The sequence below is a fragment of the Camelus dromedarius genome, chromosome 12, assembly GCF_036321535.1.
Source record: "Camelus dromedarius isolate mCamDro1 chromosome 12, mCamDro1.pat, whole genome shotgun sequence".
Lineage (NCBI taxonomy): Eukaryota > Metazoa > Chordata > Mammalia > Artiodactyla > Camelidae > Camelus > Camelus dromedarius.
The window spans coordinates 8,516,104-8,766,894 of record NC_087447.1 but is presented as its reverse complement, the minus strand read 5'-3'; the positions used below and the strand labels follow the sequence as shown (position 1 = coordinate 8,766,894).

General features: G+C 48.3%; 28 protein-coding genes, 2 long non-coding RNA genes, 11 other non-coding genes and 1 pseudogene across 73 annotated transcripts; 12 read left to right on the top strand and 30 right to left on the bottom strand.

Moving 5' to 3' along the window:
- Positions 1-8,711: 8,711 nt before the first annotated feature.
- Positions 8,712-17,851, bottom strand: EEF1G (eukaryotic translation elongation factor 1 gamma). Its single transcript, XM_010982992.3, has 10 exons — positions 17,696-17,851; positions 16,436-16,594; positions 15,736-15,799; positions 15,435-15,577; positions 14,760-14,903; positions 12,836-12,965; positions 12,249-12,453; positions 9,408-9,580; positions 9,188-9,312; positions 8,712-8,949 (listed from the first exon to the last, which is right to left on the bottom strand). The coding sequence occupies exons 1-10, from the start codon at positions 17,705-17,707 to the stop codon at positions 8,791-8,793; spliced, it is 1,314 nt and encodes a 437-aa protein (XP_010981294.1). The 5' UTR covers positions 17,708-17,851; the 3' UTR covers positions 8,712-8,790.
- Positions 17,852-18,835: 984 nt separating this feature from the next.
- Positions 18,836-32,067, bottom strand: TUT1 (terminal uridylyl transferase 1, U6 snRNA-specific). Its single transcript, XM_010982994.3, has 9 exons — positions 31,897-32,067; positions 30,275-30,465; positions 23,666-23,981; positions 23,383-23,483; positions 21,695-22,164; positions 20,997-21,106; positions 20,722-20,832; positions 20,452-20,544; positions 18,836-20,048 (listed from the first exon to the last, which is right to left on the bottom strand). The coding sequence occupies exons 1-9, from the start codon at positions 31,976-31,978 to the stop codon at positions 18,898-18,900; spliced, it is 2,625 nt and encodes an 874-aa protein (XP_010981296.2). The 5' UTR covers positions 31,979-32,067; the 3' UTR covers positions 18,836-18,897.
- A 1,594-nt stretch (positions 32,068-33,661) lies between these two features.
- MTA2 (metastasis associated 1 family member 2) lies at positions 33,662-42,051 on the bottom strand. 2 transcript variants are annotated; one of them, XM_031459451.2, is made up of 18 exons: positions 41,574-42,051; positions 40,760-40,827; positions 40,302-40,395; positions 38,618-38,735; positions 38,429-38,492; positions 38,126-38,243; positions 37,733-37,835; positions 37,432-37,531; positions 37,087-37,275; positions 36,914-36,988; positions 36,737-36,795; positions 36,468-36,565; positions 36,207-36,346; positions 35,716-35,944; positions 35,431-35,520; positions 34,952-35,070; positions 34,717-34,859; positions 33,662-34,499 (listed from the first exon to the last, which is right to left on the bottom strand). In XM_031459451.2, exons 1-18 carry the CDS (start codon positions 41,599-41,601, stop codon positions 34,334-34,336), a joined length of 2,001 nt encoding a protein of 666 aa, XP_031315311.1. In that variant the 5' UTR covers positions 41,602-42,051; the 3' UTR covers positions 33,662-34,333. The 2 variants fall into 2 exon arrangements, with proteins under 2 accessions (XP_031315311.1, XP_031315312.1); XM_031459452.2 differs by lacking the exon at positions 41,574-42,051 and adding an exon at positions 41,180-41,229.
- Positions 42,052-42,371: 320 nt separating this feature from the next.
- On the bottom strand, positions 42,372-51,806 carry EML3 (EMAP like 3). 4 transcript variants are annotated; one of them, XM_031459449.2, is made up of 22 exons: positions 51,465-51,806; positions 50,471-50,642; positions 50,132-50,392; positions 49,927-50,037; positions 48,798-48,865; positions 48,503-48,626; positions 48,110-48,280; positions 47,848-47,917; positions 47,651-47,761; positions 47,309-47,404; positions 46,782-46,937; positions 46,472-46,613; positions 45,884-46,035; positions 45,671-45,796; positions 45,451-45,582; positions 44,929-44,996; positions 44,305-44,393; positions 44,136-44,233; positions 43,929-44,016; positions 43,317-43,415; positions 42,909-43,039; positions 42,372-42,822 (listed from the first exon to the last, which is right to left on the bottom strand). In XM_031459449.2, the coding sequence occupies exons 1-22, from the start codon at positions 51,484-51,486 to the stop codon at positions 42,619-42,621; spliced, it is 2,691 nt and encodes an 896-aa protein (XP_031315309.1). In that variant the 5' UTR covers positions 51,487-51,806; the 3' UTR covers positions 42,372-42,618. The 4 variants fall into 4 exon arrangements, with proteins under 4 accessions (XP_031315309.1, XP_031315307.1, XP_031315310.1 ...); XM_031459447.2 differs by having other exon boundaries at positions 48,798-48,868; positions 51,465-51,805; XM_031459450.2 differs by having other exon boundaries at positions 50,132-50,389; positions 51,465-51,804.
- Positions 50,819-54,155, top strand: ROM1 (retinal outer segment membrane protein 1). Of its 3 annotated transcripts, none has more exons than XM_010982998.3 (4): positions 50,819-50,967; positions 52,301-52,899; positions 53,274-53,520; positions 53,627-54,155. In XM_010982998.3, exons 2-4 carry the CDS (start codon positions 52,310-52,312, stop codon positions 53,843-53,845), a joined length of 1,056 nt encoding a protein of 351 aa, XP_010981300.2. In that variant the 5' UTR covers positions 50,819-50,967; positions 52,301-52,309; the 3' UTR covers positions 53,846-54,155. The 3 variants fall into 3 exon arrangements, with proteins under 3 accessions (XP_010981300.2, XP_031315313.1, XP_010981301.2); XM_031459453.2 differs by lacking the exon at positions 50,819-50,967 and adding an exon at positions 51,840-52,122; XM_010982999.3 differs by lacking the exon at positions 50,819-50,967 and adding an exon at positions 51,849-51,994.
- A 144-nt stretch (positions 54,156-54,299) lies between these two features.
- B3GAT3 (beta-1,3-glucuronyltransferase 3) lies at positions 54,300-58,816 on the bottom strand. The gene is made up of 5 exons (XM_031459455.2): positions 58,660-58,816; positions 57,347-57,521; positions 55,667-56,027; positions 55,212-55,502; positions 54,300-54,808 (listed from the first exon to the last, which is right to left on the bottom strand). Exons 1-5 carry the CDS (start codon positions 58,739-58,741, stop codon positions 54,710-54,712), a joined length of 1,008 nt encoding a protein of 335 aa, XP_031315315.1. The 5' UTR covers positions 58,742-58,816; the 3' UTR covers positions 54,300-54,709.
- A 1,263-nt stretch (positions 58,817-60,079) lies between these two features.
- On the bottom strand, positions 60,080-74,921 carry GANAB (glucosidase II alpha subunit). 3 transcript variants are annotated; one of them, XM_064492252.1, is made up of 25 exons: positions 74,827-74,921; positions 72,096-72,200; positions 71,839-71,947; positions 71,480-71,607; positions 68,771-68,950; positions 68,197-68,262; positions 67,321-67,394; positions 67,063-67,146; positions 66,880-66,976; positions 66,449-66,629; positions 65,704-65,857; positions 65,261-65,496; positions 65,052-65,178; positions 64,869-64,948; positions 64,474-64,617; positions 64,277-64,373; positions 63,903-64,004; positions 63,484-63,727; positions 62,537-62,601; positions 62,259-62,335; positions 62,074-62,148; positions 61,784-61,897; positions 61,549-61,661; positions 61,285-61,385; positions 60,080-61,168 (listed from the first exon to the last, which is right to left on the bottom strand). In XM_064492252.1, the coding sequence occupies exons 1-25, from the start codon at positions 74,862-74,864 to the stop codon at positions 61,062-61,064; spliced, it is 2,898 nt and encodes a 965-aa protein (XP_064348322.1). In that variant the 5' UTR covers positions 74,865-74,921; the 3' UTR covers positions 60,080-61,061. The 3 variants fall into 3 exon arrangements, with proteins under 3 accessions (XP_064348322.1, XP_064348323.1, XP_064348324.1); XM_064492253.1 differs by lacking the exon at positions 68,197-68,262; XM_064492254.1 differs by lacking the exons at positions 71,839-71,947; positions 74,827-74,921.
- A 191-nt stretch (positions 74,922-75,112) lies between these two features.
- On the bottom strand, positions 75,113-79,772 carry INTS5 (integrator complex subunit 5). The gene is made up of 2 exons (XM_010983004.3): positions 79,624-79,772; positions 75,113-78,261 (listed from the first exon to the last, which is right to left on the bottom strand). The coding sequence occupies exons 1-2, from the start codon at positions 79,755-79,757 to the stop codon at positions 75,282-75,284; spliced, it is 3,114 nt and encodes a 1,037-aa protein (XP_010981306.2). The 5' UTR covers positions 79,758-79,772; the 3' UTR covers positions 75,113-75,281.
- A 4,034-nt stretch (positions 79,773-83,806) lies between these two features.
- Positions 83,807-86,465, bottom strand: C12H11orf98 (chromosome 12 C11orf98 homolog). The gene is made up of 4 exons (XM_010983008.3): positions 86,375-86,465; positions 86,094-86,218; positions 84,575-84,672; positions 83,807-84,491 (listed from the first exon to the last, which is right to left on the bottom strand). The coding sequence occupies exons 1-4, from the start codon at positions 86,411-86,413 to the stop codon at positions 84,382-84,384; spliced, it is 372 nt and encodes a 123-aa protein (XP_010981310.1). The 5' UTR covers positions 86,414-86,465; the 3' UTR covers positions 83,807-84,381.
- Positions 86,466-86,572: 107 nt separating this feature from the next.
- Positions 86,573-87,990, top strand: CSKMT (citrate synthase lysine methyltransferase). Its single transcript, XM_064492251.1, has 2 exons — positions 86,573-87,147; positions 87,318-87,990. The coding sequence occupies exons 1-2, from the start codon at positions 87,081-87,083 to the stop codon at positions 87,971-87,973; spliced, it is 723 nt and encodes a 240-aa protein (XP_064348321.1). The 5' UTR covers positions 86,573-87,080; the 3' UTR covers positions 87,974-87,990.
- On the top strand, positions 86,646-86,796 carry LOC116155559 (small nucleolar RNA SNORA57). Its single transcript, XR_004139443.1, has one exon. It is a non-coding gene; the product is annotated as a small nucleolar RNA SNORA57 (small nucleolar RNA).
- Positions 87,991-88,254: 264 nt separating the features above from the next.
- LBHD1 (LBH domain containing 1) lies at positions 88,255-90,769 on the bottom strand. Its single transcript, XM_064491854.1, is given in 2 exon segments — positions 88,255-88,637; positions 89,244-90,769. Coding segments are annotated over 2 exon segments (774 nt in total). The 5' UTR covers positions 89,635-90,769.
- On the top strand, positions 90,761-91,484 carry LOC105091497 (ubiquinol-cytochrome-c reductase complex assembly factor 3). The gene is made up of 2 exons (XM_010983009.3): positions 90,761-90,956; positions 91,047-91,484. Exons 1-2 carry the CDS (start codon positions 90,837-90,839, stop codon positions 91,194-91,196), a joined length of 270 nt encoding a protein of 89 aa, XP_010981311.1. The 5' UTR covers positions 90,761-90,836; the 3' UTR covers positions 91,197-91,484.
- Positions 91,485-93,283: 1,799 nt separating this feature from the next.
- Positions 93,284-95,976, bottom strand: UBXN1 (UBX domain protein 1). 2 transcript variants are annotated; one of them, XM_031459443.2, is made up of 10 exons: positions 95,850-95,976; positions 95,662-95,749; positions 95,482-95,535; positions 95,299-95,393; positions 95,131-95,200; positions 94,700-94,891; positions 94,554-94,605; positions 94,320-94,436; positions 93,605-93,797; positions 93,284-93,423 (listed from the first exon to the last, which is right to left on the bottom strand). In XM_031459443.2, the coding sequence occupies exons 2-10, from the start codon at positions 95,718-95,720 to the stop codon at positions 93,374-93,376; spliced, it is 882 nt and encodes a 293-aa protein (XP_031315303.1). In that variant the 5' UTR covers positions 95,721-95,749; positions 95,850-95,976; the 3' UTR covers positions 93,284-93,373. The 2 variants fall into 2 exon arrangements, with proteins under 2 accessions (XP_031315303.1, XP_031315302.1); XM_031459442.2 differs by having other exon boundaries at positions 95,287-95,393; positions 95,850-95,974.
- Positions 95,977-97,891: 1,915 nt separating this feature from the next.
- LRRN4CL (LRRN4 C-terminal like) lies at positions 97,892-100,515 on the bottom strand. The gene is made up of 2 exons (XM_010983011.3): positions 99,836-100,515; positions 97,892-99,306 (listed from the first exon to the last, which is right to left on the bottom strand). Exon 2 carries the CDS (start codon positions 99,299-99,301, stop codon positions 98,600-98,602), a length of 702 nt encoding a protein of 233 aa, XP_010981313.3. The 5' UTR covers positions 99,302-99,306; positions 99,836-100,515; the 3' UTR covers positions 97,892-98,599.
- Positions 100,516-100,657: 142 nt separating this feature from the next.
- On the bottom strand, positions 100,658-112,576 carry BSCL2 (BSCL2 lipid droplet biogenesis associated, seipin). Of its 7 annotated transcripts, none has more exons than XM_064492248.1 (12): positions 112,455-112,576; positions 109,719-109,938; positions 107,929-108,245; positions 106,694-106,775; positions 103,690-103,833; positions 102,547-102,681; positions 102,251-102,348; positions 101,682-101,823; positions 101,471-101,536; positions 101,209-101,299; positions 101,028-101,108; positions 100,658-100,891 (listed from the first exon to the last, which is right to left on the bottom strand). In XM_064492248.1, the coding sequence occupies exons 2-12, from the start codon at positions 109,809-109,811 to the stop codon at positions 100,749-100,751; spliced, it is 1,392 nt and encodes a 463-aa protein (XP_064348318.1). In that variant the 5' UTR covers positions 109,812-109,938; positions 112,455-112,576; the 3' UTR covers positions 100,658-100,748. The 7 variants fall into 7 exon arrangements, with proteins under 7 accessions (XP_064348318.1, XP_064348317.1, XP_031315295.1 ...); XM_064492247.1 differs by lacking the exon at positions 112,455-112,576 and adding an exon at positions 111,767-111,906 and having other exon boundaries at positions 109,719-110,180; XM_031459435.2 differs by lacking the exon at positions 112,455-112,576 and adding an exon at positions 111,767-111,906 and having other exon boundaries at positions 101,209-101,295; positions 101,470-101,536.
- On the top strand, positions 109,038-115,168 carry GNG3 (G protein subunit gamma 3). The gene is made up of 4 exons (XM_010983013.3): positions 109,038-109,309; positions 110,327-110,547; positions 110,936-111,035; positions 111,313-115,168. Exons 3-4 carry the CDS (start codon positions 110,937-110,939, stop codon positions 111,439-111,441), a joined length of 228 nt encoding a protein of 75 aa, XP_010981315.1. The 5' UTR covers positions 109,038-109,309; positions 110,327-110,547; position 110,936; the 3' UTR covers positions 111,442-115,168.
- On the bottom strand, positions 113,853-113,954 carry LOC116155543 (U6 spliceosomal RNA). Its single transcript, XR_004139427.1, has one exon. It is a non-coding gene; the product is annotated as a U6 spliceosomal RNA (small nuclear RNA).
- A 1,662-nt stretch (positions 115,169-116,830) lies between the features above and the next one.
- Positions 116,831-126,742, bottom strand: HNRNPUL2 (heterogeneous nuclear ribonucleoprotein U like 2). Of its 2 annotated transcripts, XM_010983016.3 has the most exons (14): positions 126,012-126,742; positions 123,969-124,104; positions 123,595-123,671; positions 123,265-123,404; positions 122,868-122,958; positions 122,669-122,781; positions 122,179-122,442; positions 121,890-122,012; positions 121,388-121,516; positions 120,689-120,857; positions 119,068-119,268; positions 117,936-118,009; positions 117,564-117,671; positions 116,831-117,450 (listed from the first exon to the last, which is right to left on the bottom strand). In XM_010983016.3, the coding sequence occupies exons 1-14, from the start codon at positions 126,550-126,552 to the stop codon at positions 117,370-117,372; spliced, it is 2,247 nt and encodes a 748-aa protein (XP_010981318.3). In that variant the 5' UTR covers positions 126,553-126,742; the 3' UTR covers positions 116,831-117,369. The 2 variants fall into 2 exon arrangements, with proteins under 2 accessions (XP_010981318.3, XP_064348315.1); XM_064492245.1 differs by lacking the exons at positions 116,831-117,450; positions 117,936-118,009 and having other exon boundaries at positions 117,597-117,671.
- Positions 126,743-127,852: 1,110 nt separating this feature from the next.
- Positions 127,853-134,629, top strand: TTC9C (tetratricopeptide repeat domain 9C). Its single transcript, XM_010983019.3, has 4 exons — positions 127,853-128,192; positions 128,280-128,545; positions 131,595-131,777; positions 132,740-134,629. Exons 2-4 carry the CDS (start codon positions 128,308-128,310, stop codon positions 132,832-132,834), a joined length of 516 nt encoding a protein of 171 aa, XP_010981321.1. The 5' UTR covers positions 127,853-128,192; positions 128,280-128,307; the 3' UTR covers positions 132,835-134,629.
- Positions 134,630-138,112: 3,483 nt separating this feature from the next.
- Positions 138,113-140,477, bottom strand: ZBTB3 (zinc finger and BTB domain containing 3). 4 transcript variants are annotated; one of them, XM_031459430.2, is made up of 2 exons: positions 140,432-140,477; positions 138,113-139,999 (listed from the first exon to the last, which is right to left on the bottom strand). In XM_031459430.2, the coding sequence occupies exon 2, from the start codon at positions 139,946-139,948 to the stop codon at positions 138,380-138,382; it is 1,569 nt and encodes a 522-aa protein (XP_031315290.2). In that variant the 5' UTR covers positions 139,949-139,999; positions 140,432-140,477; the 3' UTR covers positions 138,113-138,379. The 4 variants fall into 4 exon arrangements, with proteins under 4 accessions (XP_031315290.2, XP_031315293.2, XP_010981350.3 ...); XM_031459433.2 differs by having other exon boundaries at positions 140,436-140,448; XM_010983048.3 differs by lacking the exon at positions 140,432-140,477 and adding an exon at positions 140,335-140,416.
- Positions 140,478-148,207: 7,730 nt separating this feature from the next.
- POLR2G (RNA polymerase II subunit G) lies at positions 148,208-151,500 on the top strand. Its single transcript, XM_010983020.3, has 8 exons — positions 148,208-148,334; positions 148,467-148,576; positions 149,510-149,669; positions 150,447-150,497; positions 150,601-150,666; positions 150,771-150,842; positions 151,033-151,066; positions 151,284-151,500. The coding sequence occupies exons 1-8, from the start codon at positions 148,323-148,325 to the stop codon at positions 151,295-151,297; spliced, it is 519 nt and encodes a 172-aa protein (XP_010981322.2). The 5' UTR covers positions 148,208-148,322; the 3' UTR covers positions 151,298-151,500.
- A 3,354-nt stretch (positions 151,501-154,854) lies between these two features.
- On the top strand, positions 154,855-165,088 carry TAF6L (TATA-box binding protein associated factor 6 like). Of its 8 annotated transcripts, none has more exons than XM_064492239.1 (12): positions 154,855-154,958; positions 155,664-155,777; positions 157,270-157,429; positions 157,779-157,865; positions 158,511-158,661; positions 158,816-158,866; positions 159,417-159,511; positions 160,771-160,845; positions 160,988-161,208; positions 161,569-161,701; positions 164,014-164,142; positions 164,272-165,088. In XM_064492239.1, exons 3-12 carry the CDS (start codon positions 157,283-157,285, stop codon positions 165,037-165,039), a joined length of 1,857 nt encoding a protein of 618 aa, XP_064348309.1. In that variant the 5' UTR covers positions 154,855-154,958; positions 155,664-155,777; positions 157,270-157,282; the 3' UTR covers positions 165,040-165,088. The 8 variants fall into 8 exon arrangements, with proteins under 8 accessions (XP_064348309.1, XP_031315277.1, XP_064348312.1 ...); XM_031459417.2 differs by having other exon boundaries at positions 154,861-154,958; positions 155,664-155,723; XM_064492237.1 differs by lacking the exon at positions 154,855-154,958 and adding an exon at positions 154,989-155,159 and having other exon boundaries at positions 155,664-155,723.
- Positions 165,089-165,119: 31 nt separating this feature from the next.
- Positions 165,120-167,371, top strand: TMEM179B (transmembrane protein 179B). Its single transcript, XM_010983023.3, has 5 exons — positions 165,120-165,269; positions 166,113-166,300; positions 166,384-166,518; positions 166,690-166,768; positions 167,017-167,371. The coding sequence occupies exons 1-5, from the start codon at positions 165,174-165,176 to the stop codon at positions 167,176-167,178; spliced, it is 660 nt and encodes a 219-aa protein (XP_010981325.1). The 5' UTR covers positions 165,120-165,173; the 3' UTR covers positions 167,179-167,371.
- Positions 167,372-167,456: 85 nt separating this feature from the next.
- TMEM223 (transmembrane protein 223) lies at positions 167,457-168,674 on the bottom strand. Its single transcript, XM_010983022.3, has 2 exons — positions 168,326-168,674; positions 167,457-167,913 (listed from the first exon to the last, which is right to left on the bottom strand). The coding sequence occupies exons 1-2, from the start codon at positions 168,639-168,641 to the stop codon at positions 167,621-167,623; spliced, it is 609 nt and encodes a 202-aa protein (XP_010981324.1). The 5' UTR covers positions 168,642-168,674; the 3' UTR covers positions 167,457-167,620.
- A 117-nt stretch (positions 168,675-168,791) lies between these two features.
- Positions 168,792-179,927, bottom strand: NXF1 (nuclear RNA export factor 1). 2 transcript variants are annotated; one of them, XM_031459418.2, is made up of 21 exons: positions 179,771-179,927; positions 177,207-177,390; positions 176,831-176,984; positions 175,626-175,709; positions 175,414-175,518; positions 175,210-175,290; positions 175,025-175,094; positions 174,806-174,894; positions 174,576-174,683; positions 174,283-174,392; positions 172,444-172,480; positions 172,078-172,146; positions 171,934-171,989; positions 171,695-171,802; positions 171,519-171,577; positions 171,294-171,409; positions 171,138-171,180; positions 170,500-170,572; positions 169,825-170,007; positions 169,261-169,321; positions 168,792-169,145 (listed from the first exon to the last, which is right to left on the bottom strand). In XM_031459418.2, exons 1-21 carry the CDS (start codon positions 179,796-179,798, stop codon positions 169,107-169,109), a joined length of 1,857 nt encoding a protein of 618 aa, XP_031315278.1. In that variant the 5' UTR covers positions 179,799-179,927; the 3' UTR covers positions 168,792-169,106. The 2 variants fall into 2 exon arrangements, 1 of the variants encoding a protein (XP_031315278.1); XR_010383318.1 differs by lacking the exons at positions 168,792-169,145; positions 169,261-169,321; positions 169,825-170,007; ... (5 more) ...; positions 171,934-171,989; positions 172,078-172,146 and having other exon boundaries at positions 172,459-172,480; positions 172,798-174,392.
- A 1,419-nt stretch (positions 179,928-181,346) lies between these two features.
- Positions 181,347-204,383, bottom strand: STX5 (syntaxin 5). Of its 4 annotated transcripts, none has more exons than XM_031459425.2 (11): positions 204,236-204,383; positions 203,314-203,472; positions 202,125-202,195; positions 201,903-201,958; positions 201,714-201,784; positions 197,609-197,725; positions 197,476-197,532; positions 197,212-197,293; positions 196,619-196,725; positions 196,327-196,448; positions 181,347-182,099 (listed from the first exon to the last, which is right to left on the bottom strand). In XM_031459425.2, exons 2-11 carry the CDS (start codon positions 203,374-203,376, stop codon positions 181,940-181,942), a joined length of 906 nt encoding a protein of 301 aa, XP_031315285.1. In that variant the 5' UTR covers positions 203,377-203,472; positions 204,236-204,383; the 3' UTR covers positions 181,347-181,939. The 4 variants fall into 4 exon arrangements, with proteins under 4 accessions (XP_031315285.1, XP_010981327.1, XP_064348313.1 ...); XM_010983025.3 differs by having other exon boundaries at positions 203,314-203,557; positions 204,236-204,382; XM_064492243.1 differs by lacking the exon at positions 204,236-204,383 and having other exon boundaries at positions 203,314-203,999.
- On the top strand, positions 187,365-196,949 carry LOC135322638 (uncharacterized). The gene is made up of 2 exons (XR_010383320.1): positions 187,365-187,441; positions 196,235-196,949. It is a non-coding gene; the product is annotated as an uncharacterized LOC135322638 (long non-coding RNA).
- A 266-nt stretch (positions 204,384-204,649) lies between the features above and the next one.
- Positions 204,650-205,136, bottom strand: TEX54 (testis expressed 54). The gene is given in 2 exon segments (XM_064492244.1): positions 204,650-204,989; positions 204,992-205,136. Coding segments are annotated over 2 exon segments (408 nt in total). The 5' UTR covers positions 205,089-205,136; the 3' UTR covers positions 204,650-204,678.
- Positions 205,137-205,230: 94 nt separating this feature from the next.
- WDR74 (WD repeat domain 74) lies at positions 205,231-210,380 on the bottom strand. Its single transcript, XM_031459423.1, has 11 exons — positions 210,228-210,380; positions 210,041-210,147; positions 209,832-209,953; positions 208,129-208,204; positions 207,848-207,994; positions 207,582-207,683; positions 206,542-206,642; positions 206,401-206,456; positions 205,908-206,053; positions 205,768-205,824; positions 205,231-205,470 (listed from the first exon to the last, which is right to left on the bottom strand). Exons 1-11 carry the CDS (start codon positions 210,289-210,291, stop codon positions 205,282-205,284), a joined length of 1,167 nt encoding a protein of 388 aa, XP_031315283.1. The 5' UTR covers positions 210,292-210,380; the 3' UTR covers positions 205,231-205,281.
- A 1,285-nt stretch (positions 210,381-211,665) lies between these two features.
- Positions 211,666-211,856, bottom strand: LOC116155561 (U2 spliceosomal RNA). Its single transcript, XR_004139445.1, has one exon. It is a non-coding gene; the product is annotated as a U2 spliceosomal RNA (small nuclear RNA).
- Positions 211,857-216,781: 4,925 nt separating this feature from the next.
- Positions 216,782-220,397, bottom strand: LOC105091513 (uncharacterized). 2 transcript variants are annotated; one of them, XR_837373.3, is made up of 13 exons: positions 220,266-220,397; positions 219,880-219,929; positions 219,520-219,604; positions 219,142-219,192; positions 218,900-219,039; positions 218,759-218,794; positions 218,546-218,598; positions 218,215-218,265; positions 218,002-218,036; positions 217,754-217,790; positions 217,318-217,367; positions 217,046-217,076; positions 216,782-216,904 (listed from the first exon to the last, which is right to left on the bottom strand). It is a non-coding gene; the product is annotated as an uncharacterized LOC105091513 (long non-coding RNA). The 2 variants fall into 2 exon arrangements; XR_837374.3 differs by lacking the exon at positions 218,900-219,039 and having other exon boundaries at positions 220,266-220,395.
- LOC116155556 (small nucleolar RNA SNORD22) lies at positions 217,152-217,277 on the bottom strand. Its single transcript, XR_004139440.1, has one exon. It is a non-coding gene; the product is annotated as a small nucleolar RNA SNORD22 (small nucleolar RNA).
- On the bottom strand, positions 217,568-217,636 carry LOC116155555 (small nucleolar RNA SNORD31). Its single transcript, XR_004139439.2, has one exon. It is a non-coding gene; the product is annotated as a small nucleolar RNA SNORD31 (small nucleolar RNA).
- Positions 217,867-217,936, bottom strand: LOC116155554 (small nucleolar RNA SNORD30). Its single transcript, XR_004139438.1, has one exon. It is a non-coding gene; the product is annotated as a small nucleolar RNA SNORD30 (small nucleolar RNA).
- Positions 218,105-218,171, bottom strand: LOC116155549 (small nucleolar RNA SNORD29). The gene has a single exon (XR_004139433.1). It is a non-coding gene; the product is annotated as a small nucleolar RNA SNORD29 (small nucleolar RNA).
- Positions 218,381-218,508, bottom strand: LOC116155557 (small nucleolar RNA SNORD22). Its single transcript, XR_004139441.1, has one exon. It is a non-coding gene; the product is annotated as a small nucleolar RNA SNORD22 (small nucleolar RNA).
- On the bottom strand, positions 218,864-218,938 carry LOC116155551 (small nucleolar RNA SNORD28). The gene has a single exon (XR_004139435.1). It is a non-coding gene; the product is annotated as a small nucleolar RNA SNORD28 (small nucleolar RNA).
- On the bottom strand, positions 219,370-219,439 carry LOC116155552 (small nucleolar RNA SNORD27). The gene has a single exon (XR_004139436.1). It is a non-coding gene; the product is annotated as a small nucleolar RNA SNORD27 (small nucleolar RNA).
- Positions 219,721-219,796, bottom strand: LOC116155553 (small nucleolar RNA SNORD26). Its single transcript, XR_004139437.1, has one exon. It is a non-coding gene; the product is annotated as a small nucleolar RNA SNORD26 (small nucleolar RNA).
- A 5,845-nt stretch (positions 220,398-226,242) lies between the features above and the next one.
- On the top strand, positions 226,243-226,419 carry LOC116155514 (U2 spliceosomal RNA; annotated as a pseudogene).
- Positions 226,420-243,742: 17,323 nt separating this feature from the next.
- Positions 243,743-249,820, top strand: SLC3A2 (solute carrier family 3 member 2). 2 transcript variants are annotated; one of them, XM_031459419.2, is made up of 10 exons: positions 243,743-243,860; positions 244,131-244,568; positions 244,980-245,153; positions 245,719-245,813; positions 247,377-247,445; positions 247,551-247,609; positions 247,774-247,954; positions 248,065-248,208; positions 249,080-249,163; positions 249,305-249,820. In XM_031459419.2, exons 2-10 carry the CDS (start codon positions 244,136-244,138, stop codon positions 249,665-249,667), a joined length of 1,602 nt encoding a protein of 533 aa, XP_031315279.2. In that variant the 5' UTR covers positions 243,743-243,860; positions 244,131-244,135; the 3' UTR covers positions 249,668-249,820. The 2 variants fall into 2 exon arrangements, with proteins under 2 accessions (XP_031315279.2, XP_031315280.2); XM_031459420.2 differs by lacking the exon at positions 243,743-243,860 and adding an exon at positions 243,942-244,037.
- The last annotated feature ends 971 nt before the right edge of the window (positions 249,821-250,791 follow it).

Genomic DNA, 250,791 nt, shown 5'->3' with positions numbered 1-250,791 from the left:
CCTACTCCTTTCTTCTCAGACCCCCTCTCCGGAGCCCCTCCCCACTTGCGGGACGCTGAGTTTCCCAATTTACAGCCATTTCCCACAGCCACTTCTAACTCAACGGAGATTTTATTAAACGCTTAATGATGGGGTGCGGGGGCCTTCTGGCTACACCCCCATTCTCTTCTGCCCCGTGAACACTCTTATCCTCCCTCCTAGATGGCCACCCTCTGCCCTCATCAAGCCAGTTTCCCTTCCGTCCAGAATGCTGGGGATCGGAGCCCCCAGGCTGGGGACCTGAGAAGACCTGGCCCCAGGGCAGAAGCGCCCTCCTCGCTGCAAGACCATGAGTGGGCTGGGGCTGAGACCAGCGGCCCTGTCCTCTGAAATGGCAAACATGTTTACAGGCTAAAAATACCCAACAGCCAACTCTGCTGCCAGCCCTGGGGGCTGTGTCCCAGGTCCAGTTACCCGCACAGGGTACAGGCTGTGGGGGAGGGAAGAGACAGCCAAAGGAGCCATAGACATGCAGACACTCATATAATGGACACAGAAAGGTGGAGACACATGTGGAGACATTCAGACAGGCACAGACACGCAAAGACACAGAGACTAAGCAGATACTTGGGCACCAGCATTCTCTCTCTTTCCCTCCCTCTCTCTCACTTACACACACACACACACACACACACACACACACACACACACACACTGTGACTCAAACCCACAGCAGAGGCAATCCCACCACACATATCTAAAGCACACAGAGACCCTGACTTCCTAAAGAATCACCTCCATTTTATTCTGCACCCCTTTCCCTGCATCTACCTTAAAGAAAAAAAATCTAAACTTCTTAACTTTGTGATGCTTAAAAAATATAAATAAATAAAACCCAAGTGGTAATTTCCTCCACCAATGGCTTTTTAAATTTTATTTCATTTTAAGTAACATTTATTCAGCTTTTTAAATATGGACCAAAAATACAGATACACTAAAGTGGCCTGTAGTCCTACAAGTTGGATAATCCTTGTGGATATTTTTGAAATAAAATCAATACCTCTGCAGGGTGAAGAACATCAACACGGCAAGGTAGAACAATAAAAAGTAGACATCTCCCTCCCCACCCCCATCCAGTCCCTCACCTCAAAAGTAACTGCTGTTAACAGCTTACAGGAGGATTTTTAACTCTATGAATCATTTGGTTCCTTGACAGTGCACGTTTTCCCAGTGCATATTAAAATGGGAGCGGATTTACAGCTTGGTTTTCAGAAAGATAGCTGCGGTGTGACCTCTGCCAAAAGACATAGGGGGTCTGCACAAAGGGCCACGGGAGTTTGGAGGGAGGGGCTAGCGCAGGAAGGGAAGAGCCGGGGAGGGTGTGGATGTTGTGCACTTACCTCGGCTTGGGCTGCATCAGAAGTCCAGGAGTGAAAAGAGCAGAGGGGGTAGTGTCCTGGGCTCAGAGCCAACTTATCTGCTCCATTGTTTGCTCTGGCCACCCTCTTGGTCAACAGAGAAGAAGGCGGGAGGGGCTGGTTCAGGGAGCAGCTGCAGAGCAGGAATTACTATCCAGGTACTTCATTCAGGGTAGGAGTGTCAGGAACCCTGGTGGGGTGTGGTCCTGGGGACTGGCTTCTACCCCATCCCAGGCTGGGAGGTTATAGGAGGGGTAACCGAGACCCCACCCCTAAAAACCCAGGATCATGCCTGCCGGAACCAGAGCTAGGTTTCCCTGGATCAGCCTCCTCAGCCCAGGGGAAGGGAATATTTTCAACAGTTTTCAGTGGTGCAATTGCAGATACAATTTTAGTAATTTCTACCAACACTTCTCTTTCTGCCTACGGCTGTAGCCCCACCCCTCCCGACCCCTCAGAGCTACCTTCATGGTGATTGTGTCTGACACTGTTGCAGGCACTTCAATGGGTCAGCTCATTTCATCCTCACACACAGGAAGGAAATGGTCTCAGAGAGGGGGACTGATTTACCTAAAATCCCACAACCCTCAGAACCAGGAGTCAAAGCTCCCTCCAGCATCTCTGCTCCATGAGGGCAGGAAATTTTTGTTCCCTGCTGTATACTCCATGCCTTGAGCAGTGGCCAGCAAATAGCAATCACTCAAGATCACTTTATTAAGTGAATGAATGAATGAGTGAATGAATGAACAAACTATAGGTATAACTGCTTGTTCTTGTTACAACAGCATCCTGCACCCCACACTTCGCATGAGGAGAAGTCAGAGCTTCCCCTCCCTCTCAGCCCCAGGGAGCAGTCCCCCCACGGGGTCGTCTCTCATGCAGCTGCACAAACATTAACGTGTGTCCAGTGTCCAGTACTGAGCCAGGGGCCGGTGGTGGTGGTGGTGGTGCAGGTAATAGAACTTGACAAGATGGAATCCCTGCTCTCAAGGCACTCAGTCCAGAAGGAACTGTCCTCTGATGTCACCTTACCTTGTCCTGAATTCCCTGCAGGTCCTATGCTTTGGAAAAAATAGACATTATCTTTTCTTTCAGGTCTTTTACACCACTATCTCACTCCCCTACACACAGATATACTATTTTTTAGTTACAAGGAGTCCCTTCGTTCCAGCATTGAAAACAAAACCTTTGTGTCAGACTCTTCTGTCAAAATAAGGGCTAACAGGGGATCTGAAAGGACTTCAGCCTTCCCGCTGGCACCTTCAGAGGCATCCCACACACAGTCCTCCAGACTCACTGGAATAGCTAGGTAAGCTCTAGGACACGTCATCACTGGGATACCCCTGCTTCCCTAGAAGTGCCACTCCCACCCTGGGGGTTCCCTGATATGTATGTAGTGTGTGTGTGATGAATCTCAGGCTCTTCTGTTGCCAGGCGACGTGCCTCTGTTTTGTTCTTATTATGCCTGTTTCCATAGCAACCACAAAGGGGAGCTCTGTGGGCAGGCCCCTTGCCAGGGGATTCCCCTTCCCCTCCCTTCTTGCCACAGTCCCCATCTCTGAAATCAGTGTATTACGAAGAAGAAAAGATGATACCGACTGCTCAGAGAGTCATCAAGGCTTTTAAATAAACTCTGATCCCAGAAAGGAAGTGAAGCGTGCCTTGCAGTCACTTTGAAAGCAGACTCCCCCTGCCTCCTCCCCACGAGGGCCCTTTGGCACCTCAGCCTTAGAAGCAGAGAAATTACTGTCACCCCTCCTTTGAGCCCTTTGGGATCTCCCAGACCCTACCTCCACTCCATATACACACCAGCCCAGAGATGAGCATCCCTGCCAAACACCAGGCCCTTCTCTATTCACTTCCATCGATTTCTAATCTGTCATCTTCCCCAGTCGAACAGCAAGCTTATGGGGATCTAAACATTATTTTCAAAGCAATTCTCAAATCCCAAACTCCTAACCCAAACTCCAAATATGGAGCCAAGTAAAATAATCATCCTCCAGCTCAATTCAAATCCCAACCTGTATTTAAAACCTCAGGCTTCAAATAAGGAGTTCCTGCATTACTCAGATGAGACAGCTGGGATACCTGAAACCCCCCCATTACACTCAGTCCTAATTGAAATCTTCGGGTCCAAGCAGAACCCAAGTTAAAGCTGATTAGAGAACAAGAGAAGAGACGCAGGGCTCTGAGGAGAGACTGAGAAGTAGGCAGGGAGAGCGGTGCAGGTGGACACATTAGAACAGCTGGATTCCCAGTGGCAGAGATGGCCTGGAGGCCAGTGAGCTATGGGTGCAGGGATGCTGGGGGAGCAAAGAGATAATAGGAAATGGGGACAGAGATTAAGAAAAAGGAGCGGCAAAACACAACTGGATGAGGCTGTGAAGGAAGGAAGGAAGGAAGGAGAGAGAAAAAAGAGCTATTAGAGCTGAGCTAGGGACTGGGCGGACAGACTTGTAAACAGGAGCCGAGGGAGGGAGCTGGAATGAACGGAGCAGCCAACGCCCCAGCCACCACCCCTCCCCAGCAGGGAGCGGGGAGCAGGGCGGGAGGGGCCAGGAGAGGGGAACGCCAGCTTCCTCTCCCCTTTTTTGGAATCTGCCTTTCTCCCATCCTTTCCATCTTCCTCTGCTTTCCCCCCAGTTCCCCGGGGAAGGGGCAGACCAGCCGGGGTTTCTCTCCCTCCTCAGCTCACACTTCCCTAGTCCAGTCGAAGGAGATCAGGCTGAGCAGGGAAGGAAGGGCCTAGGCTGCCCAGAGCCTGAGTCACCACATAGTTGAGGTTCCTGTCACTTGAAGTCCCACCTCTGCTACACCCTGTGCCCTCTGCCCGCTCCAGGACTTGGATCACTGGGGCTGACCCTGCCCCAGGACTTACTCCACTTCCATGCTTCTTACCCAGCTCAGGGCTGCCTTACTCTGGCTGCTGGCAGCCTTAGATACCACCCTCTCTTCACTTCTAAAACCTAGTGTGCTTCACCCAGCTTTTGAGGGAAGCACCCTCCTGCTCTTCTTAGGAGCAAAAGTGACTCAGTGAGCGGGCCCCAAGAACTGTGGGAAGACTAGCATGCACCCTTGATAAGTCACTTCCCCTCACTGGGCTCCAGTTTCCTCTTGGGTGAAAGAGAGGGACTACTTGCTGTGGTCTCCCCCCACCCCACCCCACCCCACCCCACCCCAGGCAATCCCTGCAAATTCTGTACATCTGAGTCAAAGAGAAAGAGAGTTGCTATTGAAGAGAGGGGGATATAAAAGGGGTGTGTTTGCTAACCCCTGTCCTAACAGTGGGTGGAGTAGGCCACAGGCACTGCCACCACAGGGCAGCCAACACCCGAGGCGACTCGGTGACTCAGGTCTCGCATGGAGGCCGACTGGCAGGAAAGCACTGGTGGCTTCCCTGTGAGTCAGGGGAAATGTGGATCTCCCTGAAGAATCACTGGCCAGGGTCCCGCTATAACCAATTCTCCCTTACACCTAAAAAGCTTGCAATCCTAGTGTGGCCCTCACTTCCTTTGATGAGCGCCCTAAGCTCACCAGACTGCCTCCCTGGCCTGGCTTCCTTCCACCCCTCCTCCCCTGCCTTGGCAACCCCTCTGCCCTCAACTCCATAGCCCTCCCTACCCTCCAACAGCTCCCCTGCCCTGTCATGTCCCCTCGTTTACCCCTTGGCTCTGCCCATCCTCACTATCCACCCCCATCCTGGCAGAACCAGCCAGATGATTGCAAAAGGGCTGAGCCAGCGGGAGAGGCCCTCACATGACAGCTGTTCCTGCTGCGGAGGGGAGGGGGCAGCTGGAAGTAGAGGGAGGCACATTCCATGGGAGATCTGATCAGAAATAGCCCCAAACCCTGAATGACCATCCAGCTCTGGCTGGCTCGGTGGTGGCGCAAGGCCTGCCCATTGTGTAAAACAAACTAAGGTCAACAGGCTCCCCTTGGGATCCTGAGGAAATCAGGGAAACAAAGAGGGGCGGCTACACAAGGGGAGGGGGCTACAGGAATGAAACACATCCAGGAACATCTAGAGATCCAGGGTCACCAAGGATACCTTTGCCATTGAACTAGCCCCACCTAGCCAAGGTATTCTCTGTCTGATGAGAGATTCAAGTGAATTTAAGGGCTCTCTCCAGGAACTGCCATTATCCCCCACTCCACCCATCCCTTGGGTGCCGAGGCACTGGGACACCCCAGTCATTGCACTGGAGTAAACCAACAGCCTCTCCTCCGGGAGCCATGCCAGCCTGATTAGAGCAAACAGACAAGAGCAGGTGGCATAGTTTCTCTAACCTTTCAGGAGCGCCAATATTTTAGCTCCCTAGTGTTAGGGAAAGAATAAAGAGGGTGAGTACCCCAGAATTACATTCAAACCCACAGAGAACCAAAGCAAGTTGGGGGAAGTTACAGTGCCCTGTAGGTAACACTGATGGGGTGAGCTAGGGAAGCCACAGCCCCCCAGGAAAACCCATCAGATGGGGGGTGGGGGGAAGTTCTGGGTTCTGAGGACAGAGTGCTGGTTGCCATGAAAACCACAGTATTAATTTCAGAAATGACTGGGTGGAGTCTGCAAAGCACTTCATTCCTCTCCAGTCAACATTCTAGACACTTCCCCCCCCCCCCACCGTTCAAAAGGGGAAGTGGCACATTTGGGGCATGTGGGCAGCTGGTGGGATGGGTCTGACCCAGTGTGCAGCTGTCCAGCTCTGGCTCCGGCTCCAAACAGGACATGAAGAAAAGACAATCTAGGTCTTTCTCGGAAGAACGTTAAAGGCTTCTGATTTTTTAATAAGTGACTTAAGCAGAAGCGCCAACAAAGCTAAAATAAATAGCTGCTTATAACCAGTATCTACTGGTTTATCTCTAAGCTAAACCAAGTCCCCGCCTCCCATTCACACTTCAGCCTCTGTAAAGATGTTATCAGCAATCGAATGCACCTCTGAGCCCCGGCCCTCTCACCAGTTTCTCATCCTCCCTTTCTGGAGACTCTGAGATTTTTGCCCCGTAAGTGGATGAAATAGCCTCCTCCTTCCCCCAACCTACCCCATTGCTCCAAGATCAAGCCTTGTCCTCAGCCCTCGACCACAGCACCCCTTCCCCTTCTTCCCCGCGACCCCAGCCCCTGCCCGCCCGCGCCGCACGGCGGGCGCGGGGATGCCAGCTCTAGGTGGCTCGCAAGTGGCACGAGCCTCCGCGGCACGTCGGGAAAACTGCCCAGCTTCGGGAGAGGTCCCCACGGCGCAGGCTCTCACTGGCTGCCTGTGGCGAGCTGGGCGGGGCCGGGAGCGCCCCCGCCCCGCGCCGGGAGGAGCGGGGAAGGGGGCGGGGCTCCAGCGAGCAGCGCGGGGCCCCAGCCGGATCCTGGAGGGCGCGAGTCCCCAGCCAGTGGCGGTTCGGTGACTCAGGGCTCCCCAGGGCAGGGCGGGGACCGAACCCGCTCCAGAAGTACTCCCTCTTTCCCCGCCCCACATCTGCCGCTAGAAACTCCGGCTGTTAACCTTTTTCTGCCCACCCCACACCCCCGCTCCCCGCTGGGTAGGGGCCCTCCCATCTCACCCCTCTGCCTTTGGAGGGCAACAGCAAGCCTTCCTGAGGCAGCAGCGCTCTCCCCTTGGGCCTCCCACCCCACCTCCGGTTTGTGGGTCCTGGCCCTCCCCCAAGCCCAGGCCTGGCCTCATCCAACCTGGCCACACTCCTCGGCATCAAACCGCCAGAGCTAGAGGCACAAGAGGCAGGACGTGTGGATGAGTCACTCTTCCTGCAGAGGGAGGCTAGGAGGCGGTCCAGGCCCCCCAGGCCAGACCCCAGTCCACATGGGCTGCCAGGCCCGCTGCTGCCCACCCCGCAGGACCACCCTCCTTTTCCTGGGCCTCTCAGGCCTCCCTCTCAAACCTACTTTGCACAGCTTGCTCTCTCCTGCCTCAATCTTCAGCTACTGGAAAGATTAAGGATACCAGGAAGGGAGCGATTACACAAGCTAAGGAGCAAAAGGGGGGTGAGAAATGGAATCCGGGAGGGGAGCTTGGCAGATTCTGAGGCCCCAGCAGCCAGCTCAGGGCACACCCATCCAGCACCTAGCATTTTTAAATCAGATCCTATCCAAGAGCAGCCCAAACGCTCAGAAGCAAGACAGGTAACAAGTTTGGATCCAACTCAAGACACAACCACCAGGGAGCAAACTCTCAGCAAGAAATCAACCCCCCCCCCCAGCTGGATTTCAAACCACAACTCTCCCCAGCAGTCAAGGTACCAGCTAGATTACAGCCCTGCCCCCTCATGAGCTACCAGCCACCAACCTGTACCTAGGAAGATCTTCTTCCTCTCCCTGGCCGAGACCCCACTCACTTTCTGCTTGGACTAAGGGGGTGGGAGAAAATAACCACAGAAAACCATAACCTGGAGACCAAACACACACAAGCCTAGCAAACATACTTAGGCTGCGGGTGGGGAATGACTGTTTCTGCATTTGCCTCAAAATGCAAATCAAACTAGGTTTCCAACCTCACTTGAGCTGTTCAATTTACAGGGAGATCTTCCATGCTCTTCAGAAAAGACAGAGTAGGGGCAAGGATTTCTTAAAAGGGTATAATAAAAATTAAGCTCAAAGGAGAAAACAGCAACCATTGGCCTGAGTAGGGTTGTTAAATGTCGTTCATGACCGCTCTACATTCCAGGAGCAGCAGGGCGTGTTTAGTGTACAGGCTGCAGTGACACCCACTGGGTTCAAAACTCTGCCTCCACCCCCCAAGCTGTACGGTCACAGGCAAGCTACTTACATTCCGAACCCCACTGCCTTGTTAGAAAGTAGGGACACCCCAGGTTAAGGCCCATAGGCCAGTGTGTGTTCTAAGGAGCCTGTGCCTAGTCTTGCTGCTTGTCTGAAGGACTGAAACTCTGACTTGGGTACTGCCGCTGACCCCCTTCACAGCACAGCTGTGGGAAGTCAAGTTAAGTCGCTCTGCATTGCTGGCTCTCATCTCAGCCCATCAGCAGGTACTTTCTCCCTTCACAGGGGAGGTCTGGAATCTGGTCCCTAGGGAAGAGGTAGAAGATGGTGACACAGACCTCCTGTCACCATCTCCTATCTGCATCCAATTTTCCCCAGCTAGGCTAGAAGACAGTCATCACAGTGGAGGTAGGGCAATTTAAAAAAAAAAAAAAAAAAAAACTCAAAACCAAGAAGAGGGCTTTCTTTCTGCTCTTCTGAAGACTTCTCTCCTGCACAGGAAGGCTCTGCAGGTACAGACGATACCCTGCTCCAACACATCTACTCCCCTTTGAAGAAGCCGTCACCCACAAAGGAGGCTGGACAGGAAAGGGTTCAATGTTCAGTTTCCTTTAATGACCCCCATTCTCCCTGAAGGGCAGGTGCAGACAGCTAGGCGATGGCAAGAAATGTTCACTTGAAGATCTTGCCCTGATTGAAGGCTTTGCCCACATGCTGGAAGTCCCCCTCCCAGGAAAAGTATTCTCGAACCAGCGTCTGGGTTTCCTCACTTCCAGGATCCAGTTTCCGCCATGTGTACGACTCATAGTCCACCTGCCAATCTGGACTCAGCTGGGGAGAAAAAGCCAGGTAAGAAGCATGTGGTCAGGTTATTGGACACTGCCCCACACCTGTTACTTCCAGCTCAGACATTGGTGATCAGATGCCAGGACTCCTGTGAACAGGACAGCTTCTTATGGACACACTCCTTGAACTCTCCACAATGCCCATAGGTTCAGGAATCCAAGTGTACTCCCCATATCCTCACCCCACACTAAAGAGACGGATTCCTTCCCTGCACCTTCCTCACCGGAAAAGCAAGCTCCTGGCCTCGGAAGACCCAGACCCCAGAAATGGAGCTGCTATTGTTGGTTCCAAAGAGAATGACACTGGCAAAGGCATTCTTCCTCAGCTTGTCCAATCGCTGGAACATTCCTGAAGAGCAAGGAAGAACATTCAGCCTTTGAAATCAGATCACCCACTACCTAGTTTGTCCTCCCTGCATCTTCCCAGAGCCACCCTCTTCTCACCAGTGATGAGGTTGCAGCTCATGAAGGTCTGAGTGAGCTCTTCAGGGAAGCGGTACTCGGAGTACCACAGGGACCAGCCATCCTTATCGAAGTGCTCCCAAAAGTACGGCAGCGCCACAGAGAGCGTGTCCTCGTTGGAGTACTTGCGCTTAAATTCATCCAACACAAAGGTACTGAATGGAGGGGGAAAAGCCAGGAGATCAAGGTGGAGAAGATCATACTGAGGCAACAAAAGGGTTGCCAGGCTAACAGAAGCTAAGGGCGTTTTTGCTCAAATGTACTGCTTTAAAGAGTCACTGGACTGGCAGGTATACATCACCGCTAGAGGAAGGAGAGCTGGGGGGTATGAACAGGGGCCCAGGGCATTCCCCACAGCCTAAGTATGTATGCTAGGCAGTGGAGGGTAGGACCCAGGAGGGCTGGAAGATCTGCCACAGGAAAGACATAGTGAGCTGCTGCCCCCTGGTGGAGACACAGTGAGGACTCTTTTTCCTGGCCGGCCCCTCCTGGGGCTCTTTTCCATGAGTCACACTCAGTTCCTGACTCACCCAAGTTAAGTCTCTGTCCCCATCACAGGGGCCTCTTCAGGTTACACACACTACAATATGACAGCAATGTAAGCGGGTGGGCATTTTCAAAGGGCCTCCGCCCCAAATCCTACACCCATGTCCTTTAGTCACTCTGCCCAGAAGCATGTTCAGATGTTGAAAAACCCTCAGGTTCAGGTTATCTTTGATGCAATCTGGCACACTGAACCAAGACCTCCAGCACCAACATAGGAGAAGCTCCCCCACCATGGTAGGGGTACTGTTTTTTCTTTCTTTCCAATTATAAAAACACACGCTAACTGAAGAAAATCATTCACAATGCCAGAAAACAAGATAACTAATATTTTAGTGTATTTCCCACTGTTGATTATCCAAAGATGATACATATAGTTCTGTGCTTTACCCATTTGCTCATTTAATACTGTGTCTGCCTACTGAGAATGTTTTGCAAATGGTTTAATGACTACTCTCCTATTGCATGAATGTGCCATAAATCTAATAAATCCCCTTCCTGAATGTTTAATTGATTCAATTATTCATTAATATAAATAATGCCAAACCCTAAAGTCAGGCTGTTACCTTCCTTCCCTTTACAGATAAGGTTAAGTGGTGTGACCTGCTTACTGTTACGATGTAGCAGAGAACCTACCCATGAATTCTGTCCTAGGTTCCTTCCCAAGTGTACATCAGAAACCTCTCCTGAAGAGATGTGACACCTCAACCACCCAAAGAGTGGGACTGGGATTTTTGCTTCACTCCCTCCTGAACTGTTTGAACTTTATTATTCATGACCATGTGTCCATTTTTAACTCCAAAACCAACCACAGGCTCTAAACAGCTCCTGAAACAAATGTAGCTGGAAGGCCTTAAAAGAACTACAATTAACTCTGGGCAAGTGATAGTCTTGTCTTTGAAGGCATTACCTTGTGTCATTAAGAATCCTGGGGAGAATAATCTAGGCAGCCCAGGAGAGCACCACAGTAATGCAACCAGTAATAAACATTCCCAAAACCATATAAAAAATGCAGTTTGTTAAAGATTTTAAGTTTACTGCCTGATTTATTTGCTGCCCAGAGTATACAGACCTAAAATACATGAAAATCTCTAACTAATAATGAACTTGTCTACGTTACAACAGCATATATAATTTGGGTTGGTTATCACAGCTTACTTACACATACCAAAAATCCTGCTCAACGTTGACCCGACCCTGTGCTAGGTTCAAGGTAAATCACTTCAGTTCAGAAAGAAATACATTTTTAAAGAGCAGTGGCGTTGGGAGCCTCTTGTATGAACTGCCTGGGAGTAAGAGCTCTCAGCTACGCCCCAAGCTGCTCCCAAAACAGGGAAGCAGCGTTTCCTAATGGTAACATCCAGTACTGTGATGCTTCGCCATTTACAACTGAGCACACTTATGCCCACCACCAATGCCTGCTCCTTCATCCCACATACAAATCACTCCAAAATGGGGAGGTCAAACACTGCTGAACCCCAAGAGACCAACGAATGAAAGGGTGGACAGCATTGGGAAAGGCAGAGTGAGTGGACAAAAAAAAGTAGAGTGAAGAGAGAAGTGACATGACCATGGAAAAGACATTTCTCATAGTGCTTGAAATTCTAGTAAGGTGACCTGGGGCAGTGACTGAAGATAGTAGAGAACTGGGCAAGTACTGGGTGTCCCCCACTTTTTTCACACTAAAATCCTCCCCTTTACTATATGCTTTCTTCCAAGAACCCTCTACAGTGATTGGAAAGAGGAAACAAATGACCACACCATCTATTTCCTTCTCCTTGATGGGTGTAACTCTCCCAGTCTGGGACACGAAGCAGACAGGCACTATGTAACTAAGGTCATCATCCTTTCTCTTAGCAATTCCTATATAGTCTGATGCATCAAAACAACAATCAGAGGATACTGATGTGGTGTCTGCTGCCTCAGCAAAGCCGGCCCAGCAGCGCAGAAGCAAGATCTTATCAAGCGTGCGCAAGACCAATCAATTCACCATCAATTCACCTCCACACGGAACTCTGGGCCAGTCTGCTTTCCTTGCTAGAAAGGGAGCTCTGATATTCCCAAATATCGATGCATTTGGAACCTGCTACCCGCTTCCAAAATTTACCCAATTCTTGATGATAAATTCAGGAAGTTGCTTTATTTACAACTAAAATGCATCTTTCAATTTTGTACGGACAACCTAAAATTCTAGTTAGGCTCTAGCAGTGTGAGGGGGACACACATAGGTGAGCACAGGCCTTCCTGGGTCCCATGCCCCCTACATTCTGACACCCTTACCTCTTTGGCAGGTGAGCAAAGGGATCCTTGGCCTTTGGCTCAGCAGCCAGCGCCTGCTCACATTCATCCATCTCCTCCTCAGGAGCAGGGGCAGCTGCCTTTTTCTCTTCTTTCCGCTCAGCCTGGGGCTTCTGCTTCTCTTCTCGAGAACCCTTCTCTTTCCGTGGGGTGTCCTTTTTAGGCTGGCTCTCCGCAAACTTTTTAGCTGGTGCAGAGGAAGGGAGAAAAGTCCATGTCTGGCCTCTTTCCATATCCCTTCAAAACCAGGCACCAGCAGGGTAATAGAGAACTGCTGGGTGGGACAACCGAGGGACCCAGACTCCACTGCCCCTGCCACCAGTCAACTTACGTCCTTGAGCAAGTACACAAACCTCAGCAACAAATACACAAGCATCATAATTCTACACGAATGAATGAGACTACGTGTGCGTATAGGACAAGTGTCATAAAATATTAGTTGCTATATGTGATACCCCACATTCCGTGGGTCCACATAACCCAAAAGCTAGACAGGAAATCAAGGCGTTAAGACTGAGCAAACCAGCCCCTGACTCTAGCCACATCCTCCTCTACCTCCTCCAACTTACCATCAAATTGAGCCATCTTCTCACAGAGCTTCACCTCCCCCAAGACAGCCCGGAACTGGGGCTGGTTAATGCAGGTTAGAAACCAGCGGTTGGTGTTGGGGAAGGCCTGGCGGAAAGAAGGTTCCAGGACCTGCCAGGAGGGAAGAGTGGAAACAAAGTCAGTGGACGAAAAGATCCAGATGAGCTTCCGGCCAGAAACTAGACTCTTGTTTCTTTCTACACCAAAGCTCTAGCGTCCTCTCAGCCCCCAGAAAGCACCTCCGAGACACCATCTTTCCCCGGAGGGCTACTGCCCATTTACCTTCCAAATCTTTCTTGCAGTCCGGTCCAATGTAACGAATGCCTGGTCCCATCCTCCATTTACTAAGAATCAACCTGGTAGGAGTATTTATATGGTGCCTAACTACTTTTACAAAGCCACTTCACACCTACAATTTCATGTGTCAATAAAACTTTAAAAGGTTGGGACCAGCGGAGGGCTATCAACTACTCATTTTGCCAAATAATGAAAATGATCTACACGAACTACATGGTACGTGATATACAGATGTCACCAAATTTCAGAAAGTAAATAATATTCAACAGCAATGAAGTTTATTTCAGAATAACGGTCAGCCCTTTAACTTAAATTTAGCTTTGTGAAATATTCATTGACCATTTTTTAGTTTGCCAAGATCAGAGGGAAAATAATCCTGACACGAGTACACAGCAGTGAGTTCTGTAATGTTGGTTCTACAGCGCGAGGGCTCAAATTCTACTCCACGGCTTTCAAGCTACATGCTCTTGGACAGGTCACATTTCTCTCACCCACACAACAGGCAGAGACTCACTGAGATGGTCCCTGTGTGGCCCTGGCACAGGCTCTGCCACGAAGTGGGTGCTTTTCCCTTTGCTGTCATCACATTACTGTTCTGGAGCAGCATTACTCCCAGGGCTGCTGTTTACGAATCAGCAATGTGTCATCTTCTTTAATCAATAACCTCAACAACGATTATTACTACCCTGGTTTTACAGCTTCCAGAGGGAAAAATCAGGACTAAAGGAATTCACACACACACAGCCCCCTTCTACCTACAACCGGTAAGTAATGAAGCCAGGAACTAACCCTAGTTCTGCCTCCAAAGATCTACTACCCCTACCTCTGTCTTCACAATTAAGCACAACCGGGCTTCCGTAGAAATGAGAACAAACTAATCATCTTAGCTTCCAAACAGAAACTAAGGGCAACAGAACAGTATTAAACTTCTCAGAAGGAAGGAAAGCAGTCATGGCGTAAGCAGATAGGGAAGGGGGTCCTCGAAGGAGAACCAGGCATGACTTTCTTAACGTAAGAGAAGCCATTTTTCAGCCTAAGACATTTTGCGGGTCTGAAACTGGCTGTAATGCTTGTTCTTTAACAGGTCTTAGTAAGTAATGAACTTAAGGAAACAGAAAAATGCAGGAACGAACTTACCAGGCAAGAGAAGTAACAACAGCAAAGATAGTAAAGACTAGCCTGAAGCGCTCAGTCACCAGATGGCCTGGAACCTAAGGGATGATCATAATGACGACCTTTCCTGACCCTCCTGACTTAGATCAGCCAAAGCATGGACTCTGGCATCACCCAAGTCCCACCAGGAGTATGCATGTACCCTCAGCAAAAGGTCCCCAGCTTTGCTGTTGGGTAAGATCTCCAGTGTTTTCCTTACTTGCTCCAAGTAATACTCTTTTCTGATCTTTGGTTCAGTTGTGTCTTTTGGCTCAACACTCACCATGAGGAGAGTCGTTTTCAGGTAACAGTAGTACGCAATCCTGGAATTCCCACAAACTAGCTGTTACCTCAGACTCCCTCTCATCAGCCAAATAGAGGGTAACCTGGCAGACTTGTTACTTTGTTTCTAATGCCCACCTACCCTCTGCCAACCAGATTCTTTATAAACTTCACCTGTTTATAGAGCCACAAGAGGGTGCAGACAACTGTGATGTCAGCCAGCGTCACACGTTCGCCCACAAGAAAAGTCCTCGTCTTCAAGTGAGCATCTAGCAGCCCCAGAATCCGCCTCACCTCCTCCTTTGCATTCTCTGTGGCCTATTGATTTAAAATGATAAGACTTAGCGGTGGGTACCAATCCCTGTCCCCATCCTCCTCCTCCAACAATATAACTAAGGTAGCTGAGTCCTGAGTCCTGACTCACCCCAACCCTTTCAATGGAGTCAGATTCAAGGATCATTCCAAATGCATCACAAACGAAGCTCTCAATGTTACACTTCTTGGTGCAGTCTGCCTGCATCTCCCGCTGTACTGACTGTAGTCAAATATCTTTGAATTTTAGAAAGAACTTTAGAGGCCATCTGGTCTAACCACTCTCCTACCATTTGGTGTAAACTTTCTACAGCAGATATCTCTCGTCAGACCTCCCACCTCCACTGGATCCGTCTGACAAAGAATTCAGATACCAACAACAGCCCAGCGCTCCAAACTTATACTCCAAAGATTAGGTATTTATTATCCATATATTCTGGCATTGCTTTTCCTCAACACTTTCTATCTCTCACTCCCTGATACGCAGAAGCTGAGGCCATCCCTGCCCTTGGCTTCTCCCTGAGTTTCAAGGCTCACCTGCTTGTTGTAGTGCATGATGCCCAAGGTGGGAAACACCCAGGTACTGGCTGGGGGCACTATGTCGCTATCAGCAAAGCTCACCCACTGCACCACCTGGGCTGCTGCCTCTGGAGTACTTCCCCGCAGCTCCTCATTGCTCACTGCAGAGGCAGAACATAAAGGTCAGAATGCTGGGGTTATGCCAAAACCAAACTAGGTCCCTGAAAATTCCTCTCCCTGTTCACTCCAGCTCACCTTCACCCTCTCCCACACCGCACCACCTCCAGACCCACCCATCCCCACATCCACGGCAAATTACCATAGTAGGCAATGGCATTGCTCTCAAACACACAGAATCCATCATCACCCTCAAATGCTGGAACCTGTGGACAAGGCAGTCAAAAGAAAACACAGTAATTTCTCACTAGTCAGCCAAGGAACTGAACTGTTTCGAATAAAAGTTTTTATAGCAAGCTGACAACCCTTGCTAACCAAACTCTTGATACTATCTGAAACTCAGGAACCAAAACTGAGTAACCTGCTATCCCTTACATAAGGGACCCAAAAGATTCAGACATTATTAGATATTTGTAGAAAATCCCTCAACCAAAGGAGCAAAGGCAAGAAACCAAGTCTTACATCTGCCTACATCATTCACAGTACTATGGTGTTCCCCACACTGCACTTGACATCTCTGCGCCTAGCACAGATATTTATCTATCTCCGGAAGCCCCTTGGGGCAAGAATCACCCTCACGGTAAATATTTGATATATTTCCACTGAAACCATTTAGTCAAAACTCATTCTCTCCCACAAATACAAAACCTGTGAATTTTACAGGATGTTACAACTGTCTCAGAGTAAGTTGTTGTTAAATCTCTGAAATGTGAGGGGGAAGAAAAAAAAGAAACATGAAAAGCTAGGTCCCTTTTAAAGATGGAGGTCATCTTCAGAGTGATAGAATCTCAGGGCTCCTTCGGTTCTCAGGATCAAAGGCCTCTCTCCACTTCCCTACTCACCTTGCCCGCAGGAAATTTACGGAGAAATTCGGGGGTGCGGTTCGTTTGGCCAAAATGGAAGTGGGGTGGTGCGGAGAGCACGCGGACCTGAGCCCCGCTGTACTGAGCGGCAATGAGGGCCTTGAAAGCCCTCCAGTTTTCAGGATATGTGTACAGGGTCTGTGGGGAAAAGACAGGGATTAAAATATTAATGACTAGAAGGGTCCCGGTCCTCAATGTTCCCAGGGGATGACTTCCCTGAGTAATCCCAAGCTGTTTCAACTCACTTTTACTCCCTCTGGTGAATCAAGTTCTTCAGTATCTGTTGTCATGTGTAACCAGAGTCCTCCAACATACCGAGGACAGAACTACACACCAACTGCTAAATAAAGCTTGCTGACAGATTTGACCTTCCATAAGGACGTCTCTAGAAGCATCCTCTTCCTCTCCACTACATCTTCAAAAAATCCAGAACTTCTAGCTCCCTCAGACTCCATCTGCCGACACACACACACCCCTCCCTTCCCAGATCCCTTGTTCATTCATTCATGGTTACCGAGCGCCTGCCTGCTCTACTGCTGAGCCGCTCACCCTTCAAAAGTATCAGCCCTGTTTCCAAGACACACACACCGACCAAGCCATTTCCAAGTTACCTTCGGAATAGCCACGGAGAGACCGAATGACATCTTCTCTTCCTAAGTCAACTCGGTCTCCCTAAAAAACCTTTCATTCCTTGTCACGCATACCATCCCTCCGGTCCTGTCCCGCAGTGAGTTCCCTGGTGTTGCCTTCTCTCCTTCTATTAACGTGGCCAGCGGGGCCCGACTGGGCTGACTCCACCGTCCGAAGGCTCCTCTCGCTCCCACACCTCCCTGCCGGACGACCCTTAACCATGGCCAGCCGTACCTGCCCACAAAGACCCTCCTCTTCACCCTGTGCCTGCTGCTGCCCCACAAAACGATCGCAAAAGTTCTGTCAACCTGCCCGGACCCCACATCTCGACTCAGCAATGAACCCGAACCCCTTACTCAGGCTCCAGACGCTCAGGATCCGGCATCTCTTTCTCCTCCACCCCAGACCCTTCCACCTTTTTGGCCTCTGAGAGCCCCAGACTCAGTTCCCCTCCGGGGCCTGGAAGCCCTACTCTCCAACAGTACGGTCTCCAGACCCCGGTTCAGTTCCCCACTCGGCTCCAGAATCCCTCTGACGCCGACTGGCCCTCCTCGGGCAGAGGATGGCCTCGGATAGGGTGACCTGGGTCGCCAGAGCCGGCAAACTTACCCCAGCCGCCATGGTGATTCCGCAGAGAAAGGGGGTGGGGCTCTCCGCGCTGCCGCAAAGTAAGCCGTCAGGGAGAGAAGGGAGGGGGGAAGGGGAGAGCCGTGGAGAAACAGCAGCCGGAAAGCGAGGACGGCATAGACGGCATACGCACGACAGTTCGGTATCCCTCGGCGGCCGAATGGAAAAAGAAGGGGGTGGGGCCTGCTGGCCGGCGCGGAAAGAGCTCGCGCCTGCGCGGTGGGGCATGGCCAATCGGAGTCTGGCTGTGGAGGTGGAAGACGGGGAGGGAAGGAAGACTGTGAGAACTAGCCGGAAAGCCGCCCCTCTGTAGCTACGTGGCACAACTGCCAGTCTGGCATAGCGCCGGGTCCCAGAGGCGTTTCCCTCAGGCTCGCGGGGCCCACGGTGATTTGATGGCGGTCCTGCTGGACCCCTAACATCATAATGTGGGACACGCACAGGAGCGGAAACAACTGCATGAAGGTGGTGGGGTGCCAAGTTCCTTTTCTTCCCGTTCTAGAGAGGTGATACATCTAATCAGAGTCCGAGTCTGAAGCCCCCTGTAAAAGTGAGGGTTTTTTCCCCATTAAATCACTCTGCAACTTCGGGATGCTGTTCTGCGAGAAGGGCACTAGTCCCAGGGCCTGCAACAGGGGAGGGGCTGAGGGAGAACACAGCCACATCCTTTCCACCTCCTGTCACCCTTTAGGGGCTGACAGTTCAATTGATGGGTTGCCTTTTACCCACGCTTGGATCTGAAAATCTTTTACCCAATTTAAGAACAGGATGAATTCTCCTGTTAGGTGAGAGAATGGAGAACCCTGACCCCAAATTTCAAGCACTGTCTTCATTCATAAATTTGGGCAACAAGATAGATGTGGAAGCAAACTTGGCTCTCCTGACAGGTGCGTTTCAAGCCACCACCCAGCACTCCATCTTTGGAGTACTCGACTGCGTGGGATCCAGGTGCCAGACACACTCATCCTGGGCACTCCCTGCAAACTGTGGTAAACGTTCTGGACACAAGCTGAGAGAACCTGTTTTACGGTGGCCATAGAAGGCACCTCTGAGAAGGCTGCAGTAAGGTCTGGGGAAGGGGAGGACCGGGCGGAAGGAGGATGATTGATTACCAGGTGGAAATCAGGAAACTATAGCGTTTATTAATAAACTATCAGCTTTATTGCCCTTTAGGGCCCCCATCTTCACTTGAGGAGATTCCGAAGTGCTTGAGGGAGGAAAACCTGTAAGAAATGATGGAGATCGGGGAACAGGCCTTGAGAATCCTGGAGTGGGGTCACAGTGAGAGTCTGGTCAGCCTGGGAGGCAGATGCCACAAAGGTCAGGAGCGGCTCAGCCTCTGGCCTCTGTTCAGCACTGCTCAGTCCTCTCAGCTCCCGAGTTACCCGCGCCTCAGTTGCCAGCCATCCTGCTCCTGTGCCAGCACTGCCTCCATCTCCCTCCTTGGTTTGCTGCTGCAAACGTCTCCGGGCACGCCGCCGCCCCTGCCATACTCGGTGCCACAAGGCACAGCGCCAGCTCACTGAGGAAAGCGAAGCCCCCTTCTCTGTCTCGCCCTCAGACCTTTCTTGGGTGGCCTCAGGTCTTTTGGGCCCCTGCTCAGCCAGCGCTGCAGGGCCTGACTGCCCCTCTTCTCCAGTGGCTGGATGCTTTCTGGTTGTCAGGGGCAGCTCCCCTGGCTGCCCAGGGCTCCTCATGGCCCAGTCCTGCACTGTCTCCCCAACCTCTATCACCATTTCTTCCACCCCATCTTCACCGTGGTCCCCTGCACATCCCTGCTGCTCCTCCTGCCCCTCCTCACAGCTATTTTTCTCACTGTCTAGTTTCAATCGTTTGCTTGTTCCTCCCTGGGGAGATTCCCCAGTTCCAACTCCCTCTGACCGCAGTCTCTTGGTTCCCTGTTCTATATGGCACCCCAATGCTTCCCTTAACACCTGGACCAGGGCAGCAGTGAGCTGGGTGAAGGGAGCCGGGGGTAAAGGGATGGGTGTTGCAGACAGCAGGGAGCTAGGGGAGCTGGGCTGCAGAAGGGGAAGCAGCCCCCAGTCCCGACCTCGGGAGGAACGGCGCTGGTACTGGAGGCTTCGGCAGTAATTGGCTGCTGCTCGGCAGCAGTTCTGTAGCCGCCCAGCCACCCGGCTGGTCACATTGGCTGCCACATTGTGACTCAGGTCAAAAGGGTCCTGGAGATTCATGGGGCCAAGGCGCAGGCCCTCCCAGAGATTAGAGGGCAGGCCCCCTGCCACAGGCAATGCCTGACCCTCCCGCAGGGACAGCAGTGAGCCACGAAGATCCCAACAAGAGACGCAGGAGAAGAACTGGGCCAGCAGGGAACCTGGAGGAGGAGGAAGACCAGGGAAAAGGGGTCATTTAGAGGCCAGAACTGAGGTCAGCCCTGCACCAGAGCCATTCCCTTCTTTTTCTCGCCCAAGTGGCTGAGAAGAGTGCCAGAGCCAGGCTCCTCCAATCCCTATAAACAAGAAGTCAAACCTGTCTCCCCATGCCTCCCAGTACTGCTCCTTCCCCTTACTGGCCTTGACAACCTTGGTAACCTTGGGCAAGCCACTTAATTACTCCAAGGCATGGTTTCTTTATCTGTAAAGTGGCAAGAACAATATTAGCTATCCCACGAGGCTGCTGTGAGAACCAGGCCTGGCACACAGTAACTGTGTGATGTATGTTACCCACTGTTGTGATTAGCATCATTTATTAGTTTCTAACAGGCTCCCCAAACTCACTCAGGGGCTCTTTGTTGGTGCTGGGCTCCAGTCTTGAGGCATCCCTGGGGAAACTACAGTCCCAGCCATCAACCTCCACCTGTTCACCCTCACCTACGAAAGTGAAAATGGTGAGGGTCAGCCTGCAAGCAGGAAGACTGAGAAGGAAGGGTGTGGAAATGGGGGTGATAGCAGAGATCTCATTCCCAGGGAAGCTCAGTGTGTCTAAGTGAGATGAAGAAGACAGATGAAGCTAAGGAGATAGGGCGGGTGGAAGTTGGGTTGCTGTACCTGCTTTCTGGGTGAGCTGGGACACTGTGGGCAACACAGGAGGGTCCCTGGTCTGAAGGAAATAGATCACGAGCAAGGTCAAAGCGTAGTTATTGAGAAGTGGGCCACTCCCTGGGTAAATAATTAATAATTCCAGTTAGATTAGAGGTGTTTCTGCTCTCTTCATAGGCAGCTTTCTGAACCCCAGCTCCTGGACCTACCTTCCTCCTCTCCCTGAATCCCTGCCTTTGCCCCGACACCAACACTGCCCCAAGCCTGTCCTGACTCATTCTCACCTGACAGTCCTCGACCCTGAGCCCAGCAGCGCAGAGTGTACACAAGGGGCCGTACTCGCCCATCCAGCTCAGAGCAGAGACTCAGGAAGCGGGAGTTATGCAGCGCCAGCCTGGGACAGAGAGGAGTCAAGGGTGTTAGGGCTCAGGATCCTATCACCCCTACCCCAGCTCTTATTCCAGACTTGTGTAATGGGGGCCAGCTGGAATAAGGCCAAAAGAGGGTTTCCCACAGTGTCTTCTGACATGGTCTGGCCAGAGTGTGTACAAAAGAATGTCAAATGTGTTTGGGAAACACTACATCCTACAAATGTCTTGGACAGTCACAGAGCATGTTATTACAAGACTGATCAGAGTCTTTACTATGCAAAGAAACAAAGATAGGAAGAGGGGAGAAAGGAAGGAAAGGAGAAAGAGGGGGTAAGAGGAAGTGGGGGAGAGGGAGGAAAGGGAGAAACCCGTCGTGTTTAACTTAGCATTTCCCAAACTATCCAACCACGGAACTCTTTCCTAAATCCTTAAAAACAGTATCCCAAGAAACACACATTCTGAACATTGAAATGAAAGCCAGACATGAGATGAGTGTCAAAAAGACAGGACCAAACAAGGACAACCTCAAGACTCAGTGGGTGCAGGGGTCCCTCCTCACCCACCCTAGAGTGCCCAGCTTGCCCACCTCCCCACCTCCTAAACAGAGGTACCGATTACTGAAGGAGATGTCACCATGGAGACCCGAAGGACGATGGCAGAACTTGACCACAGGACGTCGGGCAGAGGGCACAGTGTGGACTCGGTACACTCCAGGGACACAGCCCCGAAGAATGGATCCCACCAGCTCCAGCATGCCCCCCACTTCTGATTTCTCCCCCTTCAGGGCCTCTGCCAGTTCCACGGCCTTCCCCAGGTCCCCCTCTCCTGGGTCCTCCAGCAGTGGTGAGGCTGGAGGCAGGGAATGGGGAGAGGCGACGGTCTCAGAGGCCAAAGCAGAGTCTGGGGTCCGGGGTGCCCGGGAGGAAGAAGGAACTTCAAAGTCCAGGGCTTCTGAGTCTTGGGGAGAAGCTGGAGGCTGTGAGTCTGGAGGAGAGGTTGGGGTGCAGGCCAGGGCTTGAGGGTCCAGTGGAGATGCCAGGGCTGAGTCCAAGGATGGAGACTGTGGAGCCTTGGGGGCTGGCTGGGGATGGAAACAAGCTGAGTAAATGCCTCTCCTGCTGTCGCCTAACTGGGGAACATTCCAGCCCCAAGATATATCTATTACTGACTCTTATGGGCCAGGACCTATTCTAAAGGCCTTAGAGTATTAATTCATTTAATCCTCATGAGCCCTTTTTAAAATTAACCTTTTTATGCCATGAAATAAATGGTCTGTATTCTACAAAAATATTATGTCATGAAAAATTAAAAAAAGCAGTGGAACTCTTTCAGATTGAAGAAGACTAAAAAGACGACACAGCTATCCACTGTCAGGGTAGCTGACAAAACAAGTATGGAACGTAGATTCATTTTGTAAAGCGCTTTTATATTTTACCACTGTAACATTTCCTCAACTCGAGCGCTGTAATGTGGTTATACACTGGAGTACCTTTGTTCTTAGGTAATACACACAAGAACATTAAGGACCAAAGGGGCATGATGTATGCAACCTACTGTCAAATGATTCAGAAAATATAAACTGTGAGTGTGTGTGTGTGTGTGTGTGGAGGGAGAGAGAGAATGAAAAAAGAAATAAAAAAAAAAAACTTTTGTGGGAGGGGTAAATGGGAACCCTGTACATTCTGCTCAATTTAGCTGTGAACCTGCAAATAGTGTATTTAAAAACTTGGGCTTAGCATGCACAAGGTCCTAGATTCAACCTCCAGTACTTCCATTAAAAATAAATGGATAAATCAATAAACCCTATTAGCTCCCCCCACCACCAAGAACCAAAACAAAACAAAACAAAATAACCCTTTCCTATTCCCAAGGCAGAATCTGTACATTAGATGTTAGAAAAATACAGATAAGCAAAAACATGGGGGGGGGGTGTATATGTATACATACATATACACACACATACAATAATGGGTTATGTATATGTTATAATATCTTATTGGAGATTTATATATATATATATGTATGTATATGTATATATTCCACCCACCCCAATAAGATATGATACACGCCATTTTGAAATCTGGCTTTCTTCCTGTTACAAGTGCCATCTATCTCATGTCAATTTATTTCATCCTATCCAATACCCACACACATTCACATCTCTCCAGTTACAATAACACTTTCAGGCAGGTCCTATCCCCATTCTACAGATGAGGAACTAAGGCATGAGATAAGTGCTTGCCAAGAGTCACATGGCCATTCCCACTGCCTCTTCACAGCTGCCGCCCTGGTCACATACCTGGGGCTCTTCCAAGTCCCCCAGATCCAGGAAGAGGTCAAGATCACAGCCATGGACATCAAAGCTGTTTATGGAAGAGCCAAAAGGATGGACCACACAGCCTGGGTGCAAAGCAGAGAAGAAAGGTCAAGAGACACTGCAGGGACTAACTAGTGGAAGAACATAACAGGGCACAGAGATGGAAAAGCAAGTAAATGAACACTGCTGGCTGAGGGAGGACAGGGGATGCAGACAGCGAAGGAAGGACAGGGAGGGCTCAGACACGATGAGGGAGGCGACTCACCAGGGAAGAACTCTGTGAAGACCTCCTGCATCAGGGCCACCACGAGGCTCCGAAGCTGCCGCTCAGCCTCGGAGAGCTCCCTCAGCCCCACCAGCTTCACCATCTGTGCCCCCACGTCCGGAGCCTCAGCTAGTGCTTTAGCCAGCTGGTGACTATCGGGGGCGGCTCCTTTAGGGGACTTGGAGGCTGGGCTCTGAAACTCTTTCTGCTCCCGTGGCCGGACCCTCAGGCGATGGCCCCCCAGGCTGTGCTGAGGCTGTGACAGGACAGCTTCCCGGGTAGCCACGTCCCCCATCTCCACGATGGCAAACACTCCCTGTCAAACCACAACAGGGACAGGGATGATGGTTCTGGAACCAAGAATCCAAACACATGGTCTAACCGTGGGTGAGAATCTTTAAAATGGGGACCACCCTATAAATTGGGAATGTCTGTTTGCTGTTTCCATAACAACAGGGAACATATTTGGGGAAACAATTATCTCCCTCACTCCTATCCCACACATTTTATTCTCATCCAGGTCTGCTTCTGAAAACCTCATTTTACCTATTTCATCATCCCCTACTCTTCCCAATGACATTTCACTGCTTATACTATGACTCATCCCCTAACTTTTCCTGCTTTAATAAGACTCTTTTAATATTAAGAATCCATGTAATGATCACTGTGTTAGGCATAAATATAAACACGTAAGTTCTATCTTCAACAAACTTACTATTTAGGAGTAACAGCAATATGACAGCAGTGTTGCTATTTGGTTGAATTTAATGATACTCATTGGACCATTTTTTTAAGGTAAAATGTTAGCAGGAGCACAAAAAAATATGACTACTTTGGGACAGAAGTCTGTATTATTTTATATTCTCTTCAGTGGTAAAGCTAGAACCTTATCCTGCTTATAAAAAGGTACCCACTATGGTAATCAAGACAGTGTGGTAGTACTGACAAACCTTTAGCTAGATTCACCAAGAAAAAAGAGAGAAGGCTCTGATAAATGAAATAAGAAGCAAAAGAGAAAAAATAGCAATGGATACCACAGAAAACAAACAGTAAGAGAATATTATAAACAGCTATACACCAACAAATTGGACAACCTAGAAGGGACAAATTCTTAAAATCACACAACCTTCCAAGACTAAATCATGGAGAAATGGAAAATCTGAATAGACTGATCACTAGCAAGAAGACTGAAACAGTCCTTGAAAAGCTCCCCCGCAAAAAGAGTCCAGGACCAGACAGTTTCACAGGTGAATTCAACCAAACAAAGATTTACTATCTATCCTTCTCAAACTATTCCCAAAAATTGAAGAGGAGGGAACTTTTCCTAACTTATTTTTCAAGGCCAACATCACCCATACCAAAACCAAAGAACACACACACAAAAAATTAGAGGCTAATATCTCTGAGTAACGTAGATGCAAAAATCTTCAACAAAATATTACCAAATTGAATATAATAGTACATTGAAAGGATCATACACCAGAATCACACGGGATTTATTTCAGGGATGCAGGGATAGTTCAACATCCACAAATCAATCAACATGACACATACTTTAACAAACTGAAACGTAAAAATTATATGGTCACCTCAACAGATGCAGAAAAAGCATTTGATAAGATTCAACACCCATTTATGATTAAAAACTCTTAGTAAAGTGGGTACAGAAGGAATGTACCTCAGCGTAATAAAGGTCATATATGACAAAACCACAGCTAACATCATACTCAATGGTGAAAAACTGAAAGGTATCCCTCTAAAATCAAGAATAAGACAAGGATGCCCACTCTTATTCAACATAGTATTGGAAGTCCTAGCCAGAGCAATTAGGCAAGAAAAAGAAATAAAAAGTATCCAACTGGAAAGGAGAAGCAAAACTGTCACTATTTGTGGATGACATGACTTTACATATATAAAACCTTAAAGACTCCACCAAAAAAATTAGAAATAATAAATGGCTACAGTAAAGGTGCAGAGTACAAAAGTCAACGTATAAAAATCTGTTGTGCTTCTATATGCTAACAATGAGCCAGCAGAAAGAGAAATTAAGAAAATAATCCCATTGACAATCACAAAAAAAAGAATAAAACACCTAGGAATAAATTTAACCAAGTAGGTGAAAGACCTGTACACTGAAAACTATAAGAGTATTAAAAGAAACTGAACACACAAATAAGTGGAAAGACATTCCATGCTCATGGATCGGAAGAATTAACATTGTTAAAAATCCTAAAGCAATCTACAGATTCAATGCAATCCTTATCAAAATCTCAAGGAGATTTTTCACAAAAACAGAACAAAAAATTCTAAAATGTACATGGAACCACAAATGACCTCAAATAGCCAAAGCAATTCTGGAAAATAAAAAAAAAGAAGAACAAAGCTGGAAGCATCACACTCCCTGATTTTGCACTATATTACAAAGTCATAGTAGGCAAAAAAAAAAAAAATCCTATTAGCAGAAAAACAGGCACATAGATCAATGGAACAGAATTGAGGACCCAGAAATAAACCCATGTGTATATGGACAATTAATTTACAACAAGGAGCAAAGAACATATAACGAAGAAAGAATAGTCTCTTCAATAAATGGCTGTTGTGAAAACTTGACAGCCACATGCAAAAAAAATGAAACTAGACCACTATCTCACACCATACACAAAAATCAACTCAAAATAGATTAAACACTTGAATGTAACACCTGAAACCATAAAACTCCTAGAAGAAAACAAAGGCAGTATACTCTTTGACATTGGTCTTAACAATATCTTTCTAGATATGTCTCCTTGGGCAAGGGAAACAAAAGCAAAAACAAACAAATGGGACTACATCAAACTAAAAAGCTTCTACAGAGCAAAGGAAACCATCAACAAAATAAAAAGACAACCCAGCAAATGGGAAAAGGTATTTGCAAATGATATATCTGATAAAGGATTAATATCTCGCTGGGAAAGGTATATAGCTCAGTGGTAGAGCACATGCTTAGCATGCACAAGGTTCTGGGTTCAATCCCCAGTACCTCCATTTAAATAAATAAACCTTATTACCCCCCACCAAAAAAAAAACAAAAACAAACAAACAAAAAAAAACCTAAACATCTCAATTGAAAAATAAGCAGAGGTGGGGGGGGAAAGTTAAAAAAAAAAAAAAGCAAGAGAGGCTGAAGAGACATTTTTCCAAAGACATACAGATGGCCAACAGTTACATGAAAATATATTCAATGTCACTAATCATCAAGGAAATGCAAGTGTAAACTACAATGAGATATCACCTCATGCCTATTAGAATGGCTACTATAAAAAAAAAAAGGCAAGAATTAAATGTGGGTGAGGATGTGGAGAAAAGAGAACCCTCGTGCACTGTTGGTAATATAAAAGTAGTGCAGCCACTATGGAAGACAATATAGAGATTCCTCAAAAATTTAAAATAAACCTACTATACAATCCAGCAATTCCACTCCTGGGTATTATCCAAAGAAAGCAAAAACACTAATTCGAAAACATATATGCAATCCTATGTTAGCATTATTTACAATATCCAACATATGGAAACAACCTATGTGCCATTTAATGGATGAATGGATAAAGAAGATGAGTATATATACAATGGAATACTACTCAGCTATTAAAAAAAAAAAGAAACAAATCTTGCCATTTGCAGTAACGTGGATGGACCTTGATCTCACCCTAAATGAAATAAGACAGAGATAGACGAATACTGTATGACTTCACTCCTATGTGGAATATAAAAACAAACAAACAAAATTAATGAAAAAACAAAAACAAACACATAGATACAGAGAAGAGTACTGATTACCAGAGGGGAAGGAGGTACAAAATGGGTAAAGGGAATCAACTGTATACTGATGGATGGAGGTACAAAATGGGTAAAGGGAATCAACTGTATACTGATGGATGGAAACTAAATTTTTGGTGGTGATCATGCTGTAGGGTACACAAAAATAGAAATAAATAGAAATATAATGTTGGAGGAGGGTATAGCTCAGTGGTTGAGCACATGCTTAGCATGCACAAGGTCCTGGGTTCAATCCCCAGTACCTCCATTAAAAAAAAATTTTTTTTAATAAATTAAAAAAAAGAAATACAATGTTGTACATGTAAAACATATAATGTTATAAACCAATGTTACCTCAATTTTTAAAATTTTAATTAAAAATTATGACTGTGGTACAGGCATAAAGACAGACATTCAGATGACAGGAATGTAACTGAGACTCCAGAAATAAACCCATACATGTATGACCAACTGATTTTCAACAAAGGTGCTAAGACCATTCAAATGGGGAACGAATAGTCTCCTCAAAACGTGGTGCTGGGACAACTGGATCATCACGTGCAAAAGAATGATGTTGGACCCCTACCTCACACCATATACAAAAAATTAACCAGGTGACAGCTTCGCCAGCACCCAGTCCTCAATCTCATGTGGAGAATGACAGATAATGGGTATGCAGTTTCTTTTGGGGGTGCTAAAAGACATTCTGGAATCATACCACATGAGGGTTGCCGAACCTTGTACATATACTAACCACCACCAAATTGTACACTTTATTATTTTAATTTATGCTGTGTAAGTCATGTCTCAATTGAAAATAAAAGGGAGGGTACCCTTTTTACCCTTACTTCTACCCTATGCCAAATAGCACAAAGAACTACAGGGAACCTAAGGAGAAGGGCAGCCACCTGAACCCGCCCAGGCCAATTTTCTGACTCTGAGGAATCACACAGCTCACCATATTGCAGTACTACACCAAGTTTGCAGCCAAAGCCTTAGCTAGAAATTAAGTGTCTCTTTGCTTGGCCTTGTCTTTGTGCACATATTTCTCTCAAGAATCGCAAAGAAGGCATCAGGGAGGGCAAGATTAGCAGATTCAGGAGCTTGTGCCCCAGACATTTTTCTCCTCTCAACAGCAGCATCCCCAGGTAGAGCCACCATTTAATGAGGGCCTATTACAAACCAAGTTCATACAAGCTATTTCCAAGTCTCATAAGACTCCTACAACAAAGTATGTATTATTGTTCCCTTTTTACAAATTAAAAAATTACAAATTACTAAAATTCAGAGAGGTTAAGTAACTTGTGACTGCCCCCCAAGTAGGGATTCCCCCAAATCTCCAACTTCCCAGTGATGATCTCGAGGAAATGTTGTGGAGACTAAGTAAGATAGTGTATGTAAAGTACTTGCCACATAATTGGTGCATAATTGCTTAATAAAAATTGTAGTCATTATTGTCACAATCAGAAGCCTCAAAAACTTGAGCTTTAAGTTCAGGAAAGTTCTTTCTTTACAACTGAAATAAATTTGAGCAAAAATGGGGGCACTGAGCTTTCTGAAGAAGTCACCTGGGACAGCCACTGCCAACTGCTCACCAATATATATTCTCCCATTTTTCCCTTACTAACAGAACCCTAATTTTTGTTCAGAGGGTCAAAGTGCCCTGCTAAAAAAACTTCATTTCCCAGACTTCCCTGTAGCTAGGAGTAACCATGTGATAGTTCTGGCCAATGAAATATAAGGAGACAGCTGCTGAAAAGGCCTCTGGAAAAGGTATTTTCCTGGGAAATAAAGTAAAGAGGGGTGGGTGTCAGACTCAGCTGACACTAGCCTTTTATACTCTGCCCTTCAACCTTCTCCTTCTTCTTGCCTGAAGATATGGAAGCAGCATTATCACAACTATGAAGTGAGAGCCAATGCCAATAATGACAGAGCAGGAGAACGGTAAAACCCTGGATGGCCCAGGTCTGGACTTCTTGTTGTAAGAGAACAATTAAGCCCTTTTTGTTTGAGCCACTGTAGGTCAGTTGATGAATGCAGTCCCTAAGAAAAACAGACCCCACCCCATACCAAGAGAAGACCTGGGCTGCTAAGTAGATTGGGGATCACCTAAGCCACACCTACAAAACCAGAGTGTAGCCTCAGAATTATAATACGACCACAGAGCACAGACCCACAACAGTGAACTTTTTCCAGGGGACTAAAGAGACTCCGACAAAAGGTCAGCATGGAAGCAAAACAAAAGGATCACAAAGAATAAGTCTGTTTGTCTTGCACTGTCCAGAGGACACGCTGTTCTAACCAGATAACTCAGTACCTCTCAGCATAAGTTAAACTGCTGGCTGGATTATCACCAGTCTCTTATAAGGTTAGGCTAGATCTCCTGATAATGTGGTCTTAAAGCACCCACTTCACTGCAGTAGCTATTCATTTAATTGTCTACTTTCTTCATTGGACTGTAAGGCATGTGCAAGCAGGGACCATGTCTATCCTCTTCACTACTCAGAATGCAGCTCTAAGCGCAGTTCACAGTACAAAGTTAGCAGTTCATTAAGTATTTGGCAAATAAAAGATTGAATAAATAAATGACCAACAAGTTCCCCAATAACTAATTCTGGTGAACTGATAACATCCAAACAGGGGTAGGGGGTGAGGGTGAGAGACTCACAGAGCCAGACTAGCCCAAGTACTGGGGTATCCATCAAGGGCAATCCAGATTAGGAACCAGCAGAAACAAGCTACAGTTTCTCTCTTGTTTCTTTTGGTATGCAGGACACCTGACTCATTCTTTGCCCCCAGAGCCATTCATTCTACCTTATCCTTGTCCATGACAACACTGGCCACAGGTCCAAATGCCTGGAAGTACTCAGAGAGCTGAGTAGAATCCACATCCCGGGGAAAGCCACTGACAAACACACTTCGAAGTCCCTGGGCTTTTCGGGCAGCTCGTAATTCCACCAGGTGCCGGTGCTTCCGACCTCCCAGGTGGGCATCTAGGCTGGGTCCTGCAAAGACAAGCATGAGACAAAAACATCCAAATGGCTCTTCAGCACACCTGCATAGCCATATCCTACGGATTCTTCCAAGCCATAGAAAGTGTGACCTTTGAATAACAAAGTCCTGGCTCTTCAGCTTCCTCTCTTGTCTGTCCATTCGTCTGCATGGTGCATTCTTAGTGATTCCCAGGAGAACTGGCTATACACGAGGGTATTTCTTTTTTTTTCTTGGGGGGGTGGTAATTAGTTTTTTTTTTTTTTTAACAGAGGCACTGGGGATTGAACCCAGGACTTCATGCATGCTAAGCACACACTACCATTGAGCTATATACCCTCTCTCCCTTTTATCCCCAAGTATTTATTTCTTAAACCATCTATAAGTGCTAAGTAAAGCAACACCTGCACATTGTAAAGAAATTAACAGATAACTTATCCAGGTCATATAAAAAAGAACTAAATACATCAAGACCCTAGACTAGTTCCCATTTATCATTTCTGGGTATAGTATAGAGATTACATATGCAAGATCAGAAGTCACACTACCCCAAAATCAAATCCCAGCTCTTTCAAGCTATGTGAGATTTGGGGAAGTTACTTAACCTCAATGTGTATGTCTCCTCAGATATAAAAGCAGACAACAATAGTACCTACCACGTAAGTATTATTCATATATAGCCCTTTGCAAGAAGTCTGATACATGGTGAATGTGGGAAAACTTAGCTGCTATTTATTTTTTATTACACTTTGGGTCAGCTGCTTGATATCATCAATGTGTATGTGGGGCCAGGGAAGACTATCCTGGATTTCTGGCCTGCCCGACTGGACAATGGTAGTGCCATTCACAAAGGAAAAGAATAGAAGAGCATGTTTAGGGGAGATTATGATTCCAGACTTCAAAAGCGGAATTTGAGGTTTCACTAAGCCCCTCGCGCTGTCATAAAAAGACCTTGTCTCCTTTACCAAACCCACGTTCCGGACATGCATACCATGCTTCTTCACCAATCTCTGCCTTTGGGAAGCTCTTCTGTAGGGCTTCCCTCAACTACTATCTTCTCTGTGATTCCGCAGCTTTCCAAACTCATCTATTGGGCATTGGAATTGCCGTCTAGATGGTGAGCTCCTTCATCTCTAAATCCCCTTTCCCCACCCCGGAGCCCAGCGGAGTACCAGGCGCAAAGGGGATGTCCAATAGATGACAATTAAAGAGGGAATAAAATAACGAAACTTTCGTCGTGGAGATTTCGAATACCAAGAAGATGGAGCGTAAGGTGGTGGGACTCTCCCCAGTCTGTAATTCCGTTGGACGGCGGAGTGAAAAGAGAGGTGAGACCCTACCAACAGACTTGACAAGAACTATGACCTACAACCCTAACTTTTCGCTAGGACCCAAAGACGAAAGCCCACAAACACACCCCCCCCCCCTCACTAGCCACCGCTTACGGTTGGCTGTAGTGACGTGGCAGAGGCAGCAGCGGAAACCCCCACGAGGCAGCGGTTCGACATCCGAATCCACCTCAGCCATCGCGACCCTTCGGCACTAACAAAATGCAACCACTTCGGCCACGACCGGAACTCACTCCTACAAATTGCCAAGCGCTGGAAAGCAACTTCCGCCCGTCCAATAGGAAGTGACGTAGAAGTCGGCCAATCGCGCGGCACACTCTTCCGAAAACAGACTTCTTTCCACTCAGGGTTCCGCTTCCAGCCCGTGCTAAATATCTGCCGGCTTTAGGAAGACGGTCTACGGTGCTTATCTGCATTCGGCAAGCCAGTTGGTGTGCTCTGAGCTGTTCAGGCGTTGATTGGCTCAAAGAGTATGAATATTCATAAAGCAGCCGCAAAGGCAGGCGCCGGGTTCTGTGCGCGGCCCGCTCCTTTGACAGCCGGCTGTTTCGTTGCTAGGTAGTGGTGGGCAGTCTGTGCCCTCCTTCAAGGGGCAATAGAGACCCATGCGGCTGTATCAACCCCATATTAACTTGGCGAATAAAGGCGGAGGATGAGCAGCCTCCACGAAGCACGGGCTGTCCCTAGACTCCCAACCTCCTCAAGGCTGTTACTTTCTCCTTCAGCCGTCGGTCCTCTCCCAGAATGGGTGTTCTGCGACCTCTTTCTAGCCCTGGTTGAAGAGCTCTGCCCCCATCTGGCACCTTCCGGGCTCCACGGGGCCACAGCCAGTTGGCTTTCTTTCTGCGATAGCGTGCTGCATGGAGTGTACTCACCAGGCGCAAGAACCACTGGCCCACTTAAAATGCATGCGGCGGAAACTATGATGGCAACTGAATGAAGACGTTGGAGTGTGCTGCTTTCCCCAAGACTGTTATAGTGGCCAGTTCCTCCCACACTACCGAGGTGCTGGCTGAGGCCCTAGGGACAGGGACCGTGAGATAGAAGGGCCTATCAGCTGGGCTAAGTAGTAGCTCTTGGTGTGTTTGATCAGCCCACAGCTTTGGACTGTGGAACGAGCAACTGACTTAAGGCAGACATCTCAAGGTCTGTAACCTTGAGTAAGTCACAATTGCTGAGGCTGTTCCCCATCTCTAAAGAAAGTGCTCAAGGAGAACAAAGTCGGCCTAACTTCTTGTTCTCTCTCCTAAGGTACTCCTCCTGTTGAGACTGGTTTAAGCGTCTAATCTGTCTCCCACACCTAAAAAAGCAGGAAACAGCACTAGACTGAGCCCCTATATCAAGGCAGTTGCTGAAGCTGGCCTTGGGGATACTTGAAGCAGTAGTCTCTGCAAATACACCACAGAGCTAGATGGTGTGATCCTACATTATCCCCAAAGTGGGCTACATCTTGCTCTGGCCTCTAGCAACTCCCAGAATCCCCTACATAAAATTTACGGAGAGGGGAGTGAGAGTTGGGAAATAAAGAAGCACCTTCACACACACTCCTATGGAAGCCGTCAGCCATTCTGAGAACCAGCTCATCCCAACTGGTTTTAATGAATCTGAGCCACGATGGTCCTTGGGCACCAGTACCATAGGGAGCTGGGGAGCAGTTTGGATCCAACAAGAAAGCAAGATGGAGCAGGTCACATGTCCAGGCTGCGTGTCTCATAAACCTGTACTCAGGGCAAGCCCCATCTGTACCTTCTCTACCGTCCTTTGTTCTTTATTTTCCCAAAAACACATGCCTCCAGCACACACACACACACACACACAAACACACACACACACAGCAGAGAATAGCTGAGCCAGGAAGAGCTGAAGAAAACAGCTTTTTATTTGTTACTATAAGAACCAGTTACAGAATCCAAGGTTAAAAAAAACGGACAAAAGATCTTTATTTCTGAGAATTGGCGTACAAAAGGCAGAAGGGGCAAGGGGAGGGAAGGAAAGAGTGAGCATAGGCTGGGATTGATGCCAGCTTAGGGGTCTCAAACTCCAATTAGGAAGGTCCGGACACCGGACAGGAAGAAAAACCCCCAATTAGAAAAAAAAACCAAAAAGACAGACATGGCAGTCATGGCAGTGCACGCCCCCCTCCCTCAGCCAGATACCACCACCTGATATCTGTTTACTCTTCCCCTCTCCCATCCCCTTTCACAAAGGGAGGCAAAACTTTTTAAAAATTTTAAAAAACCCTCCCCCCAAAACTGTCCAAGACAACTGTGGGTCCTACCCCCCAAAACAGGCTAGATTCCCACAATGGGCCAAGTTCTGGTGGTCTGCCCTCCATCACTAGGCATGGAGAAGCACTGGAAGGGGACAAGCCTCGAAGTGGTAACACTAGAGGGCGCCCAACCCCTCCAAAGACACACTACTTGCTCCCTCCCTCCCTCCTTAGTTCTTCCCTTTGATGCTAGAGGGAAGGGAGGCTGGGTGCCCTGTGCACCCACCCTCTAGCTTTCAGCCCACCTCCCTTCCCCACAGATGCTCAATCCTCCAGGACAATGGGCTCGTTGGTGCTGGCAGGATGTGAGGATGGAGGAAGAGGGACTGGGGCCCGCACTGCAATCAGCGGTGGCTTCACCTTCAGAGGCAGGTTGGGCCGGCGGGCAGCTCGCCGCATTTCCAGGTGGGTCAGAGCCTTCCGTAGGGCTCTGGCCAGGAAAAGAAGAGGGCAACAGAGAAAGCAAAGACCTTCAAGGTGAAATTCCACATTCCACACTGCAATTCCACCTTCCAGCCCATTCTTTCAGAGCATCCCCACCCTGCACCCAGTCTTCCTAGAGCTGGTCTTGCTCAGATACTCCTATTTCCCATAGCCACCAATCTGGCTTGTCAACCTCTCCACCCCTCCCATGGTGGGCTCCCTACCTGGTATCTTTTGTGGCCACAAACACCACAGGATTGGGGGCATCAGCTGGGTTGAGTTTCTGTCGCTTGGCTGCTGGCTGTGAGCTTGAGCGAATCCCTGAGGCCAGAGGCCTTCCATTGGCAGAGAAGGGGACTCCTGCCATCTGGAAAAGGGCGAGAGAGGGGATTCTCAGACACCTAGCATAAATAAAAGCCCACCCAACTCAACTTGGCCCACTCCAGTCTGTCAACTCACAGTCTCGTAGGCCCGTTTCACCATAATGCCCCCCAGGCCCCGGTTCTGGGTCAGCTGGTTTCTGTTGATCGGTGTCTTAGTACCTCGAGGTGTTTTTGGTTTCAGAGGTGCCTGGGCCACTGTCAGAAAAACATAAAGGCAACCTTAGAGAACTTTCATACCTCTTCTTCTCTATGCAGTTTCCCTGGGCATCCCCAAAAGTAGTGATGGGAGAGGGATCTAGCAAGCAATTACCAGTACTACAAAAGTCATATGAGTATGATCTTATTAATCAGTATATAGTTATACTGGAGAGCTTATCAAAAAACATTTTAACCTACAAAAGTACAGTCTATTAGACTAAATCTTTTTGGACTTAATGGGAAAGAAAAAAGCAGGGGAAGAGAAGGGTCTTGATAATAATAGGACTGATATCTGTTACTTTAGCCAGACACCACCCTATACGCACCCTGTATCCAGTCTAGTTCTCCTTCCCTTACCCAGATCTTTGACGATAGTTGCCAAGGGGAGCCGCACCAGAGGGTGAATCTTCAATGGAGTCTTGGCAGCCTTAGGAAGTCGAATGGAGCCTGGAGAACAAAGATGAAAGCATTTGAAGGGGGCTTCACTATTCAGGTCTCTTTTGGGGCCAGGAGCCATGTCTAATCTCCTGGACAAACCCTTGTGGCCTACTATCCCTACTGTCATTACACATCCAGAGAAACACTGGTCTCTGGCCAAAGCAACCCCAAACCTGCCACTAGCCCCGGCACTCCTGCCCTTACACTCTGCCTTGATGGCATTGGCATTGATAGGGGCGTAGGGGCGTCGGGCAGCCCTCCTCGGCTGTAACAGGTCCCTGCACATGCGTCTGGCAAGACGGGTCAGCTTCGTGGTCTGGAGCAGGAATGTTTGCCTGTTCTTAGCCAGCAGCTTGGCCCGGTTGGCGCTGGTTGTATAAGGGGAGAGACTTTGGGCTTCGGGTCTGGACAAATGACCTCTTGAGTGTGGCTCCTGTAAGGACAGAGGTAAAAAGGAGAACACAGATAGACACCCAGGCTTCCTTCTTCCATTCTCTGCAGAGGGCATTTTATTCCTGCCTGATCTCTTTGTTGCCGTCCTGACCCACCTGGCTCCCTGACTTCTATCAAGTACCACCCCCTACCCCTAGGCAAACAAACCATCACCTTATTGGAGTTGGGTGTTCTGGCCTTCGCCCAAAGCTCACATCAATAAGCTTACTGCTCTCCCCGGCCTATCCCCCATCAATCCTTACTGTGGTGCCCCGAGCAGCCCCCTCAAGCTGGGTTGGAGTCTTCAGTCCCCCGTACTTCTTCCAGTAGATCCAACAGGAAGCACACAGGCGACACTGCATGTTGGGTGGGCCCCAGGCGTACCACTGGGCAGACTGTGTGGCTGCAAGAGCATGGAGAGAAGGAAAGGTTGAGGGTAAATGCCACTGGAGCCTCTCAGGTTCTCGGGCCAGAGAAAACACCCTGCTCACCCCCCAGTATCCCTTTCCCACCCTGGAACTCACTGTGGCAACTCTCGCAAGTCAGGCCCTTCTGGAATCCAGCCCCATTCATGCCAGGTTTTGAGCCCACAGAGATGATCTGGTTAGGGTTTGGTTTGGTGCTAAAAGGGGAAGCAGAGGGGGAGAAACCAGGAACTGGTCAAGGAGAAGAATCCATTTCTACTTTGTCTCTATAACAATTTGACCCCATCTCCTGCCCACCTCCAATCACTAAGGAAAGCAAAGGTTAGGGGCAGAGAAGGGAAACACGCCTCTCTCCCCATCACACTTACTAGGTGGGTATGTAGACTTGTTTTAGCTTGCTGTCTGCTTCAGCAGCTTTCAATCTTTTCTGCAGGAAGGAGAAAAATTAAAAATAGCTCAGATTATCTCAGCAGGGAGGATGTCATCAACTTCAAAGACAGAGGTGAGCAGGAGGTCTCTGGTCCAGCCTCCCCAGCCAACCTTACCTGCTGAATATAGCGGTCTGTGGTCTTCCACATGTAGTAAAACTGAACTATGCTGGCCAGTGACTTCCAGGGTAGCTAAGGACGTAGAGGGAAGGATGAGCTCTATCTGCCCCAGGTCCTGGTTCCCTCACCTGTCATCTCTTCCACTGCTCCTCCCAGCGCCATCCACTTACAAAGTCCTGGCGAATATCATTGAAATCCTTCCCGTACTTCTCCAGGGCCTCCTCAAACAGCATGGCCTCTGAGGCTGACCATTCCTCCATCTCATCCCGACACAGCACTGGACCCCCCTGGGGCACCAGGGTTGACATGGCCTTAGCCAGGTCATAGCCATTCCTCTGCAGTGTATCCATTGCGTGAAACTACAGGAGAGGCGGCAAACAATGGTGATGACCTGAAACCCTCAGCACCACTCTCCTGCTGCTCTTTAAACATTCCCACTCCCCCAGAGACACCCTCCTCTCTGCAAAGTCCCCACAGAGCCCAGCCTTCCCAACTACCCACCAACTTCTGCTCACCAGGGTGATATCTCGGGAGGCGGCAGCTGCACTCATGTGCAAGCTTGGCTGCCGAATGGAGCTGCTGCAATCTAGGGCTCTTGCGAAGGTCCCCACAGCTCTGAGGGAGAGAGTGAGAAGTCAAGAGGGAAAGAAGAAAGCGCGAGTGGGCTGAGGAGCTAAGCCAGATGAGAAAAAAAAAAAAAAAAAAAGGAAAACATCCATGCCAAAAATAAGTAAATAAAGTCCATCTTGAAGAACATGACTCAGAACTATGTCCACACCTCCCCCGGCCCATCTCCCCCATCCACCCACCCCTCACCGGGCCACCACGAGAAACTGATCAATCTGCCGGTCTGTGAGAGGGTTGTCTGGGTCCCAGACTTTCATCTCCATCTTTTGTTGGTTCCGATTATCAGATTCCCCTAGGGAACAGGGAAATGGTATCATGAGGGAGAATAAAAGGTGTCTTTGACACTCACAGTAACACCTCACTCCTCCTCGACTCCTCCTTGGATTCTATCAGCCACCTTCAACTCTCAGCCTTCTCTACCCAACGTGCCCATCCACCTCTTTCAGGTTCCTAAGGTCCCACCCTGTCACGGTCACAGCAAAAAGGCACGCAGACTGCACCACAAAACTTCAGGGCACACCATGCAGAGACTATGATGTTAGACAACCCAGTAGCTATGAATAAGTCTGTCACGTTGCATACCCTCTGCCAGGCGATCTGGGATCTCAGCTTGGTATTTGCAACCAACTCGGATCTCCCCTTGGTCAGCTAGAAGCGTCTTCTGCACAGGGTCAAACACCAGTGAGTAAAAAAAGCAGTCCTGGAGATGGAGAAGAGAGAAGGTAAGCAGAGTAGCAATCCTCAGAGGCAGGGGGCAGTAGGGTGTATCCAGAGTCCCCGAGACGGGCACTCTGTCAACCTGTACCTCACCACAGCCTGACTTTCTTCCTACCTCTTGGGGCAATACCCACTCCCCTCCCTCTTCTCCGTACACCTCTTTCTCACCTCCTTTTCCAGGTACTGGCTCAAGATATCTGTCTCATTCAAGAGGGTCACACTGCATTTCCCCCTACAGGAGAGAAGTCAAGAAAACCCTGGTGAGCTCCTCCTTACCTCTGCGCAGCATCGCCAGTACACTAGGGCCTCCTTCTAAGTAAGTGCACATAGGCCACAGTGGCCCTGATTAGACTTTACCTTATGTGGGTAGCTGGTAACGACTCAAATTGGCGAGAAAGAAAAAGCTCCCGGTGCTTCAGTTGATGTCGCTGCTGTTCCGACACCCCTGGCTGCTTTGATTCCTCCTCAAACTCCCCTGGGATATTAAGGAGAAAGAAACGGAGTCAGAAACCAATTCAGAAAGAAGCCACTTTAGAATCTCTAACCCAGGGAAAACATTTCCTATCTCACTTGTTTTCCTCACATTTCCCAGGCACCTGCCTTCATACCCTTACCTTTCCTGCTTAGCCTTCTCCCCGTTACAGATGCTCCCAACTCTCCATCACTAGTGCTCTTAGAGAAGAGCTGCTGAGAGTACAACGAATGCCACAGAAATACACCCCAGTCCCAGGTGCCAATGCTCAGACACCACTCATACAGCACAAAACTGCCCATACCAGGCCCAGCAAGAGTATCACACTTGTCTCTTTTTAGCTCAACTAGGCTGGGGTCGAGAAATCCAGTAAGATGAAAATGCACCACACAAGACTGTGTTTACCAGTTCCTCTGCAAATTTCAGGAGACTCTGCTCTTAAACATCGCATGCAAGCCTAACTATCCCTTGTCTTCTACTTGGCTAATAACTGTTTGTGGGGGCTTTCAAGGACAGTATCTCATAAGACAGCACCAACACCTTCCTCCCCAAGGAGCTGCAACTTGCCTTGAAACCCTGGTGAAAAGGGTTAACTTTGGCTGGGTGCCAACCAAACAGGGAGGGGGCAGAAAAGCCACAAGCCCAGGCTCATTGGTGCATTGTTCCCAACCTCAGGGAGAAAGGGGGGTCAGGGGTGTGCCTTAGGCTCCACCCCTCGCCTGTGTGCTCCGGAAACCCTGTGCTAGGGACCACACCCCCTACACCCTTTCTGATTGGACAAGGCCAAGGTCAGCCCCTGCCAGATGGGACTAGAAACCCCAGTGGGCCAGAGAACTTGGTAGGCTCAGCTCCTCGTTAACCCCTTCATGCCCAATTGCAAAGCCTAACTTGCCCAAAGGAAGATAATTTAGGAAGGAAGAATAAGAGGAGGAAAGTCAAAGCAGTAAAGGAAAAAGAAACTAAGGAAAACTGAAGGATATATATTTAAAAAGAAGATGAAAGTGGAAAGAGAAGAAGGATAGGGTAAAAGGGAAAAATGTAGAATGGAGTAGCAAGGAAGCCAGGATAGGTGAGAAAGAGGAAAAGCGCTAAACTTACCTAGCTTCCTGTTCTTTCCCATCAATACATTCTTATCACCTCGTGATCACAAAATAACACTGCTTCCCTATTATTCAACCTTCTAAGTACAGTCTTTTCCTCTCACTTTGACATCATGGTCACCACCCATTATCCTAACATACCCAAAACTGTCCCCCAAGAATCCTGCTTCTCTAAAGCTCTTCCTCATCCCCTATTTAAATACTATCATCTCTTTTATATACACCAGTTCACATAGACACACTCACACACAAACCAAATCCTGGCTTTCCTTATCATGGTCTCTCCACCCTGCTTCCAAACCAACATGTAAAAACAGGCCTCCCTCTGCAGACCAGGCATTTCCCACCCCAAAACTCACATCTCTTCCTTGGGCATGCTACCAAGAGAAACACCTGCGGGGACATGCCCAGGCCTCAGATCATGGGCAAGGGGAGACAGAGGCCGAGGGTAGGGTACGAAGATACTCACTGGCATTACTATCAGCCAGGCTGTTGAGGCTACTAGAAATGTCCCTTCGCCGGAAAAGGCACACAACCTTTGCTTCCACATTTCCATTTGCAGTCTAAGGGGAGAAAAAATGGTGGTGAAAACTATTCATTTGAAAGTGGAAATGAATAAGAAAAAACTAACAACGGTGAACAAATTTCTAAGGGATGTAAGAAAAACCCAAAAAAGTATGAATAAAAAGATTTACACTTAAGGACAGACTTCCAAATCCCTTTCCTTAGCCCCCAAGAAATAGAACAGTAAAGTTCCTACTAAGCTCTCAGTAGCCTTTCCTGAATACGTGGAATGAATGAATGAATATGAATGGGTACTCCTATAGGATAGGGTTGGTGTTCTTTCTCTCTCTCTCCTTGAAGTTAGAGACCTCCGAAGAAACAGACCACGGGGTGGGGGGGGGGGCAGGACTCTGCTCCACTCACCTTGTTGAGCTCTTCAATCCTTCTAACCAGGTAAGGATTGCTGGAGGAGTTCTCAAAATAGACGTAATCTGTAGGAGGGGGTGGGGAAGAACCGGGAAGATCAGAGGAGTAGGTGGGAGAGCCGTGCACCAGGGTAGGAGGAGCGAAAGTAGGCCTGAGAGTGGACCAAAACTAGATAAGGGTCTGGGTAGAGAGGACGCTGAAATGTGGAAGTGGAGAGAGTAACAGAAATTAAGGGAGAGATGCCCCACCCCCACCCTTAACCACCTAGTTCTAAAATCAGATACTTCACTAAACAGTGAGCCGTAAGAAGGAGACAAGAAGCAGGGGGATCCCCGGCAGTTCCCTTAACTCAGCGATGAAGTCGCACCCTGGTCTCGGGCAAGAGAGAGGTTGCTCACTCTAGCGCAGGGCCCCCACCTTTGCGAAATGAGGCGCACAGTAACGCCTGGGGAGAGGAAACCTCCGGCGGCTCCCCCGCAGGTGGCAAAGCGGTCTCCCCGGCCCTTCGCGCCCACTGCCTGCCCTGTCAGCTCCTTCGGAACCACTTTCCCAAGTCCACTCCCCGACCCCGGCGGCCCCAGATGCAGCCGAGAGTGCCGTCGGGCTGCCCGAAGCCTCTCCCGGAGTCGGAGCTCGGCCGCGTCGCGGTCCCTGCGCCCCCGCTCCCTGTGCTCCTGGTTCCGGTTCCGGTCCGCGCTCGGGACCACGCCGCCCCACAGGCGGCTCCCCTCGCCGCCCGCTGCAGAGCGTCTCCGGTCCCGGCCCCAACCTCTCCTGCCCCAGGCCCCCAGCCCCTACACCCAGTACTTACCCCCCACTCGGTACATGTTGGCCGCCATGGCCGTTCCCGCCGCCGCCTCCGGCCGCACAAAGGAGTCCGGGAGGCTCGCGGGGGCAGGGCTCCAAGAGAAGCCCCGAGCGAGGGGCTGGCGCTTCGCCGAAGTCTCGGTCGGGCCCGCTCAGCCGGCACCTCCGCAGCCTCAGCCGTCGCGGTTCATCCCGGCCCGCGCTGTCGCCGCCGCCTCTACAGCCTCACGCCCGGGACGCAGGGGCCGGCGCCGGTCCGCTCGGCTTCTTCCGGAACGAGCTCGGGTCCCGCCGGACCGGAGCCAGGCTTCAGCTCCCCCCGCCCTCGTCGAGCCCCACCAGACGTTGGGCTCTGCCGGCAGCCGCGAAACCTTGCCCTGCCCGCTTCGGCGTTCGCCTCCTTCCGGTACACCTTCGCCGGATCCGGAGAACAAGGCCCAGCGGTCGGCTCCAGTCGGAGAGCGAGACCCCAAAGTTCGGCTACTTCCGGAAACAGTTCGGCTCCCTCCGCCCGACAGCTGCCCGGCGCTCGGTTATTTCCGTTGTTGCTCGGCCCCGCCTCTGAGGGCCGGAGGGGAGTTGGGCTTAACTCTCTCCTGGCCCGAGCCCTGCAGCTCTAGCTGCGGCCCCAAAAGACTCCAAGCGCTTTTGCGCTTCGCAGGGTTATTTGCAAGTGGCTTCACCTGTTATTTGCATGAAAGGTCTACGCTCCCTCACCCTTTCCGCTTTCCCCTTTTCCTTCATCCCCACCCGTACAGAGCCCCGAGGCGCCCAGCCGCGCGCCCCACAAAAGGACCGGGAGGAGACTTTGCTTTTGGTTTATTGCCCCTCAGCAGGCAGCGGGAGTCAGGGCCCAGGCTGGGGCTGCCCGGCTCAGCCACCGGGTCTATACAGTGTGTGCAGGGGTGCCGTTCGCCCCCTCCAGGGAAATGCATTTTCGGGAATGTCTCGAAGTCGAGGACAGAGTCGGCCCCGGTCCTGGGGGATTTGGGTGGGGCGGCGCCACGCTGCAAGGCCGGTGGGTCCCGTCGGGTCCCGTTCGGCAGCGGTCAGACGTCGAGAGAGGAGGCGGGGGACAGGGAGGGGGTTCGAGAAGGCGTGGCGGGCGCCGGCCCCGCGCCCCCAGCACCCAGCACTCGCCACTGGAAGATGCTGGCGTCCTTGCCGCCCAGCGAGACGAGGTGCGAATCGTCGTGCGTGAACCGGACGCTGGTCACGTGGCTGCCGTGACCACCGTACACGAGGCTCGGCGCCTGGGCAGGAGGGAAGGTCGAGCTGCAGCAACTGCGGGAGACCCCAGGCCCCACCACCTGACCCCGGAGGCCCCGGGAGGCCTCACCTTGGCGCGCGCGCACGGGTACTGGAAGAGGTGCACTTTGCAGAAGTCGTCGGCCACAGCCACCACGCGCTCGTTGTGAGAGCGGCACAGGGAGTTGATGTCCGTTCCATCCGAGCCATCCGGCCACACACCTACCACAGCGGCTGGCCTCAGCTCGGCCTCCCCCACTTCCCGCCACCCACCGCCCAGAGCTGCACCACTTCCGGCGCTCAGGCAGCCCAGCCACCCACCCGCTGCGTTCCAGGCAATCTTTCCCAGTCCCCAAGGCCGGCCTGAAGGGCCTCCTGGGCTGGACCTGCCGGTTTCTTGACGCCCACCCCACTAACACATGCCCAGCATTCCGAGCCCGAGGCGGGCTGCACCTTGCCCCTCCCAACGGCTCCCGCAGGGTTCCGAGGCCCTGCTCACCGTAGACGTGGAAGCCTAGCACGCAGGTGTACGTGGCCCACTCCCGGTCTCGGCTCTCATAGCGATTCCTCAGCAGCTTACAGCCTCCAGCCACGTCCCCTGGGGAGAGGGAGCCCACCCAGCTCAGCTCTCACCCTGCCCTCAGTCGGGAAGATGCCAAGTTGGAAGAACTGGCTTGAGACAGTAGCATGTGATCTCATCACCATGGTAGTCCTCAGCCCAGGGAAAAACCTAGCCCCATGTACTCAGCAGAAGTTCTCCTAACAGTTTCTCATCAGTGCCTCCTTCCTAGATTAGCCAGTCCCTCCACACCTGTCCTGAGAAACTTTTCCAAAACAATCTTCTCAGTGCATTTTTCAACTCCCCCAAGGCCTTGTGGGAACAAGACATAGTGTAAAACTGTGTGGGTTTTTTTGTCCAAATGACAAAATTTCTCCTGTGTAGAATTCTGACTCCACTTCAACTCATCTCTACCTCCGTCTCTGACAGCACCTCCCCCTGAAGCTCCCCCACATCTTCTCCTTCACCCCTCCTAACCAGGGAACACACACACACACAAATAAAACCCACCCCAGTTACCCTCTCCCCATGCCCTCCCCTACTGTCACTCACAATAAAGGATCTCATAGTCCCCAGAATTGGACATGATGAAGTTCCCATCCTTGGACCAGTCAAGGTGCGTGATGAAGCTGGAGTGACCCTGGGAGCAAGGGTCAAGAGACTAAAAATGTAGCCACCATTTCCCATCCCCTGACCCTCCTAAAGTGCATTAGTTTACCTGCAATGGCAATGCCCCACCCTCCACCCCAGCTTCCTCACCACACAGCGGCCAAAGCGGCTGGACTTGGCACCATCACTGGAAACACTATAGATGTAGATCATGTTGTCATGGGAACCGATGGCCAGGTACAACCCATCTACAAAGACAGTCACTCAGAGAGGGAAGGGCCAGGGACAAGGCTAGGTCCAGGGTAGGGGTGGCTCCCACCTGGGCTGTATCGGACCACTGAGAGCTGCTCATTGCCATCAGTGATGTCGGACACGATCTCTCTGGTCTCTGTGTCCAAAACCAGCCACCTGGAAGGGGGGTGGGTGGTGGAAAGCAGCTGTAAGGACACCTGTCCTGAGCAGGGTGGGGGCTGGCAATGCAGAGACACCCACAGAAAGGCTATCACGTAGACAGAGAGGTTGCCATTGCATTCTGCCAGGAAATGGGAAGGGGCTAAGAGCAGATAAAAGCTGAGGGCTCCTGACGCTGTCTGAAAAGGAGTAGAGGGACCCAACTACAAGGGCCTTGTGGAGCCTGTGAGCTTGTCACTTCCCTGTGTTAGTCTCCCCTTTGCTCCTCCCATCCCCATTGTGTTTCTCTCCCAAACTGCCTCCTCCTCCACTCCCAGGCTTGGAAGGGAGAGTGGATGGGGGAGGGTGTGATGACAGTTGCCACAGGAGAGCAGGGGAGACCCGAGCTGCAGGGAAAGCACTGAGAAGTGGAAGGTGCAGGTGCGGCTCCTGAGCAGGCAGCGATCACACTCCTCCACCCGCCCCCACCATCACCAGAATCCCTTCCCATACCTTCTGCTTTCCCCTCCCAGGAGTCCTGGCTCCCTCTCACCTCCCCGTGTTCAGTCCTACGGCCACAACTGCCCCACTGGGGTGGAAGTCAGCACAGAGACCAGTCTCCTGGGAGGGGGGAGAAGGTGAATTCAAGAAGATGCCTTTCTAGTGAGAGAACCAATATGGATACCTTGTCATCTTGGTAACAACGGCAGAGCCTCCTCCTCCCAAGGAGGAGAGAGACAGAAGACCTGGGATGGAGGTAGGGTGTCACTGGAGCCTACACAGAGGTGCTACTCAAAATACTTAACAACCAGAACTGACACCTCCAGCTGTGCCAGAGATCAACCATTAGTTGCTGGATCCAGGGGAGGTCTGAGGGTTGTGGGGAGGGCAGTGCTCAGGGGGCACTGGAGGCATCACTGTACAGAAGAATGAGTATTTCAGCAGCCAGTGCAGCCACGCCAGTACAAACTGGCTGCCTCTGGGAGCAGAAGGGAAGGGGATGTTGGGGAAGGAGTGGCGGCCACAGGAGTCACAGTGGATGTGACGTTGAGGGTCCAGGGACACAGAGCTCTACCTTGAGGTCAATGCTCCAGGCCAGTGCATGGCCCTCCCCATCCCATAGGCAGAGCTGCCGGTCATGGCCACAGGTGAGGAAACGGTTCTGGAAGGGATGTGTGCAGAGCCCCCAGAGCTCATCCGTGTGACCCTGCAGCAGAGCATGGACTGTCACCTCTGCCCCTCCCCAACCTCCCTTCCCCTCCTGTTCCCCCGCAGCCCTTGCCTCTCCCTCCAACCTGGATTACAGGGGAGAAGCCCTGGGCCAGATCTCCCCTCAGCAATGCATTCTTCGTGGTTCCCACCAGCAGCTCAGAGCCAGGTCCCTCTGCGATGGCCCGCACGGCCCCAAAGTGTTCGGGAATCTGAGGAGTGGTGGCAGAAAGTCAGGGGCCCAGGGACCATTCCTCTTCCGTTCCCCCTCCTTCCCTTGGGCCCCACCCAGCCCTCACCTCAGCCTCCTGGAGGGCCACCAGCCCTGGCCCCCACTGGACCAGCCGGCGGTCCCGCCCACCACCACTCAGCACAGTCCCGTCCCGCCGGAGACACAGGGCGAAGATGGAACCTTCGTGAGCATGGGCCTGGGCCACAATCCCGTAGGTCTCTGTTGGCAAAGCCTTGGGTGGGTCATGCTTTTGGGATGCAGGGAAGTAGGGAACAGGAACAGCCTAGGCTGTCATAATAGAGTCATAACCCCCAGCTGTTGAGTGCCCACTTAATTCTGTCTCTGACTCTCAGCTCTTTTTCTTTCCAGTTTACAGACTGGACAACCAAGACTTAAAGATGTGAGATAACTTCCTAAAGGCCAGACAACTAGAGGCAACACTGGGATTTGAACCCAGGATCTGGCAGACTCCAAAGCCCTTGCCCTTTCCCTTTGCTGAGCTACCCCCTACCCTTCTAGATTGGACCCCCAGAGGACCCCACCCTCCAATAGAGCACTATCATCTCTCAAGGTAAAAAGATGGGAAATCCTCTCCTCTGTTTCCACAGACCCTCTGGAGAACTAGCCTTCCCAGATGCCATACCCAGCCACATACCTTTGGCCCCGCCCCGGCCTGGGGTCCTGGAATCTGAGAGGCTCCGCCCCCAGGTGAGAATGTTCCCCTCAGAGTCCCCAGTGAGAATATCTCCATCCAGGAGGAACACAAAGCAGGGAATAAACTTGGGTTTCTTGTATTTCTAGGGGGCGAGGTGAGCAGAGAGCAGAAGTCAAAGGGTAGGGTGAAGACTAAAAGTCCAGGGACTTTTAGTTGGGAGTTGGGTCGCATTAGGGTCTGTGGTCCTCAGACCAATACTTCCATGTGCACTCTGCTCACGCGCACCACCCTGCACCCATCCATGCCTCACCCCAAAGACACCCTGCTTCCTGGTGAGGGTCCCACTCCCAGGAAGCCCTGCTCCGCCACTCCAGGTCCAGAAGTGGACGTGGGACTTCCCGCTGGTGACGATGCAGCTGCTGTCCCGAGGGCTGAAGCCAACGGCCAGGACGGAGTCATTCGTGCTCTAAAAGGAGGATACTAGATTCAGCCACCCTGAGCCCTGCACACCTTCATTCTACCTGCCTCTCTTCAACTGGCATCCTGACAAATGGTTGGCGGAAGTCCAGAAACCCCAAGACAACACTTTCCAAGGCCCCAGTCCCCTAGAAGCGCCACTCCCAGTCACTCATGATTAATCACCCTCGTGCCTGACATGCTGTCTCTCCCAAAGTCAGAACTTCTGCCATCCCCACTTCACAGCCTCAGAGAGGCCAGGAGGCTTGCTCTGGGGGACTCAGCCAGAAAGGAAGTCCTTACGGGGAACCAGGAGCTCTCAGCACACTCTACTCCCAGCTCCCCATCCTCAGTGCCCTCCAGGCCACCAGGTAGCCTCACCTTGATCTCAGCCAGCTTCGTGCCCCGGCTGCAGTCCCACACTGACAGCATGTGCTCATTGGAATCATCCACCACACAGAGGAAAGCACCCTGATCCTGAGGAGAGAGGACACATCAGAGGGACTGAGTTGGGGCTGGAGGCCACAGGGTTCACGGTCTGAATCAGGCAAGGGGCGCCATGACAGGCCAGACTGAGGGAGGAGAGGTGGCCACATGTCTCTTAGGAGAACCGGCCAGGCAGGGCTCAGGAGGACCAGAACCTCTGAGGCTTCCTGGTGAAGGGCAACAAGGGGGTTCCCAGACAAGGAAGATGGGGGCCTCAAGGCTCTGGGGCCAGCTCACCGCAACTGAGAAGGCCAGGGCCCCTACACCCCGTTCGAAGGCCCCCAGTCCGATCTCCTGCAGCTTCAGCAGCGTCTCTGAGTCCCAAACGTGAACCACAGGCTGCAGGGGCTGGTGGAGGAGAAGGGGTCAGGGGTGTGAGGGAAAGCTGGGCTGGGAAGTTGTCCTGTCTTCCTGGTGTTTGCCTGGGGCCTTACCTTTCCATCCTTATCCACTCCAGCTGTCTGTCCTGAGGCTACACGCACACCATCAGGGTGAACAGCCAGGCTAAGTAGGGGAGGAGACACTCTAGGGAAGGGGGTCAGTCACTCAAGACCACCCGGAACACCTTCTCTACGCTTGCAGAGCAGCAAGGCCACTCTCCTCTCCTGCTCCTCCACACCCCTCCGGACCCTCTCCCTGTCAGGCCCACCATCCCCATGCCTTGAGCTGCCGGCTCCCAAGCCCCAGGACCCTCACCATCGAACGCAGTCCGTGTGCCCCCGGTAATGTCTCTGGCCGCCACCTCCAGGACCCCCTGGGCCTCCCCCAGGCCGGTATAGCACCACCACACAGGCGATAAAGTAGACCACCTCCCCAGAGCGCAGCACAAACAGATTAGAGCGGGAGTCACGACCCCTGTACCCATAACTGGAGTGGGGCTCGTGGTCAAGGAAAGGGTCAGATCAAGGGCAGGATGAGGAAAAAGGGAGGACAGGGCCTCTGGCTGGCAGCACCAATGGCCTAGGAGGTTAGGGAAGGATTCAGGGGCTCCGTCTCCTTGCAGACCCAGGAGAAAACCATAAAGAAGTGGGGGAGGGAGGTCCCAAGACGGGAAAGGTGGTTCCCATGGGACTGGAGGGGGCAGGATACACCCAGTCAAGGCTGAGGGTCTCCGGGGGTGGGCCGCTGGGCAGCTCCTCAAGGCTGCGGATGCCAGACGGGATGTACATGGTAATGGGGCGACCACGAAGGAACATCTTCACTGAGATGCCTTCTACAGAGAAAAGGAGGGGGTGTCAACCACCACCCTGGAGCTTCCCTTCCAGGGAAGCCAGAGCAGAACTCGACCCACCACACCTCATGAGTCCCCCCAAATAGCTCCTGGGACTGTAGCCCAAATCCTAACCCCATCGTCCAAGTTCTCCCAGCTCCCTCTGTAACATACCTAAATTGTAATTGCTCCTCCGAGATCCAGGACCCCCAGGGCTGGAGAGGGGGTCTTTTCCCCCGCGGCTGCTGGGAAGAGAGAAAAGCACAGGGACCGAGGTCAGGTCCCAAGACCTAAGCGGGGAGGGGGGAGGGGCAGGACACAGGGAAGGAGACTACTCTAGAGATCACAGTCACCCCTGCAGGCTTTCAGTTTGCATCGTGAGCAATCAGGGCTCGAAAGTAGATGGGGACTTTGAGCTCCATTTAAGAGATAAGAAGACTGAGTGAGGCCTAAGGAGCTGCGTGCACAGTACAAAAGCCTGTAAGAGGCAGTGTGGAGTGACGCTTTCCTCTAGACCACCAGGACTCTGGCTAGCAACCTTTCCATTTCCCCATCTGTAAAATGGGACCTAAGTGAATTCAGAACACACATCAGCCCTGCCTTTCAGAAATCTGAGAGGGAAGCAAGAAAGTCCTTGTCTCTCAAGAGGAAGGTGACAAGTGAATTCCAGAGATGACTGTCACTAGATGGTAATAAGGTGACAATCTCTCTTCAGAGAACAAAGGAGAGGCCGAGAATAGGGCAAGAAGGAACATTCAGGTGTCCTGGGGCCTGTACACACTAAGAGACAACTGGTCTGGGCCACTAGGATTCCCCCTTGCTCTCTAGAAGTCAACTCTGGTAGATTGGGGTGAGAGAAGAGGGCTGAAACTCTGAGGACAGTCATCCAGAAAAATCATGGGAGCTTCTGGAAAAGTTTCCTGGAATCTTGTAAGGTATGCTGATATGGTGGAAAAGGGCAGGGGGATTGGAGTCAGGAAGAGTAGGGTGGGAATCCTGACTCTAGCTGTGTGACCCCAGGCAAGTGACTTACCCTCTCTGAGCCTGCTTCCTCACCTGGACAATGAACAGCATGAGACCACCTACCCCCCAAGGATGTCACGGGGACTGAATGAGATGGAGGAGGTCGAGGGTTTAGCACAGTGCCGGGTACAAAACAGGCGCCCCAGGAGTGCTTGTTCCTTTCTTTCTGTTGGGCAATGAGGTCCCCCCACCCCACCCAGGGAAGTGAAGTGAGGGATGCGGAAAGTCAAGAGCCTGAGCCTGGGGCGGCGGGGCGAGTTGGTGGGGGAGCCTCGCCCACCTCTCTGTGCTCCCTGACCGCAATAACAGGTTGGCCGAGGAAGCTGCCTTCCGGGAGAGTTTCTGTCGAGGCCGCTCTGAGGGGGATGAGGAGGAAGAATTTCTCCGTGGCCTGTTAGGAGTACAGTGAGCAGGTGAAAGTCATTCCCTTTAAACGTGCTCCTCAATCCTCCCTCCCCTTCCAGTCTCTGCCACAGGACGCTTACGTGTCAGTGCGCTGTGGGGGCTGCACCAGCCTGAGGATCCCCGGGGGGCCGGGGGAGCCAGTGCCACTGCTGCTGCTGCCCCCTCCTTCAGACTGGGTCCCACTAGGCTCTTCACTGCCCCCCTGAGGGGCTGGGGGCCCATTGCTCAGGCCGGGGGGTCCAAGGGATGGCTCCATCTCCACCTCTGTCTCCGTCTGGGTGCCTCGGCTCACCAGGGAGGGGCTGCATGTTGGTGGCAGTCCTGGGGGGGCTGCAGGGCTGCTGGGGAGACAGTGCATCAATCTGATGCCCCAAGAGGCCCTGACAAGGAGTAGGAAGGGGGTGTGACAACATGCATACCTGTCCCTAGTAGGGGTTGGTGTACCGAGGTCCTGCAGGGAGGTGGGGGGCACCTGCAGCCGCAGCAGGCGAAGGGCTTCGGCCAAGGCTGCCTTTACCAGCTCCATCTCCTTCTCCTGCACCTGAAGGCGTCGGCTCAAGGATTGCAGGGCCTCCTGAGCAGGACCCTCACCTGGCAAGGGGGCAAGAAGCACTCAGAATGTACCCACTACCTGGGGAAAGGGTTGAGGGGATTCTGATTTCCCCCAACTTTTCATCTGTCCAGTAGGACTGCCTCCTTCAAGCAGCCCCAGGCTTGGAAGCTCTCCCAGAGGGGAGGAGACGGGTGGTGGAGGATCAAGGGCCTCCTTCTGGCAGGGCAGGCGAGGAACCTGGCAGAGCTCCCTCCCTGCTGCCGTCCCAGCCTCCGCAAAGACAGGGAGTACCATGGAGTACCAAGGGGAAAATATGGAGTACTGCCGAGGAACGTGGGAACCACAGACGGAGTTGCAGTACTGGTGAGGGATGACAGGGCCCAGACCAGAGACAAGCTCAGGTCTCCAGGGAAGGCAGAGAAACTGAGAAGGGCACCAGGAGAGAAGGGGGCCACAAGAGTACAGTCACCCTGAGGACTCAGAGGAGAAGAGATCGAGAGTGACAGGAGAGGGTATCAGTGGAGAGCAGAATCATAGTGAAGGTCCCAGGGTAACAGTGGGGGTCAGAAGTAAAAAGACCCAAAATACCAGGAAAAGAGGCCCAGAGTAACACTGGAGGCAGAGCAACTTCGAGGGGCCCAGAGTAACATAGGGGGTAGGATGACGTCGGGCAAGTTCGAAATGATAGCAGGAGGACCCAAGTAACTAGGGAGAGCGACCGGAGGAACAGTGGAGGATGCTCAGAGCCCCCGGGCCCGAGGAGCACGCGGGGACGCTCCGGACAACCGTCGGGCAATGGCAGCGCCCGACCGGCCGGCGCTCCGGGAAGGGGCACGCCGCCCGCCCTGCCCCGTACTCACCGGGCCCCCCGGCCCCGTCCATCCGGCCCCCGGCTTGCTCCGAGCGGCGGCGGCGGAGGAGGCGTCTAAGCCGCGGGGGCCATGGCCAGGGAGAGGGGAAGGGGAAGCACCCCGGGGCGCGCGCGCAGGGGTGCCGTGCCACCCCCCGGGGGCGCTGTCGGGCGCGGGGAAAGGGCCTGGAGGGGGCGCTGTGGGGCGGGGGCCCCAGGCTCCAGGGCCCGCCGGGGCCTTGGACTCTCCCGGGACCGTTCTCGGCTCCCGGGGGTGGGGTGGCGGGGCCGTCCCGGGCCCCAGCGCCGCAGCACAAACAGGCGCCGGACGCGGAGCCGCCAGGAAGCGCGGGAGGGGGGGCGGGACGAGGGGGGGCCGGGCCGCCTGGTAACCCCTCCCTGTCCGGGTCTCGCGGCTCAGTACGGGGGCGGGGCCAACCCTCTGACCCCCTGGCCCACTCTGGCCTCCGCCCTCTGGGCCCTTCCGGGATCCTGACCCTCGGACTCCCTGGGGACCTGGGAAGGAGCGCAGGCCCTAAGGTCTCCGCCCCCAGTCTTTCTGGGCACAACCCGCCAGCCCCTCCCCACTTCCGCGAGGGGGCAGGGGCGGGGTCACGAAATAGGCCCTTCGCCCGGGGGCGGGGCTTTTCCTAAGGGGCAAAGCCAAGGTATCCCGAATTGCGACTGGCAGGGGACAGGACGTCGGGTTATTAAGGCTGGGGGCGGGAGGATGCCCAGGGTATTGGGGTCAGGGTGGCATTAGCCCAGCTCAAGCCGGGCTGGGCTGACGCAGCATCCTGCCTCGGCCAACCCCTGTCTCTGACAGCTCTTCTCTCCCTTGGGCAGAGATGGGAGATGGCGCCGGTGCTGCCCGTGGTGCTGCCCCTCCAGCCCCGCATCCGTCTGGCACAGGGGCTCTGGCTCCTCTCCTGGCTGCTGGCACTGGTCGGTGGCCTCACCCTCTTCTGTAGCGGGCACCTCCTGGTCCAGCTGCGGCACCTTGGCACATTCTTGGCTCCCTCCTGCCCGTTCGCTACCCTGCCCCAGGTTGCCCTGGCAGCCAGTGCAGTGGCTCTTGGCACAGGACTGGTGGGTTCAGGAGCCAGCAGGGCCAGTCTAGATGCAGCTCAGTACCCTCCCTGGCGTGGGGTCCTGGGCCCGCTGCTGGTGTCTGGCACAGCTGGTGGCGGGGGTCTCCTGGTCCTTGCCCTAGGGCTAGCCCTGGTTTTACCTGGAACTCTGGACACAGGACTGGAGGAGGGCCTGGGTACTGCCTTGGCCCACTACAAGGACACAGAGGTGCCCGGACGCTGTCAAGCCAAACGGCTGTTGGATGAGCTGCAGATAAAGCACCAGTGCTGCGGGCGCCATGGATACAAGGATTGGTTTGGGATCCAGTGGGTCAGCAGCCGTTACCTGGACCCCAATGACCAAGACGTGGTTGAGTGAGTGATTTGCTTCTCCCCTCTTCTTCCTCCTCCTCCTTCTCCTCCTTCTCCCTCAAAACCCCACCTCACCCGGATGGGCAATAGAGTCAAGTGATTGAGAGAATGGGGTACCACTCAGCCATGTATTAGCTGTGTGACCCAAGGTGTGTTACTAAACTGCTCTGGGCCCATTTCCTCATCTGTAGGTTGGAGATGATAATAGAACCGATCTTCCAGAGTTGTGAAGATAAGTGAATTATGCAAGCCTAGTACATACTAAAGCAGTCAGTAAATGTCTCCTTATTTTTCCCTTCTGAACTCCTGTGCCCTGCAGCTCTTCCCCAAGGCGTCTCTCTCCAGACATCCTAACCCGCCCACCTCTCCCTTTGCAGCCGGATCCAGAGCAATGTGGAAGGCCTATATCTGATTGATGGGGTCCCTTTCTCCTGCTGCAACCCCCACTCACCCAGGCCTTGCCTGCAAAGCCAGCTCTCAGACCCCCACGCCCACCCTCTCTATGATCCCCGACAACCCAACCTAAACCTCTGGGCCCAAGGATGCCATGGGGTGCTCCTGGGGTACCTGCAGGGGCTGGCAAGCACACTGGGCAACCTGCTGGCTGTTACCTTCCTGCTGCAGGTGAGTCAGCAAAGTGTCTGAGGCCTCCTCCTTAGGAGGCCTCTGACCCAGGGGCCCCTGGAACTGCTGACCCTCACTGACCTTTTGCCCCTTGCTTTTCCCACAGGCTTTGGTGCTCCTGGGCCTGCGGTACCTCCAGACAGCACTGGAGGGCCTTGGAGGAGTTATGGATGGGGAGGGAGAGGCTCAGGGCTATCTCTTTCCCGGTGGGCTGAAAGACATGCTGAAAACAGTATGGCTACAGGGTGGGGTGGCCCACCGGCCAGCACCTGAGGAGGCCCCACTAGAAGAGGCACCTCCCAAGGAGGGTCCATCTGAGGTCTAGTGGCCTGGAGGTTGGGGTGGGGATGAGGGGTGGGGGGAAGGGGAGGGATGGACAATTCTGGAAACCTCACACCTCCCTACCAGGCTCCAGGTTAGGGAGGGGGGAATCTCTGGGATTAGAAGGGTTAAGGATAGTCACTGAGCCAGACTTGGGTAGGGGAGAAAACAAGGTATCCTAGGGCCTAACACATGGGCAAAACCACCAGGGAACAGAAAAAACAAAAACCAAAAAACAGGGTGGTAAGAAAGTAATATGGGACGGACTGGAGACTGCTTCTGGTGCACAGACTTAATAAAGCTTTTGGACTGAAGCCACTGACCTTTCTCTTCAAGGGGGTGGGGGCTCCTGAGAGAACCGATGCCTGTCTGTTAGGGAAGCCAGGACTCTGGGGTTTTGACTCTGGTAAGGATCAAATGCAAGCAGCAGATGTGGGAAGTGAAGGAAAACAGGAACCTCCAGGTTGAGAGTTTTTATTCTGGAGGTAGCAAGGGGGGGGGGGGTCTGCATGCTCAGGTGGGGAGGGTCCAGTCCAGCTCCTCCAGCCCCCCAGTGCATGCCCAGCCCCAATAAGTTACCCAGTTACTCAGCCACCCTCCCCCCTGAGTCTGTCTGTCCTTCTGCTCCACCTCAGACAGAGCCCATCTGGCTCAATACAAGGGCTACTTGTCCCTAGCCTGTGGGCAGTGCCACCTGGCAGGCTGGGGGAGGGGAGAAGCAGCTGGGCCACGCCCTAGGGCTGAAGGGGCAGAGGAGCCACCCCTGGCTCTGAGGGACTGAGACTGGGAAAACCACATCCTGGGCAGGCCAGGGGCCCAGTCCCACAGGTCTGTGCCTGATGAGGTGGTGGGCAGGGGAGGACCACCGTCACACCTCAACAGCTGGGTCTGAGCCTCGGCCCTGCCGCTGTAGCTGCTCCTCCTGCTTCATCTTGGGTTTCTCTGTCCGCGTATGCCACACCAGAACCTGTCCCAGGAAAGGTTCAGTTAGAGCCAGGCCCAGCCACAGCCAGGCCTCTGGTGTGCACTCAGTGCAGAGCAGATTCTCCAACCCCATCTACACACACCATGTTGGCTGCCAAGTCTGAAGGGCAGGGTGGAGGGAGGCTTTAGTGCCTCTAAAATGCGACTTAATCCCTTACTCTCTCTGTGCCACATGGGTGCCCCAGAGACAGTGGCAGGAGACCACTTTCCTTCTCTGGCTCCCAGCTTGCCCTTCAGTAGAGTGAGCAAGGTTGAATCTGAGCTCTGAAGGGTCTCTCCTGGTTCAAACACCCATCCATGATCCTGCTCCCCAGGGCCTCACTCCATTTCTCCCATCACCATCCATCCCAGAGGCAGATTTCTTTTGCCCACCTCCATCCCCTTACCCGAGTGCAGTTAGCAGCCCGTGGTTCCAGGTCCTTGGGATCTACAAGGTGGCTCAGGAGACTGCTCTCCAGGTGGCCCCGAGGAGCCGTAGCATCAAAGCGGGCATTGGGCTTAGCCAATAGCAAGGGCAGGGCGACAGCAAATCCTGCCATATCCACTGGGAAGGGCCTGTTGGGCTCCCACGCTGTGTGGAATCCCACCACCCGGCCATCCTGTACTCGAGGGCCCTCGAATCGTAGGCCGCCCACCAGCCCCACGGGCCACACTGAGACTCCACGGGTCCAGCGCATCTAACAGAATTCAGGAGAGAAGAAACAGACAGGAGGTGGCCCAGGGGAACGGGAGGAAAGACCACTTGAGTCACTCTGCCCTGCTGCTCCCCACTCCTTACCCGGAGAAAAAGATGAAGCTGGCCCCACCCAGCCTGTTTCCCCATCCCCATCCCAGTGCTCACCTCTTCAAAGAGTTCTCGGCTGTAGGTGTTGTCATCGTCAGCAAAGTACACGACTCCCCGGGTCCCTGGTGGGGGTGGGTCCTTCTCTCCCCCCACAGCGCCCTCTCCACTCCGGAGCCAATCCAGGGCCCTGTTCCGTTGCTCTACACCTCGGGGCCGAACCCAGCCTGGCTCGCCCTCCCGAAGCCGCTGGGCCTTGGGGGTGAGGACCGCCAGGTGTGTGAAGAGGAGGCCAGAGGCAGCGAGTAGCCCTGAGACCAATGGGGTGGGGCCCTCAGCATCCTCCACTAGCAGCCAATGCAGCCGGGGCACCAGGCTCAGGGTCTGGGACAGCCGCACCAGCTCCGCCTTCTGCACCAGCCTGCAGGGGGAAAGATGCAGCAGGAGGGAAAGCGGTAGGCATTAATTGCCCACTCCAGCAGGTACATATAGCTTCTCCTGGGCCACTCCGAGCACCCCCCATGACCTTTCCCTCACCACTACCCAAACTTCCTTTCATCCTGTCAGTTTCACTCTGACACTCACCCTCCCTGTTCTTCTAATCCATATCTGTCACTCACCTCTGTCAACCCCCAGGGCTGTGACTGTGGAAGATTATAAATTAAGGGCACAAGCTTTGAAATCAGATCTGGGTTTGAATGCCAGCTTTGTAACTTACTAGGTGAGACACCTGGGGAAATGGTGCCATTCCCCCAAGCCTCAGTTTCCCTGGCTATAAAATGGGAATAATAATGCTTTACAACACTACAGTTTTAAAGATTAAATAAGATCATAACTTTTTAGAATATCAGTAAGACCAGGTACTTTGCCTCCTGTGCTTGGGTTTCCAGGTAGTGGAGTATTAGAGGAGCCCCTTGACTCATTGCTCTTCATGGGAGGAAGATTTATCCAAGTTTAGACAAAGAACTGGGAAGGTGGGGCCCAATCTCTTGTAGGCTTCTTTATCTTTCAGATAGGCAGGCCTGCCCACCCCACCATTGGTGGTGAGTGTGAGGAGGGGCAGGGGGTCTAGAGATGGGTCAGCCATCTGATTACAGGGAGGTGTTAGCAAGCTCTTTTGGCTACAGATCCAAAACCACTGTTCCCCAGGTGGTTTGTATCAGTAATAAAGCTACATTTTATCTTAAAAAAAAAAAAAAGGAACACACTTAGCACAGTGTGTGGCAGAGAGTAAACACTGTAAATAGCTGGTGTAACTATTGCTAGACCCTGGTATGACTATAGAGCCAAACCCTTTTCTACTTCAGTTTAGTCAGAGGTTCTCAAACTTTCTCACCAAAGGATCCCAAGGAGAGTGAACTCACTGGCAAGCGCAGGATTTCTTTGCAACTTTATTGTTCTATCTTAAAATTTCTCAGGGATTTTGTGTTCATAGCACATCCTTGTCTATTTTATTTTATTGACTTATTTTAATGGTGGTACTGGGGATTGAACCCAGGATCTCATGCATGTTAAGCACACGCTCTACCACTCTACCACTGAGCTATTACCACCCTATCCCTCTCTATTTTAATAGGAAAACATTTTCCTATCAATCTTTCAGTAACGATAGGGTTCAGTTAGCCTGTCGTTCAGCATGCCCTAGTTTGAGGAATATCCCCTGGCCCAGCACCTCCCCAAACTCATCATCAACCACGACCTCTTGGTCCATGCAGGTCTTGGGTGCACCAGAGACCATACCTGGCATAGGTGGGGGTAACAACATAGATAGTAGGCAGAGCCTCGGGTTCAGGGGGCTGGGCAGGGGCAGGGGGTGGGCGACGGAGATCGGCTTGTAGCTGGGAAATCCTCAGATCCTTCTGCCGAAGCTGCTCTGCTGCTGCCCGCAAGGGAGGGAGGCAGTCGCACGGCTGGCCTGGTCCCGGGAAGCAGGGATGGGGGCAGAGAACCACAGCATGTTCAGCATCCCAAAGGGCCATAACCTTCTCATTCAACCAGCTAATGCAGGACTCTCCTTACAACTTCTCTAACAGGCTTTCTACATGTACTCTGGTGGTAGGGAACTTCATGTTTCAATTAGCAGCCTCTCTCCAACTTTAATAATTTCATCCATTACCATTTTCATTTGGCTATTGAGCTGATTATCTGCCTCCATCCCTTCTACCCTCTGGTCCTTAATTTTGCCTTCTGGAGCTGTAAAGAACAAGTTGATCTCCTAAAACAGGACAGTATCTGAAATACCTGAGGATCATGAAGTGGCCCAGTCTCTAAATCCCTGTATAAGAGGCAGGGTTCAATCTGTTCCATTGGCTATATGACCAAAGACTCATTAAATTCACTGATTCCATTATTGGATAAATATTTATTGAATGCTCCTCCTGGGAGGCACTGCCTTACATGCCCCGGATGTAGCAGGAAACCAAACAGACATGGTCCCTGCCCTCATGGAGGTTTCAGTTTAGTGGAGGAGGTAGACACTAAGCAAAGAAACAAATTAATAAAAATCATTAGAAACTATGGTAAGGGCCAGGAAGAAAACAAACAGGAGAGAGACTAGAAGAGAATCCAGAAAAACAAGAGTTACTTTAGCTAAGGTGGTCAGGGAAGGCCACTGTGAGGCGGTGACATTTGGGCTGAGACCTGAAGAATGAGAAAGAGGCAGCTGGGAAAGACCTGGGAGAGAAGCACTACAGGCAGACGGAACAGGTTAAGTGCTTAAGAACAATGAGCGTGGGGGTTTCAAGAAACTGTCATGAAGCCAATGTGGCCAGAGCAGAGCGAGCAGGAGGGGAAGGAAAAGGGGTTGGACAGGCAGAAGGAGGCAGGATCATGCGGGGCCTTGCAGGCTCTGGGAAGGAGTCTGATTTCACCCGAGGTGCCGCGGGCAGCTGCGGTGCGTTCTAGAGAGGGGAGTGCGCCCGGAGGCCGCAGAGAGCTGCGAGAGGGCCGTGCCGGATGAATGGGGTCTACGCGGGGGTTCATCCCCAGGGCGGGATGCACGGCGGCGGGTGACCTCGGGCCGGCCCGCCGCACCCCTGCCCCGCCCCGCTCACCGAGCTGCACCAGCGCGTAGAGGAGGCCGGCGATCGACACCAGGAAGTAGGCGAGGAACACGTTCTTCAGCTTCAGCTTCATGGCCGCGCCGCCGCCGGCGCCTGGGCAGGCGGGGTCCCGCGGGGACTAGGGGTCCCCGCCCCACGCCCGCCAGCCTGCAAGCCCCGCCCCTGCAGCGGCCCCGCCCCGTGCCCCGCCCTCCACACGCTCCTCTTGGCCAGCTCCCGGCAGCTGGGGGCTGGCGTCGCCCGTCCGGGCCCACTTCCGGTCAGTTTGCACACCCCCTCCCTCCGGGTTAATTTCCGGTCCCACCACCTAGTTCTGGGAACCACGGGAGTGGGTGATGTCATATCCGGCGTGTCAGGCGCGCGTGGCCGGCGGTCAGAAGCCAGGTAGGGGACTTCGGAGTGGTTTTGAGACCCTCCCCTTGAACTCCAGCCCCTGTGCGGATTTTCTCCTTATATTCATTCACTCATTCATCAATCACTGCACGCAGTAACAGTTGCTCAATAAATAACTTGTTAAACGAGTGAGTGAAATCTAGGGTCTATCATGTGCCAAGCCTGTGCTGTGTCTCATACAATCCTCACCATAGTTCTTTGAGATAGATGGTATTGTCCCCATTTTATAGGTAAGTAACTAAGGTTTCCCAAAATTGTGTTCTTATTGTGCAGTTTTCTACGTCCCTTCTAGATACCTGACTCCAGGACTGTTTCCTCTGACCCACATTTCTTAAACAGATGACGAGAGGGGTGGGGGAGGATGCGAAGGCAATACCGTATCTCCCAGGGAATTAACTGGAAACATCTATTTTTCGTTTAGTGGGATTTTTGTTTTGTTTTCTGAGGGGGAGGTAGTTAGATTTTTTAAAATTTATTTTTAATGGAGGTACTGGGATTGAACCTAGGACCTCATGCATGCTAGTCATGCACTCTGCTTCTGAGCTATACACTCCCCCGAACTTTAAGTATTTCTTGAGCTGCAGGCATAAGCCATCCTGAGCAGTCATCTTTCTTAAAAAACAAAAACTAGTTTCTTGTAAAATAATCTCTAGGACTTGTGTTCAGTCTACAAAATGGAAACTACTTCCTATCACAAAGCATTTTCCTAAAACATTAGGAAAAATTTTTTTACTACTACTAGCTAAAGAGACGCAGTCTTCAGTTTGAGAACATCTGATGCACAGCTATTACTATTCAAGAGGGACCCAACAGCTCTGGTGACCACTATCAACTAGGCTACTAAAATCTGCTCACCTTGCTGGGCTCCTCTATGAAAATAGCGTCCAGCAAGCTGAAGAAGGCTTGCACTCACTCATTTTACTGAATTGAGGCTTACACTGAAGCTAAGTGAAAATGTCAGGCCCTCTGGCTTCTAAGTCTGTGGTTCAGGCCAGAACTAGAATCCAGACCCCAACAGTTATTTATGGTTTATTTCTTTATTGTTTCTCCTTTTATCAAAACCTGTCACAGCTGGGGGCCAAGAGGAAGTAAAAAAAACCTCCCACAAATATTCCCCCTCGTCCCCAGTTAGTCCTCCCCCATCCCCCACCCAGGGCTTTGGGCCAGCCCTGGGCACACATGATCATCTCCCCCCACCCTCAGCCTTCGCCCAGCAATAAATACAGGTGATCCTGATTTGATGAAACCACAACTGATTTCTCCATCTTGAATGCCCCTCAGAGGGACAAAATTTTAGGAGGCAAAAGAAGTTTTGCCCATCCCCTCTTAAGGAGTGGAAACTTCTTTTCCCCCAAGGGACAGGGGGAGGTAGAACTGCCCCTGTCAGAACTGCAGCAGCTCTAGAAAGAAGCAGGGAGTGGAAAGGTTGGGAGGCCAGGGAAGAGGATGTTTTCCAGCAACCTCACTCCTTTGATCCATTTGTCCCTTAGCAGGGTAAGGGGTGGTCCCAGTGTATCAGTGGGGCATAAAAAGGGGAGGGCTGACAGAGAAGAGCCAGGAAGAAGAAATAAAGCAGTTTGGTGGGGAGGGAAGAGGAAGGCGAAAGGAGCCCTAAAGCTCACTGCCCTATCTTCTTCCAAGAAATGGCATCAACACACACGAGACATGAATGGAGACGGTCTGGAGGAGATTCAGGGCCTCCAAAAGAAAAGAGAAGGGAGCAAGGGCCCTGTGGTCCCCAGGTCTTCACAGGTCAATGTGCTCCAGTTAGAGCAACAGAGTACTGGGGGATGAAGGGGGATTTGGTGTCAGTGGGGTGGGAGAGGTCAGGAGATCACAAAAGGAATTCAGAGCCAAGGGACAGCCCTCTCATCCTGCCCAGATGTTGGCAGAATCTGGATCATGGTATAAGAAGGGTGAAGTCTGGGGAAAGCCAAATTCCAAGGCAGAAGGAAGAGTAACTCTCATCACCACTGCATCCCACCCCCACATCCCTTGGGTTATCGCAGGTGAATACTCCAGTCGGATGCCACATTGACACCAGGCTTGCGCAGGATCAACACAGAGGTCTCAGGGTCATGCTGGAAGGACAGGCGGCTTTCAGATCCTGGCAGAGGAAGAAGAAAGAGTGCCATAGCCATAGCAACTACTTTCCTACAGGCAGGGGGTCCCCGACCCTGTTCCTGCTTCCCCTCCTTCCCTACTCAGGGGCAGACCACTCACCTTCTGTCTGGAGTACCACACTTGCTGGCTTTCCAGCCCCTATTATCACCACCCGCTCAATCCAGATTGGTGTCTCAAAGTGGCCTTTAGGGTCTGCTGAGCTGGAGGAAGCAAAAATGGATACCCATCAGGAAAAAATATGTCAGAGAAGAAAGGAGGAGAGCAGAGCAAAACCATGATACAAGAAAAGGGCACAGGAGCTGTAAGCATCCCTGAGGCCCAGCCTCCTCCTCCTCCAGAGGCTGCCAAGGAATACCTCTTTACCTGGAGACAAGGGTGTTGCCAGAGAATGAGAATCGACGCAGCAGGAACTCATGGCGAGTCTCATAGTTGAACGTGTGCCCATCATCTAGAAAGAGCTCTCCTTGGGCTGTACCCTGAGCAGGAAGTGGGATAGGTGAGAGCCTGAGCCCAAGAGGGAGTGAGGAGCACATCCCCAGGGGACTGAATCCAGGAAGGTAAGCAGTTGGTTGAGGAGGCTCCCTGCCTATGTGCTCACCTGGAGGCTGAGTGCAACAAAAAGAGTGATGGGGTCATTCTTCATACAGTCTGAAGAACGCCGCACTCGCATCCATCTTGGCACTATTGTCCCTCCACGCTGAAACACGGGGATCTAGGGCAAGAGCAGTGCTGGGATGAAGTAGCCCTGCTGTTGGATGCTGGGCCCTGCACCATCTTCTGCTCTTGCACATCTGTGCCCCTTAGGAACTAGACTCCAAAGTATACACTCTCTCCCCTTCTGGAAACCTACAGGCAGATGGAGCTGGTAGCTAAACCAGGCATACTCACACTGCTTAGAGTTACAGGCAGGTACAGGGTCTGGGGGCCATGATGCTTCTGGTAGCTCTGAATGTCATACCACACCTGTGGGTGGCAGGGGATATATTTGGTCACTCACTGCACAGAGGACTCCTATCCTATTTATCCTCCTTGACCTCCACCATCTTTCCCCACCACACCCTTCCTTAACTCACCTCCCCTTGGCCAGGCAGATAGACCTGCACGCCATGAGCCCCAGAGTCTGATACAGGGTGAACCAGCAATGCATCCCCTAAAACATAGCAGAATCAACTCTGATTCGGGGAGATCAGTTCCCGGAGAGGGAGCCCCAAAGTGCCCACCCTCTTGCACCACTGGCCTCACTCCTTCCTCCCTGGGCATCCACAGACATATCTCCACAAACAATGCTTGCTTCTTCCTGGCCCTATCCCAACCCACCACCAACTGTCCCCCTGTCCTCCCCGTTTCTCACCGAGCAGGAACTGATCATCTATACTGAAGGTGGTCACATCCTGAGGATAATGCACCCATAGGGGCCTAGGAAGGAAGCAAGACAAGAAAGGAAGACCCTTGCTGTTTTGGCAGAAGTCAGAGATGCTGCCCCCAAGAACTGGCAATAAGAACTGCACAGGAGTAAGCACCCCAGAGCTGGCAGCCTGACAGCCCAGCAGGTTTAAGGTCTCAGCTACACAACCTCACTTTGGTCTAGTCATTTAACTTCCTAACCCATCTCCCTGCCTCCTCCTCCCCTGCCCCATCTGGAAAAACAGCGACCTTCAAATGGCCACTTCGTTATTCTGGTCTGAAGAGCCCTCCAGGATCAGGTCGAATTTTCCACTCCACCTCATCCCCTACCTCTCCCTCTGGTTCCTTACCCCCGAGACACACTGGGTTTTTTTCCTACTCCTGGAACACAACAAGACTCATTTCCATTTCATAATTTTTGCACTTGCGGTCTCCCCTGCTTGGAACATTCTTCCTCCAGATTATAAAAGTCTGTCTTACTCATCAGTCAGGCCTCATCTCTACATGGCCTGTTGGTGGAACCTAATTTCATTACCCTGTTCCATTTTTTTTCAAAGAACTTGTCGGTGTTGGCAGTTTTCTTATTTACATATTTGTTTACATGTCTCTGTCTTCCTCCCAACAATGTACGTTCCATAAGGATAGGACACTTGTCTGAACCGTTTCAAGCTTTCAGGATAGTGATGGATAATGCCTGGTATGTCATAAGCACTCAGTAACACTTACTGCTGTTCACCCCTATTGGTCTCTTCTTATTCTTGACCTTTAAATCAGATTGGCCTACTTTAAAAGGCCCTGATGAGTGAAGAAAGAATCCCAGAGACGGAGCCCAGGCCCCACTGTCTCCCAGCGACCCCAGCCCACACTCTACACACACCCAACTGAATGCCTTACCTCATGACGGGAATCCCTTCACGATGAGACTGATAGAAGAGGGTGTACCAGAAGGGCAGCAAAGAATATCGCTGGCCCAAGGCATCTCGGATTATGTCATGGTACTGAGATGGTAACAGCCACGGCTCTCGCCGGCCAGTGTCCAAGTGGGCATGTGCCCGGAAGAATGGCTGGTAGGCACCCATCTGGTACCAGCGCACAAGCAGCTCTGGCTCTGGATTTTTGAAGAAGCCGCCCACATCCGCTGGAGAGGGGAGGGAGGAAGCAGGTTGGAAAAGAAGGGGAAGGAGGGCTACTGCCTCAGGAGCCCTCCAAGGCCCTACCCTTGACTCTCCGCTCTCTGCTCATGCCTCAGTTTTGTACCCTCTACCTTGCTCCTCTCTCGTCAAACCAAGACCCCAAATTCCTCCCCTTCTCACCCCCACAGAAGGAAAGTCCGACCAGCGCCAAGCTGAGACACATAGGGATAGAGATCTTCAGATGCTCCCATTCAGCAGTGTTGTCCCCTGTCCACACGGCTCCTGAGGAAGACAAGAGGAAGGACGCTTGCAAACAGTTAAGGGGCTCAGTCTTTTATACAGTTGACCTCTCTGACCTGCCACATCTGCTCTGGGGCCCCCAAGGTCCCGATGAAGATGGGAGAGTTGACAAGAGCACTAGAATGGGGACTAGCCCTCCCACTCCTTGCTTCCCTTCAAGCACACAGCTGGAAGAGGTGCACACCTCTCTGGGACAGATTTCTCCAAAAACCAGGCCCAGGTCCCTCTGTCACGGCTCTATTCTCCAATCTTACCAAAGCGCTGGGAGCCAGCGAAGAAAGCCCTACTCAGGACAAAGGGGCGTTCTATGCCCCCAGAGCGCAGCACCAGCCCATCAGCAGTCGCCATGTGCTGCGTGGGAAGAGGAAAGAGGATGCACAGTGAGGAGCAAAAGCCAGCTGTCACTGATGCAAGTTCCCGGCCCCTGGTCTTTCCTCTCCCAGCCCCTTACCACGTAGAGGCCATAGAGGTTATGCACGTCTCGGTGCTCCCAGCCCCCATGATGCTGGGCATCTTTGAGCATGGTAACCTCAGGACCATTGAACACGGATGGTTCGTTCATGTCATTCCAGATATAGAGGTTGGGAGCTGAGCCCTGAGAAGAGACAGAAAATGGGGACAGAGGACAGCAGGGAGGAAGAAGGCAAACTGTGAGCAGAGAGCTCCTAGGAATCCAGAAAGATTCATTTTTCAGGGCCCTCCCAGGATCATCAAGGCCCCCTATTGCATAAGCCCCCCTATCTTATAAGCAACCAACCATACATAGCAGGGTTGGTGGGCAGAGAATGACTGATCCCAGGAGGCAGCAGGGAAACACAGAGGCAGGTCGGGGAGGTGCTGCCATACCTCATAATTGTCAAAGCTGAACATGTTAGCCCACCAGGCCCTCATCCTGGGATTGGTGAAATCAGGGTAACCAGCTGAGCCTAGAAAAAGTCAAGGGTGGCTTTCAACTCCCAAGGGGCAAAATGGCCTCCATTCTACCTCCTGGGTCTCCCAACAGCCTTCCTCAATTATGAGCCCACCTACCTGGCCAGCACCAGCCCTCGTAGTCAGAGCCATCCCGGGTTTTAACATACAGACCCAGGCTCTGCAACTCTTCATGTACACGGTAGCCAGCAGCCACCTTGATGTGGGGGTCCACAATGGCCACCAGCTGGGGGAAAGGAATATGGGTGGTCAGAGTTCTCCAAGGCTATTATGCCTGAGAAAACCAACCACAGCTTCAGCTCTCTTACCTTCCGTCTCTTGGAGGCCAAATGCTCAAGCATGGAGAGGGGCTGGGGGAAACGGCTGGGGTCCCAGGTGAAGTACCGCTTGCCATCGGCATGCTCAATGTCCAGCCAGATGACATCGCAGGGCATGTTGTGATCATCGAAGCCCTGATTGACTTCCAGAACATCAGCCTCGTCCCGGTAGTTCCAGCGGCTCTGGTGGTAGCCGAGGGAGAAGAGCGGGGGCAATGCCTGGGTGCCTGCAGGTTCAGTGAGGGACGGGAGTCACAGTGGGGTCAGGCTCAACATGCGGCCAATGGGGATGCCCAGAAATCAAGGGAGGTGAAAGGGCGTGAGACTAGAGATCAGGCCGAGGCAAGGGACTTCTGAAAATGCAGTCACCCCTCTCAAGAAGACAAGGGCCAGCAAAGGAGGCTGTAGGTTGATAGAGTAGGGACGCCACGTACCTGTGAGACTAGCGTACTGCCGGAAGACGTCAGAGATGGAGGGCCCAAGCAGCAGGAAGACATCGATGATGCCACTCTCCGACATCCAGCGAACATCTGTCTGTGGGGTCTCCCCAGAGCCCTGGAGGTAGTCTAGCATCTTCCCAAACAGGGTCTGTAGAGGGAACCAGACAGAGCTCCCACACCACCCTCTCACTTCCCAACCCAAAGACAAAGTAGCAGTGTTCTCCGCAGAGGCCCCACACAGCTGGCTCCTTGAGTCATTTTGGGCTGAGATTAAATGAGGTTTTCCTGGACCCCATCATAAGCAGCACTGCCCCCATTCCCAGCATGTGAGTGCTGCACTTCCTTCTTAAGCACTTACCACCACTGAACTAATTTTGCCCTCTTTGTCACCTGTTCAACCTCTGTCTTCCTCCTTGAGAGTGAGGACCTTTCCTACCTCACTAAGCAATACATCCCCAGCACCTAGAAAAGTGTCTAGCTCACAGTGCATACTCAATAATAAACATACTGATAATAAATGCAGAAATGAACCTTCGCCAGGAGTGTGTGTCTTCTGGGAGCGACTAGGAAACTCATATGCTGCTCACCAGGCCCAGGGCTCCTCTCTCACCCAATCCTTAAACAGGTATCTAAACAGACCACCCTGCCAGCCACTTCAAAGCACATGCCCCTAACGAACTCCTTTGTCTCAAGGCCTGACAACTCCCTCCCTTATTGCTCCCCATGGCCTGGCTCTCACCTTCCCTGCGGTGTTGGAGGATATGTCAACCCAGGTCTCCGCAGCGTTGAGCCAGAAGATGCCCAGGTCCCGATGAGGGCTGTGTGCCAAGAGCACAGGCACAGACCCGTACAGGGCCATGGGGTTGTACAGCTCATACTGGAATACATCCAAATTGTAGAGGCGATACGGCTCCCCACCCCTGCAGGCAGAAAGACAGACTGGCACCGGGCCATGACACAAACAGCCCTCAACCCACAGACACGGACGAGGGCTAAGAACTGGCCCCTCTGCCCTTTCTCCAAGCAGAATTTCCTGATCGCCAAAGGTGCTCTGGGCACAGGAAGTGATCCGTGCCTTTCTAGAGTAGCCAATCTGTGTGCACATCTCCCACAGCCCTGACTTGTGACCCCTTTCCTCCCCCCATATCCTGATGTCACCGTGGGACTCACTCAGTGACCTTCAGCCTCAGGTTGTCTGCATGCTCGGGGATCCCATACACATGCTCCATGCCTGGCAGAGAGAAGTCCAAACCCACAGAAGTGGGGCCTGGAAGAAAAGCACAAGATGAGCTCCAGAGCTTCTGCTTGGCGAGGACTCCCTGCACCCCTGCCCAAGGCTCCCCAGCCCCTCACCATAGGGCTTGCTGTCAGAGTGAGTTTTGAATGTCTCTTCCCAGGCTCCTGGCTCATCTTTCTCTGCCTTCCCCTGGGTCTCCTCTGGCTGGAAGGAGGAAAGCAGACCACTACCCAATCACATACCAGTCCTCTCTCTTTCCCCATCTGTTTTCTAAATCCCATCCCTGATAGCCAGACTAAGCTCAAATTTCTCATGGGCCTTTCCCCTCCAGCCTCCCAGCCAGCCCTGTGCTCCAACCACCCACCCCCATCAACTTGCCTTGTCACCATCCCCAGGTGTTTCCTCGGGCTGGGCCCCATCGCCCTCAGCTGGGTCTTTTGATCCTTGCCTGGAAGGTAGGAGAGCTGTCTGCTCCAATCCAGAGAGGGCAGGGATGAGGGGCTAGTGGAAGGAGGGGTGAGGGAATAGAGAGCCAAGGGTCCAAAGGAACGAAGGCATTGGAGGAAGGGACTGAATGTTAAAGCTTGGAGGGGGAACCCCAGTGTGCAAAGGACAGGAAAAGAAATGAGAAAGGGAAGTGAGGAGTAAATGCCACCAGGAGGTGCCTTCCACACACAGGCCGAACCACCAGCCTCTGCCAGCATTCCAGGAGGACAGGCAGGCAGGTTCAAGGGCCTGGGTTTGGAATGCCAGTCCTGGCCCTGCTGCCTCCACCAAGGGACTCTGGCCCCAACTTCCCTCACTGGGCCTCAGCCTCTTGGCCGTCACAGGGTTTTGCAAAGGCAGGTGGATTATAACTATGGTCAAGCCTCTACAGATATACAAGGGACACAAACAAAAGGTTCTGCCAAAGAATGCTTTCAAGGGCAGCTGGCAAGCAGCTCTGCCCAGGGCCTCAGCGCACCCCAGCTGAGAGCCAGGAACCCCAGTAATAGGCAGCATCTCTCCGCCCCTTGGCAAAGCAAGAAGCTCCCTACACTCCTCAAGGATTTCCAACATTTCATTTTCCTTCTCCCAGGGTGCTCCCAGCCAGAGGAACAGGGAATAGTGACCAGAGGCCATACAGCTGGGGAAAGAGGAGTGAATGAAGGGCACGGCATGGAAGGGTCTGGGGCATCTTCCCTGGGGGCCAGAGTGAAGGGCGGGTAAGGGCAGAGGAACAGATACAGTACCAGTGGCCATGGATTTACCTAGAGAAAAGGTTCTTGATCTTATCCCAAATGCTACCGAGCGTGAGACTAACTTTATCCGAGAAACTGGGGCAGGAGGAAATGGGTAAGGGAGGGGAAAAGGAGGCACAAAACCAACACAAAAACAGAAACATAAAAGTGAGTTTCAGTCGACAAACTTCCAGAGATGGGGTGGGGGGAGAAATTAAAAACAAAAAACAAAACAAAAACAAAAAAACAACAACAACAACAACAACAACAACAAAAAAAAAAAAAAGGAAGAAAATAAATCCGGGAAATGTGATGGTGTGAAAGGGGGAAGAGGGAAAGGCAGACCCAGGCAGGCCTCCCAGAGGAGGTGCCCAGGGTACAGCTCAGGGACAAAAGTGACTGCCTCCTGATCTGTACAGGAAATGGAGAAAACTGCAACCCAGGTCTGCTTCCTGCCCTCCCTGACGGTCAGCGTCTCCCAGCACCCAACCCCTACCTGGCTGTACTGCCACCCTGACTCCTCCAGGGGGCCCAGTGCCAGGCCCTGCGACACCCCTAGGTTCCTTCACACTAGGTCTCCTTCAGTCCTGACCCCTGTACTCACGAGACCCTGGGGGCCCTCTGGTGCTCAAACTCTAAGAGTCCTCGGGCATTGACACTGAGCAGAAGGCTGCGGTCCTCCAGCAGATCGAGGCGGAATGGCCGTGCTGTCAAGATGATTTTATAGGGTCCCTCAGCCATGGTTAGCTCCACACTGTTGTCATCCTGGCCAGAGACAGAAAGCCTGGGAAAGATATCAAAAGGGACATAAAGCAGTGCAAAGGGCCAGGAATAGTCACAACACTTCTGAAGAGACCGGACCTGCTAAAAGCTATACAGGCAGTGTGGTGATAGTACAGGGATAGACAAGCTGACCAAAGGAACCAAATACAGAGCCTGGAAACAGACCCACACATACTTAGAACTTTGAAATGTAACAGGTAGCATGGCTGTTCAGTGAAGTCAGGAGGACTATCCAATAATGGAGAGGAAACACAGATTTTCTGTTTAAGAAAAAAATGGTATCACATTCCTACCTCATACCAAAAACAAGTATCAACTCCAGACAGATTATGACAAAATTTAGAAGTAAATCTTTAGAAGAAAATACAAAGAAAATATTTTTCTGACTCTGAGGTAGAGAAGGATTATTTAAACACAACTTAGAAGACGCTAACAACAGAAGGTAAGAGACTGATATACCAGACAACATAAAATTCAGAATAAAATTCAGAATTTCTATTTATTGAAAGATATCTTTAAGGGTATCAAACAGGAAAAAATCTGAGAACATGTTCTAATCTTAAGGAAAGAGACTAAGGAAATATGACAGCTAAATATAAAATGGTATCCTGGATGGGATCATGAAGAAAAAAAAGGACATTAGGTAAAACCTAAAGAAATCTGAATAAAATATGGACTTTAAGCTACACGGGTAACGTTGTATAACACAGGAAATACAGCCAATATTTCATAATACCTGTAAGTGGAGTATAACCTTTAAAAATTGTGAATCATTAAGTTGTACACCTATAACTTACATAATATTGTACATCAACTATACTTCAATTAACAAAATAAGGACTTCAGTTATTAACAAGGTATCAGTTCACCAGGTACGACACATATACCACAATAATGTCAACAAGTAGGGGAAAACAACTGTACAGGGCCTACAATAACTCTCATAATATTCTTGAAACTTTCCTATAAATCGAAAACAATTCTAAAATAAGAAAATTTTTTTCAAGACACCTTTAGGAAAGTAAAAAAATAAGCTACAACCTGGGAAAGGACAGCTGCAATACACGTAAGTGATAAAGAGCTGGTATCAAGACTAATGAATTTCTACAAATCAGCAAGGGTAAGTAACATAAAAGGAAAACGAACAGAGCTGTGAATTTCCATTTCACAGAACAGTAAACCACAATGACAGATAAACATAGACATGCTCAATCTCATCAATCAACTGGGAAAGACAAGCACACCAAGACCACCACATGATATCATCCTATAGCCATTCCATTGACAAAAATTAAGTCCAGTAGTACCAACAGCTGGAGAGGATGCAGTTCAACAAACCCCTTGTATATTGGTAGTGGAAGTGTAAATTGGTAAGCCACTTTGGCTTTATCTTAGAAAGTTGATTATTTCCATATTTTACAACCCTGCAGCTCTCCTAGCTGTATAGCAAAGAGAAACTCCTGCACAGGGACACCAGAGACATGGACAAGAATGTTCACGCCAACGCTCTGAATAGCAAAACACTGGAAACCACCCAAATGCCCATCAACACAGAAATGGAAAAATAAGTTGGGATATACTCATATAACATAATATTACACAGCAGTAAAAATGAATTTCTAAAGCTACACACAACAGATTTATACATAATTAGGTGAAAAAAGAAAATCCCAAAAGGCCATATTCGCTGAGATACTTTTCCTATAAAGCTCAAAAACACATAATTTATTGCTTAGGCACATGTACACAAGTATGTGTACGTTATGTATGTGCTTATATATATATACACATGATACTGTAAGAATAAAAGAGAAAAGGGAATAAACAAGTTCAGAATAACAATCACCTCTGAAGTCAGGGGTACAGGATATTGACAAGTACATGCTTGGGTTGGGTGAAGGGTTTATGTTATTTTCTAAATTAAATTCTTAACAGAGTCATGCATGGTATAATGATGACAATGTGTCATGACCCAAGAATTTGAGTAGTTCTACTCTGAAAATCTGAGAAGAGAGAAAGAAGGGAGGGGAGGGAGGGAAGGAAGGAGAAATACAGGGGAAAAAAGAAAAAAGAAAAGAAAAGAAAAGAAGAAAAGGAAAGGTAAGGAAGGAAGGAAGGAAGAAAGAAGAAGAAAGACAAAAAGAAAGGAAGAAAGAAAGAAGGAAAGAAAGAAAAGAAAGATGAGAGGAGACAAGACAAGAAAGGGAGACGGGAAGGGAAGGGAAGGGACCAGCCACAGAGACACAATTCCTGGAGGGCAAGCTCCATGGCCTTGTTTATTTCCTCTTATATAGCCAACACCTCGGCCAGGCCTGGCCCAGAAGAGGAAGCAACATGTGTTTGCTAAATAAATGATGATAAAGGGTGAGAGAGAAAATCAGTGAAACAGGAGACAGAGATGGGGGAAGGCTGGGGAGAGCGGCAAGGTACTAGTCAGCTTTATCCCAATGTGGAAAAGAGAATCAGTTGTCAAATAAAGGCTCATTAGGAAGCAGAAAAGAGCCATGGATATGTCTCAGGAAAAATTTACCGAGCTGTGGGGGGATCAGCCACCAAGACGTCTGGCACACGGTATCGGGGCCGCCGGGGCTCTAGTTCATCAATCCTGATCCGGGTCATGTTCTTTTGAAGCCCCTGGAGCTCCAGTACCAGCAGCACCTGTGGAGGCAGAGATGTGAGTCTGGACAAAGGAAAAGGCTACCCCACGGAATGTCCTCTGAAGCTATTTCCCTCCTGAGGGGTCTCCTCCTTCTAGCCTTTTGCCTAAGGGATCTGAGATCTGAATTCCTTACAGAGTAAATATTAGATGTTGGCTACCTGTTCCCCCTTACCGAATTACCCCTCAGCCATCTCCCCACCCCTACCAGATTCTTCCTTTTCTCCCCTGACCTTGGTGACCTCGTTGATCAGATGAACTGTGAGGGCATCAGGACCAAGCTGCAGAGAGTCCAGCAAGGCTCGGTATGGAGAGTGGCCTGGCCGTATGCTTCGCTGTCTCCTGCCAAGTGAAATGACTGAGAAGGTGGGAGGGTACCCCAAGGCCCCTAAGCCCTTCTGTCAGTTGCAGTGCCCCAGGCTACCTCACCTGCCATGGACACCTCCCACATTACTCTACTTCCCATTCCAGCCTCCCAGAAATATCATACTTGCAGAAGGAGCTCTCTTCACAGGTCTTAAAGTTGCTTCTATCCACAGCAAGGGTAATTCCCAGGAAGACCCCCAAACAAGCCAGTACCAAACCTGTCCAAGACCTAAGGGGAAAAAAGACAAAGAGGGAACAATCAGCAGAGTTGGAAAGGGCCGCAGATTCAGAGGTGGCGGCCTCTTCCCACCACAACCCTAAGAGGGGAGAAGGATGGAGTCCCCATTAAACAAAAGAAGGCAGAGTGGACATGGGGTTAAGTGTCAGGCCTGAGGAGTTGGCTCACTTACACCTTCCCTTCAAAAGGCAGAGGAAGTGGACAAAGTATCTTTGGCCTTCAGAGGCCCTGGTATTGACTCAGGTTACATCAGTCTCTCAGAGGAAAGGAACAGTAACAGCCAGTCCCAGGGGAACTGGTGGTACCATGTGTGTGGAACAGAGAAACAAAGTAAACTATGTCTTTCCAGCAGCAAGACATTGGGTGGTGCTACAGGGAAAAAGTTAAAAGATGTGCCCTTAGTTAGCCGGCTGGTCACAGTTCCTAGGGTCCTAACATCCCTAAAACCCTAGCCATCCTGTTCCTCTGATCTCTGCTCCGTTATCTTTGACATAAGGCACCATCATCACTACCAAAACTTGAAAAGAATATAAGAGCTAACTTGTACTGAGTTCTAATGTACCCCAAGGTCCTGGCTAACCACTTTAAAACCCAAATTTCCAGCTCCACCTGCAGTTTTCAATACTGTCAATGCCCAGGTCTCTCCCCTATATTCTGATGTAATTGGTCTAAAGTGGGACCTGGACATCAATTTTTAAGAAGCTCCCCTAAACAATTCTAATGGGCAACCAGTGTTCCGAACCAATTCTTTATACACACTCTTTTTCCTTTCTTTCACTGTTTTCCTGGTGAATACAGGATTGGTTTTTTCCCAGATGGGAAAATTGAGGTATAAAAGGTTCAATAATTCATCCAAGATTGAACAGCCTGTATAAGGAGAAACTGGGACTGAACTCAGCTCTGCCTGACTCCGGAGCCCACGCACTTCATGATGCACAACACAGAGCACTAACCACTAGCAGGGCCTGCCTCATTGAGGACCATCACCCTGAGTTACTACAGACTTGTCACTTCTCCAACATGACACTAAATGACAGACAAGGGGCTAACAGGCTTTACTTTGGAGGCTCTATTCATCCATTCTGAGTAAATCCTAAACAGGGGTTCTCAAATATTAATGTCTGTTAAGAATTACGTGCAGTGTTTATTACATGAAGATTCCCAGGCCCCAGGGAACCTGCATGTTAAACATGAGTGCCCAGTGACTGATGTAGGTAGTCTAGGAGAACACTCTGAGAAGTGTTTCCAACAGGGGAGAAAAAACCAAAACGCAGGCTGCTCAGCATTAAAACTCTGCATTCTCCTAACAGGGTAACTAAAGAGAGGGCCTACTATACACATTGTATCCAGCATTAGCCTCAGTATCTGCTTGAAAGCTAATCACCAGAAAGGAGATGACAGAACACAGTAAGCCCTCCAGTACCAGAAGAATGCACTAGGCAAGCCAGGCCAGACAGAAAGGTGAGGAAAACATCACACTTTGTAGTTTAATAGGCCAAGCAGGAACAAACAGTAGCAAGACAAGAAGAAATGCTACTAGAAAACTCAAAAGGTAGGCATGTGGCCCAGGTCCTGAGTGACTGCAGCAGACACCCTGAGCCTCTGACCCCATGTCCACCCGCCCGAAGCAGCAGTAATCAAAGTACAGTGAGTTAAATACCCTCTGGAGTCCTATTTGCACAATAAAATGGGTTTGGAGAGATGCCAATGGGGATAGGATTTCTAAAAATCTTTCAAAAGTGACCTGCTGGAAGGCCCTAGGAACTCAGGGATGCCTTGAACGCTCCTGAGCAAGAGGAGGTCACAAGCCAGTCAGGAATGAGTCGAAGGGCAAGGTGCACCCGTTTATTGTTTCAGATCACAGGCATCCAGAGAGTCGAATTTACGATCCACGCTTTTTTCACCGACAGTACACGCCTCTCCCACCCCAGCACATCCGTTAGATCCTGGTAAACACTTTGTGGCGCTGGTGACTGTTCCGAACCGTTTTTCCAGTAATACATAAACTCGAGAACGTAGACCAAACCATCGCTGTGTTTGAGCAACATCATCCAGGCCGACTGTGAACTTATGGGATCCTGCCCTAGCCGTGCCCAACGACCGTGAACACCGAACAATCCTGGTGTCCACGTGAAGACAAGGGCAGGGCAGGGTCCGGGGTTCTCGGGGGGAAGGCAAGAAAGGCCGTGCAGACGAGACCTCCGGCCGCGGTGCTTTCAGCCCGGCGGAGGGGCCGCAGGGCAGCAGGCTGCGTTCCTGGAGGCCAGGCCGCGTCTCGTCCCCCGCCCAGATGGCCCCGCGCACTGCAGGAAAGAGGCGGCAGCGTTAACCGCCACAAGCAGCGGGGGAGGGCGGCGGCTGAGAGCGGCCAAAACCAAGAGCGCACGGCTGCGGCCTTCTTGAGCCACCGGGCCGGAGTAGAGAATCCCAGGAACAAGGGCCCCCAACGCCGCGCGGATCTACCGCGAAGAGTCTGGGGGCACCTGAGGCCGCCTTCAGAGAAACAGAGGGTTCTCCCGAGGCCAGGGATGACAAAGCCTCAAGAGAACATACAGGAAAGAGAGATAACGGGGTCTGGGGGTGTCCCGGGTGCGCCCCCGGGATCCGGGCTCCTCACCGCCTCCTACGCGCCTCCACTGCCGCTACCGCCGCCATCTTGTGCCGGGTTTGCTCCCTGACCCGTAGCTTCCCCTCCCCCAGGGCGCGTTTAGCCACGTATCTTAGCGCCCGCCCCTTCCGCCCTCCTGATTGGTCCGGCCAGACAGCTGCCGGGCGTCTGTCCCATTGGCGGAGGGCGTACTCTAAATTGCCGCAGGGGCGGGGCTTGAGGGAGGGGCAGGACTGTTCAGAGCCAGTCGCTGTCCGACTTTGCCGGCTCTAAGCATCAGACAGAGGCATTGGACTCTGTTTTCTTCAACTCGGCAAATTTTATTTAGAAAAAAAGGTGGGGGAGGAAAAAGTGACAGCGCTCTGTTTGGCCAAGGTCTCAGAAGAGAAGCCTCCACCTGTCTGCAGCACCTTGGCCCCCTTTCTCATGGCTCAACCTCCCACGGCTTCTGGAGTATAGAAAGGCTATGTCCCCTGCCGAAGGAGAGTGGACGGCGAAGGTGCCTGGAAACGGCCAGAGAAAAGTCCCAGGCGGTCAATGTTGCGGTGGAGGACACTGTGCAGCACAGCCAGATGGGGTCCACCCTCACCCCCACCCTCCCTGGAGAAGTCCCGGATGAAGCGGCCACGCTCTGACTGGAAGATGAACTTCTGGGGCAAGGGCCCATGCTCCCGGAGAAAGCCCCAGACACTAAGCAGCAGCAGACGCACTTCAAAAGGTGCCAGTTGGCTAAATACCTCGTGCATATTACCCAGGGCTGGTGGCAGGAGGCTTCCCTCGGCCATGACAGCCACTAGGGTGCAGGATGCCTCCAGGTGCCAGGGGGAGTGGGCTGTATCAGGGTGGCGAGAGGCTTCCCAATGGCCCAAGAGGGCAGCCAGCAGCCCCCGCAGCAGCACGGAGCAGTAGCACAGGGCTGGAGGAGCAGCTGCTACCAGCTTTAACAGCTCAAAGAGCAGAGGCTGTTCCCGGAAGCGCCGGCCAATGCGGAGATCCCGCTCCACGGTGGCCCGGGCATGCTCCTCAGGAGGCCAGGCTAGCTCAGCACCAGCTGCGTCAGGACACACACTCTCCACCAAGGTCACTGCCACTGCTTTGGCTGCCTCTGGGCTCAGGGTGGGAGCCCCCCAGCAACCCACACATTCAGTGCCCCCAGGGGCACTGCAGCAGTGCACCAAGAGGCTGAGGAGGCTCTGGGTGTTACAGATCACTTCCTGTTGATCGCGTATTCGGACAAACTTGGGTGGCTTTAGGCCACGGCCAATGACTCCAGCGTGGAAAACAGACCAAATCCCTCCAGGACCTGGCACAGCTGCAGTGTGCCGCCGGTTTGTGTCCAAGAGGGAGGCAGAAGCCAAAGGAGCTGAAACAACTGAGAGAGTCTCATTGTCCCCATCCACTTCCCCGCCAAACAGTTCTGTGTTGCCCCGATGTAAGGCTCCCTCAACTAGCAGCTGCAGGACAGCCTTGAGCCCAGCCGGGGAGGTCTGGGAGAGGCGGGTAAGAAGCTGGGAGGCTGAAGCCACGCCTGGGGGGCCATGCAGCCTCAGAGAGGCAAAGAAGCGATGCACTCCAGCTCTCACCAGTCCCAGGAGTTGGGAAGGGGACAGGGCTTCCGGAGGAAAGGGACAAATGGCCAGGAGGGAGGCAGCAGCTTCAGCTACTTCCTCCTCAGGATGGAGCAGGAGAGGAGCCAGGTCAGACAGATGGGCTGAGGCAGACTCCCCAAATCGGGCCCCTAGGGCTGCAGGGCCCTCACCACCCTGCTGTTCCCACCCCACAAGCAGTGCCAAGTTACGCAGGAACCGGGCCGTAAAGGGAGGTTGCAAAGTCCCTGCATGTACCCTAGACAGGCAGCTTCGGAAGGCCAGGGGCAGGAGGCCAGACAGACTGACCACCAGCCCTGCATATAACTGAGTGGCCAGACTCAACTCTTCAGGGCTTCGGGCCCGGCTCAGGAGATGGCCCAAGGCCTCAGGTCCGCAGCTAGGCCGAGTATAGACAGAGAGCAGGCCAAGGAGCTGGTGTTGCCAGAGGAAGCGCTTCCGTTCCAATCGTAATGTCTCTCCACACAGCTCTCCAACGTGGTTTCTGAGTGCATCTAGAAAGGGCACAGGGTGGGGGGGAGGGGGTGGGCCCAGCACCCCTTCCCCAGGAGACCCTCCCCGGTGATGAACCAGTTTTTGCAGGTGCAGCAGCAGCAGCTGGATCAGCCGGTCACAGGCTTCGCGAACCGTGTCTGGCACAGCCAGGCCCTGGGTGGTAATGACTGAGGCCGGCATGGCTGTGTCCACCAGGAACTGCAACAGGCGGTAGGCACCTGCCCCAGATGCCTGGCTCACCAGGTGCACAGCCAGGTTCAGCATGTTGTCCAGCTCCTCTCGAGGGAATCCCTGCAGGTGTTGTTGCAGCTGGCTCAGCACAGCTGGGGGCTTGAGACAGTCCACCAGCTCTCCAGAGACTGTGCCCAGCAAAGCTGGTGACATGACTGCCAGCTGTAGGAGGAAGGGAACAGTGGCCTGAAGGGAGGGGTCCCCACTCCGGCCGCCAGTGCCCCCTGCCAGGCTATCATGAAACATTCGCAGGAGCTCCCGTCGAATGCTGTCTCCGTGGCGGGAGGCCAGGTGCCCTAGGATGCCTACAACTGAGGTGATCTTGGGCACCCGTTTCTCACCAGGGATAGCAGGAGATCCAGGGAAGGGGTCTGAAGAGGAGGTTTGAGAAGAGCTTCCTCCACTGCCACCAGCTCCACCTCCAGCCCCACCGTGAACACAGAAGTCCTTAAGGCCACAGGAGAGAACTCGAGAGATGATGGTGCCAGGAAAAGAAGAGCCAATATGGGCCACCACCCAGTCGAAGTGTGGAGAATGCTGGACAGAGGTATCCAGCAAGGCATCCACGCAGGCATCTGGGCAACTACCAATGAGAGCCGAGAGGCACTGAACATAGATGTCCATTAATGTGCGTGTGGCCCGACAGCCCATCCACAGCTGTAGCAATTCATTCAGAGAGCCAGTGGCATGGGGCACACGCTGGTGCTGGCCTGAGTAAGTGCTGCTCAGTTGCCCCATGAGGTCAATGGACCATGCACTAATCACAGGTGCCCAGGCCTTCGGGTTGGCCCGGATAAACTCAGATAGCACCTGCTGCACTTCCTGCACCACATCCTCTAGACCAGGTCCCCCAGCAGGGACATGGGAGGGTGGGGGTGGACGGAGGTGAGGTGGGCCAGCCACAGGGCTTTCATCCAGAGCAGCCAGGTGGGCCCGGACGCTCTCATCAAAGACACCTCGCAAGTGGTCAAGCACGGCAGCCCGAGCAGGTGGCAAAGAGCGGAGCAGGAGGAGACCACAGCGAGCGTGTTCCCGAGCTGAGAGTTGGTGGCCCAGAATAGGGTCTACACCAGTCAGAAAAGCCTTGATTTCCTGGGACAGCTCCTGAGCGCTGTAAGAAACAAGAGAAGCAGAGTTAGAGTACTGGGAGCTGTTGTGCAAGTTACATTCCTCTGGGAGCTTCAGTTTCTTTCTATGTAAAATAGGGATAACTGTACCTCCCTCATAAGATTATGTTCGTAAAGCACTTAAGCACTATATCTAGTTCACAGTCACAGTCATCATTCAGTAAGTGCTAGCTATTTTTCTTTTAATAATAGTGTCAATATTAGATAACTCTTGGAATATGTCAATTTCTCTTTTAAATACTTTACATGTATCATTTTAATCCAGACAATAGCCCAGTAAGGTAGGTACCATTATGATCCCATTTTACAGATAAGGAAGCCAAAGTTAAGTAATCAGTCTATAAACTCCAAGAGGGTAGTTAACATTTCTATGCTCTTCAACACCAGATTCCCTTCTGTTGAGGTGCCTGGAATATGAAAAATGCTCAATAAATATTTGTTGAATTGAATAAGTATATTTTGTGTTCCTATAACATCTGCTTTGAACACACCTTTCCAGGTTCACTGCACTACCTCCTACACACAACAGAAGAACCCTGGATTTTGTTCTTAATGAAATGAAAATCCTAACTTTAAACTTGCCCCTAATTAAGGGTTCTTTCCCCAAACCTGTTTCTTCCCATATTCTGCAAGCATCCTAATCACCCATCACTTGGACTCCACCACATCAACAACACCAACTTCCAGAACCCTCAGTATGCCCCAGGAATCAGGGTGTCCCAGGGCAGACAAGGTAATGTCTTTCACCCTTCCGCTTCCAAAACGTATGGGTTCAGTGTTCTGAGTTCAGAAGCCAGTATTATGGGAAGAGGCAAAATCCCCTTTTCCGCCAAAGAAGGAAGAATGCTCTAGGGGCTGATAAGGCTCTGACTGTGCCATTCCTCTCTGGTTCGTCCAAAAATAAACCCACCCTAAGGTGAGGGAAGTATCTCCGTATCTCCGTTGGAGGGCAAGGGAAAGGCTAGAAGGAAGCATTCTGTGACTTGCTGGGCCTGAGTGCTCAGGGAGTCCCCATTAAGTCAGGGGACCCTGGGTTCCCTGGGATCTAAAAGGGACGGGGCAACTGGGTTCCCAAGAGTTCTAATATTCCCAACTCTTGGGAGAGCAAGGCCAGGATCTGGGGTAACTAGGCACTGGGTTTAGGGGGAGGTATTACCGAGATCTTGAGAGTGAGGGCACTGGAGCCCAGAGTTTTGATAAGGCAGTCCCTGAGTTCTGGGAAGACCCGACTAGGAATCTCAGAACCCTGACGCGAGTTTTCGAGGTAGGATCCGGGTTTCTGCCGAGAAGGCTGCGGATCGCCGCGGGGCCGCGGGGTGGGGGAAGATGCCAGGGGCTCTGACTACCTGAGTGGCGCGGGACCGTGGGTGACCGGGGCAGGCCCGGGAGGCCCTGGGGCCCCGGGAGGGTCGCACAACGCGGACATCCCGGAGCCCGAGCCCGAGCCCGAGGCGGGAGCGGCAGAGCGCAGGCAGCGCATGCGCGCTGACGGGAAACCCGAAAGGAACCAGCAATGAGGCCTCTCAGAAAAAGCAGTCCGGCGACGTCCACGACCCTCATACATCGGTTCCGCGCTGAGTCGGCGTCCCAAAACGGGACTGCGACTTGACAGCGGAAAGCCGACCACCCTCAATGCAACCATTTTATTATTTTTTCCTCCAAAGGGCCACTGACACAGACTAAAGGTAGCAGCGACCACTTAATTGGATTTAATTAATTTTCCTAAATCCCCAAATACAAATGTTCAACTCTCGACATTTTAAAAAATGAAGCATTAGGAAACATTTTAATCAATAACCAGTGACAATGTAAAAAGCAGTTAAAGGAGAGAAGAAAGGGAAGAGAGAAAGCGGGAAAAAGACGGAAAGATAGGAGAGAAAGTCAGTAAGAGAAGATGAAAAGGGAAAAGGGAGGGAGAGGAAGTCCGGAATAAATTGGGCTGACTGGCCTGAAGGTGTCCTCCCAGTCCTAGTTTGGTCCTACAATCCTTGTCAGTCTCCCCAACCTCCCAGTGCAGGGACCTTCCTCAACCTCACATCACTGTAGCTGCAGAGAAAGCTTGGTAACCTTTTGTGGACCTAACACTCCTCATCAAGGGCCCCCACTCCAGCCAGTCTATTCAGATCAAGTTTCAAGATCTTCCACTAACCGGCTGTGTGCTTCACTTAACCTCTCAATGCCTGTTTCCTCTTCTGGAAACGAGGATGGTAATAGTACAGCTACGTCAGGGGGTTGTGAAAATTGAAATGAAACCAGGTAATACTGTATAGCACTTGGTGCCTGTGCCTGTGATGGTAGGTAAGCACTATATTAGCAATAGTTATTTTTCTTATATTTGTTGAATGAACTCCAGAAAATAAGATCTTTGACAACAGGGACTTTGCCTATTTTGGTAAAAGCGATATCCTCATCACATACAACACTGTCTGCCTGGCACATAGTAGGTTCTTAAGAGTTGGTTGGATGAATGAAAAGGAAAGTAGGTTCTGAGGCCTGAATTAACCAGAGGGCTTACTGTTCTCAAGGGAAGTGAGAGTTACAATAACACCAGATGATAGGTCCTAAAGATACCTTTAAAGTGACTGTGTTTTAAAAACTTAAGTGATTAATGATAGTGGTTCTATATTTGTTCTTAAATTTAGACATTCTATCAGTCATAAAGTGTATATGTTCTAGGACAGTAACTATGGGACAGTTTCTGCTCTTAGCTCTGCCTCAAACTTGGACCCATCACTTTTCTACTCTGGGCCTCAACTTTTAATCTGTAAAGGAGGCTTTTGAACCAGATAAATCCTTTCAGCTATGAGACTGTTTCGTGGTCCTTGCCCTTAAGGACTTCACAATTTAAGGGTGCTTGTTTTGGAGTAGGGCAGATCTGGGTTCATGTCTGCTATTTATTAGCAATGGAATCCTGAGCAAGTGACTCAGCTGTTTGGGGCCCCTTTCTTATCTGTAAAATGGTCATGCTGTCTCATATCTCACAAACATTTTGCAAAGATCACTTCAGATTATTTGTGTAAAGACCTCAGCACAGTTGGGGAGGGTATAGCTCAATAGTAGAGTGTATGCTTAGCATGCATGAGGTCCTGGGTTCAATGCTCAGTTCCTCCATTTAAAAAAATTAATAAATGTATAAATCTAATTACCTCCCCCCCCAAAAAAAAATTTAAAAAAAGAGCTTAGCACAAAGCCAGATACAGAAACTCTTCTTTGAACACAGTAAGTTCCTTCCTACCTTAGGCACAGGGAGTAGAGCAAAATTATAGAAAATGATGGGTATAGTAAGATGTTGAAAATGTTCTTTCTTTTCCTCCAGCTTCTCCCCTCCTTTCCTTACTGCATCTGAATACAGTTCAGTTTCTGTACTCTTTCTCTTCTGTGTTCAAAACTGGCCATGATACTGTTTCCTAGAAAAATGGCTGATACCAAGTTTTAGCCCAGGGGAATTAGCAGGTGAGCCTTGAACATACTGTGCCAGAAAACAAGGAAGTGCTCAAATACTGATGGTGTTGTGTCAAAAGGCCACAGGGAGCTCCTAGAAGAGGCTCCTACTGGCCAAACTTGGTATGATTTTGAGCATGAAAAAGCAATAGTAATGGATTATAACCCATCAAAAAACAACCTAAATGAGATTTTAAGGAGGTAGGGGTTTCCTTTATAGAATGTGTCAAATGAATAACATGGATGAATGAATGATAGAATTAGAAAAATCACCATTTTGCAGCAGTAACTAATTCAGGTAAGGATCATCATGGATGCTGAAACCATTGTTGAGAGATCTTTGGCAACAGGGTATTTATACAGTCTCAAAATATCACCTCATAGATTGCTTATTAATTACAAAGGGAAAGGATACCTTAACAGAGGAGAAATCTGACAGACACCCACTTAACACTGGGAATCACCAATAATTAAACAGTATTTCATATGTGGGCGAAAAATGTCACCTGCCATATCAGTAAAAAAAAGATGTTGCCACCACCAAGCCATCAACAACTACAGCCGCCCAACAGTGAGCCCTGAAGCAACTCAGAATGGAGATAAACAGGCTGCCTGCCACCAAGTCAACCACTGCAGCTGTCCCCAGCGGTACACTCTGAGGGGATTCAGGATGGAAAAGAATAGGATACTGGCCCTAGATAGTTAAAGTGCATATCAAAGGAATGATTTTAAGGATCCCAGTCTCTTGCATCTTCCCATACCTAAAAAAGCACTTAATTCATTAACTTGAAATAACTGGTTTTCTTTAATTAACAATAATCTTTGATGTTCCGACTACCTGGTGTTTGTTGCAAAAACTCTTCTGTAACCTGGCTCCTCCCTTACTTCTTTAGAATACTCCCTCAGAACTACCTGAGAGGCTGTCTTCTGGGCTTAAGTCCTCAGCGAGTCTGCCAAATAAAACATAATTCTCAGACTCAGACATAGTAAGCAATCTTATGGTTACTGTGTGGGGGGGGAAGGGCAGAAAGGGGTGGGAAGGGATAAATTGGGAGTTTGAGATTTGCAAATATTAGCTACTATATATACAAATAGATCTAAAATTTTCTTCTGTATAGCACAGGGAACTATTTATATTCTATATCTTGTAGTAACCTACAATGAAAAAGAATATGAAAACAAGTATATGTGTGTGTGTATATATATATATATGACTGAAACATTATGCTGTACACGAGAAATGGACACATTGTAACTGACCATACTTCAATTAAAAAAAAAAACCCATAATTCTCAACTTTTAGGTTGTGTATTTTTTTCTCCATGAACACATACTTCCTGATGAAATGCAATGGGAAGTACAGTATCATCTCTGTAGAATTTTTCCCCCAAATGCTTAACCTACATCTAATTATGAGGAAACATATGGAAACAGGCAGATCCAAGTTATGAGATATTCTGAAATAAATAAATAAATGGATTAATTAATTAATTTGGGCTAGGCTCTTCAAAGACGCTGTCATCTAAGACAAGGTAGAGGTATTTTTCTGGATTGAAGGAGACTAAAGAGACATGACAATTAAATGCAATATGTGATCCTTAATTAGCTCCTGGATTGAGGAAACAATAAACAGCTATAAAGAATATTATTGGAACAACTGAGGAACTTTGAATATGAAAAATTGAATTTTAGCTATACCAGTGTTAAATGTCTTGGGTATTCTGGCTATATAGAAGCAGGTTTAGAGATAAAATTTCATCTGTAACTGACTTTCAAATGAGTCAGAAGGATAACACACATACATATACCCAAATAGGATATCAATTGTAGCAAAATGTTAAAAACTGCTAATCCCAGGTAGAGTGCATATATAAGGGTTTATTTTACTAACCTCTTTACTGAGGGTTTGAAATTGTTCAAAATATAAAGGGGGAAGCAAACCCTCCCTCTTCCAGGAAGCCTGCACTGATTAAATACAGCAAGAAGAGAATATGTTTTTCACTCTCTGAGTACAGCTCTGCACAGGCAGCTTCTCACTTTAATTAACCACCCCAGCCCTGGCTTCCAACAAACAGACCTTCTGAATATTAAAGGGGAAAAATAATGTTCACTTTATTAAAAATACAGTCCAGCAAAGGAAACAGAGACAAACATGGTCCCTTGCCCACCCTGGTCAAACAGGGGAAGTGGCAGGGCTGGTATCAGGACCTTTACTTCCTCTGCCATCTCTACAGTAATCTTTATTTTGTCAGAAATGGAAAGCTGGAGTATCACTCACTAGGGAGAAAGGGCCATCATGGAGGTTGGCTGCTTGCTGTCTTTGCTCAAGTAAGCTCTGTGGGTCCTATTTCCCAATTGTCTTGTTTGCCCACTCACAGCCCCTTTTCAGGGCCCATGCCCATTCCAACATACAATCACGCATATCTCAGTGAGAATTCTAGGGCTTTATTGCAAATGGAGTGGACTGCTACAAGCCCACTCTCCAATCTTTCTTTTCTACCCTCTTCCTCTCAATACATCTCTCCAGGGCAGGTCACTAGGCTATTATGGAAGGGGAATCTGGGGAGAGTGAAAAGGAGCAGTGCTTTCTCCAAAGTCTCCAGAAACAACCATTGAGTCATCCTAGCTCCAGATGAGCATCTTCTGGTGGAAGGGGTGAGATTTAGCTCTCATCTTCAACGTCCTCCATGACTACATCCTGGGGAGCTTTTGTCTTCTTTTTCGATTTGGGCTGTGATTCATTAGTCCTGGCTGGCTTGGCAGGGGCTTCCACTGAACAAAGGGAAAGAGGAAGCATTTAAGAACCCACATGAATCCAGGCTGCCCCCTCACCCAACTTCTGTGCCCAGCCTCACCTTCCATGGCTGCTTTCTCTTTCTGGGCAAGCCGGATCTGCTGGAGGAGTTTTCTGCGCTTCTTCCCAGACAGAGTGATGTTGGCACGGGTACTGGACCTGAAAGGTTGGTAGGAGCAAAGATATCCAGGTTAACCTGAACCAACCATAGGCCACACAGTGGTTCTGGTTATTGAAAAGGTCTTTAGATCCAAGTCAAACAATTGTTTAAAACTCTGGGCTCTAAGGTAGCGAGTTAAATATCTCCACACTTAGATACCAACATACTTTACCTAAAACTAATCTCAACACATCCATAAAGTAACATTAATTGTTGAAATTTAGTATACAGTAGAAAGTTATGAGAGAATACTCTTCTTCTCCTCTTATTCTTGATACTTCTGACACCAGATGTGGTAGTAGGGGTCGGTTTCCCACATTAAGAAATTTGCCAAATCCTCAGTGGACATTGACTGGATGTCCTACAAATTTAACTCCATCTGGACACCATCTACCTGGAGATGGCATCAGATAACACAGGTTAAGGGCACCGTCCCACAAGGCTTCCTCCACTTTGGACACCAATCACAAATCCAGGTTGTCACCTGTACTTCTGATTGATTGGCCATAAATCAGGGTTCTCATGATCCCCTTCTCAGACTGGATGATTTCCTAGAGCAGCTCACAGAACTCAGGGAAACATTCACTTGCATTTACTGATTTATTTAAAATGACACAACTCAGGAATAGTCAGATGGAAGAGAAGCATAGGGCAAGGCATGGGGAAGGGGCCAGGAGTTTCTGTGCCATCTCCAGGTGAGCCAACCTCCCAGCACCCCAACCTGTTCGCAAATGCGGAGAGCTTGTTCAAGAATTTGTATAGAGCTTAATCTCCGCACCCAGCAACCTTCCAAGAGGTCAAGGGTGGGGCTTAATTTTCCAATCTTCTAATCACTTTATCTTTTGGTGACCAGCCTCACCCTGTCATCATTAGCATAAACTTAGGTGTGCTCAAAAGGGGATCCTTATGAAATAAAACTCTTATCACTCAGGAAATACTGAGAGTTTTAGGAGCTCTGCCAGAAACCAGAGACAAAGACTAAATATATTTATTATGCCATATTATAAACTGGAAGTATTTATACTAAATAAGTATAAAGGATGGGATGGGAACTCTTCCCCAAAACTCGAGTGGCCTTAAAACTTACATGCAAAATCCCACTTGTGTCTTTGTGAAAATTCATCAAATTGTTCACTGCACACTTATGCGCATGCTTTTAAATTTACTTACAAAAAACTATGTAAATGTACAATGTTCCTGGGGAGGTGGGGGAGTCCACAGGTCTCTTTAGATTCTCAGTGAGGTCCAAGACCCAAAGAAAGGCTGTGGGCTACCGGTACATTGAGAGGCCCTCGTATTTCCTTGCATAAACGTGAGCGCACAGGGAAAGCAGAGAGGTGTTAGCGGCCCGGGAGCTTGACAAGGAGAAGGGAAGGAGACTCCGTGGGGACGACCCAGGGGAAGAAGGTCTGGCACTCACGCCCGCTTCTTGAGGTGGTGCCGAGTAATCAGCCCTTCGTCTATCACAGCCCCGACCACCCGGTGCTTCAGTCGGCGCTCCCGGTTCAACACCCGCCGTCGCTTGAACAGCTTCTTCTTCAGCTCCTATAGGGGAAGAAGATGCTATCAGACGGCGGCCGCACACCGCAACCCGGGACGCGGGATCCCGCACCGGGCGATGGTGGCTCATTGGCTATCTCGGGCAAAATTAAAAGGCTCCAGGATGCTTGGGAAACAAAGTCGGGACTCCCACACAATCACCGTTCGGGGCCGATTGATCTTTCCACCCGGAGCACCCATGGCTTCCTTGCGAGGCAGGCTACCGGGTTCACGTTTCCGCTCGGCGCAGGGTCAGCGTGGGCCCCGCCCCCTCAGCCCTCAACTATCCAATTGCAGCTCGGGGGCGGGCCCTAGGGATATATAAAGGAGTCCTGAGGGCGTTTCGGTCTTTTTAAGGGCGGCGACTGAGTGAGTGTGGGCTTGTTGTGATATCTGCAGGGCTGGGCGAGGGCTCTGGGCGGGGCCTGTGGACCCTCCTTTTCTTGGCGGGGGTCGGGCGTGCGGTCCCGGTCCCCGTAATGTACGGAGGTAGAGAGGGAAAGGGCTCTGGCCCCCTCGGCGTCATGTCTTCGGTACCGGCTGCTTCCAGTCCGCCGGTTCTATCCTCAAGCGCCGGGACACGGCTCCAAGGAGCCGGGCCGAACGAAGGTTCAGCAGGCTCCTCCCCAGGGTGCTTACGCCTTCTCCTTTGATTTCAGGTCTGTGGAGCCGCCCCACGAGTCGAAGCTGTCACATCCCCTCCACTTTAACTTCCCGTTGCAAACAATAAAGTCGTTCGTACCGTAGTAAGTTTGTGTCCGCGTTCATTTTTCGGAGGCTGCAGAGTTAGGGAGGCTGTACGCGTTATTCCTCAAAGCGGATTTTGCAGCTCTTCCCTTGGACCTCAGGACCTTCCCGGCAACTCCCGATGGCAGCCCTGCGCCGAACCCTCCACGTGGCGAGCCTGGCCGCGGGGGCGCGCCGCCCCTTGTCCGGTAGGGAAGGTGGACAGAGTGGGGAGGGCATGGTGGGTTCTTCGTGACCCAGGAGTCTAGTTCCTGAAATTGTTATTCTTAAAAAAACTCCACGGCACATTGCGCCGATTTTGCAGCAGTTTGATGGAAATGGGCACACGGGGTGACGCATGTCTTCCACTCGTCCACAGGCTCCCTGGCTGGTAGCTGCCTGGCCGACTGCTGCCTCTGGGATAAGCTCCACGCCCAGCCCCGTCAGGGCAGCGTCCGCACCTTCGACTGGTTCTTCGGTTACGAGGAAGCCCAGGGGCTTCTACTGCCCCTGCTGCGGAAGGCAGGGGCTGCCTGTCCACCGCGGGTGTTGGACGTGGGCTGTGGGACCTCAAGCTTGTGTACGGGCCTCTACACCAAGTGCCCACACCCCGTGGACGTGCTGGGGGTGGACTTCTCTCCTGTGGCTGTGGCCCACATGAACAGCCTCCTGGAAGGCGGCCAAGGCCAAACACCCCTGTGCCCTGGGCACCCTGCCTCACGCCTCCACTTCATGCAGGCTGATGCCCAGAACCTGGACCCAGTGGCTTCCTCAGGCTCCTTCCAGCTAGTGCTAGACAAGGGCACCTGGGATGCTGTTGCCCGGGGTGGTCTTCCTGGAGCTTACCAGCTGCTGTCAGAATGCCTGAGGGTCCTAAGCCCCCAGGGGACCCTGATTCAGTTCTCAGATGAGGACCCTGATGTGCGGCTGCCCTGCCTGGAACAAGAGTCCAAAGGGTGGACTGTGAATGTGCAGGAGCTGGGCCCTTTCAGGGGTATCACCTACTTTGCTTACTTGGTTCAAGGCTCTGATTAAAGACTTCTTAGACCTGACCATAGTGTTCCTGTTGGATGAGGAGAGAGTTGGAGAGAGCTTTATCTTTGCCAGATGACTGGAAAATGAGGATTTGAGTCCTGGCTTCCACATTTACTGTGCCCTAGTTTACTCATCTGCAAGGTTGGTATAATACCTGGAGTTACAGGGATTAAGTACAATGGTAAGTGAAACATTTGGCAGTGTCAGGCACGAGATGAGTGCTGAACAGGGAAGATACAAGTGGATCATTCCCCACCCCCAACTAACTAAAGCACAGATTCTTAATCCAATCCCAGCATTGGATATGACTTGTGTGACCCAGTGGCCTGAACTTTAAGCCTCATTTTTCTCACTTTTAAAAGGGGAAGATTGTGAAAGGATGGGTAGAAGGCATAAACCAAGCCGAAATATTTGTGGGAGACAAAGTGATACTTACCCTCAAAGCTCCTGGGAGGCAGGAAATGGGAATATTCCACAAAGCAGCTTCTGCAGACACGGGAGCCTGATGCTGGGTCCAAGAGAGGACAGGGATTGGGGGCTTCCTGACACTCGGTGTCCTCTGGAATCCAGGAGGTGTCTTGCTCTACTTGCTCCTGCCCCCAGCTGAGTTCTGGGTTAAGAGTTCTTAAGGGAGATCTAGGGTCCAGTGAACTCCAAGTCCAGCCTGGGGTGGTGCAGGGGTGGGAGTTAGCCCATTAAAGATAAAATAAATTCCTGTAACTTTTTTGCTTATAAAAATGATACAGTAATTACAAGGAAGAGCCTAACTTCACAGCCTCAGTTTCGTCATGAGGGAGAAAGTATCCTCCCTCACTGGGTTCTGAAAATCATGAGGGGAAAGTGTTTAGCACAGTGCCTGACACATAAATGTTCAAAAGAGAGAAAAGTAGCTTCTATAAGTTTATAGACTTGATGAAAAGTCTAGAAGAGAAAACATCCAAAATGTTAACTACCTCTGGGTAGTTGGATTTGCGGTGATTTTATTATCTTTTTCCCCTATAACAATTAAATATTTTAAAATATTAAAAGTACACATTAAAAATTCATATTAAAAGGTGTCACCTACCTGACATTGCAACTGCTCTTTAGAGTTCAACTTTGCCAACCACCATGACTTTTTTTTATCATGACTTTTATCTCCCACTTCTGTATTTACTGAACACCTACTGTGTGCTGCTTAATGCAGAGGACGCAACTAAGCTGTCCCTCTTAGTCCAGCTTAGAACATCCAAGTCACAACAGCCCCATTTGAATGAGCCACCTCCCTCACCTGCGTCTTCGCTTTGGTCCTGGAAGAAGACCTCGGCCTCCTCTTCCTCATCATCAGTGAGCAGCACCAGCTCCTCATGTGGCCACCGGAGCTCCCCACTTTCTTCACTCACCTCAGAGTCTTCCACCACAATGGAGGGGATGTGGGTCTTTTGAGAGACAACCTAAATTGGAACAGCAGGGAGCTTGGGCCAAATTAGAGGATGAGCAAACAGCAGGACACAGGGTGGGGAAGTACTAACCTGGACATCCTGGTGACCTTCAACTCTGCCAATTTCTCCTCTCTCCTTCCAGGGACGGTTGGTCAGCCTAGGACTACCTGGATGCTGAGAGGAGCCTGGGCTATCTCTGGGCCAAGGCCCATCCTCGCTGCTCCCTGGCACAAGGGCCATGGGTGCTGATTCTTAGAGTGCAGGGTGGTTGAACTTGGAGTAGAGTACCCCTGCCCAGTGCACCCCACAGATTGTTCCTTTAATCTTCTTTGGAGCCTGGCCCCTTAATCACTTGTGAAGAGAGGAGGCTGACATGCTAGGAGATTATGAGCCTTCCAAGGGAGGGGACAGTCCCCAGAGATGGGATAGGAATTTTATTTCTACTCTCTCCCTGGTGACACTGGGAAAGATGGAAGGGGTAAGAGTTAAGGGCATCTGGATTAAAGCCCTGTGAGTAAAGAGCTTTGATAACAGACTTGAAATTTTCCGATTCTTCTGCTTACTGGATTTCCCAAGTTGACATGTTTCTACCTTATTTAATGAATATTAATATGGTGTTTACTATTTGGCAGGAACTGTTTTAAATGCTTTACGTATAAACTTATTTAATTATCCTAAACCTAAGAGATAGATACTGTTAATAGTCTCATTTCCTGATGCAGAAACCGCGAGGCACAAAGATCTCAAATGACTTTCCCAGAGTCACACAGCTAAGAGGTTTTTTCTTCTCCAAACTAGAATTCAGTATGTGACACAAAATCTAGTTTTCATGGTTGAAAAAAAAAATGCCAAGGGTATGCCATGAAGAGAAAACTAATGTTTACTTTTAACAAGTAAGATAAAAGGAAAATATATAAATATACCCTTCCCCCCACCCCCGGTACACTTGGCTTTGAGTTTTTGTTCAGGAGTTGAAGGGACTGAAGGGTGTCAATAGATGGATGTTTATAAGTACCTGGAAGTCCATTACGGACTGTACTGGAAAAGCACAAATTATTGCAGGAAACTACAGAGGGCAGCCCTAGCCCTCTGTGGATCAAGACCTTTCAGAGCTGGGCAACTGTATAACCCACAGCAACCATGAAGACATGCACTCTCCCCTGAGCAGTCCCACTCAGGGTTTCATGACAGTGGGCCCTGTGCTCGGCTCTGGGTGCCAACACCTCTTGACGTGCTTAACCTTCTCAGCTAAATCTCATCTTAAGACTCGGGTGCTCCAGATTCGAAACGTTTCCCTGGCCAAGCCCTCTCTAGCCCGGCCCCGTCTCTATGGTTTCCTGTATGGGGCGCTCTAGCCCGCGCTGGGGGCAGTGAGACGTTGCGGCCGCCTTGCTAGGCTGTGGGAGACGCTGGAGGGCGCTTCGCTGGTCGCCCTGTCAGCCATGGGGACCCTGCGCAAAGTGCTGATAGCGGGCGCGGTGCTAGGCGCGGGCGCTGGCGTGGGCTCGGCGCTCTTTGTCCTTGTGACCCCGGGAGAGCAGCAGAAGCAGGCGATGCTGAAGGTGGGAGTAATTGGGAAGCGGAGGTGGGGTGGGGGGGTGGAGAACCGCGGGCTGGGGACCCGCACTGCGAACCTCCCTTCCGGCCCGCAGGAGATGCCGGTGCAGGACCCACAGCGCAGGGACGAGGCGGCCAGGACCAAACAGCTACTGCTGGCCACTCTGCAGGAGGCAGCGGCCACGCAAGAGAACGTGGCCTGGAGGAAGAACTGGATGAGCCCCGGCGGCGGGAGGTCAGCCTGAGCCCGGACCTGCCCCCGTGAGCGCTGGGGCCTCCGCTCCAGCGCAGGAGCCCTAGGCTGCCTTTCCCCTGCATGGGCTGGCGGGAAGTCCAGACCCGGATGCCATGCGCCGGCCTGTCCGGGACCTGGGGAGATGCCGCCGGGTGAGCACGTTCCCCCTAAACCCTGCACTGACTGCGCTTTAACGTCCACATCGCGGGCTGGGGCGTCGGATGTGGCTAACTGAAGGAACCAATAAATCATGTTCCTCCATCCGGAGAGTGAACCCTTCGGTTGGACGCCCATAAAAGCCTAGAGCGTTCTGGGGGTCGGTGCTGCGGGAGAGGATGACTGTGGCTTGCGCCTGCTCCGCCCCCCGTGTGAGGCTGAAGCCCAATAGGCAGAGCGACCACGTTTTCAAAACACAAGTCAGGTCATGTGGTCTGTGTTTGTGTGTGCTTTCGGGGATAACCAAGTGACATTCTTGAAATCATAACTGTCCTGGAAACTCCTACGCAATAAATGCCCATAGAGGACACTTCGGGTTCCTGTCCTTCGAATGAGGTTGAGGTGGGGGCTTCTAGCAATTAACACGTGCCACAGTGCCTTCTATGGCCTAAATTTAACCTTTGGAGGCCACCATGCTAGGAGTAGTAAAAGGGGTGGGGCCTTCAGTCAGATCTTGTTTCAACTCCTGCATGTTCTAAAACCTCTCTGGGCCCCAGGTCTGCTCCGTAAAGGGTAATTATCACGAAGGTTCCTGTAAAACGGTGAACTTAGGAATGTAAAGTGCAGTGCCTGGCACGGAACAGCCTCTCACTAAGTGCAGTGGCGTTTTCCTCCTGCAAGGTGTTCACTGTAGTAGTTTTCAATCTCTGAATCCTGTCATAGGAGCTACTGGAGATGCCGCTGATAAAGCTATCAGTGGGGTGGCACCCCCACAACCAAGTCAACCAGTTCACTTCCCTTTTGTCTGTTTTATGTCCTGTGGTCCCAAACAAGATTACAACGTGTCAGAGGCAGCTGCTTTGATTAAATACAGCCAGAACACTAAATAAAGCTTGGTAACACAGGTGTTAACCCAGATAGGAGCTCTGATGCAGTTTTCAGCTGCCAGACGGTAAGGTCATAAGCTGAACACATTTGTCGTATGTGATCTTTGCAGTTTAATTGTGGCCTCTTTCCTAACCTGGGTATAAGAGGAAAGGGTCAGCATCCGTTACAGGGAGCACTAGGATGAGGTGCTCAGCACTAGCAAGAGGGGCTACGATGATGGAGCTTGACAGTTCAGAGCCCGAGCCCAAGTCAGGCTCCCAAGGTGTGTGTCCAGGGTCTACCACTTGCTACCTGTGTCAGTTTGGGCAAGTCATGAGCTTTGGTGTCCCAATCTCTAAAATGGGACTACACCTACAGCTAGTGCCTTCACATCCCAGTTAATACACAGAAAGCACTTAAAACTGTGGTCCATATTAAGTACTCAATACTTTTTAGTGTAAAGACATGCAGAGTTGTGAAGGTCACCAATGCTCCTGTCGGTTTGTGAATGGCCACATTAAAAAATTACTCTTTGAGTAGCCAATACTTATTGAGGATTATTAGGTGCCAGGCACTGGGCTAAAGAATATTATATCAGCATTATATACCCACTGCCACCCAAACCCCAACAGGTACTATTATCCTGGTTTTACTAAAGAAGAAACTAGGCTTAGCAGGAAGGCTATAGCTCAAGCGGAAGAGCACATGCTTAGCATGCACAAGGTCCTGGGTTCAAATCCCAGGTACCTCCTCCAAAAAATAAATACATAAATAAGAAAACCTAACTCCCCCCCCCCAAAAAAAACTAGGCTTAAAAGAAGTCAAGGCACATAGCTAGTAAGGATTTCAGACTGAGGCACCACCCTACCCACAGGTGCTATCCAGGGTACTCCCCACACTCTAGTGCCTCTCCCCCTCAGCCTCCCAAGCAACTAATCAGACACAGATTAGGAACAAGTTGCCCCTGGAGATTTAAGATAAGGAATAGGGTCTATTCTAAACGCCTTCCCTTTAGCTGCTTCCTCTGCCTCAGTTTTGTCCCTCCCGGCCTTCCAGGAAGGAGTCAGGCACATATAGAACTCAGAGGGTCTGTTTATTAGGAAGGAGATGTCAGTGCTTTATCAAAGATGAGAGGTCAGAGAAAGATGGTGCGATAAAGGCTTCTCAGCCAGGACATTTCTTGGCCACAATGAGGACAGCAGAAGGCACAAGTCCTGAAGATGAAAGAAAACAGGTTTGAACCAAAAGATATTTGCCTTTTGCTCCTTCCCCCTCCCTACAACTCCCAATTCCTGGCCTCCCACCATCTCCACCAAGTCCTGTCTTTGCAACCCTTCCTTTCTCAGGCACGTCCCCTATTCCCCAAGTCCTGGTTTCTGATCCCACGTGTCATACCCAACTCCTGCAGAGGCCGCTCCATGTCAGCCTCTGAGAAGGCCCGCCGGGGGAAGCCACTGAGCAACTGCACAGGATCCTGGCCACCTCCTGGCTCCTCCCCACGGTGGAGCTCCACATAGAGCCTCACTGCTGCCAGCTGTTCCCGAGCCCGGAACGTCTGGGTCAGTGAAGTCCCATCTGGCAGCCTGACCTAGAGGGCAAGGGAGAGATCCAGTATTATGAGCGTCAAAACTGAGTGAGGTGCCTTAGTAACGAAAAGAAGAGAAAAGTTGGCTTCTCCTTCCTCTCAGAGAGACTGAACCAGCATAATTATTATTTAAAGGATCTAATGAACAACCATTTGTGCTTGGCTTTACTGAACATTGAAGAGAGAGGCCCCTGGCTCCCTCACAATTTAAGGTAAACAGGGACAAAACCATACAAAATATCTGGATAGACATTCCATCATGCAAACAGCTGTATAATAAACCAAATGAAAACATTACGAACAAGTAAAATGGCAACTGCTGAGAGAGCGGTATGGATTTAAATGAGACTGGGGCAAGTGAAATTGGGTATCTTTCCTAAGAGCAGAAGAGGTAGGATTTCAAAAGTCATTTACGAAGAAGGGAGAGGTTTGGCAAAGGGAACATAACTGAAAAAAGCTCTGGATGGGGTGCCTTATATGCCAACAAAGGGGTCCCAGGAACGAGACAGGAATCAGAATCAGTACCTGTATGCGACACTGGTCATACTCCCGCTTCGTGGGAGGCTCCTGGCTGGGAGAGGAGGGAACAGGACCTGGCTCTGTTGCTGGTGGGGACGGCTGAGGACCCACAGTACCACCATACTGGAAGACAAAAGTGAAACCATCAGACGCTAAGCCCATCCTTTCCCTCTGCAGCTACAGATGGGGATTTACGAGCCCACCTACTTCATTACGCCCAGTCTCTTCTCCATAACCTACCTTCTTGGCTCTCTCTGCTTTGTCCCTCTCAATCTTTTCTCGGACTCTTTGTCTGGAACGCAGACAGGAAGAAAGTAGGTCAGACATTGACAATGTAAATCCTGACTCCTTTCTCATCTCTCAGCCAACACTCCCAGCATGCAGACCTGGCTGCTAACTCTTCAGCCTTTTCCCTCCTCCGCTCCTCAGCAGCCCGGCGCATCTCATCTTCCTGTAGCCGCTGTCGGGCAACTGTCAACTCTTGCCCTTGTCTCCTGCGCTGTCGTTCCCGTTCCAATGCCTCCCGCTCCTCTCTTTCTTCACGCTCCCGCTGCTTTTGGGCCACCAACTCCAACATCCTGTTTTGCAGAAAGGAAAGAGTTCAAGAGAAATGGACATAAATTGGGAAGGTGAGTTTGTAACAAGGGACTCAAAAAACAAAATCAGGGAACATGGTCCCCAAACAAATTAAAAAAACCAAAGTAACACCAAGAAAAAAGGCAGAGGGAATGTGGAAAGTTGCAGGTTCTTTGATCAGACTTGTGTACTGAGGAGAGGTGGAACGTGACCCTCAGAAATGTGAGATGGTTTCTTATACCTCTTAGTCTGTTCCTGTCTCTCCTCTTCACTCAAAACGGGTTTGCCTTCTCCCGCAGTAGGCCCTGGTCCTACAAACAAGCAGTCAGTATTATTACCCGTTTAACCTCCTCCTCAGGCCCTCCTGAATAATCACACTGTGTCCCTCAGTCAGGACCTTCAGGGCCACCTGGCTCCGAGGGGGTGGGTTCCCGTCCCAAGATATGTCCAAGGGGGGTCGCTAGTGGCTCGTCCACATCGGGGTCGTCTTCGTGCTCCATCAACCTAGCAAGGAAAGTCAGGAGAGAGGTTAAAGTTGAGGCTGCCCCTACTAGCAGTCCCCAGTCCCCTGCCACTCGGTCTGAGCGCTCACCAGTCCATCGCAGCCTCGATACCCTGGTTCCCTGTGAGGGTCAAAGCCTTCTCCCTGGGGGCAGAAACACCGTGAATAGCGCCCACGAGCCATGGCGATGGTCAGGCTGGGGCGTAGAACCTGAGGCCAGGCTAGGGTAAAGGCCTGGACAGGTCCCCCGGGGTTAGGGGGCTCCCTTACGCGCGTCCCCTGGGGAAGCCCATCTCGATGAGGCTCTCCAGAGCCGTCAGCTCCGCCATGACGCCGCCACCGCCGCTTCCGCGGGGACCTGGGGGTGGCAAGGAGAGCGGAGGGGGTCAGCGCGGGGTGCCCCCGGCCCGCACGCAATCCTGCCCCCGACGGCCCGGGCCCGGCGCTCCCTGACTCACCCGCTCCGGATCCGCCGCGGACACCGCGGAGAAGAAAGCCTAGGGGAAGCGGAAGTGGCCGAAACTGTTTGGGTCACGTGGAAGCGGACGTGGACGGGTGCCGCCGAGAGCCATAAAACACAAGCCTGGCCCCTCTGTCCCGACCCCACGCGGACCCGGGCAGCCTCGCGTGGGGTCACAGGCGGGGAGGAGACCTCCCCCGACCCCAAGCCGGGGCGCCCGGCGGCGATGAAGAAGAAGGATGATGCCACCCTAAAACCCATGTCAGAATGAAGCCATCTGGCGGTATGGCCCCTTAGCGCAACCGGTTGGAAAGTTATTTAACGATGTTTATCAGGAGCCTTAGAACTGTGAGCACTCTGACCTGCTCAGCCTTTCCGGAGAATTGAGCCATCCTCCCCCTCACTGCCAAAGGAATCTTTGCAAAACACAGTATCTGATCCTGTCATCACCTCTCTGATTAAAACTTCTCCATGACATCCCAGTCACCCAGGAGGATACTTAAATGCTGGTAGTCTGGCTTCCTCCTACACTTTTTTTTGTTAATGTCCCATCTGTAAAGTGAGGATAACAATAGCACCAGCCTTAGATGCCTAGCAAGACGACTATATTGTGTAAATGTTAGTGCGGAGTTCATCTCCCACCACTTCAGGGTAATCTGTGCAGATTGCAAAATAGGCCCTCTCCCTCTTCAGGGCCTTTGTATGTACCTGTCTGGGATGTCCCACCTCTTCTGTGGGCTTGCATAACTCCCATTTTGGGGGCTGGACTCCAGGTTTGTTTTCTAAGGGAAGCCTGCCTTGACCACCCCCTCTCCATCTCCCAGCTCCAGTGTTTACTCCATTAGCATTTATCCCCCTGCTGTGTAGTCTTGTTTATTACTTAGCTCTCCACCACTACCTAGGCTGTTAGGTCCCTTAAGTTAAAGCTCACTTTAAATGCTTATTAGGAGGCAGAGTAATAAGTTACTGATGATAATATACACATTAGAGACTGTTATGTGGTTAATGCATATTTAATCATCACAGCAATCCATATGATGTAGAAACTATTATTAGTCACAGGAAACAGAAAGATGAGATAATTTACTGAAAGTCACAGAGCTGGTAAGCAGCAGAGCTAGGATTCAAACCCATGCAGTGTGCATTCATCAGGCGGCTATGCTATGCTGCCTCTCCCTGGTAGAGTGAAGAGCATCAGTTTTGGCGTTAGGCAGTTTGGCTGAAATCCTTACTCAACTCCTTACTTGTAGCTTCAAACCATTCAGAACTTCAAACTTCTTATCTGCGAAAAGGTGAAACCATCTCTTGGAATCATTGTGATAGAGATTAAGTGAGAATGCATGTAAATCATATGATGAGAGAGTGGGGCCTCATTATTTGCAAATGAATAAATGCTGAGGAAATACAGAAATCAAAAGGCACAAAGTATTCACGGCAATGTGATGAGTGTATTCTAGATAACAAATGTATTCTTAAATTTATTCTAGAGATCCAATAAAAGAATGTTTAAATTGTATAGTACTGCCTCTTTCACCTACTTCTGGGTAAGTACCCTATGGAAATACACACGATGTGAGGATACACCAATAAACAAGGATGTCCAGAGCAAACATGGAAGGCAACTTAAATGTTCCAACAAAGAGCTATGGCTACTCTCAGTTAAGGAGCATCCTACTATGCAAAGTTATGCAGCCTTTCACATAACTAAGGAGGCTATGATTTACCAACATGGAACATTGTCCATAATACAGTGAATGAAAAAGGAAAATATTTGCTTTGCATGGAGGAAGATTTACTTTGCTATAGGCAGTTACCTCTTGAGAAGGAGGGGAACTTTCATATTATCCTCTTCAGTTTTATTTGTATGTTACTTTTATAATTTAAAAAAGTTATAAGACCAGTAAGAGTGAGGAGTAAAGTCTGTTGCAATTTAGACTTTTCTACATCCAGTTAATTTAAAAATAAACTCAAAAGTATGTATACTACTCTGAAAAATAGGTATGTGGACAGGGAATTGAAAGGGATCATGAAAAATGAAAATATCTTCCTTTTCCTTTAATGTTGTTATAGTGGATGTACAATAAACACAAAGGGGGGCAGAGGGAACCCCTTATTGTATTATTATTGTTGTTGTTGTTGTTATATTTTTACTAGCAAAAATGCAAGCTTGTCCCTGACAGCAGCTTTCACCATCCTTCTCCACCCTAGGTCAGTCATTTATTTCTACCCTCCTTTGACACAGGTGGATTCTAACTCAGGCGTGCATATCCTCACCATCTAAACAAAAGGCAGGAGACGTCTCCCATCCCTCAGCAGCTTATTCTCAAACCCCACTGAAGCCACCCCTAGCGGTAGAGCTCTTTTGAGGGTGTAGGATAGGGGTCGACTAGCTGTAGCCAACGGGCCAACTCTGGCTACAGTCTGATTTGTAAGGCCCAAGAGTTAAGAATCATTTTTACATTTTCAAATGGGTTACATGATTATATAAGTACCCACAGGATAGCTTCGATTTTATCCCGTGGGACGGCAAAGCCTAGATCATTTACTATACGGTCCCTTAAGGAAAAATGTGCTGACCTTCTCTATGCCTCCTAAATACTCAGCTCACGAACTGAGCGTAAAGTCTGGAATGAACCAGCTCTTGGCCCAGCATTGACTCAGCGAGGGCCCGGCGCCCGGCCGTCCGGGCTGCGTGGGCCTCAGCGGGCGGCCACCTCCCCCCGCAGCGGCCTTCGGCTCGGCTTGGCCTCAGAGCCCCCTGCGGTTCTGGCGGCCTCGGCGGGGGCAGCCCCAGCGGTCGCGCAGGCAGAAGTGCCAGACCAGGGCGGAGCAGCTGAGCAGGGCCAGCGCCGAGCCCACGCCCACGGCCGCGTGCAGCACTGTGAGCGGCCGCGGCGGCACGGTCAGCCGGCCGCAGGGCCCGAAGGCTGGGCCGCCCGCGCTGTCGAGGCCCCGGCTCTGGGGCCCGGGCACGCTGCTTTCTCCGGCCGCGTTGGCGGCCACCACGCAGACGACGTACGCGCCCCCGGGCTTCAGGCCCTCCAGTTCTGCTTGGCGGACCGTCGAGTTGAGGTGGGGGCCCTTCTGCGGAGCCGCGCCGCCTTCCCAAAGCAGCAGCCAGTACTGGTGGACCGGGGAGAAGGGGGCGCACCAGTGCACCACGGCGCGGCCGACCTCGGCCTCCACGCGCACTTCGCCCAGGCGCGGCGGCTCGGGAGGCTGCGCTGCGCTGGAGAGGCCGGGGCACAGGCAGGCCGTCGGGCTGGCCCTCTGCAGCTCGTTGCAGGGCACCTGCAGGTGGCGGCAGCGGTCATAGTCACAGGGGACAGCCGGCAAAGGTGTCTTAGCTTTCTCGTCTTCTTCAGAGTCTCCGGCGGCCAAGGGCTGCGCCCTGGGAACCAAGGAGAAGGTGACAGCCAGGAGCCACAGAAGGCAGGGAGGGCGCGGCATGGAGTCTGGAAGGGAAGGAGATGAAGCGGTAAAGGCTGTTCAGCCCCCAGGCCTTGCAGGCCGCCTCCCTCAACAAAACCGCTAGGGACAGGGAAACACAAGGGAATGAGACAGACACCCATTTGGCTGCCAACTTGTGAACAGGAACAGCCTGTGTGCTTGGTTTCAAGCGAAAAAGAGTAAAATATGGTATGACCCGACAGAGAGAGGTGTGTGACCAGCAATGTGTGAAGCACTAGAAACAGTTAATGAATAAATAAAGGGCTGGGGGGCAGAAGAGGAGGAAATGATTTCTGCAGCCTAGGGAAGGAAGGTGGAATCGTTTTCAGTTGCCACACGGAATAGTGATCTAAGTAAAACAAGTACCAGTCCCAGGCACACGCAGAAACCCAGAAAGGAGATGGTAGTGAGAGAGGAGAGATGGAACACAGGGGCCCTGGAACCTTCCCTCCCTTCCCACCTGTTGAAGAAGTCCTGGTCCCTGCCAGTCCCCCACCTCCCTGTCTCCTCCCTGGCCCACGAGCCGTTCCTTACCAGCGGGTAGCCCTTGATGTAGTGAGGAGCAGGCTGAGGGTCCTGAGGGGTCTCCAGGAGCACAGGCTGCGTCCGCAGTCAGGTTTTGTCAGCGTCTTCAATTTCAGTTCTGTTTTGCTGAAAGCTTTTATACCCCTTAACTGTGATGTCACCACCTGGCCCCCCCTTCCTCTGCCCCCCTACCCCGTGAATGCCAAGAAGAGGGCTGGTCCATTTACAGGGCCTGAGTCACGGGGCCTGGGGTGGGGGAAGCCACATGCAGTGGTTTCAGCTGGAGGCCAGGATGCCTGGGTTCTGAAAGGAGAGTGGAATGTGGAAAGCAGCCAGGAGCTGAGAATCCAAAGGCTGAAGTCATGTGAGGGGATAAGGAGGGAAACATAAAGGACAGGGCTACCTGGCTGGTAACAGAGAGGAAAACAGCTGTGGACAGCACGGGGCCTGGTTTACAAAATGCTGTTTCGGTAAAAAAAAATCATACCACATCCATGGCAGTCATTTCCTGTCTTCTGCCTCCCAATGGACAGAGAAAGGGAGGGGTGCGGAGAATGATGTATCCCAGCTCTCCAGACCCGCCCTATGCTAGCTATCCCCCTCCCCAGAGGGAGATGAGAGTCACATGGATGCAGTGGGCAGGTTTCTGCTCCTTGGATTTCTTAGGCTGATGAATGGAAACAGCTGTGCCTAAACTATTCCAGGGTCAGGAGGCTTCCCCATTGGTAGCCCCTGACAAGACGAGCTCCTCCAATCAGGGGTCAGGGATGCCTGGGGAACACCAGATTTTCAGATGACCCTGAATACGTTTCAAAGAGTCAGGGAAGCAGCTGGCACGAAAATAGTTTATTGGGGAAGCCACGGGAAGGGAAAGGGGTCAGGTGGGAAAGGGCTGGAATGTGGCCACTCTGCCCTGGTCCTTTCAGGAACTGGAGCAAATGGGGCGCTGTCGGACAGTGCCTGCAGAGGGTTCAGAACTGCCCACGGTCTCTGGGGCAAGGGCAGGGGCAGAAGCAGGCAGGTTGGCCTCCGTCAGCAGAGCTGCATCTTCCCAGGAGCCTGAACCTGGGCCAGGGGAGGGAAAAACAAAATCCCAAATGGGAAATTAGATCACCAGGGGCCCCTGCCCCAACCTGGTGTGGCCCCCTCTCTACCCACATGCCACCCCCAGCCCACCCAGGTCCTGCTGTCCCGCACTCACCGTCACTGGCCTCGGGCTCTAGCTCCTCCTCTCCACTCAGGGGCTGCTGATCTGATTTCTCCTCCTCACACAGCTGGCCCTCTGCAGCCCCAGAGGGGAGGCACAGGTCAGACTGGAGGAGGCTGCAGGGGAGGGCTGAGGAGGAGTCAGGAGGGAGGGAGGGAGGGCTGCTGCCCCGTACCTGGCCCCGAAGGATCTGCCTGGTTCTCACCATCCTCTGTAACAGGTGACAGCTGAGTGGACTCCTCCTGGCCTTGGGGCCCTGTGCCTCCAAAGGGGTAGAGGACAGGGCAGGGCTAGGGTGGCTGTGCCTGGATGGCAGGGCCCACTTCACCCTGTTCAGCCCTTCCCTTGAACTTCAGCTCAGTATATGAGCTTCTGAAGCCTCATACTGGATGGCGCAGGAGCCCCCGCTCACCCAGCCCTGAACCATCACCTTTACCTGGCTGAGAGGCAGAGATCCTTCGCTGGCCTTCCTTTCGGGAACTGTCCCTTTTTCGGATGTTCACCTGTGGAGTGAAAACTCCTGAGCAGCAAGGACTGCTTTCCCTCACTAGTGATCAGGGCCCTTCTGCCCCAGCCCCCAACACGCCCCTGCCCACTCCCCAGTCAAAGAAAGATCATGAAGGGGAGAGGAAGGGGGTCCTTTGCGACCTGTAAAGAGAAGCGGTGCCGGGGCCAGATGCCCCCCCACACCCACTGCATGTAGCTGAAGAGCACGATGACGCTGAGGAAGGTGAAGTTGCTGGCGACGCCGATGAAGGCGCACGTCACCGGGAAGTTGTACAGCAGGTACCTGAGGCAGCAGTAGGGACAGGAAGGGAGCAGTAATTACCCTGTCACCGGAGAGCACCGGCCTTCTCATTTCCCAGAAATAACTTCCAGGGCAGGTCACAAGTTTGGTGTAGCCGGCCTCCACCCTCTGCCTCCCACCCACTAAGCAGTTATTCTCTACCCTGGCTGCGCATGACCTTTTCCCAGGGTGCTTTCAAAGAGTCTGCTGGCCAGAGATGAACCTAACAAATCCCAGTTCAGTCAGCCTGGGGGTGGGGCCCAGGCATCAGCATTTTTAAAAGCTCCCCAGGGAGCTAATGTGCTGATATGTGGCCACGGTTGAGAATCTGTGGCCTAAGGAAAACCTGCCGCCTCTGCTTAGGCCCCTCTAACACTTAAGCACAGGCCCCAGGAGAGCTGCCGGGGCCTGGTCGGCGGCGCTGCCTCACCTGAGCCCAGTGAAGTGGGCGTGGATGCGCAGGTAGGCTCCGTATAGCTGGATGCGCCTGCTGTGGATCTCGATGATGGCCCCGGTGGTCGGCACATACTGCGGGCGGGGAGGGGGCGCAGAGGTGGAGGGACAGCAGCGTCAGGCCTGGATCCTGCTGCTGTCACTCTTACAAGCCCAATCTGAGGCCCGCCTCCAGCCTCTGTTGCTGTCCTTCCTAACCAAGCCCAGAAGTTCCTCAGGTAAAATTCTGGGCTCATGGAGAGGGCTGTCTCCCAGTCCTCCTTCCCCCCTTACCGAGTTCTCTCTGTATTCTGGGTATAGTTCCACCTCCAGGACCTGCTTCTGCTCTGCAAAGCCAAACAGCAGGAGGCTGGAGAAGACCAGAGTGTCCAGCATCTGGAGCAGGTCCGAGCGGTAATGCAGCATCACCTGCCAGGGCCAGGAGGGAGAGGCTAGGGCGGGGTACCCACCCCTCAACCACCCCTGAGCAGGCTGTGAAGGCTGATTCCTCCTCAGGGCCCCGGCCCTCCCACTTTCTTTTCCTCCCATGCCTCCAAACCCCAAATCTTTTTTTTAAATTGAACTATAGTCAATCTACAATGTTGTGTTAGTTTCAAGCATACAGCATAGTGATTCAGTTACACATACATACATACATATTCCTTTTCATATTCTTTTTCATTATAGGTTATTACTAGATATTGAATGTAGTTCCCTGTGCTATACAGTGGGTAGGAACTTGTTCCAAACCCCAAGTCTTGACCCAACAATTGCAAACTCTTGAGTGACATCCCTGCCCTGCCCTACCGGACCACTTATCTCCATACCAATACAACGAAGCCTTCTCTTCTGAGAAACCTTCCTAGGTGAAGCCCAACACTGTCTCTGATCTACCTTTCCCCCAAATGGTTCTGTAATCCAGAAGGGACTGTACGTCTCAGTGTACCATCTGAAGGCTTTATCCCATGTGGACATTCGGGGATTTGCTTCATGATATGGTTCTGTTGACAATTAAGAATGGAGTCTAACATTTATTAAACACCCACTATGTGCTAATAAGCACTTTACATTTCCTCACTGAATCCAAGCTAGTCTTGCTGTGAGTTACTAGTATACTATTTATAATATTTTATAACCAAGAGTTAAGTAAGTTGGCCCTCAGCTAGCATGTTTCCAAGTGAGGATTCAAGGCCAGGTCTGCCTGGTTCCAAATAAGCTCCTGTTTTCAGGGAGGCTCTATTCTTTAGACTTTACCCCAAAGCTGGACATGCTAATCAGGTATCTGGGGGCATCTGTCTGGTTTGGTAAACTGGCTCTTGCCTATCCCGATGTGCCCAAGACTTCAGAGCTAGGATGCTTTCTCCTGCAGCCCTACCCAGATACTCTGACATTGCTCATCATTCTCCACACCCTCCCAGACAGGCCGTGAATGCTTACGGAGCGTGAAGAGGTGGAGATGATTCGGCCGCCTCTGGTGTAGCATGAAATGGTGACCAAGAACATGCCCAGATCTTGATTCACACGAGACTCTGGCAGCTCAAGCTCTAAGGTAATGCGGTATGGCTGGCCATACATCAGCACCTGCCCAAGATAGCCCCCATCTCTTTTCAAAAAAAGGTTTTTTTTAATGACACTGGCCCTGTTCCACCTCCCCCCATCCTTCCAAATACTCTGCCACAACCCTGGCCATTAGAAACACAGGCCTGTCAACCTCTCTCATCCCAAGAAGGTGCTGCCCTCTTCTGGTGGCTGGACTCCTCCGACTTCTGAACTCTTCCGTGTCCTGTCTGCTCTTCTGAGTCACTCTGTTCCAGAAAGTCTGTGCCACATTTCTTTTCCAAAAGTGAACTGTCATGTTGCCAACTGGGCCATCTGTGACTCAGGCCTCTGTCTCCGTGAGGCCATCCTCCCAGGTCCAGCCTGTCTTTACTCACATTGTTAATTAACCAAGTGCCAAAAGCACTCACCCTCTCTCTAGCCAGCTCTCGCACAATTTCTGTCGCTCCAGACCATCTTTATGTCATTCCGGGTCCCTTATCTTGGTTCTGTTGGTAGAACCCTGAGACACATAGTGGGAAGGCCTCTTCACTGAGATTAACCTCATAACGTTATCAATTTGCCACCAAACATATCCCAGTTTTTCCTGACCAGTCCTATATTCCTCTAATCCTATATTCAATCCTGCTTGTCCTGTAGCATGACCCCCTCAGGGTGATACCTAAGGATCACAGGGGTGATGGTGAAGCTTTTGGTTTTAACCAAAGAGGGAATGGATTACGAAAAAAAGTTTAAAAACACTGCCATAACCCATATTGACCTGGCTCCAAAATCTGGATATGCTATGAGGGTACTTTGAGCATTTTATCCCTAGTGTGAAAAAGAAAACCACTGATCAAAGTCTTTCTTTTCACAGATTCTTATTTTCAGTTTGAATTATCTCTTGGGAGAAAAATGGATTCCATGAGATTCCTACCCTCCTGTAGAGGCCAGGTGAATCTAAGCCAGTTGTTTCACTGAATTCTTTGAAACAGTGAAATAGGTATTTCTCTGGCTGGGCAGGAGGGATATGGGGAGTGACTGCTAGCTAGCATGGATTTCTTTTTGGGTGATGAAAATGTTCTAATATTGATTATGGTAATGGTTACTCAACTCTGAATATACTAAAAGTGACTGCACTAGGCATTTTGAATGGGTGACTTGTATAGTATGTGAATTCTATCTCAATAAGAATTTATATACATCTTTTCTTTTTAAGCCAGTAATTCTGTCCAAATAAACGTCATCTCCTCCAAGGGGATCTACAGACTCTTAACACCAGAACCTTGTGGCTGGCTCCTGCCTTTGTTCACACTTGTCTGTCTGCTGGGCAGATTTACCCTCTTCTTCTTATTCCCTGCACAGTACTCACTCTTCCTTACAGGATCCACTTTGAGCCTCACCATCTCCATAGTCTCACACTGATCCCTCTAATTCTTCAGATTCTTCTGAAATACAGAAGCTGCATCTTTGCTACTTCATGCAGTATATAGATTTCTGTAAATTCTGTAAGCTCCTTGAAAGCAGGACTACATCTTGTACTTCTAGCAAGGTGTTACACAGAGTGAACACACTACTTCATTCATTCAAAAATGTTCACTACAAATGACCAAATGATCAACCTGCTTTAATTATCAGGGACTTGGGCCTCATCCTTCATCTTTTCCTTCCTTCCTCATCCAGCAACCTGGCACCCGATTGTTCTGGCTCCTTGCATCACCATTATGATCTACAATGGGCAGCCACATAGCTGCATGCACCATCCCAGGTGCAGATGTACTGTGGCTTTGTTTCCAACTTTCTCTCAATATATTCCATTTATTATTATTATTATTATGACACAGAAACACGCTGAACCAGTGTTTTCATAGAACATACTGTAATCACCTCCAAGTTATTTTCCTGAGTAGCAGAACTAAAATGATAAATCTCTGCCTTGCAATGCCTAACATTCCACCTCACCACTTTGAAATCTCCATCTGGGACCCAATCATCCAACCAGTAAGTGTTCCTGATAGTGTATGGCTCCCTGGTGGTAAACTGGAAGATGTCGCAGGATACAGAGTCTCCCAGATTATTTATATTGTCAAGTAAGGCCAGTCTGCACACCAACCCAGGAGACCCCAGACTCTCCCTTCAGAGTGACCATTTATATCTATCCTATGTTTTCTATCTCTAGGTCAATATCCTCCCAGGTATGACTTTTTTTTCTTTCTGAGTTCGAGATTTGCAGATACTATTACCAAGTATGACTTTTGAAAAGTTATTTTCAAATGCTTTTTAAATTCTTAGTAAATCTGACCACTGATTACTTCTCATTGCATTGCTGACTGACAACTCAAAAAACCCTGGTGATAAGAAATACTGCTAATCCTTCAAGGTCCTTTTGAAGTGTTCTGGGATCCTACCCTTTCTCGGAGCCTCCACCAGCTTGCCTACTAGAGGATGCATTCCCATCCTGCATTTCCCAGGGTTTCCAGGTTTGCTGGTCATACTGGCATCTGGCCAGTCCTCTGGCACAGTACCCTGTGTAATGGCAGGTTACACATAACTGTCAACAGTTTCATAATTTAACATACTTTCAAAACTCTTGGGTGGATTCCATCCTGGTTCAGTGAAATAGCTGATCTGTTAATTTAGGTTCCTTTAGATCTAAAACATACCTCATCTAGTAGATATGGCCTGGCTGAAACAGTTTAAGAAGGAAAACACTGCTAACGTCTGCTGCAGTAAAGAATAATCCACACAATTCATTTGGACTTTAATTTTTCTGTAACCTCCCTTTTCTTGAAAGCCTTCCTCTTAGTCTCTATTACTCAGTCCCTTATCTCCAGGTCTTTCTTAAGCCTTCCTATTTCAAGTCATCAAAGCTCTAATGAAACTTCTCTTCAGCTCCCATACTCACCCGATCACGGCCGCCCTTAACCAGTGAGACATTGGCAACAGGGAAGGAGCAAAGTAAGGAGGTGGAGGAATCACAGTCGGTCCTAAATGAGAATGGGGATGATACTCTGCTAAGTGGTCTGCATAGCTCCTTGGCCCCTGGGGCTCCCCTTCCTGCCCCCATCCCTTCTTCCAGAACAGGCACCCTTCTCTCTGTTACAGAGAGAAATGGAGAAGAAATGCAGTCAGGAGATTCAAGATACCAAAATATTCTTTAATTCTCTTCCTGCTACTTGAGTTTATTTCCTCTCATTAGAGCAGACACTCTTAAATGGGAATTTATGGACACTTAGTTGAACAGTTTCAGACTCACTTGGGGCGCTTGATAAAAAATGCAGGTTTCTGGGTCCCACCCTACCAGATTCTGATTCAGTAGTTCTGGTCTGAGGCCTTGTTTGAGAAAATTCCTCCAAAGGGATCCACAGATTGTCTTTAAGAGGCTCATGAACCCTCTCAAATTGTAAGCAAAGTTGCACATGGGCATGTATATAGGTTTTTATGGCAGGAAGGGCCATAGTTTTCATGAGATCCATGCTTCCTTAAAGTTTAAGCAGCTCTGCCTTGGAAATTACAGCTCATGACCAGAGACACAGGATAGGAGAAAAAAAAAACTCTGGGCCACTGATAATAGTGCCCTTGTCACCACCTCTTGATTGGTCCTGTAGTCATTATTATAAGGGGAGAGAATTCGGCAGGGTCTATAAAATGCGAAGGAATTGAGGCCCCAGGCAAGAAGTAGGACTCTGGGAGTTTATGTACCCAGTCACCTTGTTTTCATAATTTCTCTAGGAGTGGGAGGAAGTAATATAAAAGGTGAATTGCTGCTTTCCTAGTAACTCCTCTACTGAAGGCCAGGTTAGTTCTGAGATGACCCAAGGGGCTGGGTTGGCTCAGTAGTCTACCATGCCTTGAGAGAGGTCTGATCCAGCCTAAATAGAGCTGACCCTCATGACAGTCTAGGGGAGGGATTTTTCTCTTCTTTTTAACAAGATTTCAGTAACCAGAGATAGGACTAGCACCCTAGATCCCTACCAGCCCAGATCTGCCCCAAACTCAGGCTGTGAAAGAAGTCATATAAGCACACTGGGCTCAAGTTTCCTCCTCTGTAAATAAGGGGGTTGAACTGAATAAGCTCTAAGGGTCCTTGCAACAATTCTCTCACAGGATTCTTCTACCTTGATAGAAGACCCCTCTCACCTGTAGTAGAAATGCACAGGGCTGAGGTGGCTGACTGTCGGCATGTAGGAATAGTAGAAGGAGCCATAGAGGAAGACAGACACCCAGAGCAGGAGGAGGATGGTACAGAACAGCACCCCAAACTGCAGCAGCAGCTTGCGGGCACGGCCTGCCAGGACGTGGCCCATCTCCTGGGCCCACAGTAAGGCAGGTACTGGTGGGTCATTGACCATGTTGGGGAGTGCAGGGGGTCTGGCCCCGGGTTCAGGCCTTGAGTTCCTAAGTGTTCTGCCACCTGGACGCCACCCCTGGCCATGGGATGAAGCAGCTGGTGGTTCCTGGAAAAAGACAGAGATGGGGAAAGAATGGCTCCTTTCATGGGGCAGGTGAGGACAAAAGGGACAATCTTACTGGACTGGCTTTGAGGAATCAGATAGCAAGACATAGCAAAGTCTTTGTTTCTTAGGGCCTTTCTCCAACTGATTGCGTTTCTCAGCCAGTTATCCCTTCCTTTTCCTTCACTGTGCTCTGTCCCAAGTGCTAGGGTTCCTCAGTTGAATTCGTCTTCCGGTTACCTGGTTCTGGAACAGACCACCTTAATACTCATTCATAGCAATATATAACATATAAAGAATGAGCACCTTAGTATTCTTCCAAGGCGGTTTTACACACACGACGACACTGATGCCACACTACGAGGTGGTTGCACGGAGAGAATGCGCGACTTGCCTAAGGTCGCATAGCCGGACTCAAAGCCTCAGCGGGGCCACAAATGCCTCCGCCTGGAGCTCCGCTCGCTCCTGCGCCCCACACCGGCCAGCGTGTCCTGCCGACAACTGCCGCCCCTCGCCAGCCTCCTCCGGCTCGGGGGTGGGCGCGGCGCCTGGAGCCCTCACCCAACCGCACCACCACAGAATCCTGCAAGCTGCCGCCGCAGCTCTGCAGACTCACCAGCCGCACGCGCTGCTGCGGCAACGGCGAGAAGACACTTCCGCTCCCCGGGAAGCACCACCCCTTCCGCCGGCCGCTTTTGTAGCCCTGGGGGCGGGGCCTCTCCGGGGCGGGGCCCGGCGCAGGGGGCAGGGCCTTCCAGGCCGCTGGGTTCCCACCTCCTCGCGCCGGGCACTGTCCCTACGGTCCGTTACCCTCCGGTTACCAAGACCAAAGGGGACAGGGGCCTCCCTCCAGCCCCCAAGATTTGCCCCAGGGCATGCTGTGAGTCAGCTGCATCTCCTCAGCCAGCTCCTCGAGACCCTCCGCCCAAACCTTCACTACCGGCCATTTAACCCCCGGAAAGGAGGAGAGGCCAGCATCCAGCAGGCGCTGCTTTTTATTGCCCACAGCTCCTTGAACCTGCAGGCGTCCAAGGCAGAGAGCATTCCCCCCAAGAACGTTGCAATCTGTGGGTACCTGTGTATCTTGCGCGTTGCGTCGGCTATTCTCAGGCCTGTGTTTTGACTCCAGCTTTTACAATGCGTGATTGACAGCCTCCGACCCTAATTAGAGTTTGGCTCAGAGTCCCCACAGCGCATTATCTAAACTAGGTCTTGGCAGGTGGCACCTTCTATTTTGTATATGTGTATTCACCCCAAATAAAATCCTTCAGAGGATAATGTCAATGTTGTGTACATCTTTGTATTCCCCACAGCACTAAGCACAATATTTCAGGCGTGGGAGGCAATCTCTCAAACCAACACACACACACACACACACACACACACACACACACACACACACACACACACACACACACACACACACACACCAGGAAGCCCATCTATTTCCAGAAACACCCACTGACTTTCCCCTACCTCTTCTTTGTCCGATTCTTTGATCTGGTCTCTGCATGTCTCTTTTCCTCCAGCTTCTCCTTCTTCTCTTTGGTCTACCATTTCTTTAGACATCTTCCTGATGGACCTCGTTGCCCCTGGATTTTCCACTTGTCACTTGTGGCTAGAATGTTAAGTGGTGATCTAGAAGCTGATACCTGTAGCCCATCATATTTTCCTGGATATGGAGAATGAAGGGTCCCTGGGAGAGAAACGAAGATTCAGACGCTAAATGCTGTGTCAGAGTAGCGGGAGGAGGGGAGGAGGGGGGCGACTGCCCAGCTGATGTCAGATTTTCAAATGAGCAGGGTCTCCCGCAGCCAGTACGGACTCCAATGCAGGGGTTGTCACAGGTCCAGACCACCCCATTTGAGGGGGTAGTCTGCCTGGGTCTCAGCTCCTTCCAGCTGCTTTGGGGAGGGCTCTAGCCCAGACTCAGGATGCCTGCAACACGGGAGGGACAGGTAGTGAGACAGTAACAGTGGGGGTGTGCACAGGGGCTGTAGGCAGCAGCCCAGCTCCCCCACTGGTCAGACAGTTGGTATGCTCCAGGATCTGAGCAGCTCCTTCTAGCATCCTTCATCCTTCAGGTACCAGCCATCTGGGCAGTGCTTGAGCTGCAGAAACTGGGACCAGCCCTGGATTCTACCTGACCCTCCCCAGTAGCCTTCTCTGTATTAGCTGCTTCTGCTGCTGCGTCAGATACTTTCAACTGCAACTCCCTGCAAGGTGGGGCACTCATCTCAGGCAGAAGGTTTTGGTGCACCCCACTGATCCTACTCCTGAGGGCTGCCGCTGCCTGTGGGCTCAGGTGAGTAGGGAGCATCTTGATTTTCTCCTTTTGGGGCTCAAGGGGGCAGATGGGGGTTTTGTGCCCTCAGCAGGGTGGGGCTCTTTCTAGCTGGGGTTTTCACAGCTGGGTACACACATGCCTTGAAGGGCTATAAAGCCTTAAATCATTTGGATGTTTAATGATCTGTGGCTCAGGCCATGTAGGAATTTGGGGAGCATCTCATCCCATCTTTCCATTTCCGTAGCTGAGGAAGACAGGGATGGAAAAGATCATAAGAGGGGGGTAAAATATTGGGGCACATGACCCAGCCTTGTGAAGGTTGGTAAGGAGTAAGCACGAAAAGGGGCCTTCAGCTGAGACTGTGCCCAGACCCCATAATGTTCTGAGCTGTCTCTCTTTTCTTCAGGATGAAAGGGGAGACCCCTGTGAACAGCACTATGAGTATTGGGCAAGCCCGCAAGATGGTGGAACAGCTTAAGATTGAGGCCAGCTTGTGCCGGATTAAGGTGGGTGGGATCCTGGATCACATCAGTTGGCCCAGGTGTATTGTAGGTTCCCAGACCTCGGGATAAGAGATACTTTCTTTCCTTGACTCCCTGAGATCAGGGGAGGAGTCTTGGGATCTATAAGGAGAGCTGGCCCCAGGCCTCTGTGGGTGATGAGGGAAGATAAGACTGTCCTAAGGAGCCCGAGAGATGACAAAAGATAACCTATTTGGGGAGGGAGGCTGCAGTCCATTTTCAGGGTTTCTGCCTGACAATTCCCCTCCTGACTGTGCCCCAGGTGTCCAAGGCAGCAGCAGACCTGATGACTTATTGTGATGCCCACGCCTGTGAGGACCCCCTCATCACCCCTGTGCCCACTTCGGAGAACCCCTTCCGGGAGAAGAAATTCTTCTGTGCCCTCCTCTGAGCTGTCCTGTCCCTCCTCATAACTCTTCATCTTTCCCTCACCCCAGCCCTTCCTTACTTAGGTCAGTAGCTATAATGAGCTCCTGAGGGTCCCTGAATCCCATCCTTAGCCCTGGCCCAACCCTGTGAGGTTATCTGAAGCACAAAGCCCTCCCTCACCTATCTGCCGTCCCCATTTCCTCACCCACTAACCAGACCCAGAACACCCCCTAACTCGGGGCACCCTTAGTTCCATCCCCAGAAGGGCTGTCAAACTGCCAGCATCCTGCCCGCTTCCCTCTGTGACCCGGTCAGACAATGGAGAGAGGGATGGCTCTCAGTCTCACCTGGAGCTATTGGAAGGGCAAAGCCATTTGAAGAATAAAGTCGTACAGTCTCAGAGGACAGCTCCTGTGTTAGCGTTCTTGGGGGAGAGGATCATCAGTCAATAGATGTGGTGGTGGGTGCGGCAGGTAGAAAGGCTTGCCATAACCAGAGAGCAGGGCCAGTCAAAGCGGGTTAGGCACTGTCTAGGATCGGAGATCCGCGGGGTTGCAGGGGATGGCGGGCACGAGAGAGCGTCTCAAGTGGAAGAATTAAGTTACAACAGACACTTAGAGGCCACGGAGAGCATTCACGCCTTCACACGCACACACACTAGGAGAGCAATGAAGACAAGTGAAAATGAAAACAGATCGAACTGGGTGGATTTAGAGAGAGACTCGGGAAGACAGTCGCAGACTGAAGGAAACCAGGGAAAAGGGAGGAGCTTGGTTCCAGTTCCTGAGAAGGGGCCGGTTTTATTGCTAAGATGGCCGCGCCCACAGCAGTTCTCCTTCCAAGATGGCCGCCGCCATGGGACCCGCGCCAGTATGGTGGCCGCACGTCACCGCGTTTCACCGTACAGGGCTTCTCAGCCGGGCCCACACTTAAAATGGCGGCCCCAGGCATCCAGAGTTCTCAATATGGTCCCTTCCGTGCTCATCTGTCTCAAAATGGCTGCCCCTGGCCAACTCAATACCCACTCTTACCCACCCCGAAGGCTGGAAGCCGACGTCCACCCGACCGGGGTGAAAACACACGGGCGACTATAGCCAAGGATTATGGGGCAATGGGGCCCCAGCAAGCACGCGGGTAGCAGGCACCGGTCGCGTGGATCTTAAGAGGGAATCTAGGTTTCTACAGTTTGCCTAGTAGAGGCCCCCTCTGGAGCGGAAACAGAAGTGTGAAGACAATGCCCTGCGCCGTTCGTCTCGGGGCGCTGTTCCTTGGTCGCGCCCTGCCCTCCCTAGGAGTTGGATAAGCCCGAAATTGTTCAATTTGGGCTTCCTGGAAAACCTGGGGCTGGCCGGTCTCGCACTTCCCATTCAGGCCCATTCTGTCACATCCGCCAGGAGCAACGTCCCCGCCCCCGGTGTGCCTATCACCATCGCAGTGGTCCAGCAAGCTGCCTGGCCAGAGGTTTCATGTCTCACGAGCGCCTCCCGGACTCCCTTTTGGAAGCCTTTTTCCTTCCAAGGGAAGGAAATATACATACGGAGGTGGGACCAGGCTGAGGCAGAGCAGGTAAGTCTCAGGACGTCTGCTTCTTATGGATTGTCAACATTCCTCCCACTCCCACCCCCCACCCGCCCCCAATTCAGGGGTACATCCTTCCGGGGGAATTCTCTATGTCCGCTCGTGCTTTATGCCGGGATACACTTGGAGGGGAGAAGGGCTGCCTCGTAGTAGGAAAGGGTGACCTGTATTAGAGGTAGCACATCATTTCGAGCTTCCCCACATCTTCCCATGGGAAGACTGCAAGGGAAGGAGAATAGAGACAAAACCAAGGGAATAAAGGGTGTTCTACCAGGAACTGAACTTAGTTTCCTGTGATGTTTCTACAGGTTCCAGGGGTACCCAATGAACTTGGGGCACTTTCAGGAATAGAAGCTTTTCAACTGTTGATGAATTCCTGAGCCCTAAAAGGTCCTGGAGATATTTCTCTCACTCCAGAGGAAGAAACAGTAAAAGTAACCTGGTGAAGCTCCTGAAAACAGTGAAAGTAACCTCCTGAAGTGGGGAGCTACCCCCGTTCTGTTCAGGAGCATGCTTAGTTCCTTCTTGGTGCCCATGAAAACTCCTGGGAAGATCAAGTCTGTTTTAACCCCCGCATCCTCACAGTCTCTGGCATATAGCAGGCATTCAAATATCTAACGAATGTGTTGTACTATTTGTACTTAAATGGCAAGCAGGGCATAGAAGGCACTAAAATAACCTCTTCTACGGTATCACAGCGTTGGGCAAATTCCAGAGGAGTAAGTGAAAATTTCCAAGTCAGCTCAGACTTGGTAAACAGCTATAAGTGCTCAACAAAATGTAATCTTGGTATTAGGTTTAAGGGAGCAGGGGAGCTTTTGCTCAATTTTTCTACACACTCAATTCTTTATTATGTTCTTAAGGGAACACTTCACCCTTCTGCATGTCATCCTTGTGCAGGGACCATGTTTCCCCGTATTGTCCCAAATTTAGCATATGTGCTGCTGAAGGGAGCACTTAATTTTCATACTCATCAGATTGGGGGGAAAGGGGACTTAACGGTTACTAGAGACAAGGTGTGAGCTTTAAGTAACCATTTAAAATGATTAGCTGCAACATTGAGTAACTTTAAATATCCTAGCAGATGGGCAGACACTGAAATCAAGGACAGCCTTTGGGTCCAAAGCTGTAAGCCCCTGGGGTGGGAACCTGTGTCACATAGAGGGAAGAGTTAGAGCAGTATCTAGTTCTGCATCACTACTACTTCAAAACACTGACGTCTTGGGCCTGTGGCATCCCAGCCTTAATAAATCCCTCACCATTTATTAGAAGTTACAATCAAGATCAGTTCAGTGCTAGAAATGCAATAGTGCTTTTAATTATAGTTACCTTCTCATTCTACAAACTCACTAGGAAAGAATCCCCATCAAGTATCTTCTGTTGAATAAGTACCCTTTTCCTCTTAAGTGATTATTCATTAATAAACTTACTTGGCTTCTAAATGGAACCCTACATTTAACTTCAAGCATCCAAATGGTGTGAGTATAGGCCAAATACACAGAGGTCATGAGTTATAATTTTTCTTCTACTCCAGTGAGTCTTAGTAAAAGCATTAAGCCGGCAATCCCTGAGGGAAGGTATGGCAGAAGAGGAGGGGAATCAGCCATGAAAGAGGAAAGCCATTCTTGGTTGGAACCCAGGACCCTTGAGGAAGCAGCATCAGAAATCAATCAATCCCCAATGACACACTCCACCCAGTCAGTGCAGCCACAGGACATAGGGTGAATTCAATCCAAACGGTTATTTATTCTAAAACTGGAAGCTACCGTCGTGCCTACATTTTTGCCAGAATGTTGTAGTGACAACAGGGGAGGAAAAAGTTACAGGTGTAAACAATGACACAGTTACATTTTTTTTTTTTAATGATAAAACCCTTTTTTACTGGCCACTTCCAAGAATGCTTTACAGGTTGTGCAAAAACATTTACAGGCTCCATGTGGTGTTTGTTTTTCTCACAAGCTTTTCCATCTACAGTAACTACGACAGACGTCCGATTAAACACTAAACAAGCCTTCTAAGGAAAACAAGGCTAGAGATCCCTCCTGTTAATCCACATTTTCCCCCTTAACATTTTTTTTCACAATAAAAAGACAAAAACAAAACCCAGACATCTACTGTTGTTTTGAGTGATCTCTTGGACTAAACTGACAAGGATGTGGCAGTTTCACTCTCCACCCACCTAGAAAAAGTTTTTTTTTTTTTTTTAAAGATGACTTTCTAGTGTCAAAAATTAACAGCAAGTACCTCCCCTAACCCTCCTCCCTCCAAACCCCAAAGCGGCTTAAACTTCGTCTCCCTGGCCCTGAGGGCCTAGCATCCCTAAACCACGTCATAACTATAAAAAGATGCTGTATGCTGAGGACTAAACATTTGAAAAGGGGTGGCAGCTTCTGCCTCAAATTCAATTTTCTGTTACAACATAATCTTGTCCTAAGGGAATTTCTTTGGGCTCCAGTTTTTATCTCCTTGCCCTGCCACTATGAGCAAAGCTTTCTCAAAAACTCCCTTAATAATAATGAAAAGTTAGTGGGTTACAGAAAAGTTCATGCAATCACTTCACCCACTGCCACACACAAATCCATTTGACAGCACCACACAAAAAGCAGGTGCCAAGAGAAAGGACACATCGTTAGGGGCAAGCAAACATTATCGCCTACTAGCCACCCATTCCAGCCTCCAGGTCAGAGGTACTTGTGGAGCAGAAGGGTGTGTCACTGACAGGGGCAACTGGAGGGCCAGGATGAGGGCCTGGGCACCCTCATGGGCGTGGAGTAACAGTGGGAGAAGGAGAGAAAGATCGAATCTCAGCGCAAAATTTTAAACAGAGAACTGCCCAGGTGAGGAAACGACAGTGAAGCATTTTCTAGTAGCACAACCCAGGGTTCTCGCTAGTGTGTGGTGTTCGCTGAGTAAGCTCTTGGCTGAACAATGCTGAGCAGGAAGGTGAATTAAAACTGAAGCTCAGTATTGAAAGAACATTCTCCTATCCCACCCATGTTCTTGAACCAGCAACCTGAAGTTGTCTTATCAAGAACTGGGAGGGTTTTTATGGTAAAGTTAACAAACAAAAACTAGCCCAACTGAAGTCTCCTGGCTAGAGGCCTCTCTGGGGACACGCAGGGAAAGCACCCCAGGAGGAATCCTGTTTTGGGAAGTTGGGAAGGGGTGCTTCCTTTCATGCACACGCTACACACACTCACACTCACGCTCTTCCCCCAAGTTTCAGCAGCCCCTCTGAGCTGCCTCCCACCCCCCACCCTCCCCTTTTCTACTCACTCTCTACCTGTGTATCAAAAAAGCCAGCAGGGCCCTGGCCCTCCGCACTGTATAAAATAGCTGCTATTCTCAGCACCCGGGCCTGGTTGCCCACACCACAGGATTCACCTATATACACATCCTGCTGCAGTGAAAAGAATCCTGCTTCGTTTCTGTGTGAGCTGAAACCCTGAGAAACGTTCCTTCTCTCGAACTATAAGAGGACAGATTCTCTAACAGAGATGATTTCAGAGACTTACCACCTGTCTCAATCTTGGAAGACAGAGTAGAGACTGGCAAATCACAATCTTCAGGCTGAGGGCTGCAATCCCAACTCTTCCCCAAGATTTTATGGAAATCCATTAACTGGCTGCAAGCTGTTCTGCTCTGCAATCAGGGACAGTCCCTGTGCCTCCCTGGCCTGGGATTCTATATAACAGAACCACCCAGGTGGCAGTATCCATGCCTCAGCCAAACAGCACAAAGGCACGGAACGTGGAGACAGGGACACTATGGCCTCCCAGCCCACCAGACCACTTATCCCAAGAGGGAAAGGTCAGTAAAGAAAATACAAACGGTTAGTTGGTGCAAGTGATTGATAAGAGCCAATCGTTTATTGTCACTGCCCCAGTCACAAGCTCTCCCTCCATCCCCACTCCTGCCTGCTATGGAGAGTGCCCTCACAGCTTCCTTCCCCGCCCTCTCCGACCACCTCACCATCACTCTCCCTCACTCGGCTGCCAGTCCAGCTGCCTTACAAAGTCAGAAGGGTGACATTTTCAGTTCTTTTCCTGGCTGACTGCAGGGTATAGGACAGGCAGCCCTAAGTGCTGCTTTCTGCGCAAATGTTTTTTGATTACAAATATCTAACTAGGTTTGAAATGTTTTATAGAATAAGACAATATTCTTTTCAACAAACTTTAAAAAAAATGTACAGTTTCGTTGTTTCCGCCTCCCCCCTCCCCCACCCCTGCTTGCGCACCCTCCCCCCACCGCCCCTCCCCGGCAGCTCAGCCCCACCCCGACAGCCCCTGTTTTCCTTGGTTGTGTTTTGGGGGGGTGCTTAGCACCCCCAGAGATTCAGCTTCATGGCTGACAGGCGACAATGGCAGGGGCTTCACCGATACCCTTGGTAACCGTAGTAGTTCCTGTAGTATCGGTCTCTGTCCTGGGGGTGGTGGTAGTAGTAATTCGGCCACTAGAAGAGAGGGGAAACCCCGTCACTCGGAGCCACAGCTGGTCGAGGAGAGGCATGACCCGCACTCCTCCGGTCCTGCCCCCCTTGCCTCGCTATCCCCAGGTGATACTTACATCCCGATTGTACTGTCTGTAATAGTCTCTGTATCTGTTGTAGTCATAATCTCGCCCATAATATCGATCATAGTCTCCCCTGTATCGATCGTAGAAATTACGGTAACCCTGAGAAAGGAGAAAGAGAAGGGGTGAGGATTTATGGGGTTTTCAGCATCAGAATCCACTGCTATCCCCCATCTTAAACGAGACACATCTTAGCTTCATATCATAAACAGGCTTAATCTTCCCATGATAAATTCTTCAGAGGAATAAATGAAATGGGCAAAACCCTAAGCCCTGAGAAAACAGCCCAAACCACTCTGCTCCCCCAAGCCAATAGGAATGGCTATCACGGCCCAGAGGGAGGAGCAGAAGGAGAGCTGCACTCACCCCTCTGTTTCCAGACTGCCCCCAGTACTGCTGCCCGTAGGCCCGGTTGTCGTAGCCTCGGCGCTGCCCGCCCACTGGAAGAGAAATGGAGAGCGCGCTCAGACAGCTGGCGTGGGGTCCTGGCTCCACATCTGAGTGGAAATCAAAAAGTCGGAGCCAAAGGCAATTCTGAGGGAATAGGAGGCCTGCTTCTGTCAGGCTTACACAATGTTAATTAAAGCACCAGCCAGGATCTTTTAAAAAGTCTGAGAGGGGAGGGCAGAGGAATAGAGACACAAGAAAACCAAGCCACCTTGCTTCTGAAGCTCCCCAATTCCTGCAAAACATTTAACATGGCTAAAGGATACATGGCAGAGTCAGAAACAGGAGTAAAAACTGCCATTCGTAAAGTCACAGACCTTCAGCCCTGGAAGGGATCTTGGACAGCATATAACCCAGACCCACCGTCTTAGACAAATGAGCCCAGTCTAAGTGATGAGCTCTTCCAGGGGAGGAACTGCTGGTATTCCCAGTGCCTAACACATAGCAGGCACTCAAAATTTTGTAGACTTAGACTTATAATAACACACACACACACACACACACACACACACACACACACATTTTTAATGGGCAGTGAATGCACACTGGGGTTGGGGGTGTTAACTGGCAAACTAGACATTCAGGATGGAAAATAATTCCATTAATAGCCTAAGTTACTTTGTAATCTAAAAAATTACTGAATAATGCATTCGCTTTCTGGTCAATACAGTTGGGATGATCCAATAGACAAAACAAGACAAGAAAACTTAAGATGAGGCCCTGACTGCACTGCAGAAGTCCTTCAAATAAACTACAATAGTGAAGGGGGAATCCGTATGTAAAAGTGAAAACTAGGCAAATGAGAAGACTCAAGCATTGCTTTTCAAGGAAACAAAGACTTCTGTTGAAAAATAACTACCTTCGGTTGAAGGGTGATGGGAAAAGCACCAGAAGCAGGCGGTAGAGTACACAGGAAGACATGAGCTCTGTAAAGCAGGGACTTCCTTACTGCCAGTGACTGGACATGGTCGGCCTGGCCTGTGCTTGTGGGGCTGGGCACTCAGCACAAAGAACAGACTGAGGCTGGGGCTGGCAGCGCTCCAGGACTCACCATAGCCTTGGCCTCGGCTTCGGTTCTGCCGGTTGCGCTTGTTTCGATTGTTTCGGCGGTTTGTCCGCTTCTCCGAGGGGGGCAGCAGCTTCCTTGCCTCCTCCTTGTACTTAGTGACAATGGGCTGAGCTTCCTCCTTCTCCAGCTCCCCGTATGTCACCTCATCCATATAGTCGCATTTTTCAGGCAGAGAGAAGTTGGCTGTAAGAGTGAGAGAGAAGCTTGTGGGCCTCCAAGTACATGGATGGGTAAGATCTCATTATGAAAAGTCCACTGCAGGAAGAATACAAACACATGCTGGGTTCACTCTATAGGTCTTCCCCAAACTGTAGCAGCCTTAGACAGACGGCTATCTGCAAACTGTAGATTTACAAGTTCTCAAGTGATCCATAATAAATTAAAAGTGAACTGAGTTAAGGTTTCTTATCAGGACAGAAACAGGCAGTCAGAGGCTAAAAGTAACTGAGAAACTTTGGTGTTGGTTAAATAAGATGCTAACAAATACACTTTTAAAAGAGACTTAATGAGGGAGGAGGGTATAACTCTGTGGTAGAGCACATGCTTAGCATGCATGAGGTCCTGGGTTCAGTCCCCAGTACCCCCATTAAAGGTAAAAAAGAGAGACTCAAAGAGAAACTGACCCAGGCCTAAAGGCACGTACTCATCTTTACAAGGAGAACAGAAAACAAGAGTACAGGGTCTCATTTACCACATGCGTATGATGGGCCAGCACATTCGCCAGTCTAGACACTAAGTTCAGAGGCTGAGTCCCACTGGAATTCAGTTCAGTGAGGGTCTCCTGATTCTTAGATGAATCAGTTAGAGCTCATTTTTACAAAACCGAACTTAATTCCTCCAACTGTCTGAGTATCAGTTATGGACTGGCACAGTTAATTCTGCATAAACTTGGAGACTCTGGCTCTTAGACGTGTAACAAGCTCCCGTGCCTGGGTGTTATCAGAATTCCAAGAGCTGGTAGTTGATAGGACAGGTAGGATGCCAGGAGCTGAAGGCAGCAAGGGGAAAAATCAAAACTCTGAGGTGAGCAGCAGGAAACTGGATCCAGATAGTTAGTTTCACCTTCTAGGGACCTTGCTGTAAGGCTTTGTATTGCACATACCAAAAACCGAAACAAACAGCAAAATCAAAAACAAGCCTAATGTGATACTAGAATTCAAAGTAAACTGATGAGATCATTCACTCCAACCACCACTGTATTTTAATTTGAACCACAAGAATCTCCCACCTCCAGAATACAAATTCAATGAAGGCAGAGCTCCATTTCATTTACTATTTCCCTACGTCTACAGCAGTACTGGACAAATGGAGACACCCCAAGTACTCACTAAATAAATGACTGACTCATTGAAGCCTCCACCCTGAGTTTTAATCATTCTGTGGTCTATCACCATTTCCCTTTTTGTATTTTATCAGAATGAGTCAAGGGGTTATTGCTTCTCCGTTCACTCTGCTCCTTCATTAATCTATAAGTGATCACACCTATTAATTGACTCCTCAGATTTATACTTTAGATGTGGAGATTCACTCCAGGTGCTAAGAGGCCCTAGTAAGGGGTGCACTGACCAAGGACAGGATCCCGAACCTGTACAACTTAGCCCACCTTTCATCTCCAGCATTATAGACTCAGGCACATCATCTCCCTCCACTTCCTTCCTCAACTCCAGCCTCTTCTTCCAATCCTCCTCATTTGGGACAACCACCACCACTTTCCGAGAGAAAGTCTTGAACAGCAATAGCTTCCGCCGTTGGCCAGAGTTGTACACATTACACTAGGGACAGGAGGAACAGATGTTTTAGGAATAAAAATTAAACTCAAATTCAACCAACATTTATTGAGCACCTTCTACAAGTGAGGCCACCAGATTCAGGGTCTTATTTACACAATCTCTTTTAATTCTTTAAAAATCTACTTGTTATCCTATTTTGCACAACTTGAAAACTGAGACTCAGACAGGCCAAGACTTGTCCAAGGTCACAAACCTAGTAAGTGGTGGAACCATGAATCCAAATGAACTCCAACATTCTTTCATTGCCTCCAGTATGTTTTATAATCTGGATCCACATACTCTCTGATAAACACACTAAGTGCTGTATCTCTGAGTTCAAAAAAACATTACAACCATAATACACAACCACTTGGGTCATAATCAGGTAACCTGATTCTATTCCTCAATTTAGTCTTTCTCTACATAAGCACCCTATTTTGATTCCGAGCGATTTTATCAGATTAAATGGTTACCAAATTTTTCATCTTGGACCATCTGTTAAATTAGGTTTCTTTTGAATGTTTAAACAATACCTGATCAAGAATGAAGTTCCTCTTTGTCCGGGAAGCAATCTGGACCAGCTTACTAAGGCACTGGGAGGCTTGCTGAACTAAAAGGTCTCGGCTTTTGGGGTCCATCTCTGGCTCCTCGAGCCCCTTCATCTGATAAATTCGAGAGGAAGAGAAACACAAGAATTTATGCAGTCAAAGCCCAGGAGTCATTCGTAAATTCCACAAAATGCCACCACATCAGCTCACTGCCATTCCTCACTGCTGTGAGTGTTGTCCACTTCCTACAGGAGTCATTTCCAGTCTCAATCCGGACATATTCCAGATTTTATCAGCTTTCGGAAGTCTGACAACACAGCAAAGGGAAAAAACTCTACCTTCCATACATACTACAAAATCATTTCTTTATTTGTGGGGCCCTGGTTCTCAGACATTTGAAAGACCAATACCACTGGGAAAAGACTATGAGTTTCTTGGAACCTCAAGAGCAAATACCACAGCTGACTAACTTCTACCAGAAACTCACCCTCATTTGATTGAGCACAGTCTCAGCTCCCAGGACATTGTATCTTTTCTCAGGGTTTTCCTTTGCGTATTTCAGTGCCCACTGGGTCTTTCCAGATCCAGGCAATCCCACCATCAGAATCACCTGCAAGTAAACAGAATTGCTATGAAAAATGAGTGAGGGTCACGTTTATAAAGCCCAATTTAAGAATATCCTCCCATGACCAAGTTGGATAAAGCTTTGAGAAGAAAAGCTACCCACCCACTATTCCAACAATGAGCACCAAATTTCGGCATACTGTCTAGCATACCTCACATTCCTCTAGGGTCTTGGGAGGGACCACAGTGCGCACACGCTCCTCAACAGGCACAGCATGGATGAACACAAACTCGTCTGGTGGTGGGAAGAAGGGCTCCTCCTTCTGACCAAAATTTAATTCTACAACACAATTTTTGCAGAGGACATGGGGTAGGAGGGCCCGGTCTGCCAGGGATTCCTTGTTGATACGGAATGCCACACCTAGGTCTTCTCCATTCTTGGAAAAGGAAAGTTCTACTTCTTCTGCCTCAAAATTCTACAGTGACAAAAGATAAGAGCATTTATGGGCATACAGGGTTTGAGGCTGATTAAATCTTACAATTTAATCTTTTTCTTTCTTAAAAAAAAAAAAAAAACAAAACTCTGCTGCACAACTATGCAAGCAATGCATCAAATACAAAAAAGACAGCAGTTGATGGGAAGCAAATTGAACTCCCAGTGCCCTCCTTGCTACAAACCCATAACTTTTCAGGAGCACTTACAGCAAAGCAGCCAATGACATCATTCTCCCCAAAAGTCTGGCCAAATTCCTCAAACTGCCCACTCTCTGCCTTGAGTCCTCGTCCATCAAAACCATAAGAGAATTCATCCTCACCTAAAACAGTCAGCAGATTAGTTACCTTCACCCAAACCTTCTGCGGAGTACCAAACACTGAAATGATTAAGTTAAAATAACTTTACCAAGTTGAGGATGGGAAAAATCAACAGACCATCCAACTCGAAGGAGAGAAACCTCTGTGCAGCCTTCTTTCATTGGGAGATTCTGGGTTACCTGGCCAAGTCAGAAAAGGAACTTTCAGATACCCTGACCAACTGGAGCAAAGTCTGAGTTAGAAAGACACGATTTCGATATAAACCAAACATGACAACCATCATGCCTCAACATCAGAAACACAACTGTCAATGTACTTAAACCAAAGCCATGGGGGTCAATTTCTTCGTTACTAGAGCTAAGGTTTTCGTTAAAGCATGGTGCCTTTTTCTGCACTAATAAAATACTGGTGGGCACAAGTCCAGTATGTAGTAGTTTAATGACTAACTTAATAAATGAACGGTCTTAATGAGCTGTGTATACTACCTTGGCCTCAAAGCAGACCTTCCCCTTTGTCACTCCATAAGTACTTCTTGCCCCAGACCAAAGGGTAGGGAACTTCTCTGAGAAAAGGGGCTGCCCTCCATAGCGGTCTTTGCTCACTTGAAAATGGAGATCCGAGGTATCTGTTAAGAAAGAAGCAATCTGTTTACTCCAATGCCCAACACTTGAAGTCACCAACACAACACAAATATACCCAGTAGCCAAGAATGGATACAAAGTCTAAATCTCTTAAAAATTGCAGGCCATTAAGTTTTAATCTCTAAAATCACTTCTGATTGGCTAGAAACTCCAACCTGTCTGCCTTATACATACATGTGTCCAGGTTCACAAGAGTCTGATCCTCCTCCTCATCTTTTGCTTCTTCTTCAGGGGGTGGTGGAGACTTTGAGCTATACACATGAGAGAAAAGCATATACAATGTAACCAAATCCTCTAATTTGAGGGATATCTGCATGGCATCACTTTTGTTTAAACTATCAGTGAATATAAAATTCCAGCAGACGGCTTCTTTCAACAAAAGAGAAAAGGGCAACGGGAGCTTTCAGGGTAGATTCAATCTGAAACTTAGGCCTATAAAAACCTATTCCATTTTTAATCCACCCCTCTTTCCAGACTCTCCAGTCAGCATCAGGTATACCAAAATCAGAGCAGACACTCCCTTCAATGAAAGGGACTGTTTCCCTCACCGGCTGTGGTAAGCCTCCTCTCGGAATTCATAGTAAGCTCGGCCATGTTCATCCTTCTCATCCCGCTGTCTCTTTACCCCCCGCCGCTCACCATCTGAGCCTGCTGGTTTTGACTTTTCACTATCTTGGTCATCTCCTACAAAAAGGAGGGAAAGAAAATCAGCAGTTTTCATACTGGAGTGTAGAATAAGCTCAGAGCCAACAGAAACTAAAGGGGGACCTGGACATCTGTCTAATCAGAAGAGCCAGGTTATTCCCAGAGCATCCACAGAATGTTTTATTTCCAAAGATCATCTTCCTGTCATTGGTTGGGATTTTATCTTATTTTTTAAAAAAGGGGACAGTATAGGCTAATTACAGCCAAGCAGTAGATAAAAACCGGGTAATTTTTGCATTCTAAATTTATCTGCTTAAATCAGGTCAAACTTGCAGATTTTCCCACCAGTATGACATAAAAGAAATATTCCATAAGTCTTTTAAAGACTTCATAGGTTAATTTTGATTCTTGACTGTAGATCTGGATTTAAACTAGACAAAATGTACATATTTTCTAACACTCTTCCACAGCTTCCTGTTACAGAAGCCTCAACTTTTTTTTTTCTTTATTGAAGAATTTGCCTTTCCAGCTTTAAACCCCACAACCAACCACGTCTTTACTTACATTGCAAATGGACTCAGGTGCATATACAGAGCTGAATTTTTATCATGCATTTTTAGTGAAACTTGCAAGAGCAAACCATTAAGTCACAAAAGACCCATAAATAATACTGCATCTTTACTGCACGTAATTTGGGGCAGAAAGATGTTGTCATATATTTAGCAACATTCTTTACAAGAGGGAAAAAAAAACCCTGAATTTTTCCTTGCATTTTGTGGTTTGCAACACTAAGGTTTTTAATAACTTATTTAAAGAAGTCCTTTATCTCTCAACCTTTTTTTATCTGCTATTTGGGGTACACATTAAGTCAAAGGTTATGTAATGGCATTTTTGTTTCAGGACATAGGGCAAACGATCTGCAAGTTGCGTGTGACTGTTGTAGAATGAGTTCCAATTATACCATCAGAGCAAATAGCAACTTAAAAAATGTATTATAAAAGGAATTTAGGCAGGTCACTTCATAGTAAGAATTGGAAGCAGCTCTGGTTTTCCTTCCTACTCTGACAGACAGTTATGCATCAGTTCTAACCATCCAATCACTTCAAAGGAAGAGAGCAAGGTCACTAACTCCCTGGGGTAACTATATGTTCTCTTCCACAAGGTTACTCAATGGGCCCACCAACAGCCCAATCATTTCAATTCAGGAAGTCAGGGACCTGAAATGTAAAAGGCCACCTAAGTGTCCAACAAATACACAAATTTGCCCATCCATCCACTCAGATGGAAGATTAAAATTTAATCATTAAAAATTCTGGCAAGGTAAAACTCCTAGCCAAGTAACGTTAACTAATTTATTCTAAATGCTCTAGATTAAGATTTTCTCTTCTGCAGTTAACTATTAAACTTGACACCTTCGCACCACAGGCTGCTGAAGCAGGAGCGAAGTTAGATTTCCAGACTTTCTGTGTGGCTCAAACTCTAGTAATGTGCTTTTGATGGAGCGAACCTTGACGAAATTCTATTATTGCTTAATATTTTTACAGCGAAAAAAGTCAATAGTCAGGTAGCCCAAAGGCCGAAACCTCCAACAATCGGTCTGGCTGTCCGTGTAATCAACAATTCCTCAGCGGATTCCCGGTTTAGGAAAAGATAACCAGCACCGCGGGAGGCTGCTCCACAGGTAGCTCGTAAGCAGTTCTCATGCAAAACCGCTTACTTCCATCCACTACCACCAAGCAACCAAGTTAGGCAGGAACCTCCCTCCTGCAGAGTGGGGCCACCAGAAGTGGCCAACTCCCCCCGAAAGGTGGGTAGAGAATAAAAGCCACCTCCCCTGGCGAGTCCCACCAATCGGCGAGGGGAATCGGACCCCGCTGTGCAAGGCTCAGTGCTGGGTCGGGGCGCACTCGGCAGGTTGGAGCCGGGCTCCGCTGCCAGCTCCTCACCCTGTTCCTCTGCGGCCTTGTCAGCCGGCGCCTCGGATCCCGGCGTCTCGTCCCCGCTGCGCTCCTCCGGCTCATCTTCCTCCCCTTTGCCGGTGCCCTGCTCTTCGCCACCATTTACCCCACCTGACCCGGCCGTGGCCTCCTCCGCGGGTTTCTCGGAAGCATCAGGCTCGGCCGCGGCCTCCATGGCTGCCGCCTCCGGGGGCTCCGGTGGCGGCTGCGCGGCCTGGCCCGAGGCCTGAGCAAGAGGTGGCTCTTCGTCTTCGTCCTCAAGCAGCGCCTCCTCGTCCTCCTCCTCCTCCTCTTCGTCCTCCTCCTCGTCCCCTCCCGGGCCGCCGCCCGACGCGGCCACAGGCCGAGGCTCCGCCTTGCAGGCCCCGCCGGGCCCGGCCCCGCCACCGCCGGCCTCGTCCTCGAGCATCTCGGCGTCCAGCGCCTCCTGCAGCCGCTGCGCCAGATCCACCTTGAGGCCGCGTGAGTCCAGGCCCCGCCGCTGCAGCTCCGACCGCAGCTCGGTCACTTTCAGCCGCTTCACCTCCATCGCCGCCGCCGCCTCCTCCGCCTCCCGCCGCCTCCTCCCCTGCGAACCGTCGACCGAGCCCGACCGCGCAGGCGCCGCCGCCGCCCGCCTCCGCCTCACGCGCCAGCACTGAGCCCGCGCGAGCGAGCGCACGCACGTACGCACGCAGGCAGTGAGGGCCGCGCGCAGCCTCCGCTACGTAGTGTTTGTTTCTCCCCGCTCCTCCCTCCCCTTTTCGGCCCAAACAACGCAGCGGGGAGCTGCTTCCCTTCCAGCGCCCTCGGTTCCCCTGTGGCGGGCGGGCGCGCGCCGAGGACGACAGACTTCCCTCCCTTTACCTCCCGCCCCCTCTCACCCCCTGGGCCAATCGCCGCCGGTAGCTTCACGGCGCAGCCGCACCGGAGCCGGAGACGGGAAAGGCTGGCTTCGGCTCAAGTGCCTCGTAGCACCGAGGCGTGTGCTCACCCGTCCCTCCGTACTTCCAGCCCGGGGCTCCGCGCAGCCGCCCGCAGCTCCCTCGCCACACGCCCCTCCCACCCCGTCACCAGCTTTACTCCCGTCTGACCCGATCGCGCTGTCGTCGTAGGGCTTGCTCGCTAGTCTCTGTTCCCTACTGTCTATACGTGCAACCACCTGAGACAGAAAGAAAAAAAGCCAGAAGGGAAGCAGGGAACTCTTACAACATGAACGCCTACTAGCAATTGTCTTTCTGTTTAGTCAACAAAAGGGATTTCCAAAACCAAGGCATACAGTAACCCCTGGCCCTACTTTTCCCTCAATCCTTCCAACTTCTACCCAGCAACAGGCCCCCTGACCTCGCCTTATTGGCCAACTTGAATCGTCATCTGCAGCTCTGATTGGTCATCCGTGATCTCTCGGATTTTGTTTTTTTCAATTGGCGAAGGTGCCTGGGGATTTTTTTTTTTCCCGGTTTTTTTTTCCGGGTTGGTGCGCTGTGGAGGCTGGCGAGGCGGGGTCGTTTCTGCGGGATTACTTTTCCGAGGCCGCTTCTGATTGGGCGGCGTCGCCCATAGGCGCGACCCTTTAGACACCAAACTGTCCGGAGACCGGATCATGTCCTCTGTGTGCTCCTGGCTCGTAAACCGAAACCCAGCGGGGAGACTGCGGGCTTGGCCATTTGCAGGGGATGAGGGACTGGCCGCGGAGCGTAGGGGACTTGCAGCCGAGAGGCGCTGCGGCCGTGTCACTCTCGGCTTGTGGTTGGGGTGCACGGACCGCACTCATCTCGGCTCCCCAACTACTGGCCCAGAGGTCAACAAATGCTGGTTGAATTAAGTGCAGACAAAGAGCTGAGATGGAGGCCGGCCAGCCCTCTAGACCTCTTTTAGCATCTGTCCCCGCCTACTCCCTTCCACTTCCAGGTCAGAGAGGTGTGTCCCAAGGCAAGGAGGAAGCAGATTCCGCCGGCGTTCGCACGCCTGCCACAATTCCTTAGAACGGCCTTCGCTTTTTCATGGAGTCTCCTCACCCTAGAATCGCCTATTTAGGAAGTCGATCGATCTCTGGCTCTATTTCCACACCTTCTCCTTGATTAGTTTCCTGCACTTCTAGAGATTGAAAAAAATAACTGCAGAGAAGAGAGAAAAGGGCTGTAGTAGAATCAAGCAAATCTCATTCCCTGGGAGGCCTCCTGGAGAAGGGTAATTTCCTGCATTTTTACGTCACCTACCAACATCAGTTATTTCACTCCTATCCCCAGAGCTTCAGTTGCTCTTTTCACTGTCCAGTTCTGCAAGAACATCGGGCGACAGAGTTATGGAGAAGCGTCTGCAGGAGGCTCAGCTGTACAAGGAGAAAGGAAACCAACGTTACCGGGAGGGGAAGTACCGAGATGCAGTGAGTAGATACCATCGAGCGCTGCTTCAGCTGCGGGGTCTGGATCCAACTCTGCCCTCCCCGATACCCAACCTAGGACCTCAGGGCCCGGCCCTTACACCTGAACAAGAAAACATACTGCATACCACCCAGACAGACTGCTACAACAACCTAGCTGGTAAGAACAGGGCTAAAGGATGAGAAGAGTGCCAAGGCAGGCACATGAAAATCTGAGAACCTTGGGGGAAATGCTTGACGTGCTTTTCTGCTGTCATCTAGTTATCTGCCATGAATTGAAATATGTTTTCAATCTGTAGGGCTCTAGTTCAGTTTCTATAGAGCGGTGCTTCTCAGACTTGGAGAGTTTGTTAAACACAACTTACGGAGCCCCATCCCCACGATTCCGATTTAATAGGTCTGAGGTGTATGTGTTGGGGGGGAATGGGGTGGGGTTACCGATTTGCATTTCTGACAAACTCCTGGGTGGTGCTGATAGGTATAGGGATTTTGCACGCTATAGAGAAAATACTGAACCAATGTTTACGGCGTTGTTTCTTTAGTATTTAAAATATAGGAAAGAAGGCACTTGCTTTAGGTGGTGGTGTAAGTCATCCATCTTAGATGTTTTGGATAAATTTTCCTCATTTTCCTCCTTCATATCAGCTAGATGATAACTAGTATCTTCCATCTCCAGCTGGCCTTGAGTGAAGAGATGGATTCCAGAGTTAGGATCACTAGGATTAATCTGCTAGAAGAAAGGAGACTTCTTAGGTCTGTTCTATGGCAGGCAAAATAACTATAGAGCTAATGAAATTATTTTGAAATATATTAAAATATTCTAATGGTCCCAGTTGAGGCCATAGAAATTATTAGTTTTTAAATTTTGTAATAGTTGTTTAATTTTTTTTATTACAACACTCATCAGCTATGATTTGGTGAAAATATTTTTTTTTACAGTATGTGTCTAGTGCTACTCTTAGACTCAACTAACAATAACAGTAATTATAGTAGCTAATATTTCAGTTCATCCAACAATTATTTATTGGGTACTGAGGATTCTTCAGTATAATAAAACAGATAAAGATCCCTGCTTTCATGGAACATATATTCAAGGGAGATGGGCAATTAATAAAAGAGGAACATATACTAGAAGATGATAAGTCACCTGGAAAAGAACAAAGCAGAAACTGGGTATAGTGCATGCCACAGGCATAGAATTTAGCTAGTGGTCAGGGAAGGCTCATTAAGGTGACATTTATGAAATGCCACTGGCAGACATTGTTTAAGCCCTTTACGCACATATATAAATATGTTTAAATGTCACAACAATCCTTTGAGGTAGATTTAAGGAAACGGCTAGTAAGTGGTGGAACTCAAATTAAACCTGGGCAATCTTCACTGCAAGTGCTTAAATTCTTATTGCAGAAAACTGTACCTTATTAGTGAACTGTACCTTGTTAGGTTACAGATTTGGGAATTGACTAGAAAGCAAGAAAATGAGATGTTTTAGAGTTGGTACTTACAAATATCTTGGCTATAACGTAGACATGAAGGCAGAGACTATGGCTTAGCCATCTGTAGAGCCTCCACTTGGGGGTACCTGATAGATGCCCCATAAAGACTCACTGAATTAACAGTTTTCACTCACTGAGTGCCTAGAACATATCGGGCATTTTATTTATGGTATCTCTCATCTTTATAAAAATTCTGCAAGGTAGTTATGATTGTTCCCATTTTACAAATAAGAAAATCAGATCTTGTCACTGTCAAGCCCTCCAATGGCATTTCATTACACTTAGGAAACTATTCAAACTCTGACCCTCATCTGCCCAGCCTGACATGATCTGGCTCCTCAGAGGTTGAATTCCCAAAGCACGTGTCCACCTTGTAGCCTGACTTCTGTCAGCTGGAATGCCCCATCCCTTGAATGATCCTTGTCAGTCAGATCTTGGCCCCAAAGTCACCTTCTCAGGGAGGCCTTCTGTAATCAAGCATCACTCTGACCTCATTCACCCTCTTTCCCAGCACAGCTCTATTTTCCTTAAAGCATTAATAAATAAATGATTTTTTTAGCATATTCATCCTACCTAGGGACTAGCTCTATTTACTCATCAAGATGTCTGTCTTGTTCCTTTTATCCCCTACTCCTAGCCCTGCCCAGCATGTGGTTAGTTCTCCACAACTAGTTGTTGAATGACTGAATGAATGAAGAAGCTACAGTGATGGGTTAGTTGAACACGGGAAATACCTGAGTATAAACCATGTGGCCACTTGGTGGGGATGTTGTAGAAGGGATGCAATCATCAGCCCTGACTCTCCCTCCTCAGCACCATGGCTTAATAATACTGTGTTTAATTTCCACAGTTATGAAACAGGGAACCCATTTCCCTTCTTAGTTGTAGAAAGGCAGAACATTGACCTGAACATTGCCTCCTAAACAGGTTTTGTCTTTTGAGGTCCCACTCTTTCATTCAAGGAAACAGTGAAGTAATATATCATCCCTGAGGATGATTTTTGAGTTAGAGAGTCCTTGGTTCATATTCCTTGCTCATTCCACCCAGAAGTTGTGGGATCTTTTGAGGGGGCGGGGCAGGTAATTAAGTATATTTTATGTATTTTTTAGTGGAGGTACTGGGGATTGAACCCAGAACCCTGTGTATGCTAAGCATGCACTCTACCGCTGAGCTTACCCTCCCCCTAGAAGCTGTAGGGTCTTGGGTGAGTTACTTTACCTCTCTGAGCCTTGAGTTCTTCATCCACAAATGGAGATAACACACACTGATTTCATGGGGTGGATGAGAAGATTAAACAAGCACATAGCACAGCAGTTACTATTTCCTCACACAATTAATGGCAACCATTGTTCACAAAGCAGCAGGGTAAGAATTGTGGTGAAATGGGAGATTTCAAGACAGAGAGCCTTGGGTAGAAGAGATGCAATGAAGAGTTTTAAGTAAATCTTAAAGTATGTTCCTATCATGTTTTATAACTGGGCCTAGCCCACACTAGGTACGGAGTATGTGTTTGGTAGATACTAAAGTAAAATGTAAGGTATATAAAGCTTGTATTACTGCTCTGTCCCCAGTGGCTAGAAGAATGTCTGGCCCATGGTCAATACTTAAATTTATTGTTGGATGAGCGAGTGTTGTGGATGACATCCTATGTCTGGTGCTGTCTTGAGTCAGCCAGTGGAACTCTTCTGTCTTCCTTCTGTTTGGCCCCGTTAGCCTGTCTCCTGCAGATGGAGCCAGTCAACTATGAACGGGTGAAAGAATACAGTCAGAAAGTCCTGGAACGACAGCCTGATAACGCCAAGGCCTTGTATCGGGCTGGAGTGGCCTTTTTCCACCTGCAGGACTATGACCAGGCTCGGCACTACCTCACGGCTGCTGTCAACAGGCAGCCAAAAGGTGAGCAAGAAGGAGACTGAAGTGCTAAGTACAAGAAATGGTCCCACGGCGGTGGTACCTGTGGGAGAATGTTTTATCTCATTTTACTTTTTCAATTTATTGAATGTTTTGAGTAGGTGATCATACATTCATACAGTTCAAAATTCAAAAAGTACAAAATATGTAAGGAACAGGCGGCCTACCCTTGTGCTCTTGCCTCCATGGGAAAGCAATATTGTACATCCTCCAGAAATAACCCTCCCACCCTCCTCCAGTGAAAGAGATTTTTAAAGTGTTGCTTTTCACGTTTCAGTTCCTAGATCAGGACTGAAATAGGATCTGGAATCCAGTGAATGAACTTGGTAATCCTTGCTTCTACAAGCTCACCAGCTAGAGTCTGGCCTTTGCTTAACTATCAGTTTATCCTTGAGCTCAGCTAACCCCAGGTCTGACCTAGAAGAAGGCTTGATTCCAAGGCAAAAAGATATTGTAATGAGGATGACAGACTCATTCCTGTGTCAGTGGTTCTGTACTGAAAATTGTCTCCCATTTTGCATTCTGGCTTAGAGCAGCTACTGAAGTAGAGGGTCCCCAAGCATCCAATTCAGCAAAATCTTTCTACGTGAATGGGAAGGCCATTATGAAGATAATAAAGATACAAAATATGAGCTATTTGTTCATGTTTGTTACTTTCAAGTACACAGATTAGCTGCCACCCACGTATAGTAGCTTTAGAGGCTGTGCTGTAACAATAACTATTTCTTCAAACTCCTTTTTATCATTAAATTAGCAACCAGCCCAGCCCTGCACAGAGATTTTTTTTTAATTCAAAGTGGTTGAGGAATGAGATTTACTATTGCAGAGAATAGTTGCGATATATGCAGATCTTAGATTTTAAGAAATGAGAGTGTGTTAACAGTCCTCTCCTGCCCCAAGGTGCAACTATGGTCTGTCTCTAACTGTCTTCTTTGCCCTGTTCTAAGATGCCAACGTCCGGCGGTACCTTCAGCTGACACAGGTGGAACTCAGCAGTTACCATCGGAAAGAGAAGCAGCTCTACCTGGGCATGTTTGGTTAACAAAGAAGAAAGATACCCCTCCACTTGAACTTAGGTGAACCACTAAAGACCCATCGAGGGGAAACTTGAGCCTCAGCAAGAGAAATTAACCCCATACCTCTGACCCAGGTGGACTTCTGTTTTGTTTCTAGTTCTGCACAAACTCTACCATGTATACAGTCTGTGTCTGTTTTTGTCTCTCCATTTGTGTATTTGTATGGCTTTCAGTACATTGTATTCTTGGGGACATTTGCCTTGAGAAATACAACCAGAAAACATTCATCAGCTATAGGTGGAATTAATCATATCTCGGGCATAGATTTTTATGATGGTGGGGGGAAGGTATAGCTCAGTGGTAGAACATGTACTTAGCATGCACGAGGTCCTGGGTTCAATCCCCAGTACCTTCATTAAAATAAATAAATAAATAAACCTGATTACCTCCCCCTAAATTTTTTTTTAAAATAAATTTTAATAATAGACGTTGTTAGATGTAGTCATATACAGAGGAGAAGACTAGCAGAGGATAAAAATGGTAATAAACATAAGCAGAAAGGAGGTTCTTTCTTCAGTTCCTCAGATGCCCAAAGCCAAAGTTACACAGGCTGCAAACTGGCATTTATTTTTTTTCTTGGTAAAACTAGACAGTTGTAAATGGGCCCCGCCATGGCTCAAAATGAAAGATTTGAAATTAACCATTTTGATTAAACTTAATTCCTTTTTCTTTGTAATGTTTCACATACATTCACATCCTTTTCCCCCCACAAAAGTTCCTATTGTTTCTCTTGGTAATCTCTAGTCCTCGCTATTGTTCAGACTCTGATTGTTACTTATTTATTTTTTCAGCAAACTCTTGTATCTTAAAACTCCTGGAGTCAAACTTTTGAGTATTTATTTTATAATCTTTTAAAGCCCTCATGCCAAAAAAAAAAAAAACACTCGAGTAAACATTTTAATTTTTAATAGGTGCATGTCTATAGTATGCTCAGTTCTTTTAAAAACATAGGAAAGACAGATTACCAGGTCTTCTAGGAACAGTAGCATAAAAGCAGAATAGGAGCATAGTTGTGTTCTTTACCTGTCAGCTTGTATTTTGCAAGAGCTCAGCTCCTTACAGAATGAGGGAAACAATGAGGAAGGGTTCTCTTTCCTTAGTGTCTTTTAAGCACTGACAGAACTTTCTGGAAGCTTTGCTGGGCACAGGTGCAGGCTGCAGATCTGGTGCAGTCATGGCTCAGTAGGAGGCTCCATCAACTAGGAGCTCCTCTGTCATTCTGTGCATTTGTTATGAGTCATGTCCACAGTATATGAGTTGTACGGAGGGGATGAGACCACATAGCACTGCCTCTCCCTGTATGAGTGGAGGTAATAAGCATGTGTCATTTGCCATCAAGTAAGCACAGACAGATATCAGAAAGAAAAAAAAAAAAAACGCGTAGTCTTGCCAATTGTACACGGGCTCTTCTCCCTTTATTAGTAATGGCTCTCTCCCAGCGAGCTAATCTCCTCTTTGTGTCTCCCCAGACCCTTAAATAATACAACCATCAGCTTACAACAGAAAGATTTTATACCAAATAATCTTGTAAGTCCAAGGATAGGAATAACAAGAGTAGAATATTTTATTCCTTTTCCAAGCTTCTTAAATGTCTCAGCCTTGATTGTTGACAAAATTATGTCATGGTTGTGTGTTACATTTGTTTTGGACTGGTTTTGCTTTCTGCTTTTTTTTTCCCCCAAAGACTTGATGTTACAGTAAGCTATGTTCTGCATCAGTGAGGAAAAAAATAAAGCTGATGTTTAAAAATTTTTTTAGAAATTCATTGCACTAACACTTTTATTAGGGATACTAAGAAACAAAGCGGTCAGACTTAACACTTTGGTCTTTAATTTGAAAGCCAGCTCCTAACAGAGATGTTAACGAACAGGAAAGGGGACAAAAGTCAGCAGTCAGATGTGGGTCTGGAAGAGGTCTGGCCAGCCCACATCCTGAAGGAAACAGCCAGAGGTACCTAAATCTCTGTACTCAGAAGTTCCTGGGTGATGAGGCTGCTCACCTTACCAATCCTTAATGGTTTCCACACAGGATTTGAGGGTTTGATTGAAGAGAAAGCATTCCTGGTGGATGTGAAGATTCATACTTTGGCACATGAGGGACAGTTTAGAACAGCATTTCCCGAACTGATACCCACTGCCTTTATAATTTTGCCAGAACCACGATCTATACTATTTAGTCAATATTTTACTTAAATATATATTTTGAAAGGAGCTTTTGGACAGAGGAATATGTTAAATAATACCATGGGGATGTAATCAGCAAACTCCAGATTGAGACCATAAGCCAAATAACTCAATTTCTTCAATAAATGGCAAGGAAAAAGAGGGGAACCTATAGGTTAAAAGGGACTGCAGGGGAAGGTACAGCTCAAGTGGTAGAGTGCATGCTGAGCATACACAAGGCCCTGGTTTCAATCCCCAGTACCTCCTCCAAAAATAAATAAGTAGACCTAATTACCCCCCCAACTTTTTTTTTTTTATTAAAAGAAGCGGGGTTTGCTTAAGAGATACCAACCAAATAAATGTGACTCTCCTTTGGATTCTGATTTGAAGAAAACAACTAAAAGTTTATGAGACAATTAGGGAAATTTGAACAAGAATTATTATCAATTTTGTTGAGTGTGATAATGGTTACTTTTTTTTTTAAAGAGTTCTTTTAGAGGTGCATGCTGAAATTACTTATTGATAAAACTGGGAGGGGACTTTAGAACACTTTATATCACTTGCCAAAAAGAAAACAAAAAAACCACCAACCATCAAAATATATTTTACAGTAAAAAAAAGTATTAAGATATGTCCAAGTAAACCATCTTTGGAATCACTGGCTTTGGGGAAACTGAAATCCAATGTGAAGGGCCAAAATGGTGAGTTTTGTGAAGCTAAGCTTGGCCAAACGTCTGGTAATTGATGAGGCACTCAACATCACGCTAAAGCCTACACGTACAAAATAGCCAATTAAGAAAAGAAAAATCCTAAACTAGTAATATATTTCTCAAACTGGAGGGCAAAGGGTGGTTGTCTGAAAACTAAATTGGCTTGTAGCTCAAAAGCAAATAACTTCTCAGGGCTAAACTCTTTAATAGGTTGGGGCCTGACCCATCCCACCATGAAAGGGAGCCAACTTTGGCTCAGTAGAAGGAATCATTATCCAACAATCAGGGTTGTCCAACCATAGAATAGGTTTCTTTTGGGGATAGTGAGTTCTATTTCAAGCAGAGGTTTAACAACTGGCAAAAGGAGGATCCAGTATTGGACTAGAGGTCAGATGAACTGACCTGTGGTTCCTCGAATCCATGCATGGGCGGTAGTGGAAACTAGAGAAAATTCTCTGCTGATCACACCTCTACAGACAGGTATAACTTGTTCTTAGTGTCCAGCAAATAAAGTGAGGCAACTTTGGCCCTAATTGTGTTGGCTGCTGCTTTAAACATCTTGCAAATTCCTGACTGCCACCTCTAATGAAGGATGCATTCCAGGCTGGGAACTGAAAGCAAAGGCTTGCTCTTTGGGAGTATCTCACCAAGTAACAGATCCTCTAGAGTTAGGTATTGCACTTGGCCGAGGCAGTAACAGTGGTTACTGTGTTCCCAGACTATCCAGAGAAACTATATACATTTTATATACATGTACACGTATTATGCCTTGCTTTTAGGAACTAGTGTTCCAAGGCAACCATTTTTTTCCCTTCTGTGTCTTTTTTTTTTTAATTGATATATAACTCACATACCATAAAATTCACTCTTTTAAAGGCAACTGATTCTTAAAGGCATTTTGATTTTTTTTATAGGCGTTTGATTTGATATTTACTCTAGGAAGGATTGGAAAAGTTGCTCATATTGCATTTATGTACATCTTGCCTTGTTTCACCAAAGAGTTAAGGCAGTGATGTATTTGCGAAAGTAAAATCATCCATTTGAAAGATGAAAGGTTATTCCCACACAAGGAAAATGAAAGGCATAGAATTCACTTGCTCAGCCATGAAAATGTTAAGCATCAACTTTTGCTTCCCATAATGCCCCAGGTAAGGCGCTTTCTTTGTCCCAATCTTTGATGCTCAGCTCGTCTCCTTCCTATGACTCAATCAGTAGCGTGTTAGTCAGAGTTCACAGTGCTGAATGTGACATCCAAATAGAGAAGAAATTCAGAAAATTCACTCATATTCTCACCTTTCTAAATTTTCCTTCCTGCCTTTTTTTTTGTTTTTTTTTAAACACTCTTCCTTATGTGCTGAAGGGAGAGGGTCTATAGGCAGCCCTCCAGTCTATCCGCAGCACCACGCTTCACCACAAACGGGGCAGAGTGTTCTCTTAGATCCCCCATGCCACTCAACACCCTAAACTCCCAATTCTCTGCTACCTCTCCTGTCAGTAGCCACGTGCCAGACCACAGATGAGTAATTTGACCTGTCTAGGCTGTCATCACACCTTTTAAGTGAGGGAGCTGGACTAGATGAATTCTTAAGATTCTCTCATCTAGAATTTCTTGCTTTAGTTTCCCCAAGCACCTATCATTTCTATTCCACAGGCCCTCCATCTCCTCCCCCTCCCAAACCTACCACCACAGAGCTTAATGTTTTCTGCCTTCCAATTTGTCACCCGCAGAGACCTCAATTCATAGTTACAAAACGTAGGCAAAAATTTCCAGTCATCAATACAGTATCTATTGTTGAAACAGTCAACCACGGGTCTAGGTGGAAAGCAGAAGTAAAGAAGGAAGGCAACACAGCCAAACAGAAGGACAAAAAAGAAAACAACTTCTACTTCACAGTTAAGCATCTTCAACCATGTATTAAGCCTGCATATGATGTGTGGAGTCTGAAATCACAAGGCAGGGTTCAAATTCTGGCTTGCCCCTTAACTAGCTCTGTGACCTTGAACACATTAATTTTGATTGTTCAGTCTCAAGTTTCCTTGTTTACGGGGAAAAAATGGTGGAGAGAGGGGTAAGATCTCATAAAGTTGTTGAAGATTCAATGAGTATGTGAAGTCCCCAGTACAGCCCAGGACACAGGAGCTCAACGACAACAATGAACTGTAATTGTGTAAATTTCCCCACTTTGTATACTTTTCCTAAGTCAAGTCCATATTGCCCTCTGCCTATCTCACTTTTTTCCTCATAAGCGACCTGACCCCCATCCCTACCCCAAGTACACATGTCAGATTCCTAAAAGATCTGGAAAGGTTATGAAAGAATCAGGAGGCATGCAGGTTTGTGGAAGAAACCAGCCAACACCAGTTCAAAGAGATACTTTCACTGATAGCTTTATGGTCCAGAAAGCAGAGTGAGAAGCGATTACACCTCAGGAAAATTCCCAGTGCCCTTGGCGAGGAAGTGACTGAGATGCAATGCCCCATAAAGTCCTGCTACCTGGCTGGGAAAAGAAAAGAAAACTTCGGCCTGGGCACAATCTTCATTTTGTCCCCAGCAGGGGAAGTGAGATGCTTCCAACCTTCGGTGCTGCCCCCTAACAATGGCAAGAGCAGGTCTAGCATCAGCACATGCTCCCCAGGTGTTAGTTTTTGGGGCCAAGTACAAAATCTTTGGGTGGCCCTCCACCACCGTTGTTCTGTCTATCTGCTGTCGGTGAGCCAGGGAGGGGCTGCGCTCCTAGGAGGGGGCCTGCCTCTGGATCTGGTTTGCTGCGTTTGGCCAGGTCCTCATTGTGAGCCTTGCGGATGTGGCGGTACAGGTCCCCTGACTGCGTGTAGCTGCGCAGGCAGTAGCGGCACTCGTAGGGTCGCTCCCGCGTGTGCACGGTGGCATGGCGCCGTAATGTGTAAGAGCATGAGAAGGTCTTCCCACATGTCTTGCAAGTGGGCACATCCTCAGTAAAAACTCCAAAGCCTCCTGGGGCCGCTTCATACTCAGAAGGCAGGTATAGTGGTTCATGTAGGGCAGGCGGAGCAGGCAGAGGTGAGGTCACCAGTCCTCGGTGATACTGCCCTGGACCTGGCAGCAAATGGTAGGGTAGGTGAGGATCTGGGGGCAGGAAGTGGTCACTTGGCCCCACTTCCTCCAGTCCTGCAGCCCTGGGCCCCTCAAAAGCCTCTGGCTGGGGGGGCTGTCCACCATACATTGCTCCTCCAGGTGGGAACAGTCCCTCAGGACCCCGAGGCTGTTCCTCTGACACATCAGTCTCCTCGTCGGAAATCACAATAGCTTCTACTTTCACCTGGACCAGTTCAGCTTCCGCTGGGGCTGGAGCCTGGGATGGAACTGGGGCTGCAGCCTGGGATGGAACTGGGGCTGCAGCTGCAGCTGGGGGATAGAAGCCTTGCAACTGTCCTCCAGTATCCCTTGGTTCCACCATCCTCAGACTCTCAGAAGCCACATCAAGGGGAGCCAGTGGCTCCACTGAAACGGTTGGGAGGCCGGAAGAGAAATAATTTGCAGTATTGGTCTCTGTGGAGCTACTGGGGCTGGCAAGAGAGACATCAGCCACTGGTGGAGGAGGTGCCCGAAGGTGCAGTGAGTCAACCTCCACACCAGGCTGTGTAGTGTCAGCCCCAGCCGGAACTGGTGGCTCATCTGGAGGACAGACAGTAGGTGAGGGAGCAGCTGATCCTTTCCATTCGTCTTTGCCCCAGTGGCCTGATGTCTCCGCAGATGGCAACGAAGGCTGAGGGCCACGGGAAGTGCTGGACAAAAACTCCAAGTTAGAGGGCTGTGAGTTGGCTTCCTCCTCCTTCTTGGTACTGTCCGCCTCTGCCAGGGCCCGAGCTTGCAGCCGCCGCTTACACACCTTGACGATGTCATTCATGTGCAAGTAGCTGGCAGCTGCCAGGACATCCTCCACAGGGGTATCCCCCCTCAGGACCAGCTGGCCGGCATACATAAAGTCCAGAAGCAGCCCAAAGGCTGGGGCAGTGACAATCTCGTTGTGGATACACACAAGATCCCTCTTGTCCAGTTCCCTCTCTTTGTAGAAAAGCTGGAAAAATGGGCTGCAAGAGGCCAGCACAGCCCGGTGGGCCAAGAACTGGCTGCTACCCACCACCACCGTGCAGTCACAAAGGAAACCCTGGGACCGCTGCTCCCGGAGGCTCTGAAGCAGTTGCTGGCTGTGTTCTGGAAACTCCATAGCACCCCACGAAGGGAAAGGGACCCTAGAAAGGTCCCCACCAGTGGCTCCCTGGGAAAAGAGGACAGTAGGTTAGGGCAGGTAACCTCCCCAGAAACCTTAACGTCAGCTCTGAGCTATCACTTGCCACCCCAAAGCCTCTGGCAACACCGACCCCAAGACGCTCGCTTCAGTTACTACCCTTCTTTCTCCTAGGTCACAACCAATGGTCTACTTTTTAGCTCCGCCCCTCGGCCTAACCTTAGCAATAGGCCCCGCCTATTAAACAAAGCCCCGCCCCGGAAGTCCCGCCCCCTACGCAACCTCCGCTTCCCCGATGCCCACCCAGTAGCTTCCAGGCGCCCCTCCAACTAGAAGTCTCGCTCCGAGGCCTTCCTGGCCGATACCTCTACGCCCCACTCCGGGAACTCCCTGAGCCTCTCTCGCATTCCAGGAGCTAAGAAGTCCTAAGGTGGGAAGTAGCAGAGAAAGCTGATCCCTCACCTACCACCGAGCGACCAGCGGGCCAGCTCCGCCCCTTCCCACCTTCTCAGTTTTAATTGGCTCAAATTTGCCTTTCCTTGTCACGGACTGGTTCACTCTCCACTAGCCAGCCCCCCGCTCAGGGCGGCGTCTTTAAATGGGTACTGGTCGCTGTCGCTCAGGCAGCTACGCGTCCGATTGGTTGGCGTTCCTGTCCTAAACTTTTCCTTCTGGTCCCGCCTTCTTTGCTTCAGAGCCTACTGTATTGGCCGAGCTTTTCCATCTACCTGAGGCGGTAGGAGGGCGGGGAACAGGCTGTAAAGAGTGGAGTGTGAAGCGCCTGGGGTGCGGCGCGAGGCCCGCCCCCTCGCAGAGCCTCGTGCTTTGCCGACCACAACATCATCCCCGCTGCAGGGTAACCGGAAAAAGGAGAGCCAACAAACTGGTGTGGTTCCGAGGAGGCCCGGATCTTAGAACCGGCTCTGCGGAACCGTAGGCTACACCTTTCTGAACTGTAGGGGTCGCTTGTAGGTCCCTTCCTCCCTCAAAAACTCCAAGATACCCTACTGCTTCACTCCCTCCAGTCTGATGGTTCAGGGCTCAGCAATGGTGGTGTCGGAGGACTAGCACATGCGCGAATGCCGTCATAGAGTCCCTAGCCTGAACTGCGTAGCCAACTTAACAATGAAGAGATTAGAGTGTCCTCTGTCTGGAGTGAAGCTGGCAAGTGCTGATAGGAAAGGAAGGAGTGGGCTCAAGGCTCTAAAATGTCCCAAGGTGGGAGAATAAACAGCAAGGCTGTTTCCAAAGAAATCTTCCAGAGACTACCCCAGACTTCCCTAGACTACCAGAGTAAAAGGCTGTAAATTGGGTATCAGTGATACCTGTCTCTTCTCAGCGGGGCAATGTGTTGACAGGGTTATCAGAGGAGTAAATCAGTGCCCTTCACCCGCTATTCACCCCTTCACTCACCACACTTAGTATCTGCAGTTTGGTTTGCAGCCAAGCCCTCCAATCAGATCTAACCAGAATTAGGAACACTTCATCTACCTTCCGTCCTTGTTCTAGAGACATGCAGGCCACACTGGCCTCAGCTTGAGATCCCACCTTTTCAAGATACTCTTCCAAGCCATACAATATTTATTGTGTAGGAATTAAAACCAACATAACATTTCCATTTTTTTAGGAAAAATAACTATATTTCCCTAAATCAAAAAAATGTAGTAAAATAGTGTCATTGTTTTACATTTTTCCAAATTTCCTTGATGTCTAGCTCAATAGAAGCTGGATTCTCACATCTGCTTCTATTTTCAAGCTATGATGAGATAATTGTTTTGATTATATGAAGATTAAAATCTGGCCTCACACAGGTAGATAGGCATGGAATTTCACTGGCCAGGGTGAGGAGTTTGTATTTTATTCTGAATGTGATGGGAAGCCATTGGTGGGTTTTCAGTTGGGGAGGGTTCTGATAACATTCTTGCTTTTAAAGGCTGATCCTGGCTACTCTGTGGAGAAAGGAGCATAGCGGGTCAGAGTGGGAGCAGGAAGAAAGCTGTGGAAATGGTCCTGCAAGAGAGGATGATCACTAGACAAGGGTAGTGGTGATGGAGCTGGAGAGAAGTGCTGGGTCCCAAGAATTTGCTAAAATTAGGATAGGAGATGGGGGACAAGAGAAAAAAGGAGTCAAGGAGGATGGCCAAAAGTTTTGCATGAGCAATGGTGTGGGTGACAGCCATATTCTGAGATGGGGACAATTGGGGAGGAAAATCGAGAGTCCAGCTTTTGGCCCTTTAAGTAGAGCTTCCCCTCATCTAGGTCGACTTGTGAGCCTGAAGAGCAGGGGAAACATTGGGCTGGAGTTGGGCATTGGGAGTGTCATCAGCATGTAGGTGGTGTTTAAAGCCAGGGGACTGGAGGGAAAATCCTTGTAGCAGAGAGGGCTGCGGGAGCTGCTAAGCAGCCAGGAGCATAGGTGCTTTGGGGAGCTTACGCAATCGTGTTTCTGCACGTTCAGAAGAGATCAGAATGAAGATGAATCTGGATTTGGGTACAAAGACTGTGTGCTTGGCACATCCAGTATATACTGGATCTGGATTATTTATTTATTGGGGGGTGATTAGGTTTATTTATTTATTTTAATGGAGGTACTGAAGATTGAATCTAGGACCTTTTGCAAGCTAAGCATGTCCTTTAACTTAAGCTCTACCCTTTCATAGATTTTTTTAATAAATATTTTTATTGAAGTATAGTCAGTTTACAATGTTGTGACATAAGTTTTTAAAATTACAGTTCTTTTAACCTCTGTACAAATTTGAAAACGGGGTTCCCTTTGGTCAAAACAGACTAGTGGCCACCATGGCTTAATAAACTTAGTGTGTGCTGTATTTCAGCCTCTCTCACCCCCAGGAGCACCAGTAAACAGGGCACAACTTGTTGCCTTTCTCAAAACTGGCGTATACCGACCCCTACCCTGGGGTACACAGAGCTACAGGATACCAAGAAACATCTCTCTAGAGTGTCATTCAGTCAGATTTTTTTTTGGATAAAAGTTTTTATTTGGGGATTAGGGGTAGTAAACTGGCATAGACAGACTATGACACATGAAAAAAATGTATGTAAAATTTAAAGTCAAAACAGAAGAAATTTCCTACTTATTGCAGTAACTCCCCCAAGGGAAAAGGTTGAGACGCTTTGCTTCTAAGTGTCTGTGTATTAGTACAAGTTAGAAAAATACCTACATACATAAATAAAATTAAAAAAGCAAAGTAAAACAAAAAATAAAAATTGAGGGGAGGGTACATTTCAGTGGCAGAGTGCATGCTGAGCAAGCACAGGGTCCTGGGTTCAAACCCCCTGGGTTCAAACCTCCATTAAATTTTTTAAATAAATTAGTTAATAAATAAACCTAAATACTCCCAAAAAAAGAGTTTAAAATAAAAATAAATATATTAAAAAGAAAACCAACATAGCATTTAGTATTTATTTAGTATTTGTTAGGTGCTAGCAATGTGCTAAACATACTGTCTCTAATTCCATAATAGCCTTTCCTATCCCCATTAGACAGAAGAAGAGACTGAGGTTCTTCTGAGACTTGGTTAAGTAACTTGGCCAAGGTCACCCAATAAAAGGCAGAGCTGAGATTGAATCTAGGTCTATCTTCAAAGCCACACACCTAACTATGTTGTAGATCTATCTTCCTACAGTGTTCTTAGGGTTGTCGTAGTATCCATGGCTAGAGGATTCAGACTTGTTTGGGGGCAGAATTATCCTGGCTGTTGGAAGAACTGATGGCAGAGAAGTGGGAGTCTAGACCCAGGGAGAGGGGCAGCTGGGATGGACGATCCTTGCTGAGAGATTGCCCTTCAGGGGCTGGACCTGCTGCTTGTGTATGAATCATTGGGAGAAGGTGACAGACATCATCACAAGGGCTCCTCTCTGCTCTCTAGATTGGCAAGACTCTGTTCTTGCAGCAGATTGTATTCTCCAAGGTGGCCTTAACAAGATCTTCCCTCCCACCTGCTCACTTTACAACATGACACTGATGCTCCTTACATCGGGTAAGATCTCTCACTTTGAGTCTGGAAGGGATTGTGATCCTGAGAGATGAGATGCTAAGTCATAGAAAGGAATAGAGCTTCTGCCTGGTCTTCTTGGGACGCTTGCTCTTAGAACCTAGCCACTATGCTGTGAAGAACCGGGGTCACAGAAGAGGGCATGTGTAAGTGTTTCAGCCACAGCAACAACCAGCCTTCCAGCTAACAGCCAGCTTCAATTTGCCAGCCAGGTGATTGATCCATCTTGGAAGTGGGTCCTCCAGTCCCCAGTTGAACTGCCGCAGCTGGGGTAGGAGCAGCTGTAAGCCTGTCCCACTGAGTCCTGCTCAAATTACAGATTTGTGAGCTAAGTAAATAACTGTGGTTGTTTCAAGCCACTGTGTTTTGGGGTGGTTTATTGAGCAGCAAAAGATAGAGGAAACAATCCTCCAACAGATTTTCTTTGTACTCCAAATCTCAATACAGCTGCTTGTTCTCCATTGCTATTTTCTTTGTGTTCTAGCTCGTCTCTGATTCTGAAGCTTTAGAAGTAAGAGATCAGGGCTTGGGGAGAATGTATCAGGGCCAACGTATCCCAGGGGAGCTTGAAGAGATAATAATAGATTAATTATGAGAATGAGGTTCAATCCACCCATACCTGTTAAACTCCTCTATTTGCCAAGCGCAGTGTTAGGTGCTAGAGATTCACTCACTGATGCAAATAGATCCTGAACACCCATGTGTGCCAGGCTCTGTTCTAGGCTTTGGAGATACAGAGGAACGCAACAGACAAGAATCCCTGCCCTTCTTGAGAGGAAACAAGCAATTTGCACATATATAACTTGGTAAGATGATGCCAAATAGGGGTAAGTTCTTTAAAGAAAATAGAACAAAGCAATGCAATAAAGGAATGATTGGGGTGTGGCTACTTGAGCCAGAGCAGTCATGGAAGGCCTCTCAGAGGTAGTGATATTGAGCTTATACCTGAAAAGTGAGAAGGAGCTTCCCCTCCCGCCCCTGAACCAGGTGAAAATCAGAGCCAAGTGCATTATGGGCAGAGGAAATAACAAGTACATTGGTCCTGAGGTGGGAGAGGAGGCCAATGTGGCTGGAGTGGAGAAAGCAAGAGAAAGAGAGGCAGAAAATAGAGTTGGTTGGATCTGGCCCCTGCCTGGTAGGTTAGAGTGATGTTTTTATTCCAGTGCCCTGGGAAGCCATTGGGTTTTAAGTAGGGGAGTGACATGATTTGACTTGAGTTTTGAAAAGATTACTCTGAGCAAATAAATGCATAAAAAGATGTTCAACATCCTTACTCGTTAGGGAAACAAAAATTAAAAGCGTAAGAGATACTACTAGAGTAATTAGAATAGCTAAACAAACCCTGCTGAAAATGCCAAGTGCTGGTGAGGATATCTGAGCAACTGGAACTCTTACCCCTACACATACCATTATGCAACATTTACACCACACAGAAACAACAAGTGTAAATAACCACAAGAACATTCATAAGAGTAAACTGTGTTAAAATAGGAAGTGACGAGTTTTTATTTTTGATTAATAATGATTCTGGCTCTAATTACAATGTACGTTTCCGCCCTCCCCAACACATCCAAGCAATTCTCAAACACCAGCTGAGTGGCCTACAATTTAACCCAATTCTGACACCATCGACACTGATAGCATCAGATGCCACAGGTAAAGTGATCAGTCCTACAAGACTGCCCTCCATTTCAGATGGCAATTGCAAGTCCCGGTTGTCACCTGTGCTTCTGACTCACTGGCTATAGGTTGAAGGTTCCAAAGACCCCTCCTTAGGTGCCATTAATCTGCTAGAGTGGCTCACAGAACTCAAAGAAACTTCACTTACTAGATTACCACTTTATTATAAAAGTATCTAACTCAGGAACAGCCAGATAGAAAAGATGCCCAAAGCAAGGGATGGGGAAAGGGCATGGATGCTTCCAAGCTCTATCTGAGCTCACTGCTCTCCCCAGTTCTCCAGGGCTTCAATCTTGAAGCTCTCTGAATGTCATCCTTTTGGGGTTTTCTGGAGACTTCACTGCACAGGCATGGTTGATTCATTCATTAGTCAAGTCAGGGAGTTGAGACTGGAAGTTCCAACACTTCAATCAGTTGGTCATTTCTCCTGCTTTAGATGCTTTCCAAAAGTCACCTCTGTGCCAGGAATAGGGAAGAAGACAAAACATAAACTTAAAAAAAAATTATTTATTTATTTTGCAGGGGGGGGAGTAGATTTTTATTTATTTATTTATAGAGATGGAGGTACTGGGGATTGAACCCAAGACCTCGTGCATGCTAAGCACGTGCTCTACCACTGAACTATACCCTCCTCCCCACCTTATTTTTTATTATAAATCACAGTATCATAGTTACCTTTGTTTTTTTTTCTAACTTTATTATTATGAACAATTTCAAACATGCAAAAGTAGAAGGAAAAGTATAAGAAACTACCATTATCCATCACCTGGCTTCAACAATTATCAATATATTGCCAACCTTGTTTTATCTACTCCTCTGCCTTTGTTTTTTAGTATAATTCATTTAATTGTAAGTTCATTAATTTTTTAAAAAATGGCTGTGTTTAACTACTGGCTTGCAAAATTCCTGAAATATTAATGATTGGCTCTTGTAGGGGGCTCCAACATACCACTGTCGGCAGGTAAGTTTGCTCTTGTGGGGAAGCTGGCCTGGAAAAGAAGAGAGGAGGGAGTCCAGGCTGTTGAGACCCACCCATCTGCTTCCTTGCCTGGTCACGGTGGAGGGTATCCCCATGAAGTCTGAGCATCTCCATGAAGTCTGAGCATCTGACTGGTGGCCTCAACCATTCTAGCAAAGATGAGGCATGAATGAGAACGGGTGTGTGACAGCTCTAAGAAAGCAAGTGGTCTCTGTTCTTGCAGGAGAGTGAGTAGGTCAGACTCTTCTACTTACATACATACAAAAACTTACTCAGGCAACAGGGAGTTGGTTCAAGGACACATAACTTCTCCTGCTGAGCCTTTGTCATAGGCCTGCATCTCATGATGTTTCTGCTTCTCTGAACGGCCCTTTTATCAGGCAGGGCACAGATTGCATGCTCATTCTGGTTAACTGAGGTGAGCTTGATTAAAGGACTATCTACAGAAGTGTGGGCAGAGGTGAAGGAACAGACAGGGCTCGCCAGTTCTGGAGGTCTCATGGGGGTGTTACCTGAGAGTAGGTTCTTGTTTCCTCACAGAAACAATTTAGAGACCAGACACGGAGACCAAGAAAGCAAAGTGAGGATTTACTAACCAATAGTACTCTCTTAGAAGGGACAGCAGGCAGGGTCAGGTGAGTAGCTGCCCCGAGGTCCTTTGGCAAGTTGGTTATACTAGGTGTGAAAATAATTGGGCGGAATATTCATTGAGGAGGGAGGTGTTTGGCATATTTCCAGATTTTCCTCCCAGCTCCACCTTCCAGAAGGAAGGAGGGATTTTTGTCCTTATTTGGTCTTGATTGGAAGTGTCCTAGCATTAGTGCATGATGAGTACTTCTTATCTGCAAGGTTAATTTTATCATAATAAGAGCATAATTGGGCAAAAGGTTACATTCGGATGCAGAGATTCCCGCCTTCTGCCGCCTTCCTTCACCTGCCCCTAGGACTCCTGTCTCCACCAGATGTATTGTTTCTTGCCACATGGACAGTGCCCCTCTTTCTCTGCGGAAATCTAGCTGACTGCCTAAGGTAGTGTGGGGGGAGGTGAGTGGAAGGGAGGAGTGGAGTGACGTGAGGTTCTTTTCACACCGGGAGGAGGCGCTGCCTTCTGGGCTCTGATAGGCAGCTTCATCTCCAGACTACCAGCAACCGGTAGTGAATGCCTGAATTTACAAAAGTCTTGGAGTCAGAATCCGGACCCTGAGTGACCCTGAGTGACCTCAATCCTCTGAGCCTGGGGTCTTATTTGTAAATGGGAATACTAATAATAATAAAGCCCACCTGGTGGGATTGCTGTATGGATTAAATGAGATAAGAACGGCTATTTACTAAGCTTACTATGTGAAAGCAGCCTTCAACTATTTGTTGAATAAGCGGACTCTGCCATCTTTCATTAATTAATTAACTCAATTTAAAAGTATTTATTGAGCATTTACTCTAGACCAGGCACAGTTAATTTGTGACAGGCGGGTTCTTTAGCCGCTGGTGCACTGGGCGGAGGGGCGGAGCTTCACGGATTCCCCGCCTACCACAGAGAGGCCCAATCAGGTCCGAGGAGGAGGCGAGTTCCGCAGGCCCGGAAGCCAGCTTCGCGAGGTTGCTGTACTTCCGGCGGTTCTGGTGGCTGGGTAGCGGTCCCTGGCGTGGGCTCGGCTGGTGCTCAGCCTCTTCGGGGAAGATGTTTTACCACGTGAGCAGGGCACGGGGTGGCGGCGATGGCAGGGTCGTGAGGAGGAGCGAAGCGGGGCTCCGGGACTAGTGCGGCTTCTTGCCTCATATCCCTGCCGCACTGTGCCTCGTCTCCATCCCACTTTCCCTGCAGATCTCCTTGGAGCACGAGATCCTCCTGCACCCGCGCTACTTCGGCCCCAACCTGCTCAACACGGTGAAGCAAAAGCTCTTCACCGAGGTGGAGGGGACCTGCACTGGCAAGTGAGTGTCGCGCCCTCCGTGCCGCCTGATCGGTGCGTACACCGCGCCTTGTGCCTGCATCCCCTCCCCAACTCCTACACATTTTGCAAGGTTCTGCCAACTACCCTGGGGAACCCTCTCACCCTCCCAGGTGCCCCAGGCAGTCAGCTGCATCCTGCTTTGGGTTCCCAAGACGCCCTATGCAAAGCTGGATAACAGGACCTCCTTCCCTTAGCTAAGTTTGGTCATTCGTTTACTCCGCAGACATTTTTAAAGCTCTTGTTGTGTGCCAGGCTCTGTGTTGGGCCCTGGGAAAAAGTGGAAAAGAATGAAGCCAGCCCTTGTGGAGCTCACACTCCCTGTGATTCAGCTATTTTTCTTTGTTCCCCATGCCCAGGGACCTGGCATGGCACTTCTTGGGCCTCAGTAAGTTTGCTGAGTGAATGAGTGACCAGGAAAAAGCAGGTTGAGAGTTGGAGGAAGGACGAGGACTGGGACTTGACCATCTCTGGGCTCTGCACAAAAGGACCTCTCACACAGTGTTGTAAATGAGCAGAGATGAGCCCAGAGCTATGAAGTACTTAGTTCTTTGAACATACAGATTCCTGAGCCTCATCTCATCCCTGCAGAGTCAAGAATCTCTGGTGACAGGTGTGGGAATCTGCATTTTAAATTCCTCCCAGGTGATTCTGAGGCATCTCCAGGATCAAGATCTCTTGGCTAAAGGACTACAGGCCTTTTGGACATTTATTGTGAAATTATGAGGCAGTGTTTAGTGTTATAGATGCTGATCATTGTCATGTCTTCCTTCTGGGTCATTAAGCTCTCTGGGGGCAGGAGTGCCATCTCCTTCCCCTTTATGCTGCCCCTTAACCCCCAGGCTCAGTGACTCTGGCTGCAGATGATTTTAGATGCTCGTCTACACACAGTGCCTTTCTCTTTTCCTCCTTGCAGATATGGCTTTGTGATTGCTGTCACCACCATCGACAATATCGGTGCTGGTGTGATCCAGCCTGGCCGAGGCTTTGTCCTTTATCCAGTTAAGTACAAGGCCATTGTTTTCCGGCCCTTTAAAGGGGAGGTCGTGGATGCCGTTGTCACTCAGGTCAACAAGGTAAGCCCATCCATAGGGGAGGTAGTGGGAAGGTCCCTTAGAAGACATGGGATGTGTCCCAACTCTACTCACTAACTCTGTGTGTTTGGCCAGATCACTTCCTTCTGTTTCAAGTTTCTTCACCTGTCAAATGGTATAGTAATCTTGCCCTGCGTCCCTCAGGGGCTTGTAAGTCAATATTAATGGTCAAAACAATAGAAGCCTCCATTGATTGAGTAGTTCCTGTGGGCCAGGTAATGTGCAAAGCCTTACAATGATTGTGTCAGGTGAGTTCTTTTATCCCTGTGCTTTGATGTCCAAGCTGAAGTTTGGAGAAGTTAAGTCTACTGGTCAAGGTCATGTGGCCAACAAGTGTTCAGATCCCAGACTGACAAGTTCTAGGCCTCAGCTGTTTACCACTACATTTCCTTAACTTAAAATGAAAGCTTCCTAAACAAGGTCCTACTGTTGAGCATAGGGAACTATATTCAGTATCTTGTAATAACCTATAAGATAAAAGAATATGAAAAAGAATATACAAATGTGTAACTGAATCACTCTGCTGTACACCAGAAACTAACACATTATAAATCAACTATACTTCAGTGGAAAAACAAAACAAAACAAAACAGACAAAAAACCTGAAAGTGTGAAAAAAAAAAAGAGAGAATGAAAACAAGTGCCAAATTTCAGAGTGGTTTCAAAACATGAAGGATATTATTAGGAATCAGATAAAGATGGGAAGCTTAGAAGACTTTGGGGACAAAAGGAAAAGCAAGTCACTCATTTCCCTTCTAGGTTGGACTCTTCACAGAGATTGGGCCCATGTCCTGCTTCATCTCTCGACATGTAAGCCTAGGCACCCTGGGTGTGTTAAAGGGGAGACACTGAGTCATGACTATCTGATGAAGCATCCATTTAAAGTCCTGACCCAGTCTCACCTTCCTTTTAGTCCATCCCATCAGAGATGGAGTTTGATCCTAACTCCAACCCGCCATGTTACAAGACAATGGATGAGGTGAGTGGATTGGAGGAAGTCAGTGAGAGGGACAGGGGGCGGAGCCTCTCCAAGGGAGAGTATTGGCCTGGGGATGTCTGAGTATACTCTTCCTCTTCCCCAAGGACATTGTGATTCAGCAGGATGATGAGATCCGCTTGAAGATTGTGGGGACCCGTGTGGACAAGAATGACATTGTGAGTCCCTTCTCTGCCTCCTTGCCTATAGCAGGCAGAGCCGTTGATTTCTTAACTACCCAGAGTTCCTGGGGACTTTGTACTTTGGCCAGGAAGAAGAGATGGGTGGGCAGAAGGCTTCGGGCCGAAGGTTAGAGGATAGTTCAGGGCTCTTTTTGGCTTCATTTCTTTTTTATCTTTCCTTCTGCAGTTTGCTATTGGCTCCCTGATGGACGATTATTTGGGTGAGTACCTGCTCCACCACACCGGGGTTCTTTGCCTGGAGGAGGGGTCTGTGGGTGCAGGGGGTGGATATGGGATTTCAAGCCTGAGTTGCAGATGAAAGAAACTCTTGTGTTGTCTGCTTGGAAGATCCAGGATATGCCCCCTCAGGATGGGATGGGATGGGGATGGCTGCCCCAAGCTCTGGATCTAACCGATGTGCTTTTCATGTTCTCACAGGGCTTGTGAGCTGAGCACCGGGACCTCTTACCTTGTTTGGTCCTTACCTAGGAGGTGTGACTGTCACAATTCCCATGTTGTGCAGAGGCCGAGTCTAGGTGCTGTTGGGGAGGCAAGGGAGTTACCTTATCATGAGAAGAGATCTGGTTCTGGTGCTTAGCATCTACTTCTAGCTTTTTGTCTGTGTGTTCTAACCATAAAAAGTTCTTGATTCCCATGGAAGTGTCATCTCCTTTCTTTGGTAAGAATTCTTTTAAAAAAAAGTCTGGAGGGCCAGTTGCTTGCTGGATCCTCTTTTCTTAGCCTGATGCCTTAACTCACCTCGGCCACCAGGGATGTAACTAACCCTTTTCCAAGGTCTAACATTGACCTCATTGAAGGGAAGGCACTCATGTTGGGTCTTTGGCTTTTAGCAAATGATACTATCATTAGAGCCACTCTGAGCCCCAGGCTCGTTTCAGTGTATTTGCCCTTTCCCCACCCTTAAAAATACCCAAGAGCATAGCTGGGGAGAGGGAAGAGGAGACCGCAGGTAGGGAGATGTGAACAGTAAAATGTAGTGATACAGATTGTGGGGTCCCAGCCCTTCTTAGGATGGGCACATAAACAACAGAGGCCTTTATTTGCTCATCAATCACTACGCTAAACTCAACCGAAGATGTGAAAGGGCTCAAAATTTCATTAGGGTAAATCAACAAAAATACATGAAATAAGAAGATTAAACAAATGTGCAACCCACCTTCACACTATGCCTTTGCAATACTATTTGTCTACTTTGGAATGCCCTTTCCCAACCTATCTGCTTGCTGCCTACTAATCTATCAAGTCTCAGTCAAAAAAATTTTTTTCTCTAGCTTTCCTTGACTTCCATGGGAAGCAGAGCTGTGTAGTAGAAAGCATAATATTTGGGTTGATACAGAGCTGGGTTTCAGTCCTAGCTGGGTGACCTTATGTTTCCTCATTGTAAAGTGGTCCTACAGCCCTCTTTGGGTGGTTGCTGCTGGTATCAGAGATCGTTTGTGCAAGTGGCTGGCATAGAGCCTGGCCTGTGATAGGCACTCAACTGCTAATTATAATCATTGCTACATAGTGCATACAAAGCTGTGATTATCAACTGGGGTGATTTTGGCCCCGGGGGGACATTTCACAGTGATACTTCTGGTTATCACAACTGGGTGGGGGATGCAACTGCCTTCTAATGGGTAGAGGCAGGGATCCAGGGATGCTGCTAGGCATCCTACAATGTATAGGGCAGCCCCCACAACAAAGAATTATCTGGCCCCAAATGTTACTCGTGTCAAGGTCCAGAAAATCTGATTTGAAGCATCCAGAAGAGTGCTTGGAAACTGGTAAGAAAAAGGCATTTGAATGTGTTTCCTTTTCCCTCACCTCACCATTCCTGGACAACAGGCTCTTCCATTCATACCCCCGTAGTATGTCACAAAACACATATTTTGTTATTGTCTCCCTTTCCATTTTTTTATTATATAAAATTGCAGTTACTTTATTGAGATCATTGTAGATTCACATGCCTCCCTTTCATTTTTGTATCTCCAGCTCTCAGCACTGTGTCAAGGTTTCCAAGTTTGTTGAGTCCAGGAAAGTTTCTGTGCTGGATTTGCAATGAATTTTCCCATGGACACAATGATCAGGTTGTGATACCCTTCATATCACTGAGTTGATTACACAGGTTGTAGGGATTTTCCCTGTGCCCTCAACACCATGTATCTCCCTGAGAGTAAAATTCTTCCTAAGTTCTCAAATGGAATCACGCATCTGTAAGTTGTATTGGGGATACCCTGAAAGTAATACCAGGCCTAGAAGGAAGAGACTGATGGACAGAGAAGCAGCTCATGGAACTGCTGGTGAGGATGTTGGGTGTGGCACTGGGTCGGGAAGGGAGTAAGTGGGGATGGCCTGAGATGGTTTCCAGGACTCTTCTGATCTTACAAGGCTTGGTACTAGGGGAGTCTGAAAGTTACAGACTCTTAAAGAGGTCACAGGCTTAATAGTAAGAGGAGTATGTGCCTGGGAACATGCTAAGTCCTTTACATGCCTTTACACACAGGAGTGAATTTTCACAACAGTTCCATGAAACAGATTCTGTCATCCCACTGTATGGTTAATAAAACAAATCAGAGAGATGAACTAACATGCCTAAGTTCACACAACTAGTGAGTAGTGGAGCTGTGATTTTTTTTTTAAATAATCTAACTCCAAAATCATCATAGCTCTTTGTGCCCAGCACTGGGTGGCTGGAGAATAAGTGGGAACCACCTTTTCCCCATCTGTGGCCATGTAGGTCTCATTGCTGCTTTCCGTGGCCCCTGCCGCCAAGGTTGACAATGGCTGTCCGTACCAATAACAAGGAGATCTGCCAACAGCCCAAATTCTGCTGAGCTGATCTCAGATTCAAAACCTTACAGGATACCCCGCCTTCCCTTCATGCGTAGATGGGTAGACACTCCAGTATCCAAAGCACAGTCTTGAAATTACTCCAAATGTCATTCTGAATATGACTGAAGAGACTCGCAGGGTTCTAGTCTCCTTAGGTGGTGTTGCTATGGCAACCCCAGTCCCATCCATCTGGCTTTCTCAGTTCTGGTCTCAGAGGATCTTTCCTAGAGGCAGCAGCAGCATCTAACCCTAAGAGGGAGGAAGAGCAGGTGTGCACATTTATGCTCCCCTGCAGAAAGCTCCCTTCTATAATAAATAGCCCATTATAAACGATACCATCTTGGATGGACAGAAAGGAATTTTACTGTCTGCCTCCTTATGTGTGAGTGCAAGTTCCACTACCAACTGTCAGTCTACATTATCTCATTTAATCTATGATAACCCTATGAGGTGGGTATTAATTACTCCAGATTGTAGAATGTGATTAGGTAATTTGCCCTAAAGCAGTATCAGAGTTGGAACTCGTGTCGGTCTTACTCCAAATACCATCCTTTAACTCACCAAGCCCACGGCTTTTCAATTAAAAACTGCCCAAGTTCGGGAGAGTGTGCGTGTAAAACGGTCAAGGAAGTCTATGAGACAAGTGAGGGCTTACTGGTCAGAAAAGGGGGAGATACGAGGTACGGTACTAGAATGGGCAGAGCCCTGGAGTCTGGAGCTTGCACAGGGTGTTTGGCCCTGTCAGAACACCCTTCTGTCCGCAGACAATACCTACCGAGAACCCCATTCGTCCTTCGGGGAAAGGAAAGTGGCAGGTGATGTTGGAGAGGTAAGTTGAGCCCCACCAAGTAGGCAAGAAAACTAACGCAGACGCCGAAGTATAAAGCTTCGCTGCAGTCGCGTAAATGCAAGTGCTCAGAAACTCAGGAGCAAAGACCAAGGGATTGGGAATGCCTTCCCTAAGAACATGCTTACTAAAACGTACAACGAGCCATTCACACCCCGCAAAAATCTCAAGAGCTGTTGCTTTAAGAAGTGCGACTCTCCAGCATCACGTGATCCCTGGCGCCCTGGGTCTTCCACAGCGCCATCGCAGTGGCCAATCGCTTGGCGAGAAGCTTCTTGGAGGGCGGGAACGCCTCAAGTCGCCCGCCGATTGGCTGTGTGCGTGGAGGGCGGGGCCTGGGACCCGAGAGAGGGAATTAGTGGGAGCGGGGTGAGTGGGAGCTGCCGCCACCGCGGTCTCGGTAACAGCCTTCGCCGTGCGCGAGCCCTCAGGTGAGCAGGCCCTCATAGGCCCGTCCCGCTAGGCGCTGCGCGCTCACCGGCCTTAGAGCCCGCTCCGCTGGGGGCCCGCCCCCTTCGTTGCCCACGTGACCTAAGTTCGGTAACCCCTGACCTCCTCCCTACCCCACCGCCTCTAGATCTGGGATGAAGCGAGGCTTGGTGGGAGGATGCGCATCACGGAGGCCTGTAGAGGTCAGTTCCCACGCCTCCTTACCGGTGTGGCTAGTGACTGAGGATGTGGAGGAGCGGGAGACGTTGGTTAGAGCCCGGACTTTGTGGCGTTTAATATGGGCACATAATAGGGAAACTTCCGCGTGGGCAGGACTTCGTGCTCCCATTTTACAGATGGAGAAAGAAGCTTAACGAGTATACATTAGCGGATCTCCAACGCCAAGTCTCCGGGCTGGGCATCCAGGCTTCGTTCCCTACACAGCCCTCCGCTTTTCGTGATTCGGAACAAGAGTTTGAGCCTGCTCCCTACCGACGTAGTGCTCTCCAGATGATCTTGAGAAAGTCTTTTAACATTTAGCCTCTCAGAGCTTTGATTTCCTTGGCTGTGAAATAGCCATGATACTTACATAATACCTATCTTATTAATGCGGACAGAATGAGGTATAAGCCATATAAAGCACTTAGTTCAATGCCTCAGGCATAGTGTGTGCTTAGAAAAATCGCTATTCTTTATTCTTTTTTCAGCAAGTGTTTATTGAAACCGTGTTATGTGCTGACACCGTGTCTGAGGGTGGGGATGCAAAGGTGAGCAAACAGGCATGATCCTTGCCAGCGTGGAGCTTACAATCTAGTGGGGAGGTAGGTGTTAATAAATTCCAGGAATGTATAATTACAAACTCTGATAACTGCTTTGAAGCAAAGTACTGGGACATTGTAGGGGTCTGAGAAGCCTTCCCTGAGCAAGTGATGTTTAAGTGGAGATCTGAAGGAGTGACTAGACACTCCTTCAGAGTGACTAGGAGCTCACTAGACAAAGGGATTGGGGGAAGAAGAGAGCATTCCAAGTAGAGGAAACACAATGTGTGAATGTCCTGAAATAAGGTGTTTTTGAGGAAATTAAGAGAGGTCACGGGAATACAGAACACAAGAGAGAGTGGAAAGAGGTGTTGGCAGATGTAGGCGCACATGCAGGACTTGGAGCTGTGGCACAGGTTTGCTCTCTATTCCAAAGGCCACGGGGAGGCATTGGTAGAAATGCCGCGGGGAGGCCAGGTAGGTGCCCATTGGGTTTAGGGACCTGGAGGTCACCAGCCATGCCAGAGAGCAGTGGTGTGGCAGCTCCTGGGTGGGTTATGGTGAAACTGGGCCTTGCTGCCCGTGGTGCTGATGCCTCCCTTTGGCCTGCGTGGGCCAACCTTCCAGTTGTGCTGTGTGTTGTTGGAGTCAGTCAGCTGCTGGGTTCTTTTTGTGCTGTATCCTGTGAATGGAAGAGCATGCTCCTGCTTTTAGGCCTTGTAGCCAAACTGGGGAAGACCAGACAATGGGCAAAAAGCCTGACTATTAAAAGCCTGACAATCCCAGATGAGGAAGACCTCAAAAGAGAGACCGGATTTGCCTTAGAAAAGAAAGGGGGTGGGGACTCAGAGTAGAGAGGGAGACAGACCAGCCTGAGCCCTGATGGGAAGACACGAGGCTGGGCTTACTAGGAGGAAAGATCAGCTTGAACAGCTGTCTAGATTTGGGACCAAACACAGAATGTCAAGCCAGGGAGTTGGGACTTTCCTTTTATGAGTCGTGGAGAAGTACTGAAGACTTTTGAGCAACGGGCTGTCAGGGCTAACGTAGTCTTTTCATCAATGTTTAGTACCTGCTGGTTGATCAGAAGGAAGAAAACATGAAATTTTTGTTTATAATTACCAGTGGTAATATCTTCCATGTGTGTAGTGTTCCAGCCCCTGAGTTTCTCATACAGCATCTCATTTCATCCTTATAGCCACCCTGAGAGTTAGGGAGGGCAGGGATTATCGCCACTGTTTTACCAGGCTCAGACTGTTGAAGGTCTCAGCCAGACTGACATAGGAAGTGGTAGGGCAGGGCTGGGACCCAGTTCTGTAAACCCAAGGCCAGGCATTTTCTCAGGCGTCACTGTCGTCTGTCTTTTGGCCCAGCTCAAGTCTGTTTTGTGCCCTGAGCCTCAAGTTTCCTCACCTGGATGCTAGGAGCCTTTGTGGCTCCTTATTCGGGCATTCTGGAGCAAGAACAGCAAGATTGGTTTAGAGGGCTTGGAATCAGGCTCCTGGGCTCTAAGGGAGACTGGGCTGGCTTTTCAAACCATCCTCCCCACCCTCAGCTCCCTCAGAGCCATGTCAGAGCGCGAAGAGCGGCGGTTTGTGGAGATCCCTCGGGAGTCTGTCCGGCTCATGGCCGAGAGCACAGGCCTGGAGCTGAGCGATGAGGTGGCGGCCCTGCTTGCAGAGGATGTGTGCTACCGTCTCAGAGAGGCCACCCAGGTACACTCCCCCCCACCCCCAATACCTCCCAACTCTCTGGTTCCTCCCTTTGACCACCCCCTCCCCCAGGAGTTATTTAACAAGTATAGGTGAGGCACCTGCCCCGTGCTTGGAGGGAACACAGTGGAGGCAGTCAGTCCCTGCTCTTTCTGGAGTTTCCTCCAGCTGGGCTTCCAGCAAGCTGAGCTCTTGCTGGGCATCTTCTCCCTACCACAGCCCCGCTGGGCCGGCCAAGCAGGTTCATATTCACATTCTTCATGTGAGAAACGGAGTCACAGAGAGGAAATGTGACCTTGGGGGTTGTTTGCCCCCTGCTGCTTGTCCCCTGACTCTGTTCTTCCCCTCCTAGAATAGCTCTCAATTCATGAAACACACCAAACGGCGGAAGCTGACCGTCGAGGATTTCAACAGGGCCCTCAGATGGAGCAGTGTGGAGGTGAGTGGGGGGCAGGCTGCAGAGGGCTCAGCTGGCATGAGCCTCCTCCAGGCCCTGCTCAGGGCTGGCAGCACAGCGAGATGTGAAGACCACATACCCACACAAGGGAAGCTCATGGCTGGGCCCCGCCCCAGGGGCTAAGAGTTCAGAAGAGGGAGGGGAGGCATGGAGGTTAGGAAGTGCTTCTTGAAAAAAATAGGAATTGAGTTGAGCCTTAAAGGAAAGTTTGGGTTAGACTAAGTTACAAGGAAGAGAGGGCACTCTGGGGGAGGGAGGAGCCTGAGCGCAACTGTGGGTGTTAGAATGTCCTGTACAGTTGTTCTGGGGGTCCAGGGAGGAAAGCTGTGTATAGAGGAGAGCCATGTTTTCAAGTTGGGCAGGCGAAGTGAGAGTCGGAGGACCAGCAGCCCGAGGGGTGGGCCTCAGAGTCCCTCCGGCTCTGTGAGGAAGAACCACGTTCTACTCCCTGACGTACCGAGCACCGGACATTCCAGCCAAGTTCCTAGTGATGGGCCTGAAGCCCCAGGCATCCCCCCGCCTTTGTTGTAGGACTTCTGGACTTTCCCTCAAATGGGCTCCCTGCCCTGGTCAATAGAGCATGTCTTCCCTCCCTGGATTCAGCCTGCTCCCAATCCTCTTCCTCAGGCTGTGTGCGGTTATGGATCCCAGGAGGCGCTGCCCCTGCGTCCCGCCAGGGAGGGTGAGCTCTATTTCCCTGAGGACCGGGAGGTGAACCTGGTGGAGCTGGCCCTGGCCACCAACATCCCCAAAGGCTGTGCTGAGACAGCTGTGAGAGGTGACCGCTGGGGTCCTGCATGGGGTGGGGACAGGAACTGGGCTGTCAGAGGACTGGTGATGGGCTGGCTGTGCCTGGGGCAGAAGCCAGAGGGGTGGGTGGTGGTACAAGGGGCAAAACCCCAGGCTGACTCATCTCTCTGCTCTGGTTCTAGTTCATGTCTCCTACCTAGATGGCAAAGGGAACCTGGCACCTCAAGGATCGGGTAAGGGCTAGTGTGGGAAATGGGCCCCCTGCTTGGACTTTCCTCCCTCGAGAGCTGAGGGTGTCAGCCTTTATCTGACAAGCATTTTCCAGGGCCTGAGCGATGCCTGTCCCGAGTGGGCCCTGGTCCCTGCCCAGAGGCCTCAGAGTTGGAGATGAGATCCCAGATCTATAAGCAATCATGAGGCCATGCTGGATGCCTGCACAGGAGTCTGGGTGGCCTGCTGGGGTCCCTAAGGTGTCACACTTCCAGGGTCTGCTGAGTGAAGCTTTCCAGAGCCTGAGGCTTATGAACTTGGGGCTTGGGGACTAAGCAGGAGTCTTCCTGGCTGTGGACAGGTGGGAGACAGTGGACAGAGCAGGGGTGTGGAGAGCTTGCAAGGTCAGGGCTGAGCAGGCTGCTCAGAGGGGCTGGTGGCTCTGTGCTCCGGGAGTCCTGTCTGAACGGGCTCCTTGTGGGGGGCATGGGGATGGTGGTTGTAGGCAGCAGGTGAGGAGGTTGAGAGATGGCTGGGTTCCACCCTGACCACCTCTTGCCCACCCTCTCGCAGTGCCCAGCGCCGTGTCTTCACTGACTGATGACCTTCTCAAGTACTACCAGCAGGTGACTCGGGCTGTGCTGGGGGATGACCCACAGCTGATGAAGGTGAGTGAGTGGGCCTGAACTGGGGCATGAGTCCAACTTTCAAATCACCGTGGAATTCCTTCAGATGCCTACTTCCTGTCCCCTCCACACTGATGGGGGTGGGAGCTTCTCTCGGTGAGGGGCATGGTGCTCCGCGGCTGGTTCTCCTCCAATACTGCCTCCCCTTCCTACTGTAGGAGGAACCCTTGTTCCTTAGGGAATGGGCAGCTCAGCAGGGCCATTTGGGGGGGCCTCAGGTGGTCAGTCTCCCTACACCCTAATTCCAGAGCCCACTCTTTGGGGCGTCTGTTGACCTGGGGCCCCTTGGGGCATCCACAGTGCAGCTTTCATTTGCTTGGACTTGAGTGGGAAAGGAGAAGAGGAAGAAGGGTCCAGGCTAGGCTGCCCGGTCAGGCCTCACACCAGCCCTGGCTGCATCTCGAGCTCCACTGAGCTCCCTGGACAGTGCCTGTGTCAGGCGTCTTCCATCCAGAGTCAGAGGAGGGCTGGGTTGGTGATCTGCTTAACCACATGACCTCGGTCTGTTTGCGGGTTTTCCATCTTCCACATCTTCGCATGTCTGGCTGCCGCTGTTACTTCCCTTGCAAAATTCGGGCTATTGCTCCCATACATTCCCACCTTAGAAGCTCGGCTGCTGCTTCCCAGGCCCAGTGCAGGGGCCTGCACGGGGTGGGGGTGGGGCGGCTGGGAGCTGTGTCCCTTCCTCACTAGCTGTTGTCCACTCTCACAGCGCCTGAACTCAGTGTCTTTATCCAGAGGAGTTGGGAGGGCACATGTGGTGGAGGTTCAGGACTAAGATGGTTTTACTCCTTTACCTACTGGAATGTATTTTTTCCGCTTAGAAAATACCAGCATATGTTTAGTATGGTACTGTAATATAAAGATATACAAAGCAGGAAGTGAAATTCTGTAAAACCACCCACTCATTTTTTTTAATATATAAACTATACAAAGTTTATTGTCAACCAAAGTATTATACTAAACATCTGGTTTTAGAATAACTGCTTTTCTCAGTTAAAAATATGTTGAACATTTAGGTTGTATCCAGTTCTTTATTATTACAAACGGTGCTATGTGTTGGATATGTGCGTGAGTGGGTTTCTTTTAAAGCGGGTTAAATTTGTAGACGTAGAATTACTGAGTCCAAGAATATGAGCATTTAAAATTTTAATACATAAGTGCTAAGTTGCTCTTCAAAAAAATGTCGATTTCTACGTGGGGCTGGTGGATCCAGTGCAGTGTGGCCACTTCCCTTCCAGATTGCTCTCCAGGACCTGCAGACGAACTCCAAGATCGCAGCACTCCTGCCTTACTTTGTTTATGTGGTCAGTGGGGTAAGTGACCAGGCTGGGGCAGGGGGGGAATGTTTTGTGGGGAGAAGACTCAGCAGCTGGTAGGGCACACGGCAGGTGCTGTTGGGACGGCAGGCTCCTGTGCACCCTTGCGTCCCCCTCAGCAACCCTCTTCTGCCAACAGGTGAAATCTGTAAGCCACGACCTGGAGCAGCTGCACCGGCTCCTGCAAGTGGCACGGAGCCTGGTTCGGAACCCACACCTCTGCTTGGGGCCCTATGTCCGCTCGCTGGTGGGCAGTGTCCTCTACTGTGTCCTGGAACCCCTGGCAGCCTCCATCAACCCCTTAAACGACCACTGGACTCTGCGGGATGGCGCTGCCCTCCTGCTCAGCCACATCTTTTGGTAGCCACTGGGCCTAGAGCTGATCAGGGGCGGGGCTGCTGCAGAGCTGAGCAGGTTGGGGCAGGAGAGTGGGTGAAACTTCTGGCTTTGAGGCCATACATTGAGAGGTCAGGGAGCCTCTTCCCCTCACTCCCCTCAGGCTTCCTGGTTGTTATGCCCTGGCACACTGGGATTCTACAGATGGGTGACAAATATGCCGGGGGTTGGTCCATCAGCTGTCAGGTCCTGGGCCGGTCACCCCAGCCTCTTGGTCTGTTACCCCAATGTTCCATGTGGGCGCTGTTTCCTCTGTGTGCTGGGACTTGAGTCCAGTTGGGCGGCGCCCTGCCTTGTTCCCCTGACTGAATGTTGCTCCCACAGGACTCATGGGGACCTCGTAAGTGGCCTCTATCAGCAGATCCTGCTGTCCCTGCAGAAGGTCTTGGCAGACCCCGTGAGACCTCTCTGCTCTCACTATGGGGCCGTGGTGGGGCTGCATGCCCTCGGCTGGAAGGTGAGGACCCTAGCCTTTCTCACATAGCCATAAGAGCTCCTGTGTATAGTTAGCAAAATAGTGTTTGTGTGTCTTTTTCATAAAAATTGTATATGTTTGCTGTTGTCTGTTGAGTTCCTGACTTAGGCCAGGCTCAGTGATTGCTTGGCTTCCTGTACATAAATGTCTTATCTTTCAAAAACCCTGCATGGCAGATAGTATAATACCCTTATTTCATAAATTCCCACCCTTTCTGGGTTTTTAATTTTATTTATTTTTGTTGTTATTCTTTTAATGGAGGTACTGGGGATTGAACCCAGAACCTCGTGCATGCTAAGCAGGCACTCTACCACTGAGCTAAACCCTCCACCCTGCCCATTCTGTTTTATCACATTAAGGAACTATTTGTCAATTCCTCTTATACTATTTTAAACATGGAGATACTGAGTTTTATCAAATATCTTTTTAGCATCTGTGGAGATTATCAGATGATTATGCACCTTAGTTCTGTCACTGTGACAAGCTATAAGAATGGGTATTTCTGCTGAACCACTCTTGCCTACATGGAATAAATTATGTTCACTGCTATTGAGATTTTTATTGGAATTATGTGGAATCTATTAGTCAGTTTTGGAGAGAACTGACATTAATATTGTCTTCTTGTCCTTGAACCTCATCTCTCCATTTTTTTAGGTCCTTCACTGTCTTTCAGGACCCTTTTCCCTTAAGACAACTTACAATAGCTTGTTAAATTTATTCCTAGATTCTTGCTGTTCTTTGATGCTGTTGTAATGCTGTCTTCTTTTCATGGTATTAATTTCTTATTGGTGTTTAGAAACACAAGTGACTTGTGTAGTGATTCAGCTACTTTACTGAACTATTAAACTGTGGATTATTTTGGGTTTTTAATGTAGATTATATCATGTGCAAATAATGACAGCTTTATTTTGCCTTTCTAAACCTAATGACTTTCTTTTTCTTATTTTCCACTAATACCATTTTCCATATGATGGTAATGGGCATCCTTGTCTCATTTACAGTTTTAAAAGAAGTGCTAATAACATTTCCTATTCAGGCTGATATTTACTTTGTGTGTTTATGGATACCTTTCTCAGATTAAGGAAATTACTTTATATTCCTAGTTTTATCATTAATTTATGTTAACTGTTATCAAATGCTCCGTCTTCTGAATTGATCCTATGGTTTTCCTGCTTTTATCTGTTAATGTGGTTAATTGTATATATAGATTTTCTAATAGTAAACCATCTTCACAATTCTAGGATAAACTCACTTTGCTCATGATATAGTCTTAAAAAATGCAAAACTTTTATTGGAATTTTTAAAATATACTGTTGGGTTTACTGAAATTTTAAATGATTTATCTGTATTTATGAGTGAAATCAATCATGAGTTTCCTCTCATGTACTGTCCTTATATGGTTTTAGTATCAGGGTTATACTGGCTTTATAGAATTAGGTAGAGAGGAAGTATTTCTTTTTTATATTTGTTCTTACAAGGTTGAGATGGTCTTTTCCTTGAATGTCTATAGACTGTAAATTTTGGCATGGTGTTTTGTGGTTAGATTTTTAACTACTATAGTTATAGAATTATTTGAGCTTTCATGTTTCTTGAGTGAATACTTATATTTTTCTAGGAACTTGTATTTTCAAATCCTCAGGCTGTAGCTGACTAACCAAAGAACCGTCAAGGGGGGAGGGTATACATAGCTCAGTGGTACAGCACATGCTTAGCATGCACGAGGTCATGGGTTCAGTCCCCAGTATCTCCATCAAATAAAATAATAATAGCAAATAAATAAACCTAACTCCCCCCCCCCAAGAACTTATCTGTCAAAGCCTATCACATGTATCACCTGTTCTGTGAAGTCTTATTTTCCCCCAAGTTAATCACAGGATTTAAAATTATATAATCAAACTCTGATTAGTTGTTTTGTTTTTGTTGCAGGTAGTTTCAACTGAGTTCCAGTTTACATCTAAGCTAGGACAGTACTTGGCTGTACAGCAGCTGGCAAGCTAAATTTCTCTGTTGGCAGTGGGCATTACTTACACTCTTAGCCCTTGCACATGTCGGTGATAATGGGCTCATTTTATACTGTTTTGTCTGTCTTTGTATCCGCTCTTTACTCCCAGTGCTTAATTAAGGCTTGGGAATTCAGGAGACTCCAAATCAATATTGGTTGAATATGCCAAGCAGGGAATTTTGGATGAGCCCTGTCCAGTATCAGAGATAAAAGTAGATCTTTCATGGGAAATGGTACTTGAGAGGCAATAAGCGAAAAAGAGGCACTCACTGCATTCTTCTCTCCCTTCCAGGCAGTAGAACGAGTCCTGTACCCACACCTGTCCACTTACTGGACAAATTTGCAGGCTGTGCTAGACGATTATTCAGTATCAAATGCCCAGGTTAAAGCAGATGGGCACAAAGTCTACGGAGCCATTCTGGTGAGTGCCAGCCCCTTCCAGCCTCTCCTCTCCGTATGAGCTCAGTAGCTCAGCTACCTTACTTTGGAATACTTGATGGACCCGGGTTCCTCCTAGTCCTTGGGTATCCTGGTCCCTCTGCTCTTACAGGTGGCCGTAGAACGACTGCTGAAGATGAAGGCCCAGGCAGCAGAGCCCAACAAGGGTGGGCCAGGCTGCAGGGGGTGCCGGCGCTCGGACGACCTGCCCTGGGAAAGCCTTCTGCAGGAGTCTCCCTCCGGGGGCAGCGCAGAGCCAGGCTTTGGGTCTGGTCTCCCGCTGCCGCCAGGAGGCGCGGGGCCGGAGGATCCTTCCCCTTCGGTGACCCTGGCGGACATCTACCGGGAGCTCTACGCCTTCTTTGGTGACAGCTTGGCCACCCGCTTCGGCACGGGTCAGCCCGCGCCAACGGCCCCGAGGCCGCCCGGGGACAAGAAGGAGCCGGCGGCCGCCCCGGACTCGGTGCGGAAGATGCCGCAGCTGACGGCCAACGCCATGGTCAGCCCACAGGGTGACGAGAGCCCCCGGGGCGGCGGTCCCCCGTCGGCCTCCGCGCCCGCCGCCTCTGAGAGCAGGCCGCTGCCCCGCGTGCATCGGGCGCGTGGGGCGCCCCGGCAGCAGGGCCCAGGCGCCGGCACCCGCGACGTCTTCCAGAAGAGCCGTTTCGCCCCGCGCGGCGCCCCCCACTTCCGTTTCATCATCGCCGGGCGGCAGGCCGGGAGGCGATGCCGCGGGCGCCTCTTCCAGACTGCCTTCCCCGCGCCGTACGGGCCCAGTCCGGCCTCCCGCTACGTGCAGAAGCTGCCGATGATCGGCCGCACCGGCCGCCCGGCCCGCCGCTGGGCGCTCTCGGACTACTCGCTATACCTGCCGCTCTGAGGCGGCGCTCGTCCCTACCTCCGTGAATAAAGCCCGGCCCCGGAAGTGACGTCTTCGCGCTCGTGCGTCGCGCCGGATGAGGCGGGGCTTGGGGGCTGGCTCCCGCGGCGGCGCTTCTAGGTGGGGAGGGTGCTATGGCGCTTCCGTGGTCACAGCGCGTTGAGCTCGCGCTCTTCGCTGCCGCCTTCCTGTGCGGAGCCTTGGCTGCCGCGGCGCTGACTCAAACCCAGGTGTGGCTGCGGGGCGAAGTCGGCCGTCGGGTCGGGTAGGCGGGGGACAGGTCGATTCTAATACGGAGACACCGCTGCTAAGGGCCGGTCGGGTCTCCGCGCGCTGCACCTTGCAGCCGGTGGGTGGGGTGAGGCCGGTCGGCTGCGGAGATGCATCGGGGCTCATCGCACCCTGTGGCTCCGTCGGCCCTCATACTTCGAAGTCATTGCTTCGGCAGAGGAACGAGTCCTAGAGAGCATCTAACAGCATAGGTGGCTCCCGCTGCCTAACCTTACCCTGTTTCTGAAAGAAGTTGACCCAGGCCCCCTTTAAATCAGACACTACTGTGCTGAGCTACACCAAGAAATAGAGCACAGTGTAGTGGAGGTGGTCAAAGTACCAAATGGCTGCAACACAACGTGTTAAATGACAAGAGTGATGTAGCAAAAGACAATAATTTACATCGAGTGTTTACCCTAGCCAGACAATCGTGTTAATAAACAGGCTCATTTAATTCCTGTAAATAGGCACTATTATGCCTATCTTACAGATTAGAAAACATGGAGATAACTGGAGGTTACACGAGTTCTGGTTTTACTCTAGGATTTCTGCACGAGGGGAGACCAGAACTTGTGAGGCACCTGAAGCTCATTGTATTTTATAACCACCGCCTATTTCCTGATCCTTCTGGTCACCGCAGGTTTGATTTCCCCAGCAGACCCATTAATCTACTGGCCCAGAAACAGGAACCAACAGTGCACAAATAACTTACTAGGGTGGCCCTGATTAGATTATTCCTGACACCTGCCATGCATCCATAGGCACTAGCTTGAAATCTAGCACTCAGTAGCTTCTTTCCACAGGGCTCCTTCAGTGGCAGCTGTCCCCTGTATGGTGTGGCCGCCCTGAATGGCTCCTCCCTGGTTTTGTCCCGACCCTCGGCCCCATCCCTCTGCTACTTTGTGGCTGGGGCCTCTGGCCTGCTGGCCCTCTACTGTCTCCTGGTCCTGCTGTTCTGGGTCTACACCAGCTGCATCGAGGACTCCCACAGGTGACTGCCCACTCCGAGGGCCAGCGGTTGAGGTGGGAGGAGTCCCACCTCAACCACAAGGCTTACTTTCTCCCTCTTCATAGAGGCCCGAAAGGGCTCCGCATGGCGCTGGCCATCTCAGCTATAGCCATCTTCCTGGTCTTAGTGTCTGCTTGTATCCTTCGATTTGGCACCAGTTCCCTCTGCAAATCCATCATCCCCCTGAACATAACTACTAGGTAATGGGAGAGGGAGGGGAGCCTGGCTGGGGGTGATTACCTTCCCTCTGCAGACGGGATCCTATACTCCTCTTTTTATATCCCCATCAGTTCTGTCTCAAAGGGCACCTGAGTGCAAGGGTGTTTGGGGTATATCCCCCGTTTCTCACAACTGTCTCTTTGACCTCACAGCTGCTCTGATGCCCAGAAAACTCCATGGATACCCCCTGGAACCACTCTGCAGTTTTACTCCAACCTACACAATGCTGAAGTGAGGTCCTGGGATGTAAAAGACTGGGTGGAGATTGAGGGATACACAGATTCGTATGATGAATCATATAATACAATCTGTAGTTGTAAAGGTGCTCACTAGTGTACTCTGAGCTTGGCCCACCAGCAAGAGGCTGAGAGATGCTGAAGGGCTTGACAGCCCAACAGTGAATAGCTAAGAGTGGTATGTGGGTGGAACGGGATTCGAGATGGCCCCACTCCTCACACTTCTGTTCCTGTCTCCCACAGACCTCTTCTTGGGTGAATCTGGTATTGTGGTGTGTGGTCTTGGTGCTCCAGGTCCTGCAGTGGAAGTCTGAAGCCACCCCATACCGGCCTCTGGAGAGGGGGGACCCTGAGTGGAGTTCTGAGACAGATGCTCTTGTTGGGCCACGCCTTTCCCATTCCTGAAGAATAACCAAAGAGTACTTCCTGCCGCCAAAGAATCCATGCCTAAGTGCCTGCAATCCTCTTGCCCCTACATAGCCTTGTGTATTCTGGGAGTCTGTTTTCCCTCCAGGAGGGAAACATGACGACAGGCCACCTCTTCCTCTCTTCCTATGGCTGTTTTTGTACCAAAGTATTATATTACTTTCTTCCTTCACCTCAGTACTGAGTTCTTGGTGTTACAGCACTGTGGGTAGGTGGATGGGAGTAATGGGTGAAGGCTAAAGAGGCATGATCAAAACTTAGAGGTACTGGCAGGTAGCTGCCCTGGGGATGACTGCTCTTTTATTTGCTGTTAATGAATTTTGTGGCCCCTTGTATGACCCTAGTTGTCACCCCATCCCTAAGGTTCAGTTTTTCTTCCCCTCTGGGAGGGGTGAGTGATCTGAGGTTGTTTCTTGTCTCTTCACAAGCTACGGTAGGCACCTACAGTGTTGTCAAAGAGTTTGGTATTGGGAAAATGTCCAGCTTTGTCCAAAAGAAAGTAGAAGCGCCGGCCTTTGACCTTCAGAGGCAGCATGGCAGGGACTTCACCCCGGTGGGCCATGCAGGACACTTGGTTCAAGGGAACGGTGAAATGGGCACCCAAGCCAAAGGGGGCATGAGTGGTGAGGGTCACTTGCTTCCCTCCGGCCCTCAGGATCACTGAGCGCACAGAGCGGAGGGAGAAGAGAAGACCAGCACCAAGTACCAGGGTACCTGAAGGAAGAGCAAAGATTGGGAACAGGGGCTTTCACTGGAGAGCTAAGCAGCAACCCTTCCAGTGCTCCCTGAACAAAATAAATAATTGTGATATTTACTTAGCTCCTCTTATACTCCAATCGTGTATTAGTCGCTCTCTCAACAGCCTTAAAAGATGTCCATCCTCATTTTAAAACACGAGAAAACGGGCCCAGAGCATAAGCACTAACTTGCTCAAGGTCAGAGAGAGGCAGACCTCAGCCTGAGCCTGTCCGAGTGCTTGGTACGCGGAAACTTAACAACTCCAGTGTACTGCAGCTGCCCACCCCTCCTCATCCTGGAGAGTCGGGAGCCCCTTACTCTTGTCTGAGCAGGAAGGACTGTGCCCACCCACCGCGTCCCCGCGCCGGGAAGGCAGCCCACACCTTACCGATGGCGCCACAGCCGACGGCCAGGCCGTACCGCCAGAGCGCAGAGCGAAGGTCCAGGCGGCTGCGATCTGGAGGCTCGGTGTCCGGAGGCCGGGCCGGGACCGGGGGGCGGGTCAAGGCTGCAATGGCCAGGGAGGCCCAGAAGACGCCCTGGCCAGTGCAGAACAGCCCGAGGGCAGTGAAGAAGCGGCCCCGTTCGTGCTCAAAGAGCAGCACGTCCCGTGGTGGGGTCACGTCATGCAGGGGCCGAAGCACCGGCAGGGACTTCAGCGCTAGGAATAGCCGCGCAGACCCCCGCCGCCCGTGTGCAGCCATGACCCTGCGCGCCGCATCCGGGGCGGGACTTCCTGCTATCGCCCCGCCCCCCTCAGGTTCCGTCTGTCAACCCCGGGCCCACCCCTGGGACTCTGTCCCCGCCCTTGCTGGCGGAAGGGGCAAGGCTAAAGCAATCCAGCACACTTGACACAAAATACAACATCACTCTTTATCTTAAAAAGTAGGGAGGATCTTGGGGTTAAGTACACAAAGCACCTAAGTCCTTCGGGTAGTTTAGTGTCAGTTCTACAAAGTAAGCTTTGGCTTCCTGGCACCAGAGAGGCTCAATCTCCTGGAAGTCTTCCAGAAGGCGGGTGAGGAGAGGGATCCAGCAGCCCTCCCTCTCCTCGGCTCGGTCACAGTCATAGGGTGGCCTCGGGCCGGAGAGGAGACAACCATGACAAGGAGACATCAATATATTCACGGGCTATTTACAGAGGTCTTTTTCTGGGGCAAGACTATGGATCACTTCATGAACGCCACTTCTGGGATCTCGCCCTTGGCCTTAGAGAAAAATAAAAGGTCAGTAGAGTCAGGTGGCCCAAGCCTATGCCCCCAGCTTACTGGCCCCTCTTGAAGGCCTGGAGATCCCCTTTTCCCACCTAGTCCCAAACCTTACCTTGAGATGAGTAAAGGCCTGGGCAGATCTGGTGTAATCCCAGTCGTTGTCCTGAAGGCACCTGGATTAGGGCAAGAACAGGCACCCCCATTAGAACCAAAATGCAGTCACCCTGATCAGTAAGTGCCACTTTAAAATCCAGTCTATGGAAACACTTGCCTGAGACTGCCAACAATTATATACATTCTTGCACTATTTATACAAATGAAAAATTTGTAAAGATCTTAATGTTCATCAATGGTCTTTCAAATACAAACAAATATTAAATTGCTATCTATTTCTATTAAGTAGCTAATAGAAACAAGGCTAAGGTAATTTTTATACAAATAGAAAAAGATGTAAGATGTTTACTGACAAGTAAGTGAACAGTATTAAAAAAAGATACTTCATTTTGGCTTTACATTTAATTATGCTAATTTCTGCATAGGGAAAATTTTTGTATGAACTTTTTTTAAGCAATAAAAAAAGTTCAAAGTTCCTGCTTTACAAATTTTAAGGGCATTCATTATTCACTACCAGCCCTCCCTCAGTTTACCCCTATTCCTACACATGCTCAGTACTCACTTCTGGGACCACTCCAGGTTCATGCCAGACTGAGTAGAGAACGCCTGCAGCATCTCCTGCTGCTCTGGGGAGAGGGTGGGCACTGGGCTGGAGGAAGGTGTGGGAGCAGGCATGGCAAATGCTCTTTGGATCTCATCAGGGCTGGCGTTCCGCACAAACAGCTCGTCATTTACGATGCACAGCCTTGGGGACAGAAAGCACCTTAGACAGCTAGACAGAAAACCTCATCCTCCCAACATCATTCCTACTCTCACTGACACTTGACACTCAGATTCTTTCGATACCCAGAAGGCGCCTTTGTTATTTACCCCCTTTCCCATGGACTCCATGTATATGGGATCATCTATCAAACACACCAGAATTATACATTCTCCCCCAACCCACAGTTCTTAGTCCTCATTCATCTTCACAAAAGACTTAGGATGTGAATATCATTAAATCAATTTTCAGATGAGAAAACTTGCCCTTAGCTAGAAGTGGTGGAGCCAGGATGAAAAACCCAGACAGTGGGCTATGGACTCCAGAGCTCTTCACCACTGTGTGAGCCTCCTCCGATCCCCTCTTGCCTTTCTGAAGTTCTGAAAATACCCAAAGGACTGGCTCCACTCTCCCTCATTTTCACACTGGTGGCCATGGATTGGGACTGGGACCCCATATGGTAAGTCCAACACTCACCCTGAATTGCTGGCAGGAACAGCAACGAATGTCCGGGTAAAGGCTCGCAAAGAGTCCCGAGACTTTCCGTCCACTGCAGAGATAACAATGGTGACAACCCCTTAGAGTCACTCATGGTCTTATTTGATACAAAGATCCCTAAATGGGTAGACAGGGTTGATTATGTGTGCACAGGGAAGCAGAGCAGGGGAGGAGTGACAGGGGCCGGGGAGACAGTAACAGTAACATTATTATCGCACTAATAGAGGATGTGTGTGCTAGGCCTTTCTAGGTCACTTCATTTACTCCCCATAGCACCACTACGAGATGGCTATCACTAACCCCTTCCTTTTACAAATAAAGACTCGGGCTCAGAGGTGACATAAATTGCCCACAGACACCGAGGACCAAGATTGGGATGGAAGCTCAGACCTGCCTGACTCCAAAGTCTGTGTCTTTCTAATCCTCAGGCTTTTCCCATATCCCAGACATGAAAGATGGGTGGAGAGGGTAGGCCAAATAAAGATGGCGTAGGGGCAGACTAGGAGAAGGAGGTTGGGGAGGAAGAGAGAAGAGAAGGTGGCTGGGAAGCCCAAAGTGCTGAGAATGACTAGCCGGGAGAGGGAACTCTGCTAACTCAGGACTCCAAAAATCCTTACCTTCCTTGAAGACTCCGTTGACAGAAAAACATAGCAATGTGCTCTGAAAGAGAAGCAGCAGTGTGCGTTACTGTCAGACTCCCAGCCAGAGCCCCTTGCCTCTTAACTGCCCCTTCCCCATTCCAGGCTTCTGTCAGGGAAGAATTAGGTGCTTACTGTCTGGGCGCTTATGTCTACCACAAAGGAATTGACGTCGTGCAGAGTTTTGGGCAACTCATTGAGGAAGGCCACCACGTTGAGACGTGTGTGCTTCAGTAGCCGGAACCGCAGGGCTATGGACAGAGGAGAACTCAAGGTTAGGAGATGCCATGCACTCTGAGCCCAGACTGATTCCATGCCATCTCCTTCTCCCAACTTATTTTGCTCACGTCACACACTTACTAGGGTCTTTAAGCTTCTTCACATTTCTGCTATCCTTGAAGTACTCGGCCAAGTTGCTTCTGGGGGAATGAGAGGAAAAGGAGGCAGTGGTCAGAGCAGTGTGGATGCTAGCAGGTGCTGACCTATACTTGTTGAGAAACTCTGGTCCTGGGCAGGTTATGGGATGTGACACTCACCGGGCGGGGTTCTGGGGGGTGAAAGGAATGCTCAGGGAGTAGCAGGCCCCATCATGGTAGGCATCCAGGAGCCGCTGCCGGTCTCCAGAGTCATAAACCGCATAGTACCTACGGGGAAACCAAAAGGGAAGGTCTGAGCTCCACGGTCTGTATCCACAAAGGGACTGATGGCTCCCAAGAGTAAGCCGTCCTGGGGCAGGCCCACCGCTCCCCAGCCTCAGGGGCCCTGGGACACTTACTGCTGCAAGAAGTGCAGGACCAGATTCTTCAGGGTCTCTGTTCCAAAATAGCTTCCCTGGAATCAAACAGATATTAGGACCATGTAAGCTGTACTCTCCTCCCAACACTATTTCTAACTCTGTGCCCACCTCCCCACCACTCACCTTGCAGGGCGGTAACATCGTGGGGGCATCAATATCAAAGGCAATTGGAGGGGGTAACTCGTGGCCATCCTGCAGTAGGGAAATGAAAGTTGATAGTGTAAATCAGAGAAAAAGGGCTGGATGAGTAAAAAGATGAGGGACAGAGGTCAAATGTAAAAGAGAAATGGAAAGGATCCATGAAACCTGAGAGATGCAAATTTTCTTTGGCTATAGGCATTTTTCTAGAAAAGAGAACTATAGTCTTTCTCAGATCCTCAAAGTCCTCTGTGTCCTAAAATTAGTGGTCATACAAATACATGAGGCAAGACTTTGAGGGTAGGCGATACTATGTTCCTCAGAAGAGAATAAAAAAAGTTAGGGACTTACCAGGCGTAATAATTTGGGAAATCGTTCACGAATGGCGCTGTCAAGAACGGGACAGAAGTGAGTGATGTTTCAGAGCCACCGTGCCTCCTGGGCTGCTCTAGGAGCAAATACACCAATGCCCGAGGGACAGCCTATCCCATCCTGCTCATCCTCTCACTCTTCCCCAGCCTCTGAGCTCCACGAAAAATAGCCCCACTCCCCACCACACCCGGGGCACCCAGAAATGTCTGCCTTGAAGGCCGACTCTCTCTTCTCTCTGCCTGACCCCGAGCGCCACAGGAGCAGCGCTCCCAGCCCAGGCTTTAAGCCAGGACTTCCTTCCCTCCCAGCCCCCCTTACCTTCCACCTACTCACCTGTGCAGCCCCGGGAAGAGGGAATGGGGTGGGAGCCCAGGGGCTCCGCTGCCTCAACAGGTATCCATCACTTCTGCCAGGTCTGGCCGTGGCCAAGACCAGAACACACCACAGGGATGGCACAGGATGTTGGGGCAGGGAGACAAGCAAGGCAGGGTTCGGGAGGCAAGGGAGGGCAGGAAGACGAGAGGGAAGGAAAGGAGATGAGAAAGAGAGAAGAGGTAGGAGAGGAGGAGGCACAGGAGAGATGAGGGAGATGCAGGCGAGTAGAGAGAAAAAGGAAAGAGAAAGCAAAGAAAAGGCGAAAGCACTACAAGGCAAAGAGGCATTTAGAAGGAAGAGGGAGAACAAAGGGAAGAAGGCACCTGACACAGCCCTTCCTTTCGGCTGCCCTTTCCCCGTGCTCCAAGGCAGCGACAGGAAACATCCTTACTGTGGTGAGAGGGCAGTTGCTGCCGGCCAGGTCTGTCTGCTACCTGGGTCCCGATCTGAGCTGGGCGTGGGAAGCAAAGCAGCCATGGGGGCAGGAGACCTCCCTCAGAAGGGGTGAGGGTTCAGGCCCCTGCAAAGTTGGGGGGGTGAGGGTCTGTGCCCCACCTCTGTTGGCCCCCAAGTTCTCTCCTGATGGCCCCTCTGCGACTGTGCCTGTCTTAGGTTGTTCCTTCCCTGAGGAATCTTACCCGTCTCTGGCTAACCAGCCATCCTCCGGGGCCAAGCAGGGTGATGTGAGGTGTGCGAGTGAGGGAGGAGCAGCGCCCCCAGAGAGGGTCAGTTCTCTGTCTCCTTGGTAGCCTATGCCCCCATGGCCTCCACGCCCAGCACCTGCCTTGGGATTCCCTCGCCTACTGGCGGGGCCCCGGCTCTGGTCACATGTCTCAGGGAACCCAGGTTTTGGAGGGCCCAGCTCACAGCACTGGGTGAGAGAGACAGACTGCATGGCACCAGCCACCAGGAGGCCTCAACCTCAGCACGGGCAGGAAAGCCTGGGCAACAGCCTTGGACAAGCAGACTGTGAGAAGAGAGCCCCTCTTGACAAAAGGACAAGCGGGGCCATCATCGGACAGAGGAGGGAAGGCCCATCAGCATGAATTCCCAGGGAGGGAGGGCTTTCTCCGCCCCGTGGAACCAGGCTCTTGGCTCAAGGCAACTCCATGTATAGGGATACCCCTTAGCCATGGTAAAAAAGGGGAGATGCTCTTCTTGGAACAAAAGGGTTGGGAGATTCTAGAAAAGGCTGTGTTCAGGAAGGAAGGAAAAAGGCCACAGAACCAGCAACCAGGCAGTCAGGTGAGGAAAGAAAGGAGATGTGGGGCAAAGCTGGGTGACACGACAGACGAAAGGGAAGAGCACGTGATCCTCCCCAAGGACAGGTGGTTCCAGCTCAGGGCTGCACATCTCCTGCAGACGGGCACTGGTCAGGGTGCATCAGCTCAGCCTCCCAGGGGGTGAAGGTCCCCAGGAGGGGAGACAGAGGCTACAACTGACCTGATGTAGGTGGACTGGTCTCGGAAGGTGTCGCACAGGGTGTTTCCGTCGAGCCACAGCTCTTCCAGCTTCAGCCCTTTTATCTTGTCCAACTCCCGCTCGGACTTTAGCTGCCAAGGATGGGAGGAAAAGGCAGGAAAGAGACCCTGGTAAAGAGAGCCAGCAAGATCCCCACACCCCCAACCCCTGGCCTCGTCTCTAAAATGCCCTCCCTTGTCTCTTGCCATCATCAGGCAAGCTCTCTCCACCCTCTGCCTGCCCCACTCCAAACACAACCAGGCTCCCAATCTCACCTCATTTCCAGAGAGATTCAGGATCTTTAGATTGGGTGCTTTCTGCACAATGCTGGACAGGTCATCCAGTCTGTACAGCTTGTTATTGCTCAAGTTTAAGGACAATAGCTGTGGGGAGAGAAGAGTTTAGAGGAAGCACCACCAGCAAGGGGATTAGAGACAACCCTGCCTCCCAACCCTTGGCTACCCACCCCACCCTGCTTCCCCTCCGAATGGGACAAAGGCCTCACCTCAGGGATGTTCTCTTCGATGATTCGCAGGGTTGCTGCCATACAGCTTCGACGATTTAAGACAACATCAATGTTCTGTGCCACCAAATCTTCAGGAAGGAAAGGAAGTCTGAGAGGGCCAGGCCAGCGTCAGTACCAAACCACCCTCAAACTCTCCCTGCCTGACAGAGCCCCCTCCTCTGCCTCCATCTATCTACATATTACTGCTACCGACAGTACCTGGGTCTGAACGGAGGGCCTTGAGGTCAAGTGCTTGTTGGGAGCCATCGTATCGTTTACTCATGATAAGCTGCAGAGGAAGAAAAAGGGTTCAGTGCTCACTGGGGTTGTGGGTGGGGGTGAGGGCGCGGAGTGGAGAGCTGGGAGGACTGGGGTGGAAGTACCCACTGCGGAGCCTGCCTCACCTTGAGCTGCTCTACTTGTTCTGGCTTCAGTTCGTTCTGCACACTGTGGGGCGGAGGAGAGGAGTTGATGATGATAGATATCTGCGGGGAAGACACACATGGGCAAGGGTGAACACTAGGGACGCCTGGACCCCAGGACAAAGACCCAGTCCATGCCCTGAGCACCAGTCCCCACCCCAGCCAAGCCAGGCCCTTTACACGCACCCTGCGGTTCTCCCGATCCAAAATCTTATAGTTGACAGCCTTTAATGCAGAGGCGGTACTGGCGTCCTCAACAAAAAACTGGGCCCGTGTGTTTTCATAGTGAAACTGCAAGAGGAGGAAACAGGAGCATTAGATTTGGAGCCCAGAGCCCCCCGCCCAGGTGGTACCTCTGCCTTCTGTGGTGCCCACTGGCCACTTGGGCCTTATCTTACCTCAATGGGAGTGAAAGGGACACTGCACTTGCTCTGAATCATGTTCAAGAGCCATGACTTGTCGTATTTCCTGCCATAGGGAATCTGGACAAGAGAAAGAAGAGAAGCCAACAACATGTAACAAGGCTGAACAGCAGACCCACCCTAGTGCTCCTTTAATATCACCTACCAAGCTTTAAAAGATTTTCTAAAGAAAGAATCAATTAAAGGATTTCTAGGCAAGCCAGACATGAATTCCTTAAACTTCCTTTTTGTCCATTTATACTTACAATTCTTCGAAAGAATCAAATTATTTGATTCTAAAAGTTCCAAGATGTTATTTATAAACTGCTGCCCCTCAGAGAACTCAAGAGACCCACCTCCACACTCAACTTGAGTCAGATGGAGAGGAGACACTGGGCGGAGTTATTCCACTTCCCAACCACAGTTATCACATTTCCCTTTAGATGGCCTCCCCATACTGCCTGCCCCCTTCTTTTCTGAACCTACTCTTGGGTGTTCTAAGATACTGATTCTTACAAGAAAGAATGGATAGCTGACTGTGGAGACAACAGTTGAGAAGACAGATTTTGTAATGTGAAAAAAAATCACCTTCACTCTGAACCCAGGCCCCAAGCTCCCCTGCACCATCTGCCTTCCAAGATACTCACTGTAATCTTTTATTTTTCAACTAATAAATTAGGACTTATTATATTTCAGAAATTCTGTACTTTTGTCCATTGAAATACACAAGAGAGTGAAAAGACAAGACTTAGACTGGGAGAAGATGTTGACAATACATTTATCTAACAAAAGACTAGTATTCAAAATATCTTAAAAAAATAAAACAACTAACAAGTCAGCAAGAAAAAGACATGCCATAGAAAGCATATCTAAATGGACCAATAAGAATACACAGAGTGTTCTACATATCATTTGACACCTGGGAAATGCAAATCAGAGCCATTATTATATTTTACTGCATATGCCGCAGAACGCTAAAAATTAAAATGCATTGGCAAGGATGTGGATCAACTGGAATTTTGCTATATTGCTGTTGGGAGTGTATACTGGGGAACTGCTTGGCAGTATTGATCAAAGCTAAATATTTGCCTACCTTTGACCCAAAAGAGCATTTATTCAAGAGAAACAAGCACATGCATCCACCAAAACACGTGCAAGAATGTTCACAGCAGCTTTATTTATAATAGCCCCAAATTACTCACTGTAATCTTAAACCAGTTCTTTGAGGTCCCGTCGAGGCTGGTGCCGGCCCCTCCCTTCTCTGGAGGAGCTCTATCACTCCGCACAGTGACGTGAATGCGGTCTCGATCATGCCAGCTTTCACCCCGACGGTTGGGTCGTGCGCTATAGGGGTTGCTGTGGGCAACGAGAGAATAAAACATTCATGAAGGTTAGGATGTCTTCTCAAAGACCTTCCTGTGCTGTTGTCACTCACGACCATAACTAAGACTGTTCAAACATTAAGCTAGTCCTGACATTTCTCCCTCTTCCAGGTGGGAAGAGAAATGACATGGACAGTAAGAGGGCTACATAAATGAATGAGTCGCTACATTCAAACCAGACCAACTGGTTACTTACTATCGTACTCGGGGAGTATCCTGGGCGTCACTCATTGCCACGTCTCTGTCATCTTCCTCAAGGCGGGAAGACCGAATGCCAGAACCCCCTCGTCCAGACCTCCGGTTCCCCTCGCCATACTTCCACCGGAAAGGGCCCCGGCCTTTCTTTCTTCTTTGAGGGAAAGTAACTCGATCATAGTGCTCTGCGGTTGGAAACAGAACACAGATCAGAAAATACATCATTGGTTCAACTACCCTGCTTGGCAACCACAGTATCCTGCACCCTGAACTATCAGATGAGATACACAATCACTAGAGACGCTGCCTCCACGCAAACTCCCCTACCTGTCCAGAAACAGAATGCTCTCTGTGAGATGGCAGCATCAGGGAAAAATTATTAGAAAACTGTGTATAAGTCTTTAGAAAAATGAAGCAGAAACTGGAGGTACAGAGAGGAGAAGCAGAATGTGGAAGCATGAGTGTTACAAGTGTAACGGGACACAACTCAGACCCCCTAAAATCACCTGAAATCTGCTTTCTCTCAGCCTCCCAAATCTACTCAACCCCACTCAAAATTAGATCACTGACACCCCGGAAAAAACCAATCACAATGATTACATCATCTTTCAGTAAATAATACTTCTTTTGCCTGTCCAGTGCAAATGTCAGGGCTTCTTTTAAAAGTTTTGTCCTCTCCTCAAAAAACTAAAAATAGAACTATCGTATGATCCACCAATTCCACTCCTGGTTATATATCCAGAGAAAATGAAAATACTAATTTAAAAACTTACATGCATCCCAATGTTCATAGCAATACTATTTACAGCAGCAGAAGATATGGAAGCAACCCAAGTGTCCGTCAACAAATGAATGGATAAAAAAAGATGTGGTATATGTATACAATGGAATACTACTCAGCCATTAAAAAGAATGAAATCTTGACATTTGCAACAACATTCATGGACTTGGAGAATATTACACTCAGTAAAATAAGTCAAAGACAAATACTGTACAATATCACTTGTATGTGGAATCTAAAAAATAAAACAAATGTACCTAACAAAACAGAAATTCACAGATATAGAACACAAACTAGTGGTACCAGTAGAGAGTGGGAAGGGGGAGAAGGGCAAGCTAAAGTCATGGGATTAAGAGATAAAGACTATTAGTATAAAACAGACAAGCAACAAGGATATATTGTACAGCACAGGGAATGAAACCCACTATTTTGTAGTAACTTTTTATGGAGTATAATCTATAAAAATACTGAATCTCTATGCTTACACCTAAAACTAATATATTGTAAACCAACCTTACTTCAACTAAAAAAATAATTTAAAAAAAAGTCTTGTTCTCAAACTGCCACTCTGAAGTGAAGGTGGAAGTGTGAGTGATCCAAGTGTAACCAGACACAACCCTGACCCCCTGAAAGTCACCTGAAATCTGGTTTTTGTCGGCTCCCCCAAATCTACTTAACTCCAAGGTGACCTGCCTCATATCTCGGGAAACCAATCACAATGATTGCATTAACTTTCAGTAAAGAATAATAGCCTTTATACAGTACAAACATTAGTTACAAATATGACCAATTTAAGGTCTTTTAAAAGTCTTGTTCTCAAATTGCCACTCTGAAGTTTAGGGAGGGAGCTCTTTGTCTCCTTGGACAGAAATGCCTTTTAACTCAAGAGTCAACTCCTGAATTCAGGTTCTAGTGGCAGCTAGGGTGCTTCACATGAAGGGTCCTCAAGTGCTCTCCAGGAATATGACCCTCTGAATCCTGGCACGTAGGAACGGCTTCTTAAAAAAGATCCATGACTTCCCCAAAAGGTCTGCCTAATGCGTAGTACTCTGCAAACAATGAACCTCAATAAAAAAATGAATAGAAGGCACAGCTAACATTCACTGAAAACTTTCTCCAGTGCCAGGCACTATGCTCCAGACACTTGACACAAACGATCTTGTTTTAACATACACACATACGGAGACAACCTTAGGAGATAGGAACTGCTTCTACCGTCATTAACGGAGTGGAAAATGAGGCCTAAGTGTTTAACTCACTCAAACTTGGCATAGCCAACTCAGGATTGAAACCTTAGCTGTCCTGCTCCTAACCACGACTCTGGATACATCGAGTTGGTGTGCAGATCCAAAATATTAAGCCAAAGCCGCGGGGGTGGGGGAGGGGGCAAGACCTGCTTGGACGCGCGGTAGAAAATAGGGCACAGGCAGCCCAAGAGCAGGGAACTGACTCACATTAAAGAGTTGGGCTGCCAAACTGAACTGACAGGCATCAACCACCCACAAAGTTCAAAGGAATCTCGTCACCCTCCCACCGAGCCACCCGCTCCGAGACGCAGATGCTCGCAACGCCACGATTCCGGAGTCAACAACTCGGGCGGTCACCCACCCTCGAGTTCAGCCAGGCCCCCGGGCTGCCTAGCCCCGGGCCCGCGCCGCGCCATCGCCGCTCCCCGCGGACACCGAGCCCCTCGCGGCCTCACGCCCCGGCGCTGCGGCCTAGGCCGGCGTTGCCCAGTCGGGCCCCAGATCGCCCCGCTCCCCGACCCGAGGGCCGACACTGACCGTTGTACGACTTCCCCTCGTCCGCCATGGCACAGCGAGAAGCAGGGGCGGGCTCTGTCGCGGGGCGCGACACAGCCAAACGTCCAAACCCCTGACGCCCCGGGCCGAAGTGTTCCTACTTTCAGCTCCACCGCATTTATGGGGCGAGCACGTCGCGCGCCGCCGACGTCCCACGGCGATAGGCGGAGCCGCTGGGCGATGCGCGTGCGCAGTCGACGAGCAGACGCGCTAGGGGCGGGACTTGGTGCAGCACGCCCCGCCCAGGACCTGAGCTCTGGAAGCCAAGGGTTCCCGCGGGTTCGCCCCGCTCCTGCTTTCATCCATCAGCCCTGCTAGGCCAGCACTTTCAGGGATCGTGCTGAAGCATAGAGCTGGTTGTTGCAGCACAGGACTCGGAGAGGAACAGGGAAGAGGGGCCACGCGAAGGGCTTCCGAGGAATGGGAGAGTAGGGCCTCGGAGCGCGAGTGACAGCTCATAGACTCCTAGGGGGATCCAGCCAAGGGCTTAAGTCTCAGCTCAGCCCTTTGCCACCTGTAGAGATCTATGCCTCGCTATCCTCGCCTACAAAATAAAACAAAACTAGAACCTAACCTCCAAGAGAGCACGAACTTAACAAAAGCATTGCTTTTTTTCCTCCGGCACCTGGCTCCGTACCAAGCCTAGCACGTAGTAGAACTCAACAAATATTTGTGAAACAAATTGATTTCCATTCTATGCATTCCCCCCAAGAAGAGTTGCTAGGTCAAATTAAAGAAACTGAATTTGTCAGACTTTAGCTGTCTTCACAAATCTCCCCAGCCACCACTGATATGTTGTGCTAAACCCACATCATGGGTCAACTGGGCAGTGAAGATGCAATCAAGACCATCTGCTGAAAACAGGCCAAGGGAAGAGGAAATATTAAAATGCCAGGGCTAGGAAAGACATGGGCTCTCCCTGACCCCACAAAGTACTAGGGCCAGGCCAGTGTATGGTGATTGTTGTCCCTATAGCTTAAACTTCCTTTGGGGTGTGTGAAACGGGGGAACTCTGTTGACCTCAGAATGATGTGGTTGTGGGTCCTGGTCAGGACTGACAATCATATTAATCCCCCTGGAGGGTAGGTATTCCAGGTAGGTCTTGCCTTCATTCTCCTGTGACTAGCCTGGATTTGAAGACGGGCTTTGAGGGGACCAAGAGCCTCAGCTGGAGCTGGGAACAAATTCTTCACTTCCTCTTCCACTCCTGGCAGCAGGCAGAGCTCCTGCTTCTTCCAGTCCAAGAAAAATTGGGGGCCAACTGGCTGGAGGATGCAGATGAAACAGGTTGGAATACTGCTGGAGATGGTCCTGGAAGTTGCCACCAATTAGGGGCCCACTCTGGGCTCCTGTGCCCCCTTTGGAGGGAAGTTTCCATGCTAACTCAGTGCTGCTGTGCTTGGTTATCCCCTGCTGGGGGCAGCTGTACGCACAGAGCGCAAAGCCTGGCCCCTCAGAACCATCAGCTCAACCCTTTCAGTTCTGGTACTGGGCACTGGGCTCACTCCACGTGCTGCCTAGGCCCTTCGACGCTCCCACCCAGAAATGACGACATGGCTAACGAGGCTGACAGTCTTGTTATAATTGGGAGAAAACGACCTGCAGCGCATTTGGCAGATCGAGAGTCACACGCACCCAAAGTTGGGGTTGTGCAGGCAGCTGAGGGCTCAAGCCCCTCTGCCTCACATGGTGAAGAGAGGAAGAAGAAAAAGGTCAAATTCTAACCCAGATGGGAAAGTTGGTCCCTGGGGCAGTTTCACTTCCTCTCCTCACTCTCACGAAGGTGGAGAGGGGCATCTCTCCCCTTGCTGCCAAAGTTTCCTTTGGGACAGGCTAGGATGGGTTTATAAAAATCTCCCAGTGGAGACAACCTCCCCGACGGGCCCCCCAGTTGGCCTCTGCTCCCTTCCAGCCACTTCACAGCAGAGTCCAAATCCAGAACCGTGTGTTTCGTGGGCCTGAGGGTGATGAGGGGAGGACAGGGTGGCCAGAGGCAAGGAGTGGGGGATCAGGGGCAGTGGCCATTCTCAGCAGCTCCAAGGAAACAGGGCCTTTCTCCCAAGCACCCTGCACAGGCTCCGGGCAGCTCTGGCAACCTGCCCTCCCAGGAGAGTTCCAAACCCTCACGGAGTGCCTCAGAGTGGAGAGGGCTCAGGCAAGGAAGACCACAAAGATGATGAAGAAGACAATGAGGATGAGGAAGATTTTGACCATGAGCCACCGGTTGGAGGTGACCGACTGGAAGTACTTGAGGATCTCTGAGTGGGCGGCCTCAACATCCAGCTGGGCTCCCAGCACGTTCTCGTCGATCCTGGGGACAAGGCCGGGAGGAGGGGAAACAGAATGACACTGGATTAAAAAAAACACTGTTGAAGTATATTTACTGACATGGAAAGACAATTACAATATAAAATTGTTTATATATAGTGTGATACCATTTTTCTGTGTATATATATATATATTTGTGTATAGAAAAAAGCTCTGAAAGGGGAATATAAAAAAGTCTTGGCTCTGGTTTGAAAATCAGCTGTGCAACTTTTTAGCTTAGGGCCCTACATCAGTCGCTTCACCTCAAGTCTCATTTTCCTCAACTGCAAAGGAAGGAAAAATGAGGATAACACAAGCCCTACCTCTCCAGTTGTTGTCAGTTGTAAATGAGTTATATAAAGTGTCCAGCCCATACTAAGAGGACCCAAAATGTTAGCTATTATAATTTTTGCTCATCAGTATTTATTTTGTTTTGTCTAATAAACAGTATTGCATTTGTAATAAGAGGGAAAGGTTCACAGACCATTATGGTCAGGATGTCCTGGTTCTGCGTGAGAAAGGAAGAAAAACCTGATGATATGAACAGAAAGTCAAGGGATAAGAAAAGCCCTGTATCAGGAGAACATGTCTTTCAGGGCACAGAGAAGAATAGCAATCTCTTGATACACTGCTGTGGAAAATACAGCATTTCCCAGCTAACCTGCATATGCAATCCTAAAAACCAAATATAAAGCCCAGTCTTTGCAAGGAGAGCTGGGAGCAGAGACCTTTGTGAGCTGTAAGGGCAGAAATGTTGGTGGAGCCTGGTAATCAAGTGGGAAAGTGAGAGGAAAGGCTGGGCCAGTGGCTGCAAGCCCAGGGTCCTGGTAAGGTGGTCATAAGGATGGCGAGCTACTCTCTGTCCAAATACAAGAGCCTGGATATTTATGTCAGAGAGGCTAACCAGCGTATCAGGTGTCCTGGCTTCTGGCTATGGTTACATTTCTCAGTGAGGATGCATCTGTCACGTCAAACTCAATTAAAGCTCATTCATATTGGCAACTATGAATGGCTGTGCTTAACAAAAATGGAAAAACAATGCAATCTGGCATATAAAAGATTTTAAATGGAAGTCTGTGAAAGAAAACTAATAGAAGGGAACTCTGGTGGTGATAAAGTTAGGAATCGGTGGGATATGCAGAGGAAGCAGCAGGGGAGTTGGAAACTGGAAATGAATGGGGGGAGAAAATAAAGACTTGGGAGGGAGAAGGCTGAAGAAAACAGAGAGGAGGAATGCTTGCAAGGGCAGGACAAAAGGATGTCTTATGCAGAGAAAGAAAAACTACAGAGGGAAGGAATTAAGCAATAAAAAGCTGGAGTGAGTCTGGCTGAACAGAAAGGATGGGTGATAAAGGGATGCGAGAGGCATCGAAAACCAGAGGACTAGGAGGTGAGGCAGACTGCGAATGACAAAAAAAGGAGGTTGACTGAAGAAGACAGTGAAGCTTAAGAACTGGAAGGATTATCTGACTGTGACTAGGAGATCCTGGATTTTAGTTCTCTGAGTTTCAGTTTCCCCAAAACTTCCCAGAGACTGAGAGTAATTGGGTCATGTTCAGTGGGTACAGAAGCTGCTTTGAAGTAGCTCCATGTGGCCAGATTTAGGAAATCTGATTGTAATAAAGAATAATGATGGTAATGGACTATATGACACGGAATTAAAATTTACTATTATTCTACAGTAATTTTAAAGAGAGAAAGTTCCTTCTTTATAGAAGAATGCCAGCTAATAAATGCAGAAGGGATGAGAGAATTAGACAATTACCACTTTGCCACACACAATCTCTCAAATGATTCAGGCCAGGATCATCATGGGGCTAAGATACTGGACATTCACAAGAACTCAAAGCATCACTCCACAGACGTCTCAGTGTGATGGTCACCACCTTGAACAAGTGACCAAACTTGGTATCACCAATAAAGAGATAATCTCAAGCACCTACTGATTGATCATCTACGTAACAGGTTAAAATACTGAACCTAAATTCAATCATAGGGAAAACAGTGGACAAATACAGGACTTTGTACAAGAGGCACTGGCCTCTTCAAGGAAAAAAAAAAAGTAAATGCCACAAAGGAACAAAACAAAAGGCAGACTAAAGAGACAAATCGATTCAAATGAAATGTGTGACTGCTGCCTGGGTTTTAAATTGAAGAAAAATAGCTGAAAACTTTTTTTTAAGAACAGTTAGGGAAATGAGTATAGACTGAGTATGGGGCTGTGGTGGAGAACCGTTACTTTTCTTAGGCATGATAATGGTGTTGTGGGTGTTCAGGAGAAGACCTATTCTAGGCGGATGCCGCTGAAGTATCTGGGGATAAAATGTCATGATGTTTACACTTACTTTTAAATGATTCAGAAAAAAAAGAGAGCGAGCAGATGTGATAAAATGCCAACAGCTGGTCAATCTAGGCGGCAGGAACATCCGTGTTCACTATGCTATCTGCCCAACTTCTCCACAGTTTGAGTTTTTTTTTTTTTTTAATTTACAAGTTGGGAGGAAAGGGAAAAATGACTAACACTGGATCAGCAGTTTTTATACGTTAGGAAAAGTAAGAATCACCTGTTGAGCATCTCAAAAATGCCAATTCTTAGGGGTCACATTCAGGGATGCAAGGGTGGGGCCCAGAAAACACCTTGAGAACCGCGGACTAAATCACTGGTTTCTAACGAGGGTGCTCAAATCCAGATCCACTGGCATTCACGGGAGGCCAACACAAGAATATCTATGTCTATTTTAAAAACATGATCCTGTCAAAATTTCAGTTTCTTGTTCATATTGGTGCCCACAAGGTTTTCTCTCCTTTGTCATTTCCCTTTTATGCTTCCATCTACTGCCAAACTGCTTCTGAGCCATTCAACTGAAACTGCTAGCACCGATCTAATCAACCCACCCCCGCCCCCATCTAATTAACATCTGCCGATGTTACACTTAACATCTTAACTCACACCTCTCTCAGGGACACCAAGAAATTACATCTTTCTTCCCCAAATTCCTTTCACTTCAGCTTCTAAGGACGTCTCTTTTTTCTCTCTTCTTCCTAAACCACCCTCCTCAGTCTCTTGGACAATTCCCTTCACCACATGCACCTGGAATCCTTGGGGACCTGTCTTGTTCTTTTTCTCACTTTACCCACTGTCCCTGGGTGGTTTCATCTACCCTCATGGTCTCACCAAGAAGCTGCTGACTCTCAAGTTCTAACTCTAGCTTAGTCCTCTCCTCTGAGCATCACAGACCTCTTGGCTGGCGCGTGAAGTGTGATGCTCATGATCTCCAGAATAAACCTCATTTCTCTCACCCTGCACCAGTCTGCCTCCTCTTGAGTTCTCTCCCTATCCCCAGATCCAGGAGGACCAGTTCACAGCAGCAATAACAAATGCTTGCTAAACCGATGAGCAAATGAGTACGAACACTGAAAAATACTTACGACACTCTTTCAAGGAAGACTAAAATGTGTGTTATATATTTTGTTGTATATATGCTCTAGTTCTAAATATTTAAAACACGTAACTAGAGATTGACACAACATTGTAAACTGACTATACCTCAATAAAATGTATGTATACACATACAAACACACACACACACACAAACCACATGCATTGGGGAAGAACCCAAATATATTTACAAACCTGTTTCTTTGAATCTATAATAATATTCTGATATTCAAAATACATTGTAGCCTGAGGAGCTACAGTGTTTATGGCCTCACTCAGCAAAGGATTCCCTGGATCTCAGCTGAACCACAAAAGGATCAGTCAATTCCCCTGATTCTAGGACCAAGACAGCTGCATTCACAGCACCTTTATATTGCCCAATGAAATACGTGAGGTTGCTTAACTTGATCAGTGTTGGGAAACCTGGTTTACACAAATGCAGGCGTTCACTCAGTTTCACACGATCAGCCACTAACTAGGTGCTGCAGGGAATAAAGATGAACCAAGACCGGATGTTGCCTGAAGGCATAAGCCCAAGTGGGCAAGAATGTGTGAACTAGTGGATTCCTCAAAACTCCACCCCTCCTGTTCCCCACTGTCTCCACTAGTGGCCATTCTTCTTACCCAACTGAGAACAATGTAGTCTGAGGAATTGAGCAAGGTAAAAAAAAAAAAAAGGTTCTTAGTCTCACACTTGGAGACTCTGATTCCACAGATGTGAGTGGAGTGGACTGCCAAGAATTTTCAGTATTTTTTTAGGAGAAAATACATATTGTTTTAATTCAGCATAGCTGATTTACAATATTCTATTAGTTTCAGGTGTAAAACACAGTGATTCAAAATTTTTATGGATTATACTCCACTTAGTTATTATAAAATATTCCTGTACAATATATTCCTGTAGCTTATTTATTTTATAATAGTAGTTTTTAGTCTCTTAAAACCCTACTTCTTTCTGGCCTCTCCCCACTTCCATCAGTAACCACTAGTGTGTTCTATCTGTGAGCCTGTTCCTGTTTGGTTATAGTCATTTGTTTTTTTCTTTCCATTTTTTTATTGAGGTATTGCTGATTTACAATATTATGTTTCAGATGTACAACATAGTGGTTCACAATTTTTAAATGTTATATTCCATTTATAGTTATTATAAAGTATTGGCCATATTCCCTGTGCTGTACAATATATCCTTGTAGCTTATTTTATACATAGTAGTCTGTATCTCTTAATCCCCTACCCATCTTACCCCTCCCCCTTCATTCTCCCCACTGATAACCACTAGCTTGTATTTGAGTCTGTTTCTTTTTTTTTTTTGTTATATTCACTAGTTTGTCTTATTTTTTAGATTCTATATATAAGTGATATCATGCAGTATTTGTCCTTCTCTGGCTGACTTATTTCACTAAGCATAATATCCTCCAAGTCTATTCATATTGTTGCAAATAGCAAGATTTCATTCTTTTTTATGGCTGAGTAGTATTCCATTGTGCATATATGTCTGTGTGTGTGTGTATATATATATATATATATATATATATATATATATATATATATATATATATATATATATATACCAAGTCCTCCTTATCCATTCATCTGTTGAGGGACACTTAGGTTGCTTCTATATCTTAGCTAGTCAGAGTAATACTGCTAGGAACACTGGGGTGAATGTACCTTTTTGAATCGCTGTTTTTTTTTTTTCTTCAGATATATACCCAGGAGTGGAACTGCTGGATCATACAGTTGTTTTATTTTGACTTTTTTGAGGAAGTTACATACTTGTTTTTCTACAGCGAATGCACCAACTTACATTCCCACCAATAGTGTACAAGGGTTCCCCTTTCTCCACATCCTCCCCAACATTTGTTATTTGTGGTCTATTTGATGATAGCCATTGTAACAGGTATCAGGTAATACTGTGGTTTTGATTTGCATTTCTCTAATGATTAATGATGTTGAGTATCTTTTTATGTGCCTATTAGCCATCTGTATGTCTTCTTTGGAAAAATGTCTATTCAGGTCTGCTCATTTTTTTAATTGGGTTGATTTTTTGCTGTTGAGTTGTATGAGTTGTTTATACATTTTGTGTATTAACCCATCAGTCATCTCATTTGCAAATATTTTCTTCCATTCTACTTAATGCTGTTTTTTGGTTTTGTTGATGGTTTCCTTTGCTGTGCAAAAGCTTAATTAGGTCCCATTTATTTATTTTTGTTTGTTTCTTTTGCCTTGGGAGAATGCAAAAATATTACCATGACTTTCGTTCTGCCTATGTTTTCTTCTAGAAGTTTTATGGTTTCCAGTCTTACATTTAGGTCTTTAATCCACTTTCAGTTTATTTTTGTATATGGTGTGAGAAAATGTTCTAATTTCATCCTTTTACATGCAGCTGTCCAGTTTTCCCAGCACTTTATGAAGAGACTCTTTTCTCCATTATATACTGACACTTCCTTTGTTGCAGATTAATTAAACTTAAGCACGTGTGGGTTTATTTCTGGGCTGTCTCTTCTGTTCCACTGATGTGTCCGGTTTTGTGCCAGGACTATACTGTTTTGACTACTGTAGGTTCATAGTATAGTCTGAAGACAGGGAGCATGGTAGCTCAAGCTCTTGTTCTTTCTCAAGATTGTTTTGGATATTGGGGGGTCTTTTGTGCTTCTGTACAAATTTTTAAGATTTGTTCTAGTTCAATGAAAATGCTATTAGTATTTTAACAGGGATTAAACTGAACCTGTAGATTGCCTTGGGTAGTATGGTCATTTTAATAATATTCATTCTTCCAATCCATGAACATGGTGTATTGTTCCATCTGTGTCTTCTTCAATTTCTTTCATCACTGTCTTACAGTTTACCAAGTACAGGTCTTTTACTTCCTTAGATTTATTCCTAGGTATCCTTTTTGATGTGATTGTAAATGAGACTGATTCCTTCTCTGATGGTTCATTATTAGTGAATAGAAATTCAACATATTTCTGTATATTAATTTTGTATCCTACCACTTTAATCAATTCATTGACGAGCTCTAGTAGCTTTCTGGTAGCAACTTTAGGATTTTCTATGTATAGTATCATGTCATCTGCAGTTGACAGTTTTACTTCTTCCTTTACAATTTGGATTCCTTTTCTTTTTCTTCTCTGACTGCTGCAGCTAAAACTTCCAATACTATGTTGAATAAAAGTGGCAAGAATAGGCACCCTTGTCTTGTTTCTGATCTTACAGGAAATGCTTTCAGCTTTTCACTGTTGAGTATGTTAGCTGTAAACTTATCATGTATGACCTTTATTATGCTGAGGTATGTTCCTTCTATACTCACTTTGTGGAGAGTGTTTATCATAACTGGATGTTGAATTCTGTCAAAAGTTTTTTCTGCATTTATTGAGATGATATGGTTTTTACTCTTCAGTTTGTTAAAGTGGTGTATCACATTGACTGATTTGCCGATACTGAAAAATCCATGTATTCCTGGGATAAATCTCAGTTGATCATGGTGTATGATATTTTTAATGTATTGTTGGATTCAGTCTGCTAATATTTTGTTGAGGATTTTTGCATCTATGTTCATCAGTGGTATTGGTGTATAATTTTATTTTTTTGATATCTTTAGTTTTGGTTTCAGGGTGATGCTGCCTTCATAGAATGAGTTCAGAATCAGTCCTTCCTCTTCAATTTATTTTTGGAATAGTTTGAGAAGGATAGGTGTTAACTCTTTAAACATTTGGTAGAATTCCCCTATGAAGCCATCTGATCCTGGACATTTGTTGAGGTTTTTTTTTTTCCCCCATTGATTCAATTTCATTAGCGGTAACTGGTCTGTTCATATTTTCTATTTCTATTTCTTCCTCCTCCAGACTTGGGTGATTATACATTTCTAGGCATTAGTTCACTGTTTCTAGTTGTCCATTTTATCAGTATATGGTTTTTCATAGTAATTTCTTTTGATCTTTTATATTTCTGTGGTGTCAGATGTAGCTTCTTTTTTTCACTTCTGATGTTATTATCTTAGGCCCCCTCTCTTCTTGATAAGTCTTGCTCAATTTTGTTTATCTCTTCAAAGAACCAGCTCTTAGTTTCACTGATCTTTTCTATTGTTGTTTTAAGTCTCCACTTCATTGACTTTCGCTCTAATCTTTACTACTGCTTCCCTTGTACTAACTTTGGGTTTTGTTTGTTCTTCTTTTTCTAGTTCCTTTCAGTGTCAGGGTAGGTTGTTTGAGATTTTTGCAATTTCCTGAGGTAGGCTTCTATGGCTATAAACTTCCCTCTTAGAACTGCTGTTGCTGTATCTCATAGATTTTGTATTATTGTGTTTTCATTTTCATTTCTCTCCAGGTAATTTTTATTTCTTCTTTCATTTCTTCAGTGAGCCACTGGTTGTTTAGGAGCATATTGTTCAGCCTCCACTTGCTTGTTTTTGCAGTCTTTTCTTGTAGTTGATTTCTAGTCTTATAGCATTGTGGTTGGAGCATACGCTTGATAAGATTTCAATTTTCTTAAATTTACTAAGACTTGTTTTGTAGCCTCACATGTTGATCTATCCTGGGGAATGTTACACGTGCACCTGAAAAGAATGTGTATTCTGCTGCTTTCGGATGGGATGTTCTATATGTCAGTCTATTTGGTCTAATGTATCATTTAAGGCCAGTGTTTCCTAATGGACTTTCTGTCTGATCTGTCCCTTGATGTAAGCAAGGTGTCAGAGTCCCCTACTATTATCATGTTACTGTCAACTTCTCCCTTTATGTCTGTTAATATTTCCTTTATATATTTAGTTGCTGCTTTATTGGGTGCATATATATTTACAATTGTTATACTTTCTTCTTGGATCAATCCCTTGATCATTATGTAAGGTTCTTCTTTGTCTCTTGTTATAGTCTTTGTTTTAAAGTCTATTTTGTGTGATAAGTATTGCCACTCCAGCTTTCTTTTGATTTCCATCTGCATGGAGTATATTTTTCCATCCCCTCAGTTTCAGTCTGTGTGTGTGTTGTTAGATCTGAAGTGAGTCTTATATATGCATCTTGTTTTTGAATCCATTCAGGTATTCTGTGTCTTTTTATTGGAGCATTTAGTCCATTTACATTTAAAGCATTTATTGATAGGTATGTACTTATTGCTATTTAGCTAGTTGTTTTAGGTTATTTTTGTAGTTCTTTTTTGTTCTTCTTTTGTTTTTCTTCCCTTATGATATGACGATTATCTTTGGTGTTATGTTCGAATTCCTTTCACTTTTTTGTCTGTGTATCTATTATGGATTTTTGGGTTGTGGTGACCATGAGGCTTATATGTAGAAATATACTGCTATATACAACTATATATATGGCTATTTTAAGTTGCTGATCTCTTAAGTTCAAATGTATTTTTACCTCCTTCCCCCATAGTTATTTTTGACATCATATTTTACCTCTTTTTGTTTTGTGTACTCCTTAGTTACTGTGGATATAGAAGATTTTTATTATTTTTGTCTTTTAATTTTCCTACTAGCTTTGTAAGTGGTTGATTTACTACCTTTACTGTATATTTACCTTTATCAATGAGCTTTTTCCTTTTGTAATTTTCATGTTTCTAGTTGTGGCCTTCTTTTTTTCACTTAGAGAAGTCCCTTTAACAGTTCTTATAAAGCTGGTTTGGTGGTGCTGAACTCTTAGCTTTTGTTTGTCCGTAAAATTTTTGATCTCTTCAATGAATAAAAGCCTTGCCATGTTAAGCACTTTTGGTTGTAGGTTTTTCCTTTTCATCACTTATTAAATATATCATTCCATTTCCTTCTGACCTGCAGAGTTTCTGCTGGAAAAGTCTGTTGATAGCCTTATGGGAGTACCTTTGTATGTACCTTGTTACTTTTCCCTTGTTGTTTTTAATATTCTTTGTCTTTAATTTTTGCCATTTTAATTACAATGTGTTTTGGTGTGGTCCTCTTTGGGTTGATCCTGTTTGGGACTCTCTAGGATTCCTGGACCTGGATGTCTACTTTCTTTCCCAGGTTAGGGAAGCCTTTAGCTATTATGTCTCCAAATACGTTCTCTGTCTCTTTCTCTCTTCTCCTTCTGGAACCCTTATAATGAGATGTTAGTATACTTGATGTTGTCCCAGAAGTCTCTTAAACTGTGCTATTTCTTTTTATTCTGTTTTCTTTTATCTGTTCAGCTTCAATGATTTCCACTACTCTGTCTTCCAACTTGCTGATCCATTCCTCTGTCTCATTTATCTACCATTGATTCCTTTTAGTGTATTCTTCATTTCAGTTATTACATCCATTTGGTTCTTCTTTATATCTTCTAACTCTTTGTTAAACATCTCACTGTGTTCATCCATTCTTTTCCCAAGTTCCTTGATCATCTTTATCAACATTACTTTGAACTCTTTATCAGGTAGGTTACCTATCTTCACTTCACTTAGTTCTTCTTCTGGGGTTTTATCTTATTCCTTTGAGTGGAACATGTTTCTCTATTGCCTCATTTTGCCTAATTTGCTGTTTTTATTTCAATGTATCTGGTAGGTTGGTAATGTTTCCTGACCTTAGAGAAGTGGCCTTTTGCAGGAGATGACCTATGCACCCCAGCAGTGCACTTCCCTCTGATCACCAGAGCTACGTGCTGTAGGGATGCCCCATGTTCTATGGGCTCTTCTGTTGTGGCAGGGCTGACTAGGAGTGAGTGGTCTGGTAGGCTTGTCTGGCCCCTGGTCTAGATAGTTGCTAGGCCCTGCCTTGTGCAGAGGCTGCCAGCTTCTGGTTGGTGAGAACTTCAGTTTTTATAAGCTCTATAGGGGGTTCCTATGAACATCCACATTTGGCAACCACTGATTAAAAGGATGTTTCTGTATTTATTCAACTACCAGTTGAGTACCAGCCATTTACAAGGCACTATGAGTTCAGCTGTCTTGCTCCCTCCCCCCAGCACCTGTACAGCATATTTTGCTTTCCCAGCTATCACCAGCTCATCTTGAAGCCAAGTCCTCCACCTCTGCACTGGATCCCACTTCCTCTAACCTTCTCAAGGACATAACTTTAAGAATTCTTCCCTCTTCCTGCTATATCATCAATTTTTATTTCTCTGTTGGATCATTCCCATTAGATACAAACATACTTTTATTTTTCCTCATTCTTTAAAAAACAAAACAAAACAACCACCTTGTCTCCCACTGGACAAATTGGGAACAGTCTGAGCACTGAAAATAATCTATCCTAACAAACTATAATACAAAATCTTAAGCCCATAATGATACTCAAAAAAAGAGGAAGAACTAAAAAACAAACCTCCTTGGTCTACTGTGGCACCTGCTCCATAAACTATGTACTCTGAAAATACAAGAAAATAATTAAGGTTTTGTCCAGCCTGATTAAGAGGAACTTCAGGTCATGCAGTTAGTAAAGGAAACCTCTTCTTTACAGAAAAAAAGTCCCCCGATGAGATAAATTGATTCAGACCAGGGAAACATCATAAATGACTACTAGAAACATTAGGTTAAGGTTTTTGGGGAACAGGGTATCCCATAAATCAATTGCTGACTGCAAAGAAGAAAATGTACTTTTGAAAGGAGAGATTTTCTATTATCACCTCAATCAAGTGATCATACTTGTTCTCACTAATATAGGGACACTCTATGACATTAAATGCCTCTTACTGGGATGCAATCTATTGATACATATATACATGTTTCAACAAAATATATATGTATTTATAGTTGATTACACACACACACACACACAAATATATTCCCAGAAAAAAGGTGACAGAAAGGGAAAGAGGCAGAAAAAAATTTGAAGAAATAATGGTCAAATATTCCCTAAACTATGTCAAAGTTTACAGATTCAAAAAGCTCAGAGAATCCTCAAGCAGGATAAATTCAAAGAAAACCACATCTTGATACATAAACTGTCAACTGCTGAAAACCAAAGATAAAAAAAATATATATTGAAAAGCAGCCAGAAAAAAACACATTACATACAACAGTGAGAATTACCACTGACTTCTCACTAGGAACAAGAGGCCAAATGACAATAGAATGATATATTTAAAGCACTTAAAGAATAAAACTGTAAACCCAAAATTCTATATTCAAAGAAAATATTCTCCAAGAATGAGTGTGAAATAATGAAGTTTTAGATAAAAGAAAAGTAAAAGAATTTATCATCAGCAGATCTACACCACAAAATGTGCCAAAGAAAATTCTTTGGGTTAAAGGGAATTGACAGCAGATGGAAACTGGATATTCAGGAAGAAATGAAGAGCACTAGAAATAGTAAATACGTGAGTAAATATAAAAGATTATTTTCCCTTTTAATTTCTTTGAATTTTAAGATTAAAATTATAATATTATATTGTGGGGTTTATAAAATATGTAGAAGTAACAAATATGACAACTAGAGCAAAAAAGATGGAGGAGAGGACTGCAAAATTCTCACATTTTGCAGAAAGTAGACTGCGAAAAGATAACGATGCATACTGTAATCCTTAGAGCAACCACCACAAAAAAAAAAAAAAAAAAAAGCAATGACACATGGCTAAAATACCAACAGATAAATTTAAATGAATTAAAAAATTTTTTTCTGTTCAAAAGACAGGAAAGGAGAAGGGGAAGAATGACAAACCGAAGGGAAAAACAGAAAACAAATAGTAAAATGGTAGGCCTAAATCTGACCTTATCAAAAATTACATTAAATATTAACGAGCTAAACCCTCCGATTAAATTCTCAGCTCTCATCTTGCTTGGCCTAAAAGCAAGATTTGTCACAGCTGATCACTCTTTCCTTGATTCATTTTCTTTTCCTGGCTCCCAGGACACCATGTTCATTTATATTTCTTCCTACCTCATCAGCTGTGCTCCTAGTAAGTGACCCCAGGACTGATACTTGCATCCAGAAATGGCCGTGGGACTCTGTGCTTGATCCTCCTCTTTAAACAAATTCCCTTCCCTAGTTTCAAAGTCCAATTCTGCCCACTCTTGGCCCAGACCTGTCTCCTAAACTCCTCATATCTATAAGTCTGTTTGCTATCTCTACCTAGATGTCTCAGTTGTCCACTTCTTGTTGGACACACGTCCAACACAACCTATTCCCCTCCAGACCTACTCTACCCCGAGTAAACAGCCCTATTTCAAATGAAAGGTATGAATCCCTTTGGTTGCACACATCAAAAGCCTGACGTTATCATAAACTCCTCTTTTTCTCTCACACCCTACATTTAGTTCATCAAGTAATTGATTCTGTTGGTTCTACCTTCAAAATATATCCAGAATCCAATTACTACTCACCAGCTTGATCCCAGCTACCATCACCTCTTGCCTAGATTACTACAAAGCCCTCTGCACCCATCTCCCTGCTTCTATCCTAGGCCCTTACAATCCGTTTTAACTACAGCAACCAAATGATCCTTTTAAAACAGAAGTCAGATAGTATAACCTTTCATCAAAACCCTGCAATGGCTCCCCATGTCATTCAGAGTAAAAGCCAAACCCTTATATTGGCTTTAAAAGGCCCCATAAGATCTGGTCTCCCATTTCCCCTACTGTCCTTTTCACCTGTCCTCATTCTTTGCTGTCCTTTAACTCATAACTTATTCTTGCCTAAAGGCCTTTACACTGGTTCTTCCCTCTGCCAGGTATTCTCCAGATATCCACACAGCAAACTCCCCTACCTTCTCCCAAATCTTGGGCAGATGTCATCATCTTAATAGGGGCTACTTCGGTCATCCTATTTAAAATTACAAGTTGCCCCTCCAAACCTAGCACTCCTGATTAGTTTACCCTACTCTATTTTTATTTATGGCATTTATCACTAGGCAAGAATGTATACTGGTTGAGGGGAGGGTACAGCTCAGTGGTAGAGTGCATGCCTAGCATGTACAACGTCCTGGGTTCAATCCCCAGTGCCTCCGTTAAAAATAAATGAATGAATGAATGAATGAATGAATAAAAACTTAATTATTCCCCCCAAATATATATATACTGGACCACTTACTTATAATGTATATTTTTAATTGTCTATCTCCCCTACTACGATGTAAGTTCCACAATGACAGGGACCTTTGTCTCTTTGGTCCTCGGCTGTATCTCCATAACTGACTGAATGAACGTTAAGTACCAAAGAAGAGGAGCAGATCAAATGCCTCCTGCAGTAGCAGGGGTGCCAGAGGAGCAGAGAGGCCCTCCCATTGGTGGGCTCTACCTGCCTCCCTCCAGGCTCATCCTGTACCTCTCTGTTCCTGTTCACTGCTTTCTCGCCACACTAGCCTTCTTGATTCTTGAATACAGCAAGACTGTCCCATCGGAGGGCCTATGCTCTAGCTGCCCACACACGGCCTAGAATACTCTCCCTCTCCTTTGCATGGCTGAATCCCTTGTCATTCAGATCTCTGCTTAAATGTCATCTTCTTCAGAGCAGTCATTCCTGTCACCCAATCTGATATACGTACTCCGTCATTTTCTTGACACCTCTTCCTACTTTAATTCTCAGTTTGGCCCTTGTCACTACCTGAAAATTTCTTGTCAATTTTTTTTAACAACTTTCCTCACCCACCCTGTCGAATTCCATACAGACACTACAAACTAAGCTCCAGGAAACAAAGACGTAACTGTTCTATTCATCACTGCATCCCTAGAGCAGTGCCTGCCATGGAACAGTCACTCTCTAACACTTGTTGAGTGGATGCAGGCAGGTGAATTGGACCCTACAGGTGGACAGGATTCACTCTTCTCTTCCACAGGGCATCCAGCTGTCCCTGGAGACCTTTAAGATGCCAATCCACAGGGGAGAGAGGGTTCTTGTTTTTGAGGTTAAAGAGAGAAAGCATCTCACCTCTGAATGGTTTCTTCCTGTTCCTTAACCATGTGTGCCAACTGCTGAAAGATGGAGCCCAGCTCAACAATTGTGGACTCAATGTTCTGCATGGTGTCTGCCCGGCTCTGGATGTAGGAATCCTTCAGAGGAGAGAGAGTGCACGTGAGCACTGGGAGCTTCTTCAGGGTAGGGCCTGCCTCCTGAGGACCCTCCAGATTGCCATTCCACCCATGGCACCTTCCAAACACTTGCTTGTGGCCCACAAAGGAAGACAGAAGAACAACTCCTGCCCAGCTCAGAGCCTGGGTACCTGCTCGTCAATGAGCTGCAGCTGCTGGCTGGTCCTAGGGTCCATCATGTCGATGGCCACATCCCCAGAGGCTCGGGACTCTGCCCCTAAAACCACAGCACCGCCCCCTGGGGGAAAAAAGAAGACATGACACTTCTTAGGGGTTAAAAGGTTCAACGCCCACATGCACTGGATTTCAATCCCAGCTCTGGCACTTACTAGCCTTGTGACCCTGGACATGTCATTTAACCTCTCTGAGCCTCAGATTCCTCATCTGTAAAATGGGGATAATGACAGTTGCTTTCTCAAAGGGTGATTGTGAAAATTAAATGACAGAATGTGAGTAAAATGAGTTAAGTGTACGGACAATATTAGAAACTCATTCTTTTGAACATGACTGAATGGATTCCCTCCCCCTCAACCAACGATGAGAATGTGGGAGACTAGGTGTGGATAATAAAGCCCAGTCATCAGGTTTGACCTCTGGGAGATAAAGCCTAGCAACTTCCTTGGCCCTCCACTCTCCTACCCAACTCCTGCCTTTATAGGATACCCTCAGAACCAGAGTAACTAAGCCTGACCCCTCAGGGCTCCCTGTACTGCCTGTGACTTACCCAGGTGGTTGGGGGCAAGGGGCAGGGCTGACACGGGTGCCCGGGAGAACTGCTCCCGCCGGCTCCTCTGCTGCTTCAGGTTCTGGGGTTGAGTGGGGAAGAAATGCAAAGGTCCTGAGGCCTCTGGAAAGTGGGCACATTAAAGAGAGATCCCTCCTGGTGCCCTTGACCCTGTTGCCCTTGCCCCTCCGCTTGGCCCTTCCCCATTTCCCTCTGGGGCCCTCAACCCCAGCTTCTTATCTCCCCTACACAGATTCTTCTCACCTCTGTCCTCACTTCTAAAACTGATTTGAAGTCATTGGACATGGAGGCCAGTTTTGACTGGAAGAAAAGGAGAGGGTCAGCCAGAGAAGACAATGCCTTCCTCCCTTCTGCCTCCCCCTCTCCCTGGTCCCACCTGCAGGGAGACCACGATGGTGTTGGAATGGGTCTGCAGGTGCCGGCCACTCTGGCTGCCCTTGGCCCTCACGAAATCCTGAAGCTGGGCGATTTGTTTGTTGAGGCTATTGATGTCCTGGCGAAAGAGCCAACAGAAAAACTGAGTATCAACCAGGGGGGTCCTCGGCCAGCAACTCTCCCATATGGACATCTCTGGCAGGGATGGCAGGGTAGACATTGGTAGCAGGGGTGAGGGTATCTCAGTCAGAACAGAAGGGCCTGCTGGGACAGTCTAAGCTCTGGAATTTGCTCTGGCTTAGTCCCTGCAGAGCAGAGCCAGAAAGAAGCGAAACATAGCCTCCTCTGTTTGTAAATAACTGCTCTTAAATCCCTCCACCCTATTGCCACACCCCCTGCTGTGAGGCCATGCTCATGGCCAAACTCTCAGACCCAGAGCATGCTGACCACAAAGCGTCTGTGCAGTACTTGGAAGATGGGAAGAGTCAAAGGCACCATGGCCTCCCAGGGGGAAGGGTGTAGCTCAAGTGGTAGAGCACATGCTCAGCACCCAAGAGGTCCTAGGTTCAATCCCCAGTACCTCCTCCAAGCAGAAATCAGTGAAGAACCTAGTTACCTCCCCCTCATAAAACAAACAGTACAAACCATGGATTCCCAGAAGGACCAATGAAATGATTTTTATATACAGAATTCCTTTCAAAAAATCACTACTGCGAAAGAGTGAAAGGTGTGACTTGTCCAAGGTTATACACAATGAGTTAGCAGCACAGCCAGACTTTCTACACCAGACCAACACATTATCCACTTCCCAAGCCTGCTTGCCAAGGGCTTTGTGAGAGAAGAGAGATGAAGGAGGCAGCCGGGAGTAGCAGAGAAAGCTTGCCCCACAGCAGCCAGGTCCAGGGAAGGACCAGAGGAAGAGGAGGAGAGGAAGAAGTAAAAAATGGTGAATTCAAGAAACAGGCTAGACATTTGTGGCAACATGGATGAAACTGGAGATCGTCATTCAAAGTGAAGTAAGCCAGAAAGAGAAAGAAAAATACCATATGGTATCACTCATATGTGGAATCTAAAAAAAAAAAAAAAAAAAAAGACAAATGAACTTATTTACAAAACAGAAACAGACTCACAGACATAGAAAACAAACTTATGGTCACCAGTGGGGAAAGGGGATGGGAAGGGATAAACTGGGAGTTTGAGATTTGCAGATACTGTTACATATAAAACAAGTTTATACTGTATGGCAGAGGAAACTATTATTTAATACTTTGCAGTAACATACAACAAAAAAGAATATGGAAAGGAACATAAGTATGTATATGTATGACTGAAACATTACGCTGTACACCAGAAATTGACACAACATTGTAAACTGACAATACTTCAATGAAATAAAGAAAGAAAGAAGGAAAGAGGCTAGGAAAAAAAACTTAGATTAGGCAATTGCTCTAGTCTCTCCAACAGTTCCCCCTCTGCCCCGGTTACTATCCCAGCCCCACCCATTCTCTTGAGACCCCTGGATGATTTCTGCAGCTGACTGGTCTGTCCCTTTGGAGTTAATGCAGCTTCCTCACAGACCTGCATCCAAAACTAAATTCCAGGATTTCCCCCGATAAAAATCTCTTCCTCCAGGAGCTTAGAGAATGGCACCCCTCCCCTGCCAGGCACCCAAGCTGGAGGCTCCTAAGTCACATCCTGACCTCTCCTTAACCCGGCTTATATGCCACCACACAGCCATAATCTACACGGAGCACTGGCTACATACTCAACCCCATGTGAACCAAACAGCAGCCTCATGTTTGATTACTGGGCACTGCGCAACCTGCTAAGCAGCTGACAACTTCCTCTTTGTCCTTATACTTAACACAGAAAACAACTCTTGATTTCCCCCCAAAAGCTATTCTTCCTTCCTTCCTTTCCATTTTGGTAAATGGCACTACCATTCATCAGTTGCTCAGACCAAAAAACTTAGGAGCCATCCTCAATTCCTCTCTCTTCCCTTAATCCACACGGAACCCACAAAGAACTCAGCTGACTGCAACATATACTCTGAATGTGTCCACTCACCTCCTCCAAAGAAGCCGCCCCAGTCCAAACTAGCCTCTTCTCTCTCTCAAAAATCTCCCAGAGCCTCGTAAGTGACCTTCCTCTTAAAGAGTCTGCCCTCCTACAACCCGCTTTCTACACAACCACCAGAAGGATCTTCTAAACCATAAATATGGCATGCCATCCTCCTCCTTAAAATCTTTTAAGAGCTTCCTGCTAAATTTAGACTGCAACCCAAATTCCTTACCTGGCTTACAGAGGCTGCAACTCTGGCCCTGCCCACTCCTCTGACCTCACGCCTACCAGCCTCCTCCCACTTGCTGTGCTGCATCCACGCTGCCCTCTTCCACGTTAGTCAAATGCATGAAGGTTACCCGTGCCTCAGGGCCTTTCCCTTTGCTATTCCCACTTTCTAGAATGTGCCCCCATCAGATCTTTGGATGACTGGCTTTTCCCTTACCATTCAGGTCCCTTCTTCAGCCAGGCCATCCCAGGTCATCCCCAGTTAAGGTAGGCCCCTTGCCTGAATAACTCACTCACCCTTATTTCTTTAATAGGATCTGCCACTACCTGAAACTGTCTTTTCTGTTTACTTGTATAGTGTGCAGTTCGTCCATTCAGAAAAGAAGTTCCCAAGGGCAGGGACCACATCTGTCTCATTCACTGCTGAATCCTCAGAACCAGGCAGCCAGAAGTCACTCAATAATGTGAGTGATTGAAAAAATAAACAAACGAATCCTCACAACAATCCTATGAGGTTAGGTTCTGATATTGCCCCCTTTCTATTTATCAGGGAACTGATGCTCAAAGTGGTCAGGTAGCTTACCCAAGGTCACACCTTAAGTGGCGGGCCTGGGATTTGAAGTCTCTTGGAATCCAGTAGGTGGGCCTTAGGTGCCTATGCACTAACGCCCCAAGAGTTAATGGAAACTTCTCTTTTCTACTCTTGAACGTGTCTGTCCTTTGGCCTCTGCCACAATCATCTTCATACTGGACAATCGCATAAGCTTCCTCCCTAGCCTCTCTGCTGGTCCTCACTCTTGGGTTTTTTTCCCCCAGGGTCATTCAATTTCTCACTTTATTCTCACTACATGATTCTGGGGAAGAAAGGAATCACACTGTTAGAACTGTACTCTACCAGTATCCTGCAGACAGAATTGGAATCCAGGTTCTAATCCAGGTCTTTGCAGCCCACACATTCAGAGGGATTCCACCCTCCTGAGCAAGCCCCACAATGATCTTCACAACCAGCCACCAACTGACCTTTCCAGCCGCATCTGCTGCCGACCACTCATTCAGTCAACAAATATTGGCTACCTACTATATGCCAGACACTTATACAAGCATTTGGGATACATCTATGAACAAGCAGAAAGAAAAATCTCTGCTCTTGTGGCATTTACCCTTTTTCCCCCCTTTTTTTTGAGCAGGATGAGGTAAGTGGGAGGAAATAAGCAATAAACATAAATGAGTTAATTATAGAGAATATTAGAATGTATGTCAGAATGCTATAAAAAAGAAAGGAAAGCAAGGTATGAGAGATCAGAGCACGGTGATGGCAGGACTCCCTGAGCAGGTGACATCTAAGCAAAGACTTGAACTCTCCCTTTCATAAGACATGCCTCTGCACACACTGTTTCCTCTGTCTGGAATGTTCTTCCACTGCCTCAACACAAGCCTTGAAACCAGCTCAGATTTCAGCTCCTCTATAAAATCTTTCCTAATTTTTCCAGATTGTCTCATTCATCTTTTTATAAGATCTTTTCTGGACCACTCACTTCCTGTTCAGTGTTCACTGCAGGTGTGAGTTTATGGGGCTGGATACCTCTTCTAGACAATTAAGCCCCTGAAGGCAGGAATCCTGCCTCACAATGTTACTGCAGCAGGTGCTCAGGACAGTGCTTTATACACAGAAGATGATCAGTAAGTGTTTACTGACAATGCATGAGCAGGATGCTTGGGGCTGGCTCTAGAAACTTGCTCTGTGACTCCACAGCAAGGGAAAACGATGGAAGTGATCTGATGGGAATGCTGGGCTCTCCCAGTCGCTAGTCACTCACCTGTTTGATGATGTAAGTTAGCTCCTCGATTTCCACTGCTTTATCATCAAAGAGGGATTTGCGTTTTGCCACTGCAGAGACATATAAGAAGCTGTGATAGGTGAGGGGGAAGATAAGGTTCAGGGAGTACGGTTCCTCAGCCCTCTTTGGTTCACTGCCCAAACTCTGAAAGACCCCAAGACCACTCACAGATTGTCAGTTTCTCCAGCTTGGCAAATGTGTTGCTGAGGTCTTTTCCAATGCGCCTGCAAATGAGCAGTAGTGAGAACACTGTGGGAAAAGGAAGAAGAGGGCCTTTCCCACATTAGCACTGGCACAACCAACCCAGTCATCACAGCCAAGGCCACCACAGGCAAGCCTACTTCTCCTTAGACACTGTGTCATCCCACCACATAACCTCTCTCAACTCACTTGGCCATGAGGGTGAATTCACTGCGTTGCCGGACAGCACGCAGAGCCGGCTTGTTTGTCTGGATTCCATTCTGAAAACAATGTCAAGATGTAAAACTTTAGCCTTTCCTCCCCATTGCCAGCTTTCACTGCTCTTCAGGTGTCCACTAAACTCCATCCCTAGTACTAGTGGCATCCTCCACCAGATGGTCCAGATAGGAAGACCTGGGCTGAAATCTTTCTAAAATTTTTTTTAAATCTTTTTTCCTTTTTTTTTTTAATGGAAGTACTGAGGATTGAACCCAGGACCTCATGCATGCTAAGCATGTGCTCTGCCACTGAGCTATACCAACCCGCCCCCTCCAACCTGGGTTCAAATCTTGATGCTACCCCTTATTAGATGGGGAGTGTGGGGCACATTACTTAAACCATTCTGAATCTCTATTTCCTCTTCTATGAAATGAAGACCATCCACACACCTCCAATTGCTGTTGCTAAGATTAAAAAACACAAGGACTGTAATGTATTTTAGCCAAATACCAGGTCCACTGTAAGCACTAAATAAATGGTAACTAGTATTACTATTCTATTCCTCCAATTTGAGAATCGAAGAGATAAACAGAAAGCTCTTGGAGATCACATAGCAGAGCAGTTGTTAACAAGAGCTGAGCAGTAAAAATATTTAAAATTACAGTTATTCAGGTTCCACTTGGATTTAGAAAGTCTGGACCAAGACAAAGAAACCTAATTTTCTTAAAAATCACTCCGAAGTGATTTTGATAAAAATTACTTATTTAGAAAGCTTCCTTTATTTTACAGATGTAAAAACTGAAGTCCAACTAGACTGACTTCCCTGTTGTCACAGAGCACAGAATTATACTAGAACTAGAATTCAAAGTGCTTGTCTCTGAGCTAAGGCTCTTTCTAGAATCTGTTCCTTATCCAAATCAAATATATTGCCTCTCACCCTGAGATATTCCTTCCAAAATAGCAACCCATGTTCAGGGGATTCCTGATAAAAAGTCTAGATCTTTGCCACCAGATCAGCTAGCCCAACTTTTGTCCCTTGCTTAGTAGATACCACCCCTCCAAGCTGGATCAGTTCTCCATCAGGTTCCCCCAAGAATTACTTCAATCAACATTGCCGGAGCACCGCCTCTCCCAGTTTTCAGTCAGGCTCTTTCCTGCCTTTCCCACTCCAGGTACTTACCTGACGGCTCTGCAGGGACTTGCAGGCAGACAGGAACTCCTGGGTCCGATCCCGGCAGGACATGGTGTCGGGAAGGGGAGGGACCAGGGCCACTGGCGGGGGCAGAGGAGCGATGTCGCTGCTGCTACTGCCAGCAGTTGCAGGGGACAGGACCTGTGTCTTTGAGAGACCCAGGTAGACACCCTGATCCGTGTTCTTAGACCCGTAGCGTTTCCGCGGGATCATTGAGACGCATAACCTCGGACTGTTGTGGAGGGGAGAGTGTCATTCCCCAGGTAGCCTCCTTCCCCACAAATCCCTCCCCCCTCAACCAGCAGATCCTCGGGCCCCCTCTGCACTTGGCAAGTTCTTTCGCGCCCAAAGCCACCCGTAGGTCCTGGGGCCGCTTCCTCTCCGGCCCCGCTTCCTCTCCGGCCCAAGCTGTACCCCTCCTCGACTCTTCTTCCAACTTGGTTCTGGTGGCCAGAGCGCGGGCTTGGGCCCTGGAGCAGAGGCAAGACCAGTACAGGTCCCGTGGCTCCGAGGCTCTAGCCCGGCCAGTGCAACTGCCCCAGGCCCTAAATGGGCCCTCTCGTATTCACGGCTTCCTGCGACTCGTCAGGGAGAAACGGAGACAGACCTCCAGAGAGGGACACACTTCGGTGGGCGGAGGGGGGAATTTCTAGGTGTTTATTTGAAGCAGGAAGTCCCACCCCGCCCAAGTCCCACCTTCTGGAGGACGGCAACCACTGATAAGCTAACGCCGACGTCTTTCTCAACAGGGGCTTTCCTGATTGGACTACGAAGTATTCGCTCACTCCGAGCCGGGCCGACAGGACTTGCTCCCGTGTCCCTGGTTCCCTTCCCCCTGCCCGGGGCCGTCCCCGGAAAGAGCAGCCCAGAGCAGACACGGCGGTCAGACCCCTCTTAGAGCGAGCCCTACCTCCTCTCTGCCGCCTGCTGCCGCCACTGCCACAATCTCTCGGGTCGTCACCGCCTCCTCCCCGGGCGCGGAAGCCGCCGAAACCCGACCAAAGCCTAGAAGCCGCCACGTCACCCACACGTAACCCCACCCCCGGTGACGAGAGGGCGGTGCCACGCCTTTTCGAGCCCGGCGACCCGAGAGGCACGTCCCCCACCCTAATATAGGAGAAACTCCTTTCTCCTGTTGGCTAGGCCGCCCCCGTGACCCCGCCCCCGAGGAACGAGAGTCGGGCCCAGGGGCCTGGGGCAGCCCCGGGGGAGGAACCTTAAAGAGCCCGCAGCCCTGGCGGGTCCTGCAACCTGTGCATCCAAATCGGGCAGCGGAAGCACAAGCTCTCAGGCAGGTATACGTTAGAAACTTTATTCTCTGGAGGCTGGGACTGACTGAGAGCAGGACTAGTGTCACCCCTTCTCCGGCTCCTTCAGGATCCCCTTCCGCTTGCACTCTTGGAACACACCCGCCTGCTTTTGACACTGGCCTGATTGCCTCTTGTTTGACCGCGAGGAGCCCCGACGGCTGAAAATGGATAGCCGCCGCCATAGCACTGTGATCAGAAGGCTTTCGTTCGACCTGCGATTCCGTTGGTTCTCTGAGTCCGCATCGACCCCTTCGGTGCCTGCGAGGATGATGAGGCTGCTGAGCTCTACCCTGCCCAGTCCAACCTCCGGGTGGTCCTATCGGGTTAGCCCCAACTCCCGGCTCCCTGGGCCCCCTTTGTGTCTCTGGTCCCACCTTCCTCGGCTTCGTCTGACCCGGCCTCCTTGGTCTGCTCTTCCGAAGTCTTAAAGTCCTTGTCTTGGCAGCAACCCATGGCCCCGCGCAGCCCCGCACTCCGCCACCCACGCCAGCTCCCCGGCTCCCGGTCTTGCTTTTGTGACGTCAAATACTCCCGCCACCCCAGCTCTGGGAGTAGCGACCCCTCTTTCCTTTCTCCCATCACAGAAGGCTCAGGGTCATGGTGCGTATTATGGTGTTTATTTACAAATAAAGTGAGCACAAGCTCTTCAGGAGTTGGTGGACCCAGGCCGCTTCCTCTTTCTCCGTCTGGTTTGGAGAGCGTCTTGGGTCTGCTCCAAATCAGATGAGGTCAGGAACTTCCGCTTGGCAGCTGCCTCCAAGGAAGCCCAAAGTTCATCTGTCTCTGTGTCTTCTGAAGGTATCTTCTTGGGCTCTTGAGGCTCTTGGGGTTCATCCTGGTGAGTGGGAGAAGAGCTTAGGAGTCAGGAGCATAATAACAGACCCACAGGAAGGGGAGTAATCCAGGTACCACCCTTTTTATTTCCTGCTGCTGGAAACCATTCCTATCCATGCTCCCGTGTCACCCTTGGCAGTAACCCTGTCAACAATATATTAACACCCCTCTGAAAAATTAAGTAACTTGGCAGGTGGATGGACAATCCCAGGTCTGAGCCAGCTGCTTCCCTTTCCTCTTCACAGGGAACTCCACACCTGTGCCCTTAGCCGCCACGTTCCCAGACCCAACTGCTTACCTCCCAGTTATCCCTCCCTGACAGGAGGAGGCAGTTTAGTTGAGATTTGAGATAAACCTGCAAAAGATGAAGAGCCTTAAGGAGCCACGCCTGCTGAAATAGAAACGAACAGAAGGGCAAAGGAGGCAGCAGGCTCTCACCTTATGCTCCAGGCCCCGTGGATTCCGGATCCTGTGTACCCTCAAGACTCTGTCCAAGCCACAGGAGGCTAGTAGGGGCTTTGAAGGGTGACACTGCAACCCTCGGACACTGCCTGCCAGCCCCTTCAGACAGCCCAGTAGGCGCCCTGGGGAAAGGGGTAGGCATCAGTGCCAGCTCGCCAGCTAACAACCATTTATTGGATGTTTACTGTCAAATCACTTTGTTTCAATATTTAAGTTTAACATAACGCTGAGGTGGCAGTTACCATTATCTCCATTTTATAGGTGAAGGAACTAAGGCACAGGAAATTGACAAAGTAATTTGTCAAAGGTCATATAGCTTCTGGAAGAACCAGGATTTGAACCCAGGCAATCTGGTACCTGAAAGTGGCCTCAACCACTGCACTGTACTACCTCAAAGGGAATCCTGCCCTTCCTCCCCACCCCTTCCCCACCACCGCCTGCCCCCCCCAAGGCACCCTAGACCACACACCTTGCCGAAGGTCAATTTCTGCCAGCTGCCCATGAGTGTTCCCTACAATCACGGAGCTAAGGAGGAGACCAGAGGCAGATGAGATCAGCAGGAGCCCCTTGAAGTCCTTCCCAAGCCCCATTTTGCCTTCTAAACACTCACTTGCCCCCAGGAGTGAGGGTCATGGCTGTCAGTGGGTACTCTCCATAGGTGGCCTCGAGGACTGGCCTGCGCTGGGGGGAGGCTGGATCATAGACACGAACCTGGAGGAAGACTGAAGCATCACAATAGTACCCTCACTCCACACACCCCCTCTGGCTCCTCCACATCTTCACCCCCTCCTTCATACACTGCTCTCTTGTTTACAACCCACTCTTAGAGAAACTTTCTCATTTGAAATGCACCCCTCTTTGAGTGTTGGGGGTGTACAGCAGAGCTGCTTAGGAGCATGAATGAACAGGGCTGAGGGGAGCGGTCCCTCAGGTTGGGGGCTGGCAGCATTCCCATGGTCTGCATGTGTGAGCATTCCATCCATCCATATTCCCCTCTTAGGGTGGGAAAGCAAGTCAGTCCAATTGTCAGAGAAGCTGAATTTTAAGCAGAGAAGTTAAGCTTGAACAAGGGAGGAGAGAGGAAGCCTTCATGTGTGTTCTGAGCAGAGGTATATCATCAAGATCAAACTTCAGTATATAGGAGCAAAGGAAACAGTAAATACAGTGACCCTGTCCTGCCTCAGTCTTAGGACTTCAAATGAGACCAGCTTAAAAGATCCTGAGTCGGGCCTTTCCCATAAAGACTGCCTGGGTTCAAAGCTGAGGAGCTGAGGCCAGAGAGCAGAGGATCAGGCTTGGGTCCCAAAGCAAATCAGAGGCTGCATCAAGACTAGAACCCAATTCTCTTGACACCTGCTCCATGAGATTCTACTATGAAGGAGACACTCCCTACTATCCTCTCTTCTAGGTGGGAGGGGAAAAAGAAGAATCACAGTTCAGGAAAGTCCATCCTAGAATGCAGTAGGAGGTCACTGGCTCAGCCATTGGGTTGGGACACACAGGGGAAGTGGTCCCGTTTCTAGGAGATTAGGGATGGAAAGATGATGAGGGCGGCTATGCTGAATGGTGGGGACTGAGACTGCACAGCAAGGCTGTTTCTCCAGGAGGCTGCTTAAGCCCAGAAAGAGATAGGGTGGGGTGGTGCCTCACCTGGTGGTACCCTGTACAGGTGACGAGCTTCTGTGACTCAGGGAGGAACTGTATGTCCTGGTCCCAGATGGGAACCCGCAGGTCGAGCCAATCATTCCGTACCTGGTGGGGCAGGTGGAAGGGGGACAGGGCTGTGAGGGGCTCAGCAGGCCCCTTCCTTCCACCAACTGTCTTATCCTCTAAAGCCACAGGACTCTGACTCATAGTCAGTGGTCTCAGCCTCCCTTGGCCTCAGACACAGCCCCTCCCCACCTATTGTCACTCACATTCTTGGCTCTGAACACAGGCTCCTCTGACCCTTGTAGGTCCCACACCTTCAAAGCATTCTCCTTCCCACCCGTGGCAACTATGTTGGGGCGTGCTGGGTCTTGGCGCATCCTACACACCCCAGGGCCCACCCTGAGTTCCAGGAGCTGAAAAGGGAGATGAGAGGGGAGATGTGAGTCAGTTCCAGAGTCATCAATCCTGCTCTCCCAAAGCCTTCATTTGGTTCCTACCCTGGGTCCCACCTTCCCCACCCATCAGGATCAGGACAGGGGAACTTCACTGGGTCAGGGGATGCCTCCTTGTCATTGTCCTGCCAGACTCGAAGAATCCCGGAATCCACACAAGTGATGAGGGTTCTGCAGGCAAAGGGAAGAGAGAGTTAGGTTTTTTAAAGGAGAAAAAAAAAAAAAAAGGCATAAAAGTGTTCCCTGGCTCCAGATGACCCACTGCCAAATTCACATGAACGAGACTCCCTCCTAGCAGCCCTGTTCCCAAGGAAGCCTCTAGGTAACTCGGGGCCAGGCAGGGTTGATGACTGTTGTTTAATTTCCTCAACAGGATGAGGGTTTATCAGTCTTATAGGTGAATAAGCTGAAGCTCTGAGAAATTAAAAGATTCACCATTCAGCTCTAAATGTCAGAACCAGAGATGGAAATCAAAGTCTGTGACACTCCAAAGCAGAGAGCATTTGCTATTTCATAGCTACCTCTGGGGCACCAGGCCCTGCTGGTATTTCTGAATAGTGAGTCCATTTCCAGGGGTCAGGATCGGTAGCTCTGAAAGGACTGAAGTGGGACTGCTCTGGATTTAGTGTCTGGCCAAAGTCAACCACCAGTTTCTTCTCTCAAGTTCCCTGTTCCAGGTTTCAGATGCTAAATGTCAACCTCTCCTTGAAATAATGCTTCCCATGAAGCCCAAGCAAGTCTCTCTCCAGGATCAGCACAGCCCAAGCCTAGGCTCTTTCTCATATCTGCACACCCTCCTCACCTTGGTTCAGGCTCTGGGCTTGCCTGGGCTGTGGAAACAATCTCCCAGCTGCTCCCTCTCCAATCCATCCTACATGTTTCTGCAGGCTCACAGCTCTGACCATAGCATTTCCTGCTCAAAAATCAGTAACTCCCCACCACCTACAAAATGCAAATCTCAGCTGAGCACTTAAAGCCCTTTATCTTCCAGGGGGGTGGCTATAGCTCAGTGGTACAGTGCATGCTTAGCATGCATGAGGTCCTGGGTTCAATCCCCAGTACCTCCATTTAAAAAAAACATTAACAAAAAGTGAAAAAAAAAAAAGTGAAAAATAAAGTGCTTCCTCAGTTTCAACCCCCAAGTGCTATTTATCTTGCTCATGATGTACCCTCTAGCCCGGCACCAATGCTTGACCTCTGCTCAGGCAGTAGCTTCTTCATAGGATGTCCTTACCCCTTTCTCCATCTGCCAAAATGCTACCCATCCTTCAAGGCCCAGTTCAAATGTCTCACTCCCACAGTGCCTTCTAGATCTCACCTGTCAGAATTAACATCACCAAACCTACACAGCTTGTTCCCAGCCTCTCTCCACCTTCGAAAAAAAGCTAAGCCTATAACCCAGCACTTTCCCATCTTCTACTTTAGAGGTTCACCACCTCGTTGGTAGTTGTTAGGCTCCATTTAAAAACATACTTGAAACTATTAAATGACTTGCTTAGGGTCACCCAAAAGGTTATGGAGCCAAAAGAAAAACCCTCGAGAACGCAAACTCTATGAAGGCAGGTACTGTGTCTGGTTTACCTGCAGCCCTTGCATTTCGCCTAAGGCCTATAACTCAGCAGGTGTTTAATAAATGCTTATTATAGGGATGAACTAACAAAAGCAGAACAAAGGTCCCTGTCACCCAGACTAGGCCCGTGTCACCTAACGGTTGATTGCCGTTATCCGGCCGTCCCGTGGGAGCCTCAATGCTCTCCCTAGGACCTGAGTGTTCGGCAAACAAGGGGCTCGGTCTTACCCGTCGACCTGGGCGAGGCCTCGGAACGTGCCCTCCCCTCCAGGGCAGTGCCTCTGGCCCTGGAACCTGCCCTCCTCGGTGCTGAAGTGCTTCACTGTCCCATCGGCACAGCCCACCAGGATCTGCAGGCAGAGGAGGGCAGGATGGTGAGGAGAACGAGGCTGCCGCGCCCCAACCCCCCAGCTCCGGCCCAGGCAGCGGCCGCTCACCTGAGTCTCGCCGCCCGCGCTCCAGCACAGCGCGCTCACTGCCTCCTCGCGCCGCGGCTGTCCTGAAGCCATGAAGTTCGCCGCCTGTTTGCGCTGAAGGTTCACCCCTGTGGGACGCAGACGTCAGTCTCGCTGGGGTGGGAGCGGGCGACCCCCGCAGTCCCCGATGCCCAGCCCCGCCACCCACCTTTCAGGATGCCGGTGTCGGTGCCGACCCACACATGGTTCCAGCGTGCCGCCGTAGCCGCCATAACGGAGCTCGGGAGCTCTCGCCGCTCGCACTTCCGGCGCAGCGTCTACGTCACCGGCGCGCGCCGAGTCCAATCCGGAATAACGCTATTGCTGGGAGTTTAAAAAACCGGAAAAGTAAAAATTCCCTGCCGGGACCATCTGGTTTTGCTTTTACAGAAACGAAATGTGGAGATTATTTGTAGAGATCTGAACAATAGCTTGATCATTTTAGAATTGGAGTGAAACACATCCTAACTGAACCGCGATGCTGGGTCCAGCCGGTCCTAGTCCGTCTCCCTGCTCCAAAGCATGACTTTTTTTTTAAACAAGAAAATAAAGCCCATTTCAGGGACGATTCAAATTGCTAACGAGGTGCATGTCTTCAACGTCAAGTATAAAAAGACAAAAAGAAATCAGAGAAAATGAAACCGATGATCTTAAAACATCTCTGTTTTGGAAGGTGGAGGTAAGAATGTCTTACTTCCTCACATTGAAAGGTTTGCTGATGGTAAAAATTAGCACCAACTGGGAGTGAAAATCTGCAGAATTAACAGAAACAATGTTTCTCCCAAGGATAAACTGCATTTTTTAAAATATCATTATGGCCCCCTTTGAATGACTACAGTTCTCTTACGGAGAAATTTTTTTCTCTGCAATCAGACTATCAGAAACTTTGCTGTTTGAAATTGTATCAATAAGAATAAAAGCATGCCCCTCCTGCCTGGCAGATCTAAGTCCTCCACAGAGAAGCAGCGTTGATCTCCAACTCAGCTGCAGTGTTGCCGGTAAGAGTTCTGACAACAGTCCGCATTTATCTTAACGGCATCTTCAGTTCACCTCACGTTGACCTCTTCGCTATCAGCTCTCTTTGTACTGAATCTATTACACTTCAAACCAAATTAAACCTAAAACTCCCCTTCCCCTAAAATTCTGTAGTTCTTCATCTTGCGGGACATACCCCATTTCTCTTTTGGACTGCCCCCTCTCACAAAACCAGACACACAGCTGGAGTTAAGACTATAAACCAGACGGTACCTCCCCGTTTAACATAACGTACAACTAAAAGCTAAAATAAAACAAGTATTTTTAACTTCTCACCTGCATTAAACACTAAGAGTACATAGTTTCATTATCCCCACAAGGGCTAAATCCAAACACAATTCTATGGTACAAGTTTTGTAAATGAAATTGCCAGGTAAGTTTTAAGTCTATGACAGCTCTTGAACAAGACAACGAGAGTAAACGAATGTGTACTACCTCCGTTAAAAATCCACATCCCGTAAAAGTTTTTGTAATTTTCACAACTATTCGCCTAGTACACTTGGACCTACAATACTCGCGAAGAAAACAAAAATTCTGTCTCTTATTAAACCACTAAAGAAAGTTTCCCCCGAAGGGGATGCACCGTTCCTGGAAGTACTGCAATACCAGGTCGATGCGTGGAGTGGACGGAGCAAGCTCCTATTCCAACTCCTAACTCCAAAAATCCATTTAATATATTGTCCTCGGATAGAGGACGTATCAGATACTAAACTGATAAGAACAGATACTACACTTGATCTTAGCCAAAAGGCCGAGAAGCGATAAACGTCTTCCTTGATCACGGCCAGGCTTATACCTACTATAGCTTTTACAATTGTGGTGACTTTGAGTTCCCAGTCATTAGATTTTTTCCGATGTGCAGTAATGCTTAGTCAATTTCTCATTATTTCTACTTATAATAATAGCTACATTTTGGGGAAACAAACCTTAAACAGTGTTCTTTACTGCTTCGCCTTCCCGCTCACGCTCGGTGTATTTTGCATAAACCCGCCCCTTTGCTCTTTCACTTTCTTGGGATTGGTCCTCATACTAGATGTGATTTCAATGGCCGCGAGGTCTCTTTTCCTCTGAGACTTTGGCGTTAGTCTCCCAGCCTGAAGGCTTTTAGGCGCTCCCTGGGGCAGCAGAGCGGTGATGTCAGTCGGCTGAGGACGGTGCAGAGCGGCGCCCCTCTCCACATTTATTTGGAGAGGCCGCTATTCCCGAGCACAGGCTTTGGATTCGAAAGAACTGAATTGGGATCTCGGCTCGCCAGTTCCTGATTTGATGACAGGAGATATGTTGCTTAGGCTCCTATCTCCTCTGTCAAATAGGGGAATGATAACACGCTTATGGGGTGGTTGTGAGAACTGAGGACACACTGGGCTCAGCCCCAAGGAGACAGGAGAGGTTAGCCATTAGGACTATGTTCCCCTCACATCTTGGGGCTCCTGGCTCCCTTCTGCCCCTCCTGCCTCACCGATCTGTAACACCCACCCCTACCCCACTTACATCTTGCCATTTATACCATCCAACACCCACCGTCGCACAGCACGGTGTAAAAGATGTCCTGAGAAAGACTTCGGAGCCTCTTAATTCCTAAACCCAAGAACCACCAGTGGGAGAAGGGGTGAGGACAGTGTAGGTCAAATGTAAAAGAAGCAATTCTTTAGAGGTTCAGAGCAAAGCCCCCAGCTGTACGAAAGGGATTAATGTCAGGCCCTGGCTGAGAAGGGACTTGGAAGTCCTGTTTCCTTGGAAACCATATTAATGTAAACGCGGAACGTTCTGTTCCAAACCTCCTTAACTGATCTCTGTACCAGGGTTGGAAATAGAGGCCATGTCTTTATGTCAAAGTGACCAGCATGGCTGAGATCCAAGAGTGGAATGTTCCATTCTCACTGATACGATTTCAACTAGCAAAGTCTTGATAATCCGTGATTTTAGAGAATTAGGTGTCTCAGCACTGTGCCTGTTAATAAACAGAAGCAGTTTCTACATGCTCCTGTAAATAAACCCAGAGCCTCCAGGGAGGGTCTGAATTAAGGGGGTGTGGCAGGCAGAATTAGTGCCCCCGCATGCCCTTGTCCTAATTCTTAGAACCTCTTATTATGTTACTTTACATGGCAGGCAAAACGTACTTCGTGGATATGGTTAAATTAAGATTTTTTAGAAGAGATCATTCTGGACTATCTGCTGGGCTCCATGTACATAATCACAAAGATCACAGAGAGAGGCAGGAGACTGTCAGAGTGATGCAGCATGAGAACGATTTGATGATCCATTGCTAGCTTTGAAAATGGAAAGGGGTCAATCGGCCAAGGAATCTGGGTGGCCTCTAGAATCTGGAAAAGGCAAAGAAACAGATTCTCCCCTGGCGCCTCCAGAAATAAATGCAGCCCTGTTAGTACACCTTGATTTTAGCCCACTGAGACCCATTTTGAACTTCTGACCTCCAAAATTGTAAGAGTTGTTTCGTTTTAAGGCACCAAGTTTGTGCTAACTTGTTACAGTAGCAGTAAAATAATACAGAGGCAAAAGCAAAATTCAGTTTCTTTCAATCACCACTTTCTCTAAATTGTGCAAGACCCAACCTGGCGCAGGCCACAGCCCCCTAGCCGGGCAGGCTTCAGTCTGTCCCCGCAAGCTGCAGCCACGTATCTTGAGGACATCTTTTAGTGGGCTTTTCCCAGTTGGGTTTTAGCCATCACGTTGGCAGTAGCCCTGTTCCTCCTCTGAAGCAAAGGCAAGTATAAAGAGTTCCCTTACTTTCATCTACTGTTACCCCTGCCTCATGATGTGTGGGTACAGGAGGCTGACAGCAAGGACCCCAAGAACTTGGAAATCCATTTGGTCCCTAGGGGACCATTTGCCCATTTATTTACACTTAGTGAGCAGACATCCTACAATGATAAGCAAGATTAGACATACAAAGTGGACCTTGCCTTTGTGATGTTCAAAGTCTACTGGAAAAGTGAGAAAAGGCTCCACATAAGAGATGAAGGTGGCTTGGGTAAGTGTGGCTGTGACAGAGATGGAGAGAAATGGAAGAGTTCACAGAGAGTCGCTGGTTTTGATGACAAGCAAAGCAAGGCCTTTCCATCTGGGTACATTTAAATTTTGTAACAATATTTTCATGAAACTGATATAAATTGTCAAGTAGTGTTCAAAGGCATTATATTGTGTTTATATGTAGTTACATTGTTGCATGTTATTACATTGTTACAGTGCTCCCCAATTTACATCCCCTTTTATCTCTTTAAACTGTTTTTTTAATGATACATTCCTCCATATTTATAAATTGATTAGACAATTTTAGACTTTTTTTTTTGTAGTGCACCTAAGAGAAAGATGTTATAAACTTAAAAATCAAAACAATATTGCAGCAGGTCCAAGAAATGTTTAGTCAATCCAAAGTATTTAATTTTTATTACATCACCTAACCCTTCTGAGAACCTGCTGAAGCTTTCCCCAAATAAATGCATAGTTGCCTTACACAATTTTGCAGTTTCTGGAGAGATTCTTAGAGGCCCCTGAGGCCCATTCACTAACCCACAAATTAACAACTACAGCCCTAAAGAGATAGGAGAACCTGTTTGAAGGTATCCAAACACCTAAAAAGGAGCCACGTTGAGTGGAGGAACAGGATCCGGAGGTCCTGGAGGGAATTGTGGGCAGGCCTGTCCAAGGGCTGTCCGTCCCAGAGAGCCCTGGCTCCAGGACTTAAGATTGGCTACCCTGGGCCCACTTCTCATGGCAACTCTCGAGGTTGGGGTTGGGCAGGTCCTAGAAAAGAGGCACTAGCTCTCCTCTTGACCACCAACCCACTCTCACTGCTAATTTGTATTAGCTCCCTGGCTCCTAGGAATTTAAAATCTCTACTGCTATTTAGTCTGCTGAAATGATCTTATCCAGTGCCCTGACTTTCCCTCACATCCATCACCTGGTGACATCTGAGCCCCAACCTGGTCCGTGGTGCCAGGCACAATTCCAGGTGCTTTTATATGAATTAACAACCTTAATAGAGATAAATAGGTACTATCATCTTCCCTCTTCTACAGATGGAGAAACTGGCGCACAGCAGGTTAGATGATTTTCTTTAGGTCACACAGCTACTAAGTGGCAAAGACATACTCTAAACCCAGGACACCTGGCTTGAGGCCCATATCCTGCATTCCTAAACCCTATGACGTTTATGCCTGTTTTCTTGGGTGTCCAGGAGGCACCTCAAACTCAGTATATCCAAAATGATTCCCTTCTGACCTGCCCACTCTGGAACATCCTGTGTGCTCCCTTTACCTCACACCCACATCCACTCCATCAGGCAATTTTGTTGCTTTTCCCTCCAAAATACATTCGGAATCACTCCATTTCATTCCATTTGCCATTTCCTCGGCCAGGAACCTTCAGCCCCATCTTCTTTTGTAGGTTTCAGCTTAAATGCCATCTCCTCAGAGATGCCTTCCCTGACCACCCTTCTTACATCAGATTGCTATTCTTTGTTAGCATATATCATGTACCTCAGTGTCTCAAAACTCAGCACTACTGACATTTTGGCCTGGGTAACATGGTTTGGGGAGTTGAGGGGCTGCCCTATGCATTGTAGGGTGTTTGGCAGCATCCTTGGCCTCTATGCACTAGATACCTACCAGTAGTATACCCCACCTCCAATGATGACAACTGAAAATGCATCCATACATTAATGTTCCCCAGGGGGCAAAAATCACCCCTAGCTGAGAACCAGTGTTATTTCAAATAATCTTATTTACTGGCTCTCATTTCTGCCTTTTGGACTAGCTGCTCCAAAGGTTAAGTCATTGACCAACCATAGATACCACCCCCTATAATCCTGCATTGCCACTGCTCTTACTATACACTTACTTGCCCAGGGCCAATTAAGCAGCAAAGATTTGACAACACTGCATTTACAAATGTTCACCTGAGTACCCCGGTACATGTCCTGTAAAAGCTGCAGCTTTTACAGAAGTACGCTTCTCATGGGAGGCACAAAGAGGAAGTACAGATCATTTCAGAAGTTATTCCATTTACTCCACAACAGACTAAATTAGTCAAGGGAGGCTTCCCAGCAGTAACTTGAGCAGGGCCCTGAATAAATCACCTTTGTGGAACCCAGAGAACTCCATCAGAAAATAAGAGACTCTTCTAACAGTTAGAAGAGCAAGAATGCAAGGGTGGCTGCAGAGATCAAAATGCAGATGAGGTTACACTAGGAAGGCCATTGGGCAGTGGCAATTTACTGGCATATGGAGAAGCCATGTACCCAAGCGGGCAGTGATACAGTAAATTCTGGTTGTAGGCCTGATCTCAAAGGGCAATTACACTCCACAGAAACCATATTAGAGATTCATGTGAAGAAAGGGGGTGATGAAATACCAAGACCTGACAATCAATCTTCTGTTCCTAAATGCCATGCCTCGTCAGCTCCTAGTGCCTTTATCCAAGTCTACTAAAATTTTAAGGTATGGTTAAAATGGATCACTCAAACCCAGGAAATTTGTCATGCAGAATTCCTCAGCCAAATATAAAGAAAACTCCTTGAAGGTCTAAGAAGGTTCCTTGAGTGATGCTTCCCAGGGCCAGATAATCCAGCATTAGGCAAACTGCCAGACTGTAAACAGGGCAGTCAGTAAAAAACTCTAGGATTATTTCCTTCTGTTCAGCTAGGCCCACTCAAACACAGGAAATCAGTGAAGGTTTAAAAGAAAAAAACTTTTATTTACAAAGGCTGAAATGATTGCATGCTAATTTCAACAGCTACGTTATATAATGGCTTGACAATTCCAAATTTTGACGTCCTCCAAGAGTCAACTCCTGTAGAGAAAAAGTGAATCTTCTTACTAGACAGGCTTACAATGGGATATCCTTTAAACCAGTTATCATTAAAAGGATTGCTTCCAAGTATTTTTCCATTTATCATAGCCTATTAACACAAGTACATGAACAGATACCTACTATTATATGTGCTTTATTCTTTTTTTCAGACCTGGAAAAAAAAGTACAATTGATTTTTCCATCAGTCATTTATTTCCACCATTCCCATGTTTAGAAATTCTTAATGATCCCTCAGACAGTTCCTTCTGGAACAAGCCTTCCTCTTTTCCCCCAGCCAGTCCCAGTGGGTTCACCTTTACAGGCTCTGGGACCAGAACAGGAGGTAAGACATATGAATGTTTCTTCACTGGGAAATTTTAACTTGACCCATGTTGCATTCAAGTTAACTTTACCTCTTAACTTCAGACTGGAGTTGAGCAGAAATATGGCTTTTACCTTTCCCCTGCAAAAGAACAATTGGGAACTAAGTTTCTCAACCATCTCCAGGAATCCCTGTTGCTTAGAGAAAAGGCATATCTATATAGACTAAGTCTTAACACCAAACATTTTATAAAAACCAATAGCTAGTCCAAAAGGCTTCCTACTGCCTAGAAAACCTACTTAGGTAATGTCCCACTGTTACCTTTCACTTCAAGGCAAACTCACAGCTCAGAAAGTACCTTTCAGTCATAGTAATCAGACTGGGGCGGTATCGAACTCATCACAGGTGAGTGAGAATTTGTCAAATGGTTCTTAAATGGCTAAAGACAGATTCTGGATTATGCCAGTAGTGTCTGCACAACTATCCAAAGTGCCACACAAAAACTGGTAACTCTTGAATATACTTACCTCAAATCATTCTCAGGCTCCAAACAAGGTGCTGGAACTAAAACAGGACAAGACTAAATTAGTGATGGTTATCTCTTGCAATAAAAGTTGTTCCCACCTAAACCACTGTTCTAGAAAATCAGATTTCCGAGTCTCAACAGCAAATCATCAGCCGAACGAGATTCCATGTAAGTCATCACATATAGATGCCTAAAAAGGCTTTTCTACTTAGTATGCTGCATGCACCAATGTATATGGAAACCACTCACCTTTGAGCAAACAAGCAGGTTACTGGCAACGGTACCTAGTGAAGGATAAAGCTATGAGTGACAAAAGTTCCTTCAACACAATACCCCACTGCTATCTTCTCCAGTTTCTCAGGTGTTCATATCTTTTCATTGTTTAAATCATAGTGAGCTAGTTTGATTCATCATAGAAACTGCCTACTTGGTGGCATAAGCCAGAGACATTAATCAACTAACCTTTCAGCTCTGGAGGCTTTCCAGAAAGAAGTATGCAGGAACTAGCTGATTCTGCACGAGAAAATCATGTAATCAGCAAAGTATCTGCAACAGTCAAAACTATTCTAGCTGTGATTACTGTATAAACCAAGAAAAGCTAAGCAAACGCTATCCACATATATTTGGTGTACCTCAGACTGTTCCATATGGAACAAGTTTTCATCCTCTCTCCCAGTCAGCCCCAGTGGGTTCACCATTACTGGCTCTGGGGCTGGGACAGGGGGTAAGACAGGATGTTTGCTCTCCTCACTGGCACTGACAAGCTACAACCAGCAAGGTTACAAGTACTCACCACTTACTCTCAACTCTTTCCAGGAATTTTACCCAGAGCAGATCAATAGGCATCTAGAAAATCAAGAAAGATAATATAAAATATAAGCAATCAAGTAACATCAGTAAAAGCCAGTGAAACCAGAAAGGGGTTTAGCAACAACCAAAAACCCCACCAATGGTAAAGCTGTTTGATTCACATATGCTGATTTGCCATATTGGGGAAGCAACTTACTGTTAAGATAGATGAATATATCACCATCAGGACAACCTGTAAAAAGGGAGCAAATGATTATTTCAAAAATACTATAAGAGTAAAACTTTTTCATTAAACAGAAACTGCCATCAGAACTCTAACATGCTATAACTGTCGTACCTCACAGAGGATCAGCATTATCAATTCAAATCATCTGACAGTGACATGTGGTGAGGGAAGAGCACACCCTCACAAGAACCAACTGCTGCTTGCTGGGTTGCTGTCTCCCTCCCCAGGAAAATCATTCCAAGAGGAACAAGCTGGAAGGAGCAAAAAAGCAACACTGCTCCACTGACCATTTGCTCTCCTGGTTGTGGGGAACACCAGAGAGACCACCCCCAACCTCTAACTTGAAAAATTACCTGTATTCACCCTGGGAGGCAGCTGAATTCCTTGTGATTGGTGATGAGATGCTGGAGACAGAAAAGGGAAAAAAGGGAGGCATTACATGTTAAGAACAGCCATTAAAGACCCCTGAGTTATGTATGGCTGAAACATACAGTACACCAGAAACTGGCACAACATTGCAAACTGACTATCCTTCAATACAGAAGAATGCAAATAAAAAGACCCTTGAGTACTCTTGGCCCACTTCTCAGTAGTAAGATGACATCACTTGAGTTCAGGCATATGCTTGTCATTTTACATTCATCATGAAGTGGCCAGTGCAATCTGAATGAACAAGTCCCATCCGGACACGGTGTCCCTGTCCATAATTGCATAAAGCATAATACACCCACCTGGGGCATCACTGCAATGTTTGACCTACACAGGGATAAGCCTTGTCCCATTCTCCAACCTGTAGTCTTTTGAACTAAACCACATCTGAAAAAGAAGACAACACCGAAGATTTCTCACTTTTACATCTCATAGCCTAACTGTCCCATGTTAGTACTTTAACACCTCAGAGTTAAAAAGCCCAAACATCTGCTGCGGATGGCGCCACTCAGAATTTTTATGTTCTCTCCACTAATCCATCAGAAAGAGAGAGTTCAAGTTTTGAAATCATCCCCGTAGCACATACCACAGACTTTCTATACCCCCGACAATGAAGTAGTTAGAAAAGAAAACAGTGGTAAAGGCAGGCCACGAGCACTTACTCTAACGAGAGCCCTTTACAACCCTTCAGCATTCGACGTGAGCCTGAACCCTGCAGACAAGAGGACGTTAAGTCAGCACTAGCGTATCTCGCAAACGCTTTCTTTTCCGGAGCTAAAACTGCTGTACAGGGCCCGTCTCGTCAGAGTTTCTTATCCTCACGGAGCTCAGTACAGGTCTGTGAAGTTTCTCATCACAGAGAGGCCCGTTGGCACTAGCCGCCATCGCCATTTTGCCCTTCACAAAGCCCCTGTTGCTTCGAGGCCTCAACGCCACCGCCAAATTCCCATTCCCCTCCCTCATCAGCCCAATAAGTGCAACAGAGTAAGGCCAAAACACAGCACCCTCACGCAACCATTTTTCTAACGCACCATAAACAAAAACCTACCGGAAACAATGGAAGAATGAGACCGAAGGCCTACCGCGAGACACTTAAATACCATCTCGCAGAGGCCTACGGGATTTGGGGGCGGGACTAGGACGTGCACAGGCGCAGAAGGAGAGGAAGTGCGCCCCTGGGGAGTTGTGGGTAGAGATTTCCAGGGAAGGTGGGCTTGGAGTGCGCGCGCCCTGAATTGCGGCGCGAAAAAGGTGCGCATGCGTCTTAGGGAGCTCGCAGGCGCGCCTATTACACTGCGGCGGGAACTGTGTTACGGCCTTTCTCTGGGGCTGTGGCCCCGAGTTGCCTGCGTCGCGCGGATCTGGGACTGGCGGCACGTCACGGTCACAGCCGCCCGCCCCCACACCCATCCCTAAGCCCCTCTTGCCTACACACAACCTAAACCCGTGTGCAGGGTCCGACTCCATGGACCCCTAGCCTCCCGAAACCTCGACCGGCGGTGCCTCGGTTCCACGCCAGCCGCCCAGCGAGCATTCTGGGCCTGGTGCTCAGGGTCCCAGCGCAGGGGGCGACTCAGGTACTACTGGGCTCCGGGCCGAGCTCGAGCCGTTGCATGGAGCTGTTTCGGGAACGTCAATCAGGCCGTAGATGCTGTTGAAATTTTATGACAGTCTGATGATGTTTTCCCTAGCTGGCCATCTCTGTCCTGCTGTCTGGTCCGATTTTGCTAGAAAATCTACTACGGCTAACATTAGCTGACATTGGAAGCGCCTTTTTAAGCGCATTGCGTGAATTAATTATACTTTAGTCCCCCAAATTCCATGAGGTAGGTACATAACCCCGTTTTATAGATGAGGGACTCTTGGTGTGTAGAGAGCTTGGCAGAGCAGCCTTCAATACCCGCCAGATTGTCAAGGTGGTTCCAGTCGCCTAAGACACTTGTTTTTGAAGTCAACCAGTATTAGTTTATTAGTCGTTTGTGGCAAACACCTAGTGTTTGCACATTTTATAATTACTTATTAAGCTCTTACTATGTGTTCTGTAGGACCTCACCTAATCCTACAACGCTAGAAGGAGCTATTAAGGTAATGTTAGGCATGAGGAACCTGAGGCCTAAAGAGGTTCATAACTTGTCTGGTATTATCCAGCTAAGAAGTATGAGAGCCCAGGTGCAAATCCAGGCAGTCTGATTCCAGAGCCTGTACTGTTGACCACTCTGTTTTACTGCCATCATGACACACTTCTCTGGGTATTTGGGGAGCAAGCAAATACGTGGGAAACAAATGGCGTGATCCCTGGGTAGTTTCTCAAAATTAAAAAAAAAAATTGTCTCCCCTTCTTTGGATCCTTAAAAGGACATTTCCCCCTCTAATCTCCCTCATGAAATTGTAATACCATTGAAATACTGTGTATCTGCTTAGGGACTGCGGACCTTAGCAGGGCCAGAAACTTTTTTTTTTTTTTTTTGGTGGGGTGGGAGGGGTTAGGTTTTTTTGTTTTTGTTTTTGTTTTTTTTAATGGAGGTACTGGGAATTAATAACCAGGACCTCATGCATGAGAAGCACAGCACTCTACCACTGAGCTATGCCCTCCCCCCTCAGAAACCTTTTTTAATTAGTATCTAGGATTTTCTGCCCCCATCCCTCCTCTGCAAGAACCAATTTTCATTCCTCTGGAGGGCAGTGTTATCCCCCATGCATGTCCCAGAGTAACATGACAGGTAACACAGTACGCAAGTACTGAAAGAATTCTAAGTTGAGCAAAGTTAATATGGATGGAATAAATTCATTTATTCAGTAACTATTAAGCGCTGGTTCAAGTTCGTGATTGAAAAGTTGTAACAAAATGTGTGAAACAAATAAGCTATGGAAAATTCCGAAGGTCCAGAGTAGACAGGGCTAGGGAGATTGTGTGTGGGTAGGGGAGCTGGAGGCTGCTTTATGGAGTTCCTGGGCCTTGAAGGGTAGATAAACAGAGAGCAGGGAGGGAATTCAACTTAAAGAAACAATTTGAGCAACAGTCTTGGAGCTGGAAAAGGAAGGAAGTGTACGAATATAATTCATGAAATATGGACTGAAGAGGAATCATTGAGTAAAAAATTGGAAAAGATTTCTGGGGAAGGCCAGATGAGAAGGGCCTGGAATGCAAAGCTAAATAATTTGAACTATAGATAAAGAAAAAAAAAAAAAAAACGGAAAGTTTTTGAGTAGGGAGGTGATAAGAAATTGAGGGATAAGACAAGGACATTAATTAGATTGTCACAATAGTTCAGGCAACAAGCAAGTGGATTCTGTACTAACAAGTGTACTGGAAGGGAATTAAGAGAGGATTTATGCCAGGAGTCTTCAATTTATATACCTACAGGAATATAAATAATGCAGGTAAGCTATAGGAACTGGGTGGGGACTCTGGTGATCTCAATAGCCCTGCCTTAGCTCCAGCTGATTGTTGCCTTGCTAGAGTAGTGTCTCTGAAAAATCTGATCAAGAGAATCCAGAAATCCAGAATTGTTTATTAATTTGCCCATTTAAAATGTTGGCATCTGTAAACAACAAGGTCCTACTGTATAGCACAGGGAACTATATTGAATGGCTTGTAGTAACCTTTAATGAAAGAGAGTATGAAAAAGACTTTATATATTTATGTGTATAACTGAAACTATGCTATATACCAGAAACTAATACGACATTGTAAATCAACTGTGTTTCAGTTAAAAAAGAAATCATTGAGAATAACACAGCTGAAAAAAAAATGTTGGCATCTAACTTAAAAATTTTAAGCATATTCTATGAGTCAATCAAAACGTGTGGGGGCAGGGGAATCGGGGACTGCTTTATGGAGCTCTTGGGCTTTGAAGGGTAGATGGGCTTCCCAGAGCTATGGGCCAAAGTGGGCCCGTGACCGTGAGTTTGCAACCTCTTGTATAGTGGTATAGAACCCACTAGAAAAAGAAAAACAAAGGGAGAGTGTCAAAAACTGGATGTTCTTTTTAGAAGCTATAAAGGAGTTGAAGAGCTAAGCACCAAGAAAAAGCCAAGGTTCTTGGCAGTTGGAGATCACAGGTGAACTTTGCTTAACATTTATTGTACTAATTTATTTATTTGTTGCATATCTATTAGGCACAGGAGATACAACAGGTAATAAAGCTGACAGTTCTCTTTTATGCTCCCTGGGAGCTTATATTCTGGTGGGAAACACAGAGAAACAAATAATATGTCGGTGGAGTTAAATGCTATGGTTAAAATTAAGCAGGGAAGAAGAGAGAAAGTGCTGGGGCAAAGGGGAGGAACTCCTTCACTCAGACAGAGAGAGCCCCTCTGATAAGGGAGGTTTGTGCAGGACTCCGAGGACGTGGGGGAGAGTGAGACAGTGTTCCACGTAGAAGGACAGCAGCACTGTACCATGCTTACTGATTAATTTGTTGTGGTGAGGATTTTAAAAACAAAACTGGGGAGATTTTGTATGCATCAGTGAAGTTTGGTGGAAATAATGCAAGTTTCATTACCCATGAAATAAGTGAATGCTGAACATTTATTCCTTTGAATAATAAGGTGGAAAGGGGATGTTCAGCACGCAAAGAATGTAATAGTCAAATTTAATGAAATGTGTACATGTATGTATGTGTAAATGTATAAATGTATTTGCTTGACTGGTGCAAAAAGGCTGGGGTGTCAAGAAATGAGAAAAACAAGGAGGGTATAGCTCAAGTGGTAGGGTGCATACTTAGCATGCACAAGCTCCTGGGTTCAATCCTCAGTACCTCCTCCAAATATAAATAAATAAATAAACCCAATTACCTTCCCTTATAAAAAACAAACAAAAAAAAAGGAATAAGAAAAACGAGGTGAAACAATTGGAGGGTGTTGAGTCTTAACATCTATTACGTGTTTTCATGGCACTTTTCAGGCACTATACTGAGTGCTTTATACATATTATCTCAATTCAAAAAACTAGTTTTTATAGTTAATGCCCCCATTTTACAGATAAAAAAGTTGAGTATTATATTAAGTCACTTACCCAAGGACAAAGCTAGTGTGGCAGAGCTGTTACTCAAATCCAGTCTCTAATTTTGACACTGTTAAAAATTATCCAAAACTTGGAAATAGGCAAAAGTTATTAGTAGGCGTTCTTTCGGTGTGAAGCAGGCCCACTTAGCTTGGGGATTACCTGGTTCTCCAGGGGATATGTACCTTTGTTTGATGTCCTTTTTACTACTGCTTTGGGTATTTCAAAATTTGATAAAAATTGTGTTGTAAGACATTAGCTGGTTTTTAATCTACTTATTATAACATAAATTCATATCAGTGTTCTTGACTGATGGACTCTTGGCTGATAATACTCCTTTCCTAGAATTCTCTTTTGCACCAGTCCTAGTAATTAAAAGATTGAATAAAATCTTTGGCAATGTGTTTATATTTTTGAGTCATGTTTTCATTTTTTAAAATTATACTTTAACAACCCCTGGGGTACACTGCCTTTCATTGGTCCGTTTATTTGTTCACTCAAGAAATATTTATCAAGTGTCAGTATTTAAAGCTGGGAAGTCTGACTCCAGAATTGGAGCTTTGAGACAGTGTCCTAGTGGGATTCCAACACCATGCCTCCCTCTGGGTGACATCATGCTTCCTCTTTCCAGCGAATGTTTTTAACTTTTAAAGAGCTGTCTATACCTGTATCACCTGGGAGCCTGTTAGAAATGCTGAATCTCAGGTCCTTCCACAGACCAGATGAATTAGAATTTGCATTTACACAAGATCCCCAGGTGATTTGTATGCACGCTAAAGTTTAAGAAGCACTGGTTTATACAGTGCTGTCCACATCTTTCTCAAGACACTTTTCAGTCCTCCTACTCGATCTCTCAACAGGACCTTACCCTGTTGACCCATTTCCTCTTAAAACACTGTGTTTCTTCACTGCTTGGGGCACTGCTCTCTCTAAATAATCCTCTTAATATTTCTGATACCTTCTTAGTGATCCTTTGAGGTGTATCTTCTGGCCCATTTCTCAAATATTAATATTCTTCCAGTTATGTGTTAGGCCCAACTTTTTACTTACTCTGCCTGGGCCACCTGATCCACTCCTGTGATTCTAATGACCACCATTATGCCGACAGCTCCAGCCCAGGATCTCCTCCCTGAGCTTCAGAGCTGTACATCCAGTTGCCTTCTGGATGAACATCATCACTTGGATGGTCCACAAACTTCTTAACTTTTCCAAAATGAATTCAACCCAGTCCTCCTATTTCACTCAGTTTTCCGAGATCCTTTGCTACCACTACCCTAATTCAGGCCATGGACCCCAAGCTTTCATTACAGACTTAATCTGGCTCCCCGGCCCTGCTCTCCTTTCTTCTAATCTGTTCTTCATCTTGTAGCCGGAGTGATCTTTCTAAATAAAAAATGTAGTCTTCTCACATCTCAGCTCATAAATCTTCAGTGCCCCTCCACAGTCTTTAGGCTACCGTCCAGATCATCAATGTAGCCACTGAGACCCCTCTGCCCCTTTCCTTACTGCCATTCACTTACCTGCCCAAGATTGGATCCACCCTGCCCGCCCACAGTAAACTCCCTGAGTTTTGAGACCGTGTCTATGTAAATCATCATTGTATCCCTATTGCCTAGCAGAGTACATGATGCAAAGTAGGACTCAATATATATTAGTTTATCTCTATAAATTTTTGAAAGCTCTTTTTCTAGCCCCTATTCACTGATTACCCTTCTTACTAAATGAGCTGCGAGGTCTTTGATTTTGCTCAGAGAACAACCCTGCCCCCACCTGGCAGCAAGAGATACTGCTTCACTTAACAGAGGAGGAGGATTTGCAAATAACCAGTGCTCTGCCAGGAACTGAGAGTTAAGACAGTAACTTAAGAGGAGAAAAAGAGCCCAATTTGATAACAGTTTCCTGGTCTCTGGGGAGATGAAGATATTGGAGACTGTAAGGACAGGCTTAACAAAATACATTTGTGGACCTGAGCGAGGGAAGTTGGGGCAGGAAGGGATGATGGGGAGTTGATACAGATAATACCAATTCTAGGCCTTTTGGCTGAGATCAAGTGTATTATCTGTTTTTACCAGCTTAATATCTATGTCCTTTACCTGAGGCATTGATTTTTGGAACAAAGAGATGGAATAGGAGCTTGCTCTGTCAGCTCCTTGCATCAACCTGGCATTGCAGTACTTCTAGGAACGGTGTACCGCTTTGGGGATGTTTAGTTGTTAAACAAGAGATTTGTTAGCTATAACTTTGATGGAATTATGTCACCCTTAGACAAATGAGCATGATGAATTATGGCAACTGGATTCATTAGTGATTTGGTTATGGACTTGTAAACCATGTGAAGTAGTCCAGAACCAGGCTAAGAAGCATACCTGTTATTTCAGCAGCCAGTGATCCAGTTACCTTAGTAACTGTTTATGTAATGACAGAATAGAACAGTGGTCACCAAACTTTTTTGATTATGCTCCCTTTCAGTTAAGAAAATTACTAGAACACCCTAATATATGAAGATTTTAGAGAAAATTATATTTCATGTACATTACCAATTATTTGAAAAGGTAGGAAAAATTTAAAAGAATGATATATAAATAGTTCAAATATTTTCTTTATAAGCCATCTTGTTGGTTAAGAGAGTGGCTACAGCCAGAATGCCTGGGTTGGAGTTCTGGGTTCCCCTTATGCTTTCCAATGAAAGCTAAGTCATTCAGCCTGTTTGGTTGTTTAAGGCTTCTTTCATGGTGGATTCTTGCTGGTGGACATAAACGCATGTCGCAGAAATCTTCCCGCTTTGTGCACTCTCCCAGATGTCCATCAACATCCTCCACCCTAGACCTCACTGCCTTTGATCTTCCAGTCCTATTGTTTCCAGGCCTCTAATCAGTTGGCGAGGCCATTATTGGCCATTGACCTGGAATGTGTATATATTCTCACCTTGGGCTGTTTCTTCTACACAAAGTGGATCACCAGGGGTACAGCTAGCAGATTTTTCCCTCTCCACTGTCTTTCAAGGCCACTTCTGAATGTGACTGTCATCCATTTTCGGTTGGCACTCATAGGTTGACTCATCTGTAAATCATACTAGGGCTTTTACTTCCTCCCTTAGCAGGTTATACAGGATACCCCATATGACCGTGGGCTCTTTTGCAAAAGGGGTGGGATGCTTTTACAAGTATGGTGGATGACAGGTGGTCTAGGCTACCTGCTCATGCAGTTTGCTTGTGTCTTCTGATCCAGGAGGTACCATTTCCATCTTTTGAAAGACTGCTGCTGGGCCAGTCTGACTTTTTGGTTCAACTTATAGTGGCAGCATGTCTGACATAACTCATAACTCATAGTGGGAGCAAGTCTGATGGAACCCAACTCATAATGGGGGCAGTTCATGGTCACTTAGTGCTTCATAAAGATGTATTCCAATAACATGCAAAGAGCTGTTTCTCAAAGGCATCTATTTCTCTGTTGTGGATGGCTTGGCCTTGCTCTAGCAGGCTTGGCACCTGCTTTTCCTGTTGGGGCTTGCCATAAGCTCCACACTGCATATTTTTGCAATCCCATACATCTCTTGGATTTTATGGCCTAAGTGGCAGGGCTTCATGCATTGCAGGTTGGACCTCCTACAGAGCCCTGTCCTACTTTGGGTTGCACTCAAAGTTGGCAACTTACCATGTCACCTGGTATACAGGTGGGAGCTTTATTTCTACGTGTGGATATGACAGTCATCACCATCCAAGCATCCTTTCTGTTTTTATGGTGGTGCTGATCTCTGTCCCCCTCCCCGCACTCCCTAGGATGTGGTAATTGCTTTTGATTTACTGTCATGGCTGGAGGGTGGGGGAGTTTCAGAGATTTCTGCATTGCCTCTCCCACTATGAGAGCTCTGATCTCTTAGGCCAATGTAGAGGTTGTGCCAACTCATGAGTATACCAATCCCTCTAAACACTTGGGGACTAGGGAAATTGCCTCTTCCCATGGGAATCGTGATGACACTTTGGGTCTCCAGGCATCAATGTCAGCTCAGATCCTGTGTCTAAAATCCTCCAAATATTTGCACATTCTCCTGTTTTCCAATTGGCTCAGATCCAGGAACTAAGGAAGAGATTTTTACGACTGTTTATTGTGGTGACTGTCATAGCCTTCTGCTCCTTTCTTCTTGCCTTCTTGAGGTTATGTTTGTACAGCAGCATCCTCATTGGCTTCCCATCTACTTCCCTCCTAGGGATGCCATTCTCTGTTATAGCCACAACTCTCTGTGGGTCCAGGGCCCATGGCTAACCCTCCGATCTGGTCAGTCTTATGGTAATTACAGTTTTCTGGCTTCTGGCAGTGAAGCAATACCTCTTACACCTCACCTCTATCACTTGATGGGAGTGGGGGCAAGGAGTACCATCCCTATACATCTTTTTAAAATTATCTATCTATCTATCTATCTATTTAGTGGAGGTACTGCGGATTGAACCCAGGATTTTGCATGCTAAGAATGTATTTTACCACTGAGCTACACCCTCCCCACTGCTTTTTAAAAAATTGAAGTATAGTTAATGTATAATATTATAAAAGTTAAAGGTGTACAGTTTAGTGCTTCACAATTTTTAAAGGTTATATTCCACTTATAGTTACTATAAAATATTGGCTATATGCTCTGCACTGTACAATATATCCTTGTAGTTTATTTTATACATAGTAGTTTGTACCTCTCAGTGTGCTCTGTCTAGATCAATTTCAACTTATTCATTAGCATGGCTTCGTTTGCTGTATATATTCTGCCATCCCCCAAACTTCATCTCAACCCAGGATTTCCTGAACTGCAGACCCTTGTATCTGACTGCCAGACATCTTCCCTGGGATGGCTCATCACCATCTAGCTCCAAAACTGAATTCATCATCTTTCCCCACAAATCTATTCCTTTTCCAATGTGCCCGCTTTTACTCAGTTGTCCAAGCCAGACATTATCCCCACTGCCACCATACTGTAAATGCCCTCCAGCTAAAGACTTCAAGGAACATACTTGTATTGGAGCAAGTTGGACTTACTACTTGTTACAGTGAGGAAGGACACCCACCATGGGAGGAACCATGGGGCGTCTCAGTAAGAGGGTGTTAGAAAGAACTTACAGGATTTGGGTTGGTGTTAGATGATTTGGGGGAGGGTTTAAGCAAGTGGGGCTCTATTCTGCAATGGGGGTTTTCAGAAAGTGGGATATCTTAATAAGTCTTATGTATGAAAAGGGAAGACTAGAATGAGGCTAAATCTATAGTTAGCAAAGAAGCAGCAGTCACTCATGTTACCCAGGATAGGGAGATGTTTAGGCTTTTGTGATTTGGACAGTCTTTATGTTTTTGTTTGTGTTCAGACATGATGATGTGAATGATCTGGTTCTTGTTTGTCTTCATCCACCGCGACTACAGAGTGATCCTTGTCTGATGTTGATATTCTGTGAAAGTTCATCTTGAGAACACCAGGGCCTAGCAGTGAGGGCCAGGCTAGTTTCCGGACAAAAGCAGCTGCTTTTCTCTTTCTCAGTACCCTAGTTCAAGCCCGTCACCCCTGGATTTCTGCTTCAGATTCCTAACCTGGTTCTCTGGCTTTGACTTTACCCCCTTCTAGTCCATTCTCCACATTATACCCAGAGTGATCTTTCCAAATAAAAACTGATCTCAGCTCAGAATCCTCCTATTTTGCTCTTAGGTTAGAGTCTGTTCCTTCTGTTACCAGGCCTTTTTCAGACCCTTGGACAGCAATACCATAGAAATGAATATCACTTCCACAAGATTCTTAGGCAAGCAAAGCTTTTTGTTGACAGAGACAGCTTGTGCACAAGGGAGAAGGCAGAAAAAAAAAAAGTGCCAGCTCGTGCCGAGTAGAAGGGGCAAGTTGCTCTTATAGCAAAAGGGAGGGTTTATCTCATGATCGCTGATAATTTCCAGAAAAGTCAAACTTCTTTGATCAGCAGCAGGTGGCTCCATGGTGACCATCAGGAACAGGGAGTGCTTCTGTGAGGGGAGAGGAATGCAGGAGACTTTCTGCAAAAAAGCACAGGAACAGATAAGATTAAAATTTATAGTTGAGCTTGCTGTATTGTGACAACAAGGTGTACTGGTTAGTGTAACAGAGATAATCTTTTATTCCTGAAAGCCTGGTTTTTTTGTCTCTGACACTCAGGCACCGAAGGGGATTTGTTCTTTTAACTTGCAAAGTCTGTTTGCCCAAGGCCATTTCCTGGTCCTTTTCCAAAGTGGCTGTACTCTTGTCTTCCTGTCTCACTACCAACAGAGCCAACAAGGCCCAGTTTCCTTTTTCAGTTTCAATACCACCACACATTCCTTCCCTTGTTCTACCTGGCCCCTTCCCGGCATATATTCCCTGAGGTCGGAAAGCTTGTCTGAATAATTCATTACTTTATCCCCATCACGTATACCAAGGCATGTCACGATAATTCATTGAGTAACTGCTCTATGCTGTGAAGTAAGCTCCTGAAGAGGTTGATAGAAGAAATGCTTTTGAACGAAAAACAGCTCCCTCCCGCAGGAATCTTTCTCAGGGGACTGAAGCTGCTCAGGGCATAGTTCTGCCCTCTCCTGGCAGCTAGAGGCACTGTCTCCATCAGTAAAGGAGTAGGGAGATGCAAATGAGCAGTGCTTGCTGAGACCTGGGAGTGGGACCGTCACCTTAAGGGCAAAAATCAGTATGAGGGGGGAAAAAAAAAGCAGGGAAGAGAGTATAGCTCAGTGGTAGAGTGCATACCTAGCATGTACGAGGTCCTTGGTTCAATCCCCAGTACCTCCACCAAAAGTAATAAATAGATAAACCTAATTACCTCCCCCCTCCCCCTAAAAATCAGTCTGAGAATACTTTTTCTTATTTCCTGAACTGTGGAGGAGTGCCCCAGTGGGAAGCTCTCCCAGGGAAGGAATAGACTGGTTTTTGGGAGTTCTGAAGATACGGAATTTTATAAGCAATAGCTTTAAGGCTGTATTTGTGGCCTTGAGTGAGTTTGAGAAGGCAGGCCTGATGGGAACCTTTTTTTACAAAATTAGGATATTACATCTATTTTAACATAACTGAAGTTAGTGTGGAAAAGGGAGACAAATACACAATAGCATTTACACAGTATAAAGGGACAGCTTTTTAAAAAAATCACACACAGGTGGGGAGGGTACAGCTCAGCTTAGCATGCATCTGGTCCTGGTGTTCAAACCCCAGAACCTCCATTAAATAAATAAATGTATAAATAAATAAAGCTAATTACCTTCCCTCTCCCCCCAAAAAACTATGCAATGGGGATACACCTAGTTTAATCAAAAAGCTTATTTGATGTTTGGTTTTAAACCATATGTAAATACAATAACCAAGTATTTGGCAAAGATTTATTTTTTTCTATTTCCAACCTTTTAAAGTAGACACAGAGTAGCTTAGATTGAACCTGGTTCTAAGAGCACACAAAAGTTGACCACAAATGGTAAGACTAAATTCAGCAACCCAGAGATAAGAGTAAAAAATGCTGATTGTCCGTGGTGGTAAAAGTCTCCACCGAAGCCCTTGTGCTGCAAAAGTAAGCAGTCTGCTGCAGGGAAGGGGTCTTAACTATAGGTTGTTCTTTTGGTTTTTGATCCACGATCAAGATGAGTATCTGTTCTTATCATTTAACACCTCATAAATCCTCTACCTGAGGGTACTTTAATCAATTGGATTTTTTTGGAACAGAGAGATGGAATAGAGGTTTAGTCCTCAAATCAGCCCGATGTCCCAGATCCCCCGTGAATGGCACGGTTCTCCCTTTTGGGATAGATGCCAGTTAAAATGCAGACTGTTTGTGCTCCACTGTGTTGTTCAGGTTTGGGGGAAAAAAATTTAAGGTGAGCCTGCTAGTTCCCCTTTTTCCTCAACATTACACATTTTGCCTGTCTTCTTATGCCCTAGTTCTTTAAGATTTAGTCATTAATAGTATTCTAGTTAGAAATTTTCTACAAATTTCTTTGTTCCCCATGATTTCAAAGTTTTTACTACTATAACCAATGCTGAAGTGAAATCTTTGTATGTTGCTCTGTGCACATGTGTGAGAGTTTCTCCAGGGTGTGAATTCAGGATTGACATTGCTGGCTGGGTAATAGCTATGAGTATTTTCAATTCTATGGGCTATTGCAAATTGCTCACCTAGAGTGCTTGTATCCGTTAATGTCGCCACTTAAGCAGTTTCATATCCTTGTCATCACTTGGTTCAGTCAGATGTTAAATATTACCAATCTTATGGGCATAAAATTATATTTTGCATTTTCTTGATTACTAGTAAGGTTATGTAATCTGTCAAGAGTTTACTGGCCATTCCTTTTTTTTTCTCCCTTTTTTTCTGGCCATTCTTTTGTGTATCCAGTTTGTGAACTGACTGTTTCTAGTCTGTACATTTTTTTCCTACAGTTATTGGCCTTTTCCTTATTTTTCCTTAGTGGTTTTCAGTGATGCTTTATAGGTTTTATACAAGACTCTATTGTTTAGTTTCAGATATTGTGTCTTCTTCCATTTGTGTCTTTTTCAGTTTTTTATGGTCTCTTGTGATGCACAGATTTTTTTTTTCTTTCTTATTTTTTTGCAGTTGCACCATTTTAATTGAAGCATAGTCAGTTTACAATGTGTCAATTTCTGGTGTACAGCATAATGTTTCAGTCATACATATACATATATATATTCATTTTCATATTCTTTTTCATTGTACGTTACTACAAGGAGATATTTCTTTTTTAATGTTGTAGAATTATCAGTTCTTTTCTTAATGGTTTGTGCTTTGGTGTCGTGTTTAGGAACTCCTTCCTTACCTTGAAGTCAGAAAGATATTCTTATTCTAAAAATTTTAAATAGTTGCTTTTCGTATTTAGCTCTTTTAATCACTTGGAATATATCTTTTTCTTTGCTTTTAAGTTGTAATCTAATTTTATTTTTTTCTAGCACCATTTGGTGAATAGTTATTCTTTCCTGCAGTGGTTATAATATTTATTATCTCTGCATATATTAAGGTATCAGATATGCATGAGTTCCTTTTAAGTTTCATACTCTGTTCTTTTGGTCCACTTGTTCATCCCTGTGCCTTTAGCATGCTGTGATTATTACTTTAGCATTTTAACATGTGTGCTATATGGTAGGATTTGTCTTAAAAAATATTACTTTCCCTTAAAAAATATTTACTATTTTTGGCCCTTTTCTTTCACACATGTGTTATAGGATTATCTTATAAAATTCCCAAGAACAGACAGTAAGCTTTGTATTGGAATTGCAATGGATTTATAGACGGTTTGGGGTTATTGATGAGAAAATTAACCAATAGTCAGTCTAAGAAGGGAAGGAAAATTTTATTTTAGCCAACCTGAGAATTATAACGTGGGAGACAGCTTTCAGAAATCTTTGAGGGTTGCTCCCGTGTTAGAGGTCAAAGCACAGTTATATAAGTTTCAAAGACAAAGGGTTATACATCAAAGTAACATAGTCCAACAAGGCGAGTAATGGGTTATTGTGACCCCTTACAGAACTGAGAAAGGAATGTTATCTTCTAAGGAGTTACCTTCCTGGCGCCAGGAGGAAATTGCTTTTTCTTTTGCAAGTAGGCATTCCTGTGTCTTCTAAGGGGATCTAGTTAATGTGTAAGGCAGACACACAATGCACACTAAAGGGGAGGGGGGAGGGGTCATACTGCAGAGAAAAATTTTATGTTAAAATTTTCTCGTCCTACATTCAAATAATTTTATTTCATCAGGGAGCATTAATTTCTATATGACCTCAGATCTTTCTGTTCATGAATATATGACATTTCTCCTTTTGGTTTTTACACTTTCTATTCCCTCACCTAGAAAACTTTCTTTTCAAAAGCTCCCTTGTTCCTGCCTCCTTTGGTCTCTGCTCAGAATTCTCATCAGAGATGCCTTTCCTGAATAAAGCAGTCTCCTCATCCTGCTGCATCTTTTCATAGCACTTGTAATCATTTGACATATTATGTATGTTTGAGTGTTTATTTCTAAATTGTCTTTCATTCAGTGGAATTAAGCTTCATGAAAGCAGGGACTCTTTCCTTGCTCCATCCCAGCTCCTAGAAAAGTGCCCGGCACATACTAGGTAGGCAGTATTTTTTGTGTGAGTGTGTTTCTGTAGGATATTATCCTTTCCTTCATCAAGAAGTTTCCTATTTACTGTTAGATTTAATCTTAGGTCTCATAGTTTTCATTTCTAGGGTAAATGGCAACCTAAAAAAAAAAAGACATTTTCTAGTTGTTTGCTGCTGGTGTACAGAACAGAATTGTTTTTGCATGTTGTTTTATGTCTAGTATTTTATTGAACTGTTATTATAATAATTTGTCTAGATTCAGTTTGATTTTTCTATAAAGAATTTTATTTTCTGTAAGTAAGAAAAACATTTAGGTCTCAATTTTTTCCCCCATCAAATGTTAGTTACGTATACAAGTTTTTTTTTTAAATTTTTTTTATTGAGTTATAGTCATTTTACAATGTTGCATATATACAAGTGTTTTTATAAATTAACTGATCTTTCTCTTTTAAAGAAACTTGCTATACAGTAACTCAGTTCTAATGCTGCTTTCTAATTTAAGTTTCCAAACTTGCTATAAGATCCATTTTTCTTAAACTTTTGAGTTTTAATTTTCTCTGTAGTCAATACCTTTAATAGTACAAATATTTGTTTGAGATTACTTACCCTTTTCATGGAAGAGTGATAACCAGAATCAAGACATCTGCTATTTTTAAATGTCTCTCTAAATGTCTGCATTTCCACAGATACTTTGTACCTTTTCTGTTGAGTCCCTTGAATAACAAAAAGGTTTCTTAAATAACGTTTCCAGATTTGAGTGCAAGGTTTTACAAGAAGAATCTGCTTTTGTGGCCTGTTTACTACTAATCACCATGATGTTTTCTGACACCATGATGCTTCTGACACTAAATGTGTAGGTTTTCTACCAAGCAGTTCTCCAGTGCTCTGTGGACCCCAACTGGGTGTCCTACAATTTAATTCAGTTCTAAAACCCACTACCTGGAGTTTGCACAGACCCCACAGGTTAAGGGCTCAGTCCCACACCCACAGACTACCCCCCACTTCAGAAGCCAGTCTCAAATACTGGATCCCCAGGTTACCCACACTTCTATCTCAGTTGGCTACAAATTGGGGTTTCCCATAAGCTCCTACTCAGCTTTGAATTTGATTTAACAACTCATAGAACTCAGGGAAACACTTTACTTACTGTGTTCAGTTCATTATAAAGGATATTATTAAGGATACAGTGACCAGCCAGTTGAAGAGGTACATAGGGTGAGGTCTGGAAGGGTTCTAAGCACAGGAGCTTCTGACCCTGTGGACTCTGCTGGGTGTGCCATCTTCATGGCACATAGATATTTCACCAGCCTGTAAGTTCTCAAAACCCTGTTGATTAGGGTTTTTATGGAGGTCCCATTATGCAGGCATGATCATTGGCCTCTGGTGGTTACTCAGTCTCCTGCCCCTCTCCTCTTCCTGGAGGTTGAGGGATGGGGCTGAAAGTTCCAACCTCCTAATAACTAACTGGTGGGCCATCATCCTGAAGTTCCCCCCACCCCAATCAACTCATTAACATATAACATGACATTCTTTACTCTGGAGATTCCAAGGGTCTTAGAAGCTCTTCAGAACCTGGCGACAGAGACTATCAGAGCAAAAGGAGACCTTTTCACTCAGGAAATTACAAGGGTTTCAGAAGTTCTTGTGCCAGGAATTAGGAATGAAGACCAAATATATATATTTCTTATATTGCAATATCACAGCCTGGTATTGTAGCACCTCTGGGAACAAGTGTTATTGGGGATTTATACTGATTAAAGATGCTGAGAAAATTGGAGTGTGGTAATCATGTAACTGTAACCCTTAATTCTTTAGTCCCTATACTAGGGACTGTGTGTGTGTGTTCAGGGAAAAGTTTATTTCCTTTCTCAGATTGGTTACATTCTAGCTAGCATTTCATTAGTGTAACCGTTTCTATTTTAAAATAGAAAAAAGAGTTTTCTTACTTAGTGATGTATTTTACTTTTTTTGTCTTTAATTTGTCTTTAATTTCTCTGTAGCCCAAATTCTTTTACAGAGTTGTTGAAATTAACTGCTTTAGTCACAGAGTGAGTGGTTGTTTCAAATTCAAGTTTCTGTTACTCCACACTTGTCCCTAAATATCTACCTATCAAGACTATATACCCCCTTTTCACCTTACTGAATAGAAAAAATATTTTTAAAATGTAGTCAGTCATCCGTCTCCCTGTATGGAGCAGTAAGAAGATTTTTCCTATAATTGACCCAAAAAAGGAGACTAGGTAGGAGCAGGGGCAGAGGTAGAAGGAGCTATTCAAATACTGAGTTACTTGCCTTGAGGGAATAAAGGAAGAGTTTATTTCAGGAAGTGTGTATTGAAATCCAAGACCCCAACTTCTCATTACGTGTCTTTATTGTATTGTTGGAAAGCTCTGGTAACATTTAGCCATTTTGGATGCCTGTGAAAATCAAAAGTACTTGAGAACACGGTTTATGTGACCATGAGTGTGATAAGGAATTGTAAAACTTGGCAGAATGATTGCATACAGCTTATCAATGATTTGGCTTTTTTTTTTTTTTTTTTTTTTGGCCAAGGGCAAATGTGCTATTTCTTCTTATCAGCTTAATGTGTGATATGTTTCCTGAGGGCAATGTGCTAAGCTGGCTTTCAGGCAGGGAGGTGGAGTAGGAGTTTGCTTCACATACCCCATACATCAGTCTGGTATTGCAGTATATCTGACAATAGCTTACTTTCTTCCCAAGGATATTTCCTCTAGCTGAAGAAAAGAATGGCTGGCTCTAAAGCTTTTTTTTTGTTTGTTTTTTTGGTAGATATTTTGTCTTCAGAGTGATCTTGCAAGTTAAGCTGAACTATTTTTGGCAATTTCTGTGGTTTCTCTGTTCAGTGTTTATTATCAACCTTTAGATGTTCATTATCTACAATGTAATTATATATTCTTTAATCACAGTTTATTATTCAAGAAAGGAAAGAGGGGTTTTCCTGAGTTTCATTTCCACATCTGAATGCCTTCTTTTTGTTGGGGGCCGGGGGTTGGATTGTATAATTAGAAGTGAGATGAATACTCTGAAGGAAAGGAATGGTCTAGTCTGGGGCAGTGGTCATGGACAACTTCCTGGAATGGGGCAATGCTTTGGCTGTTTTCTCAAGGATAGAAATTAACTAAACTGAGTTGAGGTGGAGGTGGTTTTCAGGGTGAGAGAAAAAGCAACCTAGAGAGGGGACAGTACATATGACAAGGACTCTCTGGTTTGAGGGATAACTTCAAGAAATGAGAAGTCTATTGTGTTGGGGGTGCACATTAAGGGTGTGAGTGAGGAAATAATGTTTGAAACATGAAAGTAGGGAAGACAACTCAGGACCTTGTTGATCATGTTGAGTCTATAAAAACAATGGAAATCAATTGAAAGTTTTTTAAGAGAGTGCTACCTAATCAAATTTTTTAAAGAAAAGATCAGCTGGGCTGTGGTTTAGAGGACGATTGGAGGGGAACCAGTGGATGTGGTGGCACTGAAGATTATGTCAGAAGTCCAAGAAATGGGCAAGTCATAATCCAGTTGTATTTCTGGGATCCAGGAATGTATAAGAGCTCTTGTATTGGTCTATTTATTAATACATTTGCTTCTACAAAAGTATTTCCTTGTACAAATACATTTATAAGACAGGATTCGAAATACTGCATGCAGGTGCAAGAGCTGGAACATTTTAAGTCAGGGTGGAGACTTGGGACCATTTTCAGCTGGTTTTCAGAACGGTGTTGTTACAGAAATGACAGGCCAGCCAAGAAACAAGCACTACTCAGAGGGCTGGAGTACTCAGATTTATTACGCCGGCGGGCTCAGAGAGGCTTCTGCTCTGAAGCTCTGAGCACCTCCAAGATGTGTGCAAAAGGTTTTATACGGTTATTACAAGCTTGAGGTATTCGGCCAATAGGCATGGAACAGCTCTAGCAGCATCATTATCACAAAAGTAGAGGCAGGGAGGAGGCAAACCAACATTTCAAGGCCAGATATGTCTCTGAAAATCCAGCTAGCTTGCAAAAAACCCCAAAAAACAAAAAAACAAAAATATAAGCAGGGAATCAGCAAACCGACACTTGTTACACTTAGGTTTATGAGTTAGCTTGTTAGCCGAGCTTGTCTTTTCCTTCTCAGTGTGACAGCAGGCAGCAGTAAGTTCTATTTTTCTTTAAGTGTAGATGTTGTAATTATACTAATCAGGCTACAGAATTTATAGCAGCACCTAGCTGGATGGGGAGGATAGGGATGGGTAAGAGTCAAGAAATTTGCCCAAGTGCTTCTGGCCTAGAAGACTGGAAGGATGACCGTGTCACTCTCTGAGCTGACACTCTCTGATGTTTCAGCAGGGTCTTGAGGAGGAGAGGCTACGGGTTTGGGGTTGGCAAGATGAGATTCATTTTGGATAATTAGACATATCGAACTAACTGAAGATGAACAATTGCTTTTGAACACTTAGGTTTCAGGGTCATTTAGTGGATTTGAGAGTAAATGGGCTCCTTGAGAGACTGAGTGCATGTACAGCAGATTACTTACTATTACCAGTTTATTACAAAGTCTACAACTCAGAAACAGCCAAATGGAAGAATGCACAGGGCAAGGTATTGGGGGGTTGTCACTGTCAGCGGCTTGATGTGTTCACCAATCCAGAAACCTGTGAACCCTGTCACTGAGGGCTTTTCATGGAGGTATCATTATGTAGATATGATTGATTGAAACATTGCCATTGGTTATTAACCCAATCTCTAGCCCCTCTTCCCTTCCCAGAGGTTGGGGGGTAGAACTGAAAGTTCCAACCGTCTAATTGTGCCTTTGTCTTTCTGGTGACCAGTCCACATCATGAAGCTATCTAGGAGCCCACCAAGAGTGGCCTCATTAGAACAGAAGACATACCTAACATCCCAGGAAATTCTAAAGGACTTAGGAGCTCTGTGCCAGGAACTAGGGACAAAGACCTGTCGATTGAAATAAATGCACAGTGTAAAAGTTGAGAGTTATGCTTTATTTGGTGGGTGGACTCGAGCCGGGATGACAGCCTCTCAGATCGCTCTGAGGTGGTAGGGGAGGAGCTAGGATATATAGGAGCTTTACAACAAAGACCAGGTAGTTGGAACAATAAAAGATTACTTGTTACCTAAAGAAAACCAGGCATCTAAAATTAAAGAATTGATTGCTTTTCTGTGCATGGGAGGAAGCAAACATTTGGGCTCCGTGAATTCATTCCTTTGACAAGCACCTAGCTATCTAGGGCCAGTATCCTGTCCTTTCTTATTCTGAGTCCCCTCAGAGTGCACCATTGTGAGTGGCTGCAGAGGCTGGGCTGCAGGCTTATCTTCACTAGGGGGTGGCGGCAGCGGCTGATGACTTGATGGCTTCAGCATTGTTTGTTTACTGACATGGTTTGCAGTATTTTCCGTTCACATACCAAAAATATATCTATTTTAAAAAGTCATATTATAGTTATCCATGTGGAAAAAGTAGATTGGCTCTACTTTATACCATAAATAAATTCAATTAAAGATTGATTAAGCATTGAAATGTCAAAAACTTTCCTTTTTTGCATAGAAAATATAGATGAGTATCTTTCAGGCCTTGAAGTAAGGAAAGATTTAAAAAATAGGACATCAAAAAGAAAATCCAAGAAGTGGACTATGAAAGACTGATACATTTTTTTAAAAGACTGATACATTTTTGATGGCTAATTTTTGTTCATCAAAAGACTCCTGAGTTCCTATATCTTGGTTTCTAACACCATTCTCCAATAAAGGAACAAAGGATCTTGGAGAAATGGCTGATTCTAGGGCTGGGGCCCTAGCAAATATATAAGATGAGTTGTAGCACCTTGTAGGTCCAGAAAGTAGAGAGATGCTCAGAAAGATGCTGGGAGGGGGAATGTAATAAAAGGATACAGGAGCCAACCTGAAAGAGCTCACGGTGGCCAAAGCTGCAATAATTTGAGCAACAAAGCAATATAGTGTTGGATCCTAACCCAAAGTATAAAATAAATATCCAAGAATTCACACTGATATAAATAAATGAATAGATAAATAAATGAGGGAAAAGAGACAAATCTTCTGCACAGAAAAATCCCAAATAATTTATGAAGATACTCCTCGCTCTGGGAGGCAGAGCTTAACTCCATACCTCTTGGGTGTGGCTGCACTTAGTGATTTTCTTCCAAAGAAGGTGATGATAAAAAGTTTTGCTGGACACTGGAGATGGTGAAAATGATGATCCCCACCAGTGCTGTGTGGCCATGACTGCAGAAGGAGCTGATGCTGGAGTACTTCAGATGTTGGATCATTTAATCTCTTATTACCAATAAACCTTTTTGATGAGATCAGTAGTCTGGCTCTGATAGTTGACTATCTGATGTCATCTATCCAAGGGTAATATGCTAAAAGTACTTACTTCTCTATTTCTTCCACAGATTGATTTTCTGTATCTGTGGTGTTTCTCTTTTAATACTTGGTTGCATTGGGGAGAATGGCTTGCTGTGGTGCTGTTCATTTGTCCACGTTATTTGAGTATCAGATACTTTTCAGATGGTGCATTTATTTCTCTTCTCAGAGAAGGCTTTGGTTGCATTTCGTTTACCCTTTCTGGCTTTTATCCCCCCTCACATTCCTCACCCTTCACTAAGACAGCTCTGACAGTTCTCTTTAGCAGCCAGTGTCCCTCCTGCAGGATTTGTAATAACAAATACTATTTCAGCATTGGCTCTTCTAATAACAGCTGCCAAGTGGGCCCCTTTGGTTGGGGTCAGCCTCCTTCTCTGCTTTCATCTCAGCTGCACTTTGACTTCCTAGTGCTCAGTTCTCTAACTTCAGCCATCACCCGTTTTTCAAATGTCTAAATTCCTCAAGACTGATGGGAAGTTTAGAGGCATGGGTGCTTTCTTCTGGTCTTTGGAGTCATGCCTTCAGCTTTGGTGGAGTTGCCAAAGAATCTGTTGGACAGAGACAGTCTCCTAAGTTTCTAACTGTCCTCCCGTCTTTGCCCTGTCTTTGGAAGTCTTTTTCTACACTTTTGGGGGAAAAACTTCCCTATCTTTAGGCTAAAATCAGGTAATCCTCACCTGCTGAGAAACATGTAACATGAATTTTTACAACAAGGTGTTAGAAAGGAACTTTCTCTGTACACTCGGCCCTCTGAATTTCAGGGCCCCACCCCCAACTGCCTGCATGAATGTAAAATCCCAAAGACATATGGCCTCATTATTGGTCCTTATTGGCCTCTGGACTGTTGAAGTAACTTTCTTCATTGCTTTGTCCCAGCCTTCTTTTGAAGGCTAAATTCTTCTTGAACACATTATATATTTTGCAGCCTATAGTAAATACTGAGTTTTCTATTTAGCAACAGACATTGTAGGATCTGAGGATCTCTAGCCACCCTTTTTCTTTGTAGTCTTTCCCTATTGTTTTCCTGAGTCCCCTTCACCCAGATTTATTACTTTGTTTTATTTGGTTGAACAGTTACAAGTCTTGATTTGTTTTCCTGCATAAATAGCTTCATCTTGATACCATACAGTGTTGTTTAAACTCCTTTCCATTTTTATCCCTTTATCTTCATGGGCTACTTTTGTTGAATTGTTTCTAAGAAGGGAAATAATTGGGTTTGATTGATAATAGTTTACCCGCTCATTTATCAAAGACTTATTAAGTGCTTACTATATGCTAACTCTGAGCAGGCTGGTCCATCAACAAATAGCACAAGACCCTGGCCACTTGTCTTGAAGTAGAGACATTCAGACAAGGAAAGGCATGAACACATGGGACATGAATTGTAGAAGAGGTAGATGCAGAGTGGATGGAAAGTAGTTTTTTTGGGTAGTTGAGAAAGGCTGTCATTTGAGCTAGGTGTTGAATGAACTGGAGGTTACAAGGCAGACGGGTGGAACAGGAAGGGCAAAACACAGAGGGAACAGCATGTACAAAGATGCAGATGTTGGGTGTTTTGTGGGACTGACAGCTGTTTGAAGGCTGATGTTGCTGGAGGGCAGTCCCTGTGGCAGGTGTGGCGGGTGATAAACTTGGGGAGGTAAGTTGTTAGCTTCTTTACCATATGCAGAAGGGATTGGTTTCATTTTTCTGGAGCCATGGGGGGCTGTGAGTGAGATACTGTGTCCCCAGGGGTGTTATGTTGGACCATCTCCAGGGTAGGTGTTCTTAACCTTGAGCTTTCATGCTGGTAATAAAGTCTGTTCAGAGCCCCTGGGTGGCACTTACATGGCTTGCTCCGGGCACCTTAGACTTCTTATCATTCAGCGCTGATCTGAACTCCAACCTCTACCTGCTTGCCTGCCTCCTTCTAGGACTTGGTTTCAGCTTTCCTGGGGTGGGGGTGGGGATGGGCTCAGTGTGAAGGGAAGGGGAGGCAGAGGATGAGCCTTTTCACTCTCTCTGCTCTCCTTTGGCACCCCTTTCAGTCTGCTGTTTCTTCAGATCTTGGCTTCTGCTTTCTCCCCAATACACAGCTATCTTGGCTTCCAGCCCAGGTGGGAGAGGGAGAAAGAACTTATTTCCTTCAGCTCCTCTCTGAAAATAACCCAGCTGGCACTGCTCAGGAACAAGAAGTTCCTGAAGGTGTTGGCACCTCATGGTGTTGATGTCCAGCAGTCCCTGCTGTGAACCTCATCTCACTCTCAATCCAAGGACCTCTGTGGAGAGAAGTTGGGTGGTATTTAAGGCCTCTGCAGTAACAGCTGCCTCCAAGGCCTAGCATAATGAAGTGATGGGGAGGTCAGGGAACCGTGGCACCCTGGGGAGATTGGGCTAGTCTGTGGGAGGCCCTGCGAGGTGGGGAAGAGTCTGGCCATGGCATCTTCTGATCTGTTGTAAGAAAAAGGTGGATGCCTCTAATTGAGGCCCAGCCCTGGAATGTTGCATCAGCCCCGAGGTTGCCCATCAGTCTCTTCCTGATGTCGGATTCGTAGCTGCCAGACATCCTGGCGCCGGAAATTGGGGGTAGGGTAGGGTAAAATGGGGAGTGTCAGCAACTCTCCTGTCCAAACAGATTTGTCTTAAAACATCACGGAGTAGATTAGGATTAATTCAATAAACTTAATAAAGCAAGGTACTGTAGTAGGTTCTCAATAAATAGTTGCTGAATGATGAATTAATTGAACTAAACTCAAGATGTCTTGAAGGACGAGTGGGAGTAAGCCCTGCGGGAAGCGGAGATCTAGCGCCAAGTCCCAGAGGCTTAAGACAAGGTCTGGTTGGGGGAAGGGCAGAACTGAGTTTGGCTGGCTCTGGGAGTGCAAGGGGCCAAGCGAAGACAAGGCGGTCGGTGGCCTGGACCTTGGGCCAGGTGCACATGGAGGATGGTGTGTGGGGAAGTCACAAACCCGCGGAGTGTGGGGTGCCTCGGAAACCCCACGGGTTGGATGACCCGTTTACGCCCACTTTCCGAAGCGAGAGGGACTAGAGGAGATCCGGGGCGGGACAAACCACAGACTCCGCCCACCTAGGTGTGGCTCTGTGCTCAGGCTTTTTAGAGGCCAGGTCGAAGGAACTTTAGGGGTAGACGGTTCGAGATGAGGAACTGGACCACGCAGCTGTCAGAGGCGAGTTCCCCACGTTATTTCCTCCGCCGCCCACCCGGGCAGTCCCGGAAAGAGTAATTCCGGAGGTTCCACTTTAAGGGTCGAGCGGGGGCGGGGCGGGGCGGGGCTCCCCCGTCCGGTTTCCGAGGCCGCGCCCGCCGCCCAGCAGACGCGGTCGCGGAAGCTGCGCGGAGTCACGTAAGCCTGGGAAGCCGTACTGGGGCGGGGAGGTCCGGTCAGGTGTCCAGCCACCAGCTGACCGCAGGCTGCGTCGTGTCTCCGGTTCCGCAGGCACCATGAACCAGGACACCGAAGTGGACATGAAGGAAGTGGAGCTGAACGAGATGGAACCCGAGAAGCAGCCGATGAACGCGGCGTCGGGGGCGGCGGTGGCTGTGGTCTTGGCGGGCGGCACCGAGAAGAACGGCTTGGTGAAGGTCAAGGTGGCCGACGATGAGGCGGAGGCGGCGGCCGCCGCCAAGTTCACGGGCCTGTCCAAAGAGGAGCTGCTGAAAGTGGCGGGCAGCCCCGGCTGGGTACGCACCCGCTGGGCGCTGCTGCTGCTGTTTTGGCTCGGCTGGCTCGGCATGCTGGCGGGCGCCGTGGTCATCATCGTGCGGGCGCCGCGCTGCCGCGAGCTGCCCGCGCAGAGCTGGTGGCACAAGGGCGCCCTCTACCGCATTGGCGACCTTCGGGCCTTCCAGGGCCGCGACGCGGGCGACCTAGCGAGTGAGTGCTGTGCGCCCCGCGCGCCCCTAGTTTAATCGGTCACCAGTTTCGACCCCTGTCCCAGATTGACTCAGATGGTTCTCCACCCTACCCGGTACCGGCGACCGCTCTCCGGAACGTAGCTCCTCCTTTTCTTTGACGGAAACCGCCCCCCAGCTCCCTCTTTCGTTCGGGTGGCTGACTCAGCATCCCCCACCCAGCCCTTCCCCGCCCTTCCCCGCCCTTCCCCGCCCCCGCCCGCCTTGGGGCCCGTTCCCGTCGCTGCAAGTTCTGAAGTAATGTGCTAGGTTCCTTACGTCAGCACCTCTGAGTCTTGTGATCCAGCCTCATCTCCCCACATAGTCCCTGGGAGAATAGGGGAAATCAGGGGCCTCAGAGAGGCCTCACTTTAACTCTGCTTCTCCATTTCAGGCTTGAAGGGGCGTCTTGATTACTTGAGTACCCTGAAGGTGAAGGGTTTTGTGCTGGGCCCAATTCACAAGAACCAGAAGGATGACCTCGAAGGGACCAACTTGGAAGAGATCGACCCCACTTTTGGCTCCAAGGAAGATTTTGACAGTCTCCTGCAATCGGCCAAGAAGAAGAGTGGGTGTCCTAGAGTTGGCAAGGAAGCAGCTAGGAAGGGCTTGGCCTTCTGGCCGGTGGAAAGGCGGGTTAGGACTTTTGTCTGGTTTATTGCTGACTGGCTCAGAGTTTTCCCAGGGCAGGTACAGGGGAGGTTTGTTAGGCTTCAGCCTAAAATGGAATTGTCAAGTTCAGAGACTTTCTACACTTGAATGTACAGTTATTTAACTTCTGGGCTTCAGTGCCCTTATTTGTAAAATGCAGGCTTTTGCTAAATCAGTGATTTAAAAACTTGTAAGAGAGTGAATCCTTTTGAAAAGAAATTTCAAGTAAAATCTTGTCTTACTTTTAAAAGAAGATGGGTAGTGTAGGGCCCCATAGCTCGGCCTCCTCTATTACACTACACCGCTGCTGCCCCCTCCCCAATATCTCTGTTTCAATGGGAAGAGTTTTGCCAGGGTTTAAATCTAAGCTTTTGTATCAAGTAATATGTAGGAGATACTCTACTGACTTGTATTTGTTGATTTCCTCCTTTCCCCTCACCCAAGGGTCTTTCTCACAACTGCCTCTTTCTCCATTGTTCTAGGCATCCGGGTCATTCTGGATCTCACTCCCAACTATAAGGGCCAGAACTCATGGTTCAGCTTCACTCAGATTGGCACTGTGGCCACCAAGATGAAGGTGAGTGTCTTGGTGCTGATGGCAGGTGGGAGTTGGATGCTGGGACCGTTTGGTCCTTTTATAGCAAGTTCTATAAACGTAGCCCAGTGCCAGCCGAGGTATCCCTTGCTCCTTGGAGCCAAACAGGCACTCTCCTCCCACAGGCAGAAGGATAGGCCAGCAGTGCATCCTTGTTTTTGTTTGTTTCTTTTGTGACCACTCATTTTCCTTGTTTCTCTGACTCTGAGGGTGACAGTGCCAGGAAGGGAATTTCTCAGATGTCAGTTTTCTTCCTTTTGGGAGAGGAAGCCCTGTCTCTGTGGGAATCCTGTCCTGTCTGGTTTCCCATTTCTTATTTGATGTGTTTTGGAGTGGAGCCTAGTCTGAAATTGTAAGCATCAGGGTCTTCCTATGTATCTGGAAGTATGCCGAGTATTCTATGTACCTTCTCTAATTCCCTGTATAACCAAACGAGTTCCTATCATTACCCGTAATCTATAAATGAGGAAGCTGAGGTTCAGAGAGGCTTAATGTGCCTTGGGAGTTGATGCCCCAACTAGTCTTATATCCTTTCTCATCTGCCTTCCCTGAGGGTATAGGCTCAAACTCTACCTAGCAGGCTGAGAGTGAGCATTTGAATGTCGTCCCAGTTCCTGAGGCCTGGGTTCTAGGACACTGACCAATTCAGAAGGGGTAGGACAAAAATGGAGACAGACCCTGATGTGTTGCTGGTGCCGTGATTCTGAGGTAGACTTCTGTACTCCCAGCATTTCAGTAGACCTTTGGGATCATCCAGTTCCGTCCTTGCTAATTGCTGGAAGACCCCTTAAAAGTTACTGAGAAGGGAATGTTTTCAGATCATATGGCATGAGGTGTGGGAGCCTCAGATGAAAATGGAGACTAGACTAGAGAGCACATGGAGCAGGGAGAGAAAGGGTTCCGTGTTAGGTGTGCCACACATGCTGGGGCTTCAGGGCTGTGCCTCTGCTGCAGAGCTGGCTCCTCTTTTCAAATCTTCACCTAAACCTCCTTGGAGCTGTGCTTTGAATTTCTCTTTTATCCTAGTCTTGCTCTGACTGGCTATGTTACTCACACTCTCCCCAGGCCCCAGGAAACTAGGAGAGGAGTAAGTATGCCTGTTTTGGGATCTTGGTTAGCAGTTTAGGTCCTGTCCCTGCTGCTCTCTGATTGTGGCCTCTGGCATGCTTCCTTGCTTCTCTGACATTGTTTCCTCATCTCTAGCACCCCACACGTGCTTAGTGTTAAGTGAAGTTACGCGTACGAACACGCTTTTCTTGTGGGCCTTTTCTGTAGGTGTCAGAAGTAGAGCTTTGTGATTCACCATGGGGAGGAATAGAAAAGTGGAACGCTATGGCACTGAGAGGATCAATGATAGGTTAGAATGGAAGGGACCAAAGGCTAAAGCTTTATAATGAGGTGAAAAAGTGAGACCGTTCAAGGCAAGTGACTCTCCCAAGGTCACGGGGAAGTGTGTAGTAGGCAAGATTTAGTGTAGGCTGGAATTTTCTGAGCCTTTGCATCAGAGTGTTGGTATCTTTCCCCTTTTCTTTGGCCTCTCTATAGGAAGCTCTGAGTTTTTGGCTGCAGGCCGGTGTGGATGGGGTCCAGGTTCGGGACGTTGGGAATCTGACAGTGAGTACCCTTTCCATGTGAGGGGCGGAGCCTGGGTGAGATCAGGGGGACTTATCAGGGACTTTTAGTGTTCCCTGCTCCTAGACTCTGCTCTTTTCCTTCTAGGGTGCGTCTTCATTCTTGGCCGAGTGGCAGAACATTACCAAGAGCTTCAGTGAAGATAGGTGGGTGCCAGACCCCTGCTTCCTCAACTCGGCTCTGTTGTCAGAACCTCTCAGTGCCGTGCTCGCCCTAGAAAGGGAGTGGTTCCTGGTCCAGAGAGCCTCCTTCACCTTCACTCTTCTTTCGTGTCCTGTACTAACCTTGACTCCTGCTCTGCTCTGCGCAGGCTCTTGATTGCAGGCACTGACTCCTCCGACCTTCAGCAGATCCTGAGCCTGCTCGAATCCACGAAGGACCTGCTGTTGACTAGCTCGTACCTGTCAGACTCCCATTTCACTGGGAATCATACAGATTTCCTGGTCACCCAGTATTTGAACGCCACTGGCAGTCACTGGTGCAGCTGGAGTGTGAGTACCACAGAGGTGGGAGAGGGGCAGGAGGCCTTTCGGGAGAGAGGGGTGTTGGGAGATGGAGGCAGCAGCGGGCTTTGGGGCTCACCAGTGCACGGTTCCTGCAGGTGTCTCAGGCGGGGCTCCTGACCTCCTTCGTGCCGCTTCAGCTCCTCCGACTCTACCAGCTGCTGCTCTTCACCCTGCCAGGGACCCCAGTTTTCAGCTATGGGGACGAGATTGGCCTGGAGGAAGCTGCCCTCCCTGGACAGGTATCACTTGATGCCTCCCCAGCACAGCAGGGGAGGTTGTGTTCATCCATCACGAGGGTCCTGTGGGTGGTGGCGGACAGACGGGGGCCTTGGGGTGGAACTGCCTTTGAGTCAGCTGGCTGGTCAGTCGCTGTATGGCCTTTAGAAGTTATCTCACTTCTCTGACTCTTGGTCTTCTCTCCTGTGATGTCTCTCCTGTCTGTCTTGTGGGTTAGTTAGGACTAAATGAGGGCATGTTTTAAAATGCAGTGCCTGACTCCTCGCGGGCATTCAGTATGATAGCCGTTACTCAGTGACTCATTCATTCAGTGGACAGTGAGGTCTCTGTTAGGCTCTGTGCCCTCCAGGAACTCAGAGTTTAGCGGGGGAACCAGATGAGTAAGAGAAGTGTACACAGCAAGTACAGTGATGGGGTCAGACTGTGAAGGCACCACTTAGCTTTGGCCCCGGGGTTGGAGGTTGACACCTAAGCTGATATTTACAGACCAGTCATTCATTTATTGTGCACAAAGTTTTATTGAGTAATTCCTATCTGCCATGCATGGAAGATACAGCAATGCATAAAAGAGCTGGAGAGGGTGAGATTAGATAATAAGCAAATATAATAAAGATGCCAGGTGCTGGTAACCTGCTGTGCAGGAGAAAGCAGGGTGAGAGGCCTAGAGGGTAGGGGACAGGGTATGTTTTATATCGAGTGGCCACAGGAAACCTGATGGAGGCAACTGAGCAGGGACCGGAGGGCAGTGAAGGGGCTAGCTTGTGGCTGTCTAGGCTGAGGGGACAGTTGTACATCCCTGGGGCTGGGCATGGGAGGAGGAGTTAGGGAGAGTGGCCCAGGCCTTTTCCAAGTCCTGTTGTCCCTGCTTTTTAGCCTGTGAAGGCTCCAGTCATGCTGTGGGATGAATCCAGCTTCCCCAACACCTCAGGACCTGTAGATGTCAACATGACCGTGAAGGTAAGGGTTTTAGATGGGCAGGGCCTGACCTGCAGAGTTAGGGGATGGGGAGGATGGTGGAGTTGGTGGCTTATAGGAGTTTCCACCTGGTGGGAGTCCTTCATCCCTTCAGCTGTATCTTCATCTCTTTACCGCCTGCAGGGCCAGAGTAAAGACCCTGGCTCCATCCTCTCCCTGTTCCACTGGCTGAGCGATCTGCGGGGTAAGGAGCGCTCCTTGCTGCACGGAGACTTCCATGTGCTCTCCTCAGGGCCCGACCTCTTCTCCTACATCCGCCAGTGGGACCAGAACGAGCGTTTCCTGATAGTTCTCAACTTTGGGGATGTGGGCCAACCTGCCAGGCTGGGGGCCTCCAGGCTGCCTGCTGGCACCAGCCTGCCCGCCAGCGTGAATCTGCTGCTCAGCACCCAGCCGGGCCGCAAGGAGGGCACCTCTCTTGAGCTGGAGCACCTGTACCTGGGGCCCCACGAGGGGCTGCTGCTCCGCTTCCCTTACGTGGCCTGACCCAGACCTACTGCCCTTTTCCACTACTTCCCAGGCCCTTAGGGCTCTGATTTCTCTCTCTCCTTTTTTTTTTTTTTTTTAGAACTGTTACAGATGAATCCCCAAATAGGGTGTGTTTTCTAGCTTCAAATAAAAGTCACCCCTGCCTGGTGAGGCCTTGTCTTCCCTCCATCCGCTGTCAGCAGCAGGAATTTCCCTCCCCTTCGTCCCTCTCCCCTAGTGGGCCTGCCCCACAGTGATCAGGGCCAATGAGTGTCATACATCTGCTCCTGCCCGAAAGGAAGGGACCTGCCGAGGTCCCAACAGCATCCCTGCCTCCCCGCCCAGCCTGGGCCAGGGTGTTTTCTCCAGGAGGACTCGGCTCTTGCTGACTCTTCCTTGCCTCCCTCAGCAGTGGTCTCCAGACAAATATGGTCACTTTCCTGTTTTGCAGATTTGGCCTTTCTGGGAGAAAGAGTGGGAGTCGGGTGGCCTGTTTTATAAACGGTACTTCTAGAAGATAATGCAGATCCTTCATTCAACAAGAATTTATTGTGCACCAAGCTGTGCGAGGAACTGTTCTAGGTCCTGGAGTTACAGGAGGGAACAGAGTACAAAATCCCTGCCTCCTTGGGGATGATAATCTAGTGAGGAGACAGAAGAATGAGATTAAAATTTAGAGTTTGGTGGATATAATGATAATGTTCAAAGCGGAAAAAGTAAAGCAGGGTAAGAGGTAGGTGTTGGGCATGAAGGGAATTTGGGGTGGAGGCCAGAGGAGGCCTGACCAACAAGGTGACATTTGAATAAAAGACCTGGAATTTGGGAGAGACTTAACTTGCCAGATGTCTGGGAAGGAGCTTTCCAGTGCTCTTGGGTGGGAGCATGCCCGATTCTCGTGAAAAATAAGGAGAGGGTAAGGGTTGAGGCCTCGTTGGAAAGGGGTGGGCAGAAGACGAAGGTCATGGTAAGGCACACAGCAGAGTGCAGAGTGTTTGGCAGATTGCATCGGTGGAGGGCACGGTCAACTGCCCTCATGTCAAATAGCAGCCGCAAGTTCCAGGTCCCCAGGACCATCCTCCATGGGTAGTTGCTAGAATGACTCAGGACTCAGGAAAGCACAAAGGTTACACTTTTATTCTAGT

Coding starts and splice junctions, on each gene's coding strand:
- EEF1G (XM_010982992.3), bottom strand. Junction 15,578..15,735: donor CAATGCCATTGCCTACTATG/GTAATTTGCCGT, acceptor CTGCCTCTGCAG/TGAGCAATGAGGAGCTGCGG. Junction 14,904..15,434: donor TCATGCACTACAACAAGCAG/GTGAGCCTTGAA, acceptor TTAAATCAATAG/GCCACAGAGAATGCAAAGGA.
- TUT1 (XM_010982994.3), bottom strand. CDS start 31,978: ATGGCTGAGGTGGATTCGGATGTCGAACCGCTGCCTCGTGGGGGTTTC. Junction 30,466..31,896: donor CCACGTCACTACAGCCAACC/GTAAGCGGTGGC, acceptor TTGTCTTTGCAG/GACCCAGCCTAGATGCCCAC. Junction 22,165..23,382: donor GGGACTTGGAAGAGCCCCAG/GTATGTGACCAG, acceptor TTCCATCCCCAG/CCAGCCCCCAAGGCTCCACA.
- MTA2 (XM_031459451.2), bottom strand. CDS start 41,601: ATGGCGGCCAACATGTACCGAGTGGGGG. Junction 40,828..41,573: donor CAACATGTACCGAGTGGGGG/GTAAGTACTGGG, acceptor CCCCTCCTACAG/ATTACGTCTATTTTGAGAAC. Junction 36,347..36,467: donor GACTTGCGAGAGTTGCCACA/GTGAGTTCCAGG, acceptor ATGCTCTTGCAG/CCACACAGTCTGCCCAGTGG.
- EML3 (XM_031459447.2), bottom strand. CDS start 51,486: ATGGACGGGGCCGGGGGGCCCG. Junction 50,643..51,464: donor GGACGGGGCCGGGGGGCCCG/GTGAGTACGGGG, acceptor CCCCCTTGCCAG/GTGAGGGTCCTGCTCAGGAG. Junction 48,627..48,797: donor GAGGAGCAATTACAATTTAG/GTATGTTACAGA, acceptor TTTTCTCTGTAG/AAGGCATCTCAGTGAAGATG.
- ROM1 (XM_010982998.3), top strand. CDS start 52,310: ATGGCGCCGGTGCTGCCCGTGGTGCTGCCCCTCCAGCCCCGCATCCGT. Junction 52,900..53,273: donor AATGACCAAGACGTGGTTGA/GTGAGTGATTTG, acceptor CTCCCTTTGCAG/CCGGATCCAGAGCAATGTGG. Junction 53,521..53,626: donor CTGTTACCTTCCTGCTGCAG/GTGAGTCAGCAA, acceptor CTTTTCCCACAG/GCTTTGGTGCTCCTGGGCCT.
- B3GAT3 (XM_031459455.2), bottom strand. CDS start 58,741: ATGAAGCTGAAGCTGAAGAACGTGTTCCTCGCCTACTTCCTGGTGTCG. Junction 56,028..57,346: donor GTTACCCCCACCTATGCCAG/GTATGGTCTCTG, acceptor TTCCCCCTGCAG/GCTGGTGCAGAAGGCGGAGC. Junction 54,809..55,211: donor GGGCTGCTAACTGCACTCGG/GTAAGGGGATGG, acceptor TTCCTGGGACAG/GTTCTGGTGTGGCATACGCG.
- GANAB (XM_064492252.1), bottom strand. CDS start 74,864: ATGGCGGCGGTAGCGGCAGTGGAGGCGCGTAGGAGGCG. Junction 71,608..71,838: donor TGATCAACGAGGTCACCAAG/GTCAGGGGAGAA, acceptor CTGCCTCCACAG/GTGCTGCTGGTACTGGAGCT. Junction 68,951..71,479: donor GCTGATCCCCCCACAGCTCG/GTAAATTTTTCC, acceptor TATCTTTCCCAG/GCTTTCTGTCTCTGGCCAGG.
- INTS5 (XM_010983004.3), bottom strand. CDS start 79,757: ATGCGCTGCCTGCGCTCTGCCGCTCCCGCCTCGGGCTCGGGCTCGGGC. Junction 78,262..79,623: donor CACGGTCCCGCGCCACTCAG/GTAGTCAGAGCC, acceptor TGTTTCTTACAG/CGCTCAGGAGCTGTCCCAGG.
- C12H11orf98 (XM_010983008.3), bottom strand. CDS start 86,413: ATGGGTGCTCCGGGTGGAAAGATCAATCGGCCCCGAACG. Junction 86,219..86,374: donor AGATCAATCGGCCCCGAACG/GTGATTGTGTGG, acceptor CTTCCCCTATAG/GAGCTGAAGAAGAAGCTGTT. Junction 84,492..84,574: donor AGAGAAAGCAGCCATGGAAG/GTGAGGCTGGGC, acceptor CCCTTTGTTCAG/TGGAAGCCCCTGCCAAGCCA.
- CSKMT (XM_064492251.1), top strand. CDS start 87,081: ATGGCAGCCCTGCGCCGAACCCTCCACGTGGCGAGCCTGGCCGCGGGG. Junction 87,148..87,317: donor GGCGCGCCGCCCCTTGTCCG/GTAGGGAAGGTG, acceptor ACTCGTCCACAG/GCTCCCTGGCTGGTAGCTGC.
- LOC105091497 (XM_010983009.3), top strand. CDS start 90,837: ATGGGGACCCTGCGCAAAGTGCTGATAGCGGGCGCGGTGCTAGGCGCG. Junction 90,957..91,046: donor AGAAGCAGGCGATGCTGAAG/GTGGGAGTAATT, acceptor TCCGGCCCGCAG/GAGATGCCGGTGCAGGACCC.
- UBXN1 (XM_031459442.2), bottom strand. CDS start 95,720: ATGGCGGAGCTGACGGCTCTGGAGAGCCTCATCGAGATGGGCTTCCCC. Junction 95,201..95,286: donor GGAGCCAGGTGGCCCTGAAG/GTCCTGACTGAG, acceptor GCTTGTTTGTAG/GACCAGGGCCTACTGCGGGA. Junction 93,424..93,604: donor GCGGCCTCTGCAGGAGTTGG/GTATGACACGTG, acceptor TTTCATCTTCAG/GACTTGTGCCTTCTGCTGTC.
- LRRN4CL (XM_010983011.3), bottom strand. CDS start 99,301: ATGCCGCGCCCTCCCTGCCTTCTGTGGCTCCTGGCTGTCACCTTCTCC.
- BSCL2 (XM_064492248.1), bottom strand. CDS start 109,811: ATGTCTAAAGAAATGGTAGACCAAAGAGAAGAAGGAGAAGCTGGAGGA. Junction 102,682..103,689: donor TCTCCACCTCTTCACGCTCC/GTAAGCATTCAC, acceptor TGGCCCTGGCAG/GTGATGCTGCATTACCGCTC. Junction 101,300..101,470: donor GGATCTCTGCCTCTCAGCCA/GGTAAAGGTGAT, acceptor CTCTACCCCTTT/GGAGGCACAGGGCCCCAAGG.
- GNG3 (XM_010983013.3), top strand. CDS start 110,937: ATGAAAGGGGAGACCCCTGTGAACAGCACTATGAGTATTGGGCAAGCC. Junction 111,036..111,312: donor CCAGCTTGTGCCGGATTAAG/GTGGGTGGGATC, acceptor ACTGTGCCCCAG/GTGTCCAAGGCAGCAGCAGA.
- HNRNPUL2 (XM_010983016.3), bottom strand. CDS start 126,552: ATGGAGGTGAAGCGGCTGAAAGTGACCGAGCTGCGGTCGGAGCTGCAG. Junction 122,443..122,668: donor ATGTCATTGGCTGCTTTGCT/GTAAGTGCTCCT, acceptor TTGTCACTGTAG/AATTTTGAGGCAGAAGAAGT. Junction 120,858..121,387: donor GGAACTTCATTCTTGATCAG/GTATTGTTTAAA, acceptor TCCTGTCCCTAG/TGTAATGTGTACAACTCTGG.
- TTC9C (XM_010983019.3), top strand. CDS start 128,308: ATGGAGAAGCGTCTGCAGGAGGCTCAGCTGTACAAGGAGAAAGGAAAC. Junction 128,546..131,594: donor CTGCTACAACAACCTAGCTG/GTAAGAACAGGG, acceptor TGGCCCCGTTAG/CCTGTCTCCTGCAGATGGAG. Junction 131,778..132,739: donor TGTCAACAGGCAGCCAAAAG/GTGAGCAAGAAG, acceptor CCCTGTTCTAAG/ATGCCAACGTCCGGCGGTAC.
- ZBTB3 (XM_010983048.3), bottom strand. CDS start 140,376: ATGCGAGAGAGGCTCAGGGAGTTCCCGGAGTGGGGCGTAGAG. Junction 140,000..140,334: donor TCCCGGAGTGGGGCGTAGAG/GTATCGGCCAGG, acceptor CTCTTTTCCCAG/GGAGCCACTGGTGGGGACCT.
- POLR2G (XM_010983020.3), top strand. Junction 148,577..149,509: donor GAGGGGACCTGCACTGGCAA/GTGAGTGTCGCG, acceptor TCCTCCTTGCAG/ATATGGCTTTGTGATTGCTG. Junction 150,667..150,770: donor GTTACAAGACAATGGATGAG/GTGAGTGGATTG, acceptor CTCTTCCCCAAG/GACATTGTGATTCAGCAGGA.
- TAF6L (XM_064492236.1), top strand. Junction 161,702..164,013: donor TGCATGCCCTCGGCTGGAAG/GTGAGGACCCTA, acceptor TCTCCCTTCCAG/GCAGTAGAACGAGTCCTGTA. Junction 164,143..164,271: donor AAGTCTACGGAGCCATTCTG/GTGAGTGCCAGC, acceptor CTGCTCTTACAG/GTGGCCGTAGAACGACTGCT.
- TMEM179B (XM_010983023.3), top strand. CDS start 165,174: ATGGCGCTTCCGTGGTCACAGCGCGTTGAGCTCGCGCTCTTCGCTGCC. Junction 166,301..166,383: donor TGCATCGAGGACTCCCACAG/GTGACTGCCCAC, acceptor CCCTCTTCATAG/AGGCCCGAAAGGGCTCCGCA. Junction 166,519..166,689: donor CCCCTGAACATAACTACTAG/GTAATGGGAGAG, acceptor TTGACCTCACAG/CTGCTCTGATGCCCAGAAAA.
- TMEM223 (XM_010983022.3), bottom strand. CDS start 168,641: ATGGCTGCACACGGGCGGCGGGGGTCTGCGCGGCTATTCCTAGCGCTG. Junction 167,914..168,325: donor CGTCGGCTGTGGCGCCATCG/GTAAGGTGTGGG, acceptor CTCTTCCTTCAG/GTACCCTGGTACTTGGTGCT.
- NXF1 (XM_031459418.2), bottom strand. CDS start 179,798: ATGGCGGACGAGGGGAAGTCGTACAACG. Junction 171,803..171,933: donor GTCCTGCACTTCTTGCAGCA/GTAAGTGTCCCA, acceptor GTTTCCCCGTAG/GTACTATGCGGTTTATGACT. Junction 169,322..169,824: donor AACCTGGAGTGGTCCCAGAA/GTGAGTACTGAG, acceptor GCCCTAATCCAG/GTGCCTTCAGGACAACGACT.
- STX5 (XM_010983025.3), bottom strand. CDS start 203,538: ATGATCCCGCGGAAACGCTACGGGTCTAAGAACACGGATCAGGGTGTC. Junction 197,726..201,713: donor TAACTTACATCATCAAACAG/GTGAGTGACTAG, acceptor CTCTTTCGCCAG/GACATCAATAGCCTCAACAA. Junction 197,533..197,608: donor CCATCGTGGTCTCCCTGCAG/GTGGGACCAGGG, acceptor CTTTTCTTCCAG/TCAAAACTGGCCTCCATGTC.
- WDR74 (XM_031459423.1), bottom strand. CDS start 210,291: ATGGCGGCTACGGCGGCACGCTGGAACCATGTGTGGGTCGGCACCGAC. Junction 209,954..210,040: donor GCGCGGGCGGCGAGACTCAG/GTGAGCGGCCGC, acceptor CTCTGCCTGCAG/ATCCTGGTGGGCTGTGCCGA. Junction 205,471..205,767: donor CAGGGAGGGATAACTGGGAG/GTAAGCAGTTGG, acceptor CCCACTCACCAG/GATGAACCCCAAGAGCCTCA.
- SLC3A2 (XM_031459419.2), top strand. CDS start 244,136: ATGAACCAGGACACCGAAGTGGACATGAAGGAAGTGGAGCTGAACGAG. Junction 244,569..244,979: donor CGACGCGGGCGACCTAGCGA/GTGAGTGCTGTG, acceptor TCTCCATTTCAG/GCTTGAAGGGGCGTCTTGAT. Junction 249,164..249,304: donor ATGTCAACATGACCGTGAAG/GTAAGGGTTTTA, acceptor TACCGCCTGCAG/GGCCAGAGTAAAGACCCTGG.